At 45.3% G+C, this 249387-nt stretch overlaps 7 protein-coding genes and 1 long non-coding RNA gene across 80 annotated transcripts; 3 read left to right on the plus strand and 5 right to left on the minus strand.

Annotated features, from left to right (window-relative positions):
• The first annotated feature begins 14284 nt into the window (after positions 1 to 14284).
• On the plus strand, positions 14285 to 24016 carry ATP5MC2 (ATP synthase membrane subunit c locus 2). 5 transcript variants are annotated; one of them, XM_072797681.1, is made up of 6 exons: positions 14285 to 14381; positions 17154 to 17290; positions 19448 to 19517; positions 21355 to 21432; positions 21984 to 22177; positions 23745 to 24016. In XM_072797681.1, exons 3-6 carry the CDS (start codon positions 19479 to 19481, stop codon positions 23857 to 23859), a joined length of 426 nt encoding a protein of 141 aa, XP_072653782.1. In that variant the 5' UTR covers positions 14285 to 14381; positions 17154 to 17290; positions 19448 to 19478; the 3' UTR covers positions 23860 to 24016. The 5 variants fall into 5 exon arrangements, with proteins under 5 accessions (XP_072653782.1, XP_072653779.1, XP_072653780.1 ...); XM_072797680.1 differs by lacking the exon at positions 14285 to 14381 and adding an exon at positions 16245 to 16298; XM_072797678.1 differs by lacking the exons at positions 14285 to 14381; positions 17154 to 17290 and adding an exon at positions 16140 to 16236.
• Positions 24017 to 64369: 40353 nt separating this feature from the next.
• LOC140616996 (cyclic AMP-dependent transcription factor ATF-7) lies at positions 64370 to 160301 on the plus strand. Of its 10 annotated transcripts, none has more exons than XM_072797687.1 (13): positions 64408 to 64508; positions 78280 to 78404; positions 86246 to 86314; positions 129918 to 130014; positions 134914 to 135032; positions 138788 to 138925; positions 141791 to 141948; positions 143563 to 143662; positions 144191 to 144304; positions 144927 to 145079; positions 147773 to 147970; positions 149388 to 149496; positions 152909 to 158142. In XM_072797687.1, the coding sequence occupies exons 3-13, from the start codon at positions 86267 to 86269 to the stop codon at positions 153124 to 153126; spliced, it is 1452 nt and encodes a 483-aa protein (XP_072653788.1). In that variant the 5' UTR covers positions 64408 to 64508; positions 78280 to 78404; positions 86246 to 86266; the 3' UTR covers positions 153127 to 158142. The 10 variants fall into 10 exon arrangements, with proteins under 10 accessions (XP_072653791.1, XP_072653784.1, XP_072653785.1 ...); XM_072797686.1 differs by lacking the exon at positions 64408 to 64508 and adding an exon at positions 64555 to 64839; XM_072797690.1 differs by lacking the exons at positions 78280 to 78404; positions 152909 to 158142 and adding an exon at positions 159169 to 160301 and having other exon boundaries at positions 64370 to 64508.
• On the minus strand, positions 145028 to 150262 carry LOC140616997 (uncharacterized). Its single transcript, XR_012017291.1, has 3 exons — positions 149186 to 150262; positions 148171 to 148333; positions 145028 to 148007 (listed from the first exon to the last, which is right to left on the minus strand). It is a non-coding gene; the product is annotated as an uncharacterized lncRNA (long non-coding RNA).
• A 1652-nt stretch (positions 160302 to 161953) lies between the features above and the next one.
• Positions 161954 to 166664, minus strand: TARBP2 (TARBP2 subunit of RISC loading complex). Of its 3 annotated transcripts, none has more exons than XM_072797697.1 (9): positions 166458 to 166664; positions 165725 to 165894; positions 164819 to 164921; positions 164194 to 164289; positions 163557 to 163629; positions 163246 to 163363; positions 162932 to 163059; positions 162437 to 162638; positions 161954 to 162292 (listed from the first exon to the last, which is right to left on the minus strand). In XM_072797697.1, the coding sequence occupies exons 1-9, from the start codon at positions 166508 to 166510 to the stop codon at positions 162135 to 162137; spliced, it is 1101 nt and encodes a 366-aa protein (XP_072653798.1). In that variant the 5' UTR covers positions 166511 to 166664; the 3' UTR covers positions 161954 to 162134. The 3 variants fall into 3 exon arrangements, with proteins under 3 accessions (XP_072653798.1, XP_072653799.1, XP_072653797.1); XM_072797698.1 differs by having other exon boundaries at positions 165725 to 165889; positions 166458 to 166640; XM_072797696.1 differs by lacking the exon at positions 166458 to 166664 and adding an exon at positions 166209 to 166364.
• A 559-nt stretch (positions 166665 to 167223) lies between these two features.
• MAP3K12 (mitogen-activated protein kinase kinase kinase 12) lies at positions 167224 to 183202 on the plus strand. 3 transcript variants are annotated; one of them, XM_072797695.1, is made up of 14 exons: positions 167224 to 167758; positions 175970 to 176451; positions 176946 to 177129; positions 177300 to 177491; positions 177751 to 177909; positions 178051 to 178209; positions 178800 to 178908; positions 179105 to 179214; positions 179344 to 179460; positions 179579 to 179716; positions 179889 to 180513; positions 180703 to 180773; positions 180865 to 181138; positions 181580 to 183202. In XM_072797695.1, exons 2-14 carry the CDS (start codon positions 176007 to 176009, stop codon positions 181676 to 181678), a joined length of 2682 nt encoding a protein of 893 aa, XP_072653796.1. In that variant the 5' UTR covers positions 167224 to 167758; positions 175970 to 176006; the 3' UTR covers positions 181679 to 183202. The 3 variants fall into 3 exon arrangements, with proteins under 3 accessions (XP_072653796.1, XP_072653794.1, XP_072653795.1); XM_072797693.1 differs by lacking the exon at positions 167224 to 167758 and adding an exon at positions 168239 to 168432; XM_072797694.1 differs by lacking the exon at positions 167224 to 167758 and adding an exon at positions 173293 to 173432.
• On the minus strand, positions 183035 to 206083 carry PCBP2 (poly(rC) binding protein 2). 50 transcript variants are annotated; one of them, XM_072797712.1, is made up of 15 exons: positions 205813 to 206081; positions 203304 to 203446; positions 202710 to 202733; positions 202586 to 202618; positions 202127 to 202243; positions 199953 to 200084; positions 198393 to 198521; positions 197252 to 197326; positions 195305 to 195397; positions 194117 to 194158; positions 192804 to 192876; positions 192246 to 192284; positions 191258 to 191310; positions 190005 to 190174; positions 183035 to 183443 (listed from the first exon to the last, which is right to left on the minus strand). In XM_072797712.1, exons 2-15 carry the CDS (start codon positions 203370 to 203372, stop codon positions 183407 to 183409), a joined length of 1086 nt encoding a protein of 361 aa, XP_072653813.1. In that variant the 5' UTR covers positions 203373 to 203446; positions 205813 to 206081; the 3' UTR covers positions 183035 to 183406. The 50 variants fall into 50 exon arrangements, with proteins under 50 accessions (XP_072653813.1, XP_072653811.1, XP_072653808.1 ...); XM_072797710.1 differs by having other exon boundaries at positions 191258 to 191313; XM_072797707.1 differs by having other exon boundaries at positions 191258 to 191313; positions 197252 to 197338; positions 205813 to 206080.
• Positions 206084 to 214420: 8337 nt separating this feature from the next.
• On the minus strand, positions 214421 to 218839 carry PRR13 (proline rich 13). 7 transcript variants are annotated; one of them, XM_072797749.1, is made up of 4 exons: positions 218750 to 218839; positions 217260 to 217298; positions 216545 to 216909; positions 214421 to 215091 (listed from the first exon to the last, which is right to left on the minus strand). In XM_072797749.1, the coding sequence occupies exons 2-4, from the start codon at positions 217276 to 217278 to the stop codon at positions 215047 to 215049; spliced, it is 429 nt and encodes a 142-aa protein (XP_072653850.1). In that variant the 5' UTR covers positions 217279 to 217298; positions 218750 to 218839; the 3' UTR covers positions 214421 to 215046. The 7 variants fall into 7 exon arrangements, with proteins under 7 accessions (XP_072653850.1, XP_072653851.1, XP_072653855.1 ...); XM_072797750.1 differs by having other exon boundaries at positions 218702 to 218824; XM_072797754.1 differs by having other exon boundaries at positions 217260 to 217326; positions 218750 to 218822.
• A 17093-nt stretch (positions 218840 to 235932) lies between these two features.
• On the minus strand, positions 235933 to 243114 carry AMHR2 (anti-Mullerian hormone receptor type 2). Its single transcript, XM_072797768.1, is given in 12 exon segments — positions 235933 to 237364; positions 237366 to 237550; positions 238438 to 238574; positions 238744 to 238891; positions 239093 to 239265; positions 239408 to 239522; positions 241063 to 241293; positions 241402 to 241538; positions 241724 to 241804; positions 242067 to 242258; positions 242494 to 242676; positions 242976 to 243114. Coding segments are annotated over 12 exon segments (1839 nt in total). The 5' UTR covers positions 243049 to 243114; the 3' UTR covers positions 235933 to 237180.
• Between the last annotated feature and the right edge of the window lie 6273 nt (positions 243115 to 249387).

Below are 249387 nucleotides of genomic sequence, written 5' to 3' on the forward strand. Positions count from 1 at the left end.
TTCAATCATAAAAACAATCTCCCAACATTTTAATGGGCTCCATCATGCCCGCACTTGTCGGTATATTTGAAGAATAAATCACCCTCCCCGCTCGGAATGAATTCGCTGTCAAACTCGGCTCCCTCGGAGAAAATGGATGGGGAGCGAGGATGGAGGTTGGGGTGTGTGTGTGTGTGTTGGGGGGGTCCTTTCTCTAACTCCCTCCTACACCGTTCTTTACACTGCATCCTGCTTGGGAGGAGGGGGCAATCGGGAATCCGTGGAGCTGAGCCCAAGGGAGGGTTTGGGGCAAGAGAGGGCAGGGCCTGAGAGATTCACCAAGGAGAAGCCGCCCCTTGGATGCACGAGGGATAGAGAAAGGGGCAGGAAGTGGGGCGGCTTTGGACGGAAGGGAGATGCCAAATCTTGACATTGAACGAATGCAAAGACGATACAAACAGCATACAAATCCGCATTATTTCTGCGTTATGTGGTCGGATTTCATCCCGACTAGGCCCCGGGCAGGGGCGCTGAGGGCGAAGGGAAAAGCTCGGGAGATCCCCTTGGGAATGGGGGGGGCAGGGGGGCAACAACGGCCCAGGCGTCCGGCTCGAGCTCGCAGGTCTCGGCGCCGCAGCCACAGGTCCGCCCTGCGGAGACCAGGCCCCGGGATCCTCATCTCCATCCAGGTGGCCGTCGGCCAATGAAAACTGGGGATGCGCCCACCGCGAGCAGCCAATCCCGTTAAGGCTGAGCCGCGCGGCCCCGCTTAATTGCATCTTGATTGGTTGTGGTGTTGCTAGGCAGAAATGGAGTCCTGGAGATTGATGCGGGCAGGACCGAGGAGGCAGGTGGGTATGAAAATACCTGGAAACCCAGACTCCCGGATTGACATTTTTCTTCCCGATCTCCTGTATTCCTAAAGGACTGATGGGGTCAGGGGGATGACTCTCCGATTTCTCCTCCGCTTGAGTGGGACGGAGCCAAATAGTTCTATGTGCCTCCACCCCCACCCCCCAAACGCCTTCAGAGAAATCTGCCTATTTCCAGGATCCTCTAATCCGAAAAATCCCCAAGGGTAGTTCAACCTCGCGCTCGGTCTTCCCACTCAGTCAGTCCTTTCTGGGACCTGCCTTCAAGACTTTCCGGCTGGGGCTTAGGGCAAATATTCCCGGAAACGCTCGGGAAGTAGAGAAATCTCGTCCCACGTTTTTCCTTCGCCCAGGGAGACTCGGGGCACGAGGAAGCCCTACCTCCGGGCTGCTCCACCCTGACCCACCGAGGGGCCCGTGGGTCCTGCGCGGGGTGCGGGCGGCCACCCCCCACCCCCGACCCCCGCGGGGCTGCGCAGCTGCAGGCCCAGGCGCGGCCTCGGCGCCCTCATTTGCATCCACTTGCACCGCCCCGGGCCCCCGCCAGCCCGCTCCTGGGGTTCCTCTGGCTCCGCGGGCCCCGCCCGGCGCATCCCCGCCCTCCCCACGTGCACCCCCGCGTACCCCCGCCCCGCACAACCCCACCCTCTCTCCCCGTGCACCCCCGCGCACCCCCGCCCTCCCCACGTGCATCCCCGAGCATCCCCGCCCTCCCCACGTGCACCCCCGCGCATCCCCGCGCTCCCCCCCCCCCGTGCACCCTCGCCCCGTGCACCCTCGCGCATCCCCGCGCTCCCCCCGGTGCACCCCCGCGCATCCCTGCCCTCACCCCCGCGCATCCCCCCCGCCCGTGCACCCTCGCCCCGTGCACCCTCGCGCATCCCCGCGCTCCCCCCGGTGCATCCCCGCGCAGCCCCCCCCCCCCGCTGGAGCCCGGGCGCCACGGCCTCGCGGGGAGGCCGGAGCCGAGCGCGAGCGGCCGCGGACAATATGCCGCCGTTTAAGTCCGAAGGCGCGCCGGCCGCCGATTGTGATGTTAATTCGGGGATGATTTAGGGGGGCGGGGGGGGGGGGCGGGCCGCCTCTCCGTCAAAGTGCTGTCCGGGGGCTTAATATTTGTAATTGAAGCTGATGAGGACTCCGTCTCTGTTTCCACTGATAAAAAAAGGCAGGGAGGGAAAAAGTGCAACTAAATTATGGGGCCGGGAGAAAAACATGATTAATCAAAGGTTTGAACTGTCGCCGTGTTCGAGGCCCAGTAAATCTCGCCCGGCCGGGCCTGCGGAGCCCGGAGGATAAATCTGAGCCGCCCGGCGCCCGCCGCCCCTTTCTGTTTGCCTCTCGGTTAGCACGTCAATTAATTCGATAATTGGATTTGAAGAGATGTCAGCGGATTACCGAGGGGGAGCGGGAGGAAGGGGCCCGGGATGGCGAGGACAGAGGCGAGCCCGCCCTGCCCGGCCCCCGCCCCTCCCCGCACCTCCCCGCACCTCCCGCGCCGCCTCCTCCAAGCTCTGCCCGGTTTTCTGCAAAGTCTGCCCTTGGCCCTCGACTGCCTCCTCCACGGCTCCGGCTCCGCTCTCCGCTGGCAGCTGCAGGGTGTCCCGGCCTGAAGTGTCTGCAGTTGTTCGTGGGTCTGTTCCTAAACGGAGTTTAACTCCCTGGTCCCTTCCTCTGATGCACCCCGTCTGACCCAGAGTCTGCCCCCAGAGATTGGGGCTCCCGGAAAGGCAGAGACCAAAACTGCTTTCGGAATCCCTTCCCCCAGGGGTCAGAGCAGGACTTTTCTCATCTCCCCCAAGCGCCTCTCACACACACACATTTAGAATACTAACCTATAACCAGAGCTACTCTCTGCTTACGGAAAACACCTTTAGAAGCAAATAACATACACCTGGCCCAGGACCCCAAGCCAAGGTCACCAGGCTGCAACCTGACATAGAAGCAGCTGCTTCAAAAATTCAGTCTTTTAGTAACTTCAGGAGGATTCCCCCCCCTCCCAAAAGTGGACTCATCTCCTAGAAGGAGAGTGATTTTTTTTTTTTATTTTGCTCCATTTTTTTGTTTTGTTTCGGAGGGTTTTGTTCTTGTTTGTTTTGGAAGTGATCTTGATTTGATATTTGGGGGTATGGTAAGGTCAGATGAGAGACGATGTCTGCCTGCCATTCTGTGTGTGTGACACAGAGAGAGAGAGAATGGGGGGGGGGTAGATTATTCTTTAGTAGGCTTTTGTCCGTAGTCTCTGCAGAATTTTATGCAGAGCTGAAGATTGGAAAAAAAAAAAAAAAGCCTACAGGAGAACCATGCAAATGATTCTGGAAAATGACAAAATGAAATTGGAGGCTAGGGAAGGTGGTGAGGGCAGGGACATAAAGGCCATCCTGCCAGGTTGGCTGGTGTTAAAGGAGCCCTAGGAAAGCACACTAGCAGGCACCCCAATCAGAGGCTGCCCTCGTGAGCAGAACCCACAGCTACTCTTGGTACCCAAACAAGGGAGATTAAGGAGAGAGGGATGAGCCAAATAATAACATGAGGGGTACAGCAAACCAATTTTTATGTAAGCACACTAATTTAGAATACTGACTGATGCCAGCCAACCATGCACACTTGTTGAGAGAATTACTAGCCTTTGTCTACACACGTAGAAGGCAAAAATCCCACTAGGAAGGGACAAAATGCAGGGTCTCGGTAGCGTCCATTTCCACGCACAGGCTCCTAAGAGAAGTCAACTTTCGCCTGCTCTTCCCTGTTACCTGGCTTCAACCTATGGCCCTTGTAGGTTAAGCTCTAAACCCAGAAGTGAACTGGATCGACCGCCTGCCCTTCCATCATAGCTTAGTTTTAGCCGTGTGATCTCTGAAGCCTTCCTTGATAGCAAGCATCCTGAATGCTGGAAAATGCTTTCATTTAAACCTAGCAATTGGAGGATGGAGTCACAGAAAGAATTTGGGTTCAGGGGTCCTTCTGCAGCTCTCTATGCTCCCCATCAGCCAAGACTTTCATGAAGCCATCAAAATCTTTGTATATAACTTACCAAAAAGGGTAGCCATCTCATGAATGACAGTACCACAAGGTGCCCCCGATACCACAAGGAGGTGAAAGGTGATATGTAAGGGATCACCACAAGACTTGGGCGGTTGAGGCTGATAGAGCACAGGACTTGAATTCAAAAGAATAGGCCTTAAGACCCGTGTGGTCACCATTGAACTATGTGATCAGAAGGAGCTGATGACCAAAGAGCTGAAATGACATCTGCAGGTCACACAGCAAGCAAGAGGCAGGGCCACTCAAGAGCTCAGTTCTTGGGGCACCTTGGTGGCCTAGTCAGGTAAGCATGTGATTCTTGATTTGGGCTCAGGTCAGGATCTCAGGATCTGGAGATTGAGCCCCACATAGAGCCCTCTGCACTCCGCAGGGGAGTCTCCTTCAGGATTTGCTCTCTCCCCCACTCGTGTGATCTCTTGCTCTCTCTCTAAAATAAATAAATAAATCTTAAAAAAAAAAAAAAAAAGGAACCCAGTTCTCCACTGTCCCAATTCATTATGTAGACAACACGGTGTGAAATCACACTCCCTGGATTCAAGTCCTATCTTTTTTGCTCAGCAGTTGCCCCTCAGTTTCCCCCTGTGTAAAGTAGAAATAATGATTGTACAGCTTCATAGAGTTGTTGTTAGGATTTAGATAATTCATATAAAGAAACCACTACACCTAGCACATCATAAGCATCCAATACTAGCTGCTGTCATTATGATGATGGACACAGTTCTCATAACTCACCAACCTAAATGAGGCAAACTGGCAAAAGGTATTCACCGGTGCCTGTAAAATGCTTTGTGATTTAATCACCAGGCCTTAAGGGAAGCAGGGAACACTGCCTTGAAAAGACTATCTGTTCTGATGACTCCAAAAACCACTTCTCCCCTCAAAACATTCTTACACCTTTAAGTCTGCCAGAACCAAGTCCATAGGGGAGGGTACACCTGGAACAGCTGTATCGGGAATCATTATTCAGTTATTCATTTGTTCCCTTGTTGAATGCCTGCTTGAAAAGAAGCATGGTCCCTCAATCCAGCAAACCTATACTGAGCACCCATTATGTGTGCAACACATTTATAAGCAGTTATCAAACCATGAATCGTTCATTATTAGCTCCTCTAGTGAAGGACATATGTATATATGTGTATATGTGTATGATCAATACAGATACATATAAAGAAAATGTTTTATATCCCCAGCACCTAACACGGCTCAGGCACATGGGAACACAATAAATGATATTGAATGAACACACAGATACAGACAAATGGGAAATGTTAGAGAAGTAGAAACAGTTCCTTTCCTTAATAAGCTTAAACTCTAAATAGGGAAACAAAAATTAAAAATAAATTTTCAAAAATAAATGGGAGACAAGACAGGAAAGGGTCAGAGAACAATAGAAGACAGAGAACACATTAAGACTGTGAATGAGGGCAGCCAGGGTGGCTCAGCAGTTTAGCGCCGTCTTCAGCCCAGGCCCTGATCCTGTGGGCCTTGGATCGAGTCCCACGTCAGGCTTCCCACGTGGAGCCTGCTTCTCCCTCTGCCTGTGTCTCTGCTTCTCTGTGTGTGTGTCTCTCATGAATAAATAAAATCTAAAAAAAAGACTGTGAATGAGTTCTAGGTGATATAAATTAGGAAGAGCTCAAGGGAAGGGGGAAGGTGGTGGGAAGGGATGCTCAATATGAAGGGAGTGGAGGGGCCCCTGGGTGGCTTGGTCAGTTAAGCACCTGACTCTTGGTCTCAGCTCAGGTCTTGATCTCAAGACTGTGAGTCCAAGCCCTACACTGGGCTCCACGCTGGGCCTGGAGCCTACTTAAAGTGAAAGGAGTGGACCTGACATAAAGAATAGAATTTAAAATGGCTGAGGAGAAAAAGGGCATTCCAGCTGCAGGCGTAGCAAGAGTGACAGCAGGTGGTAAGAACCCACGCATGTTCAGGACCGATACACGATCGGTTCGGAAAGGTCAGTCTCTGTACCTGAAAGACAGGATCTACACGTGTTTACAACCGTGCGTGTCTCTGATGATGTTCCTGGTCACCAGAAAAATGATGTTTGGATTTCCTATTATTTTAGATTATTCCCATCTCCTTCCCCTATCTTAACCTGAAAACCAAGTAAACAGCTGCTACCGTCAGCAAAACAAACAGATTGTAAAAGCAATTAAGCCTTCACTGGTTCTCATTTATCTGCATACAAGACAACTTACTTTTCCTCCTTCTCCCACATGGTCCCAGCCTGAGACGGGATTGTTACTGCCTAGATTATGACTCTCTCCTTCATCAACAATTTTTTTCCCAGACCCACTCCTCCCAGACAGCCTCGCCTGAAAAAAACTTCTCATTTCTTCCCCAACCTCCACGGCTGCTTTGAGGAAAGTGTGGTGATGTGTGGAAGGAAAACGACGTGAATGAGTGGTTGTTGTTAAATCCCGGATGCTTTGTACACATTAGCGTAGTTATTCTCACAGTAACCCCCGTGAGGGAGATATTATTATCCCCACTTTATAAGTAAGAAAACTGAGGCTCCAAGAGTTTGCCCAGATTCAAAAAAGAGTTAATATCAGAATAGGGATCTGAGCCCAGTCTACGTGATTCCAGAGTCTGTGCCCTGCGACCTGGCATAACGGACCTCTACCCTGGACGCCTGTTCTAGATGGTCTCCTCCTCCAGAGTTAGGATAACTTAAGGCCAAGGGGAAATGCCTCCCCCATTCTAACCCACCCTCCAGTTGCCAGAATCCCTTGCCAAGCGGCCCCAAGCCCATTTCCAGGGCCTCTTTCTGAGTCCAATCTCCTAAAAGCACAGAAGGAGCTGCTAGAGGAACATCACTAACGCTGTTGGCCTGGAGAGTGGATGGAGCTTAGATGTGTGACTGTACTGAGCACACGCTTTTGTGTGAGGCCCCTCTGGTAGTAGGACAGAGCCAAGCATGGAAAGAGAACCCCAAATGTCAGATTAGGGACTAGAAGAATCCCAGAATCCTAAATACAAATCTTCCAGTTGGTATTGACATAGTTGTCAAGAGGGTAGAACGTGTTTTAACAGTTTGTTACCTTTGATTTATAACTTTTTTTTTATAACTTTTACATATTTAGACATTTGGTATGTAGGCCTATATATTTTTATACTGCCCTGAGCCCCCCAAAGTATTAGGGGTAAGCCTGTTCGTCTCATAGTGATGCTGACCCCTTTCCTCTTGCCCTTTTCATTCTGTCCTTTTTTTAAAAAAATATTTTATTTATTTATTTATTCATGAGAGACACAGAGAGAGGGAGAGAGAGGCAGAGACACAGGCAGAGGGAGAAGCAGGCTCCATGCAGGGAGTCTGATGTGGAATTCGATCCTAGGACTCCAGGATCACACCCCGGGACCACTCAGCTGAGCCCCCCAGGTGTCCCTCCATTCTGTCCTTTATGCCTAGAAAGCCCCTAGACTTGCCCACCAAGCAATATGTCCCTCTTCATTCTCATAGCTTCCCAAATCCACCTTTCACCTAAAACTTTTCCAGTTGACCCCCGAAGGAAGTGCTGGTTTCCTCCTCTTGCCTGTCCTTTCACAGCTGCCAAGACTTCTGCTGTTCCTAGCTGAAGACAATGGAACTAACTTACCTGTATGCCTGTAGTCATTTTACTGTCTCCCTATTCTTCTGTCCTTTATGTCTGGGAGTCTCCTGGTGGCCTACAGAACCATGGACCACAACCCTGTCGTACCCTCTATAAAGAAATATTGGGGAAGATTCTTGTTCTTAGATGAGCTCCCAATCTAATATATAAGGCGGGCCTAGTGGCTCAGGCAGGGTTGGAAGACAGAACCAGGGTTATCTAGATGGTGGTTTCAGTTTCATTTTTATTTTTATAAGTAAGCTCTACCCTCAACATGGGGCTTGAACTCACAACCCAGAGCTCAAGAGTTGCATGCTCTACCCACTGAGCCAGCCAGGTGCCCCTTCAGTTTCATTTACTGTGTTGGATATAAAGGGAGTAGAACTTAGAGAGGTTAGATTCATGCAGGACTATGGGTACAGGATCAAGGTTAGAGAAAGATCAGCCTTAGGATCAAGGTTAGAGGCAGCTCCTAGGTTGGAGAGCCTATCAGGTTGGTTCCTAGAATGTGGAGATGGAAGAGGACCAGGCTTGGGAGAGAGCTGGAGAATGGCACCACTCAGTGACCCAGACCAGAAAACCAAGTGCCATTTTCATCTCCCCTTCTCTTTTATCCCCCATAGTAATTCCTGAGGCCTATCAGTTCTTCCTTCTAAACCTCTTGAGGGACGCCTGGGTGGCTCAGTGATTGAGCGTCTGCCTTCAGTCAGGGCGTGAACCCAGGGTCCTGGGATAGAGTCCCACATTGGGCTCCCTTCATGGAGCTTGCTTCTCCCTCTGCCTGTGTCTCTGTCTCTCTCTGTGTATCGAATGAATGAATGAATGAATGAATGAATGAATAAATAAATAAATAAATAAATAAATAAATAAATAAATAAAATCTTTAAAAAACTAAACCTCTAGAGTTCGGTCTACTTCTCTCCATTCTCACTATCATCTCAGAGCTCAGGCAACAACTATCTCCTACCTGGATTTTTTTCTTTTTAAGATTTCATTTTTAAGTAATCTCTACACCCAATGTGGGGCTCAAATTCACAACCCTGATATCAAGAGTCGCATACTCTACCGACTAAGCCAGCCAGTTTCCACTCCCAGCGGGATTTTGACAACAGACTCCTATTGCATACCATGTCCCCAGTGCCCCTCGTCTCACCCATTCTCCACACTAGAGCTAGAATGATCTTTCTAAATTGCAAATTTAAAATGCAGGATCTTTAGGGCACCTGGCTGTCTCAGTCAGTGGAGTGTTCAACTTTTGAGCTCAGGGTCATGAGTTTGAGCCTCACATTGGGTGTAGAGATAACTAAAAACTAAAAATAAAATAGAGGTACCTGAGTGGCTCAGTGGGTTAAGCAGCTGACTCTTGGTTTTAGCTCAGGTCATGATCTTGTGGTCATGGGATGGAGCCCCACAGCAGGCTCTGCATTCAGCACAGAGTTGGCTTCAAATTCTCCCTCTCCCTCTCCCTCCAGCTCTTGTTCTCTCTCTGTCTCTCAAATACATAAATAAAAACGTTTTAAAAATCTAAATAGGGGATCCCTGGGTGGCGCAGCGGTTTGGCGCCTGCCTTTGGCCCAGGGTGCGATCCTGGAGACCCGGGATCGAATCCCACGTCGGGCTCCCGGTGCCTGGAGCCTGCTTCTCCCTCTGCCTGTGTCTCTGCCTCTCTCTCTCTCTCTCTCTCTGTGTGACTATCATAAATAAATAAATAAATTTTTTAAAAATCTAAATAAATAATGAAAATAAAATTATAAAATAAAATGCTAGAGTTTCCTCACTCTTCTGTTTAGATGACTCCTTGCTACCTTCTGGATAAAATTCAAATGTCTTAGTGGCTTAGCTTGATTGATGCTCAGGATCCTTCAGGACCCAGCCACTAGAACCAGTCTCACCTCTCTGCACCCTGCTACACTTGCAACTGTTCATTCTGGCCACATTGAATTACTTGGCCTTTGTGGAAGAGACCATGTAACCCCTCATTTCAAAACCATTATATTTACTGCTCCTTCTCCATTGAACATCCTTCTCTTCCCTCCCAATGCAGGTCCTCCATGTGAGTCTTAAATGTTACCACCTCCTGGAAGCCTTCCTTGACTACCAGTTCTCAGGACTGGGATGCATTCCCTCCCTATGTGTTTTCATAGCATCCACTGTCTACCCCTCTTACAATACTACTGCACCAGGTTGAAATTATTTGCCTTTTAATTCTTGGTAGTCCTGGATAGACTATTAACTTTTTAAGGCCAAGGACTCTATATTATTCACTGTTCAGTCATTTATGAAATTTCTGCTGACAGCCTACTATGTACCAGACACTGTTGCAACTGCTGAAGTTATAGCGGTGAATAAGGTCCTGGCCCAGTGGGGCTTATCTCCTAGTGGGGAAAAAATCAATAAAAGAAAAATAAATAAAACAATGGTAAGTGGTAAAAAGAAAAATAAAAGAAGAAAGGAGCCAAAGAAGGGAAGGTAGCAACTATTTAGATGGGGTAGTCAGGAAAGGCTTCTCTGAGAAGGTACTATTTGAAATGAGACCTAAATGAAATGAGAGTGAGTATAATCTGGGAGAAGAATGTTCTGGGCATAGGAAATAGCCAAGATGGTGTGTCTGAGAATCAGCAGGAACAAGCTGAACCCTGGAATTTTTTCTATGAACACTGGAAAAGTAAGGGGGGGTGGTTAAGTTGCATTGTCTAATGTACATTTTAAAAGATCACTTTAGGACACCTAGGTGGCTCAAGGTTGAGCATCTGCCTTGAGCTCAATTTGTGATCCCAGGGTCCTGGGATGGAGTCCTGCGTTGGCCTCCCCCGCAGGGAGCCTGCTTCTCCCTCTGCCAGTGTCTCTGCCTCTCTCTCTGTGTCTCTCATGAATAAATAAATAACATCTTTAAATAAAATAAATAAAAGATCATTTTAGCTACTTACTGTGTGGAGAGTAGACTGTAACAAAAATAGATTGTGGAGTTCGGGGAGAACAGATAGGAAGCTATTGTAGTGATCTAGCAAGAGATGTCAGTGGCTTGGACCCAACTAGATTTTGGAAGTGGTAAGGGGTGAGTAAATGTGGGATATATTTGTATTCTCATGGTCCAGCATGCTGTCTGGCTAGACATTCAATAAATATTTGATGAATGAATTAAGAATGAATTAATCCAACTAAACGAGGACTCTGAGCTGGAACTGAAATCGTTCATCCTTTAAGCCTTTACTAAAATGCCAACCCCTCTACGAACTAGAAGTAGATAGTTGGCACTAACAAAGGATCAGAACTAGGCTATATATATTTGTTAATTTCTAAAAAATCAATAGGGAGGTGATAAATAACCCAATAGGAAAATGGGCAAAGGATATACATGAATAGGCATTTCACAGAAGGAGAAACATGAGTGGCCAATAAATATATGAAAAGATGCTCAGCCTCAGTAATAATCAGGCAAGTATAAATTTAAGCCACCATGAAATACTATTTTATATCCAACAGATTAGCTAAATATCAAAGATGGTGAGGATAGGGGTAGCAACTAAAACTCTTATATACTTTGGTGGACATAAATATTGGAAAACAAACTGACATTATCTAGAAAAGTTCGTATCCTCAACCTAACAATTCCCTTTATGCAGAAATTCTTGCCAACGTATATCCAGAGACATGTACAGAGCTGTATTATTTGTAATGGCAAAAAGCTGGAAACAAGCCTCAGTACTCATCAACAGGGGAATTAATCAAATTGGTGGATTATTATACAATGAATAGGAATAAACTACAGTGATCTACATCAACATGGGTGAATCTTAGGAAGATAATGTTGAATGAAAAGAGCAAGCAAAGGGAGTCTACAAAGAATATTACATCACTCTTAGCATGGTAAAAAAAAAAACGGAAAAAGAGGGGAGATAAAATAAACAATATACGGCAAAAATATGAAAAAAATCCTTTAAATGATCAACATAAAATTCAGAGGCTACTATAAGAGAGAAGCATATGTGGGCCCCCAGTGGCATTGATAATATTTTTCTTTTCTTTTCTTTTCTTTTCTTTTCTTTTCTTTTCTTTTCTTTTCTTTTCTTTTCTTTTCTTTTCTTTTCTTTTCTTTTTTAGGTAAACTCTGTTTCCAATGTGGAGCTCAAACTCACAATCCGAAGATCAAAAGTCACATGCTCTACCAACGGAGCCAGCTAGGCACTCCATGGAAAGCAAAGATTTTTGTCCTTTTTTTGCCCACATCTGTGTTTCATGCACCTAGAACAGTGCCTGGCACATAGTAAGATAGCAATAAATATCTGTTGAGTAAATAGTATGTTACTTGCATCCATTCATGATTTAAATATTTCATACTTCTTTAAAAGAAGGAAAAGACCTCTTTAATCGTGGTGTCTTCTTGATCATTCTAGCTGGAATCATACTGCTTCCTCAACTCCTATTACTCAAATAACCTATTAAATCTTGCTGCATATTGTAGCTGTATATGCACAACTCTTCCTTACAGATTATACACTTATGAAGACGAGGGATTATGTTTTCCCCCCTTTTTATTCCCATTTACAATATGAAGCACAATACCTTGCACATAGTAGATGCTCAATAAATGTTGATTGATTACTTAAAGTCACAGGAGACAAGGGCAAACCAGAAAGGACAAAGCCATGCTATTTATATTTAAAGCCAAAAAAGAACTTAATTAGTTGTCTAGTGCTTTCCTACATTTTGCAGCTAAAAAAACTGAAGTCTAGAGAGATGAAATGATTCCCTCAGTCATATAACTAAACAGTAGTATTACAAAATTTAGATTCAGATCTCTAGTTTGTGTCCTCAGCTCTTCACATTATATCACAATGACTTTTGTTTTCTGTGTTGTCTGTGTGTGTTCCTTGGCTTGGGAGCTACCAAATGGCAAGCACCAAATCTATGTTCACACAGATACCTAATCATAGCTTCTAGGTAAATATGTAGGACTTGTACAAATTCATCATACAAATTCAAAGGAATCTGTTTGGCTATCCTGCCATCACTGGTCCCTTCCTTGGAAGCGTAGATGCTAATGACTCTTTCCCTCCCTCCATCTACTGTTTTCTTTCTCCAGGAATAGGCAGGTTTACTGATGGCTCACAGTCCAGCAGCTCTCCCGGGGAGTTGCGTTAGCAGGAGAAGTAGGGAATCTGACAGGCGTACCCACCACGCTTGAAATTAACAGTCACTAAAGGAGGAGTTCAAGACTTAGTGTCCTCCTTGTCCAGGGGCCTGGCTGGCTGAGTCAGAAGAGCATGCAACTCTTGATCCTGGGGTCATGAGTTTGAGCTCCACGTTGGACTTAGAGGCTCACAAAAAATAAATTGAAAAAAGAAATAAGAATAGTTCTTATAGGCAGTGCAATGGTACCACTCCAACTTGTACAAAAGGGCCTGTTGAACACAAAGGATATCCTAGAAGGTTAACACTGGAGAGAACCTTAAAAACCTTAAAAAATTTCCCCCCGATTTTTCCAAATGAGGAAACTGGAGTTTTGAGATATATGGTAACATGTAAAATTATTGGGGGTGTTAGTAGTAATGCTAGGACTAGACCCCCCCCAGTCTCCTGCTTCCAAGACAGCTGTTCTTTCCATGCCTTGTGCTGGTTGACATGTGCATCTAGCAAAGCGCATCCTAAAGTAGCCTCATCGTAAGCCATCAGGAGTGAAAAATAAATTATTCAAACCCTTCCACTTCTCTCTGGCAATTTTTTTTTCCTTTGCATTTCTCTATGTCCTATTCTCTCTTTTTATCCTTCTTATGTTTCTCTCTGTGAATCCATCTCTGGGGTTTCAAATGGAACTGTGGCAAGCCTGCATGATTCTTTTGATTTTTTCTTTTGATTTTTTTCTTGTCTAAGCCATTGTTTCCAGTCCAAAGGCAAACATACATAAGCCAATCAGGACTCTTTCTTGGTGACCTTTGCGGAAAAGAACACTCAGAATTTCTGTATGAGAGGTGCTGGACCTCCCTCCTAGCCTATCCAGTCAATTAAAATGAGCCTCTGGCCCCCCTGGGGGCTATTAACCAATCCTAAGAAAGAAAAGATCAATCTCATTTCTCCGTCACCACTGTGCAGGGAGGCTGCTAACCAGTCAGAATGTGCCACTAACAGTCATTAGAAAAACTGGCCAATCAGGCCAACCTTGTTACATGGTCTGGTAGGAAAAGAAAGGGATTGATTGGAAAGGATAGTCTGGCTCCACACCCTTTCCTTCCCGGATTCCAGTTTTCCATCGCTCAAGTGGTGGAAGGCCCCTTTCCCAAGCCCTGGGCTCAGAAGATCCCTAGACCCTTCCCTAACGTTCCCTTTTGTTGTCTTGAAATTCGCCCCGTCCCACGTACCGCAGCCCCTGCCCGCAGCCTCGCCGCCCCCCTACTGATTTAATTTCTGACTTCGGGCCTGGCAGCCCTAGGCCTCCCCGGGTCCCCGTCCTCCCCACCCGTCTCTCCATCCACCGACCAAAGGACTTGTTTTGCATGATTGATGATGAAAAAAGTGCAGTACGTGATCGTTGAGTCTCGGGAGACGACCCTGCAGGGATCTTGCAATCGAGTCTCCCCAGGGAGCAGTGCAGAATCGAACCGCAATGCTTCCGGCTCCAACGATGATAACAACAATACCAAGAACTGGTGTTGGTGTTACTAGCACTTACTGCACTCGTACTGAGCTCCAAGCACCTTGTTAAGAGCTCCGGGGCCTGTAACCTGCGCCCTCGCTGGGAGGGGGTGGGGGTTGGGGTGGGGGTGGGGAAGCCCTCTGACGCCCCCCCCCCCCCCCCCCCCGCTGCCAGGCGGACAGGGATTCAGGAGGGTCAGCCGCTCGCCCAAGGTCACGGCAAGTCGGGCGTGAATCCGGAGCCCAGCACCGAGGGGGGGTCAGCACTGCAGCCTGTAGCCCCCAGCGTCCTCGCGGGCCCCTTCTTCCAATCCTGGGGGGGGGGGGTGGTCTGAACTGTCGGGCCATCGGCTGCCACGACCCTTGCGTGGCGGCTCCTGAAGCTGCGGGCTCGGGGGTGGGGGTGGGGGCGGGGGTGGGGCGGGGGGCGGGGACCTCCCTGCAGCGCCCCTGGCCGCCGGGTGAATACCTGTTGATGGGTTCCCTACGATCCCAGCTCCCCTCTGCACCTCCCCCCTCCCCCCCGCTCCGAGTCTAGCCCTGGGGCCGGGGGCGGTGTGGGAGTTTCGGGGAAACGGGTGAGAATCCTGCCCGAGCGGGCGGCGTGGACGCGGGGAGGCCCGGCCTCCGCCCGCGCCCGCGCCCGGTGCCTCCCCGCGCCTCCCCCTCCCTCCAGGAGCTCAGGGCCATAAAAATGCAGATGGAGGATCGGTGTGAAATAACGGGCCCATATAAATCCCTCTGCCGCCCGCCTGCAAGATGGATTGGCCGCATTGAAATTCCTCCGCGAGGATAATTAAACTCGGGGCCTCATCCGGGCAAAATTACATTCCTGTAATGGCGTCGCTCGGGGTCCCGGGAAATTGCTCCGCGGGCTTTCAGCGCCGCTTTTTATCGCCGGCCGGGGTGTGCCTGGCTGCGGCTCGCCTCTCCTCCGGGACCGTAAAGCTGCTGCCGTGATTTATCCTCCCCTTCTCCCAAATCCGATTAAATGGAGGAGCTCGGGGCCGGGGCGCCGCGGGGCCGGGAGCCGGGAGGGGGCGGCGGGAAGGACGGGGCCAAGGAGGGGAGGACAAACGGCCCCTCGGAGGGTGGCGGATTTGGCTTTATTTACAGCCGCGGCTCTCTTTTTATTTTTTATTTTTTATGGGGGTTTGGCGAGCTTTCCCCGTCCTTCTCGCGCTGCGTTCAAGCCCGACGCCCGATGGCCGGGCTTGGGGCAGGAGCCGAGGCGCTAGGCCCTGCCGCCCCCCTCCCTCCCGGGGAGACCAGGAGGCCCGGAGCAGGGGTGAGGCCGGGAGCGCCCCCCCCCCCGGGGGGGGGGGCAGGGAAGAGCCAAAGGGCGCGAGGGCCGCTCATGTCCACGCCCGCAGATGGCGCCCGCCCTGCAAGGACCTCCGATGCCCTCCTCGACGGTCGCAGCACCCGGGAGACGAGGCCCAGCGTCCGGGCGCTGGAGTCATGGCCCCCGGGAGCCCCTACCTTCTGGTCCGCGAGGCCCGTTTCCTCTTGGCTCATCACTAGAATAAGAGGGAGAGGGCAATAAAGACCTGCGGCTTTACTCGCCCATTGCACGGGCTTCCCATCCATAAGGTCGGGGCTCCTGGGCCACAGAAGGCAGGAGTCCCGTGACTTCATTTTCCTTCTGCTACATTTTGAGCCCCCGAACCCCAAACTCGATGTCTGTTACTTAGCACTGGATTCTGGTATTTGTGTGTGTGGAGGGGAGGGAGGCTTGGCAACGCGACTGCACATGCTGGGACCGGGGACACGCGTCCGAGACCCCAAACGCTGGGCCGACCAAAACCGCAGGCCACGTTACGGATGGGCTTTCGGGTTTTCGGGTTTTCCGGGCCGAGCTGAGCTCTTTTCTGCACGGGGCCCGCTCCGCCTGCAGTTCCCCGTCTCCAACACCAGGTGGAGCGACTGGCCGGGCCCCGACGCACAGCTGGCAGGCGGCGCTGTGGCGCCCGGGCCGACCCCCAACGTCGCGGTCACTCTAGCCCTCGTAGGGCGACTCGTTGGTCCAGGCCGCGCATGCGCCGAGCCTTCCTTTGGCTCTTCCCGCCCACCACCACCCCCGCCCCTCTCGGTCGTCTCCGCTCTGGGAGCAGGTAAGGCCTTGTGCCCTCGCGCCCGCGATGCGCCGCGCACGCGCGCGGGACGCCCACGTCGCGTGAGTCCTGTGCGGGCCTTCCTTGCGCGCTCCCACCCGGGGCCTCCCGCCCGCCCTCGTCCCGCTGCTCCCGCGCCCTCGGGCCGCCCCCGCCGCGTGCCGGTGACCTCCAGCCGCGCGGGGCTGCCGCCATCTTGGGAGCCTTGTGGGGAGGGGGGGGCGGGAGGAGCGCCGTGGAGCTGGCGACTCGGTCCCCCTGGCCACTCGGCCCTCACGGAGGCGCTTTCCTCACTCTTGCCCACCGGGCGTCGCCACAAACGCCAGGCCCCGCCGGCCTCCGCTTCCCCTTCTCGTCCCTCCGACTCCTGCGCCTCTGCTGCCCCAAGCCGTGGGGGTGGCCGGTGTCTCCTGTTGTAAGCCCACGTGGACGTGGTGGAACGGCAGCCGAAACCCGCTCCCACGCAGGCCGTGGCGCAGGAGGCGGCCGGGGGCTACACCCGCAGCCCTCCCCCGGCGCGGCCGCCAGGACCGGAAGTGGGCTGCCGGCGGGGTTCTGTCTGAGGAGCAGGCCCCGGGGAGGCGCGGGGCCGCGTGGGCCGGTCCTCGCCCGCCGGCTCTCCTGTCAGGGGCCGCTGACGCTCCCCAGACCCCGCTCTCCACACGGAGAGGTTTGAGGGAACGAACGGCTAGTGGTTCAGTCAGCAGCTCCCTAGCGACGTGACTGCTCCTCACCTGGTCCGCAGTGTCGTAGGCTGGCAGGTGCAGGCCCGCCCTGGTTAGGTGGCCAGGGGAGCCGTCTGCACCTCGTGCAGCCTCCTGTAGTGGCACCCTTTGTTGCGGGCTTATTTTATTTTATTTTATTTTATTTTATTTTTTATTTTATTTTATTTTAATTTTTTTATTTATTCGTGAGAGAGGCACAGAGAAGCAGGCTCCATGCAGGGATCCCGACGTGGGACTCGATCTCGGGACCCCCCCCCGTCACGCCCTAGGCCGAAGGCGGTGCTAAACCACTGAGCCACTCAGGGATCCCATGTTGCGGGCTTGTACACGTCAGTACCGCCTTGAACTTGTTAACCTGTTGCTTAATTTACTCCCCCCCCCCCCCCCCGCAGAAATATGTTTTGCAAATAACTGAGGTTTAATTTGCCTTGGGGGGAAACTGTTTATTTACTTATTTATTACGTTTTTTTTTTTTTTTTTTTTAAGATTTTATTTATTCATGAGAGACACACAGGCTCCACGCAGGGAGCCCAATGCAGGACTCCATCCCGGGACTCCCAAGATCACAACCTGAGCTGAGCTGAAGGCAGCGCTAAACCGCTGAGCCACCCGGGCAGCCTACTTATTACATTCTAAGTAAACTCTATGCCCAAGTTGGGTCTTGAACTCACAACCTGGGAGTCATATGTCCTGTTGACAGCCAGCCAGATGTCTAGTCCTTTTTTATTTTATTTTATTTTTTAAGACTTATTTATTTTAGGGAGGAGGGACGGGGGGGGGGGGGGGGCGGGGGGGGAGGAAGAGAAGTTCAGGCAGACTCCAGCCTGAGTGCAGAGCCCTTTGTGGGGCTCAATCCCAGGACCCTGAGCCAGTGACCTGAACTGAAACCAATAGTGGAGCACTCAGTTACTGAGTCACCCAGATGCCCCTCTCCCTGTCCACGTTTTTTTTTTTTTTTTTTTTTTAAGCTTTAAGGAAATTTTCTGATTTTGACCAAAGAAAACCTTTATAGTCTGCAGCAAAATTGGGTTAGAGTTATATATGAGCACCTGGAGACAGGACAAGAATTGAAGGCATCGATTAATCCGAAAGTGACTGATGCTGGATTCAAGGGTAGCCTTGGAAAATCTTGATTACAACTCATTTAAGGAAGTGTTAGTTAACAGGCTTAAGTAATCCTTGAGTATTTCATATTAGGAAGCATTAACTTTTTTTTGATATTTTATTTATTGAGAGAGAGCACAGAGGTAAAGGGAGAAGCAAACTCCCCACTGAGCAGGGAACCCGATGCAGGGCTCTATTCCAGGACCCTGTGATCACGATCTGAGTCAAAGGCTCTCGGGTGCCGCTAGGAAGCATTTTAAGTGTGAGAAGATTCCTGGCTCTATGAGTACGATCATTAGGAGACTGGTTTAAAGACCATGCTCTCAGGATGCCTGGGGGGCTCAGTGGTTGAGCATCTGCCTTTGGCTCAGGGCATGATCCTGGAGTCCTGGGTCAAGTCCCCGCATTGGGCTCCCTGCAGGGAGCCTGCTTCTCCCTTTCCCTGTCTCTGTATCTCTCATGAATAAATAAGTAAAATCTTTAAAAAAAAAAAAAAAAAGTGCTCTCAGTGTACCTAAGGATCACTTGAGAAGCTTGTTTGAAGTATAGGATACTTGGGCCTTATACCCAGAGATCTTGACCGAGAACGTCTAAAGTGGGACCCAAATATGCAAAATTTTTTGAATACACATTTTGAATACACTGTCCCTTTCCTCAGGTAAGTAGTTCAGGTGGATGTCTCACTTGGAGAAATCATTTTTGTAGGTCTTTAACTCAACAAGTGTCTCAAATATTTCTACCAACTTAGGGCACCTACAGGTATTAGCATTGTTTTAGATCTTGAACGTACAAAATTGAATGCTTCTTAGTGTGAATGTGAAAATGAATACTTTAACAGTCATAGTTAGACTAATGGGCGGATTCCTCATTGATCTGCCCCTGTTAATTAAGGTAGGAAAATGAAGTGTTTGAGGAATCCAGTAAGTTTTAGGTAATTCAGTAAAAGATTGTTGGAGATCCTTCCAGGGTCTTGGCCTTCAACAAATATGTCCCAAGAGTCTTTAAAGGGCAGCTGTTTCAGTCCCAGACAATGAAATCTTGAGAAGAGTTCCTTTTGAATAGAGACTGAAGAAAATTTAGAGGACACAGGAACTTCCTCTGACAACACCAACTCCTGAGCTATGGAACTGAGTGACAGGTCTTAAAGTTGAGACCAGGTGGCTACTTGTTCAGACAGGGGGAGTCACTTGATGACAAGGAAATCTTGAAAGGCAGCTGTGGAGGGAGTCTTGACTTGGTTTTAATTCCATCTCTGCTGATGACTTGAGGTCATTCACTCTGCTCTCAGGGCCATTTAACTTTTCCAGAGCACCTTTTCTGCTAATAAGGATGTCCTTTGGTGAACAAGGACAATGTTTACAATGCTGCTTCTGTAATTCCAGCTCTCCTGCTACAGCCCCTCATCCCCTGAAAATGTACGCCTGTGCAAAGTTCGTCTCCACCCCCTTCTTGGTGAGTACCTGCCTTTTTTGGAAGAATTTTTCAGGAGGGCCATCTCATCTCTCCTTGCCATAGGACTGTCTTCACAGCTGAGCTGGTGGAAGGTCCTTTGCTGTGTTAGCCTGACAGCAGAGAGTGAATGCTTACCAGATACTCCCTGTCTCAGATCCCTTGGAAGCTGTTGGTTCTTTTCATCCAACCATATTAGAAGAAGAGTGTAAAGGAGAATCTAGACTAAGATCAGGTTATTTGTATCCTGACTCTCTGTTCTATAAACTAGAACCCATCTAGAAATGGTAAACATGAAGTAGATAGCCTAACTTGAACTGAGTATACACTGTGTACAGGATCTTGCCCTGAGTGTTCGAGAGCCACCGCCCAGAGTTCCCTCTGGGAGGTTAAATTGGGGTGGTTGAAACACCTGTAAATACACATTGGAAAAATATTTGATTCAGAAGCAGCAGCATGGAAAAAAGATTTTTTTTTCTAAGATGTATTATTTATTTTAGAGGGAGGAAGAGAGAGTTACAAGTGGGAGGGGCAAAGGAAAAGGGAGAGAGAATCTCAGCTCTGAGTGTGGAGCCTGATGCAGGGCTCGATCTCACAATCCTGACATCATGACCTGAGCTAAAACTGAGTCGGGCATATAACTTACTGTGCCACCCAGGTGCCCCAGAAATTACAGATTATTTGTTGATGGAGATAACTGATTCATACATCCGTGAGTGGAAAAGGGTGGTGCTATTCCTGGATACCGTTGGTGGAATACTTATTATGCCTGCCACTGAGTGTACCATTTTGTGTATATAATTTCATTCACTTCTCACATCAACCCTGGATTATTGTATGCCAATTTAATAGATGAGAAAGCAGGTTTAGAAAGATTTAAGTGACTTGTCCTGAGATTACACAGCTGAAATAGAGCTAAAATTAGAATCTAGATCTATCTTGGGCAGCCCTGGTGGCTCAGCGGTTTAGCGCCGCCTTCAGCCCAGGGCCTGATCCTAGAGACCTGGGATTGAGTCCCACGTTGGGCTCCCTGCATGGTGCCTGCTTCTCCCTCTACCTGTGTCTCTGCCTCCCCCCCCCCCCATATATATCATTAATAAATAAGTTTAAAAATCTTTAAAAAAAAATTCTAGATGTATCTGACTAGAACCCTGGCTGGTAACCACTATGTTGTCTGCTTTTGCTGGGGGTTAGAAAAGGCTACAGGATGGAGTGGATTTTGAGCATGGATCATTTTGCATGTTTTCCTGAAGGATGTGTTTAGGAAAAGATGCTCCTCCAATCATTGGCTTCCCTCTTACAGGCTGGCCATTACCAATATATCTCTCTTACTAAGTGAAGCAATTGCTTCTGAGGCTTGGTTTTCTTCCCATTCTCAAGGCCTGTGAAAGGATATAGTGAGAGGGTAATACTTTGTGGCCTGAAAGGAAGTAGATTTCTTCCCTTAAACCAAAGGAGAAGCCTGGAAAGTAAGAGAACTAGTGTAGTTCTTGAATCTAAAATTTGCTAAAGTAAAAGAATGATCCAAGATTTTTTTTTTTTTTAAGATTTTATTTATTTATTCATGAAAGAGACACAGAGAGGCAGAGACAGAGACAGAGGTAGAGGGAGAAGCAGGCTCCATTCAGGGAGCCTGAAGTGGGACTCGATCCTGAGTCACCAGGATCAGGCCATGGGCTGAAGGTGGCGCTAAACCACTGAGCCACCCGGGCTGCCCTGATCCAAGATTCTGATTTAAGTTCAAGAGAACGAATGGGGCATCCATGTGACAACTTGGGATGGTTCTGAAACTCCTCCACTGCCTTTCTTGACCCTCTTGCCTTTGTGTCATTCCCCTTAGGTCCGGAGCACCTCTCAGCTGTTGAGCCGATCACTGTCTGCAGTGGTGCTAAAACCACCAGAGACACTGACAGATAAGGTACCTTATGAGGTGGAATTGGGCCTGTGGTTTGGGGGTGAAGGGTGAAGAGGGCTGCCTGGCAGCACCAGTAGGGGGAGTGCTGAGGACAGTCATCACAGACAAAAGTTAGTGAAGGATCAAGGCCATTGGTTTAGGTGAAGATAGGAGGACAGCCCATACTACATATGATCTAGTGTTCCAACTTTTGCCACTGACAGCACATGCCCGTGTGTGCTGCTGATAACTACCATTACCTGACCTAGTTTACTGACTTTGGCTGGTGGTATTTGGTCCCATGCAGATAGATGATGATTTCAGGGCACCAACAACTGGCAAGGGCTTCAGTCTTAAACTTCTAGACCATACCTGAATCTTGAAGGTATTTGATACCCACCTTGTATCAAAAAGTTCTTGGCAACATTTTATGGGATTTTCCAGGGAGTTAAAAGTTTTTCTGTTTGGGGGAAAAGGCATGGAATGTGATAACACAGAAGGCTTAAATGGTACAAAAATTACCGAAGCAAAAAGAGATTTTTAAAAATCTTTACCTTCTACCTGTGTCTTCACAGAGCCTCAGCAGCTTGACAGCCCCACATCCCCTGACCTCACTTATTCCTAGCCGCAGCTTCCAAACCAGCGCCATTTCAAGGGACATTGACACGGCAGCCAAGTTCATTGGGGCTGGGGCTGCCACTGTAGGGGTGGCTGGCTCTGGGGCTGGAATTGGGACTGTGTTTGGGAGCCTCATCATTGGTTATGCCAGGTAAGATGGGCCCTCCATTGGCTCTCAGATATATTTCCAAAGATCTAGGCAGAAATATCTAGGGATCTTGAGCTCTACACTCTTATACAGTAGCCACATGTGGTTATTTGAATTTAAATTTTAATTAAGTAGGGGCTTCTGGCTGGCTCAGTCAGTAGGGCATGTGACTCTCAGGTTCATGAGTTCCAGTGCCACGTTGGGTGTAGAGATTACTTAAAAATAAATAAATTTTTAATTAACTAAAAGTACATAAAGTTTAAATTTTGTGTGCTTAGAATATGTTTAGGTAGTCACATGTGACTAGTGGCTACCATATTGGAAAATTCCTTTGAAAAGCTTTGGAAAGTCAGCAAAACAAGGTGGGAGGGCCATATCTGGGCCACCACTTGGTTTTCGTACAGCTGAGCTAAGAATGGGTTTTACATCTTTAAAGTGTCATGAAAATGGGGGTGGGGTGGGGGGGCAACAGACTGTGTGTGACCCACAACAGCTACAATATTTACTGTCTGGCTCTTTACAGAGAAAGTTTGCTGCCACTGGTCTAGAGCCTCAAGTCAGCATAGTGGTTTTGTTGCTGCTTTTCCCCATCCCTGGGAATTCCCCATCACTCCTGGGAAAACTGCCTTTGCAGCCAACCCCACAGCTTCCTGACACTTGGGACTATTTGGTCTCCACCAGCTCTGGGCAACTCACTGTTAGAACTAAATTAATCCTCTTGAGACCTGCTAGTTCTCTTAATGCCTTTGAGGAAATAGGTTTATTTGTTAGGATTTATATGAAACTAGCCTGCCTGCTTCTGTGTCCACAGTTCTGTTAGAAGCTGGTGTTCTTTGCCTTATCCATCAAGGCTTCCAGAGGGGACAGACTAAGGGAAATAGAATGATACATTGACTTCCAAAGTTGGGAGTCTTTTATCCCATTTTGTTTCTAAACCCCACAGACCATTTGTAGCTTCTTAAAGCCCAAAATCTTTGACTATTTTGAAATGAAAGAAAATAGTCTGTCCCTCTAATTCCCTTGTTCTCTAGAATGGGTTTTTTCTGGTTGTATTCCATAAAGCCCTAGGGTTTTGAAATATGCCCAGAGACCATCTTAAAGAATGAAGGGGAGACCAGTCAAACAAGCCTTTAAAATCCCGCACTTTTTTGCCATTGTAGTTTGATTTTTATACATTTTGTCTTTTGAGGTTCTGCTACTTAAAGTTTCAAAACACTACTCTGATAGACTCTGCCACTCTGGATACCTCTTCCATTATGGTTGGGCCCTGGATAGTTAAATGTCCAGGCCCAGAGGTCTTAAGTTATGATACGGGTAATCCACTAGAGAAGGTAATGTTTGTACTTGGGCCATGTTACAGAATTTTGTATTTTCCACTCCCATCATTCAGTCTGTAAGCCCTTGATGTATCAGGCAAGAATTGGGGGCATGATGGTGTCACTCTGAGAGACTCATTACATAAGATGAGCTTGAGGAGATGGAGATGAGTTTTCCCTGAGCCTGCCTTTGATGTTTGTCTTTTTCTTTGTGTGGACTAGAAATTCAGTCTTTTCTCCTCCCCTTCTCCCAGGAATCCCTCTCTGAAGCAACAGCTCTTCTCCTACGCCATTCTGGGCTTTGCCCTCTCGGAGGCCATGGGGCTTTTTTGCCTGATGGTGGCCTTTCTCATCCTCTTCGCCATGTGAAGGAGTCGTCTCCACCTCCCATAGGTCTTTCTCCCATGTCTTGTCTGCCCTGTATGCCCTGTATGTTCCTTTTCCTATACCTCCCCAGGCAGCCTGGGGAAAGTGGTTGGCTCAGGGTTTGACAGAGGAAAGACAAATAAATACTGTATTAATAAGATCTTTCTTGTGTCTCCTGTGTATATTTGTTCTCCGCAGTTGGCTGAGTGCCTTGGTGAGAGTATAAGGCCTGGTGGGTGGTGACAATTCTAAACTCTGCATGAGTCTGGGCTCACTTGTTCTTCATTCTGTGTCAGGAAGGCTTTATTCAGATTAGCAGTCCTTTTTAATAATTTTCACCTGGGATGGCCTGTTATCTTGGAGGATTGGGTCAGTGGAAACAAACAAGGCTGGCTTAAAATTACGACGAATGGGCTGTTTCCACTGCTACTATCCTGGCTCAGGCCCTCATTGCCACCCACTTGGTCTATTGCAATAACCTTTTAACTGGCTTCCTGCCTCCAGTCTCTTCCCTCTAGCAGTTACTTTTATCCACCACTCCCAGATTAATCCTTAAGTATGAAACTAGTTGTGTCATTTACCAATTCAAAAACAGTCTGACCTCAGCCTTCTCAGCTTTATCTCTTATTCCCATACACTCTACCCAAACTGGTATTTTCATTTTCAAATACTTTCCCTCTTTCTTGTCCTTATCTTCAGGCCTTGCTCTTTGGCCATCTTTGCCTTCTTTTCCTGAATCTTCACTCACTTTCCTCTTAGTTAAACTCCCTGTTATCTTTAAAGACTTAGTTTAAAATGCTGCCTCTTGATTATGAAGCTTTCATCTGGTTTCCATCTACCATCAATCAAATGAGCATTAACTGAAAAAAAGGACTCTAGAGCATTTTGTATCCTTTCTAATGCTTCTGGTCTATGATAAATTGTAGATTTATATGTGTGTGTGTCTTTTATCTTCCAAGTTAGTCTCGGTTCCTTGAAGGGACTATGTCATATTCATTTTTATATTCCTAGAAGTATCTAGGATGATGCATCTCAAAAATATCTTTGTCGAATTTTTTATTTAATCATCTAAACCACGCACCTTACTTTACAAATGAGGAAACGAAGAGTTTGAAAAGTTAAAGGGTTCTCTCAGGATCATTCACTAGTAGAGGCGGAGCTAGAATAAGGATCATGTCTTAGAGCCATACCATACTGTCGGTCTTGGGACCCCCAAGCCCAGTGTTGCCAAAGACTTATTTTCCCAAGCAAGAGGGAAAGAATAAGCAAAGATAAGCCTTTTCCCTTAAAAATTCCTGAAAAGGAACATTGGACAGTGGAGTTAATATGAAAGTGAAGAATTGTTTTCTAAAGGCTAGATATACTTTATTATTTTTAAGATTTTATTTATTGGGATCCCTGGATGGCACAGCGGTTTGGCGCCTGCCTTTGGCCCAGGGCGCGATCCTGGAGACCCGGGATCGAATCCCATGTTGGGCTCCCGGTGCATGGAGCCTGCTTCTCCCTCTGCCTGTGTCTCTGCCTCTCTCTCTCTCTCTGTGTGACTATCATTAAAAAAAAAAAAAAATTAAGATTTTATTTATTTATTAGAGCATGAGCAGGGAGAGGGGTAGAGGGAGGAGCAGACCCCACCCTTGGCAGGGAGTCCAACACAGGGCTCAGTCCCAGGACCCCAGGATTAGGACCTGCATTGAAGGCATACCCTTAATCGACTGAGCCACCCAGGCCCCCCCGGCTAGATACATTGTATTTGTTTGTTTGTTTATTTTTGGTAGTATTTTGTTTTGTCTTTTAAAGATTTTATTTATTTGACAGCATAAGCCAGAGGAGCAGCAGGCAGAGGGAGAGGGAGAAGCAGGCTCCCCCCACAGAGCAGGGAGCTGGATGCAGGGCTTGATCCCAGGACCCTGGGATCATGACCTGAGCCAAAGGCGCTACTTAACCAACTGAGCCACCCAAGTGCCCCCAATTAGATACACTTTAAATAAGCCTTATCCTAAGTATGTTTAAAGTCCTTTCCTGATAATGTGAATGACCACAACAGTTTTTCTTTTGCGTTAATTGATGACTATGAAGTTAAAGCCCAGTGCAGAGACTTAACCCCAGAGTAAACTGATTCTTAGGAAGCAGGTCACCCAAAATCATTCACCCTTGTCCCTTTGCTATTGTAATCAAGGGTTGAGAGGGATCCTATCCATAGCTTGCTTCCAGATTGCTGTACCATCCCCAACTAAAATGCATTCTGGGCCTTGGGGCTCCCAAGTGGGGCCTTCACAAGAATAGCTCCTCCAACCCAGAGTGAGTGGAAGTTATTCTATATATTTTGAGATACGGAATAGATCTCTATTACAGTATCTTGAATTTGTATCTGTGTTTTGGCCCCTGCTGCCCATCCCCTCTCTGAGTCACCAGGTATTTGTTTTGCTTCTTTCCTTGGACCTTTCTTTGGGAGTGATTCTAGCTAACCCTTTATCAACTTAGGTGCTTGGGGAGAGCACAGCTTAGTGGCCCACGTGTTTTTGTGCTCTCTGAGGTGAATGATGAGATGGTGCTGCAAGAAGCTTGGAAGCAAATTTCTTTGGGAGGAATCAAGGCAACCTCTTAGTTTCAAGCCCCAGGAGATAGTTAATGGCAACCCAAGTTGCTAACAACTTGGGAAGGAGAGTGCTATGTTTTAGTAGAGATGGTCCAAGAGCAAATTTTATGAAGATCTTTCCAACTTTGATTACATTATGTAATGAAAGCTTTCTACTTGTCCTTGTAGTCAGATTTTTTTTTCTTTACTTTTTTTTAGTGTAGTTGACCACAATGTTACATTAATTTCAGGAGATTTTTTTTTTTAAGATTTATTTATTTATTTATTTATGATAGACACAGAGATAGAGGCAGAGACACAGGAGGGAGAAGCAGGCTCCATGCCAGGAGCCCGACGTGGGACTCGATCCCGGGACTCCAGGATCACGCCCCGGGCCAAATGCAGGCGCTAAACCGCTGAGCCACCCAGGGATCCCCTTCAGGAGATGTTCTAATCTCTCTTCTACCACTGGCACTGTGATGCTGGGCACATCACTAACCAGTAATTTTCTAGGACCTCAGTTTGTCCTCATCTATTAAATAAGGATAATAATGTTCTTCCAGGAATTACATGCATACACACAGAGGTACCTTGAGTATTTGAAGAGGAAGGTGCCATCAATGTTCAATATATATTGGTTATAATTTGCTTTCTCATTCTCCATGTTGCTCAGGGCATATTATAGGCATTTGTAGATAGCTTCTCCCTCTTTTATGGTTGGCATAGAAAAGGGAACTGACCATCCAAAAAATGTAGAAATTCTAGCTATAAACAGAGCCATCTGAGAGAGCACCAGGGATGCTGAACATAGGCTTGCTTCCCTCTTATTCCTCAGTTTTTTCAAGTCACTTGTGTTTCTTCAGAACCAGGGGAGGAGTGCCATTCTAATTAGAGGAAAATGATGTCCTTTGGAAATAATCTAAATACTAAACAGCAGTAATGAGTAACCCTGTTCCAGCCTCCCTTTCAGGATGGATTTATTAGTTTGAGGCTTTCTCAGGTCATCAGGATGAGAAATACATTCAGGAACAGCATTGATGTTTTAGCTTAGGTTGGTGTCCAGGAACTTAGAGGCTGCTCTGTGTCTTCCATCCTTTCAAGAGAAATGAGATGAAGGAATATTCTAATTGAATTCTGAATAGAAAAAAGAAGTGGAATAGCATCACACTGGTAAGTAGAGAATATTGTCCTATGCGTTTTGGACAATGAAACTTCATCTTTATTGAGTTGTATCTAAAATTATCGTGCATTTTCCAACATGTATTCCTAGGATACACTCTTGGACAGCTTGGTGTTTTCATTATTTGATGAGGAAAAATTAAAATACAAGAAGATATTTTTAGTCCCCAGGCATTCCTTAAAATGTTTTTATTTTATCTCAAGGCACCTTGTTAGTACATTGTGATCAAGCTAGCAACCTTAGAAATGGCAGAAGACGTGATGGATAGAATACGATGGATGAGGTCAGGCCTCTTTCAAATGCTTGGCTTCTCTTATTAGTGTAAATGGTTGGTTAGAGAATTTGTTCCTGCTTTTTCCTCCCCTCACCCCATAAGAGATCATTTCCTTTCATCTTTTGAGTAAGTGCCATGGTAGGCAGAAATTTTTAAATGACTCCCCTAAATACGTCCTACTCTAATCCCCAGAGCCTGTGGAAATGATGGGATGTGGTGGGTGTGGTTTTGTTAGATTACATGGCATAGTTGACTAACAGGGAGATTATCTGTGTGGGCCTGAGCTAATCACATGAACTCTTAAAAGCAAAGAGCCTTCTTAGGCTGATGACAGAGAAATGAGAGATTTGAAAGAAGGATTTGGGGGCACCTGGGTGGCTCAGTCCATTGAGTGTCTTAACCATTGACTGAGGTCATGATCCCAAAGTCCTGAGATCGATCCCCTCATCAGGCTCTCCGCTCAGCAGGCAGTCTGCTTCTCTATGTATGTGCACACTCTCTCTCAGATAAATAAATTTTAAAAGATAAAAAGGGAGGTGGGGGTTGCCCGGGTGGCCCAGTGGTTGAGCATCTGCCTTTGGCTCAGGTCGTGATCTCGGGGTCCTGCTTCTCCCTCTGCCTATGTCTCTGCTCCTCAATCTGTGTCTCTCGTGAATAAATAAATAAAATTTTTTAAAAAGAAAAGAAAAAAATAGCATATGCTTTTAAAAAAGAAGAAAGAAAGAAAAAGGATTCAATGTGCCATGGCTGGCTTTGAATGCAAGGACTGAAAAGTGCTGAAATTGACCTCCTAACTGGCAACCAGCAAGGAAATGGGGACCACAGTCTAAATAACTGCTAGGACCTGAGTTCTGCCAATAGCTTGAGTGAGCTTGGAAGTGGATTCTTCCTCAGAACCCCTAGATAAGATTCCAGTCCATGGGGTACACAGGTGGTTCAGTTGGTTAAGCTTCTGACCCTTGATCTCAGCTCAGGTCTTAATCTCAGGGTCATGAGTTCAAGCCCCACATTGGGCTCCATGCTGGACGTAGCGCCTACATAAGAAGAGAAAAAAGAAAAAGGATTCCAGCCCAGTCAACACCTTCCTTGCCTTTGGCTTTGTGAAACCCTAAGCAGAAAACACAATTAAGCCTTCCTAGATTTATGATATACACAACAGTAAGGTGATGAATGGATGTTGTTTTAAACCACTAAGTTTGTGGGGGTGTCTGGGTGGCTCGGTTGATTAAGTGGCTGCCTTTGGGTCAGGTGATGATCCCAGGGTCCTGAGATTGAGGCCCACATCAGGCTCAAAGTCATGATTCCAGGGTCCTGGGATTGAACTCCACATCAGGCTCCATGTTCAATGCACAGCCTGTTTCTCCCTCTCCACCGCTTGTGGTCTTTCATGCTACTCTCTCTTTCTCTCTCTCAAATAAATAAAATCTTAAAAAAAAAAAAAAGCACCACTAAGTTTGTAATAATTTGTTATGTAGTGATAGAAAGCTTATATAAGTGCAACTTTTCAACCTACAAAAAGAGTAACATTTCATCTGAACCTTACACTGAAAGGAAACCAAAAGTTGACTTACCGACTCTCTGCCTCTTCATTGAATCTAATCTTTAGCTGAGAAAGGCTAAAGAAGGAAAGACCTTTTTTTTTTTTTTTTTAAGATTTTATTTATTTATTCATGACAGGGAGGCAGAGGGAGAAGGAGGCTCCATGCAGGAGCCCGATGTGAGACCCGATCGCAGTACCCCAGGATCATGACCCAAGCCGAAGGCAGACCAACCACTGAGCCACCCAGATGTCCCAGGAAAGACCTTTAAACGAAAACTGTATACCATGAACTTTTACTATAGCCATTTCATTTGTATGAAGTAGATATCTTTTCTTGATTTAACAGGTGAGAAAACTAAGACTCAGATTCATGAGTGATGACTTGGTCCTTGAGGTGATTTAGGTAGGAAATGATTAAAACTAAATAGAAACCCATGACCAAAGCTGCTTATGTTTTATTACCCCACAAGATATAGGGGCCACGATAACATTGGTGGCGAGGAAAGGACAAACCTAGATAGTTTTTTAGATTTCCCAGTGAAGGTAATTGATCTGTTTTTCTTAAAATTACCATCCCATTGTTAACTTGAAGATAGGTAGCATTTTGCCTTCCCCCTGGGTTCATTTTATCCCACTGCCTGTTTCCTGGGTTTCTGGGCAGGCTCAGTTGAGTTGGCTCAGCTCTGCCCTCAACAAGGATATTTTTAACCTTTGTGGATTAGAGCCTTCCAGGAATTATGTAAATGCTTTTACAGAAACCACCTCTGCAGATCTTGTGGAACGGGAGGGTTATGTATATGTAGGGGTGGTATCTAAGACCAGACAGACTTGCATCTCCTTTGTACCCCTAAGACCTTTCCATTCACATCTCCCAGCAGTTGGAGTGAGGACTTTAAGTTTCCAAAACATAGCTGCAAAGGATAACAAACAGCTAACCTGTAACTCTTAGCAACAGGAGAATAGTCAGTGGGGATTTAGCTCAAGGAAATGTGTGTAGTGCAAAAGAACCATACATTTTCAGAAAGCAGCTTGGCCCTGTAGAGTTGACCAGATTGAAAGTCCCAGAATCCTGAGTTGAGGTCAGTTTTGGTAAACTCTTAGGCTTCAGGTTCCTTCCCTTGTGTGAAATGAGCATATTTCCTTGAGATGTGCCTCCTGGAGATGTCATGGAAATAAGTGGAATTAGCTTTTAAAACTTCTTTTTAGAACACAATATCTTATAAATTGTTCTATCTCTGCTCTTTCTTGGTTGCTAATTTACCAGGAGTAACTTAACGCTAGGATTCTCTGCCAGTACTAAAATTAGACTCCACCACTCTGGGGCTTCCTTTCCTCCTCCTTGCTTTGTTTTAGGGCTTGAGGGAAACATGTACCACTAGAATTAATAAACTGAAGCCTAAAGAAAACTTTTACCCATTAGAAACACTATTTTCATCCTACCCATCTTATCACCCTTTTAAACAAGGAACCCAAGTCTGCCCTGAATTTTGATTATTTGATTTAGTTGTGCAGATGAACTTGGGAAAGCCTAGGAATCCCTTGGGAATAAAGAGGGAGGAATAAACGGAATTGGAATGGAGACAAGCTAGTTTCCTGGTCTCTCTAGCCAGCCTCCCTTTCCCAACCAGATAGGCTTTCTGTCATTAAAACCTTGAGGTTCTCTGTCATATCACAAAAGGGCCTAGAGTTATTACTAAGTGTGCTGACATCCTGCCTGAGGGTGGGAGGTTCAGGTATGGGGCACTTTTCCTGACCAGGGATCTGGGGGAAAGAAACAGGCAAGGAGGGAGTCAATCTTTTCCAGCTGCAACCTAGAGAGAGAAAAGGAACAAATTCTTCACCAGGGAAGATTGTGTAAACAGTGCCTTTGGCTGGAGCCATAGAGTTGGGGAAGCAAAGAAAGGGATCTTTGTTCTCCCCTACCCCAGCCAGAGCACAATCGTAGAGCTGGGATTGTTTGCTTTGGCAAGGGACTCCCTGCTTGAAAGGACTAGGCGTTCCAGAAACTGATGAGGCCTCCGTTGGGTTTCCCTTATGGAGCTAAGGAGAGGACAATCCCCAGCCTAAATTTTTTACCTAAGGAAGTGAGCTGGGAGGCCTGCAGGCCTAAGGTATCTGGCCCATGCTTCTCTAACTTTGTTCACCTCTTTCCCTTTCCAATTTGACCCCACCCCAGGATGTTAATAGCCTCAATCTTCCTGCCATTGAGGATGCTTGTGGTTCTTGTACTAGTGTTCTGTCCCAACAGACCGCGAGACAATCCCAGGCCTCCTTTCTGAAAAATCCAACAGGAAAAGGGATTCTGAGATCATTTTATTCATCCTGTTACTTTTTGGTTATATTGCACATGGTCCTGATAGTTGCAGGCAATCTTTCAAAAAATCTCCAGAAATGTGCCAATAATATTTATGGATTGCTTGCTTATGCCAGGTGTTTCACAATGATGTAAAAATTATGTCTCAAAACACAATTAGTGATGTGTTTCACTAATTCTTGTGACACCCCCTCCCCCATTAGACACGATTACCCCTATTCTACAGATGAGGACACTGGGGAGTAGCAAAACAGAATAATTTGTCCATGATGTATTACCTTGCTAGGGCTACCAGTAGAAAGTACCACAAACTGATTGGCTTAACAGAAATTTATCATCTCACAATTCCGAAGGCTGAAAGTCCAAGATCAGTGTGTCAGCATAGTCCATTTCTTGCGAAGGCTGGGAGGCTGAATCTGTCCCATACCTCTCCCTTAGTTTCCAGTGGATTTTTGGCAATCTTCAGGATTCCTTGACCTGTAGATCTGTGCCTTCATGTTCAAATGGCATCATCCCTGTAATTTGCTATGTCAAGATTTGAATTTGGGTCTGACTCCAAAATCATTTGTTTTGTTTTGTTTTGCTTTGCTTTGCTTTGCTTTGTTTTTTAAGGATTTATTCATTCAGGGGCGCCTGGGTGGCTCAGTTGGTTAAGGGTCTGCCTTCAGCTCAGGTCATGAACTCAGGTCCTGAGACTGAGCCCCACAACGGGCTTCCTGCTCAGTGAGGAGTCCGCATCTCCCTCTCCCTCTGCCCACCCTCACCCCCACATTTATAGACTCACTTGTGCTCTCGCAAATAAATAAAGTTTTTTTCTTTCTTTCTTTTTTTTTTTTTTTTTAGGATTTATTTGTTTGAGGGGCAGTCCAGGTGGCTCAGCGTTTAGCGCTGCCTTCAGCCCAGGGTGTGGTCCTGGAGTCCCTGGATAGAGTCCCACGTCAGGTTCCCTGCATGGAGCCTGCTTCTCCCTCTGCCTCTATCTGTGCCTCTTTCTATGTCTCTCATGAATAAATAAATAAAATCTTTTAAAAAAAAATTTATTTGAGAAAGAGCATGCGAATGTGAGTCAGAGGAGCAGGGGGAAGGGCAGAGGGAGAGAGAATCTTAAGCAGACTCTGCTGAGCATCGAGCTGGATGCAGGGTTCAGTCTCATAACCCTGAGATCACGACCCATACGGAAACCAAGAGTCTGACATTCAACTGATTGAGCCAACCAGGCGGCCCATATGTTCTTCCTACTATACTCTGCTGCCTGCTTAAAATCAGAAAGTTATTCAAAATGTCTCCTGGTTTCCAATGTCTCCTACCTTCAATCCAAACTCTATTGCTGCTGCTAGTTATCTTTCTAAAATGTGAATTTGATCAGTCACTCTCCTACTTAAAATCTTTGAGTGGCTTCTGGTGGCTAATTGCATAGTCCAGATACTTTATGGTGGTAAACAGTCTTTCTTCCATGCCTGTCTTTTCAGCCTACTTTCTCATCACTCTCTCCATCCAGTCGCCCTAAACTCCAACCATACTCACCTATTTGCAATTTGCAGTGACACATGATGCTTATATACTCCTTTAGGACTTGCTTTCATTTATCACTTCTCCTAGTATATTCCTTTTATAGTTATTCTCATTTCAACTACTTAAGCTGAAAGACCTTGGGCTCATCCTGGATTCCCCTACTTCCTTCACTCTATACATCTATCTCCACTGGCAAAACCTACTCTAGGCCACCATCGTCTCACGTAGACTATTGCAGAAGTCTCCTAAGTGGTCTCTCTGCTCCATTCTTGACCACTCCATAGTAAGGTGATTACTTAAAGTGAAATTGTCAATAAAATGACCAATGGCTTACCACTGAACTTAGAATCAAATCTGAAGTTCTCACAATACCTATAAGTCTACAAGATCTGGTCCCTATCCACCTGTACCTCTCCAACTTCACCTCAAATTACTCCTCCATCTCTCAATGTATTAGCTATCTATAATTGTATAACAAATTACCCCAGACTTAGTAGCTTAAAACAACAAATACTTATTATCTCACAGTTTCTTTGGGTCGGAGATTAAGGACTGGCTTAGCTAGTTGATTTTGCCTTAGGACTTCTCATGAGTTTGCAGGAAAGATATTGGCCGGGGCAGCAGCCCCAGTTAATTCAAGGATTGGGGCTCAAGGATGAGATTTCAAGATGTCTCATTCACATGTTGGCAAGAAGTATCTGTTCCTTATCACAGTCCTCTCCATAAGAATGGTGACTGTCCTCACAATACCGGGTTTCCCCTAGAGTGAGTGATCGAGAGAGAACAATGAGAAAGCTACAGTGCCTTTTATGGCCTATAATTCAGGTTTATTGGAGAATAATTTATATACAGTAAAATTCACCTTTTTTAAAGATTTTATTTATTCATGAGAAGCAGAAACATAGGCAGAGGGAGAAGTAGGCTCCCTGCGGGGAGCCTGATGCAGGACTTGATCCCAGGACTCCAGCATCACACCCTGAGCCGAAGGTAGACGCTCAACCGCTGAGCCACCCAGGCATCCCAAAATCACCGTTTTTAAAAAAAATTTATTTAGGGAGAGTGTACAGGTGAGCAGAGGGAGGGAGGGGCAAAAGGAGAGGGAGAAAGCAGACTCTGAGGTGATGAGGAGCTGCTATGGGCCTTGAACTCACGACCTTGAGATCATGGCCTGAGCTGAAACCAAGAGCGGGATGCTTAACCAACTGAGCCACCCAAGCACCCCCAAATACACCATTTTTATATGTATAATGTGTTGAAATTGAGCTGATACATAATATAATGTAACCATCACAATTGGGATATAGGACATTTCTATCACCCCAACAAGTTCTCTTGTGCCTCTTTGTAGTCAGTCCCCCCACCACCACCACCATGACCACAGCCCTTAGCAACCACTCATTTGATTCCTGTCTCTATAGTTATGTCCTTTCCAGATTGTTATGAAGTAGTATAATACAGTATGCAGGGTTTTATGTCTGGCTTCTTTCACTATGTGTAGTACTTCTGTGTTATTGCATGTGTTTTTATTGCTGAGTAGTATTTCATTGTATAGGTGTGCTATCATATGTGTATCAGTTTACTGGTTGATAAGACATTTAGGTATTTCCCAGTTTAGAACTATTAGAATAAAGCTGCCATAAGCATTCATGTACAGGTCTTTGTGTGGGCATATAGCTCTTGAGGAAATACTTAGGAGTGGGATTTCTGGTTAATGCATGTGTCATGATATAAGAAACTGCCAATTTGTATACCTGAAGCTAATATAATAAGTCACCTATACTTCAGAAAGAAAGAATGAACGAGCAAACGAACTGCCAAATTGTTTTCTAAAGCGGATATATCATTTTGCCTTCCCAGCAGCACTATATGAGAGTCCCAGTTGCTCCTCATCGTCCCTAGCATTTTATATTGTCTATGTTTTTAATTTAATGTACATATCTGTCTTGGCTATAAGATTTTGAGTACCTATGACATACTAGCCACTCAATAAATAGTTTTCAAATGAATGAAAGAAGTGTCCTGGGGATCCCTGGGTGGTTCAGCGGTTTAGCACCTGCCTTTGGCCCAGGGTGTGATCCTGGAGTCCCGGGATCAAGTCCTACATCAGGTTCCTGGCATGGAGCCTGCTTCTCCCTCCTCCTGTGTCTCTGCCTCTCTCTCTCTCTCTCTCTCTCTATGTCTCTCATAAATAAATAAATAAGTTTAAAATAAAAAAAAGTGTCCTACATTATGGCTTATCTTATAGCTTATCTTTCTACAAAATGGAGGAATTTAAAAGCAAGACAAACAAAATACACACAAAATAAAAAATAAATATACCTTAGAGGATCACTCTTCTTTTTTTTAAGATTTTATATTTTTAAAGGTTTATTTTAGAGAAAGAGCAAGAGAGTACACATACAATTGACAAAAAAGGGGCAGAGGGAGAGAATCCCAAGCAGACTCTTCACTGAGCACAGAGCCTCACTTGGGCCTCAGTCTCATAACTCATGAGATCATGACCTGAGGCAAAATCAAGAGTCCATTGCTTAACTGACTAAGCCACCCAGGTGCCCCAAGATTTTATTTTTTCAAGTAATCTCTAACACCCAACGTGGGACGTAAGCTTATAACCCCAAGATCAAGAGAGTCATCAACTGAGTGAGCTGAGTACCCCATTAGAGGACCACTCCTAAAATTAGATACAGGTAATTAATTTTTCCTTTTTTTTTCTTTTGCTGAGTAGTATTTCATTGTATAGGTGTGCTATAATATGTGTATTAAATTAAGCTCCAAGCCCAATATGAGGCTTAAACTCAACCCTGAGGTCAAGAGTCGCACACTCTACGGACTGAGCCAGCCAGGTGCTCCAAGCATGCAGCTCTTGATCTTGGAGTCATGAGCTCAAGCCCCACCTTAGGTGTGGAAACTACTTAAAAAAATAAATGCAGGGATCCCTGGGTGGCGCAGCGGTTTGGCGCCTGCCTTTGGCCCAGGGCGCAATCCTGGAGACCCAGGATCGAGTCCCACATCGGGCTCCCGGTGCATCGAGCCTGCTTCTCCCTCTGCCTATGTCTCTGCCTCTCCCTCTTTCTCTCTTTGTGACTATCATAAATAAATAAATAAATAATACATACATACATACATACATACATACATACATACATACCGGGGCAGCCCCAGTGGCGCAGCGGTTTAGCGCCGCCTGCAGCCTGGGGTGTGATCCTGGAGACTCGGGATCGAGTCCCACATCGGGCTCCTGCATGGAGCCTGCTTCTCCCTCTGCCTGTGTCTCTGCCTCTCTCTCTCTCTCTCTCTCTCTCTCTGAATGAATAAATAAATAAATCTTTTAAAAATAAATAAATAAATACATAAATTCATAATTTTTTTAAGTAATCTCTACACCCAATGTGGGTCGCAAACTCAGAACCCTAAGATCAAGAGTCACTTGCTAAACTGACTAAGCCAGCTGGGTGCCTGAATAAATGCAAACTTAAATTCAGAGCTTCAGAGGTAGCCTGTGTCGACGAGAGCCCCTGAAACTTAAGAATCTTTATTTTTTTTTTTTAAGATTTATTTATTTATTTATGATAGAGAGAGGCAGAGACACAGGAGGAGGGAGAAGCATGCTCCTATGCCGGGAGCCCGACGTGGGACTCGATCCTGGGACTCCAGGATCGCGCCCAGGGCCAAAGGCAGGCACTAAACTGCTGAGCCACCCAGGGATCCCCAACTTAAGTATCTTTAGCTTTAAGTCAAATCTGCCACTAATGCCAAGCACTATTCTAAAGTATTACCCTAATCTCCCTAAACAACCCTATGAAGTAGTCTCCATTTTAGAGATGAAGATGTTGGGGCCCAAAAAGACTGAGCAATTTTTACAAGATCCCACCACTAGTAAGTTTGACAGGGAAGGTTGGAACCTTTGGCTCAAGAGGCCATGCTCTTATGCACCACTGCCTCCCTGAACCAGCGTGAAATATTTATCATTCATTGTAGGTCCAGATCTGACATCCCCATCAAGGTAACTCTTAAATCTGAAACCTGACTTAGTGTAACCAAAGCTGCCAGGCATGGCTTCCTTTAAGTACTTTGGGCATTTCTCTAAATGCTTGAGCTTCTTCAGAATTTAGTCAAAAATAAGAAAGTAATACTGAGTCTCTGGTAGCTCTCTTGGACTCAGTTATTCTATTTTTTCTTGTAAGTTTGTATAGCTGGGACGCCTGGGTGGCTCAGTGGTTGAGCAGCTGCCTTGGGCTCAGGGCATGATCCTAGAGTCCCTGAATCCAGTCCCACGTCGGGCTCCCTGCATGGAGCCTGCTTCTCCCTCTGCCTGTGTCTCTGCCTCTCTCTCTCTCTCTCTCTCTCTGTCTCTCATGAATAAATAAATCTTAAAAAAAAAAGAAGAAGAAGAAGAAAAAATAAAATATAAAAGTTTGTATAGCTAATAACTTCAAATATGGTCCTTTTTGGTATGGCTATGCAAGCCATTAAAATTAGGGCGCCCTGGTGGTTCGGTTGGTTGAGAGTCTGCCTTCCGCTCAGGTCACCAGATCCCCAGGTCCTGGGTTTAGTCCCTACATCAGGCTCCCTGCTCAGTGGGGAGCATGCTTCTCCCTCTTCCTCTGCTTCTCCTTCTCCCTCTGTTGCTCACCTCTGCTTGTGCTCTCTCACCCTCTCTCCGTCAAATTAATTAACTAATTAGGGATCCCTGGGTGGCGCAGTGGTTTAGCGCCTGCCTTTGGCCCAGGGCGCGATCCTGGAGACCCGGGATCGAATCCCACGTCGGGCTCCCGGTGCATGGAGCCTGCTTCTCCCTCTGCCTATGTCTCTGCCTCTCTCTCTCTCTGTGTGTGTGACTATCATAAATAAATAAAAATTAAAAAAAAAATTAACTAATTAAATTAAAAAATACATAGATTATGGACATAAGGGCACCTGGGTGGCAGAGTCGGTTAACCAGCTGCCTTCAGTTCAGGGTCCTGGGATGAAGCCCCATGTTGGGCTTCCTGCTTCTCCCTCTGCCTCTGACTCCACCACTGCTCATGCTCTCTCGCTTGCTCTCTCTCTCAAAATGAATAAAATCTTAAAAAAAAAAAATTATGGGGACGCCTAGGTGGCTCAATGGTTGAGCATCTGCCTTCAGCTCAGGTCGTGATCCCGGGGTTCTAAGATCAAGTCCCATATCGGGCTCCCTTCAGGAAGCCTGCTTCTCCCTCTGCCTATGTCTCTGCCTCTTTCTCTGTGTCTCTCATGAATAAATAAATAAAATCTTTTTTAAAAATTATTTTAAAAAAATATATATATATATTATGGACATGGGGGTACTTCATTTGCTCAGTTGGTAGAGCATGTGATTGTTGATCATGAAGTTGCAAGTTTGAACCCCATGTTGGGTGTAGAGATCACTTAAAAAAATAAAACCCGGCAGCCCCAGTGGCGCAGCGGTTTAGCGTCGCCTGCAGCCAGGTGTGTGGTCCTGGAGACCCGGGATGGAGTCCCATGTCGGGCTTCCTGCAAGGAGCCTGCTTCTCCCTCTGCCTGTGTCTGTGCCCCTCTCTCTCTATGTCTCTCATGAATAAATAAATAAAATCTTAAAATAAAAAGAAAACCTTCAAAAATAATAATAAAATATAATGAAAAAGAATATTATAGACACAGAGTAGACACACCTAGTCTAATAATGAAACCTTTCTGCCACAAGTAAAAGAGTAGCTAACAATATTGTGAATAACAATGAGAAATTAAAATTATTGGAGGATATTTTCTTCTTAATTAAAAAGTAATTATGAGCCTGCTTGTCTTCCTTCCTTTCTTCCTCCTTCCTTCCTGAATAATTCAGTCTAAAAGCCATTAGCTGAGGTATGTAGGAGTCCAGTTAGTTGAGCAACAACAGTGGCCCATTGTGGAGTGTTGGAGCCTGAGGAGGGTGGAGAGGGTTCCAATTCTACCAATGGGGGGAATGCTGTGGGAGTCTGGCATGAGGTACTGGAGGTCAAGCAGGCATTCATGGTGCAGGGAGGGGATGCTCAGCAATAGCAACAGAAGATTGGGAGTGATCAAATAAATATATCAAGGATAAAGAGAGCCAGAGTTTTTTCTGCCAGACAAGGGTCTCAACTATGGCAAAGGACAAAATCAGAATGAATTCTGTAACTAGGTTAGAATTGGAGATACGAGGGTGAAATATATACATATACATATATGTGTATACATACATATATATTTGTCCCCAATTTCTGTTCTGAAAGGACCTCAGAATAATGGCTCACCATAGCATTGATCACATCTGGTATTGGTTTCTAAATACCATTCTTCATAAAAAAGGACATTGCGGGATCCCTGGGTGGCGCAGCGGTTTGGCGCCTGCCTTTGGCCCAGGGCGTGATCCTGGAGACCCGGGATCGAATCCCACATCGGGCTTCCGGTGCATGGAGCCTGCTTCTCCCTCTGCCTATGTCTCTGCCTCTCTCTTTCTCTCTCTGTGACTATCATAAATAAATAAAAAAAAAAAAAAGAAAAAAAAAGGACATTGCTCCTTGGAGAGAGGGCTGATTCAAGGGCTGAGGGTAAGAGGAGGAAGTACAAGATAAACCTGAAATATCTGATTCTGCTAAGAAAGTGTGGATATGACAAAGGATGCAGTCCCAAGCGATAGGGCTTTTGACAAAGGATGCAAGAGCCAATTTGAAGGGGTTCCCACTGCCAAATCTGGGACAATATGAATATCAAACAAAATAATAACAGTAAAAGATTAGAATCCACTGAATAAAATACGAATCTATGAGTCATTCTGTTAGTAATTTAATAAATGGGAAGAAGAAAAAAGGTTTTCTCAGTAAAATGACAAACATAGAAGGAATGATGGAATTAGAAAATGCCACTTCGAAAAAAAAAAGAAAGAAAGAAAGAAAGAAAGAAAGAAAGAAAGAAAGAAAGAAAGAAAGAAAGAAAGAAAATGCCACTTCGTAACTATCATAGTAATCCACAAAACATCAATGAATTCTAAACCCAGTGGGTGAAAATTGAATGAAGAATAGGATAGATAGTTCCATAGCCTGAAAGTACTTTCCCAGAAAACACTCATTAATTAGAAAAGGATACAAAATAATTTTACAGTGGACATCATCATCATTAAGAAATCGAACTTAATGTTACCATTAATGGGACAGACCAAAATAATGTATAGGCTGGTGGGATGCAATTAGAACATCACTTCTGTTGTAATTCCTGACAAAAATGCATAAACTGAATCTATCACAAGGATATATCAGAACATACCAAATTGAGGAACATTCTACAAAGTAGCTGCCTGTAATCTTTAAAAGTGTCACAGTCATAAAAGTCCAGGAAAGAACAAGAATTCTCCATATTGAAGGAGAGGAAAGCCACAGGACAACTAAATGCAACATGTGATTCTGCGCTGGATCCTTTTGCTTTAGAGGATATCTTTGGGACAACTGGCAAAGCTTTAAGGTCTGTGAATTATATGGTAGTAAAGTATCAAATGCTAATTTTCTGATTGTGATGGCTCTAGTATGTTATCTAGGAGAATTTCTACTTGGAGGAATCATATACTAAAGAAATAAAAAGCATACATTTTAGAAAGAAAGAAGCAAACTGTCTTTTTTTTCCACAGGAAACATAAATGTTTATAGAAAATCCTATGGAATCTACAAGAAACCCACTAGAACTAATCAGTGAGTTTAGCAAAGGTACAAGATAGAAGATAAATATGTAAAAATCAGTTGTATTTATATATATTAGCAAAAATAATCAGATATTGCCACCTAGCAGACTCTGATTGAGTCTTCAAAAGGCCATTCTGCTGTTCTACCAAACCAGCTGCTTCAGGATGGTGGGAAACATGGTAAGACCAGTGAATTCCATGAGCACAGACGCATTGCTGTACTTCTTTGATATGAAGTGAGTTCCTTGGTCAAAATCAATGCTGTGTGGAATGCCATGCCAGTGGATAAGACATTCTGTAAGTCCATGGATGGTAATTTTGGCTGAACCATCACAGGTAAGGAAAACCTATATCCAGAGTAAGTATCTATTCTGGTAAGAACAAAATGCTGCCCCTTCTGTGATAGAAGTGGTCCAATGTAACCAGCCTGCCACCAGGTAGCAAGCACATCGCCCCAGGGAACAGTCCCTACTCAGGCACTCGGCAATGGTCATACCCAGTTTGGCTTTGGTGAATGGAAGTGCATATTGCTAAGCTCATGCATAACTTCCATCTCTGCCACCATGTCCAGTTTGTTCATGAGCTCATTGGGTGATGACAGGAGTGGCCAGGGAAAGAAGCTGACTGGTATCCGCAGAATGGATCACCCTATCCACTTGGACATTAACATCCTCCTCTGCTGAGGTCACCCTTTGTGAGCATTCCCAAAATACACAAATATCTTCACATTTTTTTGCCCATTCAGAGAAATCTATATACATACTCCTTCCCTAAATTTCCTTGTCATCAGCTTCCCACTCATGTTCCTTCCAACATGAGTGGAAATTCCAAGTCCCTGAGCATCCAGCCAAACCGTTAACCACAGCCCATGAATTGGTATATAATCACATGTCTGGCTATTTCTCCTTTGAGGCAAAGTAAACAACCAGGTGCAGAACAACCAGTTCTGCTTGCTGGGAGGATTTCCCATTCGGAACGTCCCTGAAAAAGGTTGTAGTGCTGCAACTGTCTACTTCAGAGTGATTCCTGGATACCATGCAGAACAACCTATAAACTAGGCCTCAGCTTCCTCTTCCTTTATCCCCTGATCATAGGGAACTCTGACTGAGGCCATCAGTACAGGCTGCTCATTTGGGCCACTTCTTCTGTAACTTGCCTGTGCCTTCAGGGTCTGCTCAGGCCTGATCACATATATACCACTTCCATTTGGCGATGGAGTGTTGCCATGTACACCCAACTTTATGGCTTAGTGGGTGAAATAACACCCAGTTCATGGTGGGTAGATGAGGTCATATGGTAACTTGGCTCATGATTAGGAATTCAGTCTCAATTAAGGCCAACTAGCAGGCCAAGAACAGTTTCTCAAAAGGAGAGTAGTTCTCTGCAGAGGATGGTAGGGCTTTGCTTCACAATCTGAAGGTTCTGTGTTGCAATTCACTGGTAGGGACCTGCCAAAAATTCCAAACAGCATCCCTGTCTACCACTGCCACTTCAAGTGCCATTGGATCTGGTGGATCATGTAGCCCAAGTGGCAGAACAACTTGCATAAGCCCCGTTGCAGAGCTGTCTCCTGTTCTGAGCCCTACTCAAAACTAGCAGATTTTGGGGTCACTTGGTAAATAAGCTGCAGTGACACACATAAATGAGGAGCATGTTGCATCAAAGTGGCCCATTGTGACTTTACTGCTTATAGGAGGGGCCAGATGCAACAACTTATCCTTCACCTTGTAGAAGGGATATCTCCACATGCCCCACACTACTGGACCCCTAGAACTTGCGCTGAGCTAGAAGACCCTTGAATTGCAGGATTTCTTTTCCACCCACCAGCATGCAAATATCTTACAAATCGGTCTGCAGTGGTTGCTACTTCTTGCTCACAAGAACTAATCAAAAAAAAACAAAAAACTAAGCATCATGTGGTTTGTTTTTTTTTTTTTAATTTATTCATGAGAGACAGAGATTGGCAGAGACACAGGCTGAGGGAAAAGCAGGCTTCATGCAGGGAGCCCGATGTGGGACTCAATCCCAGGTCTCCAGGATCACGCCCTGGGCTGAAGGCGGTGCTAAACCACTGAGCCACCTGGGCTGTACAAATCAGCATCATGTTCTTGATGTAATGGGCCAGTGCAGTATCTTGTGGAAAGGAATGACACTCAAGGCCACTGTAAATTAAATTCTGTTGTAGGGTTAGAGGGTTGATATGCCCCTGAGATAAGACAGTGATGGTGTATTGCTGACCTTACCAGTTTAAAGCAAAGAGCTTCTGGTTTGGCCTTACTGACAGGGATGGAGAAAAGGACATTTGCCAGATGAATAGCTGCATACTAGGTAACCAGGGCATGTGCTAATTTGCTCAGGCGATGAAACCACCATCTATAGCAGCTACAATTGGAGTCACCACCTGATTAAGCTTACAATAATCCACTGTCATTCTCCAAGACCCGTCTATCTTCTGCACAGACCAAATAATCAAATTTAATGGATTTTGCATTCTGGAACTGGGGAAATAACCACAGGATGGGTTCAGGGACCCAGTGGAGCCACTGTGAAGACCTGAGCTAAAACTCCCTTCTTATCTGACCTCCCTAAGCCCCTACCTACCGGTGGTCCACAGTGACACTTTGGGTCTCCTAGAATTAGTGTCAGTTCAGATTCAGTGCCCAGTACCCCTGGAAATTCTAATTATTTCTTTTCCCCTAATGCAGTTACCCTGGTGAAAACTATTGGTCCCCTTGCAGAGGGCTGGGAGAGAGATTAACAGTATAAATTTCAGTAGTCTACCAGGGTCCTTCATCAAGGGGACCCAGCCTACCCTTCATTAAAGCAGTTCTGATGAGGAGGGCACCTGGGTGGCTCAGTCAGTTAAGCATCTGCCTTGAGCTCAGGTCATGATCCCAGGGTCCTGGGATTGAGCCCCCAGTTGGGCTCTCTGCTCATCAGGATGCCTGCTTCTCCCTCTCCTGCTCCCCTGCTTGTGCTCTTTGTCTCTCTGTCAAGTACATAAATAAAATATTTTTTAAGATTTATTTATTTAGGGGATCCCTGGGTGGCGCAGCGGTTTGGCGCCTGCCTTTGGCCCAGGGCGCGATCCTGGAGACCCGGGATCAAATCCCACGTCGGGCTCCCGGTGCATGGAGCCTGCTTCTCCCTCTCCCTCTGCCTATGTCTCTGCCTCTTTCTCTCACTGTGTGCCTATCATAAAAAAAAAAAAAAAAAAAAAAAAAAACTAAGATTTATTTATTTATTCATGAGAGAGAGAGAGAGAGAGGCAGGCTCTTCACAGGGAGCCCAATGTGGGACTCGATCCCGGGACCCAGGATCATGCCCTGAGCCAAAGGCAGACGCTTAACCGCTGAGCCACCCAGCCATCCCATAAATAAAATCTTTAAAAAAAAAAAAAAAGTGGTTCCGATGGGCACCTGCATGGCTCAGTCAATTAAGTATGTGACTCTTTTTTTTTTTTTTTAGTGTGTGACTCTTAATCTCAGCTCAGGTCTTGATCTCAGGGTCGTGAGTTCAAGCCCATGTTGGGCTCTGCACTGGACAGAACCTCCTTTTAAAAAATGAGAAAAAGCTCAGAGTCTGTAAACTGGCTAAAATATGGGAACTGATTGAGGGACCATACTCCGATTCAAGTTAAACTATTGTTCACCTGACCCAGACCTTTTCTCCTTACACAGATCAAGTAAGAAACTTAGTAGGCTTACCTATTTCACTTCTAGAAACCCCATAACCAACTAGCCAATGCCATAGCTCTATAAGTGTCAGACTGTTCTGATTGCCTCTGCTATCCATCCGGTGACCATACCTACCTTGCTTTTGGTGGCTGAGTGCTGCCATTTGGCCCTTGCCACCTCAGGATCCAATTACTCTCACTGCATTTATGTTTCCCAATTCAGTGACTGCAGTGCCCACTGTAAGGTCTGGTCTACAGAGAAAAATAGATCCTAGAGTTCTCAAAGGATTCTTAGGCTCCCCTCATGAATTTATTTCTCAAAGTATAGAAGAAAGATATGTCTTCTGGACCTGCCCAGTGTGAGTAAGTCTTAAATGACAAATCCACTGTAACACTCCAATCTTCCCTAAGCCTTTTAATCCGTTCCTCTACATTAAACAAAAGCATATCTGGCTATTCCAATTTGCTCTCTATGGACCATCTTTATTTTACCCATGCTTCCTTGGATGAAACAACCAAACAAATTGTTACAGCCCTTTTTAAACATCCTGAACTGCCACATTAAATGCAGAATTTCTGCTGGTATCCATAAACTTGGCCTTTATGTTCTTTACACCATTATTCCACACCCTTAGTATCCATTCCCACACATTTTCCCCAGCTTTCTCTCTGTACAAATCAGAAAATTCCAGTAGTCTTCCTGGAGTATACTGTACCTCCTCATGGGTAACACTTTGTACTTCATCTTTAGGGGTCTACTGAGACTTGAGTTTAGTTATAGGTACAGAAACAAAGGAGTGGTGGGGCTGAGTTGAGGAAGATCAATCTTGTTTCACTTGGCAATTGCCTCAGAAAAGGCCATTACAGTTTCCTCAAGCAATGAATGCCCTTAGATGGGGTTAGGGAAAATAATACCACTGGGCGTGGAAGGCTGTTTCGGCTAGGGGTGAGGGGGTTTCTTCCACTAGCAAAGAAGACGCATCTGAATTTAGGGGCTCAGTGTTCCTAGCCTCATCAGGGTCTTCCCACAGATACCTATCCCATCTTAAAGATGTCATTCTTCCCCAACCTATGCCCTCACTTTAACAGTAGCCACCCTACAAGCCTGGGAATTCAATTGGTGTTGTAATTCAGGTAGTTACAGAATGAAATTCTGGGTTTGATTTTCAGCCATCTCAGCCCTGCAGTTACAGGAGATAAGATTCTCCTTCAGGGCATACATGGAAGTATTCAGGTCGTTTATGTGGTGGATGAGCTAGAAATTTGAATCCCTCAGCTCTTCCTCTCTTTCACCACTATGTCCAGCAACATTAGGAGCAACCAGCCAACCTCATTATATTTGTTATTTATTTTTTGAAAGATGTTATTTATTTATTTATTTATTTATTTATTTATTTATTTATAAGAGAGACACAGAGGCAGAGACACAGGCAGAGGGAGAAGTAGGCACCCTGTGGGGAGCCTGATGTGATCCCAGGACCCCAGGATCACGACCTGGGCCAAAGGCACACGCTCAACTACCAATCCACCCAGACATCCCTGTATTTGTTAGTTTAAAAAAAATGTTTGAAAGTATCATATACAGAGTCAACCAGCTTCATGCTCCTTCTAAGTAGCTGATGAGGAGTATCTAATGCAGAATTTTGTTTATGTTTATTACCAGTTCACATTATTTATCTATTTAATAGATTTTATTTATTTATTTGAGAGAGAGAGAGAGAGCGCGCGCACGTGAACACGAGCAGGGGGCAGAGGGAGAGGGAGAAACAGACTCCTTACGGAGCTGGGAGCCAGACACAGGGCTCGAGGAGGGGCTCCATCCCAGGATCCTGAGATCCTTAACTTGAGCCAAGGCAGACACTCAATGAACTGAGCCACCTAGGTGCCCTTACCAGTTCACATTATAGACTATTAGTGTTCACTTATAACAGGAAATAGTTATTAACATCTTTAAATTTAATCAGATTAGAGAGTCAACTTCAGAAATCCCAAAACCAAATCAAGAAACTCATCCTTTTTATTTTTTTAATTTTTTTAATTTTTAAGTAATCTCTACACCCAACATGGGGCTTAAACTCACAACCCTGAGATCAAGAGTCACATCACCAACTAAGCCAGGCCAGTGCCTCCAGAAAATTCATCCTTAACATTCTGTTCCTCTTGAACTACTCTTAATAGCAATATATCTGTAAAGAGACTTATTATAAGAGATTTATTTTACTCAGCCATAAAAAAGAGTGAAATCTCGCCATTTGTAACATGGATGGAGCTAAAGAGTATAATGCTAAATGAAATAAGTCAGAGAAAGACTAATACCATAGGATTTCACTTATATGTGGAATTTAAGGAGCAAAAACAAACGATCATAGGGGAATAAAAGAGAGAGGAAAATCAGCAAACAGACTCTTAACTATAAAGAACAAACTGATGGTTAGCAGAGGGGAGGTGGGTGAGAGGATGGACCGAATAAGTGATAGAGATTATGGAGGGCCCTTGACATGATGAGCACTGGGTCTAATATGGAGGTGTTGAATCACTAAATTGTACACCTGAAACTAATGTTACACTCAACCACTGAGCCACCCAGGCATCCCAAGTTTAAAAAAAATTTTTAAGAGATTTATCATAAGATATATTATTATAAATTAATTTAATTATAACAAATAAATAGGTTTATTATTATCTGGCCCATACAATTATGGAGGCTGTGAAGTGCCAGAAATGGAGATCCAGGATAGCCGACAGACTCAGACACAGAGTCCAAAGGCCAGAGAACAAAGAGAATGAATGGTGTAAGTCCCAGTCTAAATCTGAAGGCCTAAGAACCAGGAATGATGGTGTGAATTCCAGCCTAACTGCAGGAGAAGATTAGATGTCCCAGCCGGAAAACAGGTGGACAGAGAGCAAATTCTCCATACCTCAAGCTCTGTTCCACCCAGGCCTGCAACGGATTGGAGGCCCTGCCTACGTGGGGGAGGGCAGTCTGCGTTGCTCAGTCAACTGATTCAAATATTAATCTCATCCAGAAACACTCTCACAGACGTACCCAGAATAATGTTGGACCAAATTAAAAATCACAATGAGATGTCAACACATACCTATCAGAGCCAGTTGAACTCTGATAGATTCCTAGTAGGAATGCAAAAGGATATAGTCCTGGAAAACAGTTTGGCAGTTTCTTTCTTTCCCTTTCTTTCTTTCTTTCTTCTTTCTTTCTTTCTTTCTTTCTTTCTTTCTCTCTCTCTCTCTCTCTCTCTCTCTCTTCTTTCTTTTCTTTCTTTCTTTCTTCTTTCTTTCTTTCTTTCTTTCTTTCTTTCTTTTTAAGATTTTGTTTATTTATTCATGAGAGACACACAGAGAGACAGAGAGAGGCAGAGAAACAGGCAGAGGGAGCAGCAGGCTCCATGCAGGGAGCCCGGCGTGGGACTCGATTCCGGGTCTCCAGGATCACGCCCAGGGCTGCAGGCGGCGCCAAACCGCTGAGCCACCCAAGCTGCCCTGTTTGGCAGATTCTTAAGGAAATAAATACACATTTAGGGGTGCCTGGCTGGCTCAGTCAGTAGAGCATGCGACTCTTGATCTCAGGGTTGTGAGTTAGAGCCCCACGTAGGGCATAGAAATTACTTAATAAAAATACGTACACACATTTAATATATGATTAAGAAATCATACTCAAAGGTATTTTCCAAAGAAAACGAAAGCATATGTTCATAGAAAGACTTATACACACGGTGGTATATCCGAACAATGGAATACCACTCAGCAATGAAAAGGAATAAACTACAGGGCTCTTGGCTGACTCAGTGAAGTGTATGACTCTTGGTTTTGGGGTCAGGAGTCCCAGGGATGTGGGAAACAAAGGCAAGAGAAAAAATTAAATTTTTTTACTACATATAGTCCATTGACAAATCCTTGAAACAGGCAGAGTGACATTGTTCTAGGAACTCAAGTGCATCGTACTTAATACTTTCCTGAGGGAAAAGGCAGCCTTACCCCAACCTGCAGGATCCTGTAAATTATTTTAACATGTAAAAATTCCTTTGGAAACTTCCTTTATTTCTAACCCCCAAGATATATGTTAGCAATCATCCTCCAATGACCCACTGGTACACATCTGAATGTTCTCATAACTGAGTCTTTCCTGCCAGTAATAAATGACATTTTCCTAACAATAGCTAGCCCCTCAAGGTCCTTGAAACTTTGTTTCCAAAATACCTCGGAGGCTTAAGATATCCCTAACCCTGGCCCAACTTGAAAGTATATAATCCCCCATTGCTTATGACCTCAGTGCAGGTCTTTTTGCCCATGGGTCCTGTCTCTGGAAAAGGAGTTTTTGGGGTGCCTGGGTGGCTCAGTTAAGCATCTGCTTTTGGCTCAGGTCATGATCCTGAGATCAAGCCCCACTTGGGGCTCCCTGCTCAGCTGGGAGTCTGCTTCTCCATCTCCCTCAGTTCCTCCCCCTGTCTGTGCGCTCGCTCTCTCGCTCTCTCTCTCTCATAAACAAATAAAATCTTAAAAAAAAAAATAAAAAGCAAAACCAAAAAACTTCCTTTTTGCACCAAAGATGTCTCAAGAATTCTTTCATGTGCATCGGCTCTGAACCCCAATATTACTTCCTACATCACCAGCCCCACATTATGCATAGAGTTTACTTAGATTAAAAAAAAAAAAAAAAAAAAGGAATGAACTATTGATACATGTACCAGTATGGATGAATCTCAAAATAATTATGCTGAATGAAAGAAGCCAGAATAGGGATCCCTGGGTGGCGCAGCGGTTTGGCGCCTGCCTTTGGCCCGGGGCGCGATCCTGGAGACCCGGGATCGAATCCCACGTCCGGCTCCCGGTGCATGGAGCCTGCTTCTCCCTCTGCCTGTGTCTCTGCCTCTCTCTCTCTCTCTGTGTGACTATCATAAAAAAAAAAAAAAAAAGAAAGAAGCCAGAATAAAAAAAAGGAGTTCTTAATGTATCACTTCATTTATATAAAACTCTAGGAAATGAAGAATAATCCATAGTAATAGAAATATCAATGGTTGCCTGGGGACAGGTAGGGGAAGGGGATGGGTAAGAAGGATAGATTACAGAGATACAGGAAGAAACTTCTGGGGGTGATGTATATGTTTATTATCTTGATTATATGGTAATGGTTTCATGGGTATATACATACGTTAAAAATCTATCAAATTGTAAAAAAAAAAAAAAAAATCTATCAAATTGTATGGGGTGCCTGGCTGGCAGTCAGTAGAGCATGTGACTCCTGTTCTCAGGGTCCTGAGTTCAAGCACCACATTGGGCACAGAGCTTACTTGGAAAAAAAAGGGGGGGTTACCCCAAGTGGCTCAGCGGTTGAGCTCCTGCTTTCGGCTCAGGGCTTGATTCTGGGGTCCTGGGATTGGGTCCCGCATTGGGCTCCCTGCATGGACCCTGCTTCTCCCTCTGCCTGTGTATATCTCTCTGTGTGTGTCTCTCATGAATAAATAAATAAAATCTTTTTTAAAAATTAAATTAAATTAAATTAAATTTATTTTTTAAAAAAGACTATCAAATTGTACACTTTTGGGGTACCTAGGTGGCTTAGTCAGGTACACGTCTGCTTTTGGCTTGTTTCATGACCCTGAGATTGAGGCCCATGTCAGGCTCCCTGCTCAGTGGGGAGACTGCTTCTCCCTCTCTCTCTGTACCTCCACATCTTCCCCACTCATGCTCTCTCTCTCTTTCTCGAATAAATAAATAAGATCTTTAGAAAAAAAATAATTTTAAAAAGTGTACACTTTAAATATGTGTAGTTTATTTTATGTCAATTATACCTCAATAGAGCTGTAAGAACAACTTCAATAAGGGGCGCCTGGGTGGCTCAGTCAATTAAGCACCCCCTTTGGCTCAGGTCATGATCTCAGCGTCCTGGGATTGAGCCCCCTGTCTGGCTTCCTGCTTGGTGGGGAAACTACTTCTCCCTCTCCCTCTGCCCCTTCTCTTGCTTGTGCTCTCTCTCTCTCTGTCTCTCAAATAAATAAGATCTTAAAAAAAAAAAAAAAAAAAAAAGAACTTCAATAAGAATGTAAACTGATACAAAGTAAATGATAATAATAAACTATGTCAGATACAGACACAGCTTTACCCTCTAGTCCTTCCCCTCTTTCTTACAGACATAACTGTATTACTGAAAAGTTGCTATGTATCATTGTGTCTTTATATTTTATAACATATATAGATATCCATAAATTATATGTACTAAAAATTATACATAATATTGCCTAGCATATTTTATGGTTATAAATAGCACTATATTGTATGTATTCTTTTCCAACTTGCTTTTTCACTCAATATTATGTTTTTGACACTTAACCATGTTGATGAATGTAAACATCATTCATTTTAACTGTTGTATGGTAGTCCTTTTTTTTTTTCTTTGTAGTCCATTTTTGCGCTGAGGAAGTTTCCAACAGTGTTACAATGAACATCATGCACATCTCATTGTGCACAAATGTAAATATTTTCCTAAGAAAGATTTCTCCAACTGAAATTACTAGGTAATGGAGGATATGTATCTTCAGCCTCATGAGGTATTGTCAAATTGCTCTCCAAAGTAGTTATTCCAAGCATTTCCACCAGCTATAGCCTTGCCAACACTCATTGCACTTACTAGTTTTCATTTGCCAAATGGTGTGAAATGGAATTGCATTATTTTAATCTTCATTTTCCAAATTGCCAAAGAGATTGAGCATCTTTTCCTATGCTTATTATTCATGTGAGTTTCTTCCTCCATAAATTCCCCATAATATCCTTTGCCTAGCCCATTTTCTATGTTGTTTGTGCTTTTCTTATTGATTTCTGGGAGTTCCTTATGTTCCATATATTAATCCTTTATGTGGTCTGCAGAGATCTTCTAGTTTGTGACTTGTCTCTTCCCTATGTTAATGATATCTTTTGATATAGAGAATTTCAGTCTTTTCAACCTTTTTTTTTCATGGGTATGCTTTTTTAGTTTTGCTCAGGAATACTTCCCTATCCTGTTGTCATAAAAATATTCTCCTGCAGGGCACCAGGGTGGCTCAGTGGTTGAGCGTCTGTCTGCCTTTGGCTCAGGTCATGATCCCAGGGCCCTGAGATCAAGTCCCACATCAGAAGCAGAGGCTTCTTTCTCCCTCTGCCTGTGTGTCGTCTCTGCCTCTCTCTCTGTGTCTCTCATGAATAAATAAATAAAAATTTTAAAAAATATTCTCCCACAAATATTTCTAAAGTAAATTCTGGCTTTGTTACTAACTAGCTACATAATCTTGGGCAAGTATCTTAATCCTCTGGGCCTCAGAATTCTCATCCGTAAAACAGGAATGCTAATATGTCTAATTCATAGAGTTATTTTTAGGGTTATTCATCTACATCAGGCAGGGACCCAAAGGAAACAGATGTCACTCTTAAGTTAGAATGATACGAGATGGGTTTATTTACAAAAGTATGGTTGGGCACAAGGAAACCACAAGGAATAGTATGATATCCTCAGGGTAGTAACAGCAAAGAAACTGTCACAGCACTGAGGCCAAAAGGGAGGAGGAGGGTAGCCAGTGGTTGTTGAAAAGACAGACTCCATGTACAGAGGGTCACCTTGGAGAGAGAGAATGATCTTAGATCCAGGGACAGGGTAAACCCAAGGCAATTTGGCAGGGGGTAGCCTGGGGAATAAGCACCCTGAGTTCACTGCTTCCTCCCTCCAAACTCCTATTGGGGTTCTACACACCGGTGAAGCCAGAGGGCAAAGAAGTTCACTGATGGTGTTCATACTGGACACTGGGAAGAAGGGAAAGAGTGAATCTGAAGGAACAAATGGAAGATATTTGGCAATACGTTCACCCAGAATTTATTGAGTGCCAAGATAATCCAGACAGTTTGGGTGCTGAAGATACAACAATGAACACAGTGGACAGAGTCCCTGCCTAAGGGGAGGAAACAGATAATATAAGTAAATAAGTAAATATAATAAGTCAGACGTAAGTTTTAGGAAAAAATGAAGCGAGATGGGGATGGACCAATGGGGTACGAGATACAGCGTGGTCAGGGGAGCATGTCTGAAGAAGTATAATTTGAACAATAATTTGAAGGAATTAAGGGAAGAAGCTCTGTGTATAGCTGGGAGGAAATTGCAAAGGTTTTGAAACAGGATGATATTTGGCAGTCTGAGGAAACGTGGGGAGGTGGTGTTGTTGGAAAATAATGAATGAGGAGAGAGAGGTAGCTTAGCTCAGGGTGGTAACAATGAAGGTAGTGATAAGTGGTGTGATCCTGAGTATATTTTGAAGGTAGAGGATTTGCTATCTCTACAGTATTTGCTGATGCAGGATGTTTGAGAAAGACAGCCATCAAGGATATCTCTAAAGGATTTGGCTGAGAAACAACTAGAAGGAGTGACATCAGCAAACATGGAAAAGTAAAAATCTCCTCTCTCCAAATCTATTCTTCTTTTAAAACAATGAGAACACTGGCAAAATGATCAGGATCAACATTCTTTTTTTTTTTTTTTTTTTAATTAACCAAAGATTTGCAACAATGAAGGAAGTAAATTTTTAATTATTATTTTTAAAGATTTCTTTTTTTTTTAATTTCATTTATTTAAAAAAAATTCATTTATTTATTCATGAGAGACACAGAGTGAAGCAGAGATATAGGCAGAGGGAGAAGAAGGCTCCCCGCTGGGAGCCTGCTGCAGGACTCGATCCCAGGACCCCGGGACCACAATCTGAGCCAAAGGCCGATGCTCAACTACTGAGCCACCCAGGTGCCCTAAGGGAGTAAATGTTGATGCAAAAAAAATATCTGAGGGGCACCTGGGTGGCTCAGCTGATTGAGCATCCAACTCTTGGTTTCAGCTCAGGTCATGCATGATCTCATGGGCTGTGGGATTAAGCCCCCCAGGGGGCTTCTCGCTCAGTGGGGAGTCTGCTCGAAAGAATCTCTCCCTCTACCTCTCCCCTGCTTGTTCCTTCTGTCTGTCTGTCTGTCTCTCTCTCTCGAATATATGGAGGAGAAAGAAGAAAGAAAGAAAGAAAGAAAGAAAGAAAGAAAGAAAGAAAGAAAGAAAGAAAGAAAGAAAGAATCTCAGTAAGAACAATGAATTAAGTGGCATTTTAATTTACTCTATTCCCATATTACTGTCCCCGGTAACCCTGAAAACAAAAAGCCTGTAATGAAAACCAGTAGCCTGGTAACTACCGGAGCAGGTAAAATGCGGTTGGAACTCCTTCAAAGCCCCATTTTCAGAGAGTTGTCATTATTTGACCTATCTGATATTTCCTTGGAGGATACTACACAAGGTTATCTTTATTTGACCTGACCCAGAACTTGTCTCATACAAACAGATTTTTTCCTGGGGGGGCATTTGTTCAAAACAATGAGATGCAATTTTTCAACATTGCAGCTGCCTGGATGGTAGATAACAGGGTAAAAAACAAGGCTAACCAAAATGTTAATTTTTTAATTTTTTAATTTTTTTACATTACAACATTGTTTATTATGTGAATTTTTTACAATACAAACAAAAAATACAGAAATGCAATATATGAATGCATAATGCAGAATGGTGACTTTTTTTTCTTTTCAAGAGGCCATGCTTTCCATTTCTAGTAAAATAAAGAGACGGCACATGGCTAGAAATAGGTTGGTGGTTAGCCTCACAATTTTGCCTAGAAATGATCTATAAATGCATTTTCCTCCCTGCTACTTACCATAAAGTGTAAAAAGGGAATTTATTTTTATTTTTATTTTTTTATTTTTGTAAAAACGGAATTAAAGGAAAGTTTCCTTGTTGGTTCTTACCATATGAAAGATGCTATATTCTATTTTAGCAGTAATCAAAAAATGTTAATGTAAATCTGGGGACTGTGATGTCCATAAGGGGCGGGACCAGAAAAGACCTGAGAATGGGGTGCCTGGCTGGCTCAGTCAGTGGAACATGTTACCCTTGATCTCTAGGTTATGGGTTCAAAGCCCATGGTGGGTGTAGAGATTGCTTAAAAATAAAATCTTAAAATAACAAAACAAGGCCAGCCCAGGGAGCTCAGCGGTTTGGCACTGCGTTCGGCCCAGGGCCTGATCCCGGATTCCCGGGATCGAGTCCCATGTTGGGCTCCCTGCATGGAGCCTGCTTCTCCCTCTGCCTGTGTCTCTGCCCCCTCCCCCGCCCCCCATGTCTCTCATGAATAAATGGATAAAATCTTAAAAAGAAAGAAGAAAGAAAGAAAGAAGAAAAAGAAAGAGAAAGAAAGAAAAAAAGAAAGAGAAAGAAGAGAAAAAAAAGAAAGAAGAAAGAAAAAAAGAAGAAAGAAAGAAAGAAAGAAAGAAAGAAAGAAAGAAAGAAAGAAAGAAGAAAGAAAAAGAAAGAAAGAAAGAAAAAAAGAAAGAAAGGGAGAGAAGCCCTTAAACTCTCACCATTGACTGAGGCTCTGCACAAGCAGGAAGTGAAGCCTAAGGCCAAGTTGTAAACTGCCTGGCTAAGTGTTGAAGGCATGCCCCAATATGCATCCAGAATCCCTTGGCAAGGATTTATTGCTTCCAGCCATTTAAGGAAATTTCCATTTGATAATTAGCTGACTCCTAGGCTAACTGAGCAGATACTTCAGTGGACACACAAAACAAAGAAAATAGAATCTACAGAATTATTTCAGAAAAGCCACTACACAAGCAACCACAACTAACAACAAATAGCATGAAAACAGACCTTGGAGAGGGAGGAGAATCTGAATTTCATTGTTGTCACATGAAATTACTTTAAATGTCCAGTTTCAATTAAAAATTTATGTGATATTCAGGAAACAAGAAAATATGGATTATACACAAGAAAAAAAGTAGTCAGTAGACTGTCCCTAAGAAAGGCCATGGACTTCCTAAGCAAAGACTTTTGATCAACTATTGAAAATATATTCAGGGGCGCCTGGCTCATTCAGTCAGTAGAGCATACAATCCTTTTATTTATTTATTTTTTAAAATATATTTATTTATTTATTTATTTCTGAAAGAGAGAGAATGAGATAGCAAGAGAGGGAACACAAGCAGTGGGGAGAGAGAAAAGCAGATTCTCTGCTGACCCCAGAGCCTGATATGGGGCCTGATCCCAGGACCCTGGGACCATGACTTGAGCCAAAGGTAGACAGACACTTAATTGACTGAGCCACCCAGGTGACCTGAGCATGCGATTCTTGACCTTAGGGTCATGAGTTCAAATCCCACGTTGAGAATAGAGATTACTTAATAAATAAATAGAAGTTTTAAAAATAAAAAAATATATACATATATATTCAAAGAACTAAAAGAAACTGGTTTGAAGAACTAAATGAAAGACAATGACTGACCAAATAGAGAATATCAATAAAAATACAGAAATTATTTTTAAAAGAACCAAATTCTGGTGTTGAAAAGTACAATAATTAAATGAAAAATTCACTAGAGGGACTCAACAGTAGATTTGAGCAGACAAAAGACAGAAATACAGAGAGTAAAGGCAGATCAGGGACGCCTGAGTGGCTCAGTGGTTGAGCGTCTGCCTTTGGCCCAGGGCCTGATCCTGGGGTTCAGGTATCGACTCCTGCATCGAGCTCCTTGCATGGAGCCTGTTTCTCCCTCTGCCTGTTTCTCTGCCTCTGTCTGTGTCTCTCATGAATAAATAAATAAAATCTTTTTTAAAAAAAATGCAGATCGGGATCCCTGGGTGGCGCAGCAGTTTAGCGCCTGCCTTTGGCCCAGAGCGCGATCCTGGAGACCGGGATAGAATCCCACGTCGGGCTCCCGGTGCGTGGAGCCTGCTTCTCCCTCTGCCTGTGTCTCTGCCTCTCTCTCTGTGTGACTATCATAAATAAATAAAAATTTTTAAAAAATGCAGATCAATTGAAATTATCTAGTCCAAGGAACAAGAAAAAAGAATGAAAAATGAACAGAGTTTCAGAGACCTATAATACCCCATCAAATGTACATGGTAGGAGAGTAGAGGATAAAAAAATACAGAAAGAATATTGGACAAACTAATAGCCAAGAGCTTCTCAAAAAAATTTTTTTAATTTTTTTATTTATTTATGATAGTCACAGAGAGAGAGAGAGGGGGGCAGAGACACAGGCAGAGGGAGAAGCAGGCTCCATGCACCGGGAGCCTGATGTGGGATTCGATCCCGGGTCTCCAGGACCGCGCCCTGGGCCAAAGGCAGGCGCCAAACCGCTGTACCACCCAGGGATCCCGAGCTTCTCAAATTTGATGAAAAACATCAATCTACACATCCAAGTTCAACAAACTCCATGTTGGAAAAATTCAAGAAGACTCATACCTGCACACATCATAACCACACTGTCAAAAGACAAAAACAAAGAGTGAATCTTGAAAGCAGCAGGAGAGGGTACCTGAGTGGCTCAGTCAGGTAAGCATCTTCCTTCAGCTCAGGTGATGATCCCAGTGTCCTGAGATGGAGTCATGCTTCAGGCTCCCTGCTCAGTGGGGAGTCTGCTTCTCCCTCCTACTCTGTCTTCCCCCCTTGCTCATGCTCTCTTACTTTCTCTCTCTCACAGAAATAAATAAAAATATTTAAAAAAAGAAAGAAGGGCAGCCCGGGTGGCTCAATGGTTTAGCGCCGCCTTCCGCCCAGGGCGTGATCCTGGAGTCCCAGGATAGAGTCCCACGTCAGGCTCCCTGCATGGAGCCTGCTTCTCCCTCTGCCTGTGTCTCTGACCCTCTCTTTCTCTCTCTCTCTCTCTCTCTCTCTGTGTGTGTGTCTCTCTCTCATGAATGAATAAATAAAATCTTAAAAAAAAAAAAAGAAAGAAAAGAGAGCAGCAGGAGAAAAGTAATTTGCTACATATAGGGGATCATTGATAATGATTGCATATCAGTAACCATGGAGGCCAGAGATAATGGGTGACATATTCAAAGTACTCGAAGAAAAAGACTATCAATGTAAAATTCTATATTCAGCAAATTTATCCTTCAAAAATAAAGGAGGCAGGGATGCATGGGTGGCTCAGCAGTTGAGTGCCTTAGGCTTGGGGCACGATCCTGGAGTCCCGGGATCGAGTCCCACATTGGGCTCTTTGGGTGGAGCCTGCTTCTCCCTCTGCCTTTGCCCCTCCCCCTGTTCTGTTTACTCTTTCTCTCTCAAATGGATAAGGAAAAAAGAAAGACAGTACAGTATTTCTTTTGAACAATATGGTTCAAACTTCAGTTACCATGCTATATGAACTATGAGTACTTGCATGAAGTACAAACTTTATTGCTAGCTCATCAGTACACAGATCACTTCATTAATGTGTGCATCATGATCAGTTAGTACCAATCATGCCACTTCTTTCAAAGTCTGTCAGTGAATGGCCATTGTTCATCTGTTACTCAGTTTACACATGGACAGCAGAGTGTGTAGTTGTGTTGCTTCCTTGTCTTTCAGTGATAGCCATCTACAAAAATAGATAATCAACGGAGGTTAACTGGCCAAAAAAAAGTGACATAGAAGAAAAAATGATAATGCAGGAAGTGAAATTCAAATTCAGTATAAGTGGAATTTAGAAAAGACAGCTGATCTAGGGATTATTGACACTGGTGCCATTCTAGAGACTCTGGATAAGCAACCAAAGGAAATCAGCAAAAGTGAAGTTATTGCCATAAATGAAGAAAGTGACAAAAAAGATGAAGATGTACCACAGGAAGTGATGCTGGCAAAAAAAATTCACATTATAGGAACTCTCAGATATCATGGCATAGAAAGTGCAAGGGGTAAAATGTTGAAAGATGATACAGATTTAGAAAGGAGACTAACAATTTACCAAGGCATAGAAAAGATACTCACTTTGTATAGTAAGTTATATGACAAGAAGGCAGGCACTGTTCTAATGACTCTTTTTTTTCCTTTTTTTTTTAGAGCGAGACAGAGAGTTGGGGGAAGGACAGAGAAAGGGAGAGAGAGAGAATCTCAAGCAGGCTCTGCACCCAGCACAGAGTCTGACGTGCAGCTTGATCTCAGAACCCTGAGATCATGACCTGAGCTGAAACCAAGAGTAGGACACTCACTGACTGAGCAACCCAGGTACTCCTGCTTTTTGGATTTTTTTGAGTTTTTCTTCTAATGGTTGCCCTAGGAACTATAATTAACACGTTAATTTATGGCGATCTTGTTTGCATTAATGCCAACTTAATTTCAGTGACATACAAAGACTTTGCTATTATACAGCTTTATTTCCTTCCTCCTTTGTGCTGTTATCATATAAATTATATCTCTTAACATTGTATGCTCATCAACATAGATTTATAATTATTGGTTTGTTTGTTTTTTTAAGATTTTACTTATTCATAAGAGACACACACACACAGAGGCAGAGACATAGGTAGAGAGAGAAGCAGGCTCCATTCAGGGAGCCCGATGTGGGACTCAATCCCAGGCCTCCAGGATCATGCCCTGGGCCAAAGGCAGGTGCCCAACTGCTTAGTCACCCAGGCTTCCCTATAATTATTGTTTTTATACAATTGTCTTATAAACACTATAAGAGAAAAACACAGTTACAAATAAGAATTACATTGATACTGTCTTTTTATTTATCTATGCAGTTACCTTTACTGACACTCATTTTTTCATATGGATTAGTTACTATCTGTTGTCCTTTCATTTCAATCTGAATAACCCTTGTTAGTATTTTTTGTAGGGAAGGTTTGCTAGTGATGAATTCTTGCCATTTTTGTTCATCTGAGACTGTCTTAATTTATCATTTATTTATTATATTTTATTTATTTATTCATGGGAGACACAGAGAAAGAGAGACAGGTAGAGACACAGGCAGAGGGAGAAGCAGGCTCCATGCAAGGAGCCCGATGTGGAACTCGATCCTGGGACTCCAGGATCATGCCCTGGGCCAAAGGCAGGCGCTAAACCACTGAGCCACCCAGGGATCCCCAATTTATCCTTTATTTTTAAAAATTTATTTTTATTTTTATTAAGATTTTATTTATTTATTTATTCATAGAGACACACAGAGAGAGACAGAGAGGCAGAGACACAGGCAGAGGGAGAAGCAGGCTCCATTCAGGGAGCCGGATGTGGGACTCGATCCCGGGTCTCCAGAATCACACCCCAGGCTGTAGGTGGCGCTAACCGCTGCGGCACGGGGGCCGCCCTAAAAAAAGTGTTTTTAAGTTTATTTATTAAGTAGCCTCTAAGTGCAATGTGAGGCTTGAACTCATGACCCTGAGATCAAGAATTGCATGTTTTCCAACTGAACCAGCCAACTGACCTCATTTATTTTTTTTAGTTTTTAAAAAGATTTTATTTATTCATGAAAGAGAGAGGCAGCAAGGCAGTGAGCCCCGACAAGGGCTTCCATCCCAGACGCTGAGATCACCACCCAAGTGGAAGTCAGACACTTAACCAACTGAGCCACCCAGGTGCCCTTGAAATACCCTACTTTCAATAATTGATGGAGTAACAGAAGATTAACAAGGATAGAGAAGATTTGAACAACACTATAAGTCAACTATTCTCCACAGATATCTATAGAACATTCCATCCAATAATAGGAGGATATAAATTCTTCTATAGTGCACATTAGGGGCACCAGGGTGGCTCAGTCAGTTAGGTATCTGCCTTCAGCTCAGGTCATGATCCCAGCGTCCTGGGATAGAGCCCCGAGATGGGCTCCCTGCTCAGCGAGGAGTCTACTTCTCCCTCTGTCCTTCCTCCTGCTCATGCTTGTGCACTCGCTCTCTCTCTTTCTGTGAAATAAATAAATAAATAAATAAATAAATAAATAAATAAATAAATAAATATTTAAAAAAGAAAGTTAAGTAAAAACTTACGATTTGACTCAGCAATTCCATTCCTTGGTGTATATCATGAGAATTGAAAATAATGTCCACATAAAAATGCATATATAATGTTCAAAGCAAAACAATTATTTATAATAGCCAAAAAGTGGGGACAGCCCAAATGTTCCATCAACTGATGAATGGCTAAACAAAATTGGTATATCCATTCAATGGAATATTATTCTGCCATGAAATGAATAAAATATGATGATGATTTTCTATTTTATTGGGTGGCTGGGTGGCTCAGTGGTTGAGCGTCTGCCTTTAGCTTGGGGCATGACCCCGGGGTCCTGGGATCGAGTCCCACATTGGCTTCCTGTGTGGAGCCTGCCTCTCCTTCTGCCTGTGTCTCTGCGTCTCTCTCTCTCTCTCTCTCTCTCTCTGCGTCTTTATAATAAATAAATAAAGTCTTAAAAAAAAAAAAAAGAATAGGGATGCCTGGGTGGCTCAGCAGTTGACTGCCTGCCTTCGGCCTCGGGTGTAATCCTGGGGCCCTGGGATTGAGTCCCGCATCGGGGTCTCTGCATGAAGCCTGCTTCTCCCTCTGCCTGTGTCTCTGCCTCTCTCTCTGTGTTTCTTATGAATAAATGAATGTAATCTTAAAAAAATAAAGGAATAAAGTACTGATGCCTGCTAACATGAATGAATCTTGAAAATGATTAAATGAAAGAAGCCAGACATTTTTTCAGATACTACAAAGGTCAGATATATTATTCCATATACACTAAAATGTCTGTAAACAGGCAAATCCATAGAGACGGAAAGTAGACTAATGGTTGCACCAGGAGCTGATGAGGGGCAAATGGGGAGCGACTACTAGTATGTGCTTTCTTTCTGAGATGATGAAAGTATTCCAGAATTAGGTATTGGTGATAGTTGCATAACTTTGTGAGTATGCTAAAAATAACTGCATTGTAAATTTTTAAAAAGGTGAATTTGTGATGTATGAATTATGCCTCAAAAAGATACAACTGGAACAATGGAGAAATTTTAGTAAGAGAAGACGAGGAAAGGGACATGTGGGAGAGAAAAGCAGAATTTGTTTCAGAAATGGTAAGTTTGAAATACCATTAAATATCCAAGTGGATTTTTTTTTTATTTTCCCAAGAGGATTTCTGAAGTAGATAATTGGAGTCCTCATTTCAGGGGAGTGATATGGGTTGGAAATATAATATTGAGGGGAAATGAATGTAAAACACTTAAGATGGTTCCTGGAACACCATAAGATCTATAAATGTTAGCTATTATACTTATTTTGTCTATACAGAGTAGTAGCCGATTGTCCTAGCACAATTTGTAGAATGTTTTACTCCCTGACTTTTTAAAAAAGATTTTAATTTTAGGACATCTCTATGACCTAATGTGGGGCTCAAACCCAAACCCTGATATCAAGAGTCACACACTCAAGGCACTTGGGTGGCTCAGGGGTTGAGCGTCTGCCTTCAGCTCAGAGCGTGACACCGGGGTCCCAGGATCAAGTCCCCCAGCAGGCTCCCCGCAGGGAGCCTGCTTCTCTCTCTGCCAGTGTCTCTGCCTCTCTCTTTCATGAATAAATAAATAAATAATTAAAAACAAAAAGAGTCACACACTCCACTGATTGAGCTAGCCAGGTGCCCCTGATTTTTTTTTAAACCTTTTTTAAAAAGTTTATTTATTTAAAGTAATCTCTACACCCAGCATGGAACTGGCACTCAGTCATGACCCTGATCAAGAGTTGTATGCTTTTCTGATTGAGCCAGCTACTCCCCCTACTCCCTGATTTTTGTTTTATATTTTATTTATTTTTATTTTTATTTTATTTATTTATTTATTTTAGATTTTATTTATTTATTCACGAGAGGTACACAGAGAGGCAGAGACACAGGCAGAGGGAGAAGCGGGCTCCATGCGGAAAGCCCGATGCAGGACTTGATCCAGGGACACCAGGGTCACACCCTGAGCTGAAGGCAGAAGCTCACTTGCTGGCCCCCCCCCGCCCCCCCCCCCCCGGGGAATCCCAAGAACAAATTTTAATACAATCTTTGCATTTGATGTTTCTCCCCAAAATCTTCCCGAGGCTGTCTCCTCCTCATAGTTCAACTCCTGGGTCAAACACATTCCTTCTCCAAAGAGGCCTTCTCACCAGGAGTAAAGTTGCTTCCCCACATCCTCACTTTTTTTTTAAATTTATTTTAATTAATTAATTAATTTTTACATCCCCACTTTTTGTCTCATTACCCTGAAGCACTCACCATGAAATATTTGTGTTTGTTGACTTAATCACTGCCTCCCTCTTCCCACTAAAAAATAAGTTCTACCCAAGCAGTGCCCTGGTAGGTGTGCTCTTCTCCCCATGCCTGGAACAGTGCCTTGCACATTGTATGTCTTGTTGAGTATTTGTTGAAATACTTGCTGAGTAATAAGTATAGTGTTCTTTGATGGTCAGTCATTTGATCATTACAAGGCTTTGAGTAAAATGGGCTTCCCAGCCCCACGGTAAAGAGACTCAGAGAAGTATCTCACCCAAAGTCACAGGCCAATTAAATAACAGGATTGAGGGCAGCCCTGGTGGCTCAGCGGTTTAGTGCTGCCTTCACCCCAGGGCCTGATCCTGGAGACCCAGATCGAGTCCCACATCGGGCTCCCTGCACAGAACCTGCTTCTCCCTCTGCCTGTGTCTTTCTGCCCCTCTCTGTGTCTCTCATAAATAAATAAAATCTTCAAATAAATAAATAACAGGATTGAGACTGCTATGTAGGTGGCTAACTTTTCCCAATGCGTTCACTCCAGTTGTAGGGCTAAGAGTATTTCAAACTAGTTTCCAATTAAGGAAGTGAGGACTCTGGAGGATAGTAGAAACAACCTGCGCAGCTGACTCCAGTTCTTGCAGTTGAACCCCTACCATCCTCACCGCAACCCTCATGCAGTCGCACAGTGGAATTAGGGCCACTGCTACTACTCTAAGTGCAAAGAAGATCCAATTACTTGGATCTGTTTGGAAACTTGAATCCCCTTATGTTTTGGCCTAGGAGGGGGGGTTCCCCAATTTTTTTAACAGCTTCTTTGAAGTGTTACCTTCTCTTTTTATTTTTATTTTTTTGTGTATATATATATATATTTTTAAAGATTTTATTTATTTATTCATGAGAGACAGAGAGAGAGGCAGAGACACAGGCAGAGGGAGAAGCAGGCCCCATGCAGGGAGCCCGACGCGGGACTCGATTCCGGGTCCCCAGGGTCGTGCCCTGGGCTCGGGCGTTAAACCGCTGGGCCACCCGGCCCTGTATATATTTTTTTTTATTGGAGTTCGATTTGCCAACACGTAGCAGAACACCCAGTGCTCACGTCTCTTGTTTTTATTTTTTTAATTTTTATTTATTTATTTATGACAGTCAGAGAGAGAGAGAGAGAGAGAGAGAGAGAGAGAGAGAGGCAGAGACATAAGCAGCGGGAGAAGCAGGCTCCATGCACCGGGAGCCCGATGTGGGACTCGATCCTGAGTCTCCAGGATCGCGCCCTGGGCCAAAGGCAGGCGCCAAACCGCTGCGCCACCCAGGGATCCCCCCACTTCTCTTGTTTTTAAAGTGATCTCCTTTAGGGGAGGCGGGGGAGGGTGGGAGAAAAGTTTGCTCCTTCGAAATAATACGTTTCTCCAGAATCTTTACTTTCGAGTGTCCTGACTTCTGCGAGCTTTTTGTTTCGGGTAGCCTCCACACCAAGGCGGGGCTTGAACCCGTGACCCCGGGATCACGGAGCCCGAGCCGCGGCGACCGAGCCGGCCGTGGCCCTCGCGCCGCTCACCTTTCGGGCTCCACCGCTCCAGGCACCTGAGCCCTTCCCCGCCCCGCTCAGCCTGCGGTCTGCGCCCGGGCACGTGTAACCCGCGCGCCCGCCCGCCCCGCCCACCGCGAGCCCCGCCCTTCGGCCCCTTTCCAACTTAGGGCCTGCGGATCTCGCCCTTCCTCCCCCCCCCCCCCCCCCCGCAACATCTCGCGAGAGGTGAGCGCCCCTGGCCGGACGAGAAGAAAGTATCTGCTCCGCTGAGGGGGGAAAGAAGGAGCTGGAGACAGATTGTGGGAACGGACGCGGGCGGGCGGGAGGCGACGGAGCTACCGGCGGGTGAGTTCTCTTAACATTCGCTAGTCCGCGATCTGGCGGAGTCTCGCTTTCAACTCCGGCCACTCGCGGCGTCCCAGGCCGGGGTCTCCCCTCCCAGTCTGTGTTGGACGGGGGCGCTGAGGCGGCGGCCGGGCCCTGTCTGAGGAAGTGGGTGGGGCATGGACTCACGCCGACCAATGGGAGCGGAGGAAGCTACGATTGGCGGCGACGGAGGCTAATGAGAGGTCGCCTTTACCTCGCGGAGTGCCGCCCCTCTTGTCTCCCTCCTACCGCCTCCTTCCTCTGGGGGGGAAGGCGGGGCCAGAGGCCTGAAGTGTGGGGAGAACTTGGGGTAAGTAGCCCCGGGGGGCACAGGGCGTGGCAAGGAGAGGGGAGTTGAATCCTGAGGGAATGGAAGTCCAGCGGAGCCTAATGGGAGGATCCCGGGATGGGGCGCAATGGGAGGAAGGGGAGGGGTCCTAAGTTGGTTGAAGACCCAGGCTTATCGAAGAGTGGGGTTAGGGGCTTGGCATTGGAAGAGCCAGGGGCAATAGGCAGGAGGTTAGGGAACCGGAGGCCAAAGCGGGGCGTTGGGTTCGGCCGGAAAGATAGGGGTACATCACTGGAAACGAGAGTCATGGCATTTCGGCCGAATTATGAAAAAGAATAAGGGACATGATTTCAGAGAGAAAGTACGGGTTTGGAGGAGATTCAGCGTGTGAGTTTAGGAAGACTTAGCAGAGGTGGGCTTCCGGGCCAAAAGGCATCCCTTTGGGAAGAGTATAGGGGAGCTCGGGCGGGTAAAGGAGATGTTCGGAAGGGAGACAGCTGATACAGACAGGTCTTTAGCCCCGGAGCAGAAGCAGCCGAGGATACTGATTTGGGGTTTTCGGTGTATATGGCACCTGGTCTGGTGGCCAGGCTGCAAGAATAGCGGGATAGCGGTAGGGGAGGAGAAAACTAGACCACCTTCATCGCTTCTGCCCTCACTGCCGTTCTCGCTCTCTCTTCCTCTTCCTCCACTCCTCTCTCCCTAAACTCAGGGACAGGGGCTTGGGACTTGGGCAGTCCAAGTAGGAGCCCCATTGGGAGTCGTATGTTGCTCCCAGTTGCTTGTTATGTTCTCTGACTGGGGTGTTTACTACCCAGGGCACCTCCTACCCAGATTGCCGCGTTGCTACTTTCCTAACTTTAAGTCTGTTTTCCACTTTATAGAGGGTGTTTCAGTGTCTCCGAAGGTTGTGTCATAGTAAGTGTAGGTTTGTGGGGTGTGTGTGTGTGTTTGTGTGTGTGTGTGTGTGTGCAGTTTTCTGGGCAAGCTCACTTGATTCCTATGCTTTGAAAACTTCGTAGTAGTGTAAGTAGTTCTCGTAAAGACATTGGTCTTTACAGGCGTTCTAAGCACAGAAAATAATACTACACTGAAGTTTGTTTTTGTTAAATGCGTGTCTTATCCACTCATTTTTGGAGTTGTTAAAAGGACGGTTGCAAGTATAGTTAGCTTATGTTATATATTTTTTGAATGGTGTAAATAAGATGGACGTATTTCAGGAAAGTGAAAAATTTTCAGTTTCTTCCTTTGTGTCTAAACTCAGAAGCTAAAGATATGTCATAATATCTTAGGGCAAGGGTTGGGGAAATCAAACACAATTTGTACTTAAACATGGAGGATGTGTAAGGTAAGTGGAGACTATTGCGAAATGTAGCATGTCTGTAAGAAAAGCTAAAGAAAAGTTTGGCAGCTATTCTAAGTAGTCTTACCAGTTCTTAATTCTCTACAGCAAAGGGACAAGCCTTTGCCCTTTGTTTGATGGTTGTGTTTTATTTAATAATGAATTGAACTAATACAGCCAATTAATTAACAACTTCTTTGCTACAGCATAGATTTGTCTTTTACATCCTTTTTTTTACTTTTGAGAAGCAAAATAAGGTCTGAAATGCCGGTAAAACTGTTACATGAAGAGAAACCAGAGTATACTGCTTTCTATTAATCTTTGGTTTTCAGCAACCATTTGAAGTTTTTTTCTCCTGGCTAGAAAGTTGCCCCTACAACACGTTGAGACCAATTAATTACTGACCCTTTCGCATTAATTACTGAATTGGGTTCCAGTATTTCACATTCAGAGCAGTGCTGTTGGACATGCAGACATTTTCACAGTTCGCTTACTTGGCAGCAGAACAAAAAATATCCAGTGAAAGAGCAAAGTCCCTTGTTTAATTCTTCCATCCTCGAATTTGTGATGCCCTTAACTTGGGCACTATTAGATGTAAGATTTTGTTGTTGTTGATCTCATTAGTGTTAACACCGCTCATCTTTAAATGTTTGGATCAAAGGTTACATCCTGTGATAGTTTCAGTGTTGTAATTTTTAAGCATTTTTGTTTACCACGGCTTTTAAATGTTAATGATGCTGCTCCTATATCTCCTTTCTCTTTCCTCTCCCCACTTCCAGCTCAAAATGAAAATCGTTTTTTTTTTTTTTTCAACCAACTCTTAAGCTAGTACTGTGCCTCAAGTAAAGTCCCTGGCTCTGCCTGAACACAGCTGCTCTGAAGTTCTCACAAGTTATTGTTTTGTACATGTCAAGACTGAGTTTTTCCTAGGCTGCAGGAGGAGGGAGTCAGTGTTACAGCAGCCTCATACACGTCTGATAAGGAGGAGCCTTCTCCTTGCAAGGAAGTTTTAGGTGGAGCGAATAACATTGCCATGTAGATGTATAACAAAGACAGCTCTCTTCTTGAGACTAGTTGGCAGACTGGCATATAATTGTCCCTTATCCCTTGATAAAGGTACTAAAGTTAAGGTGCAGATGTTGCTTCTTTCAGGAAAACAAATGCAGCATTCATTTAAAAGGAAAAAGAGCATTAATTTCTTTTGTTGTTGGTTTTTCTGAAAATGGTACTATGATCTTAGAGTTTGTGAAAAAGTTTTCCGTCAGGCACCTGGCTGGCTCAGTTGGTGGACCATGTGAGTCTTGATCTTGGGGTCGTGAGTTCAAGCTTCACTTTGGGTGTAGAGAATACTAACAAAAATAAATAAACTTAAAAAAAAAAAAAGGTCATCCATCTATTTAGAAACACGCCAAAGAAAACAATTTTTAAGCATCTGGTTTTTGAATGTTGCCTTCCTGCAGGAGGCTTCTTTTGAGATCAGGTATATTCATGAAATGTGAAAATCTATCCTATTTGGAATTCCTGGCAGGTGGGCTTTACCACTTCCTAATGCTGTAAGGAAGACGTCCCCACTTCACAGATACCCTATTTCATTATTGGAGTTCTACTTTTAGAACATTCTTTACATTGTGCTGAAGCTCTTTAGTTCTGCTATTTGCAGCTGCAATAAATAAACCTAATTCCTTGTCAACATGGTAGCCCTTCAAGTATTTGATGACAGTTATGTCCAGTTAAGAGAGGCTTCTCTTACTGGGGAAAATATCCCAAGTTATTTCAGCCATTCCTTAAATGACCATTTTTATAAAGTTCAGGCTTCTCATCAAATATAAGTTGCTTGTATTTAGGATTTTGTGTTTTTTTGTTTTTTTTTTTTAAAGATTTTGTTTATTCATGAGAGACACAGAGAGAGAGAGAGACAGAGACAGAGACACAGGCAGAGGGAGAAGCAGGCTCCATGCCCAGAACCCAACGTGGGACTCGATCCCGGGACTCCAGGATCACGCCCTGGGCCGAAGGCAGGCAGTCAACCGCTGAGCCACCCAGGCGTCCCGTATTTAGGACTTTTTATCTAGTTTTGAAATATAACACCTCAAGTATGATTTTTTTTTAAGATTTTATTTATTTATTCATGAGAGACACAGAGAGAGAGAGAGAGAGAGGCAGAGACACAGGCAGAGGGAGAAGCAGGCTCCGTGCAGGGACTCGATCCCAGGACCCCCCTGGGCCGAAGGCAGACGGTCAACCACTGAGCCACCTAGGTACCCAGGTATAATAAGTACAAGGGAGAGTATGGCCTCTTTTCTACTGCACTCTGTACCTCTATTCTTAAAGCCTAAGATTGCATTAATTTGCACCATTAATGTTTTAAATGTAATTGATGACCTTACATTTATCTTTGTAATTGTCATCTTGTTAATTTGGGTTTATTGATTAGCTTAATAATTTTTTTTTAAAGATTTTATTTATTTATTCATGAGAGACAGAGAGAGGCAGAGAGAGGGACAGAGGGAGAAACAGGCTCCATGCAGGGAGCCTGATGTACTCGATCCGGGGTCTCCAGGATCATGCCCTGGGCTAAAGGTGGCATTAAACCGCTGAGCCACTCGGGCTGCCCAAGCTTAATAATGTTATTTGGCCTCTTAGCCATTCCTCATATCATATCCTCATGTTTGTATCATTGATAGATAAATTTGATAAACAAGACATAAATATGACACCTATGTTTTTGTTTTAGGTCACTGGTAAAAAATATATAAGGGTGAAACAGTGCCTATAACATCAGCACGCTATCATTAGGTTGCTATTAATCCATTAAACAACCTTTTGGGTAAAATTAAATTATGAATCCACCTTCTGTTTAATCATCTAACTTCTATTTCCTGTGAAATATTAAGAGGTATCCTGTTGAAATCTAAATATATTGTCTCTGACCTGCCTCTAAGCTTCTAGGCCAGTGACTTGTTAAGAAATGAAATGAATAGGGGTTCCCTGGGTGGCTCAGCGGTTTGGTGCCTGCCTTTGGCCCAGGGCGTGATCCTGGGGTTCCGGGATCGAGTCCCCCATGGGGCTCCCTGCATGGAGCCTGCTTCTCCCTCTGCCTGTGTCTCTTTCTCTGTGTCTATCATGAATAAATAAATAAAATATTATAAAAATTAAAAAAAAAAACAAAGTTAGGGCAGCCCCAGTGGCTCAGCGGTTTAGTGTCACCTGCAGCCCAGGGCCTGATCCTGGAGACCCAGGATCGAGTCCCACGTCAGGCTCCCTGCATGGAGCCTGCTTCTCCCTCTGCCTGTGTCTCTGCCTCTCTCTCTCTCTCTCTGTCTCTATGAATAAATAAATAAAGTCTTAAAAAAAAAAGAAATGAAGTTAGACATTAATTGCTACCTAACTATGTCATGCCAGTGTTTATAAATCACTGCATTCCTTGCCAATTGTTAAGACATCTATTTAATAATTCCTCTTTTTTTTTTTAAAGTATAATTGCCTCCCCCTCTATTTCCAACATTGCTGGTCCTGCTTCCTTATTTTTATTTTTATTTTTATTTTATTTTATTTTTTTAAAGATTTTATTTATTCATGAGAAACACAGTGAGAGAGGCAGAGACAGGCAGAGGAAGAAGCAGGCTCCCTTCAGGGAGCCTGATGTCCGAATCAATCCCCGAACCCCAGGATCAGGCCCTGAGCCAAAAGCAGAGCCCAACCACTGAGCCATCCAGCGTCACATATTTTATTTTATTATTATTATTATTTTTCACATATTTTATTTTTTAAAGATTTTATTTATTGGGATCCCTGGGTGGCTCTGGTTTAGCGCCTGCCTTTGGCCCAGGGCATGATCCAGGTTCCCTGCAGGGAGCCTGCCTCTCCCTCTGCCTGTGTCTCTGCCTCTCTCTCGCTTGCTCTCTCTCTCTCAGTCTCTCATGAATAAATAAAATAAAATAAAAAAAGATTTTATTTATTTATTCACAAGAGACAGGCAGAGACACAGGCAGAGGGAGAAGCAGGCTCCCTGTGGAGAGCTGGTTGTGGGACTTGATCCCGGGGTCCAGGGGTCAAGTCCTGAGCCAAAGGTAGACCACTCAACCAATGAGTCACCCAGGTGCCTTATTTTTTTATTTTTTTAAATAATTCTAGAATGATTAACAGTGTTTCTGCATAGTTGCATATTTTATGTCATCATTCTGTTTTGGAAACTTTTAGGAAGACCCATCATTCCCTCAACATTTTGTTACATGTTAAAAAATTAAACTATTGTCCATGTAACAGTTTTATCATAGCCTCCCCATAATATTGACATCTCCAATTTAGGCCTAACTTTTCATTTTCTGTTCGGAGTAAAAACCTTCACCACCTGTAAGAAAAAATACACCACACCACACACACACACACACACACACACGCGCGCGCGCGCGCGCAGAAATTTGTTGTTTATAGTTAGTTTATTGATGTGGTAGGCTAAGTTTGTCATGCTCTGTGCTATAGGTAAAATTGTGCTAGAAATAAGCCAGAACATCAGAAGATATCTCCAGGGACTTAAGACTGTGTTGGCAGCCAACAATTTTCCTGTGTGTTAATTTTAGACCTGATAGTTGAACTTATGTTTGAGCAATTTTAGCTGATAAATGCATTTTTAAAGCATCTTCCTCTTTTGGGGTTTTAATTTTTACTTTCACTTTTAGAAAATTGCAAATTATGAATGGAAATGTCTGTGTGGAATGAAGTAGCATGCTGTTAGGGACAGAATGCATCTTCTTTTGATAGCTTCTCACCATCTGAGATTATTTAGTTACGAATTCTCCTGGAAAGCAGAAGGAAGGCCTTGATGACCCCTCAAGGTCCTTTCCATCCCAAACATTCATAAATAGAAACTCAGATAAAAAAAACTTACTATTGAAGAATCAGAAAGAAAAATAGACTGTAAAGAAAATGAAATTGAAGTGGTTCTACTGACCCAGTGGGAATAAGTGTCAAGAAACAATTCCTTTGAGAAACAAAACAAAACAAAAAACAACAATAAATATTTTGCATTAGGGTCATGTCATGTCTTAAAATATTTCATCATGATATTTTCTCTCCAGAATTTCCCTGATGGATGCTTTGTGTTGAAAGAATGTTTGTTTTTTTTCCCTGTTAAGCCATAGTATTTTGTTTCCTTCCCTTCTCTTGTTTATCCCTTTGTTTAGAAATTTTGTGTGTATGTGTTGGGGGTGGGAGAAAGTGTCTGAATAATATACGTACTGCCGGTATACAATGAAGAAAATTCAGTTTAGTTTTGAAAGTAAATGTATACTACTTGGCTTCCTTAGAGAGGAAGGATGACTGTTATATTTCAGGAAAAATCTTATAAAAAGACAAATTTTTTATCTAGTTTTTAAAACTTTGTAGGCAGACATGTAGGAAAGATTTCCCAAGGCAAATGTGAGTTACGCAGTAATCTTATGAGGGATATGAGAACATTTAATAGGAGAACAAAACTCATTACAAACTCACCACTTTACTTTGTTAGCCTTTTCTCATCTTTTGGTAATTTTAATTTTGAATGTTCTCATAGGCTTGAAACCCGAGTGTGTAAAAAGTTTCTCTTTTTGTGACGCCTGGCTGCCTCAGTCAGTAGAGCATGTGACTCTTGGTCTTGGGGTTGTGAGTTCGAGCCCTATGTTGTACGTAGAGTTCACTTCAAAAAAAATAGTTTCTCTTTTCTATTCAATACTGCGTTTAGTCTTGGTAAATATCAATTATGAAAGTCTTAACAGGAGCCAAGATTTAGCTTAAAAAGTCATTTTGTGAGCTTGTGGCTTGCGCCTCCGTGGGACAGTGTTGTTTTGCTATTGCCCTACCTTCTCACAAAATCCAACTTGTTTTGAGTGGAATTACCTGTTAATACTTCTTATCTGGTATAGTACTTCTTGCTGACATAGTGGACAAAGGAGATTTATATGCTAAATTGGTTAGATTGTATTTGGGGCTTAAAATTTACCATGCAGTAGAAAAATTACATTTTTTTCAGATTAAAAAATAACAACATAATTATTCTTTCTGAACAGGAATATGACTGACTATATTATAAAAACAGGATGATTTATTGACTAGAACATATGACTGCTGTAAATGATTTGTGTTGGCACCAAGTTTCTTGCCAGTAATGTTTATTTAAGCTTTATCAAACTTGAGTAACACCATGTTGGTTTTATTTAACATGGTTTTTCTGGTATTTCTGGTAGTAACTTGTCTCCTGTAGCACCATTTTCTTTGTTTTTTTAAGTTTTGGGCAAGCAGTAGTTTGCTGATACTTACACATCTGTGTTGGGAACTGTTGAAAGTCAGTGAGCATTAGAATACCCCAAATAGGGATCCCTGGGTGGCGCAGCGGTTTAGCGCCTGCCTTTGGCCCAGGGCGCGATCCTGGAGACCCAGGATCAAATCCCACGTCAGGCTCCCGGTGCATGGAGCCTGCTTCTCCCTCTGCCTGTGTCTCTGCCTCTCTCTCTCTCACTGTGTGCCTATCATAAATAAATAAAAATTAAAAAAAAAAAAAAAGAATACCCCAAATAGATCACTGTGTTGCCAGTGTGTAGACAGTCTTAGAAAATAGATTTTTTTTTTTCAATCTGTGAGAATTTCTAAGCATCTCCATGATTGTCATTATGGGATATTGTGGCAATTTTCTAACTGGTACTGAACTCATACTAGAATTTAATATTAAAGTCTATCTTGTTTGTTATTGTTTGTAGTCTATTTAAATTAAAAGAAATTTGGGCAGCCTGGGTGGCTTAGTGGTTTAGCGCTGCCTTCAGCCCAGGGTGTTGTCCTGGAGACCAGGGATCGGGCTCCCTACATGGAGCCTGCTTCTCCCTCTGTCTGGGTCTCTGCCTCTCTCTTTCTCTGTCTCTCATGAATAAATAAAATCTTTAAAAAAAAATTAAAAGAAATTAAGTCCATGAAGATCTTAAATTTATCCTTTAAGATTAGTGTTTTGGGGTTGATTGCTATTGATGTATTGTTTTAGGGATGATACTTTTTATCTGAAGATGAGTAGGAAAAAACCCAAAATACAGCATTAGATTTTTGACTGCCTACCAGTTTTCAGGAATTTTTCAACTTCTAAAATGCATATTGAGACCAAACATAGGTATAATGTTCCCTAGTTACTTCTAACTTGGCTTCCTGCTGTCATTTTAGCAAGTTGTTGCTTCTTTGTTTTTGCTTTATTAACCTTTCTGAGGCTAGCTTAAAATAGTTCCTTGAATCCTCCAAAAGCCTAGAGAGACTTAAAAAAAAAGTTCTAGTCAAGTAGTTGCCTATATGAAGCTGCTCCCAGATAGGCTCCAAGCTTTGGCCATGTGTTGCCTAACTTATGATTCAGCCTAATTCTCACTCCCATCTGTTTTCAGTCATTTGCTACAAAACTATTTGGTCTATTTAAGCTGGCTCCTTTTTTTGAAACCTGTCCTTGCATGTCAGAGCTCAAAATCCAGAAATTAATTTTAACTTTCTCTTTGATCAATTCAGGGTACCCTACTGTTTATTTCTTAAAGCAGTGAGTCTCAAACTACATATGGTCTCAGTACCTACCCCTTTATACTCTTCATAATTGGTTGGGACTTGTCCAAAGGGCTTTGGTTTGTCTTGCTTATATCTATTGATATGGAGCATTTTAGAAATTAAAATGGAGAAATTGAAAAAATATTTACTTTAAAATAACAACATAAAAACTTACAGTGTCAAAAAAATTTAGGGGAGGGCTTCAAACCTCCTTAATGTCTGGCTTAATAGAAAACAGCTGGATTCTCATATCTGTTTCTGCATTTAGTCTGTTAAAATAGGTTGTTTTGGTTGAAGTATATGAAGATAACCTGGGCTCATACAAATACTAATAGGAAAAGGAGAGATTTTTTTGGTAAGATTTATTTATTTGAGGTGGGGGAGGGGCAGATAGAAGGACTCTTCAAGCAGACTCCCCGCTGAGCACAGTGTTGGACACAGGACTTGATCCCCAACCCAGGAGATCATAACCTGAGCTGAAATCAAGAGTCCGATGCTTAACTGACTGAGGCACCTAGGAAAAGGAAAGATTCTTTTTAGATAGTAGTTGATTGATAGAAAGATAGATAGGTAGATCGATCGATCTTCTTTGATACTATACCAGAATCCAAAATGTGATAGTTTCTTAAAGGTTAGCTATTGTGTAGAATCTGAAACCATATCTGTGGTATCTTGGCCTATCTCGCCCTTTATTTTTTAATTTTTAAAAAAGATTTATTTATTTTTAAGATTTTATTTACGTATTTATTTATTTTTTTTTAATTTATTTATTTATTTATTTATGATAGTCACAGAGAGAGAGAGAGAGAGAGAGGCAGAGACACAGGCAGAGGGAGAAGCAGGCTCCATGCACCGGGAACCTGATGTGGGATTCGATCCCGGGTCTCCGGGATCGCGCCCTGGGCCAAAGGCAGGCGCCAAACCGCTGCGCCACCCAGGGATCCCTATTTACGTATTTATAAGAGACAAGACAGAGAGGCAGAGACAGGAGAAGCAGGCTCCATGCAAGGAGCTCAATATGGGACTCGATCCTGGGACTCCAGGATCACTCCCTGAGCCGAAGGCAGATGCTCAACCTCTGAGCCACCCAGGCGTCCCTGTCTTGCCCTTTAAATAGATCTTTTATCCATGTATGACTTGAATACCCATGAACCCTCTAAAGGGGTTTTAGAGATCTGTGGAGATCCCTGGAGCCTATTTTGAGAACTGCTGTTTTATAGTACCAAACTGGAAAAATTCGGCTGTTTACTATATGGAAGAACATAAGCTCTCCAACCATTTTAGTGCCTCTCAAAGGCTGGGTTACTAACCATTTGCATCGGAATTTCCCTGGGTGTTTTTTAAAGTGTAGATTCTTGGGGCCCAAAGCCAAGAAAATCCAGGAATCTGTATTTTTCATGGTGCCCAGGTGAATATGCAAAAGATGACAATTACCAAGCCAGCTTAATTAAACTTATTTTAAGAAAACCTAATTTCTTGGGCACCTGACCAGCTCAGTCAGAAGAGCATATTACTCTTGAGTTGTAGTTTGCACCCCATGATGGGTGTAGAGATGACATAAAATTTTTTTTTTAAAGATTTTATTTACTTACTCATAGAGACAGAGAGAGAGAGGCAGAGACACAGGCAGAGGGAGAAGCAGGCATCATACAGAGAGCCTGATGTGGGGACTCGATCCAGGGTCTCCAGGATCACGTCCTGGGCTGCAGGCGGCGCTAAACCGCTGCACCACTGGGGCTGCCCGAGAAGACATAAATTTAAATAAAAGGGGGGGCACCTGGATGGCTCAGTTGGTTAAATGTCCGACTCTTAATCATAGTTCAGGTCTTGATCTTACAGTCGTGAGTTTGAGCCCTGCATTGGGCTCCATGCTGGGTGTGGAGCCTACTTAAAAAAAAACAACAACTAATTTTTAAAATTTATATTAAAAAAAGGAATTAGTACTCAAATAGTCACATTATAAAAGCTCTTATTAATGATTAACATGTACACTTTGACATTTGTCATAATTGGGATCTTCTAATTAATCATGTATTTTATTTAATAATAGTTATTCATAAATACCAGAAGTTTGCAAACTAATAGTTTTCATAAATACCAGGATTTGCAGGCATGAGGTCTGTTTGTAACTACTCAACTCTGCCATTGTAGCACCTAAGAAGCCATAGACAACATGCAAAGGATAAGCATGGCTGTATGTCCATAACACTTTTTTTTTTAGGTTTTATTTATTCATGAGAGACAGAGAAAGAGAGAGGCAGAGACACAGGCAAAGGGAGAAGCAGGCTTCCTGTGGGGAGCCCAATGTGGGACTCGATCCCTGCACCTGGGATCATGACCTGAGCCAAAGGCTGAGCCACCCAGGCACTGCCCCCCATAAAACTTTTTTATGGAAACTAAAATTTGAACTTCATATCATTTTTATGTGTCATGAAATATTCTTCTTTTGTTTTTTTTCAACCACTTAAAAATGTAGAAACCATTCTTAGCTCGTGGGCCATATAAAAACAGGTGGCAGGCTGAATTTGACCCACCGACCAAAGCTTGCCAGTCCTTGAAATACACTATAACTGGATTGTGAATTTAAAGATTATTATAATAAACATACTTAAAACTATGAACATTATTTAATTTTCCTAGACAAAAATAATGCTCCAAGACTTTGTAGTCCCTCCAATTCATATTTCTGGACATTTATTTGTATAGTAAACATATAAGAAACATTGTGTGTAAATTTTTGGAAATACCACAATTCAGTTGGAAGTAGTTATATAATATGTAGATTACTATACAACTTTCAGGAGTTCTTTTTTTTTGTTGTTTTTAATTATTTATTTATTTATGATAGTCACAGAGAGAGAGAGAGGCAGAGATACAGGCAGAGGGAGAAGCAGGCTCCAGGCACCGGGAGCCCGATGTGGGATTCAATCCCGGGTCTTCAGGATCGCGCCCTGGGCCAAAGGCAGGCGCCAAACTGCTGCGCCACCCAGGGATCCCCCCAACTTTCAGGAGTTCTAAAAAGATGTGCTCTCCATTTTTATATCTTCTTTGAGGCATGTGAGAATAGGTAACTAGGATTCAAGCCAGCCTCAACCTTTTGACTCATCTTTTGTCTGTTTTTTGTTTTGTTTTGTTTTTTTTATATCTTTCTACCTCAGTTTTCCAGTCTGTTAGCAAAATGCTTTACAAAAACCCTGATATAAAACAGTAAGGCAAGTTAGTTTAAGATTATAGTGATATATGTGCTTTCTGTATAATCCCTCTGGGGCAGCTGATTTACCTACTAGTGAAATAATATATGCTAAACTGTTTTATGCTAAATAATATAGTGGAAAACAAACCCAGAATTTATGAACAGAAATTTCAATTCCTAAATAATCTACTACCTAGTAAAACTTGAGTTTGCTTTGTTTTCTGAGGTTCATACAATGTGCATTATAGTCTCACAGTTCATATGTTTATTGGCATCTTTTCCTTAAATCAATTTTCTAAATGTAATGCAAATCACAGCAACACTGAGTATCCAGTGGAGAATAAAATGTTGAGACTGCTGTGGTAGAGATCTTTGGTGTTTGTACTCTTTGCTTAGCAGCAGCTAAATTATCTTAGAGTCTGAAACTTGGTATCCAAAGTTATGTTCTTGGAAGAGAACTGTTTGTATATAATTTCTTTCTTTTTAATATCATAAAGGAATGGAGCCCATAGAGCTCTGTTTGGGTGCCTGTCTAAATTTTTTACCTTGTTTATAGCTGCGCTGAAAGGCATTTAGTACCTGCTAAGCTTGGTTTCAGTTCTCTTTATTCTCTTTGTGATGAATGGCTGGGACAATTTCTAAGTGTTTAATATAAGTAATACTCACTGGGGAACATTCACAGGATTCTGAAAATGGGTCCTTGAAGGTAACAAAGGAGGAACTATCTTGAATTGCTTGATTACCCTGTGTATCGATATGTTTAAGTTTCCACCTTGTCTATTTCTATATGAAGCTGTTAGTTTATAATTTTAGAAAGATTTTTTTGGTAGTCCATTTTGAACTTGTTGGTTCTGTCACTTTGTAGTAGAGAATGAACAACCTTGTATGATTTGTAAATATATTGTTCAGTGCTTTATTTTATTTTATTTTTTTAAGATTTTATTTATTTATTCATGAGAGAGAGAGGCGCAGAGACACAGGCAGAGGGAGAAGCAGGCTCCACGCAGGGAGCCCTACGTGGGACTCGATCCCCGGCCTCCAGGATCATGCCTCAGGGGCTGAAGGTAGCGTAGCGCTAAACCGCTGAGCCACCTGGGCTGCCCTGTTCAGTGCTTTAGAATAGTCTAGCAGATGTGAGCCCTTTTTTAAAACTCATAGACATTTTTTTGAGTCATGCGGATCATTTTTTATTAGATTACATTATATTATTTTTTTATTTTTTAAAAGAAATCTCTGATCATTATAGACTTGAAAATGCTGAAGGTACAAAGAAGAAAACAAAATCACCTGGAATACCATTACCCAGAGATAACCATTATTAACATTTGATGCTAATTCCCTTATCTTTTTCTATGCTTATTACTTTTTTTTTTTTTCTTTTCAGTACACTCCATGCCCACGTTGGGCTTGAATTAGGACCCCGAGATCAAGAGTCATAGAGTTGCATGTTCTACTGACCGCCAGCCAGGCGCCCATATTTTGTTTGCTTTTTTATAGATTGGAATTATGGTATATATGCAATTTTATATCCTGCCTTTTTCCCTACAGAATGTATAGCATTTTATAGGTCATTAAATTGCTTTCAGAAACATTATTTTTAACAACTTAAAAATAGTCTATTATAAGGCAGTATCTTATATTGATCCATTCTTCTTAAACATTTAATTCCTGTTCTTTTTTCCTAGTTGTTATAAATATGACTATGATGAACATTTTAATATATAAGTATATAAGTGGTCATGTTTTGGGCTTTAACCTCAGAATAAAGTCCTGAAGAAAGAATGATTATTCAAAGGATACAAAACATTTTAAGACACTTAATATAAATATTGCCAGGAGCACCTGGGTGGCTCAGTTGATTAAGGGTCTGCTTTTGGCTCAGGTCATGATCCCAGGGTCCTGGGATTGAGTCCCACATCAGGCTCCTTGCTCAACAAAGAGCCTGCTTCTCCCTCTCCCTCTGCCTGCCTTTCCCCCTACATGTGCACGCTCTCTATCTCTCTGTCAAATAAATAATTTTATTTATTTTATTTTTTAAAGATTTTATTTATTTTAAATAAATAATTTTAAAGTAAATATATATTTCCAGCTTGCTTTCCAGAAAGATTATTCCAATATGTACTCCCAAAAATCTTTTTTTTTTTTTTAAGATTTTTTATTTATTTATTCATGAGAGATACAGAGAGAGAGAGAGAGAGAAGCAGAGACACAGGTAGAGGGAGAAGCAGGCTCCATGCAGGGAGCCCGATGTGGGATTCGATCCCGGGACTCCAGGATCATGCCCCGGGCCAAAGGCAGACACTAAACTGCTGAGCCACCCAGAGATCCCCCTCCCAAAAATCTTATATGAAGGTATAAGAATTTCTGCTACATTCTTTTTTTTTTTTTTTTTTTAAGATTTTATTTATTCATGAGAGACAGAGAGAGGCAGAAACATAGGCAAAGGGAGAAGTGGGCTCCTTGCAGAGAACCCGATGTGGGACTTGATCCTGGACCCCGGGATCACACCCCGAGCCGAAGACAGACGCTCAACCTCTGAGCCACGCAGGCGTCTCTGCAGTCTTTTTTTTTTAATGTTTCTTTTTTTTTTTTTTTTTTTAAGATTTTATTTTTTCATTTTCTTTTTTAAGTAGGCTCCACACCCAGTGTGGGGTTTGAACTCCAACCCGGAGATCAAGAGTCACCTGCTCTACCTACAGAGCCAGGCAGGCATCCTCTGCTGCTTTATTTATTCATTCATTCATGAGTGAGTGAGTGAGTGAGTGACATTGAGAGAGAGAGAGGCAGAGACACAGGCAGAGGGAGAAGCAGGCTCCATGCAGGGAGCCCGATGTGGGACTCGATCCTGGGTCTCCAGGATCACACCATGAGCTGAAGGCAGCGCTAATACGCTGAGCCACCCGGGCTGCCCTGCTGCATTCTTTTATGTTAAGATATATCTTGGGATGCCTGGGTGGCTCAGCAGTTGAGCGCCTGCCTTAGGCTCAGGGCATGATCCCAGAGTCCTGGGATCGAGTCCTGCATCAGGCTCCCTGCAGGGAGCCTGCTTCTTCCTCCTCCTGTGTCTCTGCCTCTCTCTCTGCGTGTCTCTCATGAATAAATAAATAAAATCGTTAAAAAAAAATATGTCAAACATGTTTAGCTCTAAATACATAAATACCTGGATAGCAGTTGTTTTGTGGACCCAGCAACTTTCTGAAAAAACTGGAATATAAGTGTAGAATTTCAGCAGTTTACTTGAATATTGGCTTCACATTAAATTAATAAGTATTTACTGAAAATCAACTGTGTTATGAGAGGAAACAAAGGCTTCCAGAAGTTTTAACCTAGATCTCTGTATCCTACCCCATTCCCTATTTAGTCACAGATAATACAGCCATTTCCCTTTTATTCATGAAACTAAAGTAGTCTGCTCCTAACCAGTAACACATCACCATTTCATTTCATAGCAGTTATCTGCTATTCATCTAAAATTATTTTGTTTACTTGGAGTGTAAGTAAGCATTGTAACTGTAGAGACTGTATCTGTCTCATTCATTGTTAAATTCTGGGGCCTAGAGTGTGGGATAGGCAATGAATAAAGTATTCAGTGAATTGATGAATTTTTTTTAAAGATTATTTATTTATTTATTCGTGAGAGACTCATGGGGGGGGGCGGGGTGCGGAGACACAGGCAGAGGGAGAAGCAGGCTCCATGCAGGGAGCCGGACATGGGACTCTATCGCAGGACCCGGGGGTCACGCCCTGAGCCAAAAGTGGAGCTAAACCCCTGAGCCACCGGGGCTGCCCGAATTGATTAATTTTAAGGGTTTTTTGTTGTTGGTTTTTTTCTTAGGTAGGCCCCATGTGCAGCATGGAGCTCAAGGTGGGGCTTGAACCCATGACCTTGATATCAAGACCTGAGCTGAGGGCAGCCTGGGTGGCCCAGCGGTTTAGCGCTGCCTTCAGCCCAGGGCGTGATCCTCGAGACTGAGAATCGAGTCCCACATCGGGCTCCCTGCATGGAGCCTGCTTCTCCCTCTGCCTGTGTCTCTGCCTCTCTCTCTCTGTGTCTCTCATGAATAAATAAAATCTTTAAAAAAAAGAAAAAAAAAAAAAAGACCTGAGCTGAGACCAGATGCTTAATTGATTGAGCCACCTGGGTGCCCCAGTGAATTGATGAATTTTAAAACTGACTATATTTACTTACTATATTTACTTTTTGACCCACAAAGTAAATTTCAGACTTTGTCCTTGTCAGATATATATTTTTTAAAGATTTTATTTATTTATTCATGAGAGACACAGAGAGAGAGAGAAATGCAGAGACACAGGCCGAGGGAGAAGCAGGTTCCATGCAGGGAGCCCGAGGTGGGACTCGATCCGGCGTCTCCAGGATCATGCCCTGATCCGAAGGCGGCAGTAAACCGCTGAGCCACCCGGGCGGCCCCGTTGTCAGATCTTTTACCAAGACTTTTAACCCCTCTTTTTGTGTTCATGCCTATATTCTGGAATTGTCTAGCAAAGGAATTTGATAAATGAACATAAAGAATAAGAAATATCAAGGTATCTAATATGTACAATGATCAATCTCTGACTAATTGAACTTGTAAAGTAAGCCATTCTTACCACTTACCTGTCTCTCATGCCAGATGACAAAGATTCTTTTTTTTTGACAAAGATTCTTTGATCAAACTTTAGGCAGGTTCCTGAACCTTCTTTTAGACCTATCCGTGTACTTTCTTGTAAGATCCAGCTTTAGCAAGAATCCCCACCATTGATATCACCTTCATATCTGATCAGGTTCTTCATCTTTGACCATCTTCCAGGTTATATCTGATTATCCTGGCGGGTCTTTAGCAAGAATCTTGTTAGGTTGGTTTAAGTCAGAAACCCCCCTTCTCCTGATGTTTCAAACTCAGTAATTTTCCACCCATTAACCCCCACCATGGTCCTTGGCTATAAATTTCCACTTACCCATGATGTATTCAGAATTGAGCCCAGTTCTATACTGAGTTTTCTTTTCCCCTATTGCAATAGTTCTGACTAGCAACTGTTTTTTACTTTACTTCCTAGCTCTAGTTTTTCTTTGACACAGATGAGTGAAAAAAAAAAATTTTTTTGCAAAGGATTATTATCTTTTTACTTTTATGTCTACTTTGCCTGGCATTTAGTTCTTGGTAATGTTTTTTTGAATGAATGAATGATAGCTAGTCTGAACCCCTTCTAGATTTTCATGAATCTTTGATATTAATGGTGCATATTCTTTTCTCATTTTCTGTACTTAGCAGTATCTGGTTTTTGTTATTAGGAACCTAAGAACAGGCCTTTGGGTGTGTTTGTACCTGGCTTTTATTCCTTACTAAAGTTGGGCCATTTTATGAACAGCAATTGGTTACCAAAGAAATAATCACACTACCACTGGGTCCAGAGAACTGACTTTGTAGTCCTCAGTGACAGACTAATATAACACTAATATAATATAATCACAAAACAAGAATTTTATTTCAACAAAGTCCTGTAGCATATTTTCAACCAGGAGGTAAACTACAAGGGCTAGAGCAGACATAACATAAGGACCTGGTAGCATTCCTTCCTTTTACATTGGTTCTGTTATTTGAGGCTAAATTTTCTGTTTTCTACCTAGTTACAGGAGAAAAAGGGTGCTTGCTGGCTGAGGAGTAGGGCAGCACTGGCATAGGAAGTGATTAAATAAACTCTGGAATGGTTTCCCTTCAACCACAAAATTCAAAATTTAACTTGGTTTTCTTGGTTTTGTACAATCATATCACGATAAATGGCTTCCAAGTTCTATTATTTTATTCCAAATTCTATTCTATTCTTTCTCATTCTGTTAAAAAAAGAAGAAAAAAAGATAAATATGCATATACACACACAGATGATCTGTTTTCTTATTTGCACATTGACCATTTTAGGATATACTTCTGGCTCTGACAAAACTATTTAACGTAGGTTTTATGAAATTATCCCAGTTATTAAAAATCAGTCTCTATATCTTGGATTTTCTTTACTTCTCTCCCAGCATTCAGATAACTTTCTCTCATCTGAGTAAATAGTAATTTTTATCATTTATGCATTATGGTGACTCAGTACATGAGCCTTTTCCTCTGCAGACTTGGCTTCTAAGACAGCCTTTTTCTGAATCTTTGTTTTCTTGTTTTAAGATCTCTGCGGGGGCGGTGGGAAATCTCCTCTGAAAGCATCTCACTTCTCCTGGAAATGTCTCTTAATTTGTGTATCCTTTGCCTGTCATTTATTGGTTAGTTCTATAAAATGCTTGAGTTTCATCCTAGGGAATAGATAGATCGAGGAGCAGATGACAGACGTGAGTGTCATGCCCAGACACGTGATCTATTTGTCAAGTTGTACAGTTACAAATGGGCTGTGAGTTAAATTCTGGTGAATGGGAGCATCTATATTCAAGATTTCACCTTTGTCTCAGTCTGTTTTTACTACAGAAATGTGGTGTTTTTTGTTTTGAGAAGGCATCATTTTGACCTATCTCATTAGAGATTTGTTTTAAGTATCAAATAGAAATAAGCAATGGCATTTCTTATGTGTAGCAATTGATGCAGCACACTGGGAATTTTAAAAGATATAAGCTGGATTTTTTTTTAAGTGGGAGAACAGATCATTATTGTTGTTATGTATTCTTTAAAAAGACAAGTCACTTTAAAGTGAAAAAGCAAGAATGATGGAAACGAAAAGGAGCAAGAGACTGAGGAATGATTTCAGAATAATTGTGGGTATTTAAGAAAGAGGGCCTTTTTCCTCCCATTGTGATCCTCCTTTTGGTGAAAATGGTAAAACAAAAAGCCAGTAACGTGGGAAGGAAGCAGGAAATCCTAGTTAGTGATTGTTAGAGTGTTTCAGAGCCCTGAAAATGCTTCTGATACATTTAATACTTTTTCCCCAACTTGGTTTTGCCTTTTGTTTTCTTTTAGCAAATCATGATTTTTCATTTCTGTTTCCTAGTAAGGATGCAGTTAAATAAAACTTGGAAGCCATTTATCGTGATATGATTGTACAAAACCAAGAAAACCAAGTTAAATTTTGAATTTTGTGGTTGGAGGGAAACCATTCCAGAGTTTATTTAATCACTTCCTATGCCAGTGCTGCCCTACTCCTCAGCCAGCAAGCACCCTTTTTCTCCTGTAACTAGAATTTAGCCTCAAATAACAGAACCAAGGTAAAAGGAAGGAATGCTACCAGGTCCTTATGTTATGTCTGCTCTAGCCCTTGTAGTTTACCTCCTGGTTAAAAATATGCTACAGGACCTTGTTGAAATAAAATTCTCATTTCATGATTATATTAGGAAAGCAGAGTTTGGGACTAGGAAATAAAATTATCTCCAGCACAGCAGTTAGGAATTTTTCCAGAGATGAATTGCTTTCCAGAAATGTTCTGAATTTTCAGTCATAATGGCTGTGGTCTTTGCATTTATTTACTGTTATTTACTTTATATTTATTTTTTGCACTATGTCATAGTTCCAGAAAGTGCTAAAAATCATCATGTATTTAAAACAAACAAACCAGAAAACCCCCGTGTCCTGGGGCTGTGTGAAGAAGAATAAAGCTCTCATTTTCCCAGTACCCAATCATCAGCTTCAGCTGGCTTCTCCTAGGAACAGAATTTATTGAAGCAATTTATCCTGGCTAAATGTGATATAAATCTGTGTACACCTATGTACATACAGGCTCTCTTCCATTACAGCAATGCTGCAGCATCAGTTTCCTTCATAGTTAAACCCTGTTCTTAGCACACTGAAAGATGACTAAGAAGCCCCTTCTATTTTATGGAACACCCACAATTTTAAACACTGATTAGTTGTAGAATTACTGATCACACAGAGTACGAGAAATACTGGTTTCCAACCCCAGAGTGAGTCTGAAGAGAGTAGGAGAGATGTTACCTAGCTACCCTCTGAGTTTTTTTGTTTTTGTTTTCTGTTTTTTTTTTTTTAAACCCTCTGAGTTTTAAGCATGGTTTTCTGATTACCAAATTCAGTCCAGTACTTTAACATTTTATTTTAATGCAGACCTGAGTGAAGTTAACCTGACATTTTGCTTTATCTCCAAGATAAAAATTTGAATTTGATTACAGTTCTGAAGTTGTTTCTAGGCATATTCGAATTATGATTCTTCCTCTTTCATCTTCCCATGTTAGTACTCTTTTATACACCTTTCTTTCTTGTAGAAAGTTGTTTGAAAATATTCTTTAGGAGTTTATTCCATGAGGACTATCTTTGTGCCCCACCCCCAACCCTGTTTCTCTTTTAGGAATATTTTACTATAATTTGCATTTCTCATCCTTATCCATCTCTACCTCTGTTTTTTTCTTAGTTGGAAAGTGAGAAATTTCCCCAACACATTCATACTGGAATTATTGTTCTTTGACAAAGAATTTCGATGAACATTTCAAGAGTTTAGCTTCAATAATTAAAAAACAACAACAGTATAAGCCCTGTTAAATTCTTCAGAGAAATAGAGAGGATGGATGGTGATGCCTTTTAGTGCCATTTCTTTTATCCCCTGCAGCAGCACACATCTGTTGGCTGCAACAGAGCAGCCCAAGAACTCTGGCCGAGAGCAGCACAAACAGCCGGAACATATTCACCCAGTAAACCCCCAAAGAGTCGACATTTGTTTTATTGCTGCTTTTAAAAACCTAGCCATAAATAGAATTAGAGGGGGAAGGGCACCGATATTTCTCCATTTGCCACAGACGATTGGTGGGGGGAGAAGGAGGCTCCCAGTGGGGAGAGAAGGTTTTTATTTTTATTTTTTTATTAATGAAAATCATTTCCCGTGTAGCCCAATAGGATGGGTGCTTTGTTTTCTTTGGCAATAATCTGGGATAAACGGCCCTTGCCAACAGTCTCGTAGTTTATACACCAGGGAGTCAGATTATAGCCCTGTAAAATGGAGCACCCCTCCTATAATCCCTTAATTAATTAAATGACAAATTTTGGTCTTCTCTAGTTCAGAAATATGGCTTCCGCATCGAATGTTCAGTGGATTTATTGACATAGGGAACTGCACTGATTGTAATTCAGCAGACTAGAGGAGCATGTTATATACTGTAGCAGAAAGAGGGAAAATCTAGCAAAAGGTTTGGAATTCCTTGACTATTTAGGTCTCAGTTTTTCTAATTAAAAGTTTCAGTTGAGGCACAATAGATCATATGCCACCTGTCTAATGGGTCTCCCCAAAGTAGCCTGTGTTTATAGCTTTGATAGACAGCATTCTTGGAACACCTGTTTCTAGGCTTGATATTTTTGAAGCACTTTTTTTTTTTTTAAACTCCAGCGTATTTAACATAACTTTTCCCCCTGCCTCCCCCTCCTCAGCTCCGCTCTGCTATATGAAATATGGGAGACGACAGACCGTTTGTGTGCAATGCCCCGGGCTGTGGACAGGTACGTTTACAATATACTTTATTGTGAATGTCTCGTTGTGAATCAAAGTGGCTGTTTTATCACTAAGGCAAAGAGTTTAAAGCCGGTATTTTACGTGATCACTGGAGGTAATCAGATCAGAGGATTTGCAGTGTGTAAATCCATGTTATGAGGAAGTGTAGGCACTCTACCGTAATGAAATCTGCCTTGCTCTCTTTCATATTGTTATTCTACTGGTGTTTGTTTCCCAACACACAGTGTTGAGGAATACATGTTGCTCTCTCCTCCTTTCTAAAGCTATCCATCTAAATATAAAACAAGTTTAGAAATATCTTTTCCTCAACCTTTGTGGATATAAAAGTCTGCTTAACATATTTAGAGTAGGCAGCTGAGAATGTACCCTGTGCATCATGAACCCCAATTTGCTGGAGTCTAATGGATTTTTTTTAAATAAGAAAAAAAAGTTTCTTTGGACCAATTCATTGTTGGTAGCTAAGGCAAATATCTTGTCTAAGTAGGAAATACAAATCCGACATAGAACCTGAGATCTCACAGCAATATAGAAAGTACAAGATTCTCAGCCATCTTCCCTCTCTGATGCCATGAAATGCCTTGTTCTGTGTGTCAGCTGCCATATTATTATTTGCATATGTGTACATTATGTGTCAGATATTTTTTATTATATGCTTTTTTAATCAAGTAATTTTGTTGAAACTGCCTTTTTATCCCCCTTCCCCCAATTTTGCACCTTCTTAACTCTTTTTCCTAGACCCTCCTCTACTGCCATGTTCCACAAAAGATGAAGAAAGGAATACAAAGGAAGTTTTATCAGCCTTCATGAATTGATTTTATGGAACCTGAAGGGTTGAATTTCTGTTCAGTTAGGAATATGCCATGTGACTCCCCAGTGACACTTACTGGTAGTATGTGAGATTGCAGACTAGTTCTATTAAACATTGTAAATACTTCCATAGAAAGAAGAGAGTTAAGTTCCAGAGATTTCCTAAGAATTGGAATTTGAGAGGTCAATGAGATGAGGGTAGTGACAAGAGATAGGCAGAAGGAGGATTCCAAGTTCCAGTAAAAGCTGAAAAATTCAGAAAAGACTAAAAAAGCCATTGCGTTCTGAAGTATTCAGCATCATAGGGTATATTTCCTTCCTTGTCAGAGTTTTCAACTTTATTGTTGACTGTATGTTTTCTCCAACATGATTCGTATTTTATTCTTTTACAATAGAAGCCACTTGGGAAATTAGGTTAACTTTGTTTTTGTTTCACTTTTCAGACAGCTGTATTAGAATACATAACCAAACCTGATCCCTCTAAATTTTTGTATGTGGATTTGTTGATAATAGTATTTACTGTGATTTCCATCACTGATACCTGGGACCCCTTTCACTTACCTCCCTTTAAAAGACGACATTATTGGGGGATCCCTGGGTGGCTCAGTGGTTTAGCGCCTGCCTTCAGCCCAGGGCGTGATCCTAGAGACCCAAGTAGGATCAAGTCCTACATCGGGCTCCCTGCGTGGAGCCTGCTTCTCCCTCTGCCTCTCCCTCTCTCTCTCTGTCTCTCATGAATAGAAAAACAAAATCTTTAAAAATAAAATAAAATAAAAGACTGCATTATTGGTGAAAAGATTTATTTTTCTCATACTTAAATTTATTTTTCTTATTGTTTAAGCTTCTCACTGCCCCTCTTCTATGTTTTATGCTTAAAACCACTTAGACAAGGACTTAAAGAAACTAGAAAGGATTTTAAAAGTAAAGGAATACACTGGAAAGGCATCTCTTAAGCTCCCAAGGAAGAAAGGTATAAATAGGTTTCTTCGGACCGACTCATCAGAAAAGAGTAGTTTTCACTGAAATTTGTGAGATCCAGAGGGTTTTGTATTTGTTTCTTTTTGTTTTGCATTTTTGGGACTAGAGGTGGTAAAAATACTAGGGACTTTTTACTTTGGTTCCTTTTGTATTGTTGGATACTGTTTATCATAAGCCTTTTCCTTCCCCTACTTCTTCCTCTCATTTCTGAATTGTTTGCTGGTATTTTGGTTGTTAAGATTCATTATAATCTCTAGTGTAGGTCCTGAAGGCTATTTTTCCCCCCTCTCAGTGGATATAGAACTAAGAGAGGTTGCTACCTTCTTTTGGATTCAAGTTACTTGTTTCATAGAAAAGGATAGAAAGCTATAGTTTAAGGCTTTGAGCATGATCTATCCCTTTACCTCCTTTGTATGTCAGAACTTTATGGTTGGGCAAAATTGTAGTTCTTTAGTTATATAATCTCTTAACAAGTTTCTCCCAATATCTAGTAACAATTAACTCTCAAGTAGGATCTCTGCAAGATTTACTTTACTGTGATTGCTTTCTATTATATGAAATAGTGGAAATCTGGCAGAGAAGATAAATTTGGGAAAGCGAAACTACCCTTGGCTTGTCATCCAGCTTCCTTATATCCCTTGAAAATGGTTTCATCCGGGAGCCACTTGAGGCCTTCAAGCTATTTATAATCCACTGTCATTGATTCAAATTTTTTATTCCAGAAATGGTAGAATAATTAAAAAAAAAAAAAAAGGACTCTGTAAATCCCAGGAGTGGTAATAAGAACCATGATCACTTTTACAAGACATGGTTTAGAACTTACTGCCATAGAACCCTCAAAAATTAGTGGTTTCTACCACTTAGAGGAAGAAGGAATGAAAGCAAATTATAATTCAAGAGACTGATCCTTAACCAACCAACAAAAATTGTAGGAATCTTACGTTCGATATCTGTTCTCTGCCCAGACTTTACCCTGTGTACCCCCTAAACTCAGAAATCATCTTATGCCTTAATATTAAGGGAAGGTGAAAGGAAAATTCACCTAAAATAGACTAGTGGATTATGCTCTCCACCATATAATCAAAACCACCGGGCTTTCAATGGATACGTAAACATGTTTTGGTTGCTAGGTCTTTAATGGCTGTTATTTTTGGATTCTGTTCATGATCTACTTCCCAACAGTAAGTCTGATGTGACACAGCTGAATTCTAAATATGCTGCATGCACTTTTTTAAAAGAAAGATGGCTGCTGAAGGTTGTATTCTCTGCATTCTTATCTGAAAAGACAGATGATAGGGTGTTTTGAGCCCTTTCATCCCTATTCTCCTGTTGAGAACCTGTTTCTCTTGAGGCCTCATCACTCTCATGAAGAGGAACTTAGGGAAAGCAATATTCATACTGATACCTCTCAATGGAATGTGGTAACAGGAATAGTTAATAGAGCTGCCTCCAGAGAATGGATTAGTGTTGTTAAGGCAACAGTACCCCAGATACCCCGTGGCAAAGGTTTGGGTTGAATTTGAGTGGTTTGGGTTTTTGAAATGTTTATAAGATAACATCTAACTAAAACCATTTTGACTGTAAAATGGCTTTTCTTCTGTGTTATAAAATAGTAGAAGTATAGTTTGGTGCTGAATTTAGGTAGTCTTTTAAGTTTTTGATGCTTTGGGAACAGTTTTACTCAAAAGTGGATCCTAAAGTTATTCTATTGTATGTGGAAGAAAGAAAAACTACAGTTGACTCTTGAACAATGCAGAGGTTAGCACCTGGGGGAGTTAAAAATCTGCATATAATTTTGACCCCTCAAAAACTTAATTACTAATAGTCTACTGTTGACCTGAAACCTTATCAGTTAACATGAACAATTGATTAACCCACATTTTGTATGTTATATGCACTATATACTATATTCTCACAATGGAGTAAGCCAGAGAAAAGAAAATGTTAAGAAAATTCTAAGGAAGAGAAAAAAATCCACATATAGGTGGACCTGTGCAATTCAAACCTGTGTTGTTCAAAGGTCAACTGTACTGTGTTTCTGACAGTAATCTTGAATTTATAAATGTAGTTAGACAACTTACCCTTTGGATACTTTTTTCCCCAGTTTTTATTACTAGGAGTCAACGAATTCCATATTCCTATACCACCCTCTTGGGAATATGACACTGTTTTGCAGTACAGATTATGCAGATTATAAGTAGTCCTTCCGGTTACCATAATGGAGTCTTTGCATAGAAGCTGATCATATAAGCTTATTACTTGGAATGTCTTATTTCTTTTTTTTTTTTTTTAATTTATGATAGTCACACACACAGAGAGAGAGAGAGAGAGGCAAAGACACAGGCAGAGGGAGAAGCAGGCTCCATGCACCGGGAGCCTGACGTGGGATTCGATCCCGGGTCTCCAGGATCGCGCCCTGGGCCAAAGGCAGGCGCCAAACCGCTGCGCCACCCAGGGATCCTGGAATGTCTTATTTCTTTAAGAACGGGAACACATTTCCTCTGAGGAGATACTTCTAATGGACAGTATCATCCCATTATTAGCCACTGAGGAAGATTTCTGTCATAACCACCTCTGTATCAACTCTGTCCCTGTAAGGAAAAGTCCTTTGATTGTTTCTCTGTTCAGTGTGACCCGAGGGGCTGTTATTCTTTTCCCCCCTAAGGCTATCTATTACCAGATCTTTTGTTCTCCCAGAGGACATATAGGTCCAGGTTGAGGGTTTGTTCATACCTAACCGAGATAGGAAACGTGTAACTAGCTCATAGACCTCCAGGGCCTGCTTTCCCTTTCTAAGGCCAGGAATATCAGGAGAGCCCTAGTTGTGGTGGGATTGAGGGCAGCTTCTTGTACCTCCTTATCTTGTCATATAATAGGAATAATGTTTATGGTGCTGTAGTCCTGGCTTCACTTGGCATTTAACCAACCTCCAGTGCTGTTTATTGCTTCGTATCCTCTGCCTCCATGAACATTATCCCTTAAATCTCTATTGCTTTGTAATATATGAGGCAACAAATAGCTTCTATGATTGGTTAAATGCTGGCATGCTACAAAGGTATATGTTTTATTGTCTATGTAACACAAATCTATAGAGATTTTTTTTTTTTTTTCTGTTATCCCAGCCCTCCCTTTAAGTGGGCCATACGGGTACTATGGGACTCTAGATTTTTAATTCTACCCTTTGGCAAGTTTCCCTATTACCTGGCATTGGCACAAAAGAAAAAGAAGGTAGAATGGGCTGGTGCTGATTACTAATTCTTTATGTCAGGAAAACATCTTGAATCGGAGAATTACAAGGGAAGAAATGGTTCTGATAGGTAAATAAATGCCATTTATGGTGGTATATACCATCTTTACATGCTTCGACAGGTGAGGGCAATTTCAGGCAAACAAATAAGCCTTTCTTCCTCACCCCCTGCCAAGAGTTTAAAAAAATTCAAATTTTTATTTAATAATTCATATTTCATTCAATAATTCATCCAGTTCCCATCTGGTAAGAGTGCCTGCATGCTGTCAGGCAGCTGAAAATACACTGCATTATACACAATTAGGCCAAATGCTAACCTTGTTTTTTGTAATAATATGTTGATTTTGCAATAACTTTCAGTCCATTCTGAGTATGCTGTGGTTTTACGAACCCTTGTGATGGAAGTAGACCACCGTTATGCATCATGTAGACAAAATTGAGACTAAGATTTTTAAAAAATGTAAATGTATTAAGAGCAAGGAATTAAACCTGTTTTTAATGTCCGATTTGGCACTCTTGACACTTGCCCTTAAAAACATGTGGTTGGTGATTTTAGTTTTTCATGTTACAGTTATTATTTATGTTACTAAGAACATAGTAGATTAAAAGCATCCCTGCTGCAGTCTGCTGGGGATGGGGGTGGGGATCAGGGGAGCCTGTATGAACCTAATTAGAGCTATACCCGAGAAATTAAGATGAAATTTTTCAGTTATTCACTCTTGTTTTCCTTGGGTATGACTTAATATTTGGAATGGGAGCCCAGAAACTGTTCTCAGAGCATTCCTGGCAGGAAAAAAAAAAATCCTGTATCTTTGTATCTCAGTTCTTCCAAACTCAGGAGAGAGGCTGTTTCCTAGTCTCTTCTTTTATAAACTGCCGAGTTAATAAGTGCCTTCTGGATCTGAGAGCCCTGTCCTTCGTTAGTCCTCTATTGCCACCCCTGCAAAACCACATATAGCTAGGTTGTTAACTTACAAGATATTGTCATCATTATATAGAATTCATATATTATTATTATTTTTTTTTATCAAATACTCTTCCAGCTAATGCGGCAGATTGAAGAATAGTCAGTGTGTTCCCTCTTTCTGGTTAGCGTGTTTCTTTAATGCAGATTGACTTGCTCAGCAGTCACATTTTGTCTGAAGCCCTTGTTAGGGCCTGCTCTGTATGTGGATTCATAACACATCTGTGTGTACATCTACAGTGCTGTATAAATAATAATAAGTAATCACCAGATGGCCTATAACTGCTCCTCTGGACCCGCTGGGTCTCTTGAAGCTGTTAGTAAAGTCTTCTGGCATTTTGCTGGGGAAAACTTGTCATAGATTTATTTCTAAAAAAATTCAAACTCACAACTGGGTGTTTAGGACTAGATATTGCTGTCTGTGTTGTAAATATTTAACAGGCTTTGTACAATGACAAGTAAAAGCGCCATTACTAACCACACACAGTGGCTGTGGAGCTCTTCTTCCCTCCCGGCCATTTCGAAAGGAAACAAAATGCCGATAAATTGTGCATTATGAGCAAGGTGTGAGAGATGCTCTCTGGAAGCTCTTTCATAAGAGAGGCAGAGAACTTCAGTGTTCTGCTCAAAGGATGTAACCGGACAAACTTAAGCTTTCTAACCATATGCCAGTGACTTATATTAAAACACAGTGTTCTTTTTAAACTAAATTTACAGTACAAGAGAAGCCCCTTCATTTGGAGTTAGGAAAGAGCCAAGTTTTGGTATTAACTGAGTCTTTATAACCAAATGATAAAGGCCTTTGAAAGAGTTGCAGTTGTAAATGTTAGTAAACACTTAGCCAAATTTTTAGACTTTTGGTTATGTCTAAAATTTTAAGATATTTATTGTTTGCCCCTGTTATTTATAAAGCAAAATGTCTTTATTTTTGTCCTCTTTTCATTTGTTTTTGTAAAAGGGGTTATATATTTTGTTTTTTGGGGAAAAAATCTTATTCTGATTTTCTGCTTATAATTTTCTATGCTATATTTTGCTATTACTACTGCCCTTGGCTCTAGTTCCTATTCCAGGGTACTTACTCAGTACAGCAATGCATATTTAAAAAAAATCAAAATAGAACTATTTACCTCTAAATTTTAGTATTTTAAAATCTTTGTCATAGATGAAAAAAGTTTCAAACAGAAATTGCATATCTTAATTCTCAAGCCTAGTTTTCTTTTGTCTGTTGAGTATTGAATCTATTTAAGCATAGAGGGACTGTCCTATAAATCATAGCACATGGCTGTTACTTTCGACCTAGGATATGTAGAAAGCTTTTCTCTTTCAAATTCTCATCTTGAAGAAATGACATACAAATTGTGAGGGGAAAATGCTGCTATTAATAGTTTATGATAGATTTTGCTTTTTAAATTCCTCAAATTTATCAGGTGAAGGATAAGATTTCAAGAAGGAAAACATTGCGGAGAGAAAAATGGAAGCTTTGGGGTTTATTTCTTTGTAATAGTGCCTTTGTGTTTTTACTTTGAAATTTCTTTGTGCAGTGAAATACACCACCTAAGATTGTGCTTTGATAAGAATCTGGACTATTTGCAATTGCCACGTGAAAGTACAGAGAATGAGAATGAATTTTGAAATTAGCCCATTCCCAGTCTGGCATACCATGTGCCCTGTGTGGCTGCTGATTCTGCTGGCAGATTGAAGAGCCGAACCAACTTCTGCTCTAAAGACTAAAATTGCTAGCCATCATTCCAGCTTTTAAATCTCCTTGTTTACATCGATGATGTCAGATTCTGAGCAAACATAGTTCTGTCTTTAGATCCCAGGTGGAATTTGCAATTCCCTGGGTTGAAGGAAGGAGTTCTTCCTTTTTGCCTTTGAAAAACTTGAGTAGCTCTGCAGGGAAAGTCAGCAGAATAAATCTGCAGCCTTGCCGTGTCCTTTTGAGTCATTGTGGAAAGCTGAGTGCTCTATTCGGCATTCAGCAGATTGGCTGTCAGAGTTGCAGCTCAGCTTATCAAAGACATAGTCTCCTGAAGAGCCATTTATGTTATTCCAGAGAGAATCATCCTGTGGCAAAAGGAACGCCTCCTTTCTCCTCCCAAGGGTCAGATCTCCTTTTGATACTGGGCAATTATCCCTTGATTTTCCTGAAGAATGCCTCAATTTACCATAAAGATTGGCACCAGCATAGGTTGCAGACTTGGTTACAGTGACAAGCTCTGATTTCTTAGCCACAGGGAGAGGTGTCAGGGTGACACTTCTAAGTATGCCAGAGGCTTAATGGTGGTAATTTTTCTGCCAAGTATCTCAGTACCCCTTGTAAGCTTGGTTTCTCTTCTCTTTCTCTGAGACATAACAGTTGCTTTAGTTTTTTTGCACACCAGTCACTATAAAAATGATATGAAAGTTGTCTCTTTCTCCTTCCTCATTTCCTCAAGCCTCTTTCTTTGTCTTTAGTTATCATCCTGTCTAGTTTGTGATCAAGTGCTATAGTCTAATTTTTAACTTTTTGCCTACTTTTTGTATAGCTTATCTTGGCTTCTATTAGTCATTGTACCTGGTGGGAATCATTAACCAGTGTTTCCTCTAATTAAACAAAAGTAGATTTTATTCTTTACATCAGTTTTACACTTAAAGAAAATTTGAATAGAAAGTACTGAGAGTTCCCATATACCCTCCTTATTCTCCCCTGCTACTCTATCTTATGTTAGTGTGGTGCATTTGTTACAACTGATGAGCCAGTATTGATACAATAATATTAACTGAAGTCCATAATCTACATTAGGGTTTGCTCCTTGTGTTATATATTCTATGGATTTTAACAAATGTGTTATAACATGTACCCACCATTATAGTATCATATGGAATAGTGTCACTGCCCTAAAATATCCCCTGTGTTCCACTTATTCATCCTTACTCCTATCCCCAACCCTTGGTAACCACTGATCTTTTTTAAAAATATTTTTAAAGATTTATTTGAAAGAAAAAAAGAAAATGTGTGTGCACACATGTGCATATGCACGAGAGTAGGAGTAGGGGCAGAGAGAGAAAGAGAATCCCAAGCAGACTCCCTGCTGAGTATGGAGCCCTATGTGAGACTGGATCTCACAGCCCTGAGGTCATGATCTGAGCCTAAGTCAAAAGCCAAATGCTTAACCTTCTGAGCCACCCAGGTGCCCCACCACTGATCTTTTTACTGTCTACATAGTTTTGCCTTTTCCAGGAAGTCGTATAGTTAGAATCATGCAGTCCTTTAATTCTTTAAAGTTGTGAGCAGATAACAATGTGATTAGGTATAGCTGGAGAAAAGGGGGAGAGAAAATTAAACCTGTGAGGTCACAGCTCCAGGGTCTCTCTAAAAGTCCCAAGAATCTCTTCAGAGAGATTAAGGTGGCTGCTTTTCTTCTCTTCTGGGAGTCTCTCTGATGTTAAAAGATTTGGCTTGCCTAGTGACAGCTTTACTGGTTCTAGGTGTTACTAGGTGTTGAGAGCAAGGGTAGGATGAATATTGAATAGGCTGTATCTAGGGTGTCAAGGTATTAGGGCTGAGCAAAGCAAGAAGTAGAGTCCATAATCCCTTTTCCTTTGATGAGGTCGAGTACAATAAAGTGTCCTTTCCATTCCTCCCATGGGCAGCCTTATATGTCACTGAAAAAAATCATTGCAATGTAAAGGTAAATAAGAAAGATTGCTTATCTAAAAGTAATCCTCTGTACTTCTACATTAGTTAAAGATCCATGTAAACTAATAAGTTATTAGAAAAGTATGGGCGCTGTCATTCACGCTTTAGTATGAATCAGCTTAACCACAGTTGTAATATTGGCTACATAAAGAAGCAGAAGTTTGTATTTGGGTTAGGGGATAGTAGATGACTGGTTTAGGTGGAATGGTTCCTGAGCGAAGGAGACTTGGCAGGTTATGAGGATGTCAAAGATAAACAGAACAGGGACACCTGGGTGGCTCAGTGGTTGAGCATCTGCCTTTGACTCAGGGTGTGATCCTGGAGTCCCGAGATCGAGTCCCACATAGGGCTCCTGTGGAGAGCCTGCTTCTCTCTCTGCCTGTGTCTCTGCCTCTTTCTCTCTGTTTCTCATGAATAAATAAATAAAATCTTTAAAAAAAAAAAAGATAAACAGAACACTAGAAGCAGCTTAATTCTCTTTGTATAGGAAGAGAGACATTACCTCCTTTTCCTTCTCTGGAAAGTTTATATTGATAACATGTGAGAGAAGGAGAGTGAACTGATTTCTCTCATTCTGGATTTCAAGTTTCCTATCTAAGAATTCTTACTCCCTGGTATTGGGTAAGATCTCTTTTCATAGAGATAGCAACTCTTCACCTTCTATACTTGGCTCTAGTCTTCGTCTCAATGCTAATTTAGTTTCCCTACTTGTTGAGCTGAATTGACTCTGTGGTAAAATGGACATTAGCCTAGGGAAGGCTCTGTAACATGATGTTCAGGATTAATATCAATTAGTGCAAACCAACAGCTCAGGTATATATACATACATACACAACTTGGAGGAAACATTATGTTTATATAATGTGGAAAATTATATTCCACCCAAGGATCATATGGAGGGAATAGGAGAGGGCAAAATACAAAGAAAATTGTTTAACTTTACGAATGTAATAATAACAGCAACAGCAGTAATAAACAGCTAACTGAGCTCTTACGTACTGTACGAAAGTGCTTTATAGATATTTAATCCTAGAAGTCCCCTGAGGGAGGATATAGTATTATCCCTATTGTACAGAGGAGAAAACTAAGGCTCACAGAGACTGAATAACTTGTACAAGCCCACACAGTACTCTGTGATGGAGCTATAATACAAACCCAGATATATTCCAGACTAGTACTCTTAACTACTAGGCTAAATTGGTTTCTTACTGTTCTCCCTATACATGTAAGTATGCCCATCTGGCATAGGGAAAAAAGAATAAGTAGTAGTTTTTTGGTAAATGGTCCCAGTGCAATCAGTTAAGTAAGTCCTGGCTACAGTTTATTACTGATCTAGGCGTTTGGCTGCTGTACCAGAAAGAGCTGGATCTGCAACTGAGCTTGACCTATACAAAAAGATAAGAATTCTTACTCACATGAAGGGACCTCTCTGCAACTGCCTCAGCCTTAATCTGTAATGGTTTTTTATCTGCCTGGGAATGCTGCTGAGATGTGGCTCTGTCTCAGGTAAACAACCACTTTTGTAGCAGGGCCATGATTTTAAGATGAGAAAGAAAATGAATTCTTGGCCAACCCAGAAAAGTAGACAGAACTAGAAAATTGGGACCTAAAAATCTTGACTTCATCATCCTCCACTCACAGGCCCAAAGAAGTGTTGTGGTGTCATCTTTGTGAATTCTAGACTGGGTCACTTCCCAATTCATATTCTCTTCTTCCCCATTCTAAGTTTTATGCCTGTGAGCTCCCAAATGCAAATGATGGTGTGGGTGTTTTGCTTTGTGTAGTGTCATTTAGTAATGGGGCTTTGGTTATAGTGGGTGCCATGCTCATTGGTAACAAGAGGAAATATGACTAAGATGGAATTAGGGTATGGCTCGAAGTTGGTTACAGGTGTAGTGAGATGTGTATCCTGCCTGTGATTGCTAGCTTGTTTATCCTCTGCAGTTTTGGGCATATAACTGCATGGAGGGTCTTATGTTGAATAATAAAACTCTTCTCTACCCAAATCTTACATCCTCTTTGATTTCATAGCACTCCCATATGTCTGTGCTTCCTTTTCTCTTGTGTGTTAATGCAATGGACACCTCATTTATCAGAAGTGAAATCTGTGGCTAAATAAATACATGGAAATATTTATGTGAAATAATTCGTGATATAAATATGTGGAAGTACACAAAGGTTTGAAAGACCGTGAAGAGTCTCATGGTTGATATTTATAGTACAAGGATTGTTTTGTCTGAATGTCTTTCTATTTATTGGAAGGTTGCTTAAAATATATATTTTCCTTCTTGATTCTGATAATGACTCATTGTATAACTGTGGACTATGTGAAACTAACTCTACATTCAACTGTAGGAAATACCTGACTGTGAAGTCTTGTCTTTTCTACCTCTGACCAAGAAGTCAAATTCTTGGCTTCAGAGTTGAGAATGCCTTATTGGGCAAGGTAACAGACTACTAAAACAATCACTCTAGGTGTCAGAGATCTCATTTGTTTATTTTGCTGGGTGCATCTGACAAGCCAGTTAGTTGTGTGTATGCATGCACGTCCGTGTGTGTGAGGGTACGTGTGTGTGTGTGTGTGTGTCTCTCCTGCCGGGAGTTCTTGTAAAACTTTAATTGCAGAGAAAAGGTGATTCAAAGCAGCAACCTGTCAAATAGACTCTAAGCTTGACTCCTAAGAGGCTATCAGATAGACACTGGCAGCTTAATAGGGTGGATGATTTTTTTTTAAGGCCTGCATTTTAATTCTAAGCCTCAGTTACAACTTTTTGTGTCTATGTTCTCAAGATCACTGACCAGGAAAAAATAACAACAAATCCTTCTACTGGCTTAAGTTATTTGAATCAAGTGAAACAAGTTTTCAGTGGAGTTGTAAAGGTCTCAGGTGTGGTGTATATAGGTGGAGTTTCCTCTAGAATACCAGAGTGAGGGGCACCTGGGTGGCTCAGTTGGTTAAGCATTCGACTCTTGATTTCAGCTCAGGTCATGATCCTAGGGTCCTGGAATCAAGTCCCACATCAGGCTCAGTGAGAAGCGGGCTTGGGATTCTCCCTTTCTCTGCCCCTCTACCCACTCTTACTTTCTCTGTCTAAAATAAATAAATAAAATCTTTAGAATACCAGAGTGAGCAGATAGTATTACAGACACTTGTCACTTTCGTGAGCATTTTTTTCTTACACAGTGACGATCTGTGTATGCTAATTTTTTATACTGTGTATTATGTTTATAACTTCAGACATTAGTCATTTTATTTCAGTTTCAGATATTTCTTAGGACTAAGGAAGAGACTGTAGTCCACTTAAGTTGTATTGGAAGGGAACAATAAAAGTAGTTACTGTATAGTGTTCAGGGGTCCAGGTGTCTAAATTTGTTTTATAAGGGGATCCCTGGGTGGCGCAGCGGTTTGGCGCCTGCCTTTGGCCCAGGGCGCGATCCTGGAGACCGGGGATCGAATCCCACGTCGGGCTCCCTACATGGAGCCTGCTTCTCCCTCTGCCTGTGTCTCTGCCTCTCTGTCTCTCTTTGTGTGACTATCATGAATAAATAAAAATAAAATCTTAAAAAAAATAAATTTGTTTTATAAGGCACCATTAGATTCAGCAATTTAGTTACTCCCTCTTCAGCCTTTTCTTTTCTTCTAATTTTTACTTAGATAGGGCAATGCACAAGTGGAAAGAGGAGACTTGTTTCAGCATTCTTTCACATTATATGCATTTGCAGCTATAGCCAGACAGCCTCCTTATGGAGGCTTGTACTTTCAGTTATGCACATGTGACTATTCAGAGGAGAGAGAGTAGTGTGCACATATGTAGCAACTCTTGGCAGAGTAGTGGTTAAAGGGTTGAACATATTGTACCTTGTTGGCTATTTCCTTAGTCCTAAGGGAGGCATTTTGCTCCTCCTTAGACAGTAATCGACGTGTCAGTCGAATGACTTTTTGTTTTTTCTTTATCTAGTAAAATGCAGTGGGCTAAGCTTTCTGGGAAACAGTTTCTTCCTCCATCGCACTAACAGAAGGTCGTGGATGCTGTCTCTGAAACAAAGGGGAAGTAGTGATAGAAAAATCAGTGGCTAGGGTGTAATTGGATTGGAGCTCTGTCAAAAAGACAACAATTCTTGCTTGGAAACTGGACTTTCTGCTATGCTATGCTTTTCTGTCTTAACAGAATAATAAGCAATGAGTAGGCTTAATTTTTCAGACTCCTTTCTGAGAACTCTGTGAGAATAAGCATGCGTCAAGCTATTTATTTTTACCTAGCTGTTTTCAACTTGTTTTAAGGCTATAATTTTTTAGATCTGTTATAGGTTCACAGCAAAATTGAGAGGAAGGTACAGAGATTCCCCATATCTTCCCTGCCCCGCACAGGTACATAGCCTCGACAATTATCAGCATCCCCCACCAGATGTACCCACTAGTGGTACATTAACTATAACTGATGAACCTATACTGACACATCATCATCACCCAGAGTCCATAGTTTACTTTAGGATTCACTCTTGCTGTTGTACCTTTGATGGGTTTGTAAAAATGTATAATGACCTATATCTATCATTATATTATCAGAGGGTAAGGATATTTTCACTGCCCTAAAAATCCTCTGTGCTATTCTTCTCCTAACCCCTGGCAGCCACTGATCTTTTTACTATCTTTACCATTTTGCCTTTTTCAGAAAGCCATTGGTTGGAATCATATAGTATGTAGCCTTTTCAGATTGCCATCTTTCACTTCATATGCATTTAAGGTTCCTCCATGCTTTTTCTTGGCTTGATAGCTCGTTTATTTTTAGTACTGAATAATATTCCATTGTCTGGACATACCACAGTTTATTTATCCATCCACCTACTGAAAGATACCTTGGTTGCCTCCAGGTTTTGGCAGTTATAAGTAAAGCCACTATAAAAATTCACGTGCAGGTTTTTGTGTGGACATAAATTTTCATCTGCTTTGGATAAATACTAAAGAGCATGATTGCTAGATCATAAGAGTATGTTTAGGGTTTTTTTTTTTTAAGATTTTATTTATTTACTCATGAGAGACACAGAGAGAAGCAGAGACATAGGCAGAGGGAGAAGCAGGCTCCATGCAGGGAGCCCAACATGGGACTCGATCCAGGATACCTGGATCACCTCCTGACCCAAAGGCAGATGCTTGCTGAACCACTGAGCCACCCAGGCATCCCGAGTATGTTCAGTTTTGTAAGAAACTTCCAAGCTGCCTTCCAAAGTGGTTGTACCATTTTGCATTCCTACCAGCAACGAATGAGAGAGAATTCCTATTCTTTCATACCCCTGTCAGCATTTGATGTTGTCAGTGATCTGGATGTTGGCCATTTGAATAGGTATGTAGTGATATGTCGTTGTTTTAATTTGCGCTTTCCTGATGACATGTGATGTGGAGCATCTTTTCATATGTTTATCTGTATCCATCTGTATATCTTCTTTGGTAAGCTGTCTGTTAAGATCTTTGGCCCTTTTTTTTTTTTTTTTATGATAGTCACATAGAGGAGAGAGAGAGAGAGAGAGGCAGAGACATAGGCAGAGGGAGAAGCAGAGGGAGAAGCAGGCTCCATGCACCGGGAGCCTGACGTGGGATTCGATCCCGGGTCTCCAGGATCGCGCCCTGGGCCAAAGGCAGGCGCCAAACCGCTGCGCCACCCAGGGATCCCTCTTTGGCCCTTTTTAAAAAAAAAAAAAAATTCATTTATTTATTTGAGAGAGCACCAGTGGAGGGAGAGGCAGAGGGAGAGGATCTCAAGCAGATTCCCTGCTGAGTGGGGAGTGCAATGCGAGGCTTGATCCCAGGACCCATGAGATCATGACCTGAGTGGAAATCACGAGTCAGACACTCAGCCAACTGAGCCACACAGGTGCCCCTTTGGCCCATTTTTTAACTGGGTTATTTTCTTTTTATTGAGTTTTCAGAGTTTTTGTATATTTTAGATATATATTTTGCTTTATCAGATGTGTCTTTTGCATATATTTTCTGCCAGTCTGTGGCTTGCCTTCTCATTTCCTTGATATTGATTTTCACAGAGAAGTAGTTTTTAATTTTAACAAGTCTGGCTTATTATTTCTTTAATAAATTGTGTACCTTTCATTATTGTATCTAAAAAATTTATCACCAAACTCAAGATGATCTAGATTTTCTCCTATGTTACCTTCCAGGAGTTTTGTTTTTTTAAGTAGGCTCCACACCCAGCATGGAGCCCAACAAGGGGCTTGAACTCGCAACCCTGAGATTAAGACTTGCCCTAATATCAAGAGGCAGACACTTAACTGACTGAGCCACCCAAGTACCCCTACTTTTTAGGAGTTTTATAGTTTGGCTTTTATATTTATGTTTATGATCCATTTTGAGTTAATTTTTGTGGAGAGTGTAAGCTCTGTGTCTAGATTCCTTTTTTTTTTTTTTTTTGCATATGAAATGTCCATCTGTTTCAGCACCATTTGTTGAAAGGATCATCTTTGGTCCATTGAATTGCCTTTTTTTTTGGTCTGTTCTTTAACCAATACTACATTGTCTTTTTTTTTTTTAAGATTTTATTTTATTTATTTATTCATGAGAGACACACAGAGAGAGGCAGAGACACAAGCAAAGGGAGAAGCGGGCTCCATGCAGGGAGCCCGATGTGGGACTCTTGATCCCAGAACTGGGATCACACCCTGAGCCGAAGGCAGATGCTCAACCATTGAGCCACCCAGGCGTCCCTACATTGTCTTGATTACTGTAGCTTTAGAGTATATCTCGAAGTTAGATAGTGTCAGTCCATCAACATTGTTCTCCTTCAATATTGTTTTGGGTATTCTGGGTCTTTTGCCTCTTTGAGGCATTTGAACTTTAGAATCAGTTTGTTGACATCCACAGAATAAATCACTGAGATTTTGATTGAGAGTGCGTTGAATCTGTAAAGTTGGGAAGAACTGACATCTTGACAATGTTGAGTATTCTTATCCATGAACATGGAATATCTCTCTGTTTACTTAGTTCTTCTATGATTTCATTCATTGGAGTTCTGTAATTTTCCTCGTAGAGATCTCCTACATATTTTGTTAGACTTATACCTAAGTATTTCATTTTAGAGTGTGCTAATGTAAATGGTATTGTGTTTTTAATTTCAAATTCTACTTATTTATTTTTATTTTTTTTCTACTTGTTTATTGATGGTATATAAAAAAACAGTTGAGGGGCACCTGGGTGACTCAGTCAGTTGGATTTTGACTCTTGATTTTACCTTGGGTCACAGTCTCAGGGTCATGGGATCCGCCAGATGTTGAGCTCTGTGCTCAGCAGGGTATCCACTTGGGATTCTCTCTTTCTTTCTAACCTCCCCCCCTACCCCCAAACACACACTCACTGACTTTTTCTCTCTAAAATAAATAAATCTTTTAAAAAAGCAGTTGACCTTTGTATATTAACCTTGTATACTGCAACTTTACTGTAATCATGTAATAATTTCAGGAGGGTTTTTTTGTTGATTTTTTTGGATTTTCTACATAGATGATTATGCCATCTAACAAAGACCATCTTATTTCTTCCATCCCAATCTATATACCTTTTATTTCCTTTTCTTGTCTTACTGCAATAGCTAGGACATGCAGTACAGTGTTGAAAAGGATTAGTGAATCCTTGCCTTGTACCTGATCTTAGTGAGAAAGCTTTAAGTTTCTCAACATTAAGTATGATGTTAGCTGTTCGTTGTTTTTTTGTAGGTTTTTCTTTTTAAAGATATTTGTTTATTTCAGAGAGAGAACATGCAGTGGTAAGGAGGAGCAGAGGGAGAGGGAGAAGCAAACTCCCCACTGAGCAGGGAGCCTGATGTGGGGTCAGTCCCAGGACCCCAGGATTATGACCTGAGCTTCTACCCAGGCACCCCTGTACATTTGTTAGTAGATGTTCTTTAATCAAATTGAGGAAGTTCTTCTCTATTCTTAGTTTGCTGAGTTTTTATCAGCAGTGTAGGATTTTATCAAATGCTTTTTCTGCATCTACTGATCATGTGATTTTTCTTCTTTACCCTGCTGATGTTATAGATTACATTAATTGATTTTTGGATGTTAAACCATCCTTGCATACTTGGGCTAACTCTCAGGTGGTCATGATATATAATTCTTTTTACACATTGTTAGATTCTATTTACTTCTTTTGTTGAGGATTCCTTTTTAAAGATTTATTTATTTTAAAGATTTATTTATTTATTATTTTAAAGATTTATTTATTTATTTTAGCGACAGAGAGCATTCATGCACAGAGGGGGAAGGGAAAGAATCCTTAAGCAGACTCCTCACTGAGTACAGAGCCCAACGCATGGCTTGAGATCATGACCTGACCCAAAATCAAGAGTCAGGTGCTCAACCAACTGAGCCACCCAAGTGCCCCAATGTTGAGGATTTTTGCATTCATGTTCATGACAGACATTGGTCTGTGGTTTCTTTTCTTTTTAAAATTTAATTTTTTAAATGATTTTATTTATTTATTCATGAGACACAGAGAGGCAGAGACACAGGCAGAGGAAGAAGCAGACTCTCTGTGGGGAGCCTGATGTGGGACTTGATCCCAGGACCTTGGGATCATGCCCTGAGCTAAAGGCAGACAGACACTCAACCCACTGAGCCACCCAGGTACCCCTAATTTAAATTTTAAAAAAGATTGTTGGGCAGTCCAGGTGGCTCAGTGGTTTGGTGCAGCCTTCAGCCCAGGGCGTGATCCTGGAAACCCGGGATCGAGTCCCACATTGGGCTCCCTGCATGGAGCCTGCTTCTCCCTCTGCCTGTGTCTCTGCCTCTTTCTCTCTCTCTCTCTCTCTCTCTCTCTGTGTCTCTCATGAATAAATAAATAAAATTAAAAAAAATAAAAAAGATTATTTATTTATTTGTTTATTTATTTTATTTGAGAGAGAGATTGCTCAAGCAGGAAGAGGAACAGAGGGAGAGGGACAAGCAGACTCTTTGCTCATCAGGGTTCAATCCCATGACTCTGAGATCGTGACCTGAGCTGAAATCAAGAGTTGGACACTTAACAACCCAGGTGTCCTTTTGTTTCTTTTCTTATAATGTCTTTGTCTGGTTTTATGGTAATGCTGGCCTCATAGAATAAGTTAGGGAATATTCCCTCTACTTCTGTCCTCTGGAGGAGATTATAGAGAATTGGTATGATTTTTTTTTCCTTAAATATTTGGTATATTTCACCATTGAACCCATCTGGGCTTTTCTGTTTTGGAAGACTGTTAATTATTAATTCAGTCTGCTTAATAAGATACAGGCCTATTCAGATGGTCCATTTCTTCTTGTGTAAGTTTTGGCAGATTGTGCTTTCTAAGGAACTGGTCGATTTCATCTAGGTTATCAACTTTGGGGGCATAGAATTGTTCCTAATATTCCTTTATTAGCCTTTTACTGTCCATGGAATCTGTAGTGATACTCTCTCTTTCATTTTATGATGTTAGTAATTTCTATCTTCTCTTGTTCTGAATTAGCTGATCTAGAGGTTTATTGATTTTATTGGTCTTTTCAAAGAACCAAGTTTTGGTTTTATTGGTTTTCTTTTTTTATTTCTTGTTTTTAATTTTTTTAAGATTTTATTTATTTATTAATGAGAGACATAGACAGAAGGCAGAGACATAGGCAGAGTGAGAAGCAGGGTCCTCACACGGAGTCTGATGTGGGTGGGACTCAATCCCTGAACTCCAGGATCACATCCTCGGTTGCGATCACGCCCTGAGCCAAAAGCAGATGCTCAACCACTGAGGCACCCAGGTGCCCCTTGTTTTTAATTTCTAATGTCATTGATTTCTGCTCCAATTTTTTTTCTGCTTACGTTGGATTTTTTAATTTTTAAAAAAGATTTTATTTGTTTATTTGACAGAGAGAGAACACAAGCAGGGAGAGCTGCAGTCCGGGGGAGAGGGAGAGGCAGGCTCCTCACTGAGCAGGGAGCCCGACATGAGGCCTGATCCGAAGGCAGATGCCCAACAGACTGAGCCACCCAGGCGCCCCTGCTTACTTTGGATTTAATTTGCTCTTCATTCTTTAGTTTCCTAAGGTGGAAGCTCTGATTACTGATTTTAGATTGCTCTTTTTTTTTTCTAATAAATCCACTCATATTATAAACTTCCCTCTAAGCCCTGCTTTTATGCATCCCACAAATTTTGATAAGTTGTAGTTTTATTTTCATTTGGTTCAAAGTATGTTTTTTAAATTTTATTTATTTATTCATGAAAGACACGGAGAGAGAGGCAGAGACACAGGCAGAGGGAGAAGCAGGCTCCACGCAGGGAGCCCGATGCGGGACCTGATCCGGGGTCTCCAGGATCAGGCCCTGGGCCAAAGGCAGGTGCCAAACCGCTGAGCCACCTAGGGATCCCCAGGTTCAAAATATTTTTGAATTTCTCTTGAGATTTCTATTTATTCTTTGACCCATGTGTTATTTAGAAATGTTTTATTTAGGAGTGCCTGCCTGGCTCACTGGGGAGAGCATGTGACTCTTGATCTTGGGGTCATGAGCTTGATCCTTACATTGGGTTTAGACATTACTTAAATAAATAAAACTTAAAAAAAATGAAATGTATTATATAATTCCAAGTATTTGGGGATTTTTCAGCTATCTTTCTGCTATTGATTTCTAGTTTAATTCTGTTGTGGTCTGAGAGCAGACATGGTAAGGTTGCTGTTCTTTTAGATTTGTTAAGGTGTGTTATATGGCCCAGAATGTGGTCTCTCTTGTTGAATGTTCCTTACATGTGATCTTGAGAAGAGTGTGTAACCTGATATTCTTGGATAAAGTTGGTTTGGTGGTTTTTGTTTTTGTTTTTAAGATTTATTTATTTGAGAGAGAGCACAAGCAGGGGGAGGGGCAAAGAGAGAGGGACAAGCAGAGACTCCCTGCCAAATGGGAAGCCTGATGCAGGGCTCAATCTCAGGACCCCAAGACCATGACCTGAGCTGAAATCAAGAGTTGGACACTTAACCAATTGAGCCACCCAGGTGCCCCTTGGATGAAGTTTTCTATAGATGTCGATTAAATCTAGTTGACTGATAGTACTCTTGAATTCATCTGTGTCCTGATTGATTTTCTGACTACTGGATTTGTCCATTTCTGATAGAACAGTGTTAAAGTCTCCAGTTAGAGTAGTAGATACACCCGTTTCTCTTTCTCATCAGTTTTGTTCTCACATATTTTGACACTCTCTTGTTAGGCACATAGTATTAAGGATTATTTTGTCTTGGAGTATTGATCCTCTTTTTTAAAAAAAATAAATGTGATTTTTAAAAAAAGATTTATTTATTTGAGAGAGCAGGGATGGGACAGAGGAAGAGGCACCCAACAGGAGGCTCGATCCTAAGACCCTGAGAACATGACCTGAGCCCAAATCAAGAGTCAGACTCTTATTTTTTTTTTTAAGATTTTATTTATTTATTCATGAGAGACACACACAGAGAGAGAAAGAGAGAGAGGCAGAGACACAGGCAGAGAGAGAAGCAGGCTCCATGCAGGGAGCCTGATGTGGGACTGGATCCCGGGACTCCGGGATCATACCCTGAGCCAAAGGCAGACGCTCAACTGCTGAGCCATCCAGGCATCCCAAGAGTCAAATTCTTAACCAGCTGAGGCACCCAGGCACCCTTGACCCCTTTATGATTATGTAATGACTTTTTTTATTCCTGATAATGTTCCTTGCTCTGAGTCTGCTCTCTGAAATTAATAAAGCTACTCTCACATTCTTTTTTCTTTTTTAAGATTTTATTTATTCATGAGAGACAGAGAGAGAGAGAAGCGCAGAGACAGGCAGAGGGAGAGAAGCAGGCTCCATGCAGGGAGCCCAATGCAGGGACTTGATCCCAGGTCTCCAGGATCAGGCCCTGGGCCAAAGACAGCGCTAAACTGCTGAGCCACCTGGGCTGCCCCAGAATAAATTCTTAATATCAAAATCCTCGGTTTAATCATCATATAGATAATGTGGGATCTAGTAAAGATTGGAGTTATGCTACCACAAACCAAGGAGCACCAGAGATTGCTAGCAAACCCCAGAAGCTAAGAGGTGAGCATGGAATAGATTCTCCCTTACATCTTCAGAAGGAATCAGCTCTGCTGATACTTTGATTTCAGACCTCTGACCTATAGAATTGTGAGACAATAAATTTGTTGTTTCGGGGCTGCTTTAGCAAACTAAAATAGGAACCATTATCAGCTTACCACACTATGGTTGAAATCTGTTATTTGCTATAGTGAGTTGTTTACCAAAAAGTGAGGACTAGGAGTACCAGAGTCTTTGTTCCTCCCTGACATCCATCAGTATACTTATGCTTATCCATCAGTATTTATGCTTAATGGCCTTTTTATTTATCCTTTCTCTCCTCTCTTTCCTTAACAGATGGGGCTGTTGTAATGTGATATGAAGGTTAATAGGATCCCATTACCACCTCCTGGTTTGTCTACATTCTGATATAATAGGATGGGAGGTTCTATATAATTGGAACAATTTGTTATCATTTTAGACCACAATCAAAAATTGAATATGGATTTTTCACAAATGTCTCTAGTGGAGACTTGGTGCACACAAAGGATCTGTTGCAAGAATAAAACCAAGGCATTAATTTTGTATGTTTTGCCAGGTATCTCTTACCTTGAGTAAGATGGGAGACAGGTTTCCAGAAATTAGCCAGCCCATGAATAATTTTCTCTGTTCATTCAGACTCCTATTAGCTTTTGTGGATTTATTTTAATAAAAAATACTTGAATACCTGCAATATGTTAGATAGTAGTACAGAAAGATGTACAAGACATAAAAGTACTCACTGTCTCATAAGGGAGTCAGACACATAAAAATTAATTACATTGTAATATGATAACTGTAATAATATAAGTATTTGCAAGTTCAAACAGGTCTGGTAGACATCAGGGAAGGTTTCCAGAAAGAGGTGATGTTTTAACTTGTTTAGGAAGATAAATAAAAATTTGCCTAAAAAAAATTTTTTTTTTGCCAGAGAAAGTAGAAAATATTAGAGAAGAATATTCCACACATAAGAGAACAGCAGACAATAAAGCATGAAACTGCAGGTAGCATGATATTGATGGAACACAGATTGTGGTAGAGAGCAACAGGAGATGAGGCTGGAAGGGCTAGCAGGGGCGGTGTCGCCAGCACCTGATATTGCTGCTATGACAATATCAGCACCTGATATTGCTTGACACTATGACAGTCAAGAAGCATGTGGATAAATGTTACTGGTAGACAGCATAGGTCCCATTCTTTCCCCCTACCTGTCTGCTTTCTTTTATTTGTTTTTTAAGATTTTATTTGTTTATTTATTTATTTATAGGGAGAGAGAGAGTATAAGCAGGGGAAGCAGCAGAGGGAGGGGGAGCTCCATGTGGGGTTTGATCCCAGGATCTTGGCTGGGATCATGACCTGAACCAAAAGCAGATGCTTAATTGACTGAGCCACCAAGACGCTCTGCCTGTGTTCTTTAATGTAGACCTCTGTTCAGTAGCCAGCATTTGAAGAAAATATCTCGTTATGGCTAAAAAACCCACCCAGAATATAAGGAATTTCCCATTTGCTTGGTTTTATTTCAGAGCTTTCCAAGTTAGACACAAAGATATTCAGCTGAATGTATCAGTAAGTCAGGGTAGGAATTTCTTTCTGTATTAAATTAAGGTGCCGGAGGCAGAATCAAATCTTTGTCTATTTCTTTATTAGCCTGTAACCCCTTCTGTAGTTGCTAAGGCTCTGGATAGTTAAGTTTTGATGGTTTGAAACAAAAACATATTGCTGCATTTGTAAGTGAGAGAATGAGTGTAATCCTGTGAGCTTGCCCCAACCATTACAACACTCAGTTTTGAAGTTTTGTAAACTGAGATATCTACATCTTTGTATCTTTTCCCCTTCCTTTCTCTTCCACCCTTGTCCTTTCCTCCCTTTCTCCTCTCTTTCTGTGTCCCCTTGTCTCTTTTTTTAGGTTCAGTTTTTCTTTTGGCTGAACTGTTACAGTGCCAAATTGTGTCAGTCCTTAAAGGGGCAGAATTTTGGCTATTGTAGGCTCTGTAGTGTGATTCATAGTAGAAGCTCTGTTCAGCTCATTGTAAGCGTTCAGAATCTCCTGTGTTACCAAGAAGTGTTTATTCTTTTTCCATAATGAAATTTTCAGCAGCCCAGGAGAAAAACACAATATAGTAGATTATCCCAACTTTGATGGTTAAGATCCACACTGTTTACACTGTATCTTTGTCTTTCTCACCCATATGTAAGATCCAGGCATGACAACCTTACTATGTGGCAAAATAGAAGATAAAAGTCATTTTATCTTCTAATTTGATGTCTTATTCAAGGGCTCTATATACCTCATAATATCCTGATAAGAATTTGGGAAGAGAGATCAGATTGAAAACATAAATGTGTAATCTCAGAACTTACTAGGACTTTGTGATAATCATTTTGACCCAAAAAGCTTTCCTTGCTTTGTTAAGAACCAAAGTTATGGGATCCCTGGGTGGCGCAGTGGTTTGGCGCCTGCCTTTGGCCCAGGGCGCGATCCTGGAGACCCAGGATCGAATCCCACGTCGGGCTCCCGGTGCATGGAGCCTGCTTCTCCCTCTACCTGTGTCTCTGCCTCCCTCTCTCTCTCTCTGTAACTATCATAAATAAATAAAAATTAAAAAAAAATAAAAAAGTAAAAAAAAAAAAAAAAAAGAACCAAAGTTATCCCTTTGGGAACTTTTAATAGTACCCTAACTAAGTAGCTACATCTGGAAAGTAGAATACTAAAAGGTCTACCATTAGGCAGGCACTATGGAGGAAGCAATTAGCCATGTAACTGACATAGGACCAAGCCCTGCTGAATTGCTGTTGGGATTTCTCTGCTCCTTGGCACAAGTCCTTTAAAGTTTGTTGAGCATAAGGGGTATCTGGGTGGCACAGTTCCTTAGGCTGTTAAGCATCTGACTCTTGATCCCAGCTCAGATCCTGATAATCAGGGTCATAAATTCAACCCCTGCATTGAAAAAAAAAAAAAAAAGTAAAGTGGTTGAACATTTAATCCATCCAAGTAAGTCCTCATTATCTGAAGAAAGGTAGTGGGTCTATTGTTTATTCTTAAGCACAGTTCCCAAGAGTGTCCTGGCGTTTAATACAGAGCCAGTCATTAGGTATTTGAGGGAGAAAGGCAGCCAGGAATAAAAGATGTGGGTCAGCGTAAAACTCCCTGTGTTACTGAAGAAGATCTTTAACCGCCTCGGGTTCAAGAGCAGCATGACAAGGTGCCTCTCTCTTACCATTTTGTACTTCCCTAAAGTGTATAGCCATTGTTTGTAAGAACCCTGTGGCAATAGGTGGTGATGAGATGAAGTAATTTATTTGGTATACTATGTGAAAGTGAAAATGGAGTTCTGCATTAAGGTACAACTGATAAATATTCATGAAGATGTAGAATGAGATACTGTCTTCCATATTCCATTTTCAAGTTCCTTAAATAGAAAATGAGGAAGAATCTATATATCCTGAAATTCATCATGTATTGGTTAGGAATAGTTTCAGCTGCAACTCCTTCCTATAACTTAAAACTTTGTGAACACTCGTACATAAGAAGTCTAGGATTAGGACTGTATGCAGCTCAGCAAGGTTTTTGAGAACTTGGATTCTTTCTGCCTTTCTGCTCCACCATTTTTAGCATTTACCTTTTAGTCTTGATTTTGTTGCCTCACAGTCCAAGGATGAGCAAGAAAAGAAGTAGCACCAGGAACTTTCCCCTTTTAGTTTCCCTTTTTTAAGGAAACAAAAGCTTTACCAGAAGTGCAGTCTTTTATCCCAACCCTCAGTGGATATCTATGGCCTAAACTGTATGACAGCTTTAATCTTAGCTGCATGGGAGGCTGAGGAAGTGACTATCTGGCTTTTCAGCATTTATTGTGGGAGGCAAATAAGGAGAAGGGTTGTGAATGGGGGTTGGGTTAAAAAACTATAGTGTCTTCCTCAGACCTATTACCTCTTCCCTATCTCTGCTCCACTTATACCTTTTTCCCCCAGGCAATCCAGTATGTAAGGCTTTAGATGACAGCAGTCTTTTCAGGCCCAGAGAGGTCTGATAAACTATGCAGATTTCCAGTTTTATTTTACTTTATTATTATTATTTTTAAAAGATTTATTTATTTATTCATGATAGACACAGAGAGAGAGAGAGAGAGAGAGAGAGAGAGAGGCAGAGACACAGGCAGAGGGAGAAGCAGGCCCCACGCGGGGAGCCCTACGACGTGGGACTCAATCCCAGGACTCCAGGATTACGCCCTGGGCCAAAGGCAGGCACCAAACCCCTGAGTCACCCAGGGATCCCCAGATTACCAGTTTTAAAGTCATTGGACCCAGAATTTAGTTTATGGCCTTACTGGAAAAAGTCACAGGGAATGTTATTGAGAGGGAGTGATTCTGGGAAGGCGGCAGAGTAGGAAGCACCAGGAATTGGTCTCCCCACCTAGAGGACAATCTGATAGAACTATTTGGGAATTCTGGAGTCTGTCAGAGGCTTGCAACTTACAGGGAGAAAAGATTAGAAGGTAAATTGTGATTAATTCTAGTCAATTTCAGCTCAGCACAGCACTGCCTACTCTCCTCCACACCCAGCCAGGACCCAGGCAGCTGTGCATGTATTCTTAGAGCAGCTTATATGCAGCGTATGGGAGCTAGGGTGGGCAGAAAGGACCCTGTCTTCCAAATATCAGTTTGCTGCTCTCATTGCTTGATTGTTGGTTCTGATTGTAGAGGTGTAGACGGGTAGGTAGCCATTTTTGTTGCACCTCCCCTCATTATCACCAGTGCCTCCCCATCTGGTTGAAGTGACTTCCAGGGGGGTTTTAAAGGGCCTGCACCTTCTCTCCTCTTTATTCTTCACTTTTTCCTCTTTTGGGAGCCAGACATTAAAGACTAGGGCCCTCAGAAACAACTGCATAATAAGGAAATTAGAAAGTGACTGTGTGAGCCCAGGGAAAGGCTCAGAAAAGACCTAAGAAGATAAATTTATTCTTCAGGCTGATACTCAGCACAGAGACACCCCACATCAATCAAAAACAAAAACGATAATAAAAATCAACAAGGCTTGGGGAAGGGGAAGAATCTGATTTCCAGAGTTACTACTTTGTTAAACAGATTCAGATGCCCAGTGTTGGGGGCACCTGGTTGGCTCAGTCAGTGAAACATGCAACTCGATCTTAGGGTTGTAAGTTTGAGCCCCATGTTGGGTGTAGAGGTTACTTACAAAATAAAATCTTAAAAAAATAATGCCCAGGGTTCAAAAACAACAACAACACAAAAAAATCACAAGACATACAAAGGAACAGCAAAGTATGGCCTATTTGAAGGAAAAAATGAATCAACAGAAACTCCCTGAAAAAGACCTGATAGCAGATCCACTAGACAAAGACTTAAAAACAACTGTCTTAAAGATTATACAAAGAACTAAAGGAAGATGTAGCAAAAGTTAAGAAAACAGGCACCAGGGCAGCCTGGGTGACTCAGCGGTTTAGCGCCACCTTCAGCCCAGGGCTTGAGCCTGGAGACCCAGGATCAAGTCCCGTATCGGGCTCCCTGCATGGAGCCTGCTTCTCCCTCTGCCTCTGTCTCTGCCTCTCTCTCTCTCTCTCTCTCTCCCCCTTTCTCATGAGTAAACAAAATCTTAAGAAAGAAACAAACAAACAAAAAAAAACGGGCACCTTGGTGGCTCCATCAGTTAAGTGTCTGCTTTCAGCTCAGGTCATTATCCCAGGGTCCTGGGATTGAGCCCCACATCACATTCCCTCTACTGTACGTGCACATGCTCTCTTTCTCTCTCTCGAATAAATAAATATTTTTTTAAAAAAGTTAAGAAAACAGTATGTGAACAAATGGAAATATCAATAAGGAGATAGAAAACCTAAAAAGAAACCAAAAAGAAGTTCTGAAACTGAAAAGTACAACAACTGAAATGAAAAATTGACTAGAGGGATTTGAAGGTAGGTTTGAGGAGGCAGAAACAAGGATCTGCAAACTTGAAAATTGGAGAACGGAAGTTATCAAGTGTGAGGAACGGAAAATAAAAAGATTGAAGAAAAGCAAACAGACCTAGAGGACCTGTATGATACAACTCAGTAGACCAACATACACATTATGGTAGTCCTGGAAGAAGAAAGAGAGAAAAGGGCAGGGAGGATATTTGGGGAAGTAATGACAGAACACTTTCTGAATCTGATGAAAGACGTGACTTATAAATATTCAAGAATCTCAGCAAACTGCAGGTAAGATGAACTCAAAGAGACTTAGACCAAGACACATTAAAAACAAACTTTGAAAAAACAAAAACAGAATCTTGAAAGCAGCAAAAAGGAAGTGAATCATCACAAAGAATTCTCCGTAAGATGATCAGATTTCTGATCAGAAACTTTGGAGGCCATAAGACAGTGGGCTGATATATGCAAAGTACTAAAAGAAAACAATTTCCAATTGAAGATCCTGTATCCAGCAAGACTGCCCTTTAAAGTGAGGCAGAAGTACCTGGCTAAATCAGTCGGTGGAGTACACGATTCTTGATCTTGGGGTTGTGAGTTTGAACCCCATATTGGGTATAGTGATTACTTAAAAAATAAAATCTTAAAAAATAAAAGTGAGGGAGAAATGACAACATTCCCAGATAAACTAAGGCTGAGGGAGTTCCTGACCACCAGACCTTACTTGAAAAAAATACTTAGGGAGTCCTGCAAGAGGAAGTGAAAGGATTCTAGTCAGTAACCCAAATTATAAAAAATTCCGTTTACAGTTGCATCCAAAAGAATAAAATACTTAGGAATTAACTTAACCAAAGAGGTGAAAGACCTGGAGAATGAAAACTGCAAAAAAAGGCTGAAAGAACTTAAAGAAGATGTAAATAAATGGAAACACATCCCATGTTCATGGAATGAGAGACTTAATATTGTTAAAATATCAAAATTACCCAAAGCAATAAGGTTCAATGCAATATCTATCAAAATCCCAATAACATTTTTTTATTAATAGAAAACCTATCCTAAAATTCATATATAATCACAAGGGACCTTGAATGACAAAAACAATCTTGAAAAGGAACAAAATTAGAGAACTCACACTTCCTGATTTCAAAACTTACTACAAAGCTACAGTAATCAAAACATTGTAGTATTGGCATAAAAACAGACATATAGGCCAATGGAATAGAATAAAGATCCCCAAAATAATTCATCACATATGTGGTCAAATGAATTTAGACAAGGGTGTCAGGACCATTCAGTGGAGATAGAAGTCTTTTCAAGAAATGGTGCTAGGAAAACTGGATCTCCACATGCAAAAGAATAAAGTTGGACCCCTAACACCATATGTAAAAATTAACTAAAAATGGATCAGGGACCAGAATGTAAGATCTAAAACAATAAATTCTTAGAAGAGAACATAGGAAAAAAGCTTCATGACACTGGGTTTGGCAGTGATTTCTTGGAAAATAAAAACATAGACACATTAAACATTAAAATTTTAAAATTTTGTGCATTAAAAGACACTGTTAGAGGCACCTGGCTGGCTCATTTGATAGAGCATGCGACTCTTGATCCTTGGGGTCATGAATTTCAGCCCCATGTTGGGCATGGAGCCTACTTTAAAAAAATAATAATAGTAATTTTTTTAAAGACCCTGTCAGAGGTGAGTGGGTGGATGGATTAAATAGGTGATGGGGATTAAGGAGGGCATGTGTGATTTGTACCAGCTGTTGTAAGAAAGTTTTGAATCACTATGCTGTACACCTGAAACTAATATTACATTGTTACCTAATTGGAATTTGAATAAAAAATTTTTAAAAAATAAAATATAAATTACATACAAATAAAAAATGAAATGACATATCTTTAAAAAAAGACACTGTCCACAATATAAAAAGACAACACACACAATAGGAGAAAATACTTGCAAATCATATATCTAATAAGGGATTAATACCCAGTGTGTATAGAGAACCTTAAAACTCAACAGCAAAACAACAGCTTGATTGAAAAATGGGTAAAGGACTTGAATAGACCTTTTTCCTGAAAAAGATATACAGATGGCAAATGAGCACATGAAAAGATGCTAAACATTACTAATCATTAAGGGAATGCAAACCGAAACTACAGTGAACTACCACAATGGTGTGAACCCATTAAGATGGCTACTTTTTTTTTTTAAGGTTGTGGTTGGTGGTGGTGGTGATGGGTTGTTTTGTTTTGTTTTGTTTGTTTTTTTAACAGAGAGGAGTACAGGGCGGGAGGGGCAGAATGGCAGGCAGAGGGAAAGGGAGAAGCAGGCTCCCCGCTGAGCAGAGAGTCCAACCTGGGGCTCCATCCCAGGACCCTAGGATCATGACCTGAGCCAAAGGCAGACACTGAACTGACTGAGCCACTCAGGCACCCCATAATGGCTACTTTAAAATAAACAAACAGGGGCAACTTTGTAGCTCAGTTGGTTAAGCATCTGCCTTCGGCTCAGGTCAGTCCCAGGTTGGACTCCTCGCTCAGTGAGGAGCCTGCTTCTCCCTCTCCCCACTCTGTGTATACATGTTGTCTCTCTCTCTCAATTAAATAAATAAAACCTTAAAAAAAAAAACAAAACAGGGAAGAACAAGTGTTGATAAGGATGTAGAGAAATGGGAAACCTTGTGCACTGTTGATGGGAATATGAAATGGTACAGCCAATGTGGGAAACAATATGGTGATTACTTAACAAATTAAAAATAGAATTACCATATGATTCGGCAATTCTACTTCTGGGTATATACCCCAAAGATTTGAAAGCAGGGTCTTAAAGAGATAGTTGTACACCTATATTTATAGGTACATTATTCACAATAGCTAAAATGTGGAAACACCTCATGTTCATCAGGACTGATGACTGGATAAACAAAATTTGGTAATGGAATATTATTCAGCCTTAGAAAGGAAGGAAATTCTGCAGTATACCACAACATGGATGAACTTTGAAGACATGCTAAATGAAATAAGTCATTAAAACAAATATTCCACTTACACGAGGTACTTAGTGTAGTCAGAATCATAAACACAAAGTATCAGTAATTAACAGGGGCTGAGAGAAGGGGCAATGGGAAGTTATTGTTTAGTAGGTTTATTTTTTTTAAGGTTTTATTTATTTATTTATGATATACACAGAGAGAGAGAGGTAGAGACACAGGCAGAGGGAGAAGCAGGCTCCATGCAGGAAGCCCGATGTGGCACTCGATCCGGGGTCTCCAGGATCAGGCCCTGGGCTGAAGGCGGCGCTAAACCGCTGAGCCACCCGGGCTGCCCTGTTTAGTAGGTTTAAAGTTTAGTTTTACAAGATGAAGAGTTATAGGAATGGATGATAGTGATGGTTGCAAAATAGTGTGAATGTATTTAATAGCACTGAACTATACACTTAAAAATGGTTCAAATGGTTACAATGGTAACTTTTATGTGTATTTTGCCACAATAAAAAATTAAAAAAGAGAAGATACATGCTTACTAGTTTACTGTACACTTACAAATGGCTACAGTGGTAACTTTTGTGTTATATGTGTTTTGCCACAATAAATAAAAAATTTAAAAAGAGAAGATATATGCTTACTGGTTTACTGTGATACTAGGGAATCCCACGGAAAAAGAAGTTGAGATGACTAGGACTTTGGCTAAGTATATTGAAACTTGAAATAAGATTATATTTCTCAGTTGCATTGAGCAACAAGCAGAATTTAAAAACAAAATACCTAACCTTTCCCAGCTTAAACTGGTAAGAAATCACATTTGCCACCCTCTTTCCTACACTGCTCAATCCCTGTAGGAGTTGGCCTGTATGACCTTTGGAGCTTAATTTGCATTTTGCTCTGATTATTGGGTACCTGCAACTTACTTGGCACAAGACCCCACTTGTGGGGTCATGATTTTTCACATTGTTATAAACAAAAGGAAGGAACATAGAACCAAAATTAAAGTGAGTGATTAGGTATGGCTGAGTGTTTAAGACTTCTGCAATTAGAGGAATAGTTGTATTAATCTGAATGATGGAGAATAAGCATTGATATTAATCTCAGATCTTAACAGTGAAGATCTAGCAATTCATTGTCAACTGTGGTTTTAATTCTTCCTTCCACCACCTGACTTGTTGACTAGATTGTAATCAACCTTTTCCTCTTGTCAGATACTCCAAGGTACACTTTATAAAAGAAAGAATCCAGTTCTTAATACTGCTTTGACTACTATGGTATGCTGATATTGTGCCCAAATTCAAGTAATTGGGATCCTAAAAGACAGTGCTTGAAAGGATGTAGTTAAAATTACCACTAGTTGTTTGGGGAGTGAAGAGAGAAAAGATTGCTGTTTCTGAATTGACACCTTTTGCACAAAACATTTTAGTTGGTAGTAGAATAAAGTTCAGCAAGGGACTGTTACCTGAAGAAAGTGAACTGACCCATAGACATGGTATCGATGTCCTTTCATACAGCAGCAGTGTAACTCCAGCATGCTGAAGATGCCTTTCTGTAATAAAGGGAATTTGGTGTCTTACAAAATAGTAGAGAGGATACACAAGTTTTAACTTACTAGAGTAATGACGTATACTTTGAAAATGAAAATGGAAAGGCATCAGATCACTCTGAAAGTGTGTCCTGTTAAAGTCTTAGGACCCAAAGGCAATAAAGTTTTTGAACAGTTATTTTCATACCACTATATAAAATTTGACCCAACCAGTCAAACAGGAATTTACTGACTACTGTGTACTCACCACTAGGCCAAGCCCCAAAATGGGGCAAGTGAGAGGGTAAAAAATAAGTATAGGATACATTTTTAATCCTCCAGTGGTTTACAGTATACTTTTTTTTAAGGTTTATTTATTTTTTTAAACGTAACTGATTTAATGAGCCATTTGCAGTTTCACTGTGCCAGCCATGCGTACCTAGACATGCATGGCTCAATCTTTGAGACAAGCATATTCTACTGGCAGGATCAGCCAGGTATTATTTATTTATTCATGAGACACAGGCAGAGGCAGAGACCTAGGCAGAGGGAGAAGCAGGCTCCCTGCCAGGAGCCCGATGATGGGACTCCATCTTGGGACTCCAGGATCATGGCCTGAGCCAAAGGCAGATGCTTAACCACTGAGCCATCCCTGCAGTATACTTTTAAGGATAACACTGTGAGACTACATAGACCAAAATTCTAAATTACGTTTACAAAACATAGAAGTACCACACAAATTTGGGAGAGATCGATTGCTAAAGAGGCATGAGAGAAGTTTTCAAAAAGCAATCGAATTTCAACTGGGCTTTGGAAAAATGGTAGGATTTGAATGTACGGAGGAGAGAGAGGAAGACATGGCTGAGAATAGGCAAATTGTGTGAGGGCACAAAACTGAAAACAAGTAGACTTTGCAGATCAATAGAGAGTGTGACCTGGATAGAAAATATCAGTGGAAGAATAGGAAAAAATAAAGTCATAAAAATACAAGAGGACAGAAAACTAATGCATTTTATACTCCTTTAAAATCACCTTTGGAAATGATTTCAACCCCCTTCTCCTCAGAATCAAGAAATTCTTTTCAATGATTTAAATCCCCTTTGTTGCCATTTTGATTTTTTTCTTGTTAATTTTTGAAATTGTATTTGTTTCTTATTCTAAGCACCTCACATTAAAATATTCTTGGTCCTGTATGGACCCAGCCTCTAGTTCTATTGGAAAGATTGGGTATTTACCCACTCCCCTTCTGGATATAATGAAAATACTCCCACCATTGTACACTGGATAAGAATTTTGTTAAGTTTAGGGATGCTTTGTAGCTCTTCGGTAGTATATGCTAATTGGCATTTATTCAGCATATATTAATTAAATACCTGCCCTGTGTAGGTACTGTTCTAGGTGCTTGGGTTCTTCCATGAACAAACAAAGAGGATCCTTGCTCTTGAGGAACTTATATTCTATTAGCTGGCTTCATTGCTAGACCAACTACCAAATAATGTCTCTGCTCTTAAAATTACTTGTTTTTACAGTGGACTAAATTTAGTCAGCTGATAGAATCTTCTCTTTAAGACACTCAAACAACCTTCCCCAAACAGAAAATTCCTTACTCCATAGACTGAGGAATTTACTCTAGGTATAATTTGATGGGTACCCACCCCCCCTTTGGTTTGTCCTCCTTCACTGCCCTGACTACATTTTCTCTTGGAGTATTTTGGGAAGCAGTTTCCTGTTCTTACTTTTCCTCTATAAATTACCTTGCTCACACATGCAGCCTATGAGCTGCCACTGCTGTGGTTGTATTTATTTGTTGAACAATTCTGTACTTTGAAATGATTCATTCAAGAGCCATGAAGCATTCAAAGCAGGATGTGTGACTCATTTAGTAAATAGCAGCATCTTGAAGTAGAGAACAGGAACCTAAGATTGACTAAGGCACAAATGAAAGTTATATTGGCTTTGAGGTGTGTGTATTTAGTCCTTTCCCTTCTCCCATTCCCTACTTTCCCAAACAAAAACAGTCTCTTGCATTGGGAATAGAAGCCCTGTGATGAGGGCGGGAAGCATTAGGACTGTTGTAGATCTCCTTGTTTCTCTTTTCAGAATATGTGATCAATTGAAGAGATTAAATAATGTTCATAAAAAGGTGGATTATTTTTCACCCTTTTTAGCACTGATATCACTGTATTTTAGAGCTTGTTCCCCCTGGGTTTTAGGCTTTCTATGGCTTTTTAGGCAATTTTCTTTCATTAAAATATGTCCATCTGTAGATACTGTAATAAAAGAAAGCTATTCTGTCCATGAAGCACCGCCAGACCCAGAGACTTTGGAAAAAAGGATAGTTAGGTTTCAGCATAAATGAACTTTTAGATTATCACAAATATAAACTCAGTTCCTTGTATTGTTCCCTGATAATTTAGGCATTCAGGGCTCATTTCCTAATAACTAAAGAGTTCTAATTTGTCTCCTTCCCCCAGTCTGCTCTTCTGAAATAAGGAAAGGCACATGTATTAATCATAGGTCAAGGCATTAGAGCATTTTTAAATGTGAGGCAAATCCACATGGAAACTGGAGCTGCGGTAGCCAAAAAAAACATTTCAGGAATGAATTTGGCTAGGGTTTGAGTGCATATTGCACAGAAATTTCATTGGTCACAATACTTTACCAAGGGTTTAGCTTGAAACTATTATATTTCTAATGCCCATATGCTTGTGCCTGGCTCAGAATCAACAGACAAAAATTTAGCTCTAGTTGGCTTGAGCTCTCCTTTGCCCTGAGCCTTCTCTTCACTTCTCTTAGTGCTGTTATTTCAAAATGTTTCTGGGAGACTAGTTTAGTGGGATTAAGAAAAGAACTCTCTCTAAATGTTAACTTGTTCAGAGTTATTCTGCAAGGAAAAACTTGTTTTTACTATAATACCTGTCTTGTTTACCTTGAGATTAAAAATGTAGAGAACTACCTGAATACATGCTCTATGCCAGGTATTATACTGTTTTATAGAATTATTTCACTTAAAAGCTTAAAGAGGGATATGAGGAAGTTTTCTGGGGTTCCTGATCTAGGTTGTGATTACATCAACATTTACTTATATAAAATTTCACACATTGGGCAGCCCAGGTGGCTCAGTGGTTTAGCGCCACCTTTAGTCCAGGGCCTGATCCTTGAGACACGGGATCCAGTCCCACCTCAGGTTCCCTGCATGGAGCCTGCTTCTCCCTCTGCCTGTGTCTCTCTCTCTCTCTCTCTCTCTCTCGTAAATAAAATCTTTAATATAGTCTTTTTTTAAGATTTTGTTTATTTATTCATGACAGAAAGAGAGAGAATGAGAGAGACAGGCAGGCAGAGGGAGAAGCAGGCTCTGTGCAGGGAGCCTGATGCGGGACTCGATCCCGGGTCTCCAGGATTACACTACGGGCTGAAGGCGGCACTAAACCGCTGGGCCACTGGGGGTGCCCAAATAAAATCTTTAAAAAAGGCGGGGGGGGGGGTGGGAATCCCTGGGTGGCTCAGCGGTTTAGCACCTGCCTTTGGCCCAGGGCGCGATCCTGGAGGCCCGGGATCCAGTCCCACGTCGGGCTCCTAGCATGGAGCCTGCTTCTCCCTCCTCCTGTGTCTCTGCCTCTCTCTCTCTCTCTCTGTCTATCATAAATAAATAAATAAACAAACAAAACAAATAAATAAATAGATAAATAAATAAATAAATAAATAAATATTTCGTTGATGAGGTGCGTCGGGCTCCTAGCATGGAGCCTGCTTCTTCCTCCTCCTGTGTCTCTGCCTCTCTCTCTCTCTCTCTCTCTCTCATAAATAAATTAATTAATTAATTAATTAATCTTTAAAAAAAATTAAATAAATTTAAAAAATTTCACTGATGAGGTGCCCGGTTACAGCTCAGGTCATGATCTCAGGATCCTGGGATCAAGCCACAGGTTGGGCTCCATGCTGAGCAGGGAGTGAGGATTGTCTCTGTCCCCCCTGCCCTCTACACTTGGGCTTCCTTGCTCTCTCTCTTAAATAAGTAAATATATTTTTTTTTAAGATTTATTTATTTATTTATTCATGAGAGACAGAGAGAGAGGAACAGACACAGGCAGAGAGGGAGAAGCAGGCTCTGTGCAGGGAGCCTGATGCGGGACTCGATCCCAGGCCTCCAGGATCAGGCCCTGGGCTGAAGGCAGTGCTAAACCGCTGAGCCACCCAGCCTGCCCATAAGTAAATCTTTAAAAATATTCATTGAGGGGCACCTGGGTGGGTCAGTGGTTGAGTGTCTGCCTTCGGGCCTAGGGCGTGATCCCAGGGTCCTGAGATGCAGACCTTACCGTGGGGAGCCTGCCTCTCCCTCTGCCTGTGTCTCTGCCTCTTTCTCTGTATGTGTCTCTCATGAATAAATAAATAAAATCTTAAAAAATATATAAAAGTAAATAAATAAAATTTAAAAATTCATTGAGCTGTACACTTAATATGTTTTTTGGATACATGTTTTAGATCAGTTTTTTAAAATTTAGAATCTTAAAACTTCATTCATTGAGATGTATTCCTGACTTACAGTTCCCACCATCTTTGTTCTTCAGCCCATTCCTAACTCTTGACTTAGCTCTGTATTTAGTCAGTTGTTAGTAGATAAGATTCTGGATTCTCCTATCACAGAAGGATAGGTGAGAATTAAATTGCCTAGAAATAGAAAGGATTTTATTTATTTATTTGTTTGTTTGTTTATTTATTTAATGATCTGTGGAAAATTGTTAATGAGAAGCTATACTGCCCATTCTGCAACTGGTAACAGTTTTCAGATTGATCTCATACCCCTGACATTCCATTTTAGGTTTCTTAACATTTCTTAAACTAAGAAAATCTCCCTCGGGAAGTAAAAATCAAAAGTAGCCAAAATTGTTTCGATTTGCTTCTTCTGTATCATTTGTTTGTAACTAACAAGGCAATGTGTGAGAATTCCACTTAATATGTCTTCTCCCAGTTATAGTGCCTTCTGTCTCCCATCTTCCTAATTTCCCTGTCCTAAGTATTTGCAGATCTGTAGTACATCAGCCATTTTATAAAATGAGGTTGGGAGTTTTCTGCCTGTGTTTTTTTCCTTCCAAGTTTTAGATCCAAAAACATGTGTTGGCAGTTTGGCAAGGGAAACTAAAAAACAGCCTTTTTTTTCCCCCTTGTTTCTTTTCTCTTTCCCTGTTACGGTGTAGCAGAATTTCTCAACAAAGACACAGTTGACATTTTGGGTCAGATAATTCTCTGTTTTAGGGCATTGTCCTGTGCATTTTGGCATATTTATCAGCATCCCATGCCTCTACCTTAGAGAGGCCAGTAGCATCCCCCTGGTTGTGATAAGCAGTAATGTCTCCAGACATTGCTAAAATGTCCCCTGGAGGTCCTAGCCGTCCCTTGTTGAGAACCGCTGCCATATAGTATAAACTGTATTTAGAGAAAATGGGTTTGGAAAGCAAGATTCAAGATTGGCATGTGATTAAAATTCCCATCAGATCTTTGAGGATATTATCGAGATCAGAGCTGTCCAAAAGAAATATAGTACAAACCGCATATGTAATTTAAAATTTCCTAGTAGCCACATTAAAAAGTGAAAGTAAATAAGTAAAATTAATATTAATAATACATTTTATTTTAACCTAGTATATCCAAAACATTTCAACATGTAATCAACCTGAAACTAATGAGATATTTTACTTTCTTTTTTTTTTCTTCTTTTGTATTCCATCCATGAAGTCCAGTGTGTTTTGACTTATAGTATATCTCAATTCAGATTAGCTACATTTAAAGTGCTCAATAGCAGTGTGTGGCTAGTAGTGGCTCCCATATTGCATAGGGCAGATCTAAATCATCTTGATCTCTAGATAGGGTGCACATTACCACAGTATACTTCTCACCCATTTATGCCAAGAAACTCCCCTCATTCATTTACTTGAGCAAATTAGATGCTAAACCATGTTACTATACAAATCTTCTCCCAAGGCATATAAACTGCCTCCTTGATTCAGTATGACTTATATTCTTCAGTCTCCATTTTTAATGATAATCAGCCCTCTGTTGTCCTGGAGATGGTTAATATCTACATATTCCTTGAAAATTATTATTATTTACCCTACAACCAGAGTGAGTTTTCCCTGAGTGGCTGTTTGCCAAAACCTTAGTCATAGGTAAGACCAAAGAACAAAGGAAGACCCATTAAGGGTACTAACAAATGAGACTTAGATTTTTAAGTGGGCAATAATTCAAAGAGAAAATCCTTTTGGGAGCCCCTCCACCCATTTTAATTCAGTAGAATAATCTAATAAGGTCAAAAATTTTATCACTTAATGATTTTAGACATTTTAATTGAGAAATTGCTTTCAGAGGGATGGTTTCCTAAGCACGCATTCCAAGACCATTCTAGAGAATTCTTAAGGGTTAACTTTAAAAAAAATTTTTTTTTATTTTTTTTTAAAGATTTTATTTATTTATTCATAGACACAGAGAGAGAGAGAGGCAGAGACACAGGCAGAGGGAGAAGCAGGCTCCATGCAGGGAGCCAGATGTGGGACTCGATCCCGGGTTTCCAGGATCACGCCCCAGGCTGCAGGCGGCACTAAACCACTGCGCCACTGGGGCTGCCCTTAAAAATTTTTTTAAAGATTTTTAAGGATTTTATTTTTTTTTTCCCTTAATATAATCTCTACATTCAACGTGGAGCTCAGACCTACAACCAGGAGATCAATAGTTGCATGCTCCACCAGCCAAGCCAGCTAGGCTACCCCCTTAAAGGTTAACTTTTAATAAATGAGGAAGAATATAAGGAACAATGAAAATAATAGCCAGATCAACATTCACTTTGATAAAAAGTTTAGTATACTTTTATTCTCCCCCTTCCTACTCTAGCCATATAAAAATTATACTAGAAATTATAGGGAGAGAGGCTCATGGGTGGCTCAGTGGGCTGTTTCTGACTTTTGTTTTCAGCTCAAGTCATGATCTCATGGTCATGGGATCAGGCCCCAAGTTGGGCTCTCTGCTTACCCTGGAATATGCTTGAGATTCTCTCTTTCCCTCTGCCCTTCCCCCTGCTTGTTCATGCTTCCTCTCTCTCAAATAAATAAAATCTTTTTTTAAAAAAAATGAGAGAGGGATGCCTGGGTGGCTCAGCAGTTGAGCCTTTGGCTCAGGGCGTGATCTGGGGTTTTGGATAGAGTCCTGCATAGGGCTCCCTGCATGGAGCCTGCTTCTCCTCCTGCCTATGTCTCTGCCCTTCTATCTCTCTCTGTCTCGAATGAATGAATGAATGAATGAATGAATGAATGAATGAATAAATAAATAAATAAAGTCTTTAAAAAAAAAATGAAAGAGAAACTCTAGGGAGAGATGACTGGAGCCAAGACCAGGACAGTGCTCTGCCCATTTGCCTCCTCCTTGGAAGCTCACTACCTCATTTAGTCAGGGATTCTTAACTTTTGTGGTATTGTGACCTCCGTTAGCAGATTGGTGAAGCCTGTGAATCCCTTCTCAGAATATTATTTTTTAATTTTTTCAGGATATTGCTTTTTTTAAATTTTTTATTTATTTATGATAGTCACACGAGAGAGAGAGAGAGGAGAGAGAGAGGAGAGAGAGAGAGAGGCAGAGACACAGGCAGAGGGAGAAGCAGGCTCCATGCACCAGGAGCCTGACGCGGGACTTGATCCTGGGTCTCCAGGATCACGCCCCGGGCCAAAGGCAGGGGCCAAACCGCTGTGCCACCCAGGGATCCCTAGGATACTGCTTTTAAGTTAATAAAGTTAAATACATAGAATTATAAAGGAAATCAATTATTTTAAAATACAATTACCAAAAATGTTTTAAAAATATTTGATAGGGGCACCTGGGTGGCTCAGTCAGTTAAGCATCAGCCTAAGCACCATGATCCCAAGGTCCTGGGATTGAGCCCCACGTCAGGCTCCCTGCTCAGCGGGGAGCCTGCTTCTCTCTCTCCTCCCCATTTGTGCTCTCTTTTGCTATCTCTGTCACTATCTTTGTCTCTTTCTCAAATAAATAAATAAAATCTAAAAGTTATAATTTTTTTTAATTTGGTAATGTCATGTGTGTTCTTTTTTATTGATGCATTAGATAACAAGTTCTAGCAGTAGATCTTGTGACTCCCATAGTTTCAAAGTAGTGTTGAGTATAAAGAACATTTTGAGGGCAGCCCCTGTGGCTTAGCACTTTAGCGCTGCCTTCAGATAGAGCCTGCTTCTCCCTCTGCCTGTGTCTCTGCCTCTCTCTCTCTCTTTCTCTCTCTCTCTCTGTGTCTCTAATAAATAAATAAAATCTTTAAAAAAACATTTTGATATATATGATGAGAAGATATGTGTGATCCCTTTTTAAATTTTTTTTATTATTTTTTTAAGATTTTATGTATTCATGAGAGACACACAAAGAGAGGTGGAGACACAGGCAGAGGGAGAAGGAGACTTCCCTCAGGGAGCCCAATGTGGGACTTGATCCCAGGACCCCAGGATCACAACCTGAGCCAAAGGCAGACACTCAACCACTGTGCCACCCAGGTGCCCCAGGTCCCAGTTTTTGATTGGTGAAAAATTAATAGTTCAACAGGGATCAGGGCATTTTGGAAGGGAGTGCAGTCCAGGGGTGTGCAGCAGGGGAGGAACTAGAACTAGAGACAGATAAGACAAGTCGGGACTTTGTAGCAAAATTGTAACAGGGAATTGCCTTTTTTTTTTTTTTTTTTTAAGATTTTATTTATTTATTTGACAGAGATAGTACAGCAGGGGGAGCAGCAGAGGGAAAGGGAGAAGCAGGCTCCCCATTGAGCAGGAAGCCTGGTGCGGGGCTCAATCCCGGAACTCCCCAGATCATGACCTGAGCTGAAAGCGGACACTTAACTAAGCCACCCAGGTGCCTCAGGAGTTGCCTTCAAAAAAATTTTTAGGGTGCCTGGGTGGTCCCCCCACGTCCCTAAAGGTTTATTTATTTTAGAGAGAGAGCATGAGCAGGAGAGGGAGAGAAACTCAAGCAGACTCCACGCTGAGTTTGGAGCCTGGCATGAGGCTCAGTCTCACCACCCCAAGATCATGACATGAGTTGAAACCAAGAGTCTACTACTTAACGGACTGTGCCACCCAGGCGCCCCTATGTGAAGTAAAATATTAAGTGATCCTAACCAGAGAAAAACCTGATGGAGTTTTTAAGTCTTTCTCTCAGCTCAGTTTTGAGCAGACTTGATTTTTTTTTAAAGATTTTATTTACATATTCATGAGAGACCCAGAGAGAGAGGCAGAGACACAGACAGAGGGAGAACAGGCTCCCTGCAGGGAGCCCACCGTGGGACTCAATCCTGGGACTCCAGGATCACGCCCTGGGCCCAAGGCAGACGCTATACTGCTGAGCGCCCCCAGGTGCCCAAGCAGACTTGATTTTTGATAGTGGAAAAGGACTTTGCTTAAAAGTCATTCTTCTAGATCCTAGAACATTGTGCAAAGTTTTCAGGCTACCTATATGAAATATCCTTGGTGTACTTATAAATATCTTCTTGAAAAAGGTGGTTAGAACATCACCAATATGTTTTGAAATATATACCTCTGCCTAATTCACTTCTCTTCTTCTTCCCTTGAAGTGATGGTTCTTTACTGTAGACGAGATTCTGCTCACTTCCTCTTACGGAATACCTGGCAATCGCAGAACCTCACAGTGACTTACCTAACCCACAGATAGCATAGCCCTGCTTAACAGGCTGTTCTCTTCCTTTTTTCACTGCCTCCCCTTTTTTCCTTAGGGAGAAATCTGTGAAGGAAACAGTTGATGCCTAGCGTTAACCAACAATAGAGAAAACTAAAGTTCTTGGCTAAATTCCAGCACACTTTTTCCAGCTTTATCCTGGAGCCATCAGAAACCACTCAGGCAGTTTTTTGACAGTTTTACTTTTTGGTTCTTCATACTTGTAATTGAAAATCCACTTTTCCCTTCAGGACTATAGGCCTGGCCTGGAAGGACTTTACACCTTAAGCTAGCTTTAGTGGTGATAGGCCTCAGAACAAATTTGAGGGAGGTTGCCTGGTTAAATAAAATACTTTTAGATAAAATAAAGGAACTTAAACTGAAGTTCAGTGTTGGAACTGGAAAGGAGCCGGGGTGGGTGGGGCTAGCTCCTGTCTGTTTGGTTTGCAGTCAAGAAGCACTGCGGGAAAAGAGCTAAAGGTATAGTGTTTGGTGGGAAGTATATATGTATCTAATGAGGAAAGTAAAAAGAGGGAACTAACCAGTCATTATTTTTAGAAACAAAAAGACAAATAGAAGCATGTTTCAGAGGCTGGCTGGTGAGGGAGCTGTGGGAAGCTGCAGCATCCAAGCTGTTCCTGTGTTGCAGGCATGTTTTAATGAAGGAACCAGGCCAGCCAGCCTCAAAGGGAATTTTGAGGGTATCATTCTTTTGAATTACTGCTGTTCATCTGTTCTCTTTACCTCCCCCGCTCTGAAGAAGGGGTGGGAGCATAAATTACTGTCCAGTAACCCTGTCTTACATGTCATAAACTGAGGCTGACCCAGCCTCACCTTTTCATTGTCCTTTCAACCAAACCCCTAAATAAATGAAACCTCTCTACCATCTCCTTTTCCCTTCCCTCATCCCGCCTACAGGCTTCTCCCTACCCTAACAAAAATTTTTTTGCTTGCATTTTTATTCTGTCATTATATAGCCAGCAGCATTGCACTGGCCTCTTTATGGCTGACGGAGCCCAGGCGAGCTGCCCGATGAGGGGAGACAGCATTTGGCCGATGGGGCTGGTGTGTGCCATTACTGCTGGCCATTGGGTCTCTGTCCTCTACAGCTCCATCCTGGCTCATTAAAACCCTGAGCCAAATAGCTGGGCAGGCGCCTGCTGCAGCACTGTGGGGGCCAGGAAGTTAAATGGTTCTCCTAATCCTGCATAATTTATCTCCCTGTTAGCCCCCTCATAAATAGTCCAATTCAGCCCCACCACGGAGAGGTTCTTTCTGAATTTCCTATTTTTGTGATGACCAACGAGTGTTCAGCCTTTCTCTTCTTCTCTCTTTATTATTATTATTAAAAATTATTTTCCCCTTGTTTGCTACGAGCCTCGCCTAAATGTTTTTTTCATTTGGAGCCTCCTGCCTAGACCCCACTTCACCAGCAATCTGTCCACTTCTCTCATTTGGACCTGATACCACAGAGCAGTTGGTGCTGCGGCCCTCCTCTTCTCCTTTCCTCCAGTTTTCTAATGTCTCTTTCCCCTTCTCCATTTTCTCCTTTAACCCATCTCCTCTCCTTTTCCATCACTTCCAGTTTTTTCTCCTTTCCATTCCCTCTCCAGCCCCTCTGTCCAGGGGCCATCCTTATCGCAGGATGTTTAGTAGGACATTTTTAAAGGGCACCAAATCGCTTTTTTTTTCACATGCCTGTTTCTGTTTCATTTCAGAGATTTACAAACGAGGACCACCTGGCAGTTCATAAACACAAGCATGAGATGACATTGAAATTTGGCCCAGCCCGAACTGACTCAGTCATCATTGCAGGTATTTGCTGCCCCAGAAGCCACGTGCCTTGGTATCACCAGACAGTTAAGATTAATACCAGGGACCAGATGTACTGGGAGCTATACTCCCCTTTTCCCATTAAGAGTCCTTATGTGATCTGCATTTAATCAGGAAAAAGGAACACTAAAAGCTCCCAAGTTTCTATTGTGCCCTCCATTCTGTTTTTAATACAAGATTGGGTTCTGTGGTTTTTGAGGGTAGGTGTGTTAAGGTTTTGTCTTGGCTTTTTTCAGTCTATTCCCTCCTTGCCTTCTTTTTATTAAGACTTTGGAAGATTTACAGACAAAAGATGCCTTTGACATTCTCCCTATCCACAGTGAAGGGGTGAACAAAAGAAAGCAAGAAAGCCGACCTAGCCTGGCTGCTTCTCTTCCACTGGGTGTCAGTTTCCCCCAAGCAGGCAGATTGTCAGTTCGTAAATTCAACTTGCCTTATGAACCCAGACAGTATGGAGGGCATATTTCCAAAGCTCAAACAAGGCGTTTAGTCAATGGGACTTTTCTAAGCCAATTTGGGTGACCTGGAACCTCTTGCCGGTTGTTTTAGATACTGTCTTGCTTACATGTGCCATTCTCAGGGGAGCATTCTCAGCAACTGCTCTCAAATTGTGCAGCAGTTCTGTTGTGCCATTTTCAGCTAGGCAGACATACAAAACAAAGTGGGCCTTTTCTTTTGATACTATGAGGGGTTCTGATTTAGCCTGAGTTAAGCAAGCTTACCACAGTATTTAGCCAATAAGGGATTTAGTTGGTGGTTATTACATCAGTTAATAACTCACATAAGACACAATTTTTGTAATTATTACTAGCCAAATGCAACCCAAGATATAGTGAAGAGGGAAACTCCCCTCTCCATACTTTTATATGTGAAGAAAGGATCTTGCCCTTACAGATCTCTTAATCCTTATTAATTCAGTAAATATTTATTGAATAGCTATTGTATCCACCAGCTACTTTGCTAGGAGCTTGTAGATTATAATTCCTAGAAAAGGACATGAGTGGGGACATTGTCATTGATGATCCTTAAGAAAACTTGGAGGAAGTTTTAGGGAAGAGTGGATATGGTATAAAAATATACGTAGGTAACACATACTTATATATATATATATATATTTTTTTTTTTTTTTTGCAAACACACGAGGGTTTATTTACAAGCTCGAGCTTGGGTCCAAGTATACCCGACACAGCAGAGCAGGGACTTGGACCCCATACTTATATATTAAGTCAAGGCATATATGCATGAAAAAAAATTTAGAGTTTGCAGTCAAGTACAAGTGAATAATTCAAACAATATAAATATTAAGAGAATGAATATTAACTACAATTAGAGAAAGTTTATGAAAAAAGTACAGTTGAGGCAAAGTTATCAGGTTGGAAAGGCTATTTCAGATGAGTGGAAAGGTCTATGCCAAGACTCCAGGAGTGATGAGAGAAATTGATACAGGATAGTCCCAAAGAGAGAAAGTATTTTCCTGTTATTCTTTGCATTCTGTTCTGGAGTGCTCATCTCATTGCACATGACTCCAGTTATCCTGTCGAGGCTGGTAATTCTCATTTCTCTAAATTAAGATTTGGTGTCCGACATGTACTCCAATCCCTTATTGAACATTTACTTGGCTGTCTTCTGTCATTCATATCTTCATGCCCCCCTGCCACACCCCAATTCTGAACTTCTCTTCTTGTCCCCTAGACCTTCTCCTTCTTGTTATTCAGTGATATATCATATCCGTATTCTCAAAACCTTGAGTTCTTTTTAAAAAAAATGTCGAGTTGATTTATTCTTTCTTCCCATTCTGTTCCTTCCACCACTCTCATTATGCTTGGGTTTCTCCAAAGTGTCCTGGCTGGCCTCCTTGACTGGTCTCTTATTCTAATCTGTCTTGCATTCTCTTGAAAAGCCTGTCTTCTTAAATTCTTCTGCTTTGCTCAAAATCTGACCTAATCTGGGGCACCTGGCTCTCTGGCTCAGTTGGTGGAACATGAAACTCTTGATCTCAGGGTCGTGAGTTCAAACCCCACCTTGGGGATAGAGTTTACTTAAAATTTTTTTTTTAAAAACCACCTCCCTCTAAATAAAATTCTCCACAGATTTAAAAACAAAACAAACAAAAAAAACCTCAAAGCATAAGAGACTCTTAATTGTAGGAAACAAACTGAGTATTGCTGGAGGGGAGAGAGTTGGTGGAATGGGATAACTGGGTGATGGGCATTAAGGAGGGCACATGAGGTAATGAGCACTGGGGTGTTATATACAGCTGGTGAATCACTGAACTTTGCCTCTGGTAATATACTGTATGTTAATTGAATTTAAATTTTAAAAAAATCTGTGCTAATCTTCCTATTTTCTTTTCTTAGCCTTTCTTTCAAGGCTATTTATACTTGGACTCTCAAGCTTTCTATATTCTAGCCTGATGGTACCTACCCAACTTTGTTTATAACATATACTTGATTATCTTTTTTTTCTTTCTTTTGTAATTTAAGTAGATTCTGCACCCACCATGGGCCTTGAACTCATGACCTTAGGATCAAGTCACATGCTCTACTAACTGAGCCAGCCAGGCTCCCCCTGATTTGATTATCTTTATCCAAAATATACCCTTTCCTTCTCATCTATACGCAGACCCCATACCTTGCCTTTCTCTGTGCCTCTTCCTACCTTATTCCTAACCCTCCAAATCGTCTCTGCTTTCTCCCAGTGAAAACCATTCTTTTTTTTTTTTTTTTTTTTTAATTTTATTCATGAGAGAGAGAGAGAAAAAGAGAGACGCAGACAGAGGGAGAAGTAGGCTCCCTGCAGGAGCCCAATGTGGGACTCGATCCTGGACCCCGGGACCATGCCCTGAGTCAAAGGCAGATGCTCAACCGCTGAGTCACTGAGGGGTCCTGTGAAAACCATTCTTTAAGGCCCAGCTCAAGTCTCACTTCTTGAAACTTCCTAACTATTCTGTCATTAATTTGTCTTTTCTTTTTAAAGATTTTTATTTATTTATTTATGAGAGACACCGAGAGAGAGACAGGCAGACACACAGGCAGAGGGAGAAGCAGGCTCCCTGCAGGGAGCTCAATGCGGAACTTGATCCCAGAACCCTGGGATCACGCCCTGAGCCAAAGGCAGATGCTCAACCACTGAGCCACCCAGACATCCCATTAATTTGTCTTTATTTAATTACTACAACAAATTTATTCTCTACTGCACATGTCACCTATTTTTTTTTTTGTATACTATGATGCTATCTATATATATAAGTTTATTTCCTCAACTAGAAAACATTCTCTTTGTTCTCTAGGGCAAAAGCCATGTCTTGTATTTGAGCAAAACTCCTATACTCCTATCCCTCTCCTCCCTCAAATTTACCCACAAGTGTACATGCATGTAGCATCAAAACATGTAGAAGGTATTCAGTAAATACTTGTTGATTTCTTTAGAATCATCAGAGCATGCTAAGGGTTTTCTTTATATTTTCAGGCTGTTTGGGTGTTCAGGAATGGGAGCAGTTTATATAAGTCTCAGGTCAGAGAAGCAAAAGCCCTCTTCTGCCATTGCCATGCCCTTAGCTGCCCTGTTCTGTTTCACTTGAGTTGTGATTTTTTGTGTGTGCCCTTACTGAAGTACTCTTGAGCATAAAGGATGATGTTACCTCCACTCACCCGGGGATGGAGGGAAAGTGGCTTCATCATTGGCCAACCAAAGCTGCCAGAGGACCTTTTAAAACTATTTTGGGAGGTAGTGGTAACTTTTCTAAACACTCTGATTCAGAAGAGGTTTTGTTTAAATTAAAAAAAAAAATTATGCTCTTTCCATGGAAAATCCCAGTGGACTATTTCCAATCGATCATGCTAGAAGGAACAATTTTAATCCCAGGTCTCACTCCTTAAAACATCATTTAAACAGAGTTCTGTTTCTGTCATTCAGTTTAGCGGTTTGGGTATGAAACGAATCCCTGAGGTGACTAGCATGTCAAAGAAAACCATCATAATAGCAATTTAAATCAGGGAACAGGATTCAGCTGACCTAAGAGACATAAACTAGAAAAGCACAATGGGAAGAGAGGAGCTCAAATCTAAAATTCAAGTTGCTTGAAAAGTTCCCATGGGTTACCGATCGCCTTCCTCTTCCCAAGGGCAGAGGCACTGTTGAGGAAAGATTTGTGCAGCCCCTGAAAGGATATTTTGGCTGGCAAATCTAAATCCAAATATCCTGGTTTCCGGAATTTGCTCTGGGCCCAGGTCTCTGTGAAATGAGCTCTATTGTTTGCAGTTTCCTTTTCTAGCTCATGATCTTGCTGTCTTGTTCCCCAGCCCCTAGATTTGCCTGGAATGCCTTCAGAAGGTAACAGACCCTTACCTCAGTGACCACTGAAAGACAAGGCACCATTTCTTATTTGGTAGCTTTAGCAAGCAAACTCAACCATCTGATCCTCAGTTTCTTCTCCTCATCAGATTTTAACGTCCATCTGCTTATACCTGCTCACTTCAGACCTAGCAGGGAGTAAGTTTGAAGAGAAAATGTTGCTTAACTGTTCTTGATTTTCAGATCTGGAGGTTTCACAAACTCCATGTGGGTGGGTGGTTTTTGTTTTGTTTGGGGGTGAGGGAGGTGAAACCAGCCTCTGGGAGAAAGGGGGTTACAGGGATAGTCACACAACAAAACATTGTTCTGTCTTCCCTCTGCTGGCCTTGAGGCAGCACAGCACAGACACCCTCTGGTGGCCTACGCTGGCTTTCACCTACTCGAGCTCCATAAAAGCAAATTTGCCCTAACACAGAGACTCTTTCCAAATAGAAAGATAAAAATGTGTTTTCTATATATTGTCAAGTTTTAATTTCAGGTCAAAACTAAAATAAAGTTTCCTTTTTTTTTTTTTCTCCATGTCTGCAGATCAAACTCCTACTCCGACTAGATTCCTGAAGAATTGTGAGGAGGTGGGGCTCTTCAATGAATTAGCTAGCTCCTTTGAACATGAATTCAAGAAAGCTGCAGATGAGGAGGAAAAAAAGGCAAGAGGCGGGATTTTTGCTGACAAACTGGCAGTGTTCAGATGGAGGCTATTTTCATTGTGCCCTGGGATAATTTGTTTAATCAGTTAGATCACAAAATTATGGACTATTCTTTAGAACCAGACAGTTCCCACTAATCCAAGTCAGTGTTCCACATCTTCAGGTCCAGGTGATAGATCAGCACAAGTCTGTCTTTACCAAAAATTAGGCTTCTTGCCCTTTCAGTGGAGCATTAGTTCAGTAATCTCCTTTTTATTTTTTTTAATTTTTTATTTTATTTTATTTTTTAAGATTTTATTTATTTATTCATGAGAGACACAGAGAGAGAGAGGCAGAGACACAGGCAGAGGGAGAAGCAGGCTCCATGCAGGAAGCCCGATGTGGAACTCGATCCTGGGACTCTGATCATGTCCCCAGCCAAAGGCATACACTCAACCACTGATCCACCCAGGTGTCTGCAGTAATCTCTTTTTTAAAAATTTATTTCTCTTCTGAGTATCTTAAGGATGTTAAAAGATTATGAATTACTCAGATTCTGTGAGATAACATGTTTTTGGGTCAAATCTCTCACTCTCTTCTGAGCTAATCAGACTTTTCACCTAGGCTGTTTTCAGTGAGTCAGCCAGTCAACAAACTCTTCTTGAATTTTGACACTTCTTTGTTTCAATTATATAGCTCTTACCTTCAGGTAGCTTTCTAATAATATTCACGACATTAAACTTAAAGAAAGGTATTCTTCATGCATTCCAAAGGAGATCAACCAGGTTGGTAAAAGAACTAGAAATTACATCACTTTGGGAACACATAAAGAAACTGAGGAAGAGAAGTTTTAAGGTGAACAAAATTGTAGTCTTCAAACATGTGAAGAGTTTTCATGTAAAAGAGGGGTTAAACCTACTCTCTGGCACAGAGGGAGAAATAGGACCAGCAGGTGGAAGCTATCACAAGGTGTTCAACTATATTTAGGCCACTTAGTATAGTTATTGTAGAGGATTAAAATGTTAGAATCCCTTCATATTCTGAGCTCTTTCCTTTTAAGAAGAAGAGAGCAGATAAATAAGAGAGTTGTGCATGAGTTTTTTGGTCCAGCTTAAATTGTAATTGTAAGAATGCAAGATAAAGTGTCCTTATCACTGGAGGTTTTTCCAAGTTTCATAGCTTCCTCTGAACTTCGATTCCTGCTATCTCCCTCCAACTGAAAGAAAGCAGGGAAATCCAATGGCTTCTATTTGTAATTCTACTTTCAAATGGCTGGCCTAGGTATAGTCTTCTCATCACTATTTTCTTTTTTAAAGATTTTATTTATTTATTCATGAGAGACACAGAGAGAGAGAGAGAGAGGCAGAGACACAGGCAGAGCGAGAAGCAGGCTCCATGCAGGGAGCCTGATGTGGGAATCGATCCTGGGACTCCAGAATCAGGCCCTGGGCTGAAGGCAGGCGCTCAGCCTCTGAGCCACCCAGGGATCCCTCATCACTATTTTCTTTAGAGACTCCAGTCTCTCATCTCTCAGCGACTTCAACCTATATGGTATAATTTTATTTTATAGCTTCCCTACCCGCCCGCTGCCACCCCACCCCACCCCACCATTATTTCTCCTTTCCGGTAGACCAAGAAATCAGTCAAATTGTTTCCACCAGAACACAAGTGCTTTAAAATCAAACTCAGGGCAGCCTAGATGGCTGGCTCAGTGGTTTAGCGCCACCTTCAGCCCATGGCGTGATCCTGGAGACCCAGGATCGAGTCCCACATCAGGCTCCCTGCATGGAGCCTGCTTTTCCCTCTGCCTGTGTCTCTGCCTCTCTCTCTCTCTCTCTCTCTCTCTCTCTCTTTCTCTGTGTCTCTCATGAATAAATAAATAAAATCTTTAAAAAATAAAAATAAAAAATAATCAAACTCATAGGCAAATTCAAGAAAATTAACCTCCCTTTAAAAGCTTGAAGTCTTTTCTACTGACATTTTAACTCAGTTGACACTTCTGGGAGGCCATTTGTAGTTGGTCAGGCCTTTACTCATTGGGCATCTCGGTATTCCTTTCTGCCTGTACGAGGGTGGTCTTTCCCTCCCCTTGATGAGAAGAACAGATTCAGTAGAAGATTGTGTCCAGGAATGTTGACTGAGTCTAAAATTTCACTGAACCACAGCTTTTCTAGGAGATGCCCCTAAGGGGTTTTAAACCTGTGGTTCTGTTTACTTAGAGGCCTCTCCTTCCTACTACCCTCTGACCTCAGGGATCTCAGAATTAGCTGAATTGGGCCCAACATCTCCATGATGTAGGAAAAATGAGGGCAGAAATGAAAGCATCTTTGCCATTGCTCACCCCCATCAGATTGGAGAGAAAGAACCATTACCACCTTCTCTAATGTAGTAGATGCCAAATTTTCTTCAGTTTGTTCAACTACCAAGATTTCCTAGGGATTAAGGTAGCCAGGGGAGAGTTAGAAACAAGCTCCTCTTTCACCAAGAAGCCTAAGATATGGAAAAAATAGAACAAAGGATCTACCTTGTCATGAAACTAAACTGCAGTGCCAGCCCTCCTGTCGTGGTGTGGTGTCAGGGCCGTCATCTCAGATGGTTTATGGTTCCCTGCAAAGCCATTTATGGCTCCACAGTTCTGTGAAGTGATTCACCACTGCCAGGAAAGTATTCTTTCTCCTTTCTGGTGTTCCCCAGTCCTGCTTCGAGGACCAAGTTCTAATTTCTTTAACTGATCAAATCACCAGCCTTTCTTTTCTTTATTATCCCAAAACTCTAGCTTCCTAACTTCTAGCCTCTAACACCAGATTTTGGGATGAAATCACCATCAAGCATGGGAAGTTCCCCAGAATAGATCTTTCCTATCTTATTTATAGTACTTCAATAGCTAATTTATCTTTGTTTGCTTTTGATACTTGGGTAATAGTCCTTCTGGTTGTCAGAAAAAGTGCTCACAGCCCTCCAGTGGCCAGCAGAGCTGGTTGGAAATAGGCAAGCACTGGATTCAGGAATCATTTTACTTTCCTGAAAAATGGTATAATATTTGCATGGATTTAAATGACTTTTTTTTTTTTCTGTCTTTCAGCGTCTTTATAAACATTATAAGCGTTGTGTGTGTTTTTTCTTTTTTTTCCTTTTAGGATCTTTATAAGTATCACTGTGGTGAAGCACGCATTATTTCCATTTTACAGTTAGAAAAACAGAAGTTCTGGGGTGCCTGGGTAGCTCAGTCTGTTAAGCAGCCACGTTCGGCTCAAGTCATGATCCCTGGGTTCTGGCATCAAGCCCCACATCGGGCTCCCTGCTCACGAGGGAGTCTGTGTCTCTCTCTCTCTCCTTCTGCCCCTCCCCCTGCTCATGTTCTTGCCCACTTTCTCAAATAAATAAAACCTTTAAAAAATTTTTTAGAAAAATCTAAAAGATTTTGAGATTCTTTTTTAGAAAATAAAAACAAGTTCAAAGAAGTTAAAATGATCTGGCCAGAGTTGTACATGAAACCTAGGTTCCCTAGTTCGACTTGCAGTTCAGTTCTTTGAGGACTGAACTTTGAAGTATTTTTCCTCAGTGCACTTGGCTGGCTCAGTCAGTAGAATATGCAACTCTTGATCTCAGGATTGTGAGTTCAAGCCGTACGTTGGGTGTGGAGCTTACTTTAAAAAAAGGTGGGCGGGGGGGAGAGAAAGCATATTTCTATTTCCTCGTATTTTAACTGGAAAGATTTTGATTCAGCCTGTAGGGACTCGTGGGGTTGAACTATGCTTATTTCTCTCTTTTAACAGGCTGCTGCTGGGCCCCTTGACATGTCTTTGCCTTCTACACCAGACATCAAAATCAAAGAAGAAGAGCCAGTGGAGGTAGACTCATCCCCACCTGATAGCCCTGCCTCTAGTCCCTGCTCCCCGCCACTCAAGGAAAAGGTAAATTATCTACTAAGAATTAATTATCCCAGAAGCGCCTAGATGGCTCCACTGATTAAGTGTCCAACTTTAGGTGTCCAACTCAGGTCATGATCTCAGGGTCTTGGGATCAATTCCCACATTGGGCTCTGTTTTCAGTGGGGAGTCTGCTTCAGATTCTCTCTCCCTCAGCTCCTTCTGCTTGCTTGCACGTGCTTTCTCTCTCAAATAAATAAAATTCTAAAGAAAAAAAATTATCCCAAATGTTAATTGGTAGGTAGATTAAGTTTTGATTCAATAGTTGCATAATGTGTGATACAGGATTGATTATATTTAAATAATGTTCATTATTTAGAAGATTTGTATAAATTATATCTATTCTCTGACCCAGCAGTTCTACTTCTGAGTCTACATGGAAGTGAAATTAGTGCATGTGTCCACTGTATCAAAGCATATTAAAATGCTCATAATAGCTGTATTCGTCAAAAACTGTTCATCAACAAGAGAATGAATGAATGAATGAATGAATAAATAAATAAATAAATAAATAAATAAATAAATAAATAGTGGTATATTTCTAAAATGGAATACTAGGGGTGCCTAGGTGGCTCAGTCAGTTAAGCATCTGACTCTTGGTTTCGGCTCAGATTGTGATCTCAGGGTCATGAGATCAAACCCCATGTCGCACTGGTCATAGAGCCTGATGAAGTCTCTCTCTCTCTTTGCCCCCTCCTACCCCCCTCTCTCTAAAAGTAAATAAAATAAAATGGAATACCACATGGCATTAAAAAAGAATGAACTAATGATACAGCAATGTGGGTGAACCCCACAAACATTATATTGAACAACAATAACAAAATTCAGACATGAAAGTATACACAGGACCTGTTTACATCAGGTTCAAGAAGAGGCAAAACTATTTCATGATGATAGAACTCAAAAGGGAAGGTATGGAATGGGAAGGGACATAGGAAAACATTCTAGGGTGCTGGAAATGGGCTCTGTCTTGACTTTACATATATAAAGTCATTTAGTTGTATCCTTTAGAATAATGTACTCTATGTATGTTGTACTTCAGTTATTTGGGGTTTTTTGGTTTTGGGTTTTTGTTTGTTTGTTTGTTTGTTTTGAGAGACAGGAGTGGGGAGGGGCAGAGGGAGAGAGAGAATCCCAAGCAGGCTCACCTGGGGCCTGTGGAGCTTGATCTCACAAGCCTGAGATCATGACCTGAGCCAAAACCAAGAGTCAGCCACCCAACTGACTGCACCACACAGGTGCCCCTATACTTCAGTTATTAAGTGGGGGAAAAAATTGTGTAATTCATAAATTGGACATCAAATAATTTTGGAAAAAAAATCTCCTTAGAAGGAAGTCTTCTAGTGACTCAAAGAGAAAATCCACTAGGATTCTGAGTATTATTTTTTTTAAAGGAAACTTTTTATGAAGTAGTGTTTTTTTATAAATGTACTGAAATATAGCATACATACATAAAAGTGCGTGAATTGTGAGTATATAGCTCACTGAATTTTCACAGTTTACAACCTGTGTAACCAGCACCCAGATATTCTCAGAACCTCAGAAGCCCCCTCATGCCTCTTTCCAGTCTCTACTGCTCTACCTGGGGTTATTATTTTTAGTGTCCACTGTGGATAGAGCATCTCTACCTCATTTTACTTCCTTCTAAATTTAGTTTGATAATTTCCCCAAACCACCTCCTCCATAAACATTACAGCTGTCCCTCCTCTCTCCCACTTTCATCAGGACCAGGTCCTAAAGGTTGTCTAGAGGTACGTGAGGACCAGGGTGGCTGATAGCAACTAAGATCCTAAACAAGTTAACAGTGGGAAGCAGTTTGTTTTATTACAACATGACCATTATTCAAACTTCATAGTCTCTTTAAAAGGGATCTGTCTGGGATCCCTGGGTGGCACAGCGGTTTGGCACCTGCCTTTGGCCCAGGGCGCGATCCTGGAGACCCGGGATTGAATCCCACGTCGGGCTCCTGGTGCATGGAGCCTGTTTTCTCCCTCTGCCTGTGTCTCTGCCTCTCTCTCTCTCTGTGTGACTATCATAAATAAATAAAAATTAAAAAAATAAAATAAAATAAAAGGGATCTGTCTGAGGGTGCCTGGCTGGCTCAGTCAGTAGAGTACTCAGTCATGACTTCCTTTTTAGGCACCATGTCACTCTCGATCTTGGGGTCATGAATTCAAGCCCCACATTGGGCATGGAGGCTACTTAAAAAAAGTGTCTGTAGGACATATTGGGTTGCTTTATCACCAGTCTTACACCCTGCCTTTTCTCATTAGAGATCAGAGGACAAGGGGATCCCTGGGTGGCTCAGCTGTTTGGCACCTGCCTTTGGCCCAGGGCACGATCCTGGAGTCCCAGGATCGAGTCCTGCGTCGGGCTCCTGGCATGGAGCCTGCTTCACCCTCTGCCTGTGTCTCTGCCTCTTTCTCTCTCTATGTCTATGATGAATAAATAAATAAAATCTTTAAAAAAAAAGAGAGAGAGAGATCAGAGGACACTCAGGCATCAAATTTGGATTGAGAATGTAGAGCCTGTGAAAAATTATGGCAGTCCTTGGAACTTATATGGAACTTATATGGCACTACAGTGCTTATATAAATATTTCAAGATATTTTCCAACTCTCATTTCTTTCACATAGCAGTCATCCCTGAAAGGGAGATAGCCAAAAAGCCTTAACTCGTCATTCCTGTAGAATGGGTGAGTGAAGTATGGGTCCATGATCATGATAGAGTCAGGGTGTGATTTACATGAGTCACTGTCCAGTAAATTTGTACTATATTTTACCTTTATACAATGCCATTTATACAATGCCGTTTATAGCGTTTTGTGATCTTTTGGTCTCTTTTCTTCAGGAGATGACCCCAAAGCCTGTCGTGATCTCTACCCCCACACCTACCATCGTGCGCCCTGGCTCCCTGCCTCTCCACTTGGGCTATGACCCACTTCACCCAACCCTTCCGTCCCCAACTTCCGTCATCACACAGGCTCCACCATCTAACAGGCAACTGGGGTAAGTAAAGCAGGGAGAAACAGTGAAGCCTGAGCCTTTTTAAACTTGGTAAAAGACAGGGACTGTTTCTGAATACTCAAAGGTTACAAGTCAGTGAGATTGTCTTTCAAAATAAAATTTCCCCCCATAAGCAGAAATCTCCTTTATAAACCTTATTAGTAGACAGGCAAGTATTTGTTCAGAGATAATACTTCCTTAATTTGGAGATTTAATACTTCCTTGATCTAAAAGAAGAATCCTTAAAACTTTAGGAAGTGGGACGCTTAGGTGGCTCAGTGGTTAAGCATCTGCCTTTGGCTCATGATCTCGGAGTCCAGGGATCGAGTCCCACATCAGGCTCCCCAGGAATCCTGCTTCTCCCTCTGCCTGTGTCTCTGCCTCTCTCTCTGTCTCTCATGAATAAATAAAATCTTAAAAAAAAACCTTAAGGAAGTTCATTATAACGGTGGAGGCCACACAGGGAAGTATATTTAGTTCTTGGCCTCAGTCTGTACAAGGTTTGGGGGGCATTACTGAATGACAGGCTGAAACAGATTAAGTCATCTTTTTTGAGTCTGGTGTTCCCCTTGGTCCCAGCTGGGGTTCTTCATCTTTGCTACCCCTAACTTTGTCTATTTTGTTTGTCTGTTTGTCTTCAATCCTGTCATGATCCATACAGATTTCCTAATGAGATGATTTGAGTTCCTATCCCCAGGTACCCATGGGTTAAGAGGTGGTTGTCAGGATTCAGCTTCTTAAAACTAATTGTTCTCTGGACCTACTAGGAGAAATACAAAGTGACATCCTTTGGGGACAAGGTAGAGTAATATGTGCAAAGGAACAAGAGAAATTTACTCCTATTTGGCTATCATATGATATAATTCAGCTTTGCAAAATGATGACTTTGGCCCAAGTCCTGCCTAAGGCAAGACAGAATTTATACATGCCAGTGGTAGGAATGTTTGTTTAATTGTTCTGAAATCTAGGGAATCCCTGGGTGGCTCTAGGGGATCCCTGGGTCGGGCTCCCGGCATGGAGCCTGCTTCTCCTTTTGCCTGTGTCTCTGCCTCTCTCTCTCTCTCTCTCTGTGTGTGTGTGTGTGTGTGTGTGTGTCTCATGAATAAATAAAATCTTTAAAAAGAAAAAAATGTTCTGAAATCTGTTTTTTTTTTTTAAAGATTTTATTTATTTATTAGTGAGAGACACAGAGAAAGAGAGGCAGAGACACAGGCAGAGGAAGAAGCAGGCTCTATGCCGGGACCCTGACTTGGGACTGGATCCCGGGATCCCAGGACCCCAGGATCACGCCCTGGGCTGAAGGCGCTAGCTATCGCTGAGCCGCCCGGCTGCCCTAATTGTTCTGAAATCTTAATAGGATTAGCTTCCCACCCATTTGAATTCAGTGGTGTTTGCTTACTTTGCAAGGTGTAAGGATCTTACCATTTCTCTGCATTTATAAGGCAAGGTAGGTAGCATTCCCTAGTTTTTCCACCTTCATCAGGGCGTCAAGGTTTTACAGTGCTGTCCTGTAGCTTCCCTAACTAGAGAAGCCTGGGCAATCTGCTGTGATTATAGGATGAAGATCCGTGGACAAAAGGGTCTGTGTGATGAGCATTTCACTTCATGTCTCCTCAGGTCTCCCACTGGCTCCCTCCCTCTTGTCATGCATCTTGCTAATGGACAGACCATGCCTGTGCTGCCAGGGCCTCCAGTACAAATGCCTTCTGTTATATCGGTGAGCTCTGTAGTTGGGGCAGCCAACCCTACCGACACACTAATCCCTCCCTTCCACCTGAATGCTCATAAACACACATGAGCCCCAGGGAAACGTGGGCTCTGGTCTGTATTAGTTGAGCATGGCAGCCTGCCTAAACTCTTCACTAACCTCTGCCAATCCAGCACTGTGGAACACTAGACAAAGACTCATCTGGACAATTGGCTCCTGGTCTAGGAATTGATCTTGCCAGCCTGCTGATTGGTTGATTCACTTGGCACTTAGCACCTCCCACATTGCCCACCACTTTCCTTAAGATACAGCTCCAGCAGTTCCCCTAGAAATTGTCACAGCACTGAAGGATTAGATTCCCTACCCTGCAGCGCTCCACGGGGAAAGGTATTTCCCAGGCTGTCCCTCTACACCCTATGGACATGTTGCGTAGAACAGGCCCTGACATGCCAACCCCAAAGCACTCGTTTTGGGAAGCTGTTGCTTCACCACTAGTATTATGTTCCCTTCTGGTTTTTCTTCCTTGTCTTGATCCAGCTGGCCAGACCTGTGTCTATGGTGCCCAACATTCCTGGTATCCCTGGCCCACCAGTTAACAGCAGTGGTTCCATTTCTCCCTCTGGCCACCCTATGCCATCAGAAGCCAAGATGGTGAGTACATCCCAGCTTGGGGCAATATGGGCAATGTTGGCCCTTTCGAAAGAAGTGTTACCAATCTAGGTTTTTCAAGTGAGCCAAGCAAAGAAACCTTCTGGGGCTTGCAAAGCTAAAGATACCCTGTTGTGGGGTCTGGAGAAGAAAAGACCCTGATTCATGACTCCTATCTCCTCTCTTCCACCTTTAGAGCCTGGTACATAGACCATGGCAGTGAAAAGAGGCAGCACAGATTGTTTGGAGTGGAATGCTTGCTGTTTCAGTTCCAGGGTGACAGATGGAGGGTGGATGAGTGGGCAGGAGAGCTGGCCAAGAGGTGAATAGCTGCGTAACCAGCACCTGGCTGGGTTCCAGGAGAGAGCTTTCATCTGGACTCTATTACTTCAACAACCCCCACTCTCCAACTGTGCCCAGGATGAAAGCCAAGGAACAGAGTAGGCATTTTAGGGATCCAGGTGCACATTCTCGCTGTCATTTTCTTTTAACTCCTCTGTTAAGGGCAAATTGGCATGGAAATTTTAGTGATTTGTAAGGTCAGTATTAAAATCGAAGCCCACTCTTCTCACCTTTGATAGAACCTCACCCTTGACAAGCTATTTTTTATTATTTTTCCCCACAGAGACTAAAAGCCACCCTAACCCACCAGGTATCTTCAATCAATGGTGGATGTGGAATGGTGGTAGGTACCGCCAGCACCATGGTGACGGCCCGTCCTGAGCAGAGCCAGATCCTCATCCAGCACCCTGATGCCCCATCCCCTGCCCAGCCACAGGTGAGTTGGGCCCTTGGACCAGGGAGCCCACTGTGTTACCATTACTCATGTCATTTTTGGTTTTCAAGGAGCAGAAAAATTACAGAAGAGCAGGTTTAGTCTTCTGGGCATCTTGTGCTCTGGTTCTCGTGAACAGTTTGACAGTAGCAAAAGGCACCAGTCTTTATCCACTCTTCTGTGATATTTACGTCAGACAAGCTGGGTGGGTCATGTAGTGCTAGCACAGAGGAGGTCTCAATTTTTGTATTTTGTTTTTTTCTACATATGAATGACATATTTGCAGGACCCTCTGAAATGTGACAGACCCTCACTCAAGCCACTCATGTACCAAAGGAGGCTCCTCTAGTCTCTTTCCCATGTAGTAAGTCTTACAAAAAATAAACCAAAAAAAGGCAAAAACCAAAAACCAAAAAAACTTACCCAATTAGGTTTTGTGGCAAACATTGAATAATGACAATATGTTAGTAAAAGGTGATGTCACAGTACTAAGATGGCTCAGTAAGCAGACATAATAAAATCTCTTTCCTTACCAATTTATTCCCTTTTTAGCACAAAGAAATGAAAGTCTTAATAAAGCGAGAGCAGTCCCATTTATATGTCCTGTTCTTCTCTCAGGGAAGCCTCAGTTTTCATAAGCTTTTGAAAACTAAATAGGCCTTAGTTTTTATAGTATCTGCGCTGGACAGGTGACAACAACCTGAGATGGGTTTCTAGAATTAAATCTTTGTCCAGCCCCTTTTTCTGATGTCACCACCTGCTTCGTCAGTTACCACCACATGTCCTAACATTTAGTGGCCATATGCTGCCTTAAAGCTTGGCCAACAAAAAAGGCCTTCATTTGAGTTTTCTTGTTGCAAGCTAAGCTTGCCCTCCCTCCTATAACCCCTTCCGGTGCCAGTCCCTGGAGATGGTGAAGCAGTAGCCACCTTGTCTGTGTTGTACTGCTGTCCCTCTTAAGAAAATGACATGACTTCCTTTTTAGTCACTGCTGATTCCTTTCTCATTCTTCCCTTCTTTCTCTTGGTGCTCTTTCGCCTCTATTCCCTGCATAAGCTACTGAGTTACTGTGAGAGAATAGGAACCTACTGTTTTCCTTCCCCATTCCCGTAAAGCACTGGTCTTTACATGTGCTCCATTGAGCTCAGGACAAAGAGGAAATTGAAAATCTCAGAAGAATTAGTATGAACTTCCCGTGGTACAGTAAGAAGCAATGACCCAGGGCCTCCAGCTCATTAAATTGAGTTTTAAATTTCTTCTTCATTTTTTTCTTTTGGGAGAGAGAATATTAATGTAAATAAATAAAATTATCTCTTGATTATCTGTATTTTTTTTAAGATTTTATTTATTCATTCATGAGAGACAGACACACAGAGAGAGAGGCAAAGACAGAGGCAGAGGGAAAAGCAGGCTCCAGGCAGGGAGCCCGATGTGAAACTCAATCCCGGGTCTCTAGGATCAGGCCCCGGGCTGAAGGCAACGCTAAACCACTGAGCCACCCGGGCTGCCCTGATTATCTGTATTAATGGAGAACATAAATTAGTAGGGCCTAAAGTAGAGTATAAGATTGTTTTTTATAAGCTTATGCTTATTCTCATGCAACTGATGTGAGCTTTGGCACTTGGAAACTACTAATACAGATATTCTCTGATAGCAACAGATCCAGGAAGAATTTATTTTTGGCATTGTTTTACATTATATAGTTTCTTTTATACAGATGACTGACCTTTCTGCATTTTAAGTTTGGCTGCTATTATAAAGTTGGTCTGTCTTCTCTGAACACATACCAGCTAATAGAAAGGGAGGATGATCCAGAAGTACTTTAGTGACAGAGAACATCAGCCTCAAGTTTAAAGACTAAAGGCAGTTTTATATCATCAATTATAAAGGGATTAAAAATGGTTTTTTGTTTAAAAACCAACAGAATATTAAAAATAAACAAACAAACAAATAAATAAAAACCAACAGAACAAACAAGGTGGAGAGGGTGATTGCTGATATAAATAAGGATGTAGGGATCCCTGGGTGGCGCAGCGGTTTGGCGCCTGCCTTTGGCCCAGGGCGCGATCCTGGAGACCTGGGATCGAATCCCACGTCGGGCTCCCGGTGCATGGAGCCTGCTTCTTCCTCTGCCTGTGTCTCTGCCTCTCTCTCTCTCTCTGTGTGACTATCATAAATAAATAAAAATTAAAAAAAAAAAATAAGGATGTACTAATCCATATCTCTCTGTGATAGCCAGTATTTCAGTGGTAGTAAAATCTTTTCTCATTTTCTGAAACTTGTAGCATTCAGTTGTTTGTGTATATTGTTTTCCAGATCAGTGAATCTCAAATATTTTTATTCTAGTCTCCTTAAAAGTTCCCCTGACACCCAGCCCTCATTATGATTTCTCCACTGACAAGATTCCCTTTTGTTAAGAAACAAAAAGTGATGCTCATTTCATCTTGCCCTACCTGTCTCAGAAATAATCAGTTCCTACCTGAGTTGCAGCTTGTCTTAGTATGGGGCTGAGAAGACTGGAAGGAGATGGGAGGTAGACAGAAAAGAAACTCAGGGGCATAGTGATGAGACTTGCTCTGGTTGCAGAGACTGGTACATCTTTACCAGATCTTTAACAGAGCTTACTAACCTAACTGACATCAGGTTTAATTTGGAAAGTTCCCTTAAGGTAACCCCTTTTTCTTCCTGAACCCCAGGTCTCACCAGCCCAGCCCACTCCTAGCACTGGAGGGAGAAGGCGACGCACAGTGGATGAAGATCCTGATGAACGGCGGCAGCGTTTTCTGGAGCGTAACCGGGCTGCAGCCTCCCGCTGCCGTCAAAAGCGGAAGCTCTGGGTGTCCTCCCTAGAGAAGAAGGCAGAGGAACTCACTTCTCAGAACATTCAGCTGAGTGTGAGTGGGTCCTGGGTGATTATTGGGATTGATGAACCTGGAAAGAGAGAATGAATCAGAAAAAAAGTGAAACAATATAATAATAGAAGATGGGTAATTCTTTAGGACAGATCCAGAAGATGTACCAGGAGGAATGCAGAAAGAAACTCATAACAGTCGAAATTGATGTCTTTTCCCCAGGGGTTGGAAAAGACACTCACCATCTACTCCCAAACCTGCTGCTAGAGTCTGAATCATCCACAGACCCATTTGGATGGAAGGAATTAGATTCATCGCTCCAGGGTACTCTTTTAGGTCATCAGTAGAATCTGACTGGGGTCATGGAACACCTAAAGGGAAATGTATTTGCCCCAGATAATGCAGCTTAATAAAAAAAAAAGAAAAAACCCCATGAGCACAAATAGAAAACTTATAATCCAGATATTTTTTGAATGTTATTTTCCCTTCTTTTGATTACTTATTAAAATATTTCATTGCAAAGGTATATATGAATATATTTCTGTATATAACATGTGTATAGTTACATGCACACACAAATGTATAGAACAAAAACAAAGTTCCTCTTCAGTATGTCTTTTCCAATCTTACTCTTTCCTATGGATACGTTTGGTGTATACCTACCAGACGTATATGTATTTGCAAAATTTTTTTCACTTATAATTTTTATGGACTAGTCAGGGAGGGACTGTGTGTTTGTTTTAACATAAATAGGTTGATCATATTTCCTGGAAATCTGACCATGTGTATAAAGGATTTACTTCATTTTTTAAAAAATAGCTGTATGGTAGTACATTGTATAGTGTGGTTGTATTATAAGGTACAGATTTTTACAATGTTTTTAATTTTTTGCCAGAACAGCAATGCCGTAGTTAACATTGTATGCACTTGAGTAGGTAGTTTTATTAAATAGATTTCTGGAAGTAAGCTTTCTTAGTCAAAGGACATATGCATTATTAATTTTGGTATGATTATTTTATCCTAAATAGGAGTAATGTTTCTATTATAAATCCCTACATTTGGGCAGCCCGAGTGGCTCAGCGGTTTAGCACCGCCTTCAGCCCAGGGCCTGATCCTGGGGCCCTGGGATCAAGTCCCACATCCGGCTCCCTGCATGGACCCTGCTTCTCCCTCTGCCTGTATCTCTGCCTCTCCTTCTCTGTCTCTCTCTCTGTCTCATGAATAAATAAAATCTTAAAAAAAAAAAAAAATCCCTACTTTTCAGTGTAAGCAGCTCCTGTCACTGAATTCATGACTATACTGGCCCTGAGCTGTCTGAAGCCTTGTGGGATCAGGCGTCTCCCAGATTCAGGGGAGAAAATCCAGGCAGCATTCTGTCCTCACTGTGGGAACAGCTACTGGGGGCTCATGGGTGGAGGATGCATTTTCTTGATGCTCTTCTTTTCCCCTCTCTCTTCAGAACGAAGTCACGTTGCTACGCAATGAGGTGGCTCAGTTGAAACAGCTACTGTTAGCTCATAAAGACTGCCCAGTTACTGCACTACAGAAAAAGACCCAAGGCTATTTAGGTGAGTGGCTCACAACCTAAGCAAGCTTAGTCAATAAATTGCATGTATGAGTGTCTCAACTGTTGATAATTTTATAATCCCATTCTGAATGGTGTGGGGAGTCCAGACTGATGAGTGAGCAACCTTTCGGGAACAGCCAGTCCTACAAAATAATTTTGCTTTCAAAACCATATAGAGTTATCCTAATTATCTATCATAGTTGGAGATACAGGGTAGCAATATTTATCGGGTGCCTACTTTGTGTTAAGCACTATACCATCTGCCGAGTTCTTTCATGAAATAGATATTGCCTCCATTTATACACAAAAAAACCACTCAGAATAGTCATGTACCTGAAGTTACACAGTTGGTGGAGTGGCAGAGCCAAGATTCACATCTAGATCTTTCTTATTCCAAAGACACTATCTTGGCCTCAAGAGAATATAAACAATAGATGATACGTTGGCATTTGTTAACCTTTGTGAAATATTTATCTTTCTTATGATGAGCCAGTGGTGGTTTTAGTTTGTAACCTATGTGCACACATAAAATAGTGCTAGAAAAAGATGGTCGTAGAGTCGTGCTCAGGACAAGCACAATCCTGAAATTAAAATGACTGTGAATAATTTGCTTATGGGCAGTGAAAGCTAATGAATAATTTTCCTTTACAAATTTAATAAATTCCTAGAAATTTTGGCTATCAAACGTTGATATATTGAATTATTTTTCCACTAACTGTCCTTATTATTTCGAAGATGTGTTCCCATAGAAAAAGAGTAACCACATCACTCATTTTAAACATCTTCTATTTAAATTTTAATTTTAATATGTACTTCAGGATACATGCATTCATAAGCAGATACTGATTGAGCCTCTTCCGTGCCAGACACTGTTTTATATGCTGAGGATATAATAGAAAACCAAATAGATTAGATTAAAATCCCTGCCCTTGAGGGGCTTATATTTTAGTAGGTGAGACAGATAATAAGCAAAATAAATAGGTACAATATATGGTATGTTAGATAAGAGTAAATGCTTGGAGGAAAAATAAAATAAGGAGAATATGAAATGTTGGCAGCAGGGTTGAAATTTTAGATGAGGTGGCTTTTGAATAAAGACCTTAAAGAAGTGAAGGAGCTGGCTATACATTTATATGGGAGAAAAGTACTGCCAACGGGAAGAATAGGAAATGCAAAGACCCAAAGTGGGATTGCGCCTGGCACATTCTAGGAACATCAAGGAGGCTAGCTAGTGTGACTGGATTAAATAGAACCAGGGATGGAGAATAATTGGAGATAAAGTAAGGAAGCTAATGGGAACATTTTTATATAGGGCACCATCAGTCATGGTGAGGACCTCGGCTTTTACTCTATGTGAGGGACCATTAGAAGGTTTTTAGAAGAAGACTGACATGACTGGTCTGATTATATTTGAACAGAATCACTCTGTTAGAGAGTGCAGGAGTGCACCAGCAGAAGCAAGCAGTCCATTTAGGAGGCTGTTGCAGTCATGTGAGCAAGAAGTGGTGGAGCCTCGGACCAGGGTGGTAGTAGTGAATGTGGTGAGAAGGCGTCGAATTCAGTGGAAGTAGAGTGACAGGGCTTGATGACGGGCCAGATGGGGTGGTATATAAGAAAAGAATCAAAAGTCACACCAAAGTTTTTGGCCTGAACAACTGCAAGAGCGGAGTTGCTATTAGTTGAAGTAGAGGAAAGTATAGAAGCAAATGGATTAGGAGGTGTATCTGCAGCTCAGATTTGGACAAGCTGAACCTAGGAAACCTGCTAGGCTTACAGGTGAGGTGTCACGTGGAGGCTGGTTATATAGTCCCACCGTTGAGAGGAAAGGCTGAAGATACAACTTTGGGAGTCAGCAGCCTGTCATTAGTTTTTAAAGCCGCAAAACCAGATGAAATGGTTTCATTATTGAAAGAACACAGACAGAAAGAAAGAGGCAGTCGAGGACCAAGCTCTGGGGTACTCCAGCATTTTGAGGTCAGAGAAAGGAGAAGAAACCCACAAAGGAGCCAGAGAGCCACCAAGAAGGCAGGAGGAAAATTAGCTGAGTAGTGAGTGTAGCATTCTGGAAACCAGGATAAGAAAGTGTTTCCAGAAGTTTAGTGATCGACATTTCAGCTCCTTTTGATGGGGTAAGGAAGGCAAGGACTGAGTATTCATCAGCATGAAGTCTATATACAGTAAGTTTTCTGCTCAGTCCTTTCAAGAACTTTTGAGGGGCAGTCAATCCATTACACTACTTATTTGTTATAGCAAAGATGTATTTGGTTCCTGCTGTGTGGTGTAGAGGCTGTGGCGGGTATTTGATGCAGGTCAATGACACATTGTACCTCTGAGAGACTACACTTACGAGGAGATAAACCTGTCAGTCTGTGAATAAGGTAAGCACAGATAGCCAGTCAAAGAGCCCCTGGAGTGGGGGCTTCCTGAGGACAGGGCTCCCGGTTTATTCATCTTATACCGCAGTGCTGGCACATGGAAGATGCTCAGTAGAATGATGAATAAGTGAATGTGTGCTCTGAAAGCACAACAGTGAGACAGTTAATTTCATGAGCATAATAAAGAAGGCTTCACAGAGGAGATGATTTCTGAATCCTGAAGGAACACTCAGACATTCATCAGGAGTGAATCAAAATGCAACCATTGGTCACTGGCTCTTATTTAGTCCACACACCTCCGCTGAAGCAGCTGTAGAGGCTATGCGATGTTTCATAAAACCTGACTACAGAGCAACATAGAGTCACCTTTGTATGCAGCTCAGATATTTGTGTTTATCAGTAAAATGTTATCATCACTTTAGCCGGAGTGGCGTAGCCCATAAGAAATGTTTGCAGTCATTAATGCTTAGCTAAATGACAGGAGGATCTAGCAGGCCTCTCTGTTGTATTAACTGAACCTGGGCCAAGAACTGGTCATTCATACCCTCATTTGAGGGTAGCTTGGTATTTATCAGGTTTACCTGTGGTGCAAGTGCATACTAAAGGAACATAAAAAATGATGGAATGATTCAATTCTTGTGGGAATTAATCAGAGAAGATAGCTTTAAGAAAAAAAAAAAAAAAAAAAAGATCTCTTTTAAATCACCTTTCAAGACATGAAAAAAAGGAGAATGTGCCAGTAGGGGTAATGAACTGTTCAAAGATGTAGAAGCCAGACGGTGTAATTAACGTGCTAAGTGGGTTACTTTACTCAGATAAATTAATTTGGGCCTGGTTCTTGGCGTCCCTTCTCACAACTTCCATTTCTTAGCCCCTTCATGGCTTAGAAGCTAAGGTTCTAGGAAGTTTTCCCCCAAAAAATGATGGGCTTCCTTTTCCTTTGGGCTCCTTTAGAATTATGGCTCAGTGTGGTCTGCTTGTTTCCCCAGTCTATTTTGTAACCATTTGCTCTCTGCTCTTTGCCTTCCTTCCTGGCAGAAAGCCCCAAGGAAAGCTCAGAGCCGACGGGTTCTCCAGCCCCTGTGATTCAGCACAGCTCAGCAACAGCCCCTAGCAATGGCCTCAGTGTTCGCTCTGCAGCTGAAGCTGTGGCCACCTCGGTCCTCACTCAGATGGCCAGCCAAAGGACAGAACTGAGCATGCCGATACAGTCGCATGTGATCATGACCCCACAGTCCCAGTCTGCGGGCAGATGATGCCTCCCCTGGTGGAAAGGTCCCCAGCCAGAGCTCGCCCGCCCGAGAGCCAAGAAAGACGCCATCTTATCGCCTCCCATCTGCCTTGGACATGGCAATATGGGGGGGGGGGAAATTGTGTGTTGTGAGGAATGGACAGATGTGGGGCTTTTCAGCCACATGGTCAAGTACATTGACACCCGTACTAAGAGCCTCCCAGCCCCAGAGCCACATAGATCATCCCCTAAAGGGGGCAGTTTCTGATGTACCCACAGCCAAAGGCCTTTCCAGATGGTCCGAACAATCACCCCTGCCCATGCATGTGTACCTGTCTCTTTGAACACTAACCCTTGCACTTCTAGGTTTCGGTTTCTCAGTTCCCTGTCTTCCCGCTAAGCCGTGGCTGTTACCTTCCTGTTCCTTAGCAGCACGCCACTGCCTGCTAGGTAAAGGGAGGCTAGTGTTGATGGCAGGTCATCCACTTGCCTGCCCCAGCCACCTAAGGGGCTTAGGGCTTTGTCTCCCATTAGCTGCTTATTTTATCCCTTTACCCCCTTCCTGAAGTCTAGTTCAAACATTCACCTATGATGAATGTAAAGATACCTTTGTTGTATGAATTAGCAGTATTTTCCAGCTCTTCCATAAACTTTAGTCCTTCTCCCTAGCTGCCACCAAAAACAAAAACAAAAAAATAACAACAACAAAAAACAGAAAGAAAGAAGCAAAACCCCAAGAATTCTGGTCCTTTTTCAGCAATTTCCAGAGCTTTGGGTACTTCACTTTGTGTCTTGAGTTTTCTCAGTCTACTGGTGGGGCCTTTTCCACCTGCCGCTGAGCCTTGGCGAGATCATCTTGTGGCCTTACTAGCTGCTCGTGATGCGAAGGGAAAGCGCCCAGGTGTGGCTGGCGGGTCCCCCCCCCCCCCCCCCCGCCGCCCCAGCCCCCCTCCCACAGGGTCAGTAGGGCAGGCAGGACCAGTAGAGTCTGAAGCTCTTTCTGTCAGGTTACTGGATTGATTCTTTATGTCTTACAGGAGTTTATTGGCCAAAGCATACATACACCTTGTGGTAATCTGTCCGCTTCTGTCGCTCCCTCTTTGTTCCCCTGTCGGGGTCGCGGGGGTCACCGTCTCTGTCTCTCTTCAGATGTAGCCCTCCGGAGCTGCTGTGTGCGGCATTCTTGCACTCCCTTGCCCTTCGCCCATCTCCCAGACTCACACAGCTGTCTTCTCCTCTGGGCTAGGGTCTTTGATTCACAAGTGTCCCTGTCCCCAGACCTCCTTCCTCTCGTTCACCAGGCTTCTAGGCTGGCTGCTGGGGTGCTCTGCCCCCTGCCCCTAGGTGCCATGCGTCCCCAGAGTGCCAGCCCCAGGACTCGGAGGCATCAGAGCCAGGGGTCCCGAGTTGGTTTGCTTGAGGGTGAGGTAGGATGGGAAGAGACAAGAAAGAGGAGGTGAAGTACCGATCTCAGGAGAAGAGCCTTGCTTGGTGAAGGTCTGGCCTGCCTGGGAAATTGGGGACTGCTGCCCTCAGCCATTCTTACTTTGAGGAGTTAGGTTACAGGGGGAGGAAGTCATCCCTCTTGTCCCTCTTTCTCCCCCATTAGGACTTCTTACCTTCCTTTGGCTCTGAACTACGCAGTTTCTCCCAGGGCCGTGGGAAGCCGTCCAAAGCCAGAGGCCTGTGGATAGGTAGGTCAGCTTTAATAGCCTGTCAGTGTGACTCCCTTGCAATTGTCCCCGAGCCACCTTCTGCCATCTGCCCAGGCCAGGCATGTCCTCTCCCTCTCTCCTACGTCCATCTCAAACACACACACAGGATAACTGCCAGCTTCCTTTCTTAGCTTGTCTTCCAAAGTTGGCTGTCCTGGGGGAATGAGGAGGTGTGCTAAGCTCCAGGAGCCCCATCTTCTCAGAGTGGACGCGCCGGTGAGCCAGTCAGAGGACACGTTCTATTGCGTTTGTTTTCCCACTTCCCGTCCTGCTTCTCCACGCCCGTGCTGAACAAGACGCACCTGGTGACGGGAGGGGAGAGAAAACATGGTTCTCTCATCCTCTACCACCCGGGACCCAACAGCAACAGCCCCTGAGGTGACTCAGTCTAGCAAATGGCACAGCAGATGGTCAGGATGCCAGTTCCCACCTCCAGGGACTCCGTTTGCCTTTAACAGCGCCCAGCCGTAACTCGTACTCAGGACTTTTCCTTTGGAAGGCGGCGCCCTGGGACTCTCTTCTGCTTTAGTTGTGTTTCATTTTTTATCTTCTTGATTTCCCACCAGCAGCCTTGCCCTAAAGCTTGACTGAGTTTATGGCTCCCAAGGAGCCTTCGTGAGACCCTTGACTATTTTTCTTCCCCCTGTAGTCAGGTGTTTTTCAAGTTAAGAACCCATCTGTCACTGCACACACGCCCTGCCTCTCCGCGGGGCCCCGGAAGAAGTGAGCCCCACCTGTCTGTCCCCGTGTAGGGTGGCTAACCTAGTTAGAGGTTCCTGTTTAGTTTCTTAGTCCCCATGTCTCATTCTCTTGAGTCCCTATTCCGTTTTCATCAGGAAGTTCTCACTGGGGCCCTCAGTGGGGGGTGTTCCCAGAACCTAACACAGCAGTAGGAGGGGGCGGGACAGCACCCCCAGAGAGCTCTTTAGGTGGTTGCGCGCCGCACTGAGAAGGCACAGCAGTTGCGTGTCCTGCGAGTTGGGGGACGTCTTACCTTGTTACTGCTGCTGGCCTTGGGGCCACTCTCCCCTGCCCTTTGCTTCCGGGCTCATGGGGACCAGAACCAAACATTGAGGGCGGTCACCTAGCCCTTCTTAATGGCCCTGCCCCTCCTAGGGGCCTAAGGGAAGATTCTGAGAGGAGCTGGGATTATGGAAGCCTTGGGACTCTGCTGCGGGAACGCAAGACGCAGGCCTCCCACCTCGCTCCAGAGACCCAGCTGGGACGTAACCAAGGCCCTGACAAAGGCACCGGGCCGGGTCTTTGGCCCTGCAGGCTTCCTTCCTTGGAAAGAAAGCTCGCTCGGAGTTGGAAAGTCTGAGGACGCTTCCCTCGCTGCTAGAGAAAACTAGAAGTAGGCCCTCCTTGCTAACCCTTCCCCTGCTGGCTGGACACCCCAAATCTGGCTTCCCTCAGCCTCCACTCCGGTCCTTGGCTCTAAGCACTAGACCATACACGCTCGGCAGTGGTGACAAGGAGATGGCCTAACTGAAGCCCATGCCACGGCCGCCTTCCCTGGGCCCGTCCTGTGTTCTTGGCGCCTGTCCTGATTCACTGCCCTCCAGCACCACCCATCCTGGTCGACAGGGTCCTTAGCCATAACCATGCCCTGTCTACACCCTGAACCACCAAGCCAACACCAAAATAGTCCTCCTCGGGTTTCCAAGGCTCCCCTGCTCCACACTGAGAGGCTCCTTTAAAGGTGCTAACCCTGAGACAGCCTTTCCCCCAGAAGCGCCCTCTTTCTTTCGTGACTTCCTTCCCATCCCCAAATCATTATTTTTCATTAATATTGTACATTGTATACACAGGAAGGAAATGTATTCTTTTTTTTTCTTTAATTTCATAACCAGTCCGTTTAGAAGCCAGTCCTCCTAGTTATATCACATATGCCTTTGTTGATATGCTCTTTCTGCTTTCTTTAGACTTTTGTTTGACAGGGGCGGAGGGAGGAACCGGACAGGTGAGGGTCCTAAGGCAGATTAGAGGATCCCCATCCTACTTCAGCCTCTCACAACCCTAATCATCCCCCTCCTACTATAGAACTGATATTCCTCTGTTTGTGTTTGCACACACGCATGTACACACAGACAGAAGTCCCCCCAGCCACCCACCCACCCCAGAGTGGTGACCCAGCAGGAATGGGCATAGGCTGCTGGCCACCATTCCCAGCCTCTGTTACCGGTTCATTCGTCTCTCTTTGGGGTAAAGTGCTACCCAGATTGAGAACAGGCTGGGGAGAGTAGGGCAGGGAAGGGCAGCTACGTCTCTTGTAGATGCAGGCTTGTGTGGTGGCTGCTGGGGTTCATTTTCTTCTTGCAACGGGGCGGGGGGCCGGTAGCCCAGAGCTGCTCGCCAGCCGCAGCTACCGGTGGGTGACGTTCTCACCGTAAGAAATGGCTGTGAGCACTGGTTCTGCTGACTTTCCCTCAGGGTGGTGGGCCTCAGGATGTGGTCCAGGACCAGCAGCACAGCAGCACCAGCATCTGGGAGCTTCTTACAAATGCACACATTTGGGCCCCAGCACAGACCTGTTGAATCGGAAACTCGGGCTGGGCTCTAACAAGCACCCCGCGGGATCCTAAGGCACACTCGGGCATGGGGCCCGCGGCCTTAGGGGCAAGCCGGGACATCCTTGCTGGCGTCGGGATATTTCAGTACCATCCTCTGCCTTAGCGCGAACACATCGTTCCCTTTCCCCGGTCCCTCCCTCCACCCCCATTAGAACAACAACCGCGTCATTCATCTCAGAATCTGTTTGTCTTCCTTCTACTTCTTCCTGAAACCTGTTCTGCCTTGGTCTGGACGGGAATTGTCCCCTGTCCCCTTGTAGACGGGTCACTCCACACTCTGTTGCAGGAAGGACTGGCTGGAGCCCCTGCTGTCCCGTGCGTGCACCCCCTCCCCCGCACCCCCTCTCCGGCAGGGAGATGAGCCTCCAGCCCCAACAGCGGAGGCTGTCGCCTCCGGACATAGTATGTGTTGGAAGCAAGCAGCGCGCACCTCTGATTCGCTCTCTTCATCCATGTATCCTGGACAGGTAGCGACACGTCTCCGTCGCACAGGAGCCCGGCTCTGGGCCCGGTCCCCGTGCGGGAGGCTGTGGTGCTACAGGCTGTTTTGCTCCCAGAGCGTCTCGTCCCTTTCCTTGCACGATCCCTGAGAGCAGGCTCTCACGGTCCTCCCCCGACGCTCCGGCTCCCCTCCCCTTAACCCCCTTACCCCCGCAGTCCCCCCCAGCCAGGCCTTCTCCCGCTCCCCCGCCCTGACATATATTGTGCCTTATTTATGCTGCAAATATAACATTAAACTATCAGGAGAACCACTGTCCCGTCTCGTGCCTCGGTACCCTCCGCTGCACGTCCCGTTGGCCACCCTTTCGGAGCTCCCCGGGCTCTCGCGTGCGCCCTTCCCGCTCTCCCATCTCCTAGGAACGGGAGCAGGATTGTCCCTCCTTTTAATGCAGGGAAGGCACAGCCTCAGAAGGTAGGTGGCTTGTGTAGGTCACATAACACCCAAGAGGGCACAGAGACCAGGCCTCAGATCTTTGCGCCCCGGGGGCAGGCCCTCGGCGTCCTGGGAGCCCCCCCAGCCCCAGGCGCCCCATGTGGATGAGGGATGGTACGGGTCCCAGGCAAGCGGCCTCTCAGCGTTATGACCCCAACTTCCTCCCGATAAAAAAAACAAGCCCAACTGTCAGGAAGTTTCGGGCGGGACTGGGGGTGCAGAAAGTGAAGCCTGCTCTGATTGTGGGCTCGGGGGGTGCGGGAAGAGCCTGCTCAGGAGCAGGTGGGAGTGACGAGGAAACAGGTGGTGGCCAGGAGCCACGGCGAGGGGTGGCGACCACTGCTAGCTCCTCACAGTGTCCCTGGATCACCGGCACGGCGGGGACAGGCAGCGGGCTGAGGAGCCTGGGCAGGACGGGGGGCGGGGGGCTCTGTGGCTGGCTGGCGTCCCTAACTGGCACAAGGGGAGTGGGGCCGCAGCGGCGGTCTGCCCTGCGCTGTGCCCGGGGCCCAGGGGGCTGCAGGGATGGTGGGAGCTGCTGCCGCCGCCAGGCCGGACTGAGACGGGGCAAGGGGAAACGGTGGGCTAGCGCCCAGGCCACAGACCCATGGGGTCCCCCACCCGCACCGCGGGCCTCGCTCTCCACCGCACCGCACCCCTGCCCTTCGCACGTCGTGCGCGCGCGTGTGGTTTTGTTTTTACAAATCGAAGGTACAAGACTTCAGTGGAGGAAGTAGCCGCAGCTGTGGGAGAAACAGCGGAACTGTTTGGAGGTGGGGCCTGCAGATGGGACGGGGTCCCTGCGTCTCGGGATAAAACCGGGACAAACGAGTTGCTTCTTACAGATGAGCAGAGTTTGGTGTCCGGAGGTGGGGTCTCCGAGTGCAGGTGCCGTGAAGACTAGAAATGACGAAGTAGAAACTACTCCAGGGGCGCCGGCCGGCTCCGACAGAGGAGCGGGCAACTGCTGATCTGCCAGCTGGGAGTTCCAGCCCCACGCCGGGTGTAGAGACGACTTACAACTAAATCTTACCAAAAAAACCAAAAACAACAACAATACTACAGACAATAAAGCAGCAGCTGAATTTGAGAAGTTTGATTCCAGAAAATTTTGGAAATTCTGCAGGTAAAAAGCCATCACATAGCATCGCACACTCCAGAGAAACGGCCCGGGACAGGAAGAGCCAATCCCCGCTGCCAACTTCATGGTCAGTTTTAAGGAACTGCGCAGCCCGGTGGTTGGGCCCGAGCACCCCTGGGGCAGGGCCCCGCCAACAGCGCGATGACAACCGCAGGTTGCTGGGTGGCTCGGGCGGTGGAGCGCGGGGCCCTTGGTCTTAGGATCCTGGGTTCCGGCCCCACGGTGGGTGCGGGGCTTACTTTTTTTTTTTAATTTTTATTTATTTATGATAGTCACAGAGAGAGAGAGAGAGAGAGGCAGAGGCACAGGCAGAGGGAGAAGCAGGCTCCATGCACCGGGAGCCCGACGTGGGACTCGATCCCAGGTCTCCAGGATCGCGCCCTGGGCCAAAGGCAGGCGCCAAACGGCTGCGCCACCCAGGGATCCCGGGGCTTACTTTAAAAACAAAAAACAAAACAAAAACATTTTTAAATATTTTATTTCTTTATTCATGAGAGACCCAGAGAGAGGCTGAGACCCGGGCAGACGAAGAAGCAGACTCCCTGCAGGCAGCCTGACGCTGGACTCGATCTCACGACCCCAGGGTTATGCCCTGAGCCGAAGGCAGACGCACAACCGCTGAGCCCCCCAGGGATTCCCCCCCGCCCCCGCCAAAATTTTTTGATTACAACTCACTAAAAGCTCAGGTGGTAGGACGCCTGGGGGGCTCAGCGGTTGAGCGCCCGCCACAGGCCGTGATCCCAGTTCCAGGGAGCCTCCTTCTCCCTCCGCCTGTGTCTCGGCCTCTCTCTGGGTCCCATGAATAAAGAAATAAAATCTTTAAAAAGTAAAATAAAAGCTCGGGTGATGGTTAGCATTTTTAAGCAATATTTCAAAATCTAGGTGTGCACATTTTCTTCAGCTAGAAAGCTGCGGTGCGCTTCACGGCCGGTGCGGCGCAAGCGTGACTCCCGGGCCCGGAGCGCAGGCTCACCGGGCCCCTGCGGTACAGCGTCTTGCGGTCGTCGGGGGGAGCCGGCCGGGCCTGGGCCTGCAGCTACGGGGAGAGACGCGTCCCCTCCGACCTGGGCGTGGGGGCTCGGCTGGACCTGAGCCCGGCGACTCGAGCCCCCTCGGGCCGCTCGTCCTTGACCGCAGGGGCCGGGAGGCGCACACCCGCAGCGCCCTGTGCCTCCGAGTCGCTGACCGGTCACCGCCTCCTGGCGACAGGCCTAGTGGCCTCGTTTGCGGCGCACCGAGGTGCAGGCGGGTGCCCCCCGCGGAGCCCCGCGCCTCAGGTGAGAACAGAGAAGGGCCGGGCTTGCGCCCCCCAAAGCTCCGTGGGAGCCGCGAGCGCGCCGTGATGTCGCCAGACGGGGCCTCAGGCGCTCGGGGCGCGGCGCGGCGACGCCAGGCGGGAGTCGGGTGGGAGGCGACGCTGGCGCGGGCGGCCGACCCCGAGGGCCTGGCTTTTCCCTGAAAGGGCGGGGTCCCGTCACCCGCCCTAAGGTCGCCCCTCGACCCGGCCTCCGGTCCCGTCACCTCGGGGAGCGGCCGCGGGCGCCAGTGCACAGCTGTGGCCACCGGGGGGCAGCAGCGCTTCGCTGCCGGCGGCTCGGGAGCGGGGACGCGGCGGCCCCGCCTCAGAGCGGCGACCGCCACCCGCCCGCGGCCGCCCTCCCGGCGAGCCCGTCCGCGCCCCCCGAGCCGGGAGAGCAGGGCGCGCCCCGAGCTCCGCGCCCGCCGAGGGACGGGGTCCCCCGCAGGCCCCCAGGCCGGGCTCTGAGCGAGCCCGCGGCGGGCGACGCCGCTTGGCCCCGCCGACGGGCTTAGGCATCGAACAGTCGAACCGCAGGCTTCGGGCCGGGCCGGCGGGGAGGGGGGGGCGGGGGCCGGCAGGTGTAAGAGGCGGCGCGGGCGGCGTGGACGGGGCCGGGACTGGAGCCGCGCTGCTGCCGCCGTCGGGGCCCTCGCGAGGAGTTAGGGGCCGCGTCCTGGGGCCGCTCCTCTGGGATTCGCCGCCGCCTCTGCCCCCCCCCCCGCAGGAGGCCCCGCGCCCCGGGCAGGGTGGGGGCTCCGGGAGCGGCGGGCGGCCGAGCCCGAGCCGGGAGGGGCCGGCTCCCCATTCTCGAGCCTGGCCGCCCCTCAGCGCTTCGGGAACAAGTGACGTCATCCCTCCATATGTTTGCACGCGGGGCTCACGAGGAAAAGTGCCCTGTCCCCCCCCCGCCCCCCCAATAAACCTGCCTGCCTCCTGAATGCACGTCTGTGTGAGGCTCGAAAGGCGGGGAGTCCCCAGGGCAAGCAGCACTGCCCCCTCTGTCGCCACCAAAGCGGCTCAGCAGGGCCACGGCCGCGGGGTCCTGGAGGTCACTGCACCCGGCCTCGGCCACCAGGAGGGCCAGCGAGGGGACACGTGGGGAATAAGGGGGGAAGCCCAGGGAGGGCAGCCGGTGCCAACCCCTCCGCCCCCGCGCTGGGCCGCACCGGGAAGAACCACTCGGCAGAAGCCCAGAGGCAGTGGGTTTATTCTGGGCTCCAGGGGACCCCCACCTCATTCCCACCCGCCACCGGACAGGGGCGGATCTCGGGCCAGCGAGGCCCCGTGGGCCCTGGCTCCCGGCAGGCAGGCAGTCTGTGTCAGAGGTGGAGGCCGGGGGGAGCCGGGGTGCGCAGGGAGGCCAGGGGGCTCTACTTGCTGCCCGCCATGATCTTGAGGTACTGCAGGGCGCGCCGAGCAGCCTCCCCACGGGCCGCCTCCCGGGTCGTCGCGGAGCCGTGACACACGGTGGCCGGCTGCGTGGACAGCTCCACCAGGCACTGGCACAGCCCGCTCAGGCTCAACTCCTCTGGGGGCGGAGAGAGGACGGAGGCGCGTGGGCCGGAGGGCAGTGCGGGCGGGGCGCCACCCGGTCGCCAGGCCTCCCCAGGACCGAGGCCCACGCAGGCCCACTCGGGCCAGGCCCCGCCAGCCCCCGCCTCCCCGGCCCTACCGATATCCAGGTAGCTGACGTGGAAGGCCTGCTCCTCGGACAGCTCGCTGAGGACACTGCAGCAGGCAGGGCCCAGGGCACCCAAGGCGCCCAGGGAGCAGCTGCGCAGGGACAGGATCTTCTCTCCCACGGAATTTCGCAGAGAATCCCAGGTGCAGCCCGGGCCCCGGTTCCGAAGTCCATCGAGGCGGGAGCCCACACCCTGACGAGGCGGGCAGGTGAGAAAGGTGCGGCCTCGGGCTGAGACCCGGCGTGGAACAGACGCCCGACGCCCCGGAGAGAAAGCCCGCGGGTGAACGCCTGGCCAGCCTGCCTCCCCCTCGCCGCCCGCTAACCGGTGGCCGGGGCCCCGCAGCCTTCCTCACTCTCGGCCCAGCGCGCCCAGCAGCCCCGAGCCGGGGGCCAAGCAGGAGCACGGGCAGGGGCCCCCGCGGCGGCTCATCCGCGTGCCGGGCCCAGGCCCCCAGCGGCCGCCCAGCCCCACAGGCCACTCACGATGGAGAAGTGATCGTCATCGGGCTCTGCCTCGGTGCCATCCCGGGCATCCAGGGGCACCGTGTGCACCCGAAGCAGCATCTTGGCCGCCGCGTTCCGCTTCGCCAGCTTTTTGGAAGTGCCGCTGCCTGCGTGGGGGAGAGGCTGCTGCACTCGGCTTCCCGGGCTCTCCACCCAGCTCAGGGCCTTGGGCGGGGCCCCCTCGCGGGACGTGCACTGGAAAGAGCCCTCAGGCGCTGCCACGGCCCGGGCCCTGGGCAGCAGGAAGGGGGGTAGGGGCTAGGAGCTGCCCGCGCTCCCGTCTGCCCAGTTACCGATCTCAATGAAACGCTCCACGCGACAGGTCATGGTAAACTCTTTGCGGTGCGCCGGCCCGGACTCCTGGGTCACCGTGTACTCAGGCAACCGCCAGCCCTTCTGCACCACCAGCTCCTTGGGAGGGAGGAACGGGGGCGCACGAGGCTGAGTGAGGACAGACCCCCGGGCCCCCTCCCTCCCTCCCGCCCTAGGGGAATCAAGGGGGTGGGAAAAGCCCTCCGAACGGGTAAGAGCCCCACACAACTGCCCTGGCGGCCCCGGGTTCAAGGACAGACAGGCATGCACACGACGGAGGCCGGGGGCACACCTGCAGGGCGCCAACAGGATTGCACTCAGACTGCTGAGGGGAGACGGGGGGCTGCGCCTCCATGGGGGGGCTCCTGAAGGAGGAAGGGCCGGGCCGAAGTCCATGGGGCTGTCCCTTCTGCGGTGCCCAGAGTCCCACGCCCTGTGCCGGTGTCCCCGCTCCCATCTCCCTGGTCCCCGCCAGGCGGGCAGCTGTCCATGCAAACACCCAGCCTGCTTCCTCCCTTCCCCACCCAGGTGAGGTCTCCTCCAGGGCCCAGGCCCATTTGGACTTTCTGGAACACCGGACCGTCGCCTTGCCAGGACAGTGGGAGGGGGGCTGTATATCCAGTCCCTGGAGGCACCTGATGGGAGGCACACACAGGACCATCACGTGGCCAACTCAGGAGAAAATGGGGCCTGCAGGCCCCCTGACCATGGCCAAATGTCCTCTCTGTGGCTATTTAAGAATCGTGGATTACCTCCTGTCCCAAGAGCTTACCAACTGAGGCAAAGTCTTCAAATTCTGGTCCCCAACTATTCCATCCTCTGCTTACTCTCAGACTTCCTCCTGCCTGACCAGCCTGGGTCCAAAGGCTGGGGGGCCAGGAGCCGGAACCCCTACCTCCCCCCTTCAGGCAGGCAGGAACACAAGATACCTGGTTGGAACAGCAGATGGAACAGGAGTAGCAGCCGCTGCAGCAGTAAAAACTGGAATGTCCTCAGGCAGTGAAGAGTCTAGGGGAGAAAAAGAACTTCCCGAGGGGAAGGGGGCCTTTGATTCACACCCATGTGGGCAGGGGTGGGGTGGGGAGTAGAGGGTGGGGACCCAGGTCCTCCTGACCTGCCCGTCCCCTAAGAAAACCCCTTCCCACTGGAGCCAAAGACTCAGGGAAGCTTAACCACCACCTTCTGGGATCCTTTGCTGCCAAACACTGGATCAAAGCGACTGAGACAAGGGGAAAGACGGTCTCTTCCTACACAAGAGCCACGGAGGCAACAAACCCCAATGTAAGTGTGCAAGAGGGGAGGACAACCTGCTAGAGAGAGGAGGCGTGTTGGGGTGCGACCCCTCTAGCCTCAGCCTCCGCCCCTTTCCCTCCCTAGCCTGGGCCCACACCACAGCCACAGCCCCTTGACATCCCCCCACAGGATCCTTCACAACAGCGGGAGCCCTGGAAGCATCCCGCCCTGTCCGGCCAGGTCAAGGTGGGCAGAGGAGGTAGCGCAGGGGCCTGGGTTCCTGGCCGGGTCTCTACGAGGCCTCGGCTGGTCCTCCCTCACCTGCTGTCCTCCAGGGCCGGCTCCAGCATGCTCCCCCCTTTGAGGTGTTTGAGGGCCACCTCAGCTGCCTTGTGCTTGGCTGCCTTCTTGCTGGGGCCCTGACCTGAGAGAGGGGCGTGGGCGATACTGGAGGTCACTAGGAGGACAGAAAAGCCGGCACCCACAGCTTCTCTCCTCAGGGCTGGAGGGAGTCAACCAAGCCCCTCTCACCACCTGCCCCTGCCCAAGACCGGAAGTGCTGTGCTAATTACTAGAAGGGAGGGCTTCTGCTCCCCAGAGCTCCCCAAATCAAGCCACGCCAGGCACGACTGCTCTGGAGCTCAGACACCCTGGGCAGAGACGCTTTCCCGGCTCTCCTTGCCTCTGGGAAGTGCTTTCTTTTCTCTCAATACATAGAGATGTCTGGGAAAGTAGAAAGAGGGCAGGCTCCGGAGTCAAGGCCCCGCTCCGCCACTTCTCAGGCCCGGGACCTTGCACCACTCACATCCACCCCGAGCCTTGGCTCCCTCATATTCAGCTCGGAGGTGCTATCCCCCACATCCCTGGATTAGACTGCGATTTAAGACGAACTAGGAATTTGGTCAAGCACCTGGAACAGAGCCCAGTGCAGCAGGCACTCACTCCTTCGAAACTTCGCTGAGAGTTTGGTTCATCCCGTCTTTCTCCTCTAGGATGACGACAATGTGCCAGACCCCTCTGGCGGTCCTGCTTGCTCCTCTAACTCTCCGGAGTCCTACCCGCCTCGTCAAAGACCCGTTCCCCCAAACGAGTCCGTGGCTTTTCCCCCTGAAATCTCTCCTTCCCTCACTGGCCTTGGAGCAAAGGACTGGGGAGAGACTCCAGGACACAAAGCCACCAGGGCCCTGCGGATGCACACCCCAGCCAGGCTGCCCAAGCCTTCCTCACCAGTGCAGCTGGTGTCGCCAACGGTGACCCGGAAGGTGAAATTAGGCTGGTGGGCTTGGCCCTCGGCTTTGAGAAGGTCGTACACGGGCGTCTTCCCTATTCTGGTCCCATACTCCTGCAGAAGGCTGATCGGGGTCTTGCCCGGGTTGGCTGCCAGCATTTGCTCTATACTGGGGGAGGCGGGGGCAGGGGGTCACGGACCCTTATCACACCTCCAACTCTGCGCCCACCCGGCCAAGCACTGTCGTATCAGACCCAGGCACACTATGGGGGGACACGGGTCCAGGGGACCCCGGGCAGTACAGCACACATTGGCTGGGTTCAGTGTGGAGTAGAAGCGGGCTGGAAGCCGGGTCCACGGCCCCCAGAGCACGCGGGCAACGCACTGTTCCTGTCTCAGTTAAGCAGGAGGAGGATCCTGCACCCCAGTGCAGTTAGGAGGTGCATGTCCCCACACAGTGCAGCCCAGGGACCCGGTACCCACCAAACGCACTGAATGTCGGGAGCACAAAGCCCAGTGCCCCAAGTGCAGTCTGGGAACCGGGCCAACCCCAAACTATTTAGAGCAGGAGGCCGTGGCCACTGCCGGGGTGCATGCCGGGAACCACGGCCCACTACCCCGGTGCTTGCCGGGAACAACCCTCGGGCCAGGTGCATGCTGGGGCCGCGCCGCTACCACCTCCGCGCCGCGCCACGCTTCTCGCCCGGCAGGGGTCGGCTCGAAGCGGCTCACCTGGGCAGCCCGCAGCCCGTGGTGGTGCCGGAGCCCTGCTCCTCTTCACTCATTCCCACCTCCGTGCCCGCGGGCCCCACCGTGACTGCAGCCTCCGCGCGCCCCAGAACACCGCCGACGAGCTAGGGCCGGGGCCGAGCCCCGAGTCGCGGCCGGTCGGGCCCGCCGCGGGGCATGCCGGGACATGGAGTCCCCCGCCCACCCGCCTCCCCGAGTCTCCATCGGGAGGGGAGCCGCCCGCCCCACAAGCCCCCGCGGGCGTCGCCCGGGGATGCGGCACCGCCTCCTGGGAGGAGCGGAGCCTTCCACGGTGGCCTCCCGAGCGGAGGGTGGCTTTGTGTCCGTGTGTCCGTGTGTCTGTGCGTGTGAATTTTTTTTTTTTTTTAAATAGCGTCCCGCCTCTTTTCCGCGTCTCCGCTCCCCGGAGTGGGCATGCGCGGGAGCAGAGCGGAAGCGGCTGGGGGCGGGGCGCTAAGGCCTAACCGGAGCGCCGGGTCCGCAGGCTCCCGAGGAAACTACAGAGCCCGGCAGCTCGCGCGCCATCTTTGTCGCCGCGCAGGGGCAGGCGCAGGCGTGCGCGGAGAGCTCCGCGATAGGATTGGTCGTGTCCGATTGCGCTGGCTCGCTCTAGGCACGTTGCGATTGGTTACTGAGCCTCGAGGGGCGGGGCCAGGAGCGAGGCAGCCCCTCGGCCCCGCCCCTTTGTTGAGGAAAGGCTGCGATTGGTCCAGGGAAGAGGGGCTGTCGCACCCTGGCTCGGCGCGGGCTGGGGGTGGCCTCACCTGGCCGCGGGAGGAGAGCGCTCGAGCCCCTCCGCGCTGGGGCCGGCCGGCCGGCGGCCCGCAGTTCCTCCTCGCTCCCGGCCCCGGGGCCTTCGTCTCACAGCCCCTGCTTCGTGTTCCCGGGTTGCCCTTCATTCCCTGCCCCTAGTTCTGGCCCGCAGCCTGTCTGGTTTCAGGTCTTCTCTAAAGCCTTGCTGGGCCGTCCCCAGGGAACCTCTCCGTAGGTGGCCCGGGACCCTCTCTGGGGCCTGAGAATCGGGCTGTAGGGGCGACAGCATTAGGACTCACGCACACCGTGGTCTCGTTCCCGCGGCTGTGGGTCTGGGGTCTCTCGGCGGAAGAGACAGCAGGAGAGGACTCCGGCCTCTGAACGCTAACCCGCTAACTGGGTGCAGAGCTGCAGCCCCTCCTCCCTAGGGTGTCCCGGCCACCGGGTTCAAAGATGTAGGAGAATCTCGTGACCTTGGCGAGACACCACGAAAATGCCTGGTTCTAACGAGCGTCCCGAGGCTGGGCCAGGTAGTGGAGAGCCGGGGGAGCCCCGGAACGGCGCTGAGGAGCTCGGGCACTAGGCTCGGCGGATTCCAATTGGGTAGAGCCGGAGTGGTGACGGCGACGGGCAGGGCGGCTGGCTGGCTCGGCAAGGCAGGGGGAGCCGCGCCAGAGCGCTGGGCGGCCGGGGTCCCCGCGCGGAGGGGCTCCGTCTCGGGGCGTAGCAGGCAGGGTGTCCGACCGGCCACAGGGGGCTCCTCGGGGACCAGCCAAGGCTCGAGGTGCGACGGCCACCCGACCCCGCCTGCGGGGAGGCGCGGGGCCCCGGAGGGCCGGGGCCGGGCCTGGAGCGCGCCGGATGGCAGCGGCGGGCTCCTTTAAGAGGCCGGCGGCTCCAGCGCAGCATCCCCCGCTCAGGGCGTGTCCGTCCCGGGGGGCCAGGGGCGGGGGCCTCGGAAGGAGCGGGAGTTCGAGCCGAGTGGGGACGGGGCTAGGGGTCGGGGGGTGGGGGGAGGACGCCGGGGCCGACAGCCGTGCCCCCGGACGCCGCGCGAGCCTCGCCGGTGACGGCGCCCCGGGTCCGGTCGAGGGCAGCGGGGGGAGGAGAGAAGGAGGAGGAGAAGGAGGAGGAGGCGGGAGCAGCATCCGGAGCCGAGCTGCAGCAGCGCCGCCTTTTGTGCTGCGGCCGCGGAGCCCCTGAGGTGAGAGCCTGGCCGAGGTGGGGGGCGGGGGGCAGGGAGGGGTCCGGGCCCCGGGGTCCGGGCGCGGAGGGAGGGTCGGGAGGCCGAGGTGGCGGGGTGGGGTGGGGTGGCGCGGGGATGCTGAGGCCGCGGGGCGGGGGAAGCGGGGACCTGGACCCGACGCCCGTGGGGATGGGAAGGGGGGGGACGGAGCGGAGGGACGCCGCGGCCCAGCCGGGAGCCCGAGGGCCTCCGGGGCTGGAAAGCACCGTACGGGGCGGGGGTGGGGGTGGGGGACGGCGGGGGCACCGACGTAAAGGACAGCGGGCAAGAGAACATCCTCCTCTCCTCCCACTCATCCTCCCGGAGGGGGAGAGGGAAGGAGGAGGAAGAGTTCGGGCCCCTCCGGGAAGGAAAGGGAGGACCGGGCCTGAGGTGCCCAGCGGCCCCCTCCCCTCCGCCCCCCTCCCCTCCCCTCCCCTCCCCTCCCCTCCCCTCCCCTCCCGCGCTCTGCCCGCTGCACCTGAGGATTACAGGCTGCGAGCACCTGTTCCAGGATGCCCAGGTGAGGGCCTCCCCCTGCCCGCTGCTGCCCCCAGCCCCCTCCAGCTGTGCCGTTCACCTTCTCCATCCAGCTGTTGCTTCCTCCCCTCCCCCATTCATTTGTGGTTCTCTCCCTCTTTCTCTCCAGCTCCTCTGACTCCCCTAACCCAGTTCCCCAGCCCAGGCCTCTCAGGAACCTCCTGCCTCTGCCCCACACATTTCTCAAACTCCTTGGCTAGAAAATGAGCAAGAATCTGTTCCCCACAGTTGTGATCCCTGATCACTGTGGCCTCGGTGGAGGGGACGGAAGAGAAGGGGCCAGAGGCTCTACAGACCCGGGAAGGGGGTCGGTGGGGTGTCCCTTAGCATAGAAGAGTCCCACCTTCAGGGACTTGAGCTCCACACCTGCTCCCTCTGGGGAGGAGAGGGGGTGGCCCTCCACCTAGGAGTGCGCCTGAGGTCTCTCCCCCACCCAGAGTCCTCTCAGCCGCAGCCAGTGCCTCCTTCCGACTGGCAGGATGGACCCATGGCTCTGGGAGTCCTGGGAGCCCTGGCTGTGGGCTCAAGGGTAGCACCGGGGAAGGCGAGCACGAGGGCCCTGGAAGGAAGGGGCTCAAGGGCTCCCTGGCCTTCCTGTCCAGACAGCAGAGTTTCCCGGAGCGGCACGCAAGGCCTGCTCTCTGCCATCTCACGCTTCAGGGTGGCCAAAGGTGCTTGCCCTCCCGAGCCCGCCACGCCTCCACCCTCACAGCGGGGACTGAGGCCATGCTGGGGCCACCGAAGGCGGGATACCCCAACTCCATGAAAACACAAGTAAAGACCCGTCCCCGAATTAAACCCGGTTATGGGCAGAGGAGGCAAGAAGTTTAAGTGAGGACTGGCTTTGGACGTCCTGTGCATCCTCACAGCTAAGGGTGCAGGACGCCTCTCAGAAGCAACCGCCATTCCCCAGTCCTTCCCCTGGAGGTGATGATCTGGTCGTCTGGTTTTGCTAGGAAGACGACCCCGAATCCTAGTGCCCAGCACCCCAGACTCACCCCGTGGCTTCTCACACGCAGTCCTCCCTCTCCCCTGCGTGGCCTTCTAGGAGTCCCTTGTGGGGCAGGAGGCTACTACGGAGCCAGGCGAGCAGGTGACAGGTGGGCTTCATGAGGGGTTGGCCACAGAGACTGGTCCGTCGGTTTCATTTGCTCCCAGAGGGACCAGGGTCATCCTTGTTTCGGGAGAAGGTGATGAGGCAGGGACACGATGGCAGAGGAGCCTAAGGATCACCCAGGACAAAGAGCCCTTGGCCTTCGGTTCCCTCCTTCTTTGCTCTCCTTGCCCCGCCGTGTGCACCGCCCTTTGCACCTGTGCCCTCTGCTGCCGTCGAGGAAAAGGCGAGGAAGGGAAGGGAATCACATTTATAAAAGAAACGCCGCTGCCACTTGCTAGGCACTTTCAACATGGCTTGTGTTTCTGGGGACGGTCCTGTGTGCCCCGTCCTGGGCCAGGAACTTTACTGCGATTATGTCGCTCGCGTTTCAACCAGGCTAAGAGTCGGGGCGTGTTCTCGTCATCTCGGTCTTAGGGATGAGGAAACTGAAACCTAAAGAAGTAATCTGTTCAAAGTGAAAAAAGCACTTTTGGGGGAGAGTTTAGGTCTTGAACCCAGGCCCACCTGACCCAGAACCACCCCGTTATAGACCGTTGGGCCACCGTGTGACCGGGGTACCGCGGTTCCCATTCAGAGGAGAAAAAGGTTTGTTCAGGAGTCTCCTGGTCCCTAGCTCGCCTGCCTGGTCAGGAGCGCAGACGGGACCTCAGCCGAGCGTCTCTGATCCCCAGGCCACCCGCTCTCCCTCCATAGCACACGGTCCCAAGCTAGGTGACAGGAACAGACGGACACTGATATTTATTGCCTCATTTTCAATTTGAAATCGATTTTTTAATTTTAAAAGCAATTCAAAGTTATTACTGAAATATTAGACAAATATAGATAAGCCACAAGAAGAAAATAAAACACCCACAATTCCACCTACCTAGAAACTGTTACACTTCAGTATCTGTCCTTCCAGATCTTTTTATATTTTTATTTATTATTTTTTGTCTTCCAGATTTTTTTTAGTATATGTGCTGCCGAAGCGAGCACTTCCAGATTTTTTTGAAATGCCCATCCACCCCAGGAACTATTTGCTTAAATGTGCGGACCTTCTTCCGGGTCCCCCGCCCAGGGCCCGAGTCCGAGGCACCCGGTGGCCCTTCATACCTTGCTCCTACCCTCCTTTCCCTTCCCTTCCCTTCCCACCCTAAGGGGCAGGGGGGTGACCAGGGCACCAGGGGCTGGCCAGGGGCAGAGCGCGGGCCTTCGGGACAAGGCCCGAGGGCGTGGAGTGCCAGGGTTTGCCGTGGAAGGACTGGGGGCCTGGCAGCCAAGAGAGCAAGGACTGGGGACTCTGGCGCCCGACGGCCACTGTGACCTGGTTTCCCTGGAACCTGAAGTTGAGATTTGTCCCAGGGAAGTAGAAGGTCAGAGACCGAGGCTCCCTTTTTCAGGTCAGACAGAAGACATGGCCTCTCCAGAATCCAGGGACAGCCTGGGGGGGGGGGGGCAGAGCCAGGAGCCAGGCCTGTGCTCGAGTCGTCTGTCCGCCTCCCCTTAGGCGTCCCCACCCGGCAAGGTAGGGCGGGAGGAGGCTCCCAGGCCTGGCCTTCGCCACCTTGGGCAGGACCGAGGTTCTGGCTCCCATGGCGCCAAATGCAAAGTTGGCTCTTGTCTCCTGTCTAGGACCCTCCCCAGCTGACTGGAAGAAGGGGGGGCGCAGCTAGGGGGTGCCAGGGCCTGATCTGTGAGGCGGGGGCCGGGCTTTGGAGGTGATCTCAGGGTACCCCGGGTCCTCAGGGAAGGACACTGCCCCCCCCAGGAGGGCTCCGGGAGAACCTGTGGCCCGGGCCTGGAGGCAAGGTCACGAGGGGTCAAGGTCCTTTATCGTCAGGCTCTGTCGGGCCCTCAAAGGCGGCAGAGCGGGCATTCGCATCCCCCAGACCTTGGCTTTCCCTTCCCTGTCAAGGCCCTTCCTTCCCGACGCCGCCTCTCCCCGGCGACGGCCCCCCGAGGTCCGGGCGAGGCGAGGGCCCGGCGGGAGCGCGCGGCGCACAGATGGCCCGGGGCTGGCGGCTGCCGTGGAGCAGGGCCGCGGGGCAGGTCCGGGGCTCCTGGCGCGAGCTCCGGCCTCTGAGGCGGGCGCGCCCGTCGGGGAACAGGCGGGGCCCCTGGCGCCACTCGCCCGGGCTGCGCTCCCGGGAGCCCCTTCCCCGCGCGCTTAGCCCTGGGCAGAGCCTCCGGCCGGCGCTGCGCACCCCTCGCCTCACGGCCCTGCCGGCCCGACGGTGCGTGGCTGACGGGCGCGGGCGCGGCGGGCGTGTGGCGGGGGCTGCTGGCCGCGACGACCCCGAGGCCAGGGAGCGGCGGGCCCGGCCGGCGCCCCGCCCGGTGCCTCCGCCTCCCTCAGCTACTTGCGGGCCTGCGGGACGAACGCGTGACCCGGCTTCCGCCGCCTCCCGGGCCCGGGCGCCGGAGGGAGCCTGGCCGGCTGCGCGGACCTCGGCGCGAGCGCCCGCCTGAGGCCCCGGCGCGGCTCCCACGGGCGGCGACCCGAGGGCGCAGAGCGGCGCCGCGCCTGCCGGCCCCTTGCCGCCCGCTGCGCCTCCGTCCAGCTGCTCGGTGCCCCCGGCGGCCTCCCCGGCCCCCGGCCCCCGGCCCCCGGCCCCCGGCCGCCGCTTCCTCCCAGCCCCTGGCCCCGAGCCGCCGCGCCGCGCGGTGCCGACCGGCTGGTGCGCCTGAGGCGGCCGGGGGGGCTCGCAGGCGGCGGAGCAGCGACCCCGCGGCCCTCCCGCCCTCCCGCCGGCGCCGCTCGGGGGCGGGGCCCGGGCTGACCCCGCCCCCGCCGGCGCGCCCACGTGACTCGGGCTAATCTGGGCCCGGTGACTTCACGCGCCGCCGCGGGCCGGTCGTCATGGTTACGCCGCAGCGCCCAGCGCTCCCCCACCCGCCGAGTCGCCTCGCGTCCCCGCCCGGACCCCGCCGCCCGCCGCCCGCCGCCCGGTTCCAGCCACGCGCCCCGCGCCACGTGACGGCCGGGAAGGAGGTCGGGAAGGGGGCGGGGGCCGTAACCCCTTCGCCGCCGCCGGCCCGCCGCGCTTCTGCCCCCGCGGGGAGGCGGCCGTGCCGTGGGATGCGTGCAGGGCGCGGCTCGCGGAGCGGCGGCCGCGGAGGCCGGGGCGGTGGCGGGCGTCGTGCGGGGGCGGCCCGCGGACGGCGGCGCGAGGCCCCGGGAGCTCGGGCGGCGGCCCGGGAGCAGGCCTTCCAGCACCAAGTGAGCTTTGCAGACATGGGGCCGGAGGAGCGCCTTCCAGGCGGAGAGCGCCCGCGGCGCGGCTGGAGCCCTGCCCCCGGCGCGGGCTCCCCGGGCGGACCGGCCGGCGCCCGTCCCCGGGGGGTGAGTGTCGTCCGAGCAGTCGTGAGCCTGTGCGCCTGCGGACCGGCCCGGACGTGGGCGGCCTGGGAGAGCGGAGCCGCTGCGGGAGCCGCTGCAGCCTGGGGTCGCCCGAGTGCCAGGGGGGACCCGGCCCGAGACGAGGCGCGCCAGGGCACCGGGGCTTCCCAGCAGTCGGAGCACAAGACGGGGCGCTGGCCAGTCTGTGTTCTTAGGACCATCCTAAAGGGTGGTGGGAAGCGGCGGAGCGGGCCGGGCGAGGTTGGGGAGGAGGAGGCCGGGGAGGACGGAGCGTGCGCTCCGGAGCCCGGAAGGTGGGAGCAGACTCCGCAGCCGGGCATGGGCTCAGAGGCCCCAGTGGGCCAGACCCACGGAGGAACCGGCTGGGCGCTTGTTCCGCATGCAGGTTGCAGGCCCGCCCCACACCCCCCAAGAAGACCCCGAGGAGCCTGGGAACTCCTGCAAGAGCTGAGACGGTCCCGGGTGCCAGACCTCCGCGTCTGCGTCGTCATCCCGGGACCCCTTGGTGTGTGTAGATTCCCGTCACCCCTCTCCTGTTGTGGTGCAGGGGATCCGGGAGGACCCCACTGCGGGGAACACTTAGAGCATCGTCCTCCGTTACCCTCGCATCTCGGGATTCCTTCGGTGACTAGATGCGGAGGGAGATGGGCGAGGACTCCAGGCGTCAAGCGCTGCCCAAGTTTGGCATAGATTGAAGACGTCGCTGTGCCTCAGTGGCAGCTCTTCGTCCCTTTGCACAGTTGGAGACGTTGAGGCCCAAATCTGGTTCGCCCGAGGTCACAGCCTGGATGTGGCGGAGACAAGGCTAGAATTCAGATTCTGTTTTTAAACATTTTGGGAGACAGAGACAGCGCACGAGGAGGGGCACAGGGAGAAGGAGAGACGCAAACTCCACTAACGATGGGGCCCGACCGAAGGCTCCATCTAACCGCCCTGGGCCGAAATCAAGAGTTAGATGCTTGAGGGAGCTGCCTAGGCACGCCCAGGTGGTGGTGGTGGTGGTGGTGGTGGTTTCTTTTCTTTTCTTTTTTTTTTAATATTTTATTTATTTATTCATGAGAATACACAGAGAGGAGAGAGGCACAGGCACAGGCAGAGGGAGAAGCAGGCTCCATGCAGGAGCCCGACGCGGGACTCCATCCAGGGCTCCAGGATCAGGCCCTGGGCTGAAGGGGTGCTAAACCGCTGAGCCACCGGGGCTGCCTTTTTTTTTTTTTTTTTAAAGATTTGAGAGCACATGTGTGGGAGTGAGAAAAGAGGGAGAGGGAGAAGCAGCAACTCCTGGCTGAGCACGGATAGGTCCTGGGGTAGGTCCCAGGATCCTGGAATCATGACCTGAGCCGAAGTCAGACATTTAACCGACTGAGCCGCCCAAGCACCCCTAGAATTCAGATTTATTTTTATTTATTTTTTTTTAAGATTTTATCTATTTATTCATAGACACACAGAGAGAGAGGCAGAGACACAAGCAGGCTCCACGCAGGGAGCCCAACGTGGGACTCTATCCCAGGTCTCCAGGATCACACCCCAGGCTGCAGGCGGCGCCAAACCGCCGCGCCACCGGGGCTGCCCTCAGATTTCTTTTAATGGTTTTTTTAAATAGCACCTAGTTACAAATCTGCATCGTCTGGAAAGCTGGTGCTTGTTTTGGGAGCTGGGGATGGGGCAGTGGACGAGGAGGAAAGGAGACAGGGCCTCTGTAACTGACCCCTGGGGGAGCAGCAGAGCGGATGTCAGGGCTGGGGGGTGAAGCAGTGGGCTACCCCGCACCTGCATTCCACTGGATGATTGTGCTTTGTCCCCCCGACCCTGCTGGGGGACAGCAGAGCTGGTGGCTTGCAGGCCTCACGTACCTTGGCGAGGGCCAGGTGTGTGCCCATGAGCCTGGCGAAGGAGGCCCAGATGAGAGCCCCGAGTCGGCCTTAGGGTGGCTCTCACCTGGGTTTGGTGTTCCTGCGAGGCCTCAGCTGTCTCACATGGAAGTGCATGAGTGGGATCCCCGGGTGCGGCGCCAGCATGTAGGAGGCCCAGGAATGTCATCTCAGAGTGCCCAAGTGTCACTTGTGTGTGCTTCAGTGCAAAGGAGACCCAGGGGTGTTACTACTGTGCACCTGAGGCTGAGACTCCGCGTGCAAGGTTTAAGGCTGAGGGACCTTGATGTGAGCTGTGTGCGTGCACAGGGGGCCTCCAGGTGCTGGACGTGTGAGCTCCAGAGCGGAGTTCCGGTGATCTTACAGGGACAAGGGGTTTCGGATCTGTCCCAGTGCCTTCCTGAATGGGGCTGTTCCCGTGCCTTCCTGAGGGTGTTACTAATAGGTGCTTGAGAGGAGTCCGGTGTGTCAGGTTCCTGGCGTGGGCCCCGGTGAAACGTGGAGAGTGATGGGTACCCGAGGACGAGTGAAGCTCAAGTGTTATTTCCAACAGGGCTGTTGTGAGCCCAGGTCCTGCTTCTGGCTGTAAGCTGAGCGTTCCCAGTCCCTGCGTCCCAGGCTGACGTCCCTCCTTTCCTTGTTTCCTAGGGCCCACCACTCACCACCGCACCCGGGCCCAGCGGCCATGGCCTGCCTCCATGAGACCCGCACGCCCTCCCCTTCCTTCGGGGGTTTCGTGTCCACCCTAAGTGAGGCGTCTATGCGCAAGCTCGACCCAGACACTTCCGACTGCACCCCGGAGAAGGACCTGACGCCTACCCAGTGTGTACTTCGAGATGTAGTGCCGCTCAGTGGGCAGGGTGGGGGCGGACCCAGCCCCTCCCCAGGTGGAGAGCCGCCCCCTGAGCCTTTTGCCAATAGTGTCCTTCAGCTCCACGAGCAGGATGCAGGGGGCCCAGGGGGAGCCACTGGGTCCCCTGAGAGTAGAGCATCCAGAGTTCGAGCCGACGAGGTACGGCTGCAGTGCCAGAGTGGCAGTGGCTTCCTGGAAGGGCTCTTCGGCTGCCTGCGTCCTGTCTGGACCATGATTGGCAAAGCCTACTCTACAGAGCACAAGCAGCAGCAGGAAGGTAGGCCGTGTCCCTGTGGGGGTCCTCTCCCCAGGATCTGCCGGACATCCCCATCTAATCACCTGATGACCACCTCTCTCCCCAGGGCCCCACCGTAGCCCCTTATCCATCCATCAGCCGCTGACTTCCCTGCTTTGTAGGTGCCCGTCCACTTCCTTACCTGACCCCCCAAACCTAGTCTTTTTGGCCTCTTTTTTTTTTTTTTTTCCAAGATTTATTTATAAGAGAGAGAGAGGCAGAGGCACAGGCAGAGGGAGAGGGAGAAGCAGGCCCCATGCAGGGAGCCTGATGCGGGACTCGATCACGGGACTCCAGAATCAGGCCCTGGGCTGAAGGCAGGCGCTAAACCGCTGAGCCACCCAGGCGTCCCTCTTCCTGGCCTCTTTTGGCTAATTTTCAGCCTTGGCCACAGAGTCCTTTCAGCCCACCCAGTGCCCTGTTCCTGCCTGTCACGAGGCCCTGAGTGTGGCGCTCTCTGTGCCTCCTGTTCACAGACCTTTGGGAGGTCCCCTTTGAGGAAATCCTGGACCTGCAGTGGGTGGGCTCAGGGGCCCAGGGCGCTGTCTTCCTGGGGCGCTTCCATGGGGAGGAGGTGGCTGTAAAGAAGGTGCGGGACCTGAAGGAGACTGACATCAAGCACCTGCGAAAGCTGAAGCACCCCAACATCATCACCTTCAAGTAAGGGTCTAGGGCAAGGGTTGGAGCCAGGGCCGCTATGCTCTGGGCTGGGACCAGCATGGCAACAGGAATCAACCCCCCCTTTCCTACAGGAGATGCCCACGTGGGCTGGGTGGGAATGGGGGTTCACTAGGTTGGCCCGGGCCCTCATGCCACCGTTTGGTCCCCAGGGGCGTGTGCACCCAGGCTCCCTGCTACTGCATCCTCATGGAGTTCTGCGCCCAGGGCCAGCTGTATGAGGTACTGCGGGCCGGCCGCCCCGTCACCCCCTCGCTGCTGGTCGACTGGTCCATGGGCATTGCCGGTGGCATGAACTACCTGCACCTGCACAAGATCATCCATAGAGACCTCAAGTCCCCCAAGTGAGTAAGCAGGCAGGTGCAGAGGGTCTCCCGCAGGTGACCCCACCTGTCGGTGTAGCCATCTCCCTGCCTCTAGACCCTGTCCTAAGTCCCCGTGGCCATCTCAAAACCCCCTCCCAAAGGACAGTCCTGTTGCGGGAGGGCTGTGGCAAGCCCCCGGCCTCTGGGGATCCCAAATGACTTCAAACCAAGTTAGAGCCGCGGCAGCCAGATGAGGCGTGGAGGGGCCTGGCCCCCAGCTGACTACGATCTTTACCAGCATGCTAATCACGTACGACGATGTGGTGAAGATCTCCGATTTTGGCACTTCCAAGGAGCTGAGTGACAAGAGCACCAAGATGTCCTTTGCAGGGACAGTGGCCTGGATGGCCCCCGAAGTGATCCGCAACGAGCCTGTGTCTGAGAAGGTCGACATCTGGTGAGGGCCAGGTTGAGGACCGAGACTGGCAGCTGGCCAACCCCAGGGAAGGAGGGGGCTTCTGGGGCCTGAGGGCGAGTGAGAGGGGTCTGTAGCCTGTGGAGGGAGCCCCTCCCAAGGGATGTCCCCTCTGATCTCCAGGTCCTTTGGTGTGGTGCTGTGGGAACTGCTGACTGGCGAGATCCCCTACAAGGACGTAGACTCCTCAGCCATCATCTGGGGTGTGGGAAGCAACAGTCTCCATCTGCCTGTGCCCTCCAGCTGCCCCGACGGCTTCAAAATCCTGCTTCGCCAGTGTTGGTGAGGACGGCCTGGCAAAGCCGAGGGCAAAGGGGGGTTGCTGGTGGGGAGATGGCACCAGGCATCCAGGCCCAGAATCCGGACCCGGGACGGGGGACAGAGCGCCCTTGTATGACTGGGACAGGCTCTGCAGCCTTGGGCAAGTGTACCTCTTGCAGCCGTTTCCTTATCTGCCAACCAGAGCGGCTGAGGTGCGCCCTGCGGCGGCCTGGCACACTCCCGGGGCATGGTGGCTGGCGCCTCACGTCGGCTGCCTTAGCACACAGGAAGGGGGCTCTGGAGCCTGGTTTGGAACCCAGACTCTGACGGAAGGTTGAAGATGTTTACTCCTTGGTTAACCGTGTCCCAAAGTGTGTTTCTTTGAACGGAGTTACTCAGAAAAGGACGTTTGGAAAACAGGCTTGAACAGGTGTCCTTCCTGCGGGACTTGGACGTGCTAGGGGACAGCAGAGCTAGTGGACCAGGGACGCTGGGCCTGCAGAGCACGTTCCAGGGTTCTGTTCTCCAGGCCGCGCCTTGGGGAAGGCTGCTCCAGTTCTTTCCACGCGTCCCTCAAATGCCTTTTCTCCCCCAAACTTCCTGCCCTCCAGGAACAGCAAACCAAGAAACCGCCCATCGTTCCGCCAGATCCTGCTGCACTTGGACATCGCCTCAGCCGACGTCCTCTCCACACCCCAGGAGACCTATTTCAAGTCCCAGGTATGCGTGGGCGGGCGAAGGACGAAGCCCTCCGAGGGGGGTGGACTGGCTGGTAGCTTAGCCCTCCCAGGAGACCCCCTCCTGACCCACTCCCGCTTTGCTCCCGGCCCGCGGCGGGGCAGCACCTGCACGGGCTTCCCACGGGTCTGCTGAGCGAAGGGAGGCCTCTCACCCCCCGCCGTCTCTTCACCCCCAGGCAGAGTGGCGCGAAGAGGTAAAGCTGCACTTTGAAAAAATTAAGTCAGAAGGGACGTGTCTGCACCGCCTAGAAGAGGAGCTGGTGATGCGGAGGAGGGAGGAGCTCAGGTGTGCACCCAGGCTGAGGAGGGGGTCCCGGCAGGGGCAGGCCCCGTGGACCGGTTCCCAGAGGCTGGCCCAGAGGTCAGACAGCACCAGGTGACACTGGCTCACCTGAGACCCTTCTGCCCGTTTCAGACACGCCTTGGACATCAGGGAGCACTACGAACGGAAGCTGGAGAGAGCCAACAACCTGTACATGGAACTTAATGCCCTCATGCTGCAGCTGGAGCTCAAGGAGCGGGAGCTGCTCAGGTAACCTGTGCGCACCCCACGCACCCGTCTCCAGTGTCCGTGGCGTGGTGACGCAGAGACTACTGAGCCTGGGCCCCCCTTTCTGATCACACGCCCAACCGAGGGGTCTCGTCTTTAGGAGGGAGCAAGCTTTAGAGCGGAGATGCCCGGGTCTGCTGAAGCCACACCCTTCCCGAAGCCTCCTGCATGGCAACACAATGGAGAAGCTCATCAAGAAGAGGAATGTCCCACAGAAACTGTCACCACACAGTAAAAGGTGGGGCCAGAGCTCGCGAGTGCTGAGGGTTCAGAACGGCAAGGGGCGCGCTGAAGCAGGGCAGGGGTCCAGGACGCCCACGAGGCCGCTCTGCAGGTGGGCGGGACGTCCTCTGGCCTACCCCAGGTTGGGACCTGTTAATCTCGGACTTGTGCTCTCCCTCCCCTACCAGGCCAGATATCCTCAAGACCGAATCTTTGCTACCTAAACTTGATGCTGCCCTGAGTGGGGTGGGGCTTCCTGGGTGTCCTAAGGGCCCCCCCTCACCAGGACGGAGTCGTCGTGGCAAGACTCGGCACCGGAAGGCCAGCGCCAAGGGCAGCTGCGGAGACCTGCCTGGGCTTCGCGCGGCTTTGCCACCCCATGAACCCGGGGGACCAGGAAGCCCGGGGGGGCTAGGAGGGGGACCCTCAGCCTGGGAGGCTTGCCCTCCAGCCCTGCGTGGGCTCCACCACGACCTCCTGCTACGCAAGATGTCTTCATCGTCCCCGGATCTGCTGTCAGCAGCACTGGGAGCCCGGGGCCGCGGGGCCACAGGGGGAGCCGGGGATCCTGGCTCACCACCTCCAGCCCGGGGAGACACCCCGCCAAGTGAGGGCTCAGCACCTGGCTCCACCAGCCCAGACTCACCTGGGGGAGCCAAAGGGGAGCCACCTCCCCCAGTAGGGCCTGGTGACGTTGTGGGGCTCCTGGGAACTGGAAGGGAAGGGACGGCGGGACGGGGAGGAAGCCGGGCTGGGTCCCAGCACTTGACTCCAGCTGCACTGCTGTACAGGGCTGCTGTCACCCGAAGCCAGGTAAAGTACAGGTAGTTCCTAAGCTCTTCCCCTTTCCTTGTTCTCCCTGGGGCTGAGTCCATAGCTCACCTCCCTCATTAGGTTTTCATCTTAAGCCAGTCCCTCCTTAACCCTTAGGACTACGTTCCCTTCTCTTGGGTCTTCGCTGACCTATTCCCACTTATGACAATCCACTCCTGTCTCCTGCAGAAACGTGGCATTTCATCAGAGGAAGAGGAAGGAGAGGTGGACAGTGAAGTAGAGCTGACATCAAGCCAGAGGTGAGAGACGCACAGTACAGGAGGTAAGGACTCTTTCGCTTTTGGGGCTACAACGTGTGCCAACTGTAGCCCCTGCCTCTCCACCATGCAGGTGGCCTCAAGGCCTGAACATGCGCCAATCGCGGTCCACCTTCAGCTCAGAGAATCCATCTGATGGGGAGGAGGGCACAGCCAGTGAGCCTTCCCCCAGTGGCACACCTGAAGTCGGCAGTACCAACACCGATGAGCGGCCAGATGAGCGGTCTGACGACATGTGTTCCCAGGGCTCAGAAATCCCACTGGACCCCCCTGCATCGGAAGTGGTTCCTGGCCCCGAACCCAGCTCCCTACCCATCCCCCCCCAGGACCTACCCAGAGGGGAGCAGGTGAGTCACAGAAACAGCTAGGTATGAAGGAGCAGATGCTTAGTTATTTGAGACCTACTGGGTGGAGATGAAGAGGCCAAAAATAGCGGTATTTAGCCTCCAAGTCACTCAGTGTCTGAGCCCAGTTAGCCCTCCCATCAGAGAGCAAACGTCCACACGGTAGACTCCGAGAGGCCCATAGTACAGAGCGCACAGCACGGTTAGTAGGTCAGTAGAGGTGCTCGTGTGGTAGCTGTAAACCACAGCCAGGAGGCATCCTGAAGCCGGGAATCTGGGGCCTTGGCATTTAAAGGCCTCAGCAACTGAAACCCGAAGACGGTGAAATCAGTGAGCGGCTGGCTATTACAAAGAGCTTAGTGAAGGAAGGGTCCTGAAGGAATCTATTTGTAACACCGAGAGCAGCTGAGCAGCACCTCACTGCACTTCTGCTCTTCCTCACAGGGCCCCCCCAGTATCGAGGACTCAGACTGTGACAGCACGGAACTGGACAACTCCAACAGTGGCGAAGCCTTGCAGCCTCCGGCCTCCCTCCCTCCATGAAAGCCACTCTTATTCCTGTACATAGAGAAATTATTTATATAAATAATATATAAGCGCCACATAATCAACAGAGAACGATGGGGCTGTCCCAGCCTTAAGTCAGGCTCGAGGGAGTCTGACCCCTGACCAATTCACCTGGTAAACTCTAGGGATCCTGGCAGCTGTGGAAATGAAGGACAAGTACTGCCCTAGAGCTGTGGGTATGGGCAAACTGGCCCCTTCCTGCTTCACCCCATTATGTTCAGCAAGCGGTAAGGCAATAGAAAAGCCAGACTTGCCTCTTATGTTCCTCTATATTCTTTCCCCCCAGCCCTGGGGAGGAGGAGAGGGAGCCACTTAGACTGCACTTTTTTGTTTTCCGTTTACTCTGTTTACACATTTTGCACTTGGGAGGAGGGAGGCTAAGGCTGGGTCCTCCCCTCTGAGGTTTCTCAGGTGGCAATGTAACTAATTTCTTTGTCCCTCCATTTCTCTGCCCAAGCCCTGGCTTAGGGCCTAGGGGGAGGTCAGGAGATTGTGAAAGCATGTGATGGCTCAGGCTGAAGAAATGGGATGATGTTTTAAGTCCCTGCTTTTATCCTGGTGCCTGATTGGGGTGGGGACTGTCATATTGTAACCCCTGTGAAAAATCTTAAAATATAACCACTCCATGCAGGCCCAGCTGTTGAGGGTTTTCTTGGTAAATGAATATATGGGGTAGTACACATAGTTCAAATAGGAGCCTTGGGCTCCAGACATTCTCTGAGGACTCTGGACGAGTTATTCCCTCCTCTCAGGCTTTTTTTCCCCCCACTAAATGAGTATCACTTAAAGTTCCAACATTCTAAAATTATCTGCATAAATGGAGGCAGATACATCTTTCTGAAAAACTATAGCAGGACAGAAAATGTTAAAACACATATTCTTATGGTAAGAACTGTAAATGAAGTTACTCCAAACAAGACACTGGTTTTCAGTCTGGCCAAGGATGGGACAGACATGCCCAGTGACTGGAGTCTCAGTCAGACACTCGCATCCAACTGCTTCCATCATATGCATGTGCACCCTTCCCCACCCCCTGCCCACCCAGCAGAAGTGCTTGTCTACTCTTTGCAGACAAGTCTTAGGTAAATGTAACCCTTGAACTTTTGGACAAAGGGTACACAGCCAGCTTGCGACAGCTATTTGGTTACTTTGCAAGGTAGGCTCAAGGGCTACAAAAAAAAGATGGAGTGGTAAAACAAGAAAACATCTTAACTGGAATAAAGGCTTATATTCAAAACCCAAGCAGGGTCCTTGTCCTTTGAGGCATAAAAGGTGCAAAAAGAACAGCAAGACAACAGGAATAAAACCCACATGAATCACTGTGGCATCCAGTTTCTATTCACAAAGAAAAAGCTCCAGTCCATCTTTTAATTTTTTTGAAAAATTCCTGACATTACAGAACTAAACTGAAATGTATTAATATTCCACTCTTACATTTCCATGACAAACAGAAAAATTCATGAGCCAAAAAAAAAGGGGGGAGAAGCTTATAAAACTAAATATGGATCTCAGCATTAACAGCTGAACAGAGAAAGGAATTAAAACGCTTTAATTAAAAAATCACGAGTGGATGATAAAGTGTGTAGAAACTGAAAATTTACAAACTATTTAAAACCTGGAATCGCTGACTGTTCAGAAACTACACAGATGGATCATGGGTGGTGGTGAACAGCAGAAAGGGATTATGGATGAATCTGCATTGTTCTAGCTGCTCCCCATGCCACCCGTCTCCGAGGAAAGCCTGTAACACAAAAAATAAACTCCAAGTTAGTTTTCTGAATGCCCAGCTGCATCTCACCTCCGAAACGTACAGTCTGGTTGGTGAAATGTTAAGGAAGAGTACCCAGTATTCAATGTCAAGGGAGACATTTTAAGAGTTCCTGGATTAATCCTGTAACCCCAGCAATCCAAGCTTTCTGAGGAAAATAACCCAGAACCAAAAGAAACAGATTCTGATTACCAATTGTAGGTGTTCCTCTAATGATGCTCTTTGGAATCTTCGTGGGAGATGTTAAATGCTTTCCAAAAATATGCCATACACTAAAACCTCCTCTTACAGGGTTATACTACACAGAAGCACCTTTTCTTTACTGCTGAGCTTATTTTAGCTCCTCCCAAGCTACTGATAGAAAGCAGTTTCGGAAATCTTTATCTGAAAGTAGCCTCGTGAGGCTAATGTTGAGACAGATCAAAAAAGGCTTCAGTCCTGGGTTTCTCTAGCATTGTAAAAGCTATTCCTATCAGATAATTTATATAGTTTTAACCACTAAGGAATGTTAAAAGAAAAAAGGAATAGCAAGTATAGTCAAGAATTATACCCAACCTATACTCTTCAGAACTTAAAAAGCAGAAGCCAACAGGTTTCAAAAATTCCCTGGTTCACTCCAAAAGCTCTGAAACCTTTGGTCTCTACATCCAAACATACCCAGCCAGCTACAATGCCTTTCTGTCTCAAATATATCATTTGAGGTCCTAGAACCCAATTTTGAGCTCTGAAAGAAAAGTATTTAGGCGTTTATAGCCTGTCTTGCTGATTATCACATACACAAGTTTTTTAGCTCCTGCTTTGAATAGAACTAAGTTTGTAAGACTCAGTTTCAATTCATAAATTTCATGAGGATTTTTGCCTGAATGGTATTCTAGTCAAGAGAAAATGAATGTTCTTTGCCATCTCTAGGCCTTCCACAACAATGCAAAGCCAAAGGGGGGAGGGACGGGAAAGACGGACACGACAAAACACCCAAGAACCAACCAGGAAATAGGTCCTTCAATTACGAACCGTATTTAAGTCTGAAATAATGTTTCTAACCTCATGAGCATAAAGGAGGTTAGTTCTTTTACGGGGGACAGATTCTTGCCAACACTAGAATAGGATGACTTAGAGCAACATAAACAGTAAAGCATTGAACCCAAGAGTTTAGTGGGGAGTGAAGTTTCAGGAAAAGAGCTTCTTAGATCTAGGCCCCAAATAAATTAAGTTCATCCAATAAAGTGATGGTACTCTGGTATCAAAAAAGGGCTATCCAGGGACGCCTGGGTGGCTCAGCAGTTGAGCACCTGCCTTCAGCCCAGGGCATGATCCTGGAGACCTGGGATCAAGTCCCGCGTCAGGCTCCCTGCATGGAGCCTGCTCCTCCCTCTGCCAGTGTCTCTGCCTCTCTCTCTCTCTCTCATGAGTAAATAAATAAAATATTAAAAAAAAATAAAAGGGCTATCCAGAACTTCTACACAGCCTAAGCAGTTACTGAGGCAGGATGTGGAAAAGGGCAAGAAGCAAAAATCCAACCAAAATATCATGCTATGCTAAGGAGTCTATGATAGAAGAACCACATGGGGGAGCTGAAAATTTTTTTTAATTTAACACCAAGCACCTCTGGAGGTGGCGGTGGCAGTTAGCATCTTAAGATTCTGCTTCCATGCCCGCAACCCCTCCACCATTAGGAGTACTCATTAAGAGGCCTTCAAATCAAGGACTAGATAAAATTAAAACCTGGTTGGGGGGGGGGGGTGGCAGCGGCAAGGGACTCCTATTTAGAGAGAGCTTATTGAGAGAGAGCTGGACCACATGATAAAGGAGCAACCAGCAACTAGCAAGGGAAAACTCTCTGGACAATGAATAGGTTGCTCCTCTAGTCCTTCCTGTACACTTGGGACATGTAACGCCAGTTCCTAGGCCCAATCTGCGACTGAGGAGCCACAAGGGCATGAGATTATATACAGCAATACTTGAGAGCAATTAGGTTTGGTTTTTTAATACTATAAACCAAATGAGATGTGGGAAATGATCACCAGAAAAAAATCTGTAGCCTTCTACCATCATACCTATAGCATTTCTAGTCTTTTGTGGAAAGAGAGGTCTTGAGATAAGAAAAACCAGGCTTCAGGGAGATAAAGTATACTTGAGTAAAAGTAAAGCACAAGTGGTTAGTGCTGACTAGTCACTCGTGAACTGTGAATTGAAATTCTCCAAGGCCTTTTTTTTTTTTTTAATCCAATAAATGAGTTGACTGGTGAGTTACAGTTGATCTTAGAAGTTCCTTCTAAATCTAAGTTTACAATTCTCTCCTCATGACAGGGTTGGTGGGAGGCAGACAGAAGGGTGGGCAGGGAAATGGAAGGAAAGGTAAAGGGACTTAGTTGACTAATCAGGGTAGGTTTAGGATTACTGGAGAATCCTGTCAAATTTTGGGTAATGGTACAGGTTGGTTGTTCAAGACTAACCCCAGTGTCACAGTAAAAGGGTACTTCTCATTCAGAGAAATGCAGACAAAAGCCAGCAAACTTTATTAGACATTTTTCAACTTGCATCCCATTCTAGGTAAAGAAGTAACTTCTTTGTATGTATGCTCTGTAAAAGATCCTCAGAGTAACCACTCGCCAGAGGAAACAATCCTGGGATGGATACCCTTGTGACCTGCTGCCATTGGCAGGGTAAGGGATCTGAGAAGTCAGAGAAACTGGTCTTCACTAAAGCATCTTAATGCCAATTAAAGAAGACTCCTCAAGAGGTAACCTGCTACAGGCCCATCTCCTTTTGTGGGGAATGACAAAGGACTATTGCTGAATTAGGGACACAAACAGGCACGGAGTCAGTTTTATGGACTTCCTAGTTGAGTAGCCACAGGTCACAAGCTCCCACCCCTTTACCCTTCACAGCACACAGTCAACTAAAGTTCTTACTGTGGCAACTTTATTACAGCTAGAAACACAAATCCGGCCAAGAAGGCCTGCTGAGAACTTAACCATTAAATAATTTAAAAAAAAAAGGTTAATGGAGAAGCTTTTATTCATTAACACAGAGCCTAACACATTGTTATATTGCAATGCAGAATAAAGCTACAAAAAAGTAACAATCAAAAAGAAGAGCAAGAACTGGGCTCTAGATAGAGAATTCAACAAGTCAGACTCTGAAACAGGCACTCAGATGAAATGGCCTAACCCTAACCCCAGGTTACCATTGCCCCCACCCCCACCCGTTATACCCCAAAATAGTAAAAAGGAAACGGTCACAAGCTCACAATTGTTTGGTTCTCATCAATGTTAACAAAGAAAAACAAAATGAACCAAGAAATACTTGAGGGGTGCCTCAAGATATTCAATCAGTAGGGGGAGAATCTCTGTTTCTCGCCTTTCAGTTTGTTAGTTACACATGGCACAGCAGAGGTGGTGGTGGTAGTAGCTGAAGCCCCGGTACCCTTAGCAGCAGACACAACATTTAGAGCCAGGAGAGGGATGGGTTTCATGCCAAGCAGACTGGAGACACAAGGGGCGGTCGGAAGAGGGTTGGGGAGGCTGGAGGGTGCGTCGGAGGTCCCCGCTGTGGCGAGCGAGGGGGTGGTGGTGGAGGAGGAAGAAGAAGAAGAAGGGGTGGAGGGTTGAGAGAGGTTGATGCTGAGGTGATCAGGGATCGTGACGGAGGCTGCCTGGGAGGAGGGTTTAGCGTTTTCTAAACTGTAACAGAGGAAAAAAGGAACAAAAAAAAAAGGGTGGGTGGAAGGGAAGACCACAAAAGGGAAAAAGTACAGGACAAAAACCGCTTGTTATCTGTTAAGTGCCTCTGGTTGCAAATTAGGAAGACCTAATACCACATTGTGATTAAGCTGCCCCTCTTTCAGTCTGTGGCCCACCCTCTACAAAATGTATACTTTGCCAAATCCCATTCCACAATGCTATTTAAAACTGCTATGGTGAAGAAAAAGCTGACAGACTAAGAAAAGGAATCACACGGAGCACACTTCAATGTATCGGACACGTGGATCCAATCCAAAAGTCAGAAGGAAATGATTTCAAAGTAGAAAATGAATGAGTATTCTTAGTAATCTCCAAATGAGGAACAAAGGTCTCACACCCACCAATCACTTTTGAAAGTGCAGAATGTTATTCTATAGAATTAGACACTTCCCACCCTAATACTGAAGTGTGCTTCCATCTTCTGCAGTAAACTAGCCAATATATCAGGATGGTAAAAAGGAAAGAAACCAAATTAGGTCACTAATTTCAAAACTTCAAAGAATGTAGCATTTACAAAGAATAATGCTGAGAACAAAAGTGTAGATAACAAGTAGGAAAGTTTCATTTATGGTAAGATGGGACTGAGAAAAAAAAGCCCTTTGTTTTTAACTGAACATAGTTCTAATACAGACCTTACAAAACTGAAAGATACTCAAGCCCTCCTGAAAAATTCATTTAAAAGTGTAAAAATACTGCCTCGACTTTTAAAATAAAGTCCAAATAACTGTAATGACCAGCAGCTCCCAAATGCCCACGTGTCTAAGCCAGAACTACAGTATTTGTCAAAGACTCTCTGAACAACCTAATCCTATAAGATGAACTCTTCAAGGGCAGGGATCCTCCCTAAGATTCCATTTTGTTTACCTAAGTCCAGAAACTGTTACAACTCATAAAGCAGGGGCTAAAGAAAGGACTCAGACTGACAGTTAAGAGCAGAGATGCTCAGAACCCATTACTGAAAGCAGAGAAATCTTTCTTGCCTGCAAGTAATAAAACCAATTGGCTTTTGCATTCGAACTGGGCCAATATAGGAAAGTGCAGAATAAGCTTTGTGCATATACAATCTTTGCTTTGGTGTTAAATGAAGCTTTACAAAGTTTTGACCCAAATCCATAGTTTGGACAGTTTCATTAAACAGGATGACCCCGGGATCCCTGGGTGGCGCAGCGGTTTGGCGCCTGCCTTTGGCCCAGGGCGCGATCCTGGAGACCCGGGATCGAATCCCACATCGGGCTCCCTGCATGGAGCCTGCTTCTCCCTCTGCCTATGTCTCTGCCTCTCTCTCTCTCTCTGTGTGACTATCATGAATAAATAAATAAAATCTTTAAAAAAAAAAAAAATAAACAGGATGACCCCTAAATGGCCAGCCATCTTATAAGGATGGTCCTGAAAAGAACAACTGAATCAGGAAAGTCAGGAGGAGATGTTCCGCTTCCTTACAATGTTGACACTGACCTAAGGTCAAACAAGTCACTTTCATTTAAGTGCTACCTAACAATATTTCGGGCAAGCCTACCCAAGAAGAAGAAAACCCCAGCTTCCAAGAACATGAATCTCACCACTCAAGACCAGCCCTCCCCATACCCCCAATTAGAAACAAAAAGTCAAACCTTTGCAAACAGCCTCTGTGCAAAGCTTACTACCATTTCCCACTGAACATGAACAATCTGATGTGCTTGGTAGCACAAGCAGATCTAGACACAGGAAAGTCTTTTCTCCACAAATGCTAGTAATACTTCAAGACATTAAAAGCCTTAAGGCAAAAGTCAACATCACTGGGGAATTGACAAATTCTCAATTAGGAGATCAAAGACAAAGGAATAAATACATGGTCAGTATAAGTAGAATAAAATAGACTTCATACTTATGAATTCCTTCCCTGGCACTAGATTCAGGAACTCGGAACACCATTTATACACAGCAAAGACTCAATAATTATGACAGAGATGACTAGACAAAAATCTACATGAGAAGGATGGCTAAGCCCCTTGGGAAATGCACTGCTAACCCTGGCTTAGCATGTTAGTAAGCAATTCAGAACGTGACTGAGGCACATGTGCTGAGAAAGCAAGAAATACAAATGCCTTGTAGGATGCCCACTGTCCTATGGCTGTCATGTGCAGTAACATCAGCTAGGTTTGGGTGAGGAAGATAAAACCTCAAGATGCCATTAAGGTATGAGATGGTGGCAAAAAAAGAAAGAAAACAGGCTAGGCATTTCTGAAACAGTCCAAAACCTGTGCCTCCCCTTTCCCACAAGCTCTGAACAATGGAACACATTTGTAACTTGAAAATAATGGATGTTTTCAGAATAAATGATAATGGCTGCTTCCAAGAAACTGTCTTGCCATCATATTTACTTCATTATTCTTACTTTAATTAGGGTGCTTTGGAGACTAAACCCCATCAGTGAAAGGAATACTGGTCTATAATATGTACATCAAGAGACCCACATCTGCTTCTAAGTCAGTATGGGTGCTCCAGTCAGAGCACTATCCTACTAGTGAAGACATGCTCCACTCCTTCCATGCCTAAAACCATCAGTCAAATGCAAGCATTCTAATCCCCTCCCACATGCAAATTTATTACAATCTTGTTACGTTTTCTGCTTGCTACACTAAGAAGGGATCAAAGTAGGGCTAGACTTAAACTTTATTGCCATCTCCACCCACCCCCACTCTCATCCCCCCAATATTCCCACATTCAATAATACACTGTAGCTTTCCCCAACACACACATTACTTGTGTTGCCAACAATAAACAAAAAAAAAGGTAGGGAGGAAACCCTTACCTGACATTGATTAGATATTGAGCCAGGCTAATGCTGGCAGCAGATCCAGTGATGGTAACCTGCCTATCAGTAGATCCTTCCACTGGGTTCGCAATTTTGATCTGCGCCCCAGACATCTGACGGATCTCATTGATTTTGGCGCCTTGACGCCCGATTATGCAGCCAATCAACTTAAGGAAGAAAAACAACAAGGCACACCAAATCAAGAGTTGCACGGCTAGGTCCAAAAATTCCATCCCACCCCTTTAGCCTTCTGTATCTTGGGTCCACAATAATGGCAATGGAAACTATTATCTGCATCCTACACACCCTACTCACATACTACTGATTTAAAAACGAGCTCTAGATTCTATCTCCACTATTGCCAAATTGACTACTACAGGTCAGTCAACTCACAGCTGACTGACCCTAAGGAGCATTAGGCTCATTTCCTCAAAGTACTAATCCAAAAACAAAATACAGGCAACATGCTAACAAACCAGTTTCTCCTGGGTAGGCTCCGGTTTTGGGCAACAAAATTGCCTAAAACCATCCTGCTACAATTACTATTTTAATATACAGATAAGAAAAAATATATAGATAGATAGATAAGAATTTTGGCTAATTTGGGCGCCTGGGTGGCTCAGTCAATTAAGCATCTGCCTTGGGCTCAGGTCATGGTCCCAAGGTCCTGGGATCAAGTCCCGAATCAGGCTCCCTGCTCCACAGTGGAAGCCTGCTTCTTCCCTTTCCCTGCCACTACCCCCCTGCTTGTGCTCTGTCAAATAAATAAATAAAATTTAAAAATTCTGGCTAATTTACAATGCTTTTGCCTTCAGAAAAAGTAAAAATTGGTCTATATTCATACTGTCCAATACTGCAAACACTAGTAACAGTTGATTATTGAAAATCTTTAGTGTCACTAGTGAGATTGAGCAATTGAGTTTATTTTTTTACTATTTTCACAATTTAAATGGCCACATGTCGTTAGTGACTACCATGTTGGACAGAACATTCAACAACGACTGATGCTTTAAGGATAAGGCTTCAGATCATCCAAGAAACAAAGGCCAATGAGAATTTTATCTGCTGAGACAAAATGGGTCTGACTCATGATGCCAATGCAATAGTTTCACCAATTTTCTCCAATTTTTATTCATGATTCTACATACTTTTTGGGATCTAAAAAACCCCATTTCCTTCTCTAGGCCTTAAGAATGGCATGACATTTACTCTTTATTTTTATCCCATGCAACCCTAATAACTATACTCACATCGTTTGGAATGGTGAGTTCATGAGAAGTAGTCTGAGCAGATGCATCCAAACCTGCTAAAAGACAGAAGAGAGCAAGGAAGTTCAATGCATAGCAAACAAACCCCCACTGATTTGCACATTAACCTAACAGAAGGAAACAAACTGGAAACCCAGCATTGGCTGTTGGGATTCATCACTAACTTGGAAGCCTCCAAGGAGGAAAGAGGGGGAAAGGGGTACAGAAATAATGCTGGAAAGGTTCCTCTGTAAACTCAGAAGAGCTGATTTCATGCCATTTCCTGCAAAGCCCAGCCTATTAGGGTGTAAGGGGATGGAAGCAAGGGGCAAGGGAATGTGGTAGGACCAAAATCTAACCAAGTCCTTCTGCACTGCTCCCCTTTACTGCTTAGGATTTCCTGCTGCTGTTGTGTTCCAATTTTATCTCACCTGATGCTCACTAGCACCAGTGCCAATATCATGCCTGTTACTGGGTACCATGGACTTTTGGCAGACATGCAGAGTTGCTTTAAATATACCTGTATCAGATTAACACCTCCCCCAATCCTAACCTACACTTGAAGGTCAAAGAATGAAATGGCAGCCAGGTGAGGGAAGTTCATTTCTCCAGATTTATTTCCTGTCTTCTCCTCAATTGCTCAGTAATTTGTTCTGGTTTTTATTTTGTTTTTCAAAGAAAAAGAAAAAAAATCCCATCAGCAAACACCCATACCCATCAATAATATTGACACCTGGACAGGACCAGGCCGGCTGGCTAATTCTCAAAGCTAGTCCTGCTCTCAGCTGTGGCTGCTAAACTCAACATTTTTAGAAGGGGGTTGGCCAGATCCATCAAGGGACCCTCAGGGGCACCAGGCCCACCCCTTTGCTCTCTCAGCTCCTTTCTGCCATGTGCATCTTGCTGGTATGTCATGGGCAGTGAAACAAGACTCCCACCAGTTTATTAATATAACAGTAGAATACTACAGATTTTTTTTTTTAATCATTACCCCAATAGCCTTTCACCTCTGGAGAGCTGGATTCAATGCCTGTTAAGATACAAGTGAAAATGAGTTTGGTGGTCTCATCCTAACCCTATCGGACAAGTTATTCCTTATACAGAAAAAAAAGCCCCAAAATCAAAACAAAACAAAACCAAAAACCACTACACAATTTGGCACAAATGGATTCTCTACCCAGATCTGTGAATAGCTGGTGGAGAGAAATGGGGTGCCAATCAGATCAAAGGGGCAGCAGTGAGGATGGGTTAGAAGAAATACCAGCCTACCCTTTGCCTGACAAGCATCCCCAGACCTCACCCCAAACCTTCCAGGACCTTATTTTTTTTATTTTTTATTTTTTATTTTTTTAAGAATAACTCACCCCAAATGAAAACCAAGTTAACAAACACATTACCTCCTTCGGTTTAGCGATAGAAGACAGGCAAGTTTAAACCAGCAGGATGCTGGGTAATGAAGTATGTTTTAAAAAGATGTCAAACTGAGACCTTGGGGCTGGCCTCTGTCTTGCACTACACCTTACAGAAATAAACACTGAGGTATCCATACCACTGAATCCGGTGTTGCCATGCGTCATGGGAAAATGAGACTGTTGCATTGCCAACTGGTGCAGCTTGGTCAACTGCAGGGAGGAAACAGGAGAGGTTGGCATTAGAAGAGTAACAGAGCCAGGGCTCAAGCACATTCAAATTTGAAAATGCAGAGCTCCTGATCCCCCAGGTTGACCCTACTACTCAAACTGTGACACAGGGTAATGATGGGGCTTATCCCACAATCCTGGACATGGGCAGAATATGAAGGTGAGGTCAGAAAATACAGAGGAGCTCCCGGAGAATGAATGCATTTTGGGTGTGTGAAAAGAAAAGCAGCAGCACCCGCCCAACAACCATCCCCTTGTGGGCTACTTAATGAAGGTGTTTGCAGCCATTGCAACAGTTGCCCCAGGGACAAGCACAGACAGGCTAGGTAAACAAACTGTGCAGTGGTGCTAGGGAAACACACCATGCAGGGTTCCGTCAGTACTGGGAGGAGGGAAGGAGATGAGGGGGCAGGGAGACTGCAAGGGGTTGAGATTAAGATGCAACCAAACTGGGCTCAGCCCCACCCCCTTCCAAAGGATTTCTACAGCTATTGTTCTTCGCCTATATTAACTACTCTGGCTGTCATCAAACAATCCCTCCTCGAGGCTACTTCCCCCTCCTGGGCCAAACACTAACCAAGAACCAAACCCAACTTCCCAAGTCTAATGCTCAGCACCTGAAAGGATTAGTAACGACAGAACAAAGTGCAGAGAAAAAAGCCCTTACACGAAGTCTGAATACCAACACTTTTAACACAAGTGTTTAGTGGCAAGAAAGGTTTTATTGAGCTGAACCCCCAAAATATTCAGCTTATCCCTCCCTGTGCAAAATAAGCCCCTTTCCCACCCATCCAGATGCTTTTTAAATTGAGGAGTACCCAAAGACAAACCCAACCTCCCACTCCTCCCCCATGGAAAGGACTCCATGAAGAGATGCACAGTCAGTCCACTGTCAATTTAAACTGTGCCCTGGAATAACAAATGACAACATACCATGGAACATTTCTTTTTTAAACAGAATAATGTGGAACACAGGGTAAAGCAGAATCTAATAATCTGCCGACTTCAAATTTCCAATGATTATGTCAAAAGGCAAACAAGGTGCTACTATGACCCTGATTAAAGATTGTTTAGGGGCCAAAATATGGGGTTCACCTTGTGAGGAAAATAATACTGCAAATTTTTAAGACCCAACTCACTTCTGCCTATGTGGAAGAAAGAGTGAAATAATTTTGGATGGGAGAGGGAGCTTTTCAAAACAAGAAGTGAAAACAAAACTTACATCTGGCTGTGGAATGGCATACTGTCCTTGAATGGTATAGGCCTACAAAAGGAGGAAAACAGTTCCTATTAAAAACCAATCACGGACAGCCACCCAGCGGGAGAAGGGGAGACAGATTTCAACTAGCCAGGAAGCCAGAGTTGAACTAGAGATGGGGGAGGCCAGAGATTGAGGCAGTAGATGGTATCTCACAAACACAGTCAGACCTGAGTTGGCCTTCTTTGAAACCTAAATATGATGCTTTATTCCAGGAAGCCTATGAGGGGAGCCATATTCCCTGCAATCAAAGGCAAAATACACAATTGTTTCTTAAAGGAAAGGTGGGAAGTGGGATTAAGCAATGCCTCAATTGACCAAACCCCCTTCTTTCTCCCTATGTACAAGTCAGCGCAGGAGGAAAATGGTCTCTTCCCTCAACCACCCCAACCCTCATATACCAGTCACGGTGACATGAATGATTTGTATCTGCACAAACCTACGTGGCATGTTTTGAAACACTTCCCTGTCCCTGGCTTATTTTTCTCTACATCTGCCTTAAAAAAACCTTAAATGCACTGGATGCTAGCTGAGTACCTAACACTAGGGAGCTGACCACAGGAATGCAAAATCAATCAATCAAACAAATCACTGTGTCCTAAACCCTGCACCTTCTCCCACCTCCCCCTCCATAAAAGGCACTTGCAGCTCCCACTACACCCTCCTCCCCCCACACCATAACCTCCGAAAAGGGAGCTGGGTCTTAAGGGCAATGGGGTGGGGGGACAAGGAGGAGAAATAGGAAGGGACGGGAAGGAGTGGCTGGTTAACAGGATGTGAAGCTTTTCACATCACAGTGGCCAGTACCCCCAAAAGTACACCCAGGTGGGGGTGGGAAGGTGAAAATGGGATAGGAAGAGTGGGAGATGGGGAAGAGGGGTTGAACAACAACAACAAAAAAAAAAAAAAAAAAAGAAAAAAAAGAAAAAAAGGAAAAAAGGAAAAAAAAGGAAAAAAAAAGAGAGTTGGTGTTACCATCTGGTGGGCTACGCGGCCTGTGTGAAATGATGTGGGGGGGTCAGTCCAGGTCCCCGTGGACAGGTGGTGTCCACAGCACAAAAATCACCAGCGCCACTGGCCCCCCGCGTGTTGGCAGTCTCGGCTGAGGCGGAAGGATTGAGTGAGCCTTGGAGACTGAACATCCCCTCTCACCTCTAGAGGTGGTCCCTCCAGGTCAGGGTTGAGGCACATGGACGGGGTGGTGTGGGGAAAGCTCGCACTGTCGCTGCCTGTGCTGTACCTGTCCTGTGGATAAATAGAGGATTTCAGTCTCCAGGGCTGTCAATCCGGCACCTTGTCACCAGCATGAAATTCACACAAAAAAAGTCGTTTAATTTTTTCTTTTCCTTTAAAAAGGAGCTCACGACACAATTTGAAACGAGCTGCAATCAGTGAATTCAAAAAAAAAAAAAAAAAAGTTACCTTGTGGCAGGTATCACACTGCACAATTGGGCTTTTTTCAGTAAGAATGAAGGGGTGGGGTAACAGAGCTGATGCCAGCTCCTGATCTGTGTGTGGGATTAACTTGAACCCCTAAAGAGCCCACTTTTGTCACAAAGGAACAAAAGATACAGGTCCATCTGTGGACGTTGCATGAACCAGTCCATTTCAAAAGGTCCATGGGAATAATAAGGGCCACTCATGAAAGAAGCTGCAAGCCTTTAGAGGGTGGTCAACTGAATAAGGGGGGGGAAGGAGGGAGGTGGGGAAGCAAAGAGGTAAGAAGGGGAGGGTGGAAAAAGGAGGAAAGGAAAGGAAAGGGAAATGAAGAATTATAGAGAGGATTGCTGTTACACAGCATGGGACTCTATATAATCCCAAGTGGGAGTGGAAGAATCCAGACGACAGGAACCTGGAGTTCCTGGGGAGAAGGATAAACTCCTAAGGCTAAGCCTCCTTCCTATACTGACTCTGGGCCTTTGTTTTTCTGCCTGACTATCCAGACCGACAAAACCCTTTAACCAATCCGGTTTGTACAAAGCAAGGCACTAAACTGTCTTAAGGTAACACTGTAACATGATTAATTTGTGAAAGCTCCCAAAAGCACTTGACAAACTAAGTCCCCAAAATCTTGTTCAGTTTATGCCAACTCAAAATAGAATGTGAATGAGATGGACTTCAAGTTTATGCTTCCCCCAATTCAAAGACAAGATGGAACTGAGTTAAGTGTGCTTATAAAAGGCCAGCCCCTCACTGGGAAAAGGCATTTTGAGCAATGCACTTGCCTAGGTAGCCACCGAAATGAAGGTCACTATTTCAACCTAAACCCCAACACTTAAGAAACTGACCTACCTACTCCTTATAAATACTAACCAATAAAGCATAAAACTACCATGGTTCTGATCCATGCTCTTGTCATAAAAATCTAACTTCAGAATAAACCATGTGCCAAGGATCAAGAATTTAGGTGGGTGAAGTAGAAAGAGGCCAAAGGGGTGCCTTGGTGTTCTTACTCTTAACACCAAAGGTCAAGCACCACAGCCCAACATGCTCTCCCCCTTCTATTCTTGCACACTGAACCCTTACCCCGGCTGGTTTCAATTTGCCATGTGGGTTCAAACCAGCATTTTATGAGGTTAAGAGCCTGGGGGAACAATTCACTGGAGTTCGGGAGTGAAGGGGTAGGAGTAGGGGAGGTGAGGTGAAGGGGAAGGGGAAGTTTGTAGGACACTCAAGTTTAGGATCCCCCAATTTTGAGACCACCATCCAGAATCTCCTTCAGAGGTCCAGTTCTTTGCAACTTTTATTCAGACCTCTAAAGAACACCCCACACATAAAAAAGCATGGATGGGGTGGGGGGTAGGGAGAGAAATAGTGACACCAAGGTAATTTAACCCTTTCTTCTAAGGCAACCCACTTTAAATGACCAAGTAAATTCCCCCTTCAGAGTGCCTACAAAACTCCCGTTGCCTGCTAAAAATTAAGGGCTTGGCATTCATAGCTTTCTCCAGTACAAAAAAATAAAACTAAAAGCAGGTCAAACTATGGCCAGAGTACAGGTTTCAGCAAGCATGCAGAGTGGCCTGGTGTGCTCCTGGCAAAGTTGACATTTCAAATATAATCCTGTTCATTCTAGCCCACCAAAAAGAACTTTCTTACCTGACCACCTGCAAAGATGACTGGAGAACTGGACGGCTTGGGCCGGTACGGGATGGTCACGCCCTTCGGGGGGGACTGGGAGAGAGTCAGAGGGGAAAAAAACAAAAAGAGATAAGGTTTCAAAGCTGCTTCAGCTGTGTGGCTTAAGCTCACACAGATCAATTAAATTAAAAACTGCATTAATTTCCATCCCCTCAACCTACCAACGTTGTCTCTGGCTAGATCTAATCTCAAATCATCTGCAGTTATTTGCCTTTAAAGCAGTAAGATGGGTCCGTGAACTACACAGCTCACACTAATTCTCATCAAGGCAGATTACCCTGTAATAACGTATGCATTATTTCCACATTTTCTTTATTTTTTTTTATTTCCACGTTTTCAAATAAACCTAATGAACATGACAAACTTCTACCCATATAATTGGTAATTTAGGATCTCACATTTTGGCCTATATAAGAAATGAAACCAAAACTAGGAGATACAGTACCCAAATATTATGCCTACGATAATACAGACACTGTCAAGAAATAGTTGAAAGGCTTGATCAACATTTTTCTAAACTCTACTTGAAGATTCTATTTTCCTTTCTCATGGACCATGGGGGAAATTCCGTAACAATTCTAAAAAGGTTTATTTTCCCTTAATTTTGCTATTCTTGTTTTAACTGAATAGCATATACTACCAGGACCTCATAAATCATTCAAAAACACCAGTATGGACAAATTTTTTTCCTATATAAATATCTTAAATATAATCCTGCCTTAAAACATGGAAATTAACTTGAAGAATGCCTCAAAGTTGCACACAGTCAAAATATTGTAATCCAAAAGGCAACTCCAGCTTCTCAGGAACCCAATTACATCTTTTATCTACTCAGTCCAAGTAGTAAATCTTCCCCTACCAACCCTGCTAGAATTGCTGTAAACCCAAAGATCACTGCTGCTTAACAGTTTCTATTTTTGCTCAGACTACAAGAAAAGTCAAAGCTGGGGGGAGGAAAATATGAACTCAGGGAACCTCTTCCCCACCCCCACTGAAAGCTTCTAACAGCTTCACCTAATTCTAGTCTTACTAAATATAGATCAGTCTGTCTCCCTAGAATCACCCTCCCCCCATTCTCAGCATGAGCCTGAGGGCTTACCTCCAACATGACCACGCAGATCTGTTTCACACACTCAATGATGGATTGCGGAATGCCAGCAATAGTGATGGCCCGCTCAGTTGAGTTGGGGAGCATATCCCCTGCCACCTGGACCTGAGCCCCTGTACTCTTTGGGGTAAAAAGAAATTTTAAAAATCAGATAAAAACAGCTCGTACTCTTCTAATTCCAAGTAGCAATTTTAGAGTCTAACATTCAGTAGAGATACTTATCCCATCTCCTATTTTACCCTTTTTATTCTCCCTTCCCACTCTTCCCTTATTCCAGATAAGACTGTTTAATCACAGTTATAAATAAATTAGCCTCTGAAAGTCAAGAATAAACCTGAATAACAGCCTAAATTTAAGCTGCTCTCAAGAAAAAGGCTCTTCTAAAGTTTCCTTTCAGCTAATGATAGCTTCATGGGCCATCAAACAAAATCCCCAAAAGTATCACCTACTTTTCATTCTCTTATTGAACAAATATTTATATTAAGTCCATTCTGTGTGTCAGGCACCATTCCAGATTGCTTGGAATACGTCAAACAAAACCAAAATCCATGCTCTCACAGCATGTACAATAAAGCTCCTGAAAAGTCCTTTAGGAGCCACTCAAATTTCATTCCAACATCCAATTCAGTAACTCTCAGATACTATTAAAAGCTTCCATAGTTCAATGTAAATTCCACAGTTTAAAAGGGAGCACAATTACAGCTACATCTTAATATACCTTCCTGTTTTCCCCTTGCTATGTTTAGGAGTTTGGCCAAGGAAAATATTTGCTGTATTACCTATCAAACTGTAATCTTTTTAGACATAAAAAAAAGTATGTAGTCTCATGGAAAATTACCAAATAAAAAAATGAAAACAAGGGGTGCCTGAGTGGCTCAGTTGGCTAGGCATGTAACTCTTGATCTCGGTCCAGGTCAGGATTTCAGGGTAGTAGGATCGAGCCCCATGTCAACTCCATACTGGGCATGGAGCCTGCTTGGGATTCTCTCTCTCCCTCTCCCTCTGCCCCCACCCCGGCACAGCAGTGCTCTCTAAAATAAAAAAAATAAATCTTAAAAAACAAACAGGTCATGTTTGACAGAAATTCTGGTTAATTTTCTGATGTAAGACATATGAGAACTATTTAAAAAAAAAAAACTACACATTTTTATGTATGTATCAATGGTACAATCCTTTTCTTCCTGGTACAGAATCAAATTCTAATTATCTAGGATTGGTACTTCAATAATAATCTTCATCTCATGGGGATCCCTGGGTGGCGCAGTGGTTTGGCGCCTGCCTTTGGCCCAGGGCGCGATCCTGGAGACCCGGGATCAAATCCCACATCGGGCTCCCAGTGCATGGAGCCTGTTTCTCCCTCTGCCTATGTCTCTCTCTCTCTCTCTCTCTCTCTCTCTGTGACTATCATAAATAAATAAAAATTAAAAAAATTTTTTTTAAATAATAATAATCATCATCTCAACTTCAAACTTTCCCTAGCCATACTAAGAGCTATTAATAGAGTAAGTCACATTTAGAATAAACATTTTGAAGACCACAAAAATTACCAACCTCTCGTATTTCCTTGATCTTGCAACCACCTTTCCCAATGAGAGAGCCACACTGACTAGCAGGGACCACCAGCCTCAGGGTAACTGGGGGTCTACTGGCAGCTGTGCTATTGGTCATAGAGCTGCTGATGTCCTTCAAAAAGAAATTCATCAGAACAAAAGAATGTAAGTTTAAGCACATCCTTGGGGTACTCGCTTCGGTAGCACATACACTAAGCAGATCCTTGAGACTCATGACTGCTATAATAATAAAACTGTTTTAAACCTTATGAGGATTATTTATTATGTTGTGATCTACCATCAGCAAAAGTTCAAATATTGCCCCTCCCACCCCCTGAACAACTATTTCTGAAAAGATTAAAACACCTACAAACTTCCTCAGAATTAGCCTTAAATATAGTTTCTTTCATGGAAGGCATGGGGGGGCGGGGGGGAGTCTCATAGGAAGAAAAGTGATTCTTAGTTTTACATATTAGAGCTGACTGCAAAGTAAAACAGTATCAAAGTCAAAATTAAATAAAATATTAGGGATCCCTGGGTGGCGCAGCGGTTTGGCGCCTGCCTTTGGCCCAGGGCGCGATCCTGGAGACCCGGGATCGAATCCCACATCAGGCTCCCGGTGCATGGAGCCTGCTTCTCCCTCTGCCTATGTCTCTGCCTCTCTCTCTCTCTCTCTCTCTCTGTGACTATCATAAATAAATAAAAATTAAAAAAAATAAAATAAAATAAATAAATAAATAAATAAAATATTAAAGAGAAAGATGGAACAATGGAATCCAAAATTCAAAAAACCAATTCTGTCCTCTTCAGTAACTAAGATGATTAAGTAGTGTAGTTCTATGTATCATGGTTTTATTTTTTTTTATTTTATTATTTTTTTTGTATCATGGTTTTAATTTCTTAGTAATATCACCATTATACAGATAATAAAATTGAGGCTGATTACTCATCCCAATCACATCTAAAAAGCTGCAGACTTTAAATTAAGACTCCAAAGCCCACCATCTTTCCCCTAACTATATGCTACATCCAAAAAAGTCATGGTTTTAACCTAGTTAAATTTAGCCTTCTGAAGATTAAGTGGTTTAAACATCACTTCTCAGCCTAATCTCTATATACTAACTAGACCTAGAAAGTGCTTAAACATAAGCCCTTAAAGTCAAGGACATGTTAAAAGTATGAATAGATTTTTCTGAATGTTTAAGCTCCAGGCTCTGGATAGCAGGGCCTTGCAGGTCAAAAGATAACATTTCTGATGTTGGCCATGATAAAATTTCAGGCATCATTAAGTATCTAACCACCAACCAAGCAGCAGCCAACAGTTCTCCTGACTGTGGTGTCAAATGCACGATTAGCAGCATTACTGAAGAGGGGGAGGACTCAAGACAAGACCTAGGGCAATGGTTGTTCAGTGTCTGAAGGTTAAGGTATCTTGGTGAACCAAAAGCATCCCTCTAACAAAAAACCTCTGGCGTGGATATTTTGCTTCTGAAAACCTATAAAACATATTCTCTCTGACACAAAGTTATCAGACTGATTTTCATAAAAATGTAACTGTGCCAAAGGCAGAAAGTTATCTGTATTTATTTATAATATATGTTAGTGTTCACCAAGGAACCTAACAAAAGCACAGTTAAGTTCACTCAACTATAAATCTGGAGACAACGTTTAGTAATGTAGTATTGCCATACTTTCAAAAACTGTTAGGTTAAAAAATAAAAGATGCTGTTTTTTCACACAAATGTTTTATGTTGAATCCCTGGTAATAGTCAAACTATTTGTCTTAATGATTCAAGTGACTTATGCTCAAATTCTGGGGACAGATATTTGTAGATAAGATATTCATGATCCATTCTGTTCTTCAATTTAAAAAGCTCTCAGAGAATCATTAAGCTATTTAGAAGCACTTTAAAAGGAAAACTAAGCAGGGAGGGGTGCCCGGGTGGCTCAGTTGGTTGAGCAGCCAACTCTTGATTTAGGCTCATGTCATGATCTCAGGGTCCTGGGATTGAGCCCTGCATCAGGTTTGCTTTGAGGAGACTCTCCCTCTCCCTCTGCCCCTCCCCCACTACGAGGGCAAGCACTCTCCCCAAAAATAAATGAAATCAAAATATATCTTAAAAAATAAAAATAAATAAATGGACACTAAGTACAGAATAAGGGGGAACAACTAACCTCTTCCAGTTTGTCAATGATCATAGCGAAGGCTTTGAAGATGGCGTTAGTGGGTCCAGCCAAAGTGATAATTCTCTCAGGACAATTCCCTTCTGAGATGTTGATACGTGCACCACTCTGGATAAAAAACAAAGCCAAAAAGCTAAATAAGACAAAAAGATCTGAGAATATATAGAACACGCAGCCCACCCCCAAATAAGGAACTGCCCATATAATCTTGACACAGTATCATTTCAAATACTGCTCATTTTCATCCTCAGACTACAGAAGCTGCCTTAATGCTTGAATGAACTAAGTTACCAAACTACATTTTCCAGCATACTATATACCATTACAAATAACCAAGCCAGAAAAATGCCAGATTTTCCTATTGAGGCCTTCCCCCTTGTAATCACTCATTAAAGAAAATTCCTGCCTTGAAGGACTTAACTGTCCCTAACCTCCCCCCACATAACTCACCTCCTCACGCATCTTCTTAACTGATTCTCCTTTCTGTAAGAGGAAAAGTCAAGAGTGAGCTCCAACTGCTATTTCAACCCAGACTGACTAAACAGTAATTAGAGTTGAAGTGAAACTGTCTTACCTTTCCGATGATACTGCCAACTTCCTGCAATGGAGAAAACTAGCGTCAAATAAGAGGAAACTCGAAGCGTTCATTATCATGAAAAGGAATTTTTAACTGTCCAAAGCAATTGAAAACTAAGATTTACAGAGAAAGGGAGTGAATGGGCTTCATCTTTTCTTTGCAGAAAACATAAATGAAGATATCCAAGAACTTTGAAGGAATAATGATGCAGGAATGATCAAATGCTATTGTGCTTAATGTTATTTTTTAAAGTACCAGATATCACCTTCCCCCCCTTAAAGTTTCCCAAAATTGTCTGGGCAGAGGAAATGTACTTATTACAAGCTATAGCAACCTCCACGGACAAAATCTTATTATCCAGATATGAGACAGTCTTTGGCTCCATCCTCTAGTTAAGCCTTTCCTGCTCAGTGGAGCTTCCTACTAAAGTCTGTCCATTTTCCCACTACACTGTCATCTACACTGATAGAGAAGAGTGCTAAAGCCAGATGCCCCACAGTGCTAATCTGATGAGCTCCAAGATGCATGCCCTCTCTTCCTGGCCTCTCCCTGAGCAGTTACTATGACCCAATTTCCCAAGCTGGTGCATACCTTTCCATGCATAAGTAGCCGGATGGTGAGAGTGACATTTAATCCACCTTCAATCACACCGGTGTCCATGTCGAGCAGTGTTCCGGGGAGCTGGACTTTGAGTGGTCAAGTCTTTGGTCACTGGTGGGGGTGAAAGCCAAAAACTGAAATGCAAATATGACCAAAATCAGAAGGGGAAAAAAATAGGAGAAATTTCATCAGTATCAAATGTTTTCTGATTCTTTTCCTTAAAAGACAGCCTATCAGCTGGCAAGCTTGTATATACCCAGCACAACTGCACTAATGACAACCATTTACAGCTCAGGTTGTGTTACGGTTCGGAAGGAGACTTTTCAGTCAGCTCTCCTTCAATGGTAGGGTTTCCGCTGACTCTCACTCGGGATGAGGAAGATTCCTTCAATTGGCAATGGTTGTAAAGGAACTGCTGAATGTGCATTTGTCCTTCAAGCAGAATAAGCTTTGACAGGATACAGAAACACCTGGACAAACCTCACTCTAACCAACTACTGAGAGGCAGATGACCTTTTGCCTCCCTGTTAGGTAGCAGATCAGGTTGAAAGCTAAGGACATGTTAAGTTTTCTTATTTGTAGCAATTTCTAGGTAAAAATATTGAGATTAACTCATGTTAAAATTTCAAATCTTGACAGATGACAACAAATAATTTTAATAAGATTTAAATCAACAACCTCACTGAAAAACGCATTTTCTGAAAGCCTTCTATGAAGGCTAGGGTTCCATATTCCCCTTTGGGAAAAGACTCAATACATTAAGTACTGCCTGAGTCCTTTCTCCTATTCCCTTCCCCAACCCAACCTGATAATCACTCAGATTTGAAAATTTTCCTTGCTTCTGTGTATTAAGCTTTGTTACCACTCCACCTTTATTCAAATCTATTAAGTCTTAAATTTTTTTCCAAAGAAAACAATGAAAATAAAACTGGTATTGCTGAAAATTTACTGTAGAATCGTTTCAAGTAACAGGGGTATTGAACCTTTCCTACAGAGAAAGCTTCTGTCCTCTGAAACAATGTTCCCAATATTTCAGTTTTGGAGTAACAGATTACATGCAGAAAGAAAAGGTTTTTGGATATACCTTTTTCCCTAGGATACCTCCTTAGGACCTAACAGCATTAGCTTTAAAAAGGTCCTCCAAAGTTGATAAATTTCTCCAGTGACATTTTTAGCAACCATCCCCTCAAAACTCAACACCAATGATCTCTCTCCTAGAGCTAGTTTTCCCCCTTCACAAAACAGCTACCGCTTTAACTTTGCTCTAACACAAAATCCACCCCTAAATGTTTAAGAAGTGTTTAACTCGCTGCCAGATCATTCTGTATATGGCAAGCTGCCCCATGGTTACCTCCAGAGCCCGATTTAAAAGATGGGCTTTGCATCCCCAAGGCACCTCATTCCCTCATCTTCAAAATAGAATTAACTGCTGGCAAAATCCCAGAATTCAACACTTTTCACTCATGGAAAAACAACAGTGCTGCTGCGGGGCGGAGGGGGGGGGGGGATGAAAGGGGGGGAGATAGAGTTACGTCTATAAGAATGACTTTTTTTTTTTAAAGATATGGTAAAATACTGGCAGTTTAACTCCTTATCTCCACTCAAATATAAGGGGAATCACTTTACAAACAGCACAGTAACGCAAGTACGAAAGGACAAGAACACTGAAAATCTACTAGAAGGCCATTTCGTGATTAAGGCACAAAGGAGCATTTCTAACTCCGAACATCCAAGAAATCCTTGTCATTTTCTCCTGGCTGGGCCGATATAAGTGTGCCCAATCCCAGGAATCCAGCTGCTAATCCTGCAGTCCATTACCCCTTCTCCTATAAATAGCTCGGCCTGGGTCTACATCCGCAAGCATTTTGTAATTTCAAAATTCGTTACCCCGAGAGAACGTCCTGAATAACTCGGGAACTGGGAGCCCGTTTACCCTTTCTTTTAACTCCGCAGCCCCCCTCCCCTCGGTCATCCAAGCATTTTCCAATTAAAAAATGCCCCCCCCCATCCCTCCACTAGAAAAGAGAGAACGGGGGGGGGACGAAAAAAAAATAAACGGTTCGGTCGGGGGGGGGCGCTGCGATCCAGGGGGAGGGGCCGGGCTAGTAGCGCCTCCTCGTGTGGCTGCGCCAGCGCCTGACCCCCGCGGGGAGCCGCGCTCACCCGCCCGGCCAGCAAGCCGGCCATCGCCTCCCCCCACCCCCTTCAACCAACAAATCCACCGCCGCCCCCCCTACCGCGCGCGCGCCCTCCTTGACTCCTGCGCAGCCGCCACCGGGAAAAGGCGGGGGGAGGGGGGGAGGCCTTGCGCGAGGCCTACTAGGCCGCGCCTGAGCCAGGGCCTCGCGTGAATGGCCGGCCAGCCAGAGTGAGGAGGTAGGCGCTCACGCGGTACTACGCGAGGCCGGGGCTCGTGACGGAGACCGGAGCCCGCTGAGAAAGATGGCAAGAGTGGAAACAGAGCTATAGCTGGGGGCGGAGGGAGAATTTTGAAGCTTACCTGCAGGCGCGAGGCGACTGAGGGGAAAAGGGGAGCGGGCGGGAAGGGGAAGGGCGGGAGGCCGGGGGCGGAACAATAGGGGCGGGCGGGAAGGCGAGGGGGGCCCCGCGGGCGGGCGGAGGAGGAAGGGGGGGGTGGAGGAGGAGGAGGAGGAAGGGGGAAAGAGACCCCGGGGCGGGTGGAGGGCGGCGGAGGGCGGGCGGGCGGGCGGAGGGCGGGCGGGCGGGAGAGGGCGCAGGCTGCGGCTGCTCCGGCTGCTGCCTCTGCTGGTCTGGGAGGGGGACGGGGCGGAGCGGCCCGCTTTCAACCCCGCGCACCCTCCGACCCCGGAAGCGCTAACCGCCCCGGGGGCCGGCGAGGCGACTGCGTCGTCCAGACCTTCCCCACACAATGCGCACGGCCTCCGGGCAGCCTAGAGCGGCTCCGTGGACAGCGTCGGCATCAGCGAGACGACGCCTGGTAGCCGGCGGCCGAGCCTGGGATAGAGCGGCAGCGCGCGGACAGGAGGACGCTAGCGGCCCCTAGCGGCCCGACCGGAAAGCCCAGGCCTGAGTGCGGAGAGAGTTGGCAGGCGCCATGGATAAAGGAGACCAGAGGGAAAAGGGATGAGTGAGAAGAATGAGAAGAGACGGGAAAAACCCAGTAGTGTGTTGTGATCCATCAAGAAAAAAAAAAAAAAAAAAAAGAAAGAAAGAAAAGAAAGATTAAAAGAAACTACTTTGGCACACTGAAGGCAACTTTTACACCAACTCCTTACTCTGAAAATTAGCACTGAAAAGGAAAAGAATTAAGCATTTACTCCCTCTTAGAAAGAACTGCAGTCCATCTGTGGTTGACAAGGGAAAAACTCTTTTTTTTTTTTTTTTTTAAGATTTCAGTCTAATGTATAAAGAATGAGAAGAAAATCCCCATTCATCCTGCAACCCCAAATGAAAACAATCATTCAAGCCGGTGGCATCAATCATCAAAACTTTAAGTGAAAGGTTGTTAGGGAAACAGGATATTATCATGGGGCCAAATATCACCACACACATTATCGCACGGAAAAAAACAACAACCAAAAAGCAAAAAAAAAAAAAAAAAGAAAAAAAAAGAAAAAAGAAAAGAAAGAGAGAGCTCTGATAATCACCACCTTACCCTAGTGATCAAACTTTGCAACACTAACAGCTGGACAACTTTGACATTATGTGGTCCTTGAAGAGATACAATAAGTACATAGCATTGCCCATTAAGTCTTCTTGTCAAAAGTGTTTAATCTTAACGTAATCAACCCTTAAATCTAATTTGCAATGTATAGGAAATTTATGAGGGATAAAGGAATAAATTAAATACATCACACTGCAAGGAGATAATCGACCAACTCAGAATGTGGTTAAGCGGCCAACTCTTGATTTTGGCTCCAAGGTGCTGAGATGGTACTCAGCAGGGAGTCCGCTTGACATTCTCTCTCTCTCTCTCTCTCTCTATTTCTCCCTCTGCCCCTCCCCACCTCTCAAATAAATCTTTTTTATTTATTTATTTATTTTGAAAGACTGAGCACAAGTGGCAGGGGGAGGGGCAGAGGGAGAAGCAGATTCCCCGCTGAGCAGGGAGCCAGAAGGGTTGGATCCAGGACCCTGGGATCATGACCTGAGAAGGCAGACACTCAACTGACTGAGCCACCCAGGAATCCCTAAATAAATCTTAAAACTACCCAGTCTCTTTAAAAAGGCAATGTAGGGGATCCCTGGATGGCTCAGCGGTTTAGTGCCTTTGGCCCAGGGCGTGGTCCTGGAGTCCTGGGATCAAGTCCTACATCCAGCTCCCTGCATGGAGCCTGCTTCTCCCTCTGCCTGTGTCTATGCCTCTGTGTGTGTGTGTCTCATGAATAAATAAATTAAATATTTTTAATAAATAAATAATAAAAAGGCAATGTAATGGAAAAGAAGAGGTGGGTAAGAAAAAAATTTAAAAAGCAATAATAAATGCAATGTGTGGCTCTTGTTTGTTTTTACTTAAAAAAATATATCTATATAGAGGTGCCTGGATGACCAAGTTGGTTGAGTGTCTACCTTTGGCTTGGGTCATCATCCCTCGGTCCTGGGTCCCAGGGTCCCTGCTCAGTGGGGAGTCTGCTTCTTCCTCTCCCTCTGTCCTTCCCCCTGCTTGTGTTCTCTGTGTCAAATAAATAAAATCTTTAAAAAAATAAAATTAAAAATAGCTATATGACATTTTCAGGACAATTGAGGAAAATTCAAATAAACTGAATATTAGCTAATATTAGGAAATATTGTTAATTTTCTTAAGTGTGAGAGACTGTGACTAGCTCAGTCAGAAGAATGTGCAACTCTTAACCTCAGGGTTGTGAGTTCGAGCCCTACATTGTATGTAGAGATTACTTAAGTAAAATTTTTTTAGAAATTATTTTCTTAAAAATAAGTTAATTAATTAATTATTTTCTTAAGTTTGATAATGGATTGTGGTTATGTAGGAGAAATGTTCTTTATGAGCGCATGATGAAATATTTATGGGTGGTGGATCATGATGTATGCAAGACTCAAATGGTTCACATATGTATATCAAAGCAAATATGGGAAAAGATTAAGAACTGTTTAGTGTGGGTGGTAGGTTTATGGGTAATCACTGTCGTATTCTTTAAACTTTTAAAAAATAATTTTTAGGGCAGCCCAGGTGGCTCAGCAGTTTAGCGCTGCCTTCAGCCCAGATTGTGATCCTGGAGACCCAGAATTGAGTCCCACATCGGGCTCCCTGCATAGCCTGCTTCTCCCTCAGCCTGTGTCTCTGCCTCTCACCCTCTCTGTTGCTGTGTCTCTCATGAATAAATAAGTAAATTAAAAAAAAATAAAAAATAATTTTTATAATAAAAATTGGAAACAATATGTGGAATGGAACAAGATTGGCAAAATGTTGATAATTCCTGAGGTTAGGTAATGGGAGTATAGGAGTTCATTAAACTGTTTTCTCTTATATGTCTGTAAATTTCCATATTAAAACTTTTTATAAAACAACAAGAACAACAACCAGAAAAAAAATGGAAGGGCTCCAGCTTGGAGTAAGACAAAATTAGGAGAGAGCAAATACATGGTTATTACTGAATAATTTTTATAATAAAAATTGGAAACAATATGTGGAATGGAACAAGATTGGCAAAATGTTGATAATTCCTGAGGTTAGGTAATGGGAGTATAGGAGTTCATTAAACTGTTTTCTCTTATATGTCTGTAAATTTCCATATTAAAACTTTTTATAAAACAACAAGAACAACAACCAGAAAAAAAATGGAAGGGCTCCAGCTTGGAGTAAGACAAAATTAGGAGAGAGCAAATACATGGTTATTACTGAACCTCATTCAAGTCCTTTAGGTGTCAGTTCTGGCCTTAATGTTACAAAGTTTTATTGGGCAACCCCAATTCAGTAGGAACAGCTTCCCAAAGCTTGGGGATTCCAGTTCCCTGGGGTGGCATATTAGAAACAATATGAGATAGAAATGAAAAGAAGTCTGTCATTTGCAAAGGTAAGGGACAGACCAAATACTAAAAGAGAGGAAAGGAAATAAGAAAACATCAGGGGAAAAAAAAAAGAAAGAAAATGTTGGAACACCAACATTTCAAAAAAAATTTTTAAAGTTTTATTCATTTAAGTAATCTTTACACCCAACATAGGGCTTGAACTACAACTCCAAGATCAAGAGTTGTACGCTCTTTTGAGCCAGCCAGGGGCCCCAGAATATTAATATTTCGAATCAAACTAAGGAGCAGGCTTACTGTGAGACCTGTACAGAAGGTTAGATTAACCTCAAGATTGGGACGCCTGAGTGGCTCAGTGGTTGAGCATCTGACTTTGGCTCAGGGCGTGATCCTGCGAACCAGGATCAAGTCTCACATTGGGCTCCTTGCAGGGAGCCTGCCTCTTCCTCTGGCTATGTTTCTGCCTCTCTCTGTGTCTCTCATAAATAAATAAAAAAAAATATTAAAAAAAAAAACTCAAGATTTTGCACTTGGGGCGGCGGGCGCCTGTGGTTCAGTCAGTTAAGTGCCTGCCTTTGGCTTGGGTCATGATCCTGGGGTCCTGGAATCACACCCCATGTCTGGCTCCCTGCTCTGCCTCCCTCCCCTCTCCTGTTCATTCTCTCTTTCTCTCTATCTAATAAACTTTGAAAAAAAGAAAAGTCTTAAAAAGTTTTTTGCACGTGGGTCATTTATATTCCAGAGACCCTGAGAGCTCGGGTGAAAGTGAGTAGCTGTTCAAGAAGTCACTTCATCCTTTACTAACAATAGCATGGCTTCTCCTAGGGCTGGGCAGCAGTTGCAGTCAGCTTTGAAAGAGAAAGAGGAGATGCATTTAATAGCAATACCTGATAATTTTATGAATCAATAAATTCCTCTCAGAAGAGGAAAGAAGAGTCAGTTTGCCTAGAACTATAAAGCAACCTAAGGAAATGATTCCAAAAAGGCAGCAAACTAAAGACTCATCCCATGACTGGCAATTCCCAAAGCTAAACTATCAATTTGTATTTTAGATCTCATGGATTTCCTATGCCTTCCCATCCTCAACTATGTGGAAACCTTGCTACACTTCGTTTATAGTAAGAAGAGAATAGCAGACTCCCAGATTCCTCTCATGGACACAAGGTGGTGAAGGCGTAAGATAAACACACTTGAGGATGACCATCCTTAGTCCTTTATATTGTTGCACAAAATGGGATGCAAACCCAGTGCTTTCAGGAGACAGGCAGGTCATGTAAATGGGGAGAAAAAAAGGCAACAGGAAGTTGAAAATATTATGAAAAGACTGGAGAGTACAAGATCCATTTATAAGGAACGACCACTACTCAGGGCCAGAATTTCTGCCCTCAGGATTGTGAACCCACTGTTGCTAGGATTTCCAGCTTAAAATCTAAATCTTCACTGAAAATGTCTGATACTGGAGCATACTGGGTGGCACAGTCAGTTAAGGGTCTGACTCTTGGTTTTAGCTCAAGTCATGATCTCAGATCCTGAGATCGAGCCCCCCACATCAGGCTCCGTGCTAAGTGCAGAGTCTGCTTGAGATTCTCTTTCAGGGTCCAAGCTCAGCAGAGAGTCTTTCTTTAAAAAAAAAAAAAAAAAAATTGTATTCATGAGATACTCACAGAGAGGCAGAGACACAGGTAGAGGGAGAAGCAGGCTCCCTGTGGGGAGCCCCATGCAGAACTCAGTTCCTGGACCGGGGGATCGTGCCCTGAGCCAAAGGCAGAGGCTCACCCACTGAGCCACCAAGGCATCCCTACTTTTAGCTTTTAGAAAGTTAGTAAATTTGGGGGAAATAATAAATAACAAAACAACAGCAAGGTGCTCTGCATATGGCTTAGATACACCAAGAAGGGGAGGGATCCCTGGGTGGCGCAGCGGTTTGGCGCCTGCCTTTGGCCCAGGGCGCGATCCTGGAGACCCGGGATCGAATCCCACATCAGGCTCCCGGTGCATGGAGCCTGCTTCTCCCTCTGCCTGTGTCTCTGCCTCCCTCTCTCTCTCTCTCTCTCTCTGTGACTATCATAAATAAATGAAAAAAAAAAAAAAGTGGGTAAAGAGATGGGTCAGTGAATTTTCTCCCTAATTTCTTGGCTTCTTTTGTGTTTTCCTTCTTTACCACTTCTCTGTCTCTCCTTATTTCTAGTTTGTCAACATCTGTTTCTCTTCCCCTCATAATCCCCCTGTGCCCACATCTTCCCTTCTCCTCAAAAATGAGGAACTGATGAATAAATGAAAATGGAGGATAACTGGAATGGAACATAGAGTGACCCCCAAACCCAGGACACTGGAAAAGCAGGCCTGGGTCTTGGATTTCCTATAAAATTGCTCTAAAATATAGGAAGACCTCAAGCATTTATTTGGTATAACTCACCTCAGGGGCAAGTCATAGACGCCATACAGCCAATAAAGATGCTCTTCCTTGTTCTCCAAACCCCATGCTCGATCCCCAAGCCCTATGGATTCCACCTCAGAAACATCTCTCAAGTCTACTCCTTCCTCTAGGCCATCTCCCCACCTTCAGTCTCATTTTCTGCTTTCAGGTTCCCGCATGGTAACTCAGGCTCAAGAACTCCTGAACTTTCATCCTACGTCTTTTCAGAACTCTGGGCCTCTAAAACTGCTTTTTTTTTTTTTTTTTTAAGATTTTATTTATTTATTCATGAGAGACACACACACACACACACACACACACAGAGGCAGAGGAACAGGCAGATGGAGAAGCAGGCTCCCTGCAGAGAGCCCGATGTAGGGCTCGATCCTGGGACTCCAGGATCAGGACCTGAGCTGAGGCAGCCGCTTAACCACTGAGTCCCCAAGCTGTGCCTAAAACTGCCGTTTCTGCCTGGAATCCATTGGGTTCAGGAGCCAGACTACCTGAGTTTGAACTGACTGAACCACTTCCTGCTTCAGTTTCCTTTACCTATAACATTGGAGTAATAGTACCTCCCTCACCGAGTTGCTGGGAAGATTATAGAAATTGTAAGTGGAAAGCACCCAGAACTGGAACACAATAAATGCTCAGTGTTAGCTGATATTATTTACCAACTGGCCAACTCCCACTTACCCCAAGGCCCAGCCCAGACCTAGCTCATTTTCCCAGTGGCACCGTCACTCCTTCCTTTGCTACCCCACTGCTAGATCCATGTCTCTATTGTGGTTCTTTTTACCAGTATTACAATAACCTACTTACATGTCCTTCTGCTCCATTAGATCTTGTGGATCCTGAGCAGCAGGGACCGTCTTTTAGGTTCAGCACCCAGAAGACAGCATTTCCTCAATAAACAATTTTCTAGAAAACCAATCTAGCCCCACTGGGAGACCTGTGATTCCCAGACATACTATGGAACTTTTGAGTCTGTACCTAAGCACAAATGCTTTTCCCAGTTTCTCTCCCCTCTCCACTTAATAAATCCATTCTTTCATTTTTTTCTACTCACACTTTTCATGTTCCAGGCCCAAGAGGTGGTTGAAATGTCACTTTTCCTGTGAAGTCACCTTTGACTCTTCCTATCGTTCCCACTTATTTCTAGGTTTATATTCTCCTGGCATTTTATAGTATCTATCTCTTGGATATTTTTCCTTTCCCCAGCAGATGTGAGTGCCATGCATGGCATAGAGTAAATCAGGAGCCATCAATTCCAGCTGTGTATTGTAATCACTGACATGTTTTCTTAAAAATACTGACTTGTTGAAGCACCTGAAGTAGCTCAGTTAAGCATCCAACTCTTGATCTCAGCTCAGGTCTCGATCTCAGGGTTGCAAGTCCAATACCCACATTGGGCTCCACACTAGGCATAGAGCCTACTTAAACAAAACAAAAACAAATCCAACGACTGATTTATAGGGCCCCATCCTTGAGAATCTCATTCAATAGATTTTTTTTTTTTTCAAAAGATTTATTTACCTGTTTGAGAGAGAAGAAGAAGGGGCAGAGGGAGAGAATATCCAAGCAAACTACTGCTGCATACAGGGCTCGATCTCACAAGCCATGAGATCTGGATTTGAACCAAAACCAAGAGCTGGACGCTTAACTGACCAAGCCACCCAGGCGTCCCTCATTCAATAAATTTAAGTCAAAACTCTAAATTAGGGACGCCTGAGTGGCTCAGCAGTTGAGAGCCTACCTTGGGCCCAGGGTGTGATCCTGGAGTCCTGGGATCAGGTCCCACAATGGGCTCCCTGCATGGAGCCTGCTTTGCCCTCTGCTTGTGTCTGCCTCTCTCTGTGTCTCTCGTGAATAAATAAATAAAATCTTTTTTTTTTAATAAATAAAATCTTAAAAAAAACAACAACTCTAAACTATCCTCACCCTGAAACTAATAATACACTATATGTTAATTTGAATTAAAAAAATAAAAAAAAAAACATCGGACACATGGGTAGCTCAGCTGGTTTGGTGCCAGCCTTTGGCCCAGGGCATGACCTTGGAGGCCCAGGATCAAGTCCCACGTCGGGCTCCCTGCATGGAGCCTGCTTCTCCCTCTGCCTGTGTCTCTGCCTCCCTCTCTCTGTGTCTCTCATGAATAAATAAATAAAATCTTAAAACGCGCGCGCACACACACACACACACACAAAACTGAATTGTTCTCTGATAGCTGATGAGTAGCCAGGGTTAAGAACCTCTGCAGCAAAAAAAAAAAAAAAGAACCTCTGTAGCAGATATGAAAACTTATGCTAAAGACCTATATCTATTCATTGAAGGGAAGACAGTAAAGATGCGTTCCAGTAGTCTGAACCAATTCTAAAGGTTCTCAGTTAAGAAACAAAGGGACAGGGTAGCCCCGGTGGCTCAGCAGTTTAGCGCCACCTTCAGCCCAGGGTGTTATCCTAGAGTCCCGGGATCAAGTCCCACGTCGGGCTCCCTGCATGGAGCCTGCTTCTCCCTCTGCCTGTGTCTCTGCCTCTCTCTCTCCCCCTGTGTTTCTCATGAATAAATAAATAAAATCCTTTTAAAAAAAGGGACATAGGGTGTCTTCCTCACTGATACTCTGGTTCCTTTCTATAAAACTGATATGCTTTGGAGGGTCTATGGAAGGGCAGCAAAAGTAGTAGAATGTGCTGGGCCCAACCAAGGTAATGGCACAGATGAACAGAGACCAGGAAAAAAAAAGCTTTATTTGGGCTGAGAGCTGGAGAATGAGAAGGCCCTGAGCCAGCCTACTGAGGCTAAGAAGTGAGATTAGATTCCAAACCGGCAGGTAGAGCTTATGAACCAAATGGACTCCACCTCCCAGCAGGCTTACAGTTAGTACAATCAGTAGAGGCTGGTGGGAAATCTATTTGCCACTAAATCACCAAAGTATGCCAGCCACCATTACAAAACGGCACAGTTTCTTTTCTTCCATAATTAAATTTCCACAACCCCTCCCAACTACAAGTATTACAAAAGAAAGTTAAAAAAAAAAATCTCATTTTACAGATCTTAAACTCATCTTCAGCATTTAGCTCAAAGGTCTCATCAGCCTCAAAAACATAGTTCTCCTGCTAAGCTCATCAGCTAAAAGGTCTTTTCAAGTAGTTAGAAGATGGTCTTTGCTAGCCCATGGCAATTCATTGGCCCATTTTCCCTAGCCAGTTAGGGCTGAACAGCAGAGTAAGGCTCAGAGTGGGGGGTAAGGGAGAAGGGGTACAAGGGCTAATTTTCCCCCGTACAAGATGCCATTTGAAGCTTGATGGGAGAGCAGAACTGGAGAGGCTTGAGGGAAGGGTCCAGACCCTGCATTCAGTCAGAGTCACTGCTGGAAGAGGAGGAGGAGGAGGAGGAATGCTGTAAGGGGAAAGGAGACAGCATCAGATGCAATGACCTTTGATCACTCCATGGGACATTCTTTGGTGCTCCACCCCTCCACCCAAGCACCCTTTGCTTCCTAAGAAGGTCAGGAGTCTTGAAACAGTCCCTTAAACAGCAAAAGCAAAAAGCAGTAGAATGTGGTGGGCCCAACGGTGACACACAGGAATGGATTAAACCTTCCTAAATCAGTGCACAGAACTTAATACTGCATTTGGAGCATGTTTCCAACTTTCTTTACCCAAGTCAGTGCATAGGCAAGGAAATAAATTATAGGAACTAGTGTAGTATAGTGCTAGGAGACAGCTGCTATCTTGCAAATGCTTACTGATTGGCTGCATGGAAAGTTCATGTAGCAGGGGGTCTAAGACAAGGGAGCAGAAACAGCCTCTGTGGGATCCCTGGGTGGCGCAGCGGTTTGGCGCCTGCCTTTGGCCCAGGGCGCGATCCTGGAGACCCAGGATCGAATCCCACATCGGGCTCCCGGTGCATGGAGCCTGCTTCTCCCTCTGCCTGTGTCTCTGCCTCTCTCTCTCTCTCTGTGACTATCATAAATAAATTAAAAAAAAAAAAAAAAAAAAAAGAAACAGCCTCTGTGTGCCTGTCTAGCTTTACTTTTTCCTAAGCCCCAAATGGGAGAAAGTGAGGAAGGAGGGGAGAGTACTAGTCAAGGTTCTTTACTTGCACACCCCCAACAACTGTCACCAAACACATTTTTTCATCTCTGCAGGGCAATTTCTACCCCCATTCAACCTCATATCTTTCCTTCTCCTGCAATTCCTACCAAAGATCCGGAAAGGGGTAGTGCCCAAAGCCCTAAGGCAAATAAACACTGGGCACTAAAATGTAAATTAAGGCCTCCTCAAGATCCAGGAAGATCCAGGTGGGTTCGGTCCTTCCAGGGTTGTCCTGAGAGCTACTTGGTTCGGTCCTTCCAGGGTTGTCCTGAGAGCTACTTGTTAGTTAACGCTCTTCTAGAATGAAGATACTAGCTGAGGGCTAGCATCTCTGGGGCTGAGCATGAAATTTAGGTTTTGTTTGAGGCTGAGTCACTGAGAGTCCTGCTGGGTGGTAGGACAAAAAGGCCCCTGTGATAATTAACACAGCACCTCCAGAACACTGAAGGTGGGGGTGTCTGACTTGCTAAACCAAGCGTCTGGGGATGGGGGTGGAGCAAAAGTTCTGGGAGACAGAGACAGGAAGGGCTTTGGATTCTGTTCTGTATTCTATGGCTCAGCTTAGCCTCTCCTCGATAGAAGGCCCGATTTGCCTAGTATTTCAAGATTACCAGATTCTTACCAGTGGAAATACTTTACAAAGAAGAACCGTCGACCAGAGCCACACAATGGCTGCTTCATGTCCTCAGACTGCAAATCCCCCCATGCCTCTGTGGTGGGCACCCCTTCCTAGCCAAGCTCCAGGGGGCACTGACCTTGCCATGCTTGTGGTGTTTGTGCGTCTTTTTATGAGCTTTCTTCATTTTCTTCCGCATCTTCTTGTCCATCACCATTCCCGGTCCCCCCATGCCAGGTGGCAAGGGATTCACAAGAGGCGTGCCAGGAACAGGTGGTGGGTAGGGAGGTGGGTAGGGACCCGTGGGTTGGCATCCGGGGTACCCTGGTTGTGGCGCAGGATAAGGGGGCCCGCCAGGGGGAAAAGCTGGATTCCCCTGGGGAGCCCCTGGGGGAGTTGGATAGGGGCCCGGGGGGTAGGCGGGATTCACAGGTGGCGGATGGGCAGGATTGGCACCTCCAGGGTACGCGACGTTAGGGGGATATGGATGAGGCCCTGGCTGTCCTGGTGGAAGAAGCAAAGAATAAGTTAGGATTCCAAGAGCTCAGAGCCTCTGACGATAAACAGGGGCAAAAAGAAGGGGGTTCCGTTTCTCACTCACTACTTACAGGGAAATGCAAAGGCGGGGGAGCAGGTGGGGCGGCGGGGAGGCAAAGCCGGCGGGCAGAGGGAAGGCGAGGGCGGCGGCAGGGGTGGGGAGGGAGGGAGACGGTGACTCGGGACCGACGAGCGCAGGGTCAGCCGAGGAGGAGCGAGGACCGCTTCTGTGCGCGAGGGGGGCGGAGAAAGCGACAGAAACTCCCCGTGCCCGGCTCCTCTGAAAAGCGGTTGCGGCCGAGCCCCCGAGCACCTACCGGCATTGGGATTCCACATGTTCGGGGCCTCCCTGCAGCCTGAGGAGGAAGAAACCAAGGCGAAAAGCTGATGGTGCGGGTGGGGGGGGGGGAGGGGGGTTAGAGACCCAGCCCGGAGCAGCGCCTCCCGGACTCGCGGAACCGCCTCGACCTCCGCAGGCTTCCTTCCCCACCGTCCCTGCGCTCAGCACCTGCTTCCTGCTGCCCCCAGGCCCGGGGCGCCCTCCCCGCGCCTCCACCTTCCACCACCTCGGGCTCCGCGGGACAGCGCCCACGTCCGCGACCTCCGGGCCCGCTCTCCCCTCCCCTCCCCTCCCCTCTTCGCCCCTTCCCCTCCCATCCTCCCCTCCTCCGCGACCTCGGGGTCCGCTCCCCTCCCCCCCTTCCCCTACCCCCTCGGCGACCTCGGGGTCCGCTCCTCCCTCCCCCTCCCCCCCCGCGACCTCCGACCCCGCTCCCCCCTCCCCTCCCCTCCTCTCCTCCCCCCCTCCGCGACCTCTGGGCCCGCTCTCCCCTCCCCTCCCCTCCCCTCTTCGCCCCTTCCCCTCCCATCCTCCCCTCCTCCGCGACCTCGGGGTCCGCTCCCCTCCCCCCCTTCCCCTACCCCCTCGGCGACCTCGGGGTCCGCTCCTCCCTCCCCCCCTCCCCCCTCCCCCCCCCGCGACCTCCGACCCCGCTCCCCCCTCCCCTCCCCTCCTCTCCTCCCCCCCTCCGCGACCTCTGGGCCCGCTCTCCCCTCCCCTCCCCTCCCCTCTTCGCCCCTTCCCCTCCCATCCTCCCCTCCTCCGCGACCTCGGGGTCCGCTCCCCTCCCCCCCTTCCCCTACCCCCTCGGCGACCTCGGGGTCCGCTCCTCCCTCCCCCCTCCCCCTCCCCCCCCCCCCCCCGCGACCTCCGACCCCGCTCCCCCCTCCCCTCCCCTCCTCCCCCCCTCCGCGACCTCTGGGCCCGCTCTCCCCTCCCCTCCCCTCCCCTCTTCGCCCCTTCCCCTCCCATCCTCCCTCCTCCGCGACCTCGGGGTCCGCTCCCTCCTCCCCCTTCCCCTACCCCCTCCGCGACCTCGGGGTCCGCTCCTCCCTCCCCTCCTCCCCCCTTCCCCTCCCCTCCTCCCCCTTCCCCTACCCCCTCCGCGACCTCGGGGTCCGCTCCTCCCTCCCCTCCTTCCCCCTCCGCGACCTCCGGGTCCGCTCCCCCCCTCCCCTGCCGGGGCTGAGCCCGGAAGACTTTCCTCACCCACCGCTACGGAAGGATCTTAAACAACTTCACCGCCCTCAGCCCGGGCAGGCGGAGGGAGGCAGGACCCTCACCCCCAGGGCCACGGGAAGGAGCCGGAGAAGGCGTCCAGGGAAGAGCCTCCACCGCTGTCTTACGGAGACACACCCCCCTTCCACAGCCCACAGGGCAAGTGGAGAGCCTGGCTCCCGGCTGCCAAGGATCCCTGACCTGGGGACGAGGAAAGGAGGAAACTGGGGAACCCAGACGCCCAGTCACCTTTACACCACCTCCCGGGCGGGACTCCTCCGCGGCTCTCACTTCCTGGCCCCCGCCCCCCGCTCCCCGACCTGGGCTTCAGCGCCCGCCCCCGCCCCCGCCCCCGCCCCCGCCTGGTTGGCGAGCGCTTGGCCCGTCCGCGTCGTGATTGGAGAACACAGCCGTCAATCACTCTGGCAGGCGGGGCTGGAGGCCGGCGGCGGCCCCGGGGGCGGAGCGCGGCCCCGGAGGGCGCAGAGGAGTGGGCGGGCCGGAAGCGCCGGGGGCGGGGCCAAGGCGGGCCTCGGAGGGGCGGGGCCGGCTTGTGGGCGGAGGCCCGGGGAGGCCCGGAGGACTCTGCACCGGGGCCCTTTGAGCTCCTCGGGCGGTGGGTGCGACGCCTGGAGAGGTGACCGAGGCGGTGCCAAGGTCCTTGCAGAGCGCCTAAGAGACGGCGGAGAGCTGCCGGGTCTCAGCCCCACGCCTCGGTTTCGCCACCTTCCTCCTCTCCCCTGTGGGAAGTAAAGAAACATTCTTGGGGGAAATACAGAGATTTCCTAATCCCCCTTAGAATTCCCTAGCTCACTTGCATAGCTCCGCCATCCGTCGAATTGCATAAGGCAGAAGCCAAGGAGGTCATCTTTGATGGCTTGTCCCTTGTCCCGCCGCTGCGAAGAGCTCGTTTTGTCTCCCAAATAAATCTGAATTCTTTCCGCTTCTCTCCATGGTCCCTGCTCCTAGCCTATCATCGTCTCTCTACTGGATTGCTGCAATGGCTTCATGTTTTTTTTTAAATCACAATTAACATAAAAAACCATGCACCCCAAACTTAAAATACTCATTCTTCCTAAGCATACTTAGGCTACTTATTAAAAAAAATTGAGGGGCAGCCCAGGTGGCTCAGCGAGGCCTGACCCTGGAGACCTAGATTCGAGTCCCACTTCGGGCTCCCTGCATGGAGCCTGCTTCTCCCTCTGCCTGTGTCTCTGCCGCGCTCTCTCTCTCTCTGTGTCTCTCATGAATAAATAAAATCTTAAAGAAAAAAATTGGGTCTCAACTAATATAAATCAAATTTCAAAGAATTGTACACTACATACCACATTCTCTGGTCACAATGTAAAATACAAATATACATCTGGAAATTTAAGAAAACAAAAAGGCTTCCAAATAACTCTGGGTCAAAGAATAAACCATGATGGAAATTAAATACTTTGAACTAAGCCATACTGAAAATACTACATCCCAAATTTGTGGGATATATAAAAAATATTAAGAAGATAAATTGTATACTGTCTATCATCTTGAATTAAGCCCTTTGATAGATTTTTTAAATATTTTTTATTTTGTTTTTTTTTTATTTTGAAATAATCCTTAGACTCACAAGAATTTGTAAAAAAAAAAAAAAAAATTGGGGGTGCTCCTAGGGGGCTCAGGCGTTTAGGTGTCTGAATTCAACAGAGGTCTTGATCCCAAGGGCCTGAGATTGAGCACTACGTTGAGCTTCCTGCTCAGCCCAGAGTCTGCTTCTCCCTCCCCCTCTGCTTGTCTCTCCCACTACTTGTGTTCTCTCACACTTGCTCTCCCTTGCTCTCCCTCTCAAATGAATGAATAAAATCTTAAAAAAAAAAAAAAAGGTTGTACAAAAAAACCCCTAGAATTCACATGTATGTACCCTTTACTGAGCTTCCCTCAATGATAATGTCTTACACAACCATAGTACATTTTGGTATACTTTCTTATTAGCTTTCTGCTAAATATTTGAGATGAATTGGGATATTTCCTAGGGCAATTTATTTGTTTTATTTATTTTATTTTTTGAAGATTTGTTTATTTATTTGAGAGAGAAAGCAGAAGAGGAGAGAGGGGCAGAGGGAGAGGGAGAAGCAGACTCCCAACTGAGCAGGGAGCCCTACTAGGACTGGATCCTGGGACTCTGGGATCATGACCTGAGCCCTAAAAGGTCCCTTAACCCACTGAGCCACCCAGGTGCCCTCTAGGGCAATTTATATCTGTATTATCTCTTTCTAGAAAGATTGAGTTTGAAAGAAATTATTTATGTATCTGTGTGGGCATAATGCCTTTTAGAAGTTAAGTGTATCAAACTATTTTTTAAAGCAGCCTTAATAAGGTAAAGCTCATATACCATACAATCCAACCACTTAAAGTGTACTATTCAATGATTTTCAGCATATCCAGAGCACTGTGCAACCATTACCTTTATCTAATTTTATTTTTTTACCTTTATCTAATTTTAGAATATGTTTGTGCCCCCCAAACCACCCCCAAAAAAATCCCATACCCCTTAGCAGTCAAGCAGGCAATCCTCATTCCCCTCCCTACTCCTCTACCACCCAAACTCTAAGGGTGGTAATCAACATTCTGACTATCAATTTGCCTATTCTTGGCATTTCATATAAATGGATAATTGTGGGACACCTGGGTGGCTCAGTGATTGAGCATCTGCCTTCAGCTCAGGGTGTGACCCCGGAATCCCAGGATCGAGTCCTACATGGGGCTCCCTGCGTGGAGCCTGCTTCTCCCTCTGCCTGTGTCTCTGCCTCTCTCTCTCTGTCTCTCATGAATAAGTAAACAAAATCTTAACATAATATAAAAATAAAACAAATAGGGCAGCCCTGGTGGCTCAGCGGTTTAGCGCCGCCTTCAGCCCAGGATGTGATCCTGGAGACCCAGGATCGAGTCCCATGTCGGGCTCCCAGCATGGAGCCTGTTTCTCCCTATGCTTGTGTCTCTGCCTCCCTCTCTCTCTCTCTCTCTCACTCTTTCTCTCTCTGATGAATGAATAAATAAAATCTTTTTAAAAATAAAATAAAATAAATGGAAAATTGTACAATATGTGGCGTTTTGTGACTGGGTTCTTTCACTTAGCATAATATTTTCAAGGTTCATCCATGTTGTCATATGAATCAGTACTTCATTTCTTTTTATGAGGGAAGTACTAAAAACCATGCCGCTGAATGGATATACCACATCTTGTTGTATCCATTCATTGGATAATGGACATTTTATTTTATCTTATTTTTAAAAGATTTTATTTATTTATTTAAATATTTTATTTATTTATTCATAGAGAAGGAGAGAGAGAGGCGGAGACACAGGCAGAGGGAGAAGCAGGCATCATACAGAGAGCCTGACGTGGGACTCGATCCAGGGTCTCCAGGATCACGCCCTGGGCTGTAGGCACCGCTAAACCGCTGTACCACCGGGGCTGCCCAGATTTTATTTATTTATTCATGAGAGACACAGAGAAGCAGAGACACAGGCAGAGGGAGAAGCAGGCTCCCTGCAGGGAGCCTGATGTGGGACTTGATCCCAGGACACCGGGGTCATGACCTGAGCCGAAGGCAGACCTCAACCCCTGAGCCACCTAGGTGTCCCAATGATGGACATTTTGATTGTTTTTTTCTTTTTGCCTGTTAAGAATATTGCTGCTATGAACATTCATGTACAAGCTCTTGTGTGAGCATATGTTTTCAATTCTATTGGGTGTATACCTGTGAGAAGAATTCCTGGATCATATGGTAACTCTGTGTTTAACTTTTTCAGGAACTGCCAGACTATTTTCCAAAATAGCCACATGATTTCACATTCCCACCAGCAATGTATTAAAGTTCCAATTTCCCCACATCTGGCCCAACACTTGTTACTTTCCGTCTTTATCAGTACAGCCATTCTAGTAGGCGTGAAATGGTGTCTACAGTGGCTTTGCGTTAATTTTAAGACAAAGATCAAAATTATTTTTACTTGTATATATTAGTTTTTGTCGAATACGTAATATGTTCACATGATATGAAAACATAAAAGGATAAAGCAGTATAAAGTGAAAAGTCTCCCTCCCATTCTTGTTCTTCATCTACCCAGCATCCCCAACCTACTCAACCCCTGAAATTAGTTTCTTTTTTTTTAATTTTTATTTATTTATTCACGATAGACACACACACAGAGAGAGAGAGGCAGAGACACAGGCAGAGGGAGAAGCAGGCTCCATGCAGGGAGCCCGACGTGGGACTCGATCCCGGGACTCCAGGATCTCGCCCTGGGCCTAAGGCAGGCGTTTAAACCACTGAGCCACCCAGGCTGCCCTGAAATTAGTTTCTTATGTACACTTCCACAGTTTCTTCATTAAAATCAAGCAAATACTGATATAAATGTATATCTCCCCTTTAAATATAAAAACAAGTTATACAGAATTTAATTTGCAACTTTTCCCCCCAGTTAGTACATCTTGGTAGATGTACTCAGTACATTCACACGTAGTGTGTCTTCAGGCTTTTTCACAATTCCATTTTTATTCTTTTGAATGATGTACCATAATCAATTTGACCAGTCAATGGATATCTGTATTGTTTTCAATCTTCTGCTGTTAAAAACAATGTTGCAGTAAATAATTTTGTATATATGTCATTTAATATATTTTTACTTTTTATTGATGAGTTACTTTCTATAGAGGTTGTTATATATTTTTAAAGATTTTATTTATTTATTCATGAGAGACACACAGAGAGAGGCAGAGACTCAGGCAGAGGGAGAAGCAGGGTCCCTGCAGGGAGCCCGATGTGGGACTCGATCCTGGGACCCCAGGATCACGCCCTGAGCCGAAGGCAGACGGTTAACCACTGAGCCACCCAGGGATCCCTCCAGGAGCACTTCTTCAGGAAAGCCTCTCGATACCCTAGTCAGGTGAGATCCCTATGCTGTAGCCTCTGTAGAATCTTGCCTTTCCTTTAGCACCCCTATCTTATGAATCAATTGGTAAGGACTTGGTTAGCATCAGTTTCCTACATTAGACTGTAAGCTTCTTGAGAACAGTGCTCTTCATTAATACTTAACACTTCACACAGTGCCTGGTACAGGAAGGTATTAATGAATAAACTATTAAATGAATAACTACATGAATGAATGAATGAATGAATGAATGAATGAACGAACGAACAAAGAGGCATAGAACATGGTGGTTCTAGAATCAGTCAGACAGCTTCTGGATTCAAATTCTGGCTTTGCTACCTATTGTGTGACCCTGAATAAAACCTGTCAGACCAGGCAGCTGGGTGGTTCAGTGGTTGAGCGTCTGCCTTTGGCTCAGGGCGTGACCTCAGGGTCCTGGGATCGAGTCCCTTATTGGCTCCCCACAGGGAGCCTGCTTCTCCCTCTGCCTGTGTCTCTGCCTGTTTTCTGTGTCTCTCATAAATAAATAAATAAAATCTTAAAGAAAAAAATAATTTAAATAAACCCCTTGGACGATCAGTTCTCTCATCTGTAAAATAGTGGCAACAGTACTGACCTCACAGGGTGGTTGGAATGAGATAAGCATGTACCTGTCACATAATAAGTACATATCATATGCTAGTCTGTATTATTATCATGATTCTCAATGTTATGAGTGATTACCATTAGACTAGCAGGATTTTAACCTCTCTGCTGGAGCCTCATAGGATACCAACGTCCTCCATATGTCTCTTCACCTCCTTACTAGAGTTGGGAAATTCTTCCCCAGATATAAACTCAAATTATCTTTTTCAAGTTTTTATTTATTTATTTGAAAGGGAGAATGTGCATGCATGCACGTGCGCACACATGGATGAGCAGGGGAGGGGCAGAGGCAGAGGGAAAGGCGACTTCACGCAGAGCTGGGTGCCTGCCATGGGGCTCTTCCCAGAATTCTGAGATCATGACCTGAGCTGAAGGCAGACACTTAAGTGACCGAGCATCCAGGCGCCCCTAAACTCAGATTATTTTTAAAGCATTAAACGATGCTTTTAAAGGTCATTTTAGGAGCACCTGAGTGGCTCAGTGGTGGAGCGTCTGCCTTCAGCTCAGGTCATGGTCCCCAGGTTCCAGGATCAAGTCCCACGTTGGGTTCCCCATGGGGAGCCTGCTTGTCCCTCTGCCTGTGTCTGTGCCTCTGTGTGTGTCTCTTGTGAATAAATAAATAAAATCTTTATAAAAATAAAAAATAAAGCTCATTTCAGCTCATTCATTAAGTCAATAATATTTACCATGCTTCTGTCATTCATCCATTCAACAAATTATTTCTTAAGCTAGCCAGGTAGTGTTCTAAGCACTGGGATTAAATGAAAACACCATAGAAAAAAAATCCTTGCCTTTCTGAGGTAATACTGTGGTGGGAGAGGCAAAATATAAATAAATATTCAGTAAAGTGTCAGATAGCGATGTGACACATTTTTATGGAGAAAAAAGAATCAAAGTAAGCGTAGGAGCTGTGGTACAAGTATTTATAGATCTTTGTAGGCCATGAAAAACAGTTCAGATTTTATTCGAAGTGTAAATGAAAGTCTCTGAAGGGTGTTGAGCATGGGAATGACATGATCTAATTTTCATTTAAAAAAAAATCTGTAAACCAATGTTCATAGAAGTATTATTCATAATACCCTCCAAATGGAAACAAACCCAATGCCCATCAACAGATACATGGATAAACAAAATGTGGCATGTGTGTACAATGACATATCATTCAACCTTAAAAGGAAGGAAAATCTAACATATGCTAAAACATAGATAAACCTTGACGATACTATGCTGAGTGAAATAAGCCAGGCATAAAAGGAGAAATATGTATGATTCCATTTATATGAGGTGCCTAGATAATCAAATTTCGTAGAGACAGAAAGTAATTACATGGGCTTGGAGGAAAAGGAGAGTGGAAAGTTATTGTCTAATAGGCTCAGAGTTTCAGTTTGGAAAGATGAAAAAGTGCTAGAAAAGAATGGTGGTCATCGTTGCACAACAGTGTAAATGTACTTAATGTCACTGTACACTTAAAAACAGTTAAAAGGGTTAAAAAAAATCATTCTGGCTACCGTGTGATGAAAGAACAAGATAGCAGTGGTTAAAGTGGAAGGAAAATTTTTTTTAATTTTTAAAATTAAAAATAAAGTGGAAGCAGGGAGCCCAGTTAGGAGGCTACTGTTGTAGTCTAGAAGAGGGATGGTGGTGGCATGGATGGAAGTTGTTCAGACTCTGGGTATCTTTTTAGATAGCGTTTAGCAGATTTGGACTAGATGTGACCTGTGAAAGAAATAGAAAACTTGGGCAGCCCGGGTGGCTCAGTGGTTTAGCGCTGCCTTCAGCCCAGGGCCTGATCCTGGAGATCCGGGATGGAGATCTAGGATCCAGTCCCGAGTCAGGCTCCCTGCAGGGAGCCTGCTTCTCCCTCTGCCAGTGTCTCTGCCTCTCCCTCTCTCTGTGTCTCTCATGAATAAATAAATAAAATCTTAAAAAAAAGAAACAAAACTCAAGGATGAACCCAGGGATAGGTGAGCAACTGAAAAATAATGGTGAATGAAAAGGAAGAAAAAATGTGGAAAAAGGGATGCCTAGGTGGCTCAGCGGTTGGGCATCTGCCTGAGGCCCAGGGCCTGATCCTGGAGTCCTGGGATGGAGTCCCACATCAGGCTTCTTGCGTGGAGCCTGCTTCTCCCTCTGCCTGTGTCTCTGCCTCTCTCTCTCTCTCTGTCTCTCATGAATAAATAAACAAAATCTTTTTTAAAAAGTGGAAAAAGAAAGAAAAATAATGGTGCCATTTACTGAAATAAAGAAGACAAGTGAGTACATTTGAACAAGTTAAGTTTAGGATGCCTATCAGATATCCAAGTGGAGATGTTGAGAAGGCAATTGGATTTGGCGATCTGGAACTCAGGAAGAGGTTTGGTCTGAAAAGAAAAAAATTAAATTATCCAGGCATGTAAAGTCAGGGAGCTAGGTGAGGTCAGCTAGAAGAAAAGTGTGGCCAGAGTAGAAAAGAGAGTCCAGCACTTGGCCTTCATCATGCCAAAGAAAATGGGAGGAGGACCGAGCAAAGGATACAGAATGAGGGTCGCCTGGGTGGCTCAGCGGTTGAGCGTCTGCCTTGGGCTCAGGGTGTGATGCCGGGGTCCTGGGATCGAGTCCCGCATCGGGCTCCCTGCAGGAATCCTGTTTCTCCCTCTGCCTGTGTCTCTGCCTCTCTCTGTGTGTCTCTCATGAATAAATAAATAAAATATATATTTTTGAATTTAAGAATTAAAAAAAAGGATATAGGGGATCCCTGGGTGGCGCAGCGGTTTAGCGCCTGCCTTTGGCCCAGGGCGCGATCCTGGAGACCCGGGATCGAGTCCCACGTCGGGCTCCCGGTGCATGGAGCCTGCTTCTCCCTCTGCCTGTGTCTCTGCCTCTCTCTCTCTCTCTCTCTGACGATCATAAATAAATAAATAAATAAAAATTAAAAAAAAAAAAAAGGATATAGAATGAGTGGCCAGTGAGGAAGGGGGAAATCAGAAAAGAGAATGAAGAAGGCATTCAAGGAGGAAGCTATCAAATGTGTCAAATGTTGCTGATAAATAATGTAGGGTACAGTCTGAGAATTGGCCATTGGGTTTTGGAAGGATGATGATGTACATTTTAAGAGCAGTTCTAATTACATGGTAGAGACAAAATTTTGTCTGAAACAGAGGAAAGAATGAGAAATAAGGAAGTGGAGACAGCAAATAAAAGTAACTGTTCCAAGGAGTATTGGTAAATAAGGAAGCAGAGAAGTGAAGCAGTAAGATCAGCAGTCTAGGAAGGGAACATGAGAGAGTAGGGGAGGGGCAGAGGGAGAGGTCTCAAGCAGACTCCCCACTGAGCGCAGAGCCCAACCTCGACCTCAGGACTCTGGGGTCATGGCCTGAGCCCAAACCACATGTGGGGCATCTGAGTGGCTCAGTGGTTGAGTGTCTGCCTTTGACTCAAGGTGTGATCCCGGGGTTCTGGAGCCCATTCTCCCTCTGCCTGTGTCTCTGTCTCTCTCTGTGTCTCTCATGAATAAATAAATAAAATATTTTAAAAATAATAATACCTAATTAATAATGACGTTTATTTTCTTTAAATTTTTATTTATTTATGATAGTCACACAGAGAGAGAGAGAGAGGGGCAGAGACATAGGCAGAGGGAGAAGCAGGCTCCATGCACCAGGAGCCTGACGCAGGACTCGATCCCGGGTCTCCGGGATCGCGCCCTGGGCCAAAGGCAGGCGCTAAACCACTGCACCACCCAGGGATCCCCACTCAGGGATCCCCATAATGACGTTTAAAGGACTTAATACATGTGAAGAACTCTGGGCACATAGTAAGCTCCACATAGGTGTTAGCTCTTATATTATAACAGGAAGGAAATCAGATGCAAATGCATTGGTAAATTGTGGTAGATTGAGTGGTGGGAGATATAACCATTCTTTGCTGATTGCTGTTCTTTCTTCTTCTTCTTCTTCTTCTTCTTCTTCTTCTTCTTCTTCTTCTTCTTCTTCTTTAGGGAAGTAAAAAGCAAGGTTCTTAGTTGATAGGGAGGTGGGAGGAGAAGATTAGAAATAGTCATCTCGGGACACCTGGATGACTCAGCAGTTGAACATCTACCTTTGGCTCAGGTCATGGTCCCTGGGGTCCTAGGATCAAGCCCCACATCGAGCTCCCTGCAGGGAGCCTTCTCCCTCTGCCTATGTCTCTGCCTCAGTCAGTGTGTCTCTCATGAATAAATAAATAAATAATTTTTAAAAAGACATAGTCAAAAAATAAAAAATAAAAAAGCATAGTCATCACAAAAAGTGGGCAAATGAATTGTTTAGGGAATTGGAGTAGGGTTGCTGGGCAGTATGAATGGCCCACTTGAGGTCTGTGAGCCAAATACATAAAGTGAGACCAGGGACCCCTGGGTGGCGCAGTGGTTTAGCACCTGCCTTGGCCCAAGGCACAATCCTGGAGACCCGGGATCGAATCCCACGTCGGGCTCCCGGTGCATGGAGCCTGCTTCTCTCTCTCTGTGTGTGTGACTATCATAAATAAATTTTAAAAAAGATTTTAAAAAATAATAATAAAAATAAAGTGAGACCAGTTGGCACAGGTGGTGGTTTCTTCCAGTTAAATTCCAATGTTTGGGTACAGCTGTGGTATAGAAGAACGGGCTTTATTTTGTTTTAAAGATTTTTTTTTTAATTTTTATTTATTTATGATAGTCACACAGAGAGAGAGAGAGAGAGAGGCAGAGACACAGGCAGAGGGAGAAGCAGGCTCCATGCACCGGGAGCCCGATGTGGGATTCGATCCTGGGTCTCCAGGATCACGCCCTGGGCCAAAGGCAGGCGCTAAACCGCTGCGCCACCCAGGAATCCCTGTTTTAAAGATTTTTATTCATTTATTCGTGAGAGACAGAAAGAGAGAGAGAGAGAGAGAGAGAGAAAGGCAGAGACACAGGCAGAGGGAGAAGCAGGCTCCATGCAGGGGGCCTGACGTGGGACTCGATCCTGGGACTCCAGGATCACACTCTGGGCTGAAGGCGACGCTAAACCACTGAGCTACCCAGGCTGCCCAAGAACTGGCTTTAATTTGAGTTATGGTTTTCCTGGAAAATACAAGTAAGGAGAAGAGAAAAGAGGGCAAGGCTGTTAAGTGTGCAAGCAGGGATTACGGTGATAGACTATGGAAAATAAACTGAGTAAATAAGGAACGACATAAGGGTGTGATGGATAGTGACAAAGTGGCAGCTCAGTGGCGTGGGTGTCCCAGTGGAGGTTCTCTAGAGTAAGAGAGCTGAAAAGGAGGTAGAAGGTGGTATCCAGAGAGTAGAATGCTGGAAACAGTTCTTGGTGGAGGTAGTGGAGGAAAATCTTGTTGGAAGTGCAAAGGTCAAAGAAGAAAGGATTAAATAGATTATCTACAGAGTGACGTAGAGAATGTACATAATATGATGAAAGTAGTGATAGAAAGAGACTTTGAGCCAGATGCTGAAATGTTCAACAAATACAGAGGAGTGACCAGGAGATCTATAAATGATCACAACAAGGTGAAGTAGGAAGTAGCATGGTCTGATGGTGTGTGTTTCAGAGATCCTCAGATTTTGGAGGAGAAAGGAAAATGATCTGGAAGTAGCAACAGACAGAAAGGAAAATATCTACTCTCCTCCAGAGTATTTGAAGATTTTTTTTTAATTTTTATTTATTTATGATAGTCACACACAGAGAGAGAGAGAGAGGCAGAGACACAGGCAGAGGGAGAAGCAGGCTCCATGCACTAGGAGCCCAACGTGAGATTCAATCCCAGGTCTCCAGGATTGCGCCCTGGGCCAAAGGCAGGCGCCAAACTGCTGCGCCACCCAGGGATCCCCTCCTCCAGAGTATTTGAAAGAAAAAACAGCTACCACTCCAGGAAAAGGACATTCAGAGAGGAGGCTGAAGATAGAAAAGATTTTGTAGATATTTCCCTAGACCTGAGGTAGGCACTGTAGAAATGCAGACATATTTCACTTGCTTGCTAATAACTTCAGGAAGGCAACAAATTAAATAAATAAAAGAAAAAAATTTAAAAAACGAAAGGGAAGGCATAAAATTTTCTCACCGAACCAAATAATGTGTCATTCTACAAGCTCTTTATCTTTTTTTCCAATCAGGTCTGTTGGTCAAAAAAATGTTTATTGAAAATAAATTTAGCACATCAAAAGTGAACTCAGCCTTCTTGAACAGAGGAGAAAAATGAAGCTCGGAAAGCAGAATGATTTGTTGCAGATTTCACCCCAGTTAGTGGCAGATTCAGGGCAAGAACTAAGGAGTCGATTCAGTCCACCAGGCTGTATGCAGAGTCCTGAACTGGGTGCTATAAAGGAACTGGAAGGAATGTAAACTATGTTCCTCCTCACCCTCCATGCTCTTAGTTACAGTCCAGACAAGAATGTGATGCTCACAAAGGAAATAATTTCAGGGATGCCTCAGCAGTTGGTTTGGTTCAGGGGGTGATCCTGGATTCCCGGGTTCAAGTCCCGCATCGGGCTCTTTGCGTGGAGCCTACTTCTCCCTCTGCCTGTGTCTCTGTCTCTGTCTCTCTCTCTCTCTGTGACTATCATAAATAAATAAATTAATTAAAAAAAATTGGTAAAATGTCAATTCTCCCTAATTGATCTATATATAGGTTTAATACAATCCAATCAAGATCCACCAGGATTTTTTAAATTTATTTTTTATATTTATTTATTTTTTTTTAAGATTTTATTTATTCATGAAAGACACACACACAGAGAGGCAGAGACACAGGCAGAGGGAGAAGCAGGCTCCCTGCAGGGAGCCCAATGTGGGACTCGATCCCAGCACTCTGAGCCGAAGGCAGATGCCCAACCACTGAGCCACCCAGGTGTCCCATAATTTGTGAGAATTAAAGAAAAGTTGTAAAATAGAAAAACAGAAAGAAAAAACAAACTGTATTTGAAGTCTCATTATCCAAACAGAATCATTACTGTTAATATCTTGGTATATTTCCATCTTTTTTTTGGGCATAGACTTTTTTTTTTAAAGATTTTATTTATTTATTCATGAGAGACACAAAGAGAGGCAGAGATACAGGCAGAAGGAGAAGCAGGCTCCATGTAGGGACCCCAATATGGGACTTGATCCCAGGACCCCAGGATCACACCCTGAGCCGAAGGCAGGCACTAAACCACTAAGCCACCCAGGGATCCCCTGGCATAGACTTTTTAAGTAAATACTAAATTTCAATAGACAAAACACGCAAATAGTTCAAAATCTAAGAGGTAAGAAAAAAAAATTGTATATCAAGACTCAGTCTTCTTGGGGCGCCTGGGTGTCAGAGTGGTTGGGTGTCTGCCTTTGGCTCAGGGTGTGACCCCGGGGTCCTGGGATGGAGTCCCACATCGGGGTCCCTGCAGGGAGCCTGCTTCTCCCTTTGCCTATGTCTCTGCCTCTCTCTGAGTCCCTTTCTGTGTCTCTCATGAATAAATAAATAATTTAAAAATCTTTAAAAAAAGTCTTCTTCCCACTGTCCCCCAGCCCTGTCTTTAGCCACACAGTTTCCCTTCCTTGAGTCTGTCTCTATTCAGAGACTTATGTTTTTGAGTTTCTAAAAAATGGGGCAGCCCTGGTGGCTCAGCGGTTTAGCGCCGCCTTCAGCCCAGGGCGTGATCCTGGGGTCCCGGGATCGAGTCCCAGGTCGGGCTCCCTGCGTGGAGCCTGCTTCTCCCTCTGCCTGTGTCTCTGCCTCTCTCTGTCCCTCTCATGAATAAATAAATTAAAAATAAATTAATAAAAAGTGTGTGCTTATAAAGTATGGAAAATAAGTAATAATCACTTAATCACAAAGCGACATTGGATCATTAAGGTAACAAGCATACCATACTAATGTACGATGTTAACAATAGGGGGAGCTGAATGTGAGGAATACAATTATCTCCGGTATTGCATCTCACTATGCATCTCTATGAGCGTGGAATCACTGATCATCAGTATCTCATACTAGGTAACCACTAGATTTGGTAAAAGTAATCTTCACAACGGGGACTTTAATATTTTATCATAGAATTGTGGAAACATAGGATTGGAAATGACTTAGAGAATAATCCATTCAACATTCTGAGAAAATTAAATAAACATTTTTAAGAGTTCACAGTTAGGAGAACCAAGATTATAATCTAAGTTTTCTAGCTTTTCTGCTAGTGATTCCTTCAATACAACATAAATACTATAAGTATACATTTTCATGCTTATCACGATCCTCCCATTGTTCTTTGTATTTATAGCCTTTCTGAAGTTTTGGAGATGGTCATAGTTTTGTTTTGCTTAATAAGCTTTATTTTTTTGGAGCAGTTCTGGATTTACAGAAAGATTGAGAAGGTAATGCAGTTTTCATATCCCCCATGCCCAGTTCCCTCTATTATTAACATCTTATATTAGTATAGTATATTTGTTACCTTAATGTAATGATCCAATACAGTTTCATTATTATTAACTAAACTCCATACTTTATTCAGATTTATTTAGTTTTCACCCATTGTCCTTTTCCTATTTTGGGATCTTATCCAGGATATCACATTATATTTAGTTTTCATGTCTCCTTAGGCTACTCTTAGTTGTGACAGTTTCTTAGACTTTCTTTGTTTTTTGTTATTTATTTTTTTAAGATTTTATGTATTTGTTCATGAGAGACAGAGAGAGAGAGGCCGAGACACAGACAGAGGGAGAAACAGGCCCCATGCAGGGAGCTCGACTTGGGACTGGATCTCAGGTCTCCAGGATCACACCCTGGGCTGAAGGTGGCACTAAACTGCTGAGCCACCCGGGCTGCCCTCCTTTTTAAGATTTGATGGGTATCTGGGTGGCTCAGGAGGTTAAGCATCTGCCTTTGGCTCGGGTCATGATCTCAGGGTCCTGGGATGGAGCCCCCTGTCATTTAGTTCCCTGCTCAGATGGGAGTCGGCTTCTCCCTCTGCCTCTGCCTGCCGCTCCCCCTGCTTGTGCTCTCTCTGTCAAATAAACAAATAAAAATCTTAAAAAAAAAAAAAAAAAAGTTTATTTTAAAGTAATCTCTACACCCAATGTAAGGCTCAAACTCACAACCCCAAGATCATAAATCACATGCTTTATTGACTGATCAAGCCAGCCCAACACCCTTAGACTTAATTTGTTTTTGATGATCTTGATAGTTTTGAGAAGTACTAGTTGGGAATTTTGTAAAATGTTCTATTGGTATTTGTTTTTCTTGTGACCTTAGGTTTATTTTTTCTAATTTAATTTAATTATTATTATTTTTAAAATATTTTATTTATTTATTCATGAGAGACGCAGAGACACAGGCAGAGGGACAAGCAGGCTCCCTGCAGGGAGCCCGACATGGGACTCGATCCTGGGTCTCCAGGATCACGTCCTGGACTGAAGGCAGTGCTAAACCGCTGAGCCACCCAGACTGCCCTTTTATTTATTTTTAAAAAAGATTATTTATTTATTCATTGGACGGGGAGGGGAGGACAAGAGGGGGAGGAGCAGAGAGTAGGGAGAAGCACACTCCCTGCTGAGCAGGGAGCCAGCCCCTCCAGCTCAGTCCCAGGACCCTGGGATCATGACCTGAGCCAAAGGCAGATGCTTAACCGACTGAGCCACCCAGGCACTCCTAAGTTTGTTTTTTTTTTTAAGTTTTTTTATTTATTTAAGTAATCTCTACACCTCCTGTGGGACTTGAACTCACAACCCTGAGATCAAGAGACACATGGGGGCAGCCTGGGTGGCTCAGAGGTTTAGCGCCACCTTTAGACCAGGGCCTGATCCTGGAAACCCCGGATCGAGTCCCATATCCGGCTCCCTGCATGGAGGCTGCTTCTCCCTCTGCCTGTGTCTCTGCCTCTCTCTCTCTCTCTCTCTCTCTCTCTCTCCCTGTGTCTCTCATGAATAAAGAAATAAATTAAAAAGAGAGAGAGAGAGAGAGACATGGTCTTCTGACTCCAAAGATCAAGACTTGCATGCTCTTGTGAATGAGCCAATCAGGTGCCCTGATGATAGATTTATTTTTGATTTAATAGTCCTACTCTTGTCAGCATATATTTGTAAATTCTTTTCACATGACATTATCCATTTTTAATAATTTATGGTGTTATCATAAATATCATTATTTTGTTTTGTTTTTTATTTATTTTTTAAGATTTTATTTATTTATTCATGAGAGACATACAGAGAGAGGAAGAGACACAGGCAGAGGGAGAAGCAGGCTCCCCGTGGGGAGCGCAATGTGGGACTCCATCCCCGGACCCTGGGATCATGCCCTGAGCCAAAGGCAGATGCTCAACCACTGAGCCACCCAGGTGTCCTTGTTTTGTTTTTTATTTTTTATTTTTATTTTTTTTATTTTTTATTTATTTATTTATTTTTTTAAAGATTTTATTTATTCATGAGAGACAGAGAGAGAGAGAGAGGCAGAGACACAGGCAGAGGGAGAAGCAGGCTCCATGCAGGGAGCCTGATATGGGACTTGATCCCAGGTCCCCAGGATCACACCCTGGGCTGTAAGGCGGTGCTAAACCACTGAGCCACAGGGCTGCCTGTTTTGTTTTTTAAATATTGTTTTTAGTGGCTGGAATCCCTACTCTTTTTTTAATTTTTTTTTTTTTTTTTTTTTTTATGATAGTCACAGAGAGAGAGAGAGAGAGAGAGGCAGAGACACAGGCAGAGGGAGAAGCAGGCTCCATGCACCGGGAGCCCAATGTGGGATTCGATCCCAGGTCTCCAGGATCGCGCCCTGGGCCAAAGGCAGGCACCAAACCACTGCGCCACCCAGGGATCCCCCCTACTCTTTTTTTAAAAGCAATGAGGCCTTGCACACATTTCTAAACTTCTCTGAGCCCTTGGTTTCCTCCTCTGTAAGTGGTGCTCATGCTTACAGGATTGTCATGAAAAAGGCAAGTAGACTGTTGGGCAGAGGCAACACCTAATAAAAGTTACGTTTAGGGCAGCCCAGGTGGCTCGGCAGTTTGGTGTCGCCTTTGGCCCAGGGCCTGATCCTGGGGACCTGGGATCGAGTCCCACGTCGGGCTCCCTGCATGGAGCCTGCTTCTCCCTCTGCCTGTGTCTCTGTCTCTCTCTCAATCTCTCTCTCTCTGTCTCTCATGAATAAATAAATAAAATCTTAAAAAAAATAAAAAAATAAAAAAAATAAAAGTTACGTTTAAAGGTTATTAAAAAAAAAAAAAGGTTATTCAGAGCATAGTTTTTAACCAAGATTGGAAAGAAAATAGGTGGTCAAGAGGCAATTGTAATAGTTAGGGCCTGCTAGCCTAGGAGGAGAAAAAGACAGTTGGTGCCCAGAGCAGGCCCTACCCATGCAACCCCAGTTGAGAATTGACTAGATATGGGTGGGATGAGTTGGGGTCACAGAAGAGACAAAACACCTTCCTTGTTGGGATCCTCTAGGACCAAGAGAAACTTAGTGTAGTAGGCCTGGTTAGCTCAGTCGGAGAGCATGTGACTCTTGATCTCAGGGTCATGAATTTGAGCCCCACGTTGGGTGTAGAGATTACTAAGAGATAGAGAAATATGGTGCTCTTGAGAGCCAGGGAAGAGGGGAAGGCAGCCCTGTTGGTGAGGGGGACGCCGGAGCTTGGCTATTGATGTGTTTAATTTCAGGTGGTAATGTCTTGTAGAGAATTAGGGTTCTTTTTTTTTTTTTTAAGATTGATTGATTGATTGATTGATTTCTGATAGACACAGAGAGATAAAGAGAGAGAGGCAGAGACACAGGAGGAGGGATAAACAGGCTCCAAGTCGCGAACCCGACGTGGGACTCAGTCCTGGGACTCCAGGATCACGCCCTGGGCCAAAGGCAGACACCAAACAGCTGAGCCACCCAGGGATCCCCGAGAATTGGGGTTCTGAAGAAAAGTGAAGTCTTAGGGCTTGAAAGTAGACAGGCTCTACTTTATTAATGCTAATGCTGGAGCAACCAACATATAAAAGGACAAGAGAGCATCTCAATGTTCATTCACAACTGTTCCCATGTCCAGAGTGTCCACTGAGGCCAGGTGCTACACAAGACCCATCACCCCTTCTTGTTTACCCTGAATCAACTCTGCAAGCAGCGTAGATATTCTTACCCATACTTTATACATGACAAAACAGATTCCTAGGGTAGGTAACTTGCTCAAAGACACAGGGCTTGGTGCTCACTGACCAGGAATCAATCCTGTTGTAGTGAAGTCAAAGCCTTCCCATTGTTCTCCTGGAGTTAGACCAGAAGGCCTCATCCCCCTGATTTAGTAAATGAGAAACCTGAGGGCCCAGAGAGAGAATGTAACTTGCCCAATACCACTCAGTTAGAAACTAAACTGGGTGGGTTGGGGTGGGGGTGCCTTGCTAGCTCAACTGGAGGAGCATAGGACTGGGTGGGGTGGGGTCCTCAATCTTGAGGTCAAGAGGTAAAGCCCCACTTTGGGTATAGCGATTACTAAAAAAAATAAAAATAAAAAATAAAAACACTTAAAAAAGAAAAAAGAAAGAAAGAAAGAAAAGAAACTGAACTAGAGCTATAAACCAGGGACCCAGTGTGAAATGTCCCTGAGGGGCACCCAGTATGAAAGGGGCCTGGGGTGGGAAAGAAAAGCCAGTAGAGAAGGCACAAAAAGAAATGAAGGAAGAACTTCTCAGTAGGGTTCACAAGGCCTTGCCTACGATTTTCCACAGAACGTCTCTGCTCTCTCCTTCACACACCCGACACTTCTGCTACCCAGGCTCCTTGCTGCTTTGTACTTACTGCCCCTCAAGACCCTGTGCCTCCTGCCCCCACCATGCCTGGAAAACTGCTGGTTGAAAACCCAAGAGCTTCCTGTGCTCTGTGAGGCCTTCCCACTCAAGCCTCAGACAGGACACTCCCCCAGTACCCCAGGCAGTGCCCCCAATCAGGTGAGCTGTGAGTCTCCGAGCACTTGCCAAGCAGTGATGTCATCTTCCCCCAGTGCCCACCATGCGATCCCACCAAATGAAGGCCTGTGTTAGAGAAGGAAAAAAAGAGAGACTGGAGGAGCCCCGGATCACATGAAGCGGGGAAGGCCCAAGGACGTGGAAATCAAGCTGACTTTATCTCTCACCCACCCCTTCTCCCTGGTTGGGACTGCAGTGTACAGGATGCGCGCAGAAGGATCCAAGCATTCAGCAGGTAGGACAGGCAGTGGTGAGGCGGAGCACCGAGCATCCGACCACCAGATTTATGTTTGCACGAACATAGATTATACATAACTGCGCGTTTACAGGTGAGAGATGGTACAGGAGGATTCCTGGAACAAGGAAGTAGCAGACATCCAGCTGAGGCCTACAAGGGGGAATGGCAGTGGGGAGGAGCTGAGAGACAGTCTTCTGGGCAGAGGGGTGGGCAGCCATGGGCGAAGCTCTCTGGGAAGGGCTGGGCCTCTTGAGGATGGGCCAGGGCGGCCAGGCGCTGCTGTACACACTCAGCTGTCAGCCGTGCTTCGGGGTCTGCATCCCAACAGTCCTCTAGCAGCTCTCTCAGGCTGCCAGGGTCCTGGGAAGAATGACCGGGAAGCAGGCTTAATCCTGGAAGTGGCCCCCTGAGTAGCCCCAGAGTTGAGAGGTGTCCACCACTACCCTGTTTTCAACACTCCTCTTCTGATCCTCTCTGGAGCCCCCCTCCCTTCCTGCTCCCCCAAATCCAGCTCTCTGCATCTTGCTCCCTATGAGACAGGTTCTTTGGGTGTCTTCCAGAGGGTCAACCTTTTCCTCTGAGGAGCTGATTCAGATTAATGACTTAACACACTGATGGGAAATTACTCTCCTTCCTTTCAGGCAACCAGGGTCTTAGCTAAACAATACTTAACCCAATAGACACTTGTTGCAGTGGAAATTTCAGGCCAGGTAGCAGGGAAAGGGGCTTCCTGTTAGGAAACTAATTATACAGATCCTGAAATTTCACTGTTTGGCCACTTTTTTTAACCCTTAAAACCTAGGACTGGCTTTTATTGGATCATGGCAGAAACACAGATGTGTGAGACAGGGTGAGGAATTACTGGATTAAATGGTGGGTTCCAGTGTGCCAGGAGAGGACCATCATGGGAACAGAGCTCAGGGCAGAAGCAAGGCCAAGGAAGGCTTCCTGGAGGAGGAGACTGAGAAATAGGGCTAACCGACAGTGGAGAGAAGAGAGACAGACCAGGCAAGTCTGAGCAGGAGGAAGGTGTCAGTCTCTGTCTCAGGAATGGGGTGTGGGACTTGTGGTGGAAGAGGATGAGTTGAGGTACAGAGCAAGTTTGTCCAGCTCCAGCTGAACATGAGATGGGGAGTGGTGGCAGATGAGAGGAGATAGGAGCATTTGGGCTGGTCCCAGTAGACAAGTCCTCGAAGCCCATGTCCATACTCTCCAGGCCCCCAGCCCACTGGCAGGTGGCCTCTTACTGTGGTGAAGGAGTGCCAGGTGGATGGGATACAGGGGCGCCTTCTCTCCTCTACGGCCAAGGTCCACAGCTCACAGGTGGTGGGGGTGCTACCCAGTTCTGCCTCATAGGCCAGTTGGAAAGGTGGTGGTCTGCTGTCTGGGGAAAGGTGCACAGGGCTAGGTCAACTAGTCCTGGGGAGCCTCCTTGTGAAAAGTCCAAGAGGGAGAAGGGCAGGGCTTCCCGCAGCAGGAGGTAGGTGGACATAGAAGGAGTGGTGAGGTATGGGGCTTGGGGAGAGAGGGACTGCTGTCACACCCATCCTTACCAGGCCTCAAATCTGGGCAGCGGCTCAGGATCTCCCATAGGAGCAGAGCCAGAGAGTAAACATCGGCTTGTCGGAGGGCCGTGCCCCAGTCCTGTAGGTCCAGAGTCTTGTCCAAGAGCTCCGGCGCCATGTACCTCTGGGTGCCAGCCTGGAGAGAAAGGTGTGGAGGCCAAGAATCACCTTCCTGGCAAGCCTCACCACAACACTGGTCCATGCAACGTCCCCCCAACTAGACTCAGCAATGTCCCAAACTCCGTAGGTACTGCCGCACTGTTGCCACAGCAAAGGACACATCTTCATCAGCAACACCGCCATGATCCCAGGCCTCACCCTCATCCAGGGTACTCACCTCCATGATGGCAGCTGGGCCTCGGGGTTGAGTAGGGGCCCAGGTGGGAGGCTGGGTGAGGCCAGGGAGCACCAAGGCAAGGCCAAGGTCTCCAATGGCACACGACCCATCCTCCCGAACGAGCACATTCTGACTGCTCAGATCGCGGTGGGCAATACCTGGTTTGTATTGGCCTGTGGGAGAAGCCAAGGTTGAAGGGGCGTGGGTCTTCTTCCTTTCTCTTTTGACCCAATTCTTTCCCTTCAAGCTAAGGGAGAACCAGACACAGCAGCGTAGCTCTTGATGCCCATAGCTTCCTACTTCCAGTTCACCCACCATCCTGCCAGCGCTCCTCATGGAGAAATGCCAGGCCCTGCGCCAGGGACAGTGCCATCCGCATGGAACTTCCCCAGTCACTGGTGTGCTGGGTCAAGTACTGGCACAGGGAGCCCTGGGGAGCAGCAGAGAGAAGAAGAGGACACATAACCTGGAGGTGGCTGATCCACCCCAAGGTGCAGAGATCAATCTAGAGACCTCGCTCTCATCTCCCAACAGACCGACACACTGATCCATCCAGGCTGAGACAAGAGGCAGGGGAGGAGTGAGAACATGCATCTGTCAGACTGATGGGAAAAACAGTAGCCCTAACTCAAGTGTCTGAGCGCTTACTATGTGCCAGGCCTCCTGTAATCCTAATCCTCACAACAACCCTAGGAGAGAATGTACTCCTGACATGCCTCATTTATAGACCAGGTGCTTGGAAGAAAGCTAAATAAACTTGCAAGTCACTTGGTGAGAAAAAAGTAGAGCTTCAACCCAAGTGGTCTGACTCTAGGATCACTCACTAGTAACTATGTCATCCTGACTTGGGACTTGAGGCAATAACAGAAGCAAGAGAGGCAAAGTGAGCTAAGTGGTGGTACCCCTCGTGAGCCACCTGGCCTGAGGCGTCAGGCCTGTAGGGAGGAGCCGGCCCATGGGAGAGCCACCAGGTAGGAGAGTGAAAGAAGGGGAGCAAGTGGAAATTGGGAGGGGAAGGAGCATTAGATTAGTGTCTCTCACTCAACAAACATTACTGGGTGCCTTCAGTGTGCCGGGGAAGTTGAACAAACAAACCAACCCAAGAAAGCAGAGATTTTTGAGCTGGGCATTGAGACACATAGTCAAAGAGGGGACTTCTCAGAATTCAAGATTTCAGAGAGAGAAGATGACGGGGCTAATAAAGTCCCCAAGTCCTTAGCAGGCCCACAAGGCCAGGTGTGGTCTGGTCCCTGCCCACCTTGTCCTCTTCATCCTTCCTGTTCATGACCCTCCCCTTGAGTCACATCTTATTCTTATCTCACAGTACCTCCTCTCTTAGCACTTTATGCCCTTGACATCTGATGCTTATTTTTGTGTTTACCTGATTCACTCTGTCTCCCGCACTACTCTACACAATCGACAGAGGCAAGGGCTAGGCTGTTTGTCTTAGCACAGGAGGTGTGGTACATGGTTCTTGAATGACTGTGTCAGTGAGTTTGGAGGGCCAGGCCTGGACGTATTTCTTTAACAATGATTTTCCTTAAGGTTGGGAATATGAGTAGTTTTTGTTTTTAAGATTCTATTTATTTATTCATGAGAAACACAAAGAGAGAGAGATAGAGACACAGGCAGAGGGAGAAGCAGGTTCCCTGCAGGGAGCCTGATGTGGGACTCTATCCCAGGACCCCAGGATCATGCCTCTGAGCCAGAGCCAGATGCTCAGCCAATGAGCCCCCCAGACGTCCCAGGAACATGAGTAGTTTTGATTTCTCCTTCTCTATCTCTATTTCATAAATTAAAAATATTAGCAAATATTGCTTGTCTAATGAACCAAGAAGACAAAATCATTTTGAACGTCTAGAGAAGAGGAAATCTGAAGCGGATGAATAAGCACGAGCGGGGCCCCCGCGGCCATCCAGCACCCACATACACACACAGGCAAATGCATACAGACGTCCCTTGGTCCTCACCTTCGGATGCAGTTCCAGTACCAGCAGGGGCCCACAGGGCGGGGAGCCAGGGCCCCCTCTGCTGGCGGTGATAAAGCGGACAATGTGGTCGTGCTGCAGGCCTGGCAGTTCGTACACCGCTCTCTCCGCTTGGAACTGGGCCACAGCCCTCAGGGAGAAGGCCTTGATGGCCACCAGTCTGCCTCGCAGCTGCCCAGCCCACACGGCCGTGTGGCCTCCTTCCCAGATTACCTGGCGGAAACACAGTGCTGGGTGCCAGCCTCAGCTAGTCGCGGGGCCAGGTTTCCTCCCCAGCACACCCTGGGAGGGATTGGAGGACCCGGCCCCCTCCCCAGGCACCTGGGAGAAACACAGCTCAGACAGCTCGGGGAGCTCAGCACTCCAGTCCCCGCCTGAGTCTGGCTCCGGCTCCTGCTCCGGCTCTGGCTCCGGCTCTGGCCCACCTTGAACGCTGCAGGCCTTCCGCTGTCGCAGGGCTGGGGCAGAAGGGAGCTCTTGGGTCAGGGTGCACAGGCAGGGAGACTGGGAAAGGGGCTTTGTGGAGGCAGTGGGCTCAGGCTCTAGAGATCTCAGAACCACGGGGTCAGGGGAAGCTGGAGAGGAGTCAGAGCTTTGGGGCAGTGACTTGGGGTCACGAGGGAGGCATGAAGTAGATCAGTACCCAAGATGATGCTGCCGAGCAGCAGCAGCAGCAGCAGGACAAGCAGCCCCAGCAGCACCAGCGCCATCCAGATGGACTCGCCTGGACGTTAAGCCAAGAATGCAGCTTGGATGAGCCTTGCCCCAAATCCACTCTGTTCCTCTCCCCTTCCTCAGAGAACTTGCTTCTGGACCCACCCCCACCTTGGTCACAAGCCCCTTATCTCCCAGTCACTAGGGCAACCAACTTCTCAAGGCCAGGAGGAGGAAAACTTGGGATGGGGGTAGGGTGAGAACCAGCCTTGGTTCTACCTCTCATCCTAACCTGGGCCCCAGCCCCCAGCCCCAGCCCCCTGCATGGCTACCTGGGATAGCTTGGGGACCCTGGGAGCCAGGGGTCCCAGGGTTCCCTGGAGGAGGCAGATGGCTGTAATTGGCATTGCAGAAGTCAGTGCCACAGGAGCAGGTGAAGAGAGTGGACCCGGGGCTGGGGTGGGCTCGGGGGCTCAGGTCACAGTGGGGGGACTCACAGTCTGGCTCATCACTGTCTCGGCATCCTGATAGGGTGGGATTAGAAGAGAGAAAGGGAGAGAAAGGGCGAGCGAGCATAACTGGGTCTAGGAATAGAGAGGATAACCCCCTTCTCTATCAGAGGCATCCCCTCCATCTCACACGGCTTTTCTTTCCCTCCACACATTCCATTTCTCCTCCTCTCCCACTGCTGTCACCCCCACCCCAGGATGTACCTGTTTCCCACCCTAGCTATCACCTGCTGTATACTTTGCCATTCACCTTGCATCTCCACCTGTGCCTGGTCTTGGGTCAGGTTCCAGATCCCAAAACAGCAGCGGCTGTAGAGGCAGCGGATAACCCTGGGGGGCCCTGGTCCTGCATCTAGCAGCTTCCCCAGTGTCTTTGTGCTTCCCCGTACTCCAGGGGCCTCAAAGAACACACAGGTCCGCCTGCTTGGGGGTGCTGTGGCCCAGGGTGGGGAGAGGGGAGGGTTCAAGATAGGAATGAATGCAGGGGCAAAAGCAGCAGCCCAAGGGAGAGACAAAACAGGTTTCATATCCCAGGGCCAGCATGGCAAAGCTGTGAGCAAACAGGATCAGCAGAGGTGTGGAACCTGACCTCACCCTGGGGACACATGCTCTACCTTTTGCCCTCATTCACCCACCCCACTCATTCTTCCAAAGGGGTGGCTGCTGCTTCAAGTCCCCCTTTCCCTCAGTGGGTGAGCTGGAAAGGCCCTGCCCCTCCCTGTAGACACTTACCTTGCACAGCTGTGGGAAGTAGTACCCAAAGGCCCAGAGTCCCCAGCATCATGCTGGAGGAGGCAAGCAGCATGAAGAGGGGAGCATGAACCAGCACTGCTGCCCTGGGCCAGAGCTTCCCTCAGATATAGGGCACTGTGGGTCTTCTGATCCCTCCGTCCCCAACTCCGCCCCCCTCCCTCTTCCCAAGTCTCTGTGGGGGAGACGGCTGCTGTGGGGGAGAGGATGGGTGTGGGGAAAAGCAAGGAGAGGGAGGAGCAGAGAACCAATCTCATATCCTCTTCTCTGCAGCCGGCTGCCTCCTCTTTTCTCTGCAAAGTGGGAGGAAGGGGTCTTGGAGGCCCAGCTGAGAACCCCATGACATGGAACCTCAGGCCTCTGCACTTTGCTGACCCTGGAGGAAAGTGCTGGATACTGTTAGCCCTTCCCAGGCCAGAAACCAGAATGAGGTCAACTAAGCCATTCAGCTATGCCCAAGATCCCTTCTTTTCAGGGCTCGGATCTGCAGCTCTCTGGGCAGACAGGCTTCACAGACGATACTAAAGTTGACTTCAGTTTCCAAACTCCAGAATCAGAAAAGAGTTATAAAAAAGTCACATTGAAAATGGGCTAATGGGAAATTTTATGTTACCAAAATTTTAAAAATCATATTGAGCCATACACTGAAAAAAAAAAAATCACTATTACTGAGAAGGTTAAAAAAAAAAACAAAAAAAAACACCTTTTATTGAGCCCCTATGTGCTAGGGCCGAGCTAGGGTTATGCATTTTACAATCGTCTCATCTCATGCTCCCGTTGAGGTATTTATTATTGTTTTCACTGCACAGGTAAGAAAGCTGAGTTTAGGTAACTTGCCCAAGGTCACCGTGCTAGGAAACAGCAGATTTGAACCTAGTTAAGTCTGATTCCAAAGCCCAGGCCCTGTTCTTTATCTTATTCCATGGTGCCTGAAAACAAATTTAAAAATTCAGCATTAAAAAGTATTTCCGTTTGATACAGTATTTGAATATTTGGATCTAGATTGTTGAGAAAATATGCACCATTACCTGTGAGCAGGCCACTAACTGGAAAAGGAGGGTACAGTTCAAACTACCACCACCAGAGGTCAGCAGACATAGGAGAAAGTCAGGGCGCTTGGAGGGGCAAAAGGGCCTCCTCTATTTTTTTTTTTTTTAAAGTAACATTTATTTTTTTTTAATTTATTTATGATAGTCACACAGAGAGAGAGAGAGAGAGAGAGAGAGGCAGAGACATAGGCAGAGGGAGAAGCAGGCTTCATGCACCGGGAGCCCGATGTGGGATTTGATCCCGGGTCTCCAGGATCGTGCCCTGGGCCAAAGGCAGGCGCTAAACCGCTGCGCCACCCAGGGATCCCAAAAGAGTCTCCTCTAAAGACTAGTATCTATCGTCCACCTCCTATATTTATTAAGCTTCAGGGACTGTATAGGGTGAAGGAAGAGCCCAGGGTGTGATGCATGGAAGAAGCCTATAGCTTGTGCTGCAGCAGGAGACAGGAGTCCAACTGCACCACACTCTTCCCCAGAGTAAGGCATTACATTAATAGGTAATCATTTCCCAACCTGCAAGCTGTTGGCTCCCATGAGACTCAGAGTCAGAGGGGACTGGTTCCCTGTTTTCCTAGCCTTCTGTCCCCCGATGGTTGCCTAGAAAACTTTCCTGGGAATGGTCTGGCTTAGACCAGGACTGAGGGTGTAAGTATGAACTCTCTAATTCTGGAGCCTTTTCTCCTGGGGGGCCTGCAGGAGGGACGGAGAGAGTAAAAGCTCCAGTGTTGTAAAGGAGCAGCCAGAGAAATGACTAGAGCCAGAGGCAGATGAGCAGTTGCCCATCCTTCCCTGGGACCTTCGGAGAGTCTGCAGGCCTCTGCCAGTGAGATAGATGGAATGTTGCACTTAGTTACAGCTATTTTCCTTCACCAGCTTCCAGATCAGATAAGTCTGGCGGCAGGGTGGGGGGTGGGGGTGGGGGTTTGGAGGGCAGGTGGGGAGTTGAAGGTCAAATAGCTTCTTCTGTCTGGAGTGTCTCAGGAGACTACCTCCTCCAGAGGGAAGCGAGGTGAAGATGAGGCAGGGAGGCAGTCTCCTTACCCAAAGCCTTGGATGACCACCAAGGTTTCTGGTTTCTGAATGGATGACCACCAAGGTTTTTTTGGTTTCTGTCCTTTCAAAGACAGAAACATCCTAGCCAGGTTTATGAGGTGAGGTGGTGATACAAGGGGTAATAGCCTGAATGTTGGGGGATTAAGAAGGTCCTGAGAAAGGACCCCAGCATAGAAATAGTCTCCCTGATTCCACATACACAAAGATCCTTCTTCACCAGGATCCTGATTCAAGTCTGCAGTGGCCCAGTAAGTTACCTTTGACCCTCCTGTCTACAGGGCTAAAGTGAGTTGTTTATTCATTCAACTCAGAAAATATTAAGTCTCAACCTTTTTTCCCTTCCTTTCTTTTTATTGAAGTAATCTTCACACCCAACGTGGGGCTTGAACTCACGACTCTGAGATCAAGGGTCGCATGCTCTTCCGACTGAACCAGCCAGGCACCCTAAGGTCTCAGTCTTAAAAAAAGGAATTTCTGGGTGTGTGGGTGGCTCAATGGTTGACTGTCTGCCTTTGGTTCAGGTCCTGATTCTGGGGTTCCTGGATCGAGTCCCTCATCGGGCTACTCACGGGAGTCTGCCTCTCCCTCTGCTTGTTTCTGCCTCTCATGAATAAAATCTTAAAAAAAAAAAAAAAAAAAGGAATTTCACTAGGTGCTGGGCCTACAAATAGATGTGTGCTTCCTGCCCTCCAGAATCTCATAGTCTAGAAAGGCAGGAAAATATGTCAACAAGCAACCAGAAAATTACAGGTCAGACTAGGGGTATGAGCAAGGAGCTATATAAGCAGAAAGATCAAATAAGTTAATTCTGTCTAGGGCATAGAAAAGTACCTAGAGGGTTTCAAAGAGAAAAGGACAAATTGTCTCAAAGGTAAACACTGAAAATATGTAAAAGGAGGGTAATGATTACAGGCAAAGGGAGCATCAAGAATAAAGGCACAGAGGTATGAACACAAAGTGTGTGTTGGGAGCAGGGGGAGTGAGCAGGAGAAAGAGGTATGAGATATGAAGCAGAAAATCACCCTAGAGATAGACTAGACCAGACTGGAAAGGTTTTCAAGTCTGTATCAAGAAGACTAGACTTTTCCTGAAAGCAAAAGATTTTAGGGAGGAGTTTGGAAGATGGATGACTGAGGCTTGGGGAAACTAGAAGCAAGGAGATCCATTATGAGACCGAGCAGTAGCCACGGTGAGTACCAGGACAGTGGAAATAAAAAGGGAAAAAGTTGAGTGATGTTGTATTGGTAATACTGACAGGATTGGTAATCAAGTAAACGTTGGTACTTGAAAATGAGAATTAAAAGATGATTGAGGTTTTGAGTATAAATGATCAAGGGGTAGTGATACTGTCAAGTTAGATGGGAAATACAAAGGATTATTTCCCCTTCTTACATGTTGATTTTGAGTTATCTGTGGGACATCCAGATGAAAATGTCCCATAAGCAATCTGCCAGGTTGAGAGAAAAGGTAGGACTTAAGATTTGGGATAGCTAAAGAATGGATGCAACTTGCTTAAGGGGGTGAAGTAGAAAAAAAAAAGGGGGAGGGTGAAGTAGAAAGTAGAGCAAGGAAAGGACTTAAGACAGGGGCACCAACATTTAAGGGACAAAGGAAAAAGTGGCTATGAAGGAGACAAAAAAAAAAAAAATCAGGAGTATCAGTCTCATACTCCAAGGGAACAAAGTTGTTATTACTGTTTGAAGATTTTATTTATTTGAGAGAGAGAAAGAGCATAAGCAAAGGGGAGGGGCAGAGGGAGAAGGAGAAGCAGACACCCCGCTGAGCAGGACTGATCCCAGGACCTGGGATCACGACCTGAGTGAGTTGAACAGACGCTGAACCAACTGGGAACGGGAACAGGAACGGAGCTCTAAGATGCACACGGTTGCAGGTCTAAAAGGCAAATGACTCAAAGACCATCAGACCTGGCAACCAGACCGCTGATGTCCAGGAGAAACGGTTTCATAAATGATAGGTGCTGAACAAAGTGGCCTGAGGCTAAAAAGCCTCCTCTTCACTAAAAGAAGAGAAAAATTAAGTGTAAACTACTTTACCAACTTTGGAAATGAAAAGAACTAGATCTGAAGCTTGAAGTGGAAGCAAAGGGATGGGGAAAGAGATTTTTAACATGCTTATAGGATGACAGAAGGGAACCCAAGAGAAACTGAAGATGAAAGGGGGAAACCACCACCAGAACAAGATAAATGAGGTTAAGAGCACAGGTGGTAGGGCTGGCCTCGCAAAGGCAAACTTTCTCTCCCAAGCAAAGATAAAGAGCTACACTAGTATCGGTGAGTATATGGCTATTTGTAAGGAGAGGAGAGGGAAGTTTGAAGAAATTCATTCTTACGTTCTCTCCATGAAATAAGAAGTAAAGCATCTGCTTAAAAAATGGGGTCAGGATTGGGAAATCTGCAATTAATGGTATCTCTCTCACTCCCCAGACTATGAAGTACTTGGTGGCAGGACCTGTTTTATTTTTTATCCTCAACCTAGCTCAGTACCAAGGAAATAACGGCCCAAAGAGGTTTACTGAATGAACAGGTGGTACAACCATTAAAGGCCCTTTTAGGGCTAGAAAACAAAACAATTCCCCCAAAAAACCCAACCCCCAAACCAAAACATATCCCCCCCCCAATAAAAAATGTTAAAATGTTATGTTGCTAATGGCTACATAAGGAAATCCAATGGTGAGTTTACCCATGGCTGAGTGATTGAAAAGCAGATAAAGGAGTCGAATGTTTAGCAAAATAACAGAATGCTGGTAGCCACAGTATAAACAAGCGACTAAGGATTCTTGGATAGGTGGGAAGGCAAGCGAAGTCATAGGCTGATGGGAAACTGGAGACTGTCAGAATAATTTCAATTTCAGTTTCAGATGGGGCCATAATCTTGACTTGATCATGTTAGACACAGGCTGGTATTAAATGAATGCAAAGTATGTTGGGGCTAGACCTTAGTTTCTAAATACCATTCTTCAATAAAAAGAACTAAGGCTCCTTGGAGAAATGGCTGATTCTAGGGCTGGGACCGGGAAAATACAAGATAAGCCTGAAGCATCTTGTATGTCGCAAAGTTCTTTAAAAGGTGCTCAAAAAAGTAAAAGGATGTAGACGTATCAAAGAGACACAGGAGTCTAGCTGAAGAGCTCCCAATACAGCTGAGACAATCTGAGCGATGAAAATAATGTAGTACTAGATTATAACCTAAGGATAAAATAAATATACATGAGGTACGTACTAATATAAATTAAAGGAGGGAGAAAAGAGTTTCCTCACAGAATTCCCAATATTCTTTTTTGTTTTTGTTTTTTTAATTCCCAATATTCTCTGTAGGTACTATTTTCACTAGAAAGGGAAACTTGATTCCTACCAACTCCATTAGGGGTGGGCTAGATTTATTGACTTGTTTCCCAAGAATAGGGAAAGAAACACAGTGGAGAAAAACACTACCTTAACCAGGTGATGAAGGTTATTAGCACAGGAAACGTCATGTGGTTTTCATATACCTGAGAGGATGTAATGAGAAAGGCATTTCACACCATTTCACCTGTGTAGTATTTTTTCCCAAAAACCTGGAAGCTCAGTCTAATAATGAGAAAAACATCAGACAAATTCAGATTGGGGGATATTCTACAAGACACTTGGCCAAGACTCCCAGACTGTCAAGATCACAAGAACTTGAAAGACTAAGAAATTGTCACAGATCAGATAAAGTCTGGGGAGACCCACCAATGAAATGCAATGTAGCAGCCCAGAATGCATCCTGGAATGGAAGGAGGACATCAATGGGAAAACTGGTGAAATCCATAAAGCCTGGGGTTTAGCTGATGCAATGTACCAGTGTCAGTTTCTGAGATGTGACAACACGCAATAGTACATTAACAATGGAAAAATTTGAGTAAGGAGTGTATGGGATTCTCTTTGCACTATATTTGCAGCTCTCCTTTAAAGTATTCCAAAATAAAAAGCTTATAAAAAAAAAAAAAAAAAAAAAAAGGTTGGGACTGCCCCATTCCTCTCGGTCCTCCACATTTCTACGTAGGCATGGCACACTGATCTGGTCATGAAATTGTTTGCCTGGGACTTAAGTGTAGGGGTAACTGCACTGATTAACATGTATGGAAGCACAACAGTGTACCTGGAAACCTCTGTTGGGTACAGTGTATGAAGTTATAACCACATTCTCCCCATTCCCACCCTGTCAACACACCAGAGACATGGCTTTTTTATTAAAAAAAATTTTTTTTAATTGGTTTACAAAGGAGCTACAGACTACATTGAAACTAATCT

This window comes from Canis lupus, chromosome 25 (assembly GCF_048164855.1).
Source record: "Canis lupus baileyi chromosome 25, mCanLup2.hap1, whole genome shotgun sequence".
NCBI lineage: Eukaryota > Metazoa > Chordata > Mammalia > Carnivora > Canidae > Canis > Canis lupus.

Bases quoted from the DNA above. Each gene is read 5' to 3' on its own strand.
- ATP5MC2 (XM_072797678.1), top strand. From the start codon at position 16,160: ATGCGCCGAGCCTTCCTTTGGCTCTTCCCGCCCACCACCACCCCCGCC. The intron at 19,518-21,354 runs GTGAGTACCTGC...CATTCCCCTTAG, and splicing joins TCGTCTCCACCCCCTTCTTG to GTCCGGAGCACCTCTCAGCT. The intron at 21,433-21,983 runs GTACCTTATGAG...GTGTCTTCACAG, and splicing joins CAGAGACACTGACAGATAAG to AGCCTCAGCAGCTTGACAGC.
- LOC140616996 (XM_072797683.1), top strand. From the start codon at position 86,267: ATGGGAGACGACAGACCGTTTGTGTGCAATGCCCCGGGCTGTGGACAG. The intron at 144,305-144,926 runs GTGAGTACATCC...TTTTCCCCACAG, and splicing joins TGCCATCAGAAGCCAAGATG to AGACTAAAAGCCACCCTAAC. The intron at 145,080-147,772 runs GTGAGTTGGGCC...CCTGAACCCCAG, and splicing joins CATCCCCTGCCCAGCCACAG to GTCTCACCAGCCCAGCCCAC.
- TARBP2 (XM_072797697.1), bottom strand. From the start codon at position 166,510: ATGAGTGAAGAGGAGCAGGGCTCCGGCACCACCACGGGCTGCGGGCTG. The intron at 165,895-166,457 runs GTGAGCCGCTTC...CGCCTCCCCCAG, and splicing joins ACGGGCTGCGGGCTGCCCAG to TATAGAGCAAATGCTGGCAG. The intron at 163,364-163,556 runs GTGTGCCCCCGG...CTCCCTCCCAAG, and splicing joins ATCCTGTTGGCGCCCTGCAG to GAGCTGGTGGTGCAGAAGGG.
- MAP3K12 (XM_072797695.1), top strand. From the start codon at position 176,007: ATGGCCTGCCTCCATGAGACCCGCACGCCCTCCCCTTCCTTCGGGGGT. The intron at 177,910-178,050 runs GTGAGGGCCAGG...TCTGATCTCCAG, and splicing joins TCTGAGAAGGTCGACATCTG to GTCCTTTGGTGTGGTGCTGT. The intron at 178,909-179,104 runs GTATGCGTGGGC...CTTCACCCCCAG, and splicing joins AGACCTATTTCAAGTCCCAG to GCAGAGTGGCGCGAAGAGGT.
- PCBP2 (XM_072797700.1), bottom strand. From the start codon at position 203,372: ATGGACACCGGTGTGATTGAAGGTGGATTAAATGTCACTCTCACCATC. The intron at 202,749-203,303 runs GTATGCACCAGC...ATTTGACGCTAG, and splicing joins GGCTACTTATGCATGGAAAG to TTTTCTCCATTGCAGGAAGT. The intron at 190,175-191,257 runs GTGAGTATAGTT...TTCTTCCTTAAG, and splicing joins AACTCACCATTCCAAACGAT to TTGATTGGCTGCATAATCGG.
- PRR13 (XM_072797749.1), bottom strand. The intron at 215,092-216,544 runs GTCAGTGCCCCC...TTCCCCTTACAG, and splicing joins AACACCACAAGCATGGCAAG to CATTCCTCCTCCTCCTCCTC.